Below are 288,358 nucleotides of genomic sequence, written 5' to 3' on the forward strand. Positions count from 1 at the left end.
ATTTTAAAACGCTGTGCATGACAGATAGCCCCCACATATGGTGCTATCTGTCATGCACAGCGTTTTAGTGTACCAGTTTCAACCTCCGTCATTTAATTGGAGGCATTCGTTTGACTAACACGTGGCACGCTAACTGGCTGTAATGTTAAAAATTGAGGACTGTGCTGTGATGAAGTTTTTTACCAAAGAAGGACTTTCTCCAAGTGCTATCAAACAGCGATTGGATGGTGTTTATGGGGAAGCTTCTCCTTCATATTCCACCGTGAAGGAATGGGCTAAACAGTTTCGCCTAGGAAGAGAGAGCATCAGAGTTGATCCTCATGATGGTCGACCTGTGGAAGTGATGACTGAGGAAAATATCTTGTTGAGGAAGAACTGCTTAATGACAGGTGGCTGAAGCTCAAAGATATCTCAGCAAGGTTGGGTCTTTCTATAACAACCGTCCTTCGCATCATTCACGAGAAGCTTCACATGACGAAGATCAGTGCAAGGTGGATGCCCGAACTTCTCTCTTCAATTCAGAAGGGAAGCATCGGTGATCTGTTCCCGCAAGTCTTTAGAGCTTTGCCAAGGGAATCAGAGAGAAGTGCTGGAATCCATTGTAACCAGGAACGAAACCATGGTTCTTTATTATGATCCACTTTTCAAAAGGGAATGCATGGAGTGTGGCAAACCATGGAAAGCACCGCCGAGAAAAGCCAAAGTCACTCAGTCCACCAAGAAGATCATGGCAACAATCTTTTGGGATTGCCGAGGAATTCTCTTGATTGACTTCAAGGAAAGGAATACCACCGTGAATGCAGAATATTATGCATCACTCCTGCACAAGCTGCTCGACGCCATAAAGGAGAAATTACGAGGAATGCTGTCATGGTGTTCTCCTGCTTCACGACAATGCTTCAGTCCATACGGTTATTGTTACGATGGCTGCAGTGGACTGTGGCTTCCAGGAGAACACCCACCCTACAGCCCAGTGACTACCACCTATTCTCGAAACTGAAGAAAGACATTAGCGGAAGAAAATTTGCAGACAAAAATGCAAACTATTTTTTCAAGGGCATAGAAATGTTAATTCAAAGATGTGAAAAGTCTGTTGAACTAAAGGGAGTTATGTCGTAAAGTTACACAGTTGTTTCCTTTCTATCACTTCTAAACGTTAGTCAGACTGGAAACTTACGGGACCATCCTGGTATATATACGGCACATGGTATAAAATATAAAATCGACCGTAGAATTCGTACGATCGATTTTATTTTCGTAGACAATAATACAATAGAGTTTAGACACTTACGATGACAGCAGTTATCTACCATAATCCTGTCATAATCCTATAAATAAATTTTATAAATTTTCCATCACCGTAAAGTAGGGTGACCAACTTTTGAACATGAAAATAAGGGAGATTGGGTCACGACAAATTTTAGCGAAATTTTTGGGACGTGAATCCTACATTAATTGATAGGATGGTTTATATTTAAAATATACAAATAGCAATTTAAATTATAGCACATCAAAATATTTAATATAATTTTAAACATTTATACTTACATACAATTAAAATATCCATATTTCTTGGATTAAACTTATTTATATTTATCAACAAATGATACAGCAGCTTTGATTTTCTTGTCTCCTTGTGCAAACTGCAAAAACTCTTTAAATCATAATCAAAATTGATCACTACCATTAGTTCTAATTTAATTAACTCTAAGCTACTCTGATCTGCCCATTTATTGTCATCATTGAGAACATTCTCTGTGTGGACGTTTGAGCCTGGAATACTTAACACAAAGCCTAAAATTTTACCAAGATTTGGAACATTGATTTTCTTGTTATTTGATTCAGTAAATGTATTCACCCATTTTTGTTCAGTACTTCCTGATTTCACCATATTCACAACAGTCACTGGACTACAACTCTTCATACAGATTGTCTTCATTTACAATATCAATATGAAATTGTTGAACAATGGCTTGCAAATGCCTGAAAATTCACTGTTCAAATTTAGGAGCACAAGACGATGGATGGGATTTGCATCAGATAAGTCAAAATTCTTGGAAATGTACTTGTATAATGAACAGTAAAAACTAACAAAATCGTCTTTAAATTTTTTTTTCGTATGGCTGGGGTCATACAGATTAAAATCTTTTCAGTGGCATTACCAAAAAAACTGTCCTTTATACTCTGTTGAATTTTACTACCTAAACATTGCATTATACTGTAGCATTCAACGCTACTAAGGTCTGCAATTTCAAGGGCAGCTTGAACAAGTATGGCACCAATGTTGGAAAAAAAATTATACTTCGACAACACACTTCTTTTCTGGACCCTCATCACTGAATTGTTTTTTTTTTTGAAGATTTATGGACAGTGGTTGACACTTAAAATAACTCTTAATAGGTACCCAGTTCCACCGAGTAGGAACACGACGAAGAATTTCAGACCATTCTGCTTCAAGAAAATCAAAGAATGATTTTAATTCTTCTCTTCTTTTTGCAGATACTTCAAAGTGTCCATAAATTTTTAAAACTATCATTTCAATATCAATATCCAATCCATCAGAGGCATGTTTGGTTGCATTATGCAAAATATGATTGCAGTAGTTTGCTTTAACCATGTTTTCATTGTCTTTTGTGAGCAGCTTCATTACAGAATTATGTTTCCCGTAATTCAGGTGTGCATTATCTGCACAACACGAAGTAACATTTTTTACATCTAAATTGTGCTCAAGGGGAGACTTTATCATACTATGAATGGAGTTAGCTATCTCATCAGCTTGCTCAATGAAGTCCAGGATCTTGTCCTTTATGCCACAACTCGACGAAACAGCTTTCTATTTTTATGGTTCGAAGCATCAGTTGCGATTGAAAAAAAAAGTTGCTGGTTTTTGAAGGATCTTTTAAAACATCGATAAAGTCCTGCACACTTTATCGATTTTATGAAAAATGTTCTTGGAGCCAGAACATTTTTCACAATTGCTTCTGCCTTTGTTCGACCACATGAAATCTTCTTGGCCAAATTCGAGTCATAAAAAATGTCCCTTGATAGCTTATTTGCGCAGCCCATGCTTCTATAACTGATGTTGTATTTTACAGTGTGGAAAACTAACGCTAGCTCATCTGCAGTGTTGTTTAAGTCTTTACTTGTGTTAACGAAAAAGAGGTTCAAATTCGAAGAAGTCTTCACTCTCTTTCCATTTATGCCCTTCAGTTGTATAATGTTGCTTACAGTCATTAAAATCCCCATGGCCGATACTGAAGTCACGTTTACATAATATACAATTAGCTTTATGAGCATTGTATGGCACGGGTTTTAGTCATGAGTACTGTTCTTCCCATTTCATAAAAATAAAATATTCACGAAAAACATCTTGTTGTGTGAGACGGAGATGTGTGTGTAGCAGAGTAGAATTGAGTGCTCTCCCACGATGAATCCTTGGAGGTTTTACGTAATAATAATAATGATAATTTTGTCGAGGAGTGTATTAACAGAAGGTGAAATGCACACGAGAAAATCCAGTTACCTTGGCTATGTAACATCAGTTATGTATCTTATGAGTTTCTAGAGCTATGCTGGAGCTTCAAATGAATAAATAAATGAAATCCTAATATATATGTTAGGATTCAGAATTTTGGGAGTAGGGCTAATCTCAGGTGGTATAATATAGTATAGTCACTTAAACCAAATGAGAGAAGAAAGGTTAACAAAACAGGTATTTGATGTCAGGATGGCAAGAAAAAGACCATGAGTCAGATCAAGATCTAGGCGGATTGATACAAACAAAAAGTCCTTAGAAGACCAAATATAAGTTCTGACAATGTTGCTATCCTAACAGATAAAATAATAATTTGGAAGAAAACTGTCAATAAAAAGTTAATAAGAATGTAAACTCTTTAATTATCATTGTATTCTGTATATATCCCTAAAGGATACACATTTTTATTATTCTAAAATTACTGTTACACACATAGATTTTTAAAGAAAGTTTAGGCTAATGTGTTAGAAATAGCTCAAAGTAACACGCTTTTCATAAAAGACCTCAAAGCATGTCATTAATTAATACATGGAAAAGAGAGACTTAATGGATCATCAAAAGATGAACCACGAATATAATCCGCTGTCAGAACGTTCTGTGAATAGGAAAGAAGCACTGAAAAAAATGAGAAGAAGAGAAAATATACTGAAGGCAGATCTTTTAACTTCTGTACTGAATTCCTGGTATTGCATTAACTCAAACAGATACATTATAGTTTCTGCAATGATGTTTAAATTTTACATTACAAGTCATCATCAAGAAAGAATCAAATCTCTTATTCCACCCATTTTATGTTACAGTTCAATCAGCGTCTTCTGTAAAAGTTTTATTCGTGAAAGTGAAGCGTCTCATCTATATGTATAGCAGCGATTTCCATAATATGGAATAAGATTAAACACTAAAAATAAAAGCAGGCTTCCGAATGTTTAGTTCACTTGCATTTGTAGTTTAGCCTCAAGATAATTTCCATGCTAGGTCTGCAGTAGAAATACGTTATCAACCTGACTCTTTTTCTGAGAAGAAAGTTTTTAGGACTTTCAACGATTCCAGAATTAGCCGTAGGGCAGTTAACCCCTTAACATACAAAGATGTCTGTGACACGTCTTTTGTTTATTGCACCAAAATTGATTTTGAATTTTGGTTTCACATATAAATACAACCGAATATAGACGCTAGACAATCTTGTGCCTATTTCCTTTCAGCCGAGAAAAGTTGCCAACGGCGTGTATCGGCTATTCGTTTGCACAAATTCATCATTAGTTTTCAAATAATGATGAATTTGATCCAGTAAATCACCCTCGCCCAAAAAATTGGCAAAAAAACGACTGCTTTCTGATTTTTAATTGGTACGTTAAGGGGTTAAATATTTTATTTAGAAAAAAAAATCGATCGCAGAAGTATTAAAAGAATACATTAAAATGAAACAAATCTTCGAACACCTTCTTGTTCCACAAAGGTTATAGGCTACATTCTCTTAGTTATAATTTTTAGAAATTTGCAAGTGCAGCTTTCACCATTGCTAAAGTTGAGTGAAATTAGCAGCGGTATGTTAGATACGTGGCAATATTCCTAATTCTTTTGAAGTCTTTATTAGTTTACTACGTACTTTGCTGATTTACATATACAGTAGCGAACAAATTAATCTGCGCACTCACATTTTAAAGAAATATTTTAATTTCGCAAGAAAATAAGTCCAGAAATTAAACTCCAACTTTGCCTAATTTACATGTGCTCTTTTGTTCCTAATAAGTTCATTAATTCGCTTAGGCATGGACTCTACCATCGTAGAACACATTTTTCTTATTTCTGCATCTCGAAAATATACTTTTATAATGAATTGTATTAAGTTATCCTTTGTATCATAATTTAATTTTCCAAGTCTCTTTTTCACTATGGTCCACATTTCTATTAAGTTAATGTCAAGAGAGTTACCTGACCATTGAAGGAATTGAATTTTGTGATTTTTGAGGAACTCTCACTTTTTTTTTTTGAGCGAGATCCTGTTGGAAGATGAGTTTTGTCTTTCTGTACTGTCGGACTACTTTTTTTCTCCAATATCTTTATGTATTCATCACTTTTCATCATACAGGCACAAATGATCCTGGACCGTCATGTGTAAAACAATCCCAGAACATCTTTTTAGTTGGGTGTTTGGGAGATTGTTGCAGGTGAGCGGGAGATGTTTTCTCAGCCGCTGATTTGCGAACATAGGGTACTCGATCTACTTGGACAAAGAAATTGCTCTCATTGGAGAATATGACCTTCTACTTCTCTGCTGTCCAATCATTGTACACTTTTGCTCACTGGAGCCTCTTTTTCTGCATAACCTTCGTCAAGTTTTTTTTTTTTTGGCTGTGGTCAGCCCTCCCTGCTTCCAACGATCGTCGACGGACTATCACAAACATTCACCTACTAGCTGCCAAGTCTCTATTTAAGTCTATAGCAGACAGTCTTGGATTCATTTTGCTTTCCTTAACTAGTAAACGATCTCGAGTAAGTGTAGTTTTCCTTTTTCGGCCATATTTTTCTTTACTCTCAGAAGAAATGTACCTGTCTCTAAACCTCTTTAAAATCGCAATAACCGTACCCGAACTAACGCATTGGCAATCTGTCTTTGAGTCACAGATGTGTACTTAGAAAGAGTACATATTTTTGAACGTTTTCTTGGAGATGTATCCATTTTATAGCTACACAAAATGAATGAAACACTACGAATATTAACTTCTTTACACTGTTAAAAACGCACACTATTAATAAACATCGTAGAGACAGTTAAACATGCAGCACTCAACCAAAATAGTGAACAAAAACCCAAACCGTAAATAATAAACGGAAACGAAAACTATTGTGAACTGAAAAAAAAAAAAAAAAACTTGACGCTAATTCGGCTTCAGTTTATATCGATCGGAAAAAATCTCACTCTCAAAAAAAAAAAAAAAAAAAAAAAAAAAAAAAAAAAAAAAAAAAAAGCACGCACATCTTCACTCCATGCCTTCAATTCATTTTTCGGTGAACTGTATTTTCGACGAATTGTTTTTTTTTTTTCGATCAATTGCGTCTCGATGAATTGCGTTTCCAATGAATTGCTAATCAGTGATTTGTTTTTTCGCGGATTTGCCTTTCGATTAACTGTTGTTCGATGAATTGTTTATTCGGCGAATTGACTTTTCGATGAATTGTATTCGATAAACTGTCTTTCGGTGAACTCTCCGGATACCGTTACAAACAATTAGGACTAAAAAGAGTGCCAGCTATTTCCGGGATTAGGGGAATGATTTTCTTATTGCGCTTGAAAAGGGAATACTTTTCATAATGAAGAAAATTCGGCAGTGTAATAAATTACGAAGCTTTAAACAGTCCCTTGGGTTAAAAAAAAGTGGAATAAAGCATATTTCGTTTTATGTTCTAAATAAAAATGTTTTGTTTTTCTCCTTTTAATGGAAAAATGGAACGCAACAGTTATACTAAATCATCAGTTACGTCAAGCAAAGATGCCACCACATTAAGATGTAACTGGAAGAACTCACAGAATTTATGAAAAAAAAAAAACTGCGCAACCATTTTATGCTGTAAATCCCGTATATGTATAAGAAAAAATCAATACAATTACTGGTGTTTGGCGATGTCGCACAAATTAAAGCGCCTCCGATACTAAAACAGCATTTTTGCAAGAAGCAAGACTTAATAACAGTACGAGAAAGCTATGAGTTTCAATCCAACTGTGCATAGATCATGCTTGATGGCTAGAACAGTTCTAGTTTACCTACACTGACTTCTTCTCTGGTTTATCTAACCTTTTATGATGATCCATCCACAAAAAGTTTTTACTTTTTGTAGGTGAAATCATGTTTTTTTTTTTTTTAAATTTAAATTGCAGCTTTTGAATGTACTTATATTTCATTTATTTGACCCCTCAAGTGCTGTCTAGAGCCTCAACGTGGTGAGGTGGGTAGCATGGGCGAAGCATGTCGGGAGTGTATTCTTTCAGAAAGGTTACCCAGTGCGTGGTCATACTACTACTATATCTGTGTAACATAGACATGCAAAGTCCCAACCCGCTTGGCCAGGAGTGAGATGAATAGAACCGCCGCCCCCCCTCCAAGCCCATTTGTAATCGCGCGGATCAAACAAAGCACGAAAGCCGTACATCTCATGGTCATAACGCCCATTGTAACTATTCAAACAAGACAAATCAGTCGCGTCAAAATGACCCAGGCTTAAACCTTCTTAGGCGGGTTTCATCGGAGAAGAATGATGATTGGATTATAAGGAAAACGAGCAAACAACACTGCAATAAAAGAATATTCATTGATATTACAATTACAGATCTTCAGAGCGAAACTCACTTGGAAGAGACTATTGAGAGAGAGAGAGAGAAACTAAATATGATGTGATCGTCGTACCCTCGGAAATGCGAAGAGGAGCATCCGATTAAACTACGGAAAAGAAATTTATTACACTCTGCCTGCGATAACAATACTATTGGGAGAGTAGCGTCAACTCACTGAGATGAAATGAGACGTAAAACAATTTTTATGCCAAACTACAAGAATCTATAAATTACAGTAAAGAATTTTATATAATTATCTTGGACAACTTAAGCACAAAAACAGGGGAAAACAATAATAACTTAAATTCAATCGGCAAGCTTGGATTGAGAGAGGAGAAGTGAGGTTAAGAGATTGCTGGAGTTTACCGAAGAGAACAGATTCATTATTAACTCTGTTTAATAAAAGAAACATCGTAAATTAATATGGAGAAATCCTAATAGCCAGACTTTTAATATAGATTTTATAACAAAAAGACATATTGTAACGCACGATAGTCTCTTCGTGAAAATATTGGTGACAAGCTTCACTTGATGAGGACCACCATTATCGTCTTGCAGGACAAATGTCTCTATCGCTCCCGCATAGGGATGAACATACGGATACAAGACTTCCTTTCTTTAAGTTACAGCATTCATGGTTCCGCTTGGAAGCACATAGGCCGGTGCATTCATCGAACGAGATGCCTCCCCAAACTAACACTATCTCCACTATAAGGTTCACGCATATCAGAGGGATGCTAGCATATCCCTAGTTCTCTGCAAATCAGAGCACATTTGGTACTGCTATGTAGAGCAGTACCAAAAAAAGAAGTCATTGCAGCAGTTAGCTCCTCAAAAATAGGAAAATCACTGGGAACTGATGGTGTTACAATGGAACTGATAAGCGAAGGAGGTGCCATCATCATAGACACGTTGCTAATTTTATTTCAGGATGTATGGAACACAGAGACTTGGCCTTCTGATTGGGGACTTCAATCCTTGTACCTATTCCTAAAAGGGAAACAGCAATAAATGTAACAACTACAGAACAATAAGCCTTATTAGTCATCCAAGCAAAATCCTGCTAAAATATTATTGTCAAGAATTGAAAAGAAAATAGAAAGCAGACTATCAGATGAACAAGCATATTTCCGAAAGTCCAATGTACAATCGACCATATTTTTACAATACCTGTTGTTACTTTTGACTCAGTATGGCACGAGGCATTATGAAAAATTTTAGAACATTATGGCATAGACAATAAAATCATTAGGATTATTAAATCTCATTATTCCTCAACTGATATGAGAATTGAAATTAAAAAAAAAAAAAAAAACATAGCCCTGAACAGTTTCCGAGGTTTAAGACAGGGACACATCTTGTCCCGTCTTCTTTTTAATTGTTTTCTAGAATATGTCATAGATGAAACTCTTCATGAATATGACACTGGAATAGTAGTTGGTGGACTAAGAATAAATAACTTACGTTTTGCAGACGATATCGATCTTCTGGTAGAAAGTGAAGAAGAATTACAAGAGACAACCAGCCGTGTTTTCGGAACATTAAAATAATATGGATTATACATAAACCTGCAAAAAACAAAACCAATGATAACCTCAAAATCAGATATTGAACTTTTAAAGATACAAATTAATACAAACAAATTGAGAATGTAAACAAGTTCACTTATCTAGGAAGCATGTTGAGTCAAGATGGTCGTGCAAAAACCGACATTAAATACCGAATTGCAAAGGCAACCGTAGTCTTACGGAAGTTAAAACCATTGTGGAGAGATAACAGAATAGCAATCGCAACCAAACTAAGACTGATTGACACCTTGGTGAACTCTATCCTCTTGTATGGTTGTGAGGACTGGACTTCATTGAGGGAAGATGAGAGAAGACTCCCGTCTTTTGAAATGAAAACTTACAGAAGACTTTTGAGAATTCCCTATATCACTCACAAAACCAATGAAAATGTCCGAAAACTGATTGATTCAATAGAGGGGAAAATGTTCTGACAGTCATCAGAAGAAGACAGATGAAATGGTTCAGACATGTGGAGAGGGATAATGACATTCCAAAGCAAGCACTGGAAGGAATCGTTCAGGGATCAAGGGTTAGGGACCGAACTCGATTAAAATGGACTGATAACATAAAAAAAGGACAAATTCTTCCCTTTCTCAACTGACATCAAGAACAAGAGACCGAGATGATTGGAGGAGGCTAACAAAGAATATCACCTACAACTCATGAGTGACACAATAGTCCATTTAGGACTATGGGTGAGAAGAATGTAGAGCAAACCAGGACTCGTCCTGTAAACAGTGCAGATCCCAATTGGTCTTTGGCCCAGTTGATATGGAGCCTGGTTCATGTCAAACATTCCCTGCTGTGACGCAGGGATAGGGACACACAGACTACTGGTTGCTTAGCCAGGGCCGGCTCTACCGATGGTGTTACGTGCATTTGCACAGGGCGACAAGCTTTTGGGAGCGGAAAAATCGGCCTAAAGTATACGAAAAATAAATCTTAAAAAAAAAAGTCATTTATTCCTTCTCTGTTGAAACCAGACTTCAGGAAGTCGTATATAATAAAACTTCACTGTACTGCATATTTTTTTTTAAAAAATCATAATCATAATAATGTAGTATTATGTTGCGTTTAATATCGCACTGTCGGTGTTGATATCAGACGACGTGACTATAGTAGAACACCTATTTTGCATTTATTTCCGATTCCATTGTTGGCTGTGAGTTGACCTTGACTGAGGGTAAATCTCATTTAACCAATGAGACCAAACAATCATAATGAGATAATTGGATAAGGGTAAACTGGTTAAAGAAATAAGAATCAAAACACATAAATACAGACTGTATTTACGTATTTTGATAATACAGTTGTGAAGTGATTGTTAATAATACTTTTTGATACAGTTATTAGGATTTGGCTTTGAAAATGATTTTAACATTCCAATATGTCTGATAAAATTCAGTATAAATTTTTTTAATTCATACTGAAGAGATCCTTTGATTAAAAAAAAAAAAACTATCAGGCGCAGAACATCGCAAACGAAAATTGGAAAAAGAACTCGATATTCAGAAACAAAAAGGGGCTTTGCATAAATATCTAAAAACAAAACTGAAACAGCTAATGTAGTGCAAGAGAAAATAAGTGAAAGGACCGAAAACAAAAATTCTTAGCTCATGACAAGTAGTACTTGCCAAGTACTTCTCATCCTAGTAATGTCGATATGAGTAGCAATTGATTTTAATTATCCATGCAGATGCACATTTTCAGAACAAAATTCCACCGTTAAAGGGTTAATTATCTCTCTCTTTCTGTAAAGAAATATAGTTTATGATAATTTTTCATTAACTTAAGAATTTTCATTAGCTAATGTTACTATTTAGAATTTATGATCAGACATGTTGAAGCCTAGCTTAACATCGTGGCTTTTAAGACGTCATTAAAAGAGTTTTTTTAGGGGAAAGGGGAGGCAAAATATGCAATTGCATGGGGCGGCAAAATTCCTAGGGCCGGCACTGTGCTTAGCATACAGATCACCTTCATGAAGCCTTCTGTGCACAGTGGAAGCAGATACTAATGTTCCTATAGGTATAGCTGATTCGTGGCTCACTCCTGCTTCAGTGAGCAGATAATCATTCATTTACAGTGGTTTTAGTCCATTGCATTAATTCACTCTATCTCCGGGATGCTGTGTGAAAAAACTGTTGAAAATGGTGAACCACGAAATGACTCATATGCAACCATTTTGCTTTTTTATGTTCAAGAAAAAAAGCAAAACAAAAAAGGACTTATACCTCTGTATGAGATAGATTACTCAGATGAAAAGTCCTGATAAAGATTCTTCACTTACTAGATGGAATTCAAACATGTCTTTCTAACCAAAGGACTTTGTCAAAAATAACTGAACAGAGGCTCTAAATAAATATTACGCTTATGTTCCTCCTACTCGAAGGTTTCACTTTCCCTCTTTAAGCACTCAAACAGTCACATAGATCAAATATATATGCTTCATTTACAGACAAAATATACTGTTAGTGATGGTTATTGGCAGTAGATGGTAGTTGTGTGTAGTAGTAGAATTAAGCAGTAGAGGGAGACAGTGAGATGTGTGTAGCAGTACAAAGTAGAGTGCTGTCTCATGACGAACCTTAGTACTCTTTGCAGATGACAGATATAATATTAATATCCATATTATTTGTATAATATCCAAAGGCTATTTTGACTTCAATGGACACTTCACATCCATGTAATTATAGACCTATATACACACCAAGGTCAGTACAGTGGTTAATCAGGACATGTACTGTAATAAAGTATCAGCTAAATGGAAGACGATGCATTCTGTAAAGGTTGATTGAAGTGTATGGACATATCATATCAAATGATATAGAAGTTTGTTCAGAAATAAAGTGTTTAAACCTGTGGTAATTGTCTTATCTCTCTCTCTCTCTCTCTCATTCACACTCATACACACAGATTGTTGCTGGTTATTACAGAGGAAATGTGAACTAAGGGAAACTAGATAGTGAGTTTTGAGCATGGGATATAGGATAGGAGTGTAGCTGATGGTGGTGGAATGTGAGATTGGGCTATACAGCATAGATGAGTTAAGTGTTTGGTTCCATAATAGGGAGGAATTATGGGATGGGAATGGGATTCATGAATACTTGCCTATTCTTTATTAAGACAGGTAGTAATCAGTCAAGTTTTGAGTTGTTTTAATTCTCATCAGGCTGGTTATCATGTATGCTCATTAATGAAAGAAGCATCAAGAAAAAATGCAAGAAATTCTTAGAATTAGTAAATGCAAATAAACCAAAAAATTATTGGCATCAGTGAGACCTGGTTCACGGAAGACAATATTATCTTTACAGGAATAGAATGCTATAGGTACAGTGTATTCATGAAACAGGAAGAATAAGAAGGGAGGGGAAGAGTACTGCCAATGGTTATAGATGAATTCCAGACAAGTAGAATAGAGATTAGGAATGACAATGATAGTTCAAAAGGTTGGAGGCAAAATGCATAGCTAGGTGTGCTGTTATAAACAAGAATTCACCGAAGAGTATTCAGAACTGTGCAAGCTGGTGAGAAACTGCATCCAGAGGTGGGTAGAAAACACTCATCAATTTTAGAGGATGGCATGGCTTTGTTAAAGGTAGATCCTGTTTTACCAATCTACTTGTGTTTTACAATAGAGTAACAGCAGAAATTGGATAAGGGGAATGTATATAGCAGGAGTAGCCAACTTTCATAGGTCCAAGAGCTACATAGAATATTTATCTAGGTTCAAATCTCATTTAGGATATGAACCTTTATCAGAGTGCTTCAACTGAAGATGAGTTAATTGAAGCACTCTGATAAAGGTTCATATCCTAAATGAGATTTGAACCTAGAAAAACATTTTCTATATGGCTCTTGGACCTATGAAAGTTGGCCAGGAGTGGCCAACTTTCATAGGTCCAAGAGCCATATAGAAAATGTATCCCTATCCAATTTCTGGAATGGTTTTAGAAAGGTTTTTCAGCCTGTAAATTATGCAAACCTGGCCAGAAGAATAAACAATTGAGAGCCATAATACACTATGCAGATAGGATTAACCACCTATTCGGTATTAATTAGGTCTGGAAGAAGCCAAGTTACTTTGCCATGACAAGCAAATGAGCTTAATACACAAGGAGAAAATAGGACACTGAAGATTGAGTATTATATTAATGGTAATTTGCTGCAAGTTTTTGAAAATATCCAGATATAATGGTGGACAATGAGTTAATGAGCATACATGATAACCAACCACCAGCCTGATGAGAATTAACAACTCAAAACCTGACTGATTACTACCCGTCTTAATAAAGAATAGGCAAGCATTCACATTGCCAAGGTGGTTAAGACATCACAACAGATAACTTCAATGTAGAAAATAACACTAACTTGCAGGAAGACTAACGTCCATTTTACAGGTCCTGATAAGACCACATCTGGGCTTCAGTATATAGATATGGCCACCTGAGTTTCCATGGAGAGTAGGAAACAATCCAACACATTAATTTCTGGCTTGTGGAACTTTGCATATGAAGAAAGACTGAAGGAATGCGTGGCCTCTCCTTTTACTCAAACTTTGAGTAATAGGAGAGGAGACGTGATAGAAACATACAAGCAAGTAAGGCATTCTTATAATATAGATAGAGGGGAAATTTGAACTCATGATAATCCCTGGAAGCTGAGTAAAGGTTTAGTCATGGATTTCAGGGTTTGTCTTGTCAACCAAACGAATAAAGCTTATATTTTGCTAATGAAGATTGTGGATCCCAATTCAACCATGAATGTTTTGTAAACAGCAGATAATTTTTATTACACTTGCAATACTACCACTATGCTTATCAGATGTATGAAGTAACACAAAAGACTGAATTTAGTTCTCCTGCATTCCTAGCTTATACAACCCTTAGCATATCTGATGTATTAACACTTTGCTACTAATTAGCTTCACACAGCAGTTTCTGGAATTACCATTTGGGGGGGGGGACAAAACATGTAGCATAGAATAGCAAAATAGGAATTCTGTGGTAGAGACAATAAATTAAAGAAGTATTCATGAAAAAAGCATAAAAAAACAATAATCATTATGAACTTTTTATTTAACAGATCATGATATATATGAAACTAAAATATTAGTTTCATCATTGTAATTCAATGATGGGATATGGCTGAAGCAACTAAGACCATGAGATGAGGTTGAAAAACTTGAGATTCTGGGAGGAAAACCTTTCCGTCTTCATAGAGACTAGTTGTCTGGGATGTAAAGAACCTTTATAAGAGCATTTCAGCTAAAAAGCCCTTATAAATACAGTAAAAATGATCAAGGTAATTTGTGGCAGGAAGTATATATGTACTAGGTAGTACAGTGACTAGCATTACTGTGTTTGTTTCAAAATGCAACTTTTGTTTGGTAAGAATTTTTAAACAGCAAGTCAAACTTTATTTATCTAGCAACCCAAGTGCTTGAAGCAGTTTTAGGCTTTCATTTATTACAGTATAATGCAATGGAATATTCAATAATACTAAAATGCATTATTTATGTTATTTGCTATGATGTAAAATGGCTGAATATACAAGAGATATATGTAGAAATGCAAAAGAGATATGTACATCAGAGTAGGCATGAAAGAATATATATAAGCATATATATTATTGAGAACAAGATCATTACATAAATTAGCTCTTTTTAATTTTTGATTTTGTAATGCAAACCACATCGAAATCTAATTTATTCTTGTTATAGAAAAATAAAATATATATATATATAAAAAAAGAAATACTGATTTTTCCATCTCTATTTCAAGAACCTAAGGACTTCTTTATCCAAAATACACACTTTTGCTATATCAAAAATAGCAGCAATGTCATATTCTACATTTAGCACATATATATGTAGCAATTTTAATAATACGATTATAAAAACTGAACAAAAAAACAAATGTTTCAAATCAAATTTCTTTTTACCATTAGAAAAATTTACAAAGAATTTATAAATAATTATAAAAGGTGCATCACTCATTACTGTTTGGAAATAAATATTTTTTTTTTGATCTAAAGAAGTTATAAAAATACAATACACAATTGTTTTTACAATGAACCACTTCACTGTTCCAATTATGATTATACCGATCCTATTATAATATTTAAGTTTCTTTCACATATTAAATCTTTTTTATTCAAATGTGATATGCAGTAATATGATACATTATCCTGAAATGGTTGGTCCATTTGGTATGTGTTCATGATCAGGTATAAGACTAGTGAGAAGTGATTCAAATACACCAAGTGATGTCTGGAGACCAAATGATGGATTTTGATTTAGCCATACATCGCAAAATTTCTTCCTAAGATCTAATAACCTATGAAGAAACATATATAAAACTATTAGAGTAAAGAAGCCTATATGACTGTTTTTATTTGGCATTCTTCAAAAACAGACATGACAATAAATCATTTAATTCTAAGCACTCTGTTCCTCAAAATGCACTCTCTCATTTAATTTTCTGTAGTGAAATAAAACTGGGATTGTTCTAAAAGGTTCTGTTTTTGGAATGTAAAAATCTGTTTCAGTTTACTAACTCTTAATGTCACTAGATTTACTGATGGCATTTTCTGAAATAACAAAACTAAAAAGCAATATTTGTTATCATCCCAAAATACAAAACATACACACCAGTTTCATTTAAATAGCTTCTCCATTATACTTAATTGATAGTATTTTTCCTTTACATTTTTTTAAAGATTTTTTTTGGAAATATTATCTATTACCTAATTAATCAGAAGAAAATTATAATTTACATTTAAGACAAGAAATTAAACAAAATTATATCTTCTTTGGAAATGCTAAACAAAATTTTATAATATGGATATGAATACCTGTGATGGATTCTGTTTTAAAAATAAAATGGGTTTAAAATTCTGGAAGAAAACAACAAGAGAAAGAAACTGTTTAATGAAAGACTTAATAAATTCTATGTTGGATTTACTAATAATGAAAGAAATTACTAGAACCCAGTAATTATATATTTTTAATGAAAGGAAAAAAGAATTTACAACAAAGATCCATTTTAATTCATTTTTCAAATGAACTACAGTTTGTGTAAATAGTTATTTATGCGATTCTCATGCTAGAACTGAAAATTTAGGTTATTGAGAAGATGAATTATCTTGCAATTTTTAAGCATGACAAAATTGTTTGGCTGAATTAAATTTATTACTTTAACAAAAATAAAGTGTTCTTATTTTTCTGTAATTAATGATACTTGGCAATCTGCATGCATTTCAGTTTGAAAAAAAAAATACACATATTCAAAAAATGTTATTAATGATACATTTTTATTTTCATATAATGTACAAAATATTTTGTTATTTTTATAATAGAGATGAATGTTATTATTATTATTCATATCTAAGGAGTTCTTAGACTCATCAAGAGAGGCCCTAGACATCATGTCAAGAACTATTCAACATTTGTGCAGAGTCTATCATACTTTGCTTTGAACTCATTCACAGTCATGGCACCTACAACAAATTTTAGAGAATTCCACTTATTCACTACTCTCCAGGCAAAAAACTTGTTCTACCACCCTTGCTAACTACACTCATACTCAGTTTCCATGGATGGCTTCTAGTTCTCCCACCACCACACCTGTTCTGAAACATTTCCTCTGAATTAATCTTGTAAAAATCCTTCAGTAATTTGTCTCAATGATATCACTGCTTTTCTGCCTATCAACCACAAATCCTGTTACCATCTTGGTCACTAGCCTCTGGATCCTCTATACCTCCTCATCACCAAGAAACCCTGACACCCAGATCTGCAAGTAGTAATCAAGATGGGGTAAACTCATGGCTCGATAAAGAGGAACAATACCTGCTTGTCTCTGCTCGTCAAAGTATTCTTCAGTAACCAAGTGATCTGATGAGCTGATTTAGCCACTTTTGCTGTATGCCCCCTAAACTTTAACTCCCTATCCATTAACACTGTAGGTCTCTGGCTTCGTCAATTTCCTGGAGTGCAGTTCCACCAATGTGGTATACAGCTGGTAATCTTTTCACTCCAAAATGCATAACCTTACACTTTGCCACATTAAACTGACATCCATTCTCCTTTGTCAAGAACAACCCAGTCTGCTAATCTATCCAAATCATCCTGCAAAATCTTGACATCATCTGTATTAACTATTGCTCTACCCAACTTTGCATCATCAGCAAACACTTGAACAGTACCCCCTTAGATCCTTTTCTATATCATTAATGAACAAATTTTCCTATATTTCCTTTCCTATATCATTAATTAAACAGTAACAGTCCAAGAACAAAACCCTGCGGCACACCACTAGTCAAAGGTCTTCTTTTGGACTCTACTCCTGAATAAACTATTCTCTAATATCTCTCCATCAACCACCCTGCTATCCAGCTCACCAACCCTATATCCATTCCCCATTGCTGTAGTTTACTGATTAGAATTCCAAGTGGTATCCTGTCAAAGACCTTTACAAAGTCCAGCAGTATCACTGTAAACCTATTTCCTTTATCCAACTCTGCTGTTATACAGTATGATATACAATATTTATATATGACTATGATAACAACTCAACTTTCAATATCCATCTAAAAAACATACCATTCCTCCTTTTTCTTTTTTAATATAGCAAAAGTAAAGCAAAATAAAGTTTCATTGATTATAATAAAAATTAATAATAAGGTGAAGTAACAGATCAACAGCCATTTGTTAACTATGCTATAACTTCTACCTCAATGAAGACAGCATAAGTGAACACTCTTTAGTTCCACCTTTGATCAGAGATTACACTTAGTACTATTATTATTGTTTAAGGACCCTTGTCCACTTATTTCAGCATGTAACTATTCTAATCATCCTACTTCTGCCTAAGGGAATCAGTCTAATATGACTCCTTCAATATTACATGAGTTCTGAATTATTTGTTATATTTACATGTTACAACTACCACATTTATGTTGTAGTTGTCGACTGCATCAGTTGTGTTATTTCCGACCTTGCCCTCTCTCTCTCTCTCTATATATATATATATCCAATCTTTTAGTTATAGTCAATTGTGTAGAGTAAGATAACAATATTTATATAATTTAATTCAATTTGTTTTTGTTGTTGTTCAATAGTTGATTAGAATGCTTCAGTTTCATAACCATGATGGTGCATTGACTTCAAAATCAGCACGTTGTTTATACAAAAAATGAAGCTCAAGTTCATAAAAAAATTTAAATGTTGACTTATAAATATATACAATAAATTCAATTCTGTATATTACGTAATTCCCCTTCTCTCTCTCTAATGAGATCTAACATTCATATTTTCTATACAGTTAGAATCAGTAAATTCTAATACTCTATATATGTAACTTCTTAATACATACAAAGAATAATTAAACGTCCATTCTAGAAAGTATGAACTCAATAAAAACATACATCTTTTACTTTCTGACACAGTTAAATTTAATTCTGAGAGATAACATCAAATACTATACAAAACAAGAACATCGCATTCAGCTTAAAATTCTGTGGTTTCTCTTGACTATACAGTAACTTTTTGTCCTCTTTATCTTCTATTTTATTTCTTTTTTTAGTTTTTACTCACACAGTCTTTCAGTCTGTCTTACCTCTGAAATTTCTGATTCACAATAAAAGAAGGCAAAGATCTCAGTTGACTAATATATTTGAATGTATAAGGGTGTGCTGAGAAATTGTGATAATCACCATGAAGGAATTGAGGTAGAAACCTGTAACTTACACATTATCCTACATATTGAATTTAAAATGAATGAGTCTACAAAGACTCATTTTAAACTGAATTTAAAAATGAGTCTTTGACTCCCTGGAGGTCTCAGATAATAATAATAATAATATTCCCACAAAATGCTATATACTTGTTTACAATGCTCCTCTATCATTTGCAATTCTCTGAGAAAAAACACTTTCCCTTGTTGCACAAACTAGTCATTTTTGTTCTGGGTGTTTATCAGAACGTTTCATCCCCCCCCCTCATATCTTCTTCCAGTAAGAAAGTTTCCTTAAACACATCTATTCTTCATCCTGCTGAAGTAGGTATGAAGATTAATCACTCTGGCACTAAGAATACATTTAACTGAAGAGTTTCAAATGTGTTTCTAATAAAAGAACTTTATTATGGATTCCATCTTGCTTCTTCTGTTATCTATTTTATCTTTGCTAATCTATGAAGGCTTGATACATTATACTGTCCTTCAATTATTAACTTCACAGTTCCTCATTGCAAAGTTGATAAAGATGTATATACAAACTTTTCGGAGATCACAGAACTTCACTCAGTTTTTTTCTCCTTTTTAGTTCTTCTTCCTTGCTTGCATATTAGCTTACTAGCATTTCTGTCACACAGTGACAGCTGTTCTAAAAACTCACCAATAATGTGTATGTCGGCTACCAAGATTGAAAATGAAACTCAAGTCAACATGCAACATTGTTTCTATGTAAATCTCTAAGGATTACAACATACAGTAAGCAAGTTTACTATTATTAAAGTCTACACTACTAAATGCAAGTCTACTGCTGAAATACATACAAAGTGTCCTTTGTATGACTACTGCACAGTCACATAACAGTTCAGATAATACTAAGTGTAATATTGCATTACTAAATGCGAGCAAATATACATATTTATTTACTTTACCAATGTAACAAAACAAGCCTCTTTTTTTTTTAATTTTCACTCGGTATATATATAATAGTTTAAAAAGGAACACAATAATTAAAACGATTATGTGAGATTTTTACACTACTGTTATCATGCAATCTAAGAAGTTCTAATTAAAAATAATGAAGCAACAATACGTCAGTGTTTATTTTTACCAAGACTCTTTAAATATAGTTAACTCTCACTATAGGAAAACCACAGTGAACTACTTCACTATAACAAACTAATGTAGGAGCCCTAGCCAAAACCCCACAGCATCAATGCTTATTCCAAAGTAAACTCACTACAAATCATCCACTGTAATAAATTATTCTGTTGATTGCTATAAGTTCATATTTGTTATACTGAGAGTTGATTATAACAGCTTCAAGATATGCACTACAGTATTTGCACTCATTTAAGTAATAATAAACTGCTTTGTTGTAAAGAAATGGATTATATGTTTTGTAGAAAACGATGTCTTAATTTTTAAAAGCTAGTGCCAATCCAATTATTTATGCAGAATGATAAAGTATCCTATTTCTTAAAAAAAAAAAAAGTTTGTACTTACTGGTACAAACTTGTACTAAGAAGTTGAAGTATCTGATGAAGTTTGCATCATTACTACAACTTTCCTTGGTATTGCATTACTATAAGAATACTACTCTAAAGGAGGACTCTAAGTGAAGGAGGACACTAAATGAAGTGGAATGGGCAGAAGAATTAGAAACTATAACACATCAACATAACTGGTGTTACCAAAACAAAAAAATGACAAAAACAAGTGAGTTTCTTCTAAATAACAAACACAAGATGTAATATTCAGGCAAAAAGATCACAGAAAGAATGAAAGGAGTAGCTACAGTATTCAACAATAAACATGAGAATAATTTTCTTCAATGGCAGGCAATATCAAGTAGAGTGATTTGGCCAACATTAAAATAGTAGAATGGATAATGAGATTTATTTATGCCAATGATTCCACAGAATGCTGTAACAAGGAAGAAGCACAGGAATTTTAGGTCATTACAGAAGGCAGCTGAAATGAAGAAAAATGAAAAGTCAGTCCTTGTTGGAGTTCTAAAGAGCAGAGTAGCAAACGAATACAAGATATATATAAATATTTTGGGAAAATTTGAAGAAAAGGACAAAGCTGATAATACCGATAAGTCATGGATTTCTTTCAGGACATGGCTTAGTCATCACTACCATAACATTCCAACATAAAGATGTGCACAAATTCACGTGGAGAGAACACACAAAATATAAGAAAAGTCTTATTGATTATGTTATTGTTGACAGAGATAATTTTCATGCTGATTCAGCATATAAGCATATAGAGGAAATTTCAAACATGTAATGATCACCGTTTAGTTTAAAAATGAATTTCATACTAAAAAGAATAGTGTATAAGAAAGTCAAGAAGATTTTAAAGATGAAATGTAGACTCAACACAAATATTATTCAACAAATAATGAAACAGTCTGAAAACAACAACCAACCTCTGGAGACTCAATGGCAGACTATGAAGAAAACACTGACTGATTCTGCCAGAGAGGCATATCAAAACTCTGTGGTGAGCTCAGGAAACTGAAAAAAAGGCAACCATAGAAAAGAAGAAGAAAAAAGCATATTGAAAGTTCATTCATAACAAGCAAGGCAGCATATGCATTGAGAGAATATAGAGAAAAATATAAGAAAGCAAAACAATGTGTTAAAGTAGATAAATAAAAATCATTAGAAGAGTTTGGAAAGAGCACAGAAAATAAACATTAGGAAGGTGGTAAAATGTTCTGGAGGCCAAAGGAAAAACTTAGAAAAAAAGGAAAGAGTACTGAAAAAGAACTCAAAGATGATGAAGGTGATCTGAAAACAGAAGTAAAGATAATCTAGATGTCTAAAGTAATTTGAGAGCATGGTTGGTGAGTGGATAGCATACCCATTCTCTAATCAATAGACTGTGGGTTTGAATCCTGTCATGGGCATGGATGTATGCGATTGTTTTTAGGTGGTAAATGAATTTCATGCCCTGTGTGAGATCAGCACCCCACTCACTGGAGGCCTAAAGTGGCTTGAAAAAGTTCCATGTGTGGTTACTAGAGCAAGGTTTTTGGACCAGGTAATTAAAAAAAAAAAAAAAAAAGAATAAAAAATACAAAAAATTATAAAAACAAATAAAAATAGGAAAAAAATCTGTAGCCCACCCATGATATTAATGTACTATAAGTTTACAACCTTTCATGGGTGGGAGTCACATAAAAAAAAAACCTTTAAAAAAAAAAAAAAAACACCACGACTTTGAAAGATTATCAATATCAAACATATCAATATAGAAAGGCATATGGAGCAGATGATATTAGACCAGAAATGCTAAAATATAAAGGTATAAAAGTTTTACAGTGGCATAATTCAGAAAGTTGAATCCAGATGACCAGAGAATATTTAGAATAACAGGAATTCCCTATTCAGTGTTCCAGGTAAAATTTTGCAAGAATACCTTTTTGATAAATAATTGAATATAAAAATAATTGAAAAAGAAACTGTGGAACAGAAACAGTGAGAACAACATGTTGGGTTCAGATCAAATAGAGGTTGTTCAGATCAGATTTTTACTTTAAGATAAACAGTTGAGAAATCATGTGAATATAACAAGGATGTGTATTAAGTTTAAAAGATATGTAAAAGCATGACAAGATGCCAAGACAAAAGCTGTTCAAAACACCACAGTTATAAGGTGTAAACACTGTATCGAGCAATACATTATATTTCAGTAGTAAATCATTGATAGGAATTGTAGGAGATACAAAAAGATGGTTTGATGTTAAATCAAGTATCAGACAAGGATGTACACTATTTCACTATTATTTATCTTCTTTATAGAGCACATTATGAAGGAAAGTTATAAGGCCTGATAACAAAATTGGAGGTGATAATCTCAACTCTTTAAGTAGGTAATGTTATACTATTAAATAAACTGAGTACAATTATGCAGAATTCCGTAACTAAACTGAATAACTACTGCAATAAGTTTCAAAAATCTGAATAAAAAGACAAAGACTATGAAGGTTACCAAAACAGATGTTTGATGCCAGGAAAAAGATCCAGAGGAAGACCAAAATCTAGCTGGACTGATGCAGTCATAAGTGCTTTAGGAAACCAAAATATAAGATCTGACAATATTAGAGTCTTGGTATATGGCAAACTAATCTGGAGGAAAACTGTTGACAGGAACTTAGTAATAATGTAAACAGTTTTCCTCCAGATTATTGTAGATGACTTCAACATGAGAACATAGACAGCAAAAAGAAAGGACACATGGGCAGGAGTTAGAAATGAAATTTATGCAATCATTGAGAGATAATTACCTAAAACAGCATATGATTCAGGGAAACCAAGGTTGAGAGCGCTTGATCTGGTAGTAGCATTAGAATATTTTTCCATAACTAGGATGGAAACATTGTCTCTGATTGGGGGGAATGATCATGCAGCTTGACCAAGGTGAGGTAGAATGTCTAAATATGTAAAATGTTCAGTTAATGAGGGTGAATATATGTAAAACTACTGAGGTAGTGATTGTAATAAACTTAAGATGTAACTTAGAGCAGTTTCTTATACCATGGAAGTGCTCTAAGTTACATCTTAAGTTTATTACAATCACTACCTCAGTAGTTTTACATATATTCACCCTCATTAACTGAAGATTTTACATATTTAGACATTCTACCTCACCTTGGTCAAGCTGCATGATCATTCCCCCAATCAGAGACAATGTTTCCATCCTAGTTATGGAAAAATATGCTAATGCTACTACCAGATCAAGCGCTCTCAACCTTGGTTTCCCTGAATCATATGCTGTTTTAGGTAATTATCTCTCAATGATTGCATAAATTTCATTTCTAACTCCCACCCATGTGTCCTTTCTTTTTGCTGTCTATGTTCTCATGTTGAAGTCATCTACAATAATTATTTGCCTTATGCTCATCGAGTATATCTGTTTATGCATGCCATTTTTATCTTCCTTTGCAATCCCAGGCAAGCAACAACTGAATGTATGTTTTATCAAGTTGTCCTCTTCTCACACCAGAGTGTCGAATGCACTGCTTTTCATGACTCTGAAAAATTCTAATAGTTCTGGATATTGTCAAAAGAAACTATTAACAGAATTTGCTGAAACACCAAAATCTTATAATTATTATCTGAAACCGCCAGAGAGTCAACAATTCATTGAAGGAGACTATACATCACGTATACAAGTTGTCATCTCTTAAACTCATTAATGGATGCAGTGACAACTTCAAGAGCAAACTATTCTACTCACTCACTGCTCTGTGAGAGAAAAATCTAGCTCTTACCAGTTTCTTAACCGTGAACAAACTTAACTTCCATGGATGCCCCATGTTCTCTTTCCACCTTCCATGTAATGAAAAATTTCATCAGACTATCCTATAGCACCCGTTCAGAAATTTATAGATCTCTATCATATCACTCCTCTTTCTCCTGTTAACTAGTCTGTAGTCCATATACTCTCAGTCTGTGCCTCATAATCTACATTCCATAATCTTGATATAATCTTTGTAACCTTTCTTTGCACCCTTCCCACAACTTCGTTATCCTTTTGGAACACAGGAGACCAAATCTGTGCATGGTGGTTCAGGTGTAGTGTCATCAAGACCTTGTAAAGAGGCAAAATGACTTCCTTACCCTTATATGTCAAGGTTTGTTTCACCATCGCAACTATCCTTTGATGTGCATTTGCAACGTTTGCTATGTGACCTTTGAACTTTAAATTCTTATCCACCATAATGCTGAGATTCATGGCCTCATCAGTTTCTTGTAACATATACCTGCAAATGTAATATGCTGTTGGAAATCTCATCACACCAAAGTGCATAACTTTAGACTTACTAACATTGAATTGATATCCATTATCATTTGCCCAAATTTTCAGCCTATTTTCAAATCATTCTTTAAGTACTAGATTATCAGTAGCATCTCTGATTGCCCTATCTATCTTTGCATCATCCACAAACAACTGAACATAACCTGTTAGATCCCATCCTAATGTCATTAAAGTATAGATTGAATAACAATGGTCCAAGGACTGATCTGTGAGGTATACCACTAGTCACCTTAAATCTGGCAGATTCACATCCACAATATACCACTTTTTTGATACCTGTCTGTCAACCGGTTCTAGGAAAATTCAGCGTAAACATTTTTGCCGTAGAAAAATTTGCCACAAACATTTTCGCCATAAGACATTTTACATTAATTTTCGTAAATAATCAATGAATGATAAAGGGTATTAAAAATCATTAAAAAGACAAATCTTTATTAAGGTGAATGTCAATGATACATAACATAATGAAATCATTTAAATATTTTGCAAATTAAAAGAGATGCTGCATAAATAATTAAATTTTTGCTGCAGATCGTCGATTCAACAAATCCATCAGTAACATCGTTCAATGGAAGAAATGCTAATGCTGAGAAGCATTTGATTTTCATATTGAATTCAGCATCTGTTTGATAGTGTAACTTCAAACCAATAGCAACAATTTTGCGATAAAGATTTTGCAATATGAAATAAACAACCTGTTATAATTGTTGATGTAAATATGTTAGAAAAAGCATTGATAGTTGCCTTCTTGAAGCCAACCATTAATGTTTCAGGATTTAATGATGAATGCAAGCCCTTTAAGGCACTGAATAATCTGCTGTAATTTAATTCTGATTTACCAGGAAGCAAAGCAAAAAGCCACCATGGAATCCTTAGGGGGGGTCTCATACCAATCCCAAGCCTGGATAAAGGAGGAGGATCAGTCAGATGAGTGTTGATGTCTGACCGTAAAGAAAAAACACGATTGTTAGCTGATGCCTAAATGATCAACAGCTACAAAATGCCAGCTCGGACATCATCCAGATCAACAAGGTCCGCGATACCAATCGAACGATTCCATATCATACTCATTACCTGGTGGTGATATCTGCTTCAATTCTTCAGTCAGTTAGCCAACACTATCTAAATCTAGTTTTTTTTTCATATAATTCACTACAGCATCTTTGGTGGCAATCACTACAGTATGATTGCCACCTTCTATTAATGGTTCTAATCATTTTGTACACCTCCCTATTTTATGCTCTCCATAGTACTGTTCTATATTATTGCAATGGGCTTCTAACCATTTCATCTTATCTGGCTGACTGCTTTTTTCACCTCATTACACTTTCTTCTATATTGCTCCTCTATTTGTTCTGATGTATCCCTTCTTATCTTCAACATTCTTTTCTCCTGACTAACTGCAGTGTTTCTTGTCTAATCCATTTCTTCTTGATCTTCTCTTCTTCTGGTACTGTTTCTTCAACTGCATCTTCTATCGCCTTCATTCGAATTTTTTTTCTTTGTCCACACTTAAGTTTCTCCTCTAACACTGTTCTGTACCTTCTTCCTATTTCTGCTTCATTTATTCTTGCTATCTTCGTTTCTGATGATCTCATTTTTTTTTCCTTTCCCCCTCTTTTACCTTGCGGTGTTGAGGGTTTATTAATCACCGGACCTCAAACCATTCACAGGATAGTGATCAGCCCTACGTCCCAGTGTATCCTATGTCTATAGTGGTGTTGAGTTCTTAAGGCCAGTTTGCCTGCTTTGCAGGATGAAAAACCCTACCGTCCATGCCCAAGACCGGCTAACTTGGCTTTGGCTGAGGAAGATCCTTTAGCTCCTCACGTCACCAATGGGAATCGAACCTAGGATACTCCTTCCCCAGGCATATGGTTGCAAAGCGCACAGCCACTAGGCTAACAGCGCAGACTGTTTCTGATGATGGGGTTTATATTTTCTTTTTAATTTCAACTTGATGTTTGCAATCACTAAACTATGATCAGAGTCTATATCCACTCATTGAAAAGTTCAACACTGCTGTACTGATGTTATCCATCTTCTTTTAATCATATCAATCATGTTCTTGGTTTTCCCATCATTTGATTGGCATGTCCATTTTCTACACTCCTTTTGCTGGAATCTTGTGTCATAGATCATCATCTCGTGGTCCACAGCAAATTCTAACATTTTTTCACTTCATTCATTTCTTTCTCCAAAACTATATTTTCCCATGATGCTTTCCCAACCATCATTTTCTATTCCAACTTTGGCATTCCAATCTCCTTCAAAAATTAGTACGTCTTGCTATTGTCTCTGTCAGATCTTAGTTAAATAAGTCAATATCCTCATCTGTGCTGCCAGATGTGGGTGCATATATCTGGACTATTGATATATTAAATGGTTTTGCTTGAAATCTTGCTGCTATGATTCATTCATTGACTGGTTTGTAGTCTAACAGTGCCTTTCTAGCTTTTTTGTTAAGAAGGAAACCAACTTCTGCTTCATGCTTGGTGTCATGCCATCACCTTTGCATTTATTTATCTTTCCTGCTGATGTCCATCACAACTCTGCCAGTCCTATTATATCACACTGATATCTCTTAATCTCCTCGCAAAGTAAGTCAAGTTTTCCTGACATCCAAAGTGTCCATACATTCCATGTTCCTACTGATAATAGTTCTGTTAGTTTCCGTTTCTGTTTACTTTCGGTATCCCACTTTTCAATCCAACCCCCGATTGCTCGATTGGTATCGCAGACCTTGTTGATCTGGCATGTTGTAGCTGTTGATTGTATAGGCATCAGATAACAATGGTGTTTTTTCTTTACGGTCAGAGCATCGATACTCATCTGACTGATCCTCCTCCTTTATCCAGGCTTGGGACTGGCATGAGATCCCCAAGGATTCCATGGTGGCTTTTTGCTTTGCTTCCTGGTAAATCAGAATTAAGTTACAGCAGATTAATGCTGAATTCAACACAAAAATTAAATGCTGCACAGCAAAAAGTTAATTATTTATGAAGCATCTCTTTTAATTTGCACAATTTTTAAATGATTTCATTATGTTATGTATCACTGACATTCACCTTAATAAAGATTTGCCTTTTTACTGATTTTATAATACCCTTAATCATCCATTGATTATTTACAAAAATTAATGCAAAATGTCTTACAGCGAAAATGTTTATGGCGAATTTTCCGGGCACACTGCCAACCACCCACTTATCCAACTTAAGAGTTTATATTCCAAATCCATATTCTCCAGTTTATGCAACAGCCTTTCATGTAGTAGCCTATCAACTGCCTTAGCAAAATCCAACAGTATCATAGGGTATCCATTCCTTTTATTCAACTCAGCAGTAACATTGTTATAAAATATGAGCAAAGTGCTAAAACATGATCTCCCTTTAGTAAACCTATGCTGTTCTGTAAAGAGTGTAACTTGTCTGTCAACCCATTTCTGTATATGAGCGCTTACCTCTCTAAAATCTTCACCACCTCACCAGAGATACTGATAGGTGGGTAGTTAGATACATCAGTTTTTGTGCTACTCTCGTACATTCTTTTCATTCCTGTAGTATCTTTCTTGAGCTGAGACTCAAGCTATACAAACATGTCAAATGCTTAGCCAATTTGGCTGAACATTTTTTTAGAATATGTCATAAAGAAATTACTTGTTGGAATTTAGCCTCTTTATAATAACTGCTCACTAACTTAATTCTCTTACATATAATTAAGAATGTATTGGTATTTGTCATGTAACTGATTATTATCATTCACTTTAATTAATTGTGTCATCCCCATAATGCACCCCTTCTTCCTTATTGCTTGCTTGATCTCTCTCATTCATCCATTGTACATCTACCTTATTTAACTTCCTCACTTTTGCAATGCATTAAATTGTTTGTTAAATAGACCTTGATCTTTGTCCAAGCAACATATTTCTTCTTTCCACTTAAATTCAATGTTAGGTGGAAAGACAATTAATACTTTTCATGCTTAGTTCCAAACTATCATCTCTTAAACTTTTCATAATTACTAGTAATTCCATCCTGTAATTCTGCACATTCTTTTCTCACAGGTCTTTATTTGTCACGAGGTGATCATCAGTTGCCATGATGATCACCTCGTGGCAACTGGAGGAGATTTACCATCATTCACAATTTCATCCTTATAGATTCTATATTTCCATAGAAAATGCATTCTATGGAATTTGGTAAGTTCCTTGATTCGTGACATATTTTTCATCCGTTCTGATTATTGATAGAAGTCCTCATGTCTGGCATCATCAACAGACATTATTTTAAAGTTAGAAAATCAATTTCTGGTTTTAGTTCTGCTGATTATTTCCTCTCTGAAAGCACATTTTAGCATTCAAAGGTTTCAGTGGCAGTTTTTTTCCAGCTTGAAGCAGAACTTGATGCACATATGCTATTCTTTGAAATTTGTCATTTTTTAATGGAACAGAAATTGCAAACGACACAACACACAGACTTTGCAAGAATTACTTAAGAACAGTGTAAGCAACAACTTTGAAGTAAATGGCAAACAAATGATCAAGTAGATTCTGTATTCATATCCAGCAGAGATTTGTACTGCATATCTGATGGTCAGTTCAGAAATGTTTTAATCATGCCTTGTGCATTAACAAATTTTGATTATATAAATTTAATTATAAAGCTAAAAAAAAGTTCCATAGGAACTGATGAATATAGCAAAATATGAATGCTACTGCAGTTGGTTACCTCCAAATGGAGGTGACCAGCTAAAGATCTTAAAGGTCATAGTTTATAAAACAAAAACAATCATAAAAACTGCAAATCTACAATAAATAGGTGTTATATTGTAGATAAACAACTACTTAGATAATGCTGTATAAATTGCTGATATACTTTACCTGTTAGCAAGGTCTGTCTTGATCGTAGGTGGAAGATTTGTGACTCCAACATTAATCACTGCTACTCCCATATCATTACTTGGGTTACTGCCAATTACTACTAGGTGTCTTCCTAACCTGAAATTTGTTGGTTTAGTATGACTTTATTGTTTAACTTATTTTAAAAAGGGAAGATACTTTACCAGTTTGATATTATATACTATGAGGCAAGGTGACTGATAGAATAAACAACATCATCATCACTATTAGTAATTTTTAAAATGTATTATGTATTTTTTTAAAAGTAGTTTTATTAACTGTTAAGAGGAGGAGAATTAACATAGGGTATTATTCCATTAGAGATCATCCAAATGCAATAAAAGGAATGGTGTAAGAAATAACTAGCTTCTTGACTAAGAGGCAAAAGAACAATTATCATCATTTTCTTATATATCAAGTGTGTGTGTATAGATGTTACTGGCAGTTCAATACAATTAATATTTTGTTACCAGTTTCTTCTTGCTAATTTTCTTCCAAAGATGTTGGTAGAACCTTAACCAAAATAACAGTATGTACGGGGATAACCAAGTTTTAGTAGCATAAAGAACTGAAATAATCCTAGCTATTGGTAAGTTATTCTTCGAAGAGTATTAAGTACTTCTATATAAAGCAGTTTTTATTTACTGAAAAAACTGATTAGTATAAACCTGTTAAGAAGCAAGATAATAGATCTGGAAAGAGTGAACATTTTCAAATACATTGTATTATCACCTTATTCCTGGGCATACAGCTGAAGGATGTGTACCTGTAGGGTATCCATAACTATAGAATAACATGTATGCCACAGTAAATAACTTTTTGATTATGTAAATATTTCATCTTACGTATCATAAGACATCATCAGTACAACTAACCAACAACAATAGGAGTTGAATTCAAAAAACAAAAAAACAGTAGTGTGCATGCTTAAATTAGAATCCCTCTATGTTTACAGTTGCATGTTTATGGATTAAAAACTACTGGGCTGAAAGTAAACTCACTTAAATTAAATTAAAATACAGCATATAAATTATTGAATACAACTGAGGATAACAATTTCCTACACTTTTGGAAAGGGAGACAGTCATTTCGATTAAGATTAGTTGTACAAAACACATAAACTGGGTTTAACTGATCAGAGGTTGTTTATTGTAAAGTAATAGCCACCTAGTTTCGCCGACTTGACTGTTGGCTTCGTCTGGGCATACAAGGTGACAAAACAGCTCAAAAAAGATCAAAAAACAAGCTAAGGATATCAGGTTAAAACATAAACGAATGTTAAATATTATCTAAATTCAAATAAAATGCTACATCAAATGCATGTTATCAGTCATTGTTATACATGACTGATATTATCAGTAATATATAACATTGTCAGCTTGTATGCCCAGACGAAGCCAACAGCCAAGTCGGTGAAACTATATACAAAACACATAGAAACCCAGTTTCTATGTGTTTTTTATATAATAAGTGGTCAAAAAGAATGTTACAATAAGATTAGGGTTATGGAGTAAGGCTTCAGCACTTTCTTTATATAACCATTCATGTTTATATGTGGAACTATGTAGTAACTTGCTGTTTTGCCAGATTCCATGTTGTGCAAGGCAAGATTTGTGAGGTTTGAAAGGCAGATGTGGTCTTGATGTTCAGAGATACTGTACGTTTATTTATAGATCTTCCTGTTTGTCCATAGTAAGACAAGTTACACAAACATGATATTTGGTGTATGCAAGGTAACATCATTGGTGAGAGTTTGTCTTTTGGAGGGGGTAGCAAGTTGTGAATTTGGAATTTGAAAATATCAAGATTTCTGTCTAACTTTCTCCATCCCCCTCACTGGCAATCAACCTCTTTGATAAAAAAACTTCACCGAATTTCATACAAGACATTAAACTAGCAGATACAGACATGTTAGTAAGCTTTGACATCGTTTCTCTCTCTCCTCCCACTAATATCCCTCACAAAGAAACAATAAATTTGTTAATCCAAAAATTTCCACCTGACATAGTGGAATTATTCCAATTTACAATCACATGAGGTTATTTCACATGGAAAGATAAAATATATAAAGAACAGGAAGGAACAGCAATGGACTCACCCTTATCATCCGACTTTTTTCTTGAACACATAGAAGACAGAATTTTCGCTCTTGACCAACAATGTGGCCACACTATGTCGATGATGTCTTTGCAGTTTGGAGTCACATGGAACCTGAACTCTACTCATTTCTACAAAAATCAACACCCTGCATCCTCGTATGACGTTCATACTAGAAAAGGAAACGTCAACAGTTATTTCCTTTCTTAAGATATACATCCAATGCAAACAAGATGGATCCAGTTCCACTTCTGTCTACTGAAAACCAACTTTTTCGGGTTGTTATATCCATAATACATCAGCTCACCATCATCTCAAAAATATGGCATCATATTTAGTATACAGAGCACACAAGATTTGCTCTTTTGAAGAATCTCTAAAATAAGAATTGGAAATTATCAAAGAAACAGTCTTACTAAATGGATACTACTTACAAAAAATAATTAACTATTTTTCAATACAAATCAACCTAGACAAGAAGTCCACAGGACTCGCATTCCATATATTAAAGGCATCTCCTGCATGTCTGGCAAAAATTATGAAAAAAATTTAAACTTGTTACTACTTACAAACCCATCAACCAAATTCCCAACTTGCTACCTTCTCCAAAAGACAAGCTCTCACCAATGATGCTACCTGGTGTATAGCAAGTACCATGTTCGTGTAACTTGTCTTACTATGGACAAACAGGAAGATCTATAAATAAATGTATCTCTGAAGACCACGTCTGCCTCACAAATCTGGCCTTGCACAACATGGAATTGAAAATGCTAACCACAGGTTCCAATGGCAAAATGCCAAGTTACTACACAGATCCATATATAAACATGAATGGTTATATAAAGAAAGTGCTAAAGCCGTACTTCATAAACCTAATCTTAATTAAAATGGCTGTCTCACTATTCCCAAAGCGTGGGAAATTGTTATCCTCAATTGTATTCAACAATTTATCTGCTATATTTTAATTTAAGTAATTTTAATTTCAGCCCAAACACACAACTTTATACATAGAGGGATTCTAATTTAAGCATGCACACTATTGTTTTTTTTTTAATTCAATTCCTAACGTTGTTTGTTAATTGTATGATGATGTGTTATGATACATAAGATGAAATAGTTATATAATAAAAAGTTATTTACTGTGGCATATTCTATAGTTATGGCGTATGCCACAGTAAATAATTTTTTATTACATAACTATTTCATCTTATGTATCATAAAAGATAGCATAGGTGGAATAAATAAGATTTATTATTATTATTATTATTATTATTAAGAGAGATCTCTAGAGAGTCAGGGACTCATATCGAGGGAGGCCACATACTACATGCACCAGCTATCATACTTATTCTTGAATTCATTCACACTGCTTGTATACACAACATCCAATTGCAATCCTAATCATGCACTACCTTATGAGAGAAAAATCTCGGCCTCACCCCTTTCTTAGTAGCATTCATTCTCGGTTTCCAAGGATGCGCTTTTGTCCTTTTCTCACCCTCCATAAAATGAAAAATTCCATCGACTAAAATTTTGTATGACCCTTTCAGAAGTTTGTAAGTCTCAATCATGTCCGAGTGAGATGTTATCAAGGCATTGTAAAGAGACGAAATGACATCCTTATCTTTGCATGTGAAAGTTCGTTTCAGCATTGCAATTATCTTTTGAGTTGTATTTGCAATCTTTGCTACATGACCTCTGAATTTCAACTTGCTATCCACTAACACTCCAAGATCCCAAGCCTGATCAGTTTTTTCTAGCATAATCCCACCAATATAGTACGTGACTGGATATCTAATCATGCCAGAGTGCATGATTTTGCATTTGCTGACATCCATTTTCCCATGCCTACAACTCCAACCTATTCAAATCATTCTGCAAGTACTGCATATCAGCAGCATTCTTGATTACCCTATCTATCTTTGTATCATCAGCAAATAGCTATATGCTGGCTGTCAACTCCTTCCCAATATTATTAATGTTCAGAGTGAATAGCAGTGGACCAAGGATTGATCCTTGTGGTTACCTTAAATCTTGTAGACTCACATCCCCCATATATACTACTTTTTGATATTTGTCAGTCAGCCATCCTCTTACCTACACTAATATTCTATAATCCAAACCCATAGCAAAATCCAAAAGTATCTTGGTGTATCCATTCCTCTTGTCTAGTTCAATGGTAACATTGTCATAGAATGTGTGCAAGTTGCTAAAACATGACCTTCCTTTAGTAAGACCATGCTGTTCATTGCAAAGTAGAGATTCACTGTCAACCCATTTCTGAATGCAAGCCCTAACCAATTTTTCCAAAATCTTCACCACCACTCCTGAGATACTAATTGGTCGATAGTTAGATAAGTCTGTCTTTACTCCACTCTTGTGCAATGGGATTACCATGCATTCTTTTCATTCATGTGGAATCTTCCCTGTTGTGAGACTGAAATTATATAGCCTGGTCAAAGGAATAGCCAGTTCAGCTGAACACTCTTTTAGCACCCATGCTGATATCCCATCAGTTCCTATTGCTGAATTCTTATTCAATTTGTGCAACAGCTCTAATACATCCTTTTCATACACCTGAGTTTGAGTTTCTTCATCCAGTAAAGAGGTAGCAGTGAACTCAGAGTGCCCATTTTGCTAAAAGCCATACACCATGTTGATGGCTTTTAGCAAAATGGGCACTCATTAGTTGAACAACCTCTTCTGCATCTGTCCCTCAAACCATCTGCATTCAGAAGAGTTATTCTTTTTTATTTATTCTTCCTTTTACTTTCAGCATATCGATAGAATTCTTGTAGGTTGCCTTGCAACATATACTTGCAGCATATCGACAGAATTCTTGTGGGTTGCCTTTAGCTTGCAGAGCCAGTTTCTTTTCATACTCAGACTGAACTTTCTGTACAACAGATGTGACTATTCTAGTCTGCTGCTTTTAATTTTCATAATGGACTTCATTCTTATGCACACGGTAGGTATTTCTTCCACATCATTTGTTTCTTATGGATCTCTTGCTTAATATGATTACACATCCATTTGACTCCTACCCTATTTATTCTTCAAATTATCGAGACACATTCTGATATTGCATCATTTAAGTATTTTTTAAATGCTTCCTCATGCACTGTCAATATTCTTTCAATCCAGCAACCAATATCATTCCACTGAACTCAGTATATGCCTCAGTTGGTCATAATTTCCTGCTTTATAGTTTAGCATGTAACCATTTTTGAATGAAACATTCAGAAAAGGTTACATATGCAAGAGACAAAAAAGATAGAAACAGGTGAGATATTACTAAATAATAAGTATAGGATGCTATTTTCAGGCAATAATGATCAAGGAAGGGAAGGAGTAGCAATAGCATTCAACACCAAACATGAAGATAAACTTCTTGATTTCAAGTAGAGTTATGTTGGCAAACTTCAAATTGGGACATGGACAATGAAACTTATTTGTGCCTATGGTCCCAGAGAAGGTTATTCAGAGGAAGAAGTGGGGGAATTTTTTGAGTCAACAGAACAAGCAGCTGACATAAAGAAAATGGAAAAAGTGGTCCTTGTTGGAGATCTGAACAGCAGAGTAGGAAATGAATCTCACCAGGCATATAGGAACATTTTGGGAAAATTTGGAGAAAAGGGCAAAGCTAATAATAATGGTAAGTATTTACTGCACTTCTGCTCCATGTTTCAACATACTGCATTATGTTACCATGTCTCAACATAAAGATGTGCACAAGTTCACATGGAAAGAAGAAGATAAGAAATAGGAAAAGCTTCATTAACTATGTCATTGTTGATAGTGATACCATAAGGCTGGTTCAGGATACAAGAGTGTACAGGGGAATTGAAATGGAAGTGATCATTACTTAGTACTAAGCCGGATAAAAATGGATATTACGTTGAAAAGAACAGTATGTAAGAAAGTTTTAAAAAGAATTAAAGTTTTGTAGCTTTTTACAGGCAAATTATACTCAACTCTGCAAACATTATTGAAAAAAATTTACAGTAGTTTGAAAACAAGAACCACACCTTTGAATCTCATTAGCAAACTCTGAACATGGCATTGAGTGATTCAGATAGGAATGTATGTAGTGAAGCTGTCTGCAAGTAGAGAAAAATCAGAACACCATGATGGACACAATAAGTTAAAGAAGCAGTCCTGGAAAAGAAGAATACCAAACGTTCCTGGCACATAAGTCAGCAGATTCCCTAAAAGAATACAGAGAAAAACTTAAGTGAGCTATGCTATGTGTGAAAGTAGCTAAACAAAAGTCATTGGAAGACATCAGTAAGAATATAGAAAATAAATATCACGAAGGTGGCAAAATGCTCTGGAGGCTATTGAATAAGCTTAGATATGGAGGAAAGATTAGATATGAATCAAAGATGATAAAGCTGACATGGAAACTGAAGATAAGGCTATCCTATATGTCTGCAGTAATTACTTGCAAAGACCATTAAATGAACCAAGCAGTGAGAGAACCATACTAGAAAATTTCCAAGAGGAATGTAAAGAAGAACACATATCAATACTCGAGGTAGAAAAAGTCTTCAAAAACTTGAAATGTGGAATGGCAGCTGGAGTAGATGATATTTGACCAGAAATGTTTAAGTATGGCAGTATAAAAGTTTTGCAGTGGCTACACTGCATAATTCAGAAGGCTTGGGACAGAAGGTTGAATTCACAATGATTGGAGTAGAGCTCTCATAGTACTCATGTGTAATAAAGGGAATAAAGCTGAATGTGAGAATTACAAAGGAATTTCTCTACTAAGTGTTCCAGGTAGGATTTATGCAAGCATACTTGTAAAGAGGTTGAGAAAGATTGTCGAAGAGAAACTTAGAGAAGAACAAGCTGGGTTCAGGCCAAATAGAAGTTGTCAAGATCAGATTTTCACTTTAAGACAAATGGTTGAGAAATCGTGGGAATATGACAAGAATCTGTACTCAAGTTTTGATAGTCTGGAAAAGGCATATGATAAGGTGCACAGAGAAAAGCTTTTTTAAAACACTTCAATTGTATGGGGTAAATGGAACATTATACAGAGCAATACATGGTCTATATGTATAAAATTGATTTTCTAACTTTAAAATAGTGATGTCTATTGATGATGCCAAACATGAGGACTTCCATCAATAATCAGAATGGATGAAAAATATGTCACGAATCAAGGAACTTACCAAATTCTATAAAATGCATTTTCTATGGAACACATATGTATAGAATCTATAAGGATGAAATTGTGAATGGTGCTAAATCTCCTACAGTTGCCACGAGGTGATCATCTTGATTGGGGGAGAACAAATAAAGATTTCTGTGAGAAAAGGATGTGCAGAATTACAGGATGGAATTATTAGTAATTATGAAAAGTTTAAGAGATGATAGCTTGGAACTAAGCATGAAAAATGACCCAGAGGAAGACCAAGATATAGGTGGATTGATACAGTAAAAAATGCCTTAGAAGACAGAAATATAAGATCTGATAATGTTGAGTTCTTGATAGAATAACAGATTGATTTGGAGGAAAATTGTAGATGGAAGTTAGTAATGATGTGAGTTTTTTATGTAGTACTATCAAATCCTGTACACCCCCTTGATATGTCAAGAATTTGATGATGATGATGATATCTTATCATATCAAGAGAAACACAAACAAATCTTAAAATCATAAACTCACCTGCAGGCATATAAGAGAAGCTCAAGAATAAAGTGGAGTTCATAAACAGAATCTTTTCCAATTGTGCTAAGAGGTTTACTGCTTTCAAGATCTACTTGACACTGTTTTATATGACGAACCAGCCTCTATGATTCAAAGAATAAAATGTTAAAAAAAAAAAAAGAAAATATGCATATAAATATATATTAATTTGAAGAATTGAACAAAAGTTTTGGGTTAGCATAGTTAAAAGTAGTTTGATAAAGAAAACAGATAAAAAGTCATATTTCTTAGGTAATGATAAATGAATGTTTACAATTTGGTGCCAAAAGTTTTGATGGTGAGGAATCGATAGGTGGCACCTGTGAATAAGTTACGTTAAACTTGTGCTCCCACATTTTATCGTAATTGCAAGTGTTTTTTGTGCAAAATAAGCAGCCAACGGAAAACTAACAGAGGGTACTAAGGAGCCAATTACTTCAGCATAGTCCATTAAATCAGCAATTTTGTACAATTAAAAAACAGCCACGTGAAAGCACTATGCCTACCGTATGAAGTAAAGATGGTGGCAACAAAGGCCAACAACGGAAGACTACCTCGAGTCCCATAAGCGTAGGGTCGCCAATCGCCAACAAACCGAATGATATTATGAAGTGCCGCAACTGTGAAACTGAAGTTAAAGAAAGGAAAAAAAGGTATCTTGTGCGATTTCTGTTTCAACGGGCTACATACTTCCTGCGTGCAAATAAATGAATCGGCGCACAAGCTTTTTACCAATCTTAACCAGTCCTACTTCTGTACAATGTGCAAAACTTGTAAAACAAGTTTTGTAAAACATGTAAAACATGTTTTGTTATGATCGATACTTTCTCCTTCCAAAATCGGAAAGTTGGAAACTAAGCTCGAAATACTCGAAGACCAGCGTCCGATTGCAAGTGCATCTGTGCCTGCTAATGAACTTCACGAACTAATCGCATCAACAGTACATGAGTCGCTTGAGGCAGAAAATAGAACTTGATGCCGTTAACCTGAACTTTCCGATGGAAAACGGAAAATCCTTAAAAGAAGACGCCAGCAATCTAGCAGGAGAATGCAATTTCGATCCCAGAAATATCGTCAAATGCCATTGTTTCAGACCCATAAACAAAAGAAAGGACAGAACGAACTTTCCCCATCTCGTGAAAGTGACCTGTGACACACCAACAAACACATCCAAATTTATAACAGCGATAAACAACAAGCTAAAGGACACTTGCCCCCAGTCGCGCATACGTGCTCGACCTAATTTAACCTTTGTCCAGAGAGAACAAAGATGCCAACTCCAAACACAACTAGAAAAAAAAACGCCAAAATGGAGACAACAACTGGATGATAGACTACAAACAAACCAAACTAGTGCAAAAACCAAGTGACGCTACTAGTAGCCACCAAGGACACCAGTATGCAGGCACTGCATAGGAAATGTGCAAGACCCTTGCAGTCAAATCCATGCCTCACAGAACCTTGCATATACACTTCACCAACATCTGTGACCTCAATTCCAACCTTAATAGCATCCACTACCATCTGCAGTCCACCAAACCTCACCTACTCTTTTTAACAGAAACTCGAGTCTCACCCCCTCCCCAGCACTACTCATCTCAACCTTCCTAACTATACACTATTTAACTCCTTTCAACCCAAGGGTGGCATCTGTGCATATATCCACTCTGACATACCCTACCAGAGAGCACCTAATCAAGAAATGCCCAACTTTGACCTGCTTTGGCTGAAGATATCTCTCCCCACACAGTCAAATCCATCTGCTGTCACTATTGCTCGCCTAATACTACCAATCACTATGAGCTCTTTCATTTCCTCTCCTTAAAAGTTGATTTTCTCCAGTCCCACTCTCCTAACAGCAAAATCATCCTCCTGGGTGATTTTAACATCCATGACACCAATTGGCTATCCTCTTCTAGTTATAGAGATCCTGCTGGCAGAGATGCTGAAACATTTGCCATCGCTAACGACCTTACACAAATTGTTCAAAAACTGACCAGAATACCCTAGATCTCCTCCTTACAAACAACTCCTCCAAATATGCAGTGAATGTAGTGAGCCCCTGGGTAATTCTGACCACAACCTAGTGCTCATCTCGTCCCCACCATGTAACAATGCTTACACAAGTCACTCCCACACAAGAGTAGTTTGGCATTATAACAGTGCCAAATGGGACAGTCTCCGAGACTACTATACTTCATTCCCATGGTTGGACAAATCACTGCCATCTAACTACTGCCCTATCTCACTCCCGTCAGTTCTATCTAAAGTGATGGAGAAAACCATCAACTCTCAACTCCTAATCTACTTTGAAGGTACCCGGCTATTAAGCGACCACCAGTATGGATTCCGTCGAAGCAGATCAACAGGGGATCTACTCTCATACATCACCTATTGCTGGACAAATGTCATGGAGAAATTCAGCAAATCCCAAGTAGTTGCACTTGATATCGCTAAAGCAGTGTTTCCCAATGTTTTTTGAATCATGCCCCACCTCAATGCCTCAAAGATTTTGATGCCCCCCCTCTAGCATAATAGTCAGCCAAGTTCTGAAAAAGTATAATACAAATATGTACTTTAAATAAAATAGGAACATAGTTAAAACTGTTTTTAATTTGACTTTCTTCAATGAATATAAATTTTATATTCATTGAAGACTTTACACTTTGTATATTATAAAACATAAATCGAACTGAACTTGGGAAAATAAAATCCAAGTTAATGCGATTCTTGAGCTTAATGTCTGATGTAAAGAGTTTTTATTTGAGGCTAATTTAGTCATTTTCAATCTCAATCCCCATGGTTTGTGATATCTAGATGATTTTCTTTTTTTTCAGTAGCAAGTCATTTACAGCACTAAAACCACATTCAACTAAATATGACGACAGGAAGGGCAACAGTATTTTCTTTGCAAAACTAGTTGAACTTCGGTATTTCATTTCTGTCTCGTCAGAAAGCCATGCCACTGTTCTTTTTATGTTGAATAAAGTTCTAATAGACTCATCATTTTGCTTTTCAGAGAGTTCTTGATACTGTATTCATGTTGACTAGTGATGTAAGCTTTTTTTCTTGGAAAGTCAGGGTTGCAATATCGATAATTTATCGCTGACAATGGTGAGTTTTTTGAGTATATTGGTGATGAATGCAACATAATTTTCTAATTGTCCCCTAAAGTATTCAAATTGTCTCCCTGTGGAGCGTACACCCCACGTTGGGAAACACTGCTCTAAAGCCTTTGACCGAGTCTGGCACAAAGGCTTACTAAGCAAATTCCCACCATTTGGACTGTCTCAGGACTTCTGCAGATGGATTGCCAGCTACCTGTCTGGACGCACACTATGTGTGGTGGTAGATGGCTCCCTATCCTCTCACCATCCAACTAATGCTGGGATCCCACAAGGTTCAGTTCTCTCGCTGACCTTCTTCCTTCTATATATCAATGACTTACTTCAGTTGACCTCTACCCCAATACACAGTTTTGCAGATGACAGCACATTACACTCCTCTCTTTCATTTGACAAACCCTACTCTACACAACTCACTTCAACCCACAGAACATCAACTACCATTGCCCTTAATTCTGACCTTCAAGCCATCCTCCAATGGGGCTCAGATAACCTTGTCAACTTCAACACTAGTAAATCCCAGTTCTGTCTTATTTCTCACAAAATAAAAAAAGAACCGTTTTCCCTCAGCATTGTTTTCGATAACACTCAAATTTCCAGACAAGATGAGATTTCTCTTCTTGGAATTACCCTGACATCAAGCCTCTCCTGGCATAAACACATCACAACCATTGCATCCTCAGCTTCCAAAAAACTAGGTTTTCTCTTTCGCTCAAGACGCTACTTCGCCTCTAAACAGCTGTTAACATTATACAAATCACAAATCCATCCAGCTATCGAATACTGCTCTCACATTTGGAGTGAGGCTCCTAAAAGCTCCCTCAAAATGCTTGACTCAATACAGAGGAGAGCAATTAGACTGATAAATGACCCATCTCTCACCAAATTGCTCCCCTCACTTTCACATAGACGCTTGGTCTCTGCAATTTGTATATTCTATAAATATTTCCATGGGAAATGTTCATCTGAAACAGCATCAATAATTCCCCCACTCTGTACTAAGCCCATTGGAACATGCACAGCTGCCGCCCAACATTCTCCTTTCACAGTACATCTTGAAACCCACAGAACAAGTTTCTTTTCCTCCTCCTTCATCCCTGCCACTGCAGTACTGTGGAACAGTCTTTCCCCTGACGTATTACAACATACAGGCTTTTAAATCAAATGTAAACAAGTTTCTCCTTTCCCAACCCACCACCCATATACGGTATACTAATGTACTATAGATCGACTAGCCAACCTCTGTATATGGGCCCAACATTAAAAAAAAAAAAAAAAAAAAGGTTTAAGAGATTTTCACTCTGGCCTCTTAAATTACTGAGCAATACCTGAATGACACTACAAATATGGAAAAATACTTTGAAATCATCTTTCATCAGACATAACTGACAATAAACAATAATGACATTGTGTTTTATGTATAGAATATTTTTAATGTCCACTTGTATATCAATTGGTTATACTAAGGATTGGGAAAATACGAATGAAACTGTAGCCCTCGGTTTAACACCCAGCATTTTTCAGCTTTATCCAAAGCTGAAAAATGCTGGGTGTTAAAAATTTTTGATAATACAAATTGAAAACTGGAGAATGAACACTTTGATTTAAATAATTTACTGAACCCAGGTTTGCTATAGTGATGTAATAGCAAAAAAAAAAAAAAAAGGATAAATTGTATAAAAAAAATAGGATTTTCTTATCATCATCAATTTCCTGATATGTACCCTCAAGGGAGTGCTCAGGCTAGGTGACAGCACTAGACTATTAAGTTTACATTATTATTAATCTCCTATCAACAATTTTCCTCCAAATTACTTGTGAGCACTCCAATATTGTTATCTAGCATTTCGTTCTTCTAAGGCATTTCTGACTGAATCAATCCACCTAGACCTTGGTTTTCCTCAAGATCCCGCCATCTTGACATTGACATTAATACTATCTGTTCAAGCCCCTGACCTTTCTCAGAACTTTCATATGTGTCTTCAGCCTTTGATCAAGTGTTTTAATTCTAACCTAGCTCTCAGATCCATAAACTGAAACACTGTCTTGAATGCAACTAGTTTAGTGTTTTGACTAATTTCTCTCCTATTTCATATAAATTTATTCAATTGGCTTCCTACTATATCAGCTTTTCTATTCTCAATTTTCCATCTTCACTAAAAATTGTTCCTAAATAGGTAAAATCTTTTACTTGTTTTATAGGTTCTCCACTCAGGATGCAGTTGTTGTTTTCAATGTTTTTACCTATTTTCATTGTCTTTGTCTTTTTATTGCTGATTTCCATACCAAATTTATCACAGCAGTTATTCAATTTAATCAAGGAATCCCGCAGACTTGTATTGAATTTATTTAGAAGTATAACATCATCTGGATAAAGTAAAGACTCAGATTAATATCTCCAATTTTGATATAAGTTTAATACAACTTTCCTTCATAATGTGATCTATATAGATGATGAATAACAGTGGAGCTAATGTACACCCTGGTCTCACACCTGCATTGCACATCAAATTATTTTCCCAGTCTTCCCATGTCTTTTGTTTAGCTAGTTTTACATAGCACTTTGCTTTCTTACATTTTTCTCTATACTATCTAAGATCACAGGCTGACTTACTTGCCAGGAATGTTCGATATGCTTTCTTCTTTTCCTTGAATAGTCCACCATTGTTATGATTTTTCTATCCTTGTAGACAACCTCACGACATGCTTCTCTGGCTGAATCAATGTTTTCTTCAATAATGTTTGTGTATTTGAGTGTACAGTTCACTTCTGAAAGCTACTCATAGTCAAGAAACTCTGCTCTCAAGACCAAACATTGAGCTTTTTCAAGTCACTACAGGACTCCAATAAGTACACTGGGCAATGAAATTCATCTCCCATCTAAAGACAATCACAAACATCCATGCTCATGGCAGGATTTGAATCCACAGTCTGTTGGTTGGAGAGTGGATATGTTAACCACTCTGTCAACCAGGCAGAAGTATGATTGCACTATGAAGATGATGTGTTTGCTATTTAGTCTCATGGCCTAGATTAGATACAACACATTAAATACCTTCCTAGCACATTTAATCAGCCAATATCATTCAAAAATACATTTCACTATATAAAAAGAAACAAATAAATTTATGTATTTATTAGACGCATGACTACCATATGGTTTGTTATCTTTTTCTGATCCGTCCATCCCAACAATATGATAACTTCAAAGCTTACATGCACACACACACACACACACACACACACACACACACACACAGAACTACAGATATTTGTTTTAATAACAGTCCATATCATAGAGCTCAGTTATCTTCATGATACTTTATTTAACCAATGGCTATAACTCCTGTAATTAGAGAAAATACTGCATGCTTCCCTATCCCTCTCACATCTTATAAATATCACAACTATTCCCATTCCCTATAGCTGCAGTATATCTGAAAAGATAGAATTCTTCATAAATATAATTTTCATGTCACTTTCTGTTTTCTGGAGGATCAGCCTCATCCCTTTGCACATCCTGGAGTGTATAAAGTTCTTTGTGCCTGAAACTTAGCCAAATTTGGACAGACTGGTAGATCTGTTAATACTCACTTTGAATATCATATGAACTCTATTTCAGATCATCTGTATTGTGTCAGGATTGGCAAATGCAGACCATGCTCTACATTAGAGCATGGTCTGTATGTACCAATCCTGACAGAATTCTATAGGTAGGAAGTGGCTACAGACCCAAAAAATGAACATAAGGGAAATGAAATTTTCATGCTGTGTTAATTCACCAGAAAATTGATGGAAGAAGTAAAATATGGTTGAATGAGGATAATATCCTGACAAGAATAGAAATCGAAGGGTATGTTTTCCACAAAAACAGGAATTACAAGAAGGGAGGAGAGGTATGGTGCTAGCCTCATACCTCATACAAATTATTGTTGATGACAGCAGGGAAATTCTATCTGTCAAAGGAAAAATAGTGGTAGTTTTGAAACAGTATGTGTGGAGGGTAGTGAGAAGGAAACGTACAGGCAAATTAGCCTGACAAATAAGAAAAGAGTGATCGTTACATTTACTGTCTGATCGTTACTGTCAGACCACCCATCCCAGACCCTAGTCTGGCAATCTGCCAAGAAGAGTCAATTCATGCTGAAGGTGAAAAAGAAATAAAGGATGTACGAATTGGTCACCAACACGTGAAATCACTTGGAAAATTAACTAAAGAAAAGTTAATTTTCCGACTTGTAATAATAAACAACTCACCCCACAAGACGGATTGATTACCCTAATATCAGAATGGATTCTCCTTCTTTTGACATGTGCAGAAGTGTTGAAGGGTCTCGCATCTGTGGGCGTTGAGTAACTTTAATTATAATTATAAATTGATAATTATAGATTGAATGAAGATACAAGCCCGTGTGATTAGCCTAGTGGCTGTGTGCTTCTTCTAGGATACTCCTTCCCCAGGCATATGGTTGCCTGGTGTTATGTCAGAAGACATAACAATTTTATCATTCAAAATAAGAAATTAATAATCTACCAGAAGCGAACGTTTATGTATAATTTTGTAATATAGTATTGTATAATCTTAATTTAGTATTGTGAAATGTCAGTGTACAAATTATATATCAGTTACTTAGTCGGAAATTTTGTATGTGAGCAACCAATCAATTTGTTAGAAAAGAGAAATCAAATACTATACCAAACGTGTACGGCCAACTTCAGTAAGTCTGTTGTGAAGAACTGTGCTTTCCCCCCTACATTGAATGGAAAGTTACGAGAGTTTAGTTTGGTTGCTGCGAGTGGCGCTATGTACTGGGAGAGACGCAAGGAGAGTAGGACGCATGCGCGTTCGACGACAGCGGGAAAGAGAGGTAGTTTAAAAGCGAATGCATCGCTTTATTGAGGGCCCTTTTCTCGGAGACGTTTTCCTGCTGCTGTCCACCTGTGAGATGGATCGTCCGACTGGTAGGAGAGAAGCTTCCATGTGGTTCCTCTAGTTAGTGGAAAGTATAATTGTAAGACAAAGGATACTACCAGTCGGAGATAAAGCCCAGCAGACTTAATGGAGAAAAACAAGAATGTGGATGTCCATTCGAAATCATGGAGGGAAAGCCTAGATATTGTTGTGATGAAATAAATCTGAAGTAGCCTAGAGATTTAGTGCAGCAAATCGGTAAGACAAACTTTATATTTTCTAATCTGTGAATTTAATTGTGAGGATCTGAAGTGTGTGAAAAAGGACAATCATAGAACTGTGGCCGAATATAATTATCTCAGTTGGTATTCTCAGTTTATCCTGGGGTTTTTCATCCCACAAAGCAGGCAAACTGGCCTTGAGAACTCAACATTATGGACATATGATACACCAGGTAGTAGGGCTGACCACCTTATCCTGTGAACGGTTTGAGGTCAGATGATTAACTAACCCTCGACACAGCAAGATAAAAGAGGGGAAAAGGAAGATGAAATGAGATGAGATGAAGATACAACATTAGAAGGTGAACAGAATGAATTTATGGAATTTTTGAGACAATTATCTTTGGCAATATGTAACAGAGGGCAAACGAGGTTCAAGGATATTAGATTTGATCACCTCATCAGAGAATGTTATTATAAATAAGGTATCAAATTTTTCTCCATTTGGTGAAAGAAACCATTAAGTAATCACTTGGGTAGTGGTCAGCCATATGAGGATTTCTGTGAGAAAGGAACATTATTAAACTTTAAGACTGGTGATTATGAAAAGCTCGGGAGGTGCTCACAGCTATATTATATCATGAGGAATTGGATGGAAAGGAGATCAATCAATGCTGCTTGGGTCCTACGTCAGGGCTATCTGCAGAGGTAAGTCTGAATGTATTCCAAAGGTTATCAGGTTAAATAAAGTAGGCGTGAAATGGATGAATAAAGAGGTGAGATATACAGTCTGAAAGAAGACATTATGGTGCAAGATAACTGGCAATAATCAGTTGCACGAGGAGTACAAAGAGGAAGCAAAAAGTGACCTACTTGGTAAGGGTAACAAAAGTGCAGTATGAGCTACAGTTAGCTCATTTTGATACATAGCTAAGAGAAGAAAGAATGATTATGGAAGGATGATACTAGTTGGTGAAAATGATGGAAAGATAACCAATGTAAAGGATACAGTTAAAATATTAAATGAGCAATTCATAAAGGTACAGTAAACCCTCGATTTAACAGACAAAATTTCTGGTCCATATATCACATTTGAAAATTAACACCCTGTTAATTTTAAAATGCTTTTAACCAAGATTTGCTGATAATTAAATTAACAGGTTATTTTTAACAAATTTTAGCGAATAGGCTATCATATGCTGGAAAAACACTGTAGTAATTTAGCCGACATAAATGAGTCACCACTCATAAATCATGTTCAGCGAATGATCAGGACGTGATCACACCAATCGCACTGTAATTGATTCTTTTGTCGTGTGCCTTGACTTTCTGCCGCAGTTTTATTATCACATTTTTGTAATTTTAGGGAGTTAATTATAAAAAAACAGCAGAATTCAAAAGTTTCAAAAAAAATTTGATAGTTTTTTCAAAGCAGGATTACCTAAACCAAGCGCCTCAACATCGAACATTAACTTCACATTAACTTATCTAAAAGTGTGTGTAAAACAATTTTTTTGTTTTAGATAAGTTTTACAGTGCTAATATTGATAAAATTGCAGTATAATGTTACAGATATTTTTATTTTAAAAAAATTCGCAATTTAACGGACACCCCCTTAGCCTCTATTAGTTAGTTAAATTGAGGTTTACTGTATTTCTTCATCCTTGTGAATGTGACATTATGCAGAACTTGAATTCATTGAAAAGGGAGGGGAAGCACTGATGGTGAGTGAGCAGGAGGTAAGTTAGGAATTGATTAAACTTGATATAAATAAGGCTTTTGGGCTTGATATATCACCATGTATTATGAGGGAATGTTCCAGGGAGATAACAACAGTGCTGATATACCTTTTTTAATATGAGTCTTACATTGGGTCAAGTTCCAAAGGAGTGGAAAGAGAACAAACTGCTCCCATTCATTAGGGAGGTAATAGAACTAAGACTTTGTCTGGAATTGTGCTAAAAAAAAAACGTTGATAGCAGCAGCAACATTCTCTCTGATGGCATAGGTTTGCTAAAGGAAGATTGTATTTGAACAATCTACTAATGTATAATAAAGTGACAAAATGCACTGGACAAAGGAAACTGTTGTGTCGAGAAAATGTGATGAATCATCTCCCTTTTCCGACCCAACATAGGGTTAGCTCAGAAGGAGTGGATAAGGACATACTTATGCCTCCAAACAGAAAATGTGCTCATTAATGACCCAAGAACATGTGTATATCCAGATTAGTAAATTCTAAGTAATGTTAAAGTATCCCATAAACTAAATAGAGAAGGTTTGTTAAACCTATTAAGGTAGAAAATCATGTATAAATTCTAAAAAGATGTGTACAAGTTAATAATAGTTTTAGGTCATGTCGAAGATAGTTCGTGGCCACGGTATCCAATCGGCAGCCGCCGTACGTATGACGACACCACCAAGTGAGGGTGCTGTTTTGGAGTATATAGGTTTCGGTGGGGATTTGAATCGCTCTTTTTTTTCTTCTCGTTTCGTCAGTACCTGGTTTCCTGTGCGGAAGGCTGTATAGCTGTGAAAAGCTTGCCGCCATGCGTAGCAAGAATCTCCCCTTGCTATGTGTGCTACGTGGATCAAAGCTGCAGCTATAGTGCGTCCAGATTCCTAAGAAGAGAGGGCCACTGATGAGTTAACATCAGTGTATAAATCAGTGTAAAAGTGTTTCGTTTCGTGTGGAACAAAAGAATGGTGAAGCCGCCATTAAAGAAAGCACAGTAAAGAGATCCGAATATCCAGATAAAGCAAGAACGGTAAGCAGAAATCTTTTCATATTAATATCGGAGTAACCGTGCAGTAAGGAGAACTGATCGTTAAGAACACAGCCCATTTCCGTGAAGTGTTACAAGAACTGTCTGCAGTTTGGACATTTTGTCTATATCTAAGGAAAAGGCATTTTAGGCTTGAGCCAAGTAGGAGATCGAGGCCACGAACTGTTTGTGTCTAAAGAATAATAATGTTATACTGTTAAAATCTAATTGAATGTTAACTAAAATTTTGGGGGAGGATTAAGTCTAAAATATAAGAAGGAGCATTGCCTCAAGAAATCTATGTCAGAGTTACTGAATTGACTTGTATATATATATATGTAATTAGCATGTGTGAAAGGAGGTTGGTTATTTAGTATATGTTGTCAGAGTCTGAGGATAGTTGTATATATATATATATATATATATATATATAAGTGAAGGAATTTGTGTCAGTATAGAGGGAACCCAGACTCTTTTAATTTAAGGATTAACTAACTTGTATCATTATGTTTTTTGCCAAAATAAAAGTATTTTTTTATGGGTAATCAAATGAGTTTGTCATGCTTTCTGTGGATTGAATTACTGCTCGGAAAATTACGAACTGTGCATAAAAGGGGAATTCCACTAATAGTATAAGAAACGGGACCACGACTGCATACTTCATGACCCCTGCATTTTCTTTCTAAGTAATCTTGGTTAGTGTATCAGAATTTAGTTGCCGGCTGGCGCAGTCATTAAATAACATAAATTTGTGCAAACGAATTAACTGATAATAAGTAAAGTACTAAAATTTAATGATAACAAAAGATAAAGTTTAAGATAGGACAAATAAGAAATAAGGTGCCAATAACGCCAAAGACAAAAGGACGAAGATATAACAAAACGCATATCCAGTGGTATATTTTGCAAAGACCTTTGATAGACGGCCACATGACAAGCTGATAATTTAACTGAAATGGATGAATTAGATATTAGATTAGTGTGCTGAATTGGAAATTCGCTGTCTGACAGGTATCAGGAAACTGTGTATGGGTAGCAATATCCCAGAAGACGAGAGTCACTAGTGGTGTGCTCCAAGGATCTGTTTTGGGATCCATGGCTGTGTTTATACGTTAATGATAGTGGGATATGTAGTTGTTTGCTGTGATGCAAAGTTGGGAAGAACTATGAGGATAAGAGTAGAGTAGATGAAGCTTGCAGGAAGACTTGAATAGACTGAGTGAATGGGCAAGTGAGAGGAGTTATCAGTTCACTATTGCAGAGTGCAGTGTATGCAACTTAGAAGAGATAAAGGATCTGGGAATGCTGGTGGACAAGAGCCTTATATTTTAGGGACACACTGCTAAAATTGTGAGGACAGCAGAAGATTATGACAATGATGTAGAAGACACTGGCATGCAGAAATAAGGATGTTATGGTTTCATTGTATAAAATCTTTGGTTTTCAAATTCTCTGAGTACACATCTTCACCTTCTCCTGGAAACTACTCTTCCATAAACTATTCTCTAATATCTATCCATTAGCCATCCTCTTATCTTTGTCACTAGTTTCATATCCAAAACTACTTGTTCCAATTTATGTTATATGTGTAAATTATGGCTTTCATAATTTATGCAAATTAAGAAAGTCAATATATATTAAATAAATAAATAATAATAAATAAATCAGCTAACAGCATTTGTTCCCCTTATAGGGAGTAGGTGAAGACTTTTAACTGTATCTAACTTTTTAGAACTGAGTGGGAAGTTCAATCTCCACTGGTAGCCAATCAGAGATAACTGGCCCAAGGCTATCACTAATTACAAGCAGCAACCAATAGAGACTAGTAAGCATGTGCTGCCATCTCTTGGTACCTAACCCCAACAGGATATGCTATTGTCTGACAGAGTGGGCTCTACAATATTTTTTATTTTTTTTTTGAGTTTACAGGATGAAAAACTCAAATTTCTTGGAGAGAAAACCTGCTTGCCTGTGCCAGAGATCAACTAATTCAGGAACTGATCGAAGAAAGGCTTAGAAAAAGTTCCTCTAGTCATCAACTAAACTTGAACTTAAGTCTATCTTTTGCAGATAGACTTAAGTTCAAGTTTAGTTATAATATTTTATAATACAAAGCCATGATAGTCTTTGAATTTCTGAAATCATCCAACATTGGCATTAAATATTTTAGCCTCAAGTACCCTATATTTTAAAGACTCATAAATATCTTTAAAAGGCTTTTTCTTGAATCAGTTGAGTAAGGGAACATTACTTTTTTTTATTTTGATAATCTGTCCACAAAGTTAGAATATTTTCAATTTTTCCCATAATCACTGGTAACAGAAAGATGAGCTGCTTTCATACCTACAGAAGCACTTTTACACAATTCTTTAATTTTTTTTTTTTTCACACTGTCTATGGTATGAACTAGTCACTAGTTTTATATCCTTCATTTTCTCCTACACTGTCATGTCTTATCACAACAGCAAACTTTTCTGCTAAAAATTTATTAGAACAACTCATATTGTAGAGTTCAATGAACTGAAAGAAGTCAACTACAAAAACAGGTAAATTAAAATCTGAAGATAAAAAGTATAGAAATAGCTCATACTAAAGCTGAAGTTAAACATATAAGAATGATTTGTAGTATCTTTGAATCTATGGTTTCATGTAACTCCTTTCAAATTACCTATTTGAAGGAGAGTTTCTTAAACCAAGCCTACCCCAACAATTAATAAACTGTCAACTTGACAGTCAAAATAAGAGCTGCCATCTTTCAAGATAAAATAAATATTCCCTTATAGTAAAATTTTAGAATTTCCATACATAAAAAAATATACATCATCTTCATCCTTTCAGGGATTTAAGAACAATGGCTCAGAAAAAGTTCCTCTAGTCGGCGATTAGATTCGAACACCTTTCGTCATGTAGTCAAGCGCTGTAGAGTGCAAACGCCACTACTGAGCTACACAGGCTATGTGAAAGCTTATAAATTTAGAAAATAATAATAATATTGTAATAACTGCCTTTGTCTTCTGTTCCTGTATTTGAAGCCATAAAATGCAACTCATTACAGTAAACTCATCGAGACTATAGTGAAACGATGCCACAATGAATTGATAGCTTCATATAGCAAGTATTTTTGTTATTGTTAATGATGACTGTAAGCCATAAATATTAAAATAGTTTTATTGTTCATACACAGATATTTTCACTTGAAGTGAAAATTGGCAAAATGATTTGTGTTAAGTATATGGAATAAGATAATTTTTATATTATAACAGTTTTCCATGAAAATACATCACTAAAATAGTTCAAAAATGTAAATATTCTACAATAAAATTATGCTACCAACATCTTACTAATGTTGAAGAACTGTAAAAATAAACAATCTTGATGCATGTGTTATATGTATATATACACCACCATTTGAGTATGTTAAATTAAGAACAATAAACAAGTATGAAAACTATGTACATAGTTTCCATATTTATACTGTGCTATGTACATAGTATATTCTAAAATTATTACAATATGTAATTCAAAAAATAATAAAAAGGTTTATGATTATTACTGGCATTCCTTTTGCAACATCAAAAACGATCTACTCCTAACTCAAATAATATTAAATTGGTCTGTAGTTCTGATTTTTAATTCCATATTATACGAGGATGCTGTTAAATCGATGCTTTTCGATGTTTTTTGCTTAATTAGTTGTTTACTTAAATCTATCCTTTCTTACCTAAAACCTTATACAATCAAATCCTACCGGCTGCTCTATTGTTATATATTTACCTTTCGTTATTTATTCTTTCTTCTCTTACTTTAATCTTATTCTTATATCTAGGATTGTTTCCTCTTCGGATACTGGAAAATTTATATTTTTGCTGTGCCAGCCAGTATCCTATAGTAGAAAAGATCCTTACTCAGGGAGACAATACTAGATTCTTAGCTTTCTTACACAATATCTTATTTAAACTGCCATATAGATTCAAATTATTGCAGTCGTGACCTAAATCTATATTTATATTCACTCTCTAAATCCTTCCCGCCAAAATAGGTTCAATTTTTATAAGTGGTAAGTTGGAATCGTAATCAATCATGACTCAGGTTCAGGTAAATATAACATGTTTATTGGAATATCTAAAACACAATACAAAATTCATACACTCAATTATGCTCAATACTAAATAAAACTCGAACTAAGAGATTAACACTTTCTAAATTAATTAAATCTTATAAAGCATGCTAAACACAGTAACTGCATATTGGGATAGATAGCAGATGATATGAAGTTAAGCTAAATACCTTTCAATAGTATTACTCGCAAGAGAAAACTAACAAACATTCTAATGTTACTGAGACTAAATTCTACTATTCTTATCGCATCAAGTTAATCCTATCACATACAGATTTACAAAAGATCTCTTCCAAACAATTCTTCTTACTCTCAAAGGAGGTTAACTTTCTAAATAGAGACTGTCCACAGAGTTCTTTAGAATACAGTTCTTAATTTCACATTCGTAAACAATCTTCTCTCTTCTAATGAACTTTCACACAAAATTAGAGTAATTGCACCTTACTGACCTTTTTCCGCATCATTCTGCACCACATGTATGTCTGGATACTTCTCATCTATTGGCTATCCATACGCCAACATAGGGGTTATGCTATCTTCATTCCTTTTACTGAAAACGGACTCAAATCTTTGCGTTTCAGGAATAACTCAATGGGACTTTTCAGTGACGGCTTGATTCTGCTAGGACTGGAATTTTTACCTTCAGCTTTGCATAGAATCCTACTTCATTTTAAGAACGCTTGCAGTCCGACATCTTATCACACACTTCACCCCCCCCCTTACGCGAAACTGCCCACTAACTTCTGAACCACCAAAAGAGGAAAACGTTACGACCCTAGAGAGAGTCCTTCGATATGGGCTCAAACCCTTATATTCTTCTATAGAGCGACCTCTTTTCTCAGTCCCCTTTTTGCACATGGCCCTTATCTTTTCACCCCTTTGGGTTCATCCTTCGCTTTTACGACGCTGTTATACTTGGATTCACAGAATACATGGCAACGTAATTTTCCGAGTAAGCTATAGCTGCTAGCATTACGCTGTACACGTGTAGCTTTATGCCTTCCAGGAATTATTACTTAGCAACTTTTTAGATGACTCACAGTAAATTTTACATAGCTTAAGTGAGGCTTAAATTTAAATCAGATTATCTCTCTTTTTAGACATCCTTTAAAATGAAATCTTAATATAATCACCACAGCTTAAATATAAGGTACTTAAAATAAAGAATACAAATTTTACATAAAGTGAAGAAGTTTCACTTTTAATTACAGCTGATGTGCAGGTATTTCTCTTTGTCAGCAAGTTTTATATGTTAGATTCCATGAATGATTTCTTTCCAAGATTCCTTAGGATCTAACAATGGTCTGAAAAGTTCTCGGCCTAACAATGTAAAAACAAATTTATAATTTCAAAATTATTTTTATTTTTCAACATAATCTCCCTTAAGGCTAATACATTTATTCCAGTGATTCTCCAGGGCCATTATCCCATCCCTGTAGTGGTTCTCGGTAAGATCTGCAAAATACCCCTCTACAGCTGCAATCATCTCTTGATTTGAAGAGAAATGGTGACCAGTGAGTAAGATTTTTAGTTTTGGGAAGAGACAGAAGTCAGAGGGAGCCAAATCTGGGGAATAGGGTGAATGTTCCAACAATTCATAGTGCAGGTCCCTTAATTTTCCCATTGCCAAAAGACTTCTGTGGGTAGGTAGTCCTGATGAAAGATGATGTTTTTCTTCAAACCAGGTCTTTTTTCACAAATTTTTTCATCTAGTCTGGTTAAAAGATCGGAATAATATTCCCTGGTTATTGTTTTAACATTTTCAAGATAATTAACAAACATAATGCCTACTGATGGAACCAAAACACCCTTTCCTGCTGATAGAAACAACTTTGTCTTCTTTGGTGCTGAACAACTGGCTTCTGTCCACTGTTTTGAGTGCTGTTTGGATTCTGGTGTGTAATGGTGAATCCAAGTCTCATCCATAGTAATAAATCGATGCACAAAATCAGTTTTATTCTTGTTAAAATGCTCCAAGCACTGTTCAGAGATTTTCATGCAAGTGTGTTTTTGATCTGTTGTGAGCAAGTGCAGCACCCATCTTGCGCAAAGCTTTTTCATATGCAATTCTTCATGCAAAATATATCCTACACGTTCTTTTGAAATGCCTATCGTCTGAGCAATTTCACATACTTTGACTTGCCGGTCATCCAATACCATATTGTGCACTTGATCAATGATTTCTGATATTGTTACACTTGTTTTTGGACGTCCTTCACGTGGATCATCTTCAAGGCTGGTATGGCCACATTTAAACTCGGCAGCCCATTTCTTAATTGTTGAATATGAAGGAGAAGAGTGCCCATAAACTTTTATGAACTTGAAATGAATTTCTTTTGGTGTTAAACCTTCTTTTACAAAGAATTTTATCCATTTCAAAGTATACAGACAACACTTTTGCTTCAGACAGCTGTATAAAACAAACTACTTGATAGAATGACTTGCAATTTCATATGGATGCTTATGACAGATATACCTACTTAGAAAAAAAAATCTCTTGCTGATAGTGTTACCATCTATGGCCGAGAACTTTTCAGGCCACCCTTGTAAAAGATTCTCTCATTCCTTAGCTCATTTTATAATTCACTTTCATTCGTGGTCTCTTTAATTTTTAATTTATTTTTGCAATGCTTTTTTTCTTCCTGTTAATTTAAAATTCTTGGGATCCATAAAAATTCATTTCACTCATGCAGTTCTAAAAACTACATTTATTTAAAGTAAGCTGAAACAAAACTTATTAAATGAACAAAAGAGATCAATAATTTCAAACAGACTACAAAAACAACTGGAAGATATTCATAAATTGTGATAGTTGTGGGGATGATGAATGATTGAAATGACATTCATTTGGTGATGATTAAACTGAATCAAAGTATTTTTCGGTTTGTACCTAATCAAAATGCCTCATGAAAGACTGTTTTAAAATGTGATTTTTAATTGGCTGTGTGGCTCAGACTGATTAGTGTAAATCATCTTAAAATTCATTTGAAACATCTTCAGCATACTGTTACAGAGTATTAAAATATACAGTAACTTACTGTATGTTTTTATTCAATTGTAGTTATGAAGTTTAACTAACATAAATGAATTTCTCAAATGCATTCTATAAATACTTCTAGAAATTATGTGAAATTTAAAGATCTTACCCTTAAAATATCCACATTTAATAATTCAAGATTTACATTATCTGGTTTAGTAATTAACTGATGAAGGATGGAACCCTGTTGATCGGGAAGATTATAAATATCACATTCTCCTTGACCACGGCTAACTCTCAACAGATAAGTCTCCATCCTACCAAGTTCTACAATAAGTTGCCCTGTAACTCCAGCTATATCCTTAAGCACAAAGTAATTCAACAGTTCTGGTAGCCTATTATGTAAGTATTCCTAAAAAAAAAATAAAACAAACACATTTTTAGGTTTTAAGGCAATCAAAATTCAATTAAGTAATGGATAATATTTTTAGAAAAAACTGAATTACTTTAATGTAGGAATTAAAAAAAAAGGTTTCGACAGGAAACATTTGCTATAACCAATTTCCTTTAAAACAGCACTGGTATCCAAGGCCTTCAGCCAGGATTTTGTTATGCTGTGTGAGTTTCCTATAGTCAGAGTCAACTGATTACAATAAACAACTACAACATTGGTGCACAATGATTACACAAGCTAAGAAGAAGAATAATGATGATGAATGCCATGATAGCTAGACTGTGTATATGAATGTATGGGATAAATTCGAAAACAGAAGAGAACTATAATAAGTCAAAAGGCTATTTTACTGGCGACATAAGTTAAGTTAAAGGGAGATGGTAAATCCCGTTTTATTTTATAGCCGGGTACGAAACTTGGATCGAAATCCATCGAATCCATAGAGTTTCATGCTGAAAAAACTATCGGCGAGCCCAAGTGTAAGTGATCACTTGGGTAGTACAACACCAGGGCAACTCCAAGCAAAGGTGGAGCAAGCTCCGTCACTAACCTTAATATTCTCTCATAATGTAAAACACAGTTCCTAAGAGATGTATAATATACTGTTTTTACATTATGAGAAGAGGTCACTACCCAGACTGGTTTCAACCTTTTTTTGAGGTCTCATCAGTGAATAGGTAGACCTGGAATATCAAGGTTTTAAGTGAACCGAACTTACATATACCTCTACTATAGAATTGCTGAACTGGTGTACTCCTATATTGTTATTACTACTATAATAAGCCAAAAGGTTATTTTACCGGCGACATAAGTTAAGTTTAAAGGGAGATGATAAATCCCGTTTTATTTTATATTTTTTTGGCATGAAACTCTGTGGATTCGATGGATTTCGATCCGAATTTCGTACCCGGCTATAAAATAAAACGGGATTTACCATCTCTCTTTAAACAGAAGAGAACTGTTTGCTGGATATGGTCTGCATTTGAGTGAAGCAGTAGTGTGAAGCTGGGTATATTGTTACTGAGAGAAGAAAAATGTGATGGGTTCAAGAAGGGACACAGCACTGAGTTCAGCGACAGATCGAAGATGTGCTGCTCTGAACCTCAATCACTGCTCCGACCTGTCCTACAGGTGTTCGAAGTCAGGACTCTGCACAGGCCAGGGCAGTCATTTAACACCCATCTCTTCATATCATTCCATAACAACTACAGCTTTGTGGTATGGAACACTGTAATCTTGATAGTAACATGGGTCTGTTCCATAAAAACTCTAATGTAGGCAGCACCTGATTATCCAGAATATCAAGGTACTGAGCTGCCTTCATGGAACCATGGACAACAACCAGTGGTTCCACTCGAAACCAGCTGAATGCACCCCACACCATTACTCCTCTGCCACCAAACTTTACTGTGGGTACAACACACTGTAGTAACAAGCGTTCACCAGGTTTGCCTCCACACCCTGCCATTGGACTGGAAACAGGTGAACGTTGATTCATCGCTCCAGAGTACCATTTTCCACTGGTTAATTGTCCAGTTCACACCAGGCCAGACAAGCCACTGCTATTCCGTGGAAATCTGGAAAATGAAGTTTTTTTCGTACAGTATTAATGCTCACCATGGTGTTATGGCACTCTAGACCACATCATGAATGGTCTGTGCTGATTGTAGTTGGTTTTTGCACGGTGCCTGTTTTTAATACCCTTCTGTCCCTGTCAGTCATTTTTGGCAGCTATCGTGGGTGTTTCCCTGCACTAGTGATGCCAGAATGGCTCTGTTTGTTGATCACATCACCAACCGTTTGGATGCTCCAGTTGAGAGGCAATGGCATGTATGGAAATACCATCAATGTGACAGCCTGCAATGACACTTCTCTTGAAGTCACTCAGTTCATGTCATGCCATACCACCTGAATTCAACTGCTACGATGTAATACTGTTTCCTTTTTTTTTTATGTTGTACCCATACACGAGAGGTTGGATGATCAACCTATAGCACATTAGTACCGTGTATGGGTAGTGGGTTGGGAGAGGAGGAACTTGTTTACAATTGACTTAAATGACTGTAAATTCTATCCCTTATGAAATACAGCAGCTAGGAGACTGCTGTTCCACTATCTGTACGAGGGTTGCTTGAAAAGTTTGATATAAAAATAAGCTAAACACATTTTTTTGGAACAAATCACCTTTATTTCTCAACATAGTCTCCATCAATGTCTACACATTTGGTCCAATAAGTTTCCAATTTTTTCATCCCATCTAAAAAGTAGGATTTGTCAAATTGTGCAAAATAGTCATTGACAGTCTTGATGACATCCTCATTTGAAGAAAATTTTTTCCCATCAAGCCACATTTTTAAGTTTGAGAACAAGAAGTCACACGGGGCCAAGTCCGGAGAATACGGTGGATGTCGAACCAATTAGAACCTCAATTCGTGCAATTTTGTCATTGCACGAATGGTGCATTGTCTTGATGAAAGAGCTCTTTTTTTGTGCACCAATCTTGGCCGTTTTTTTCTTCAGTTCTTTTAAAGGTCCAACAATGATGCATAATAGACTCCTGTTATTGTCTTACCCTTTTCCAAATAGTCTGTCATGATAATTCCTTGGGAATCTCAAAAAACAGTGGCCATCACCTTCCCAGCTGACAAAACAGTCTTCACTTTTTTTGGTGCTCTTTCACCAAGCATTGTCCACTGTTTTGACTGCTGCTTGGACACAGGTGTGTAGTGGTGGATCCAAGTTTCATTTACAGTCATGAATCAATGCAAAAAATCCTGAAAATTGCGATTAAACATCGCCAAACACTGCGTTGAAATGTCTTTTCGCATGTGTTTTTGATCGACAGTCAACAAAATCACGCACACAGCTTTTTCATGTGCAATTTTTCGTGCAGGATATTATACATCCGTGATTGTACATCACATTTTATGTTATTAACAATCCTGGAATATTCCATAACTTCAAATAACAGGGGTGTTTGGACAATTGTTGATATTGTGTGTGTATGTGTGTGTGTATACATACATATATATATATATATATACACATATATACACATGCAAAAAAAAAAAAGTTACTATTTTTAATTAATAAGGATAAGACTTTTCCAAATTTTTGGTATGGAAACACAGTCATTATGGTTCAAATTTGAAATGACATCTATTTAAAAGACAGATCCTTGGCGAGAATATTGTGGTCAGTGTCAACCCCATGCTGTGCTAGACCAGAACTTTTTTTTTAAATAGAGGATATAGCTGATGTTCCTACAGTCTCTTCTCAATGGAATGCCCTGTTCATCCAAAGCATGGGAGAAAATAGAAGGAAAGACTGGAAGGGAGAAGGAAAATGTTCATCCTTGATAACAGAAAAGCATGTATTTCTCTTGAACAACTATTCAAATGAAATACACACTGTTGAAAGTTTTTTTTCACTTGGTTATACTATAAATTAAAGATGCCAAGAAGTTATACTGTTGATTCAATCCTTTATCCAAGTGTAATAAACAAAGTTTACACATGTTAAGTACCGTCATGACTCGACTACTTGTATACAGATGGCAATGACTTCACACCAATTGCCTTAGTATCCCATCATGCAAAGCACACCCTCCCTTTCAGACATGCATAATGATGCTAAGCATTAAGACTTTATTATATTCAACCCCTGATATAGAAAAGAGAAAGACTGATAAAGAAAGCTGCAGTAATAAAGGAACCATGTGACAGAAGGTCTTACCTCACTGTGCGAATGATTTCATTGGTTTTAATAACCCAGCTGATAACATTATTAAAGAAATCAGCACAATTGGAAAAGAACTTGGAATAATGAACTGGATAATGAAGACAAGAGAAACTTGCTTGATTCCCATTCACAACAGTTAAGCAAGAATGATCTCCTTCAACTAGAAGAACAGCATGCACATGAAGAAGATAAGGAGTGCAAACAAGAAGAGAATGTTACACCTAAGAAGCTAACTGCAATAGAACTTGAGTTAGTTTTCAATCACATTGAGCATGATAAGGAAATTTTGTTTGATGCATGATTCTGATATGGAACGAAGCTTCGAAGTCCACCGAAATCTTGATAAAGCAGTCGCCAGCTATCGCAAATTGCATGACAAGATGAAAAAGTCGAGCACTATTCAAACATCTTTACTTAATTATTTTGTAAAAAAGTAGCTCAATTAAATGTTTGGATACTAAATAAAAATTTAAGCAATTGATTTTTATTAACTTTGACAATTTTTCCTCTAATATAGATTATACATAATTTTTTTTTCAAATTTATGCTAACTGATGGATGAATTATAATTATTCCTATTGTTTATTGTATTCACTTAGTGCGCATTAATTGATGGATTAATTAATTGCATTAAGCAAGGTTTTCCTGTACTCTAAACTCAGTGAGTGATCCCAAAGGATCACTACTAAACTCATCACTAATGTCCTAAATTGCTCCAGGACAGGAAACTCATTGACAGGCAAAAACCAGCCACTGAGCAGAACCTCTCTACTCCATGGAAGCAAGCCACCATCAATTGGAACCAAGCCCAGAAGAGACACCAAGGTTGAAGTAATGCAGAAGTCATATATTTCCCATATACAAGTAGTGAAGAGGTGCATCGCCTTATTATTAATTACTTTGGATCGAAGATAGATGGAAGTTTTTTCACTTGGTTATACTATAAATTAAAGATTCCAAAAAATTATATTATTGGTTTCACGTGGCTCTCACTGTTTCAAATCTGTCCATTATTCGCATTGTACTTTGTATTCGCTTACTGTTGGTGAATGATGATGACCTGTAATTTTCAGGTGAAATATATGGCCTTAGAATAAACATTATTAACTCCTTTCCTTGCATTATTATGTGAATTGAAGAAACCATACTCTGGCATGTTTGGAGTATCATTAGGTAAAATCTCACACTATGAGATGACGTTCATCTTTTAGTGTGAGAATATGCTACTACCACCACCACTACCACCACCCGGTTTAGTGGAAGCTCAATTGGCTTGAAAAAGTTCATGTGTGGTATCTAGAGCAGAATCTTCAGATTATCTAACCGATAGTGCATCACTAATACCCTAACATAGGTTTACAACCTTTTGTAGGCAGGATTGTAATTAAAAAAAAAATGATATTATAATTATGTTACTGTATTGGTTTTGTGCGCATAAGATGTTTTAATAGTGCTCGACTTTTTCATCTTGTCATGCAATTTGCAATAGCTGGCGACTACTTTATCAAGATTCTGGTGGACTTCGAAGCTTCATTCCATATTAGTAATACAAAAAAAGTAGATACTTAGAACCCTAAGTGAGGAACAAAATATGATTAACTCAGATTTCACCATCTGAACTCAACGCTTCCATAAACCTAGAAAATCTGCAGGCCTTGATGATGTCTGTAATGAACAGATTAAACATTTTAGAATCAGGACTAAAGAGTGGTTACTAAACCTATACAACACTTGCCTCAGAACCCTAAGGATACCAACTATCTGGAGGCATGCCAAAGTGGTGGCCTTTCTGAAACCATGGAAAACTCCAACAGAAGAAAAAATTACGGACCTATATCACTACTCAGCAACCTCTTTAAACTCTATGAACGATTAATTTTGAATAGGCTACAACCCCTAATTGAACCCCATCTTATTGCTGAGCAGGCTAGCTTTAGACCAGGCAAATCCTGCACATCACAAATTCTCAACCTCATATATAGAAAATTGTTATGAGCAAAAACTAACCACAGGAGCAGTCTTTTAGACCTATAGCTGCAGCATATGATACCATAAACCATCTCACACTCAGAAATAAAATATACAGAATAACTAGAGACTATTGCCTTTCCTCTGATCCAATCACTCTTAGAAAACATGCTTTTATGTCGACCTGGGGGATAGGAAGAGCCGCTGACACCTCCAAAAAAATGCCCCCCCCCCCAGGGAAGTGTGTTATTACCATTACTTTTCAACATCTACATCAATGATCTCTCCATCTTTCCAGGAACTAGAAATGTTATCTATGCTGATGACCTTGCTATAGCTACTCAATCAAAAAATTTCAAGTCCATTGAAACTACGCTATCACTTGCCTTAAATAGTCTAACCACATACTATACCAGCAATCAACTAAAACCAAACCCCTTGAAAACCCAGACTGGCCTTTTCCACCTTAACAATAAGGAAGCCATTGTAGGAAGCTACAAATTTCTTGGGAAGGCTCTAAAATAGAACATTCCTGGAACCCAATCCTCGGTGTGACGCTCGATCGCACCCTCTCATATAAAACCCACATAGAAAAAACAAAGGCAAAAGTGAATGCAAGAAACAATATACTAAGAAGGCTTACCTCCTCCAAATAGGGTGCAGACCATAGCCTTGGCCCTTTGCTATTCTTCTGCTGAATACGCCTGCCCAGTATGGTCCAGATCCTGCCATGATGAAAAACTTGATTCTGCATGGAATGAAAGCTGCCGCTTAATTACAGGATGCCTGAAACTAACACCACTAAAAGACCTGTATACTTTGGCTGGCATTGCACTCCCTCCAATTCGAAGATCTGCATTCTCAGCTTATGAAAGAAGCACAGACAAATGAATGATGAACGCCACCCACTATTTGGCCAGACTGCAGTGCCCCAAAGACTAAGACCCCGACATAGCTTCCTGGCAACTGTTGAACCACCTAAAAACCTCCCAGAGATGAGACTTCAACAATGGCTTGCACTATATCCTGAAAATAATACTGGTATTCCAACAGCCGAACATCTTCTTCGTGGTGCCCACTTGGACTGGAATACTTGGAAAAGCCTCAACAGACTTCGAGCGACAGGACTGCAAACAAAACCTCATCAAATGGGGCTACCTCACTGGCCCAGACAATTGCGAGTGTGGGACAACCCAGTCCATGGAACACCTTCTTTCTTGTCCCTTTCTTCCACCACCTTGCACAAAAGAGGACCTTATATCCTGCACAGAAAAAGCAGTTGATTGTGCAAGATACTGGAGGAACATCTGATCATATTGATTGTATATAAGTTATCTATAGTTTCCTTTTTTTTCATATTTAATTATTATTTCTCTGCATAATTCATCTACCAAATCTAAGCTAATCTCATTGTAATGTATCCTAATTTGTTTTAAATCATGTTGTACCACTTACTTACTACTGTACCATTTGTTTTTGGATACGAAATAAATAAATAAATTGCGTATTTACTATCTTCTAGATCAGTGTTTCTAAAGTGGTGTTCTGTGAAGTGCAATTTGGGTTCCATGACAATATTCATACTTAAAAACAGCCAAAAATTAATAGAAATGTTTTATTTTATTCTATTACTTTTTGGTATTAATTGTTTTTAGATATGTGGTATATCATTTTGTACAGTGTGAATCTGTGTGTAGTAGTGGATGAATCATCCTTAAGTTACACAACATTCATATTATTGCATGATATCGAATGATATACTCACCCTTACCACCCATACTCATGATCAGCATATTATTACTATTTATATGGACACTCCATGGAGTCAATTCATTAACACAATCCTTATCATACATCTCTTTAAACCTATTCACTGTTGGGGCACTCACAGTCACCTTTGGCAATCCATTCCACTCATTCACCACTCTCCAAGAAAAGAACCTAGTCCACACACCCTCACTAACCACACTCTCAAACAGTTTCCAAGTGTGACCCTTGTTTTTCCCCTACTCCCTATGTATTGAAAAATTTCTTCAATGTCAATCTTATAGTATCCCTTTAGTAACTTATAACTTTCTATCAGATTCCCCCCCCCTCTCCTCTACCTGTCAGCTAAACTCTGCAATCCACACACCCTCAATCTATCTTCATAGTGAACATCCCACAGACCTGTCACCAACTTGGTCACTCATCTCCAAATCCTCCCACCACCTCCTGTTTCCTCAAGAAACCTAGATGACCAAATCTGTGCACAGATTTGGTCACCAAATCATAGACTTATAAAGAGGGATAATAACCTCCCTATCTTTACTTTATCAATGCGCTCTTCAGCATCCAAGTAATCCTCTAAGTTATTCTGCAAACTTTTGCAATATGTCCCGAATTTCAAATCTCTATCTACCATCACTCTCAGATCCTTATGCTCATCAATTTCCTGTAAACTAGTACTATTAATATGATACGAAGTGGGTTACCTTTTCATCCTGAAGTGCATTACCTTACATTTTACAACACTGAATTGTCCTTTGCACATGATGTCAATTTATTTAAATTATCTTAAGATATCTACATCACCTTTATCAACTACTGCCCTCCCTAGTTTTGCCTCATCAGCAAACAACTGAATGTCCCCTTCCAAATCTGGTATATCATTAATATACAGATTAAAGAGTGGTCCTAGTAGAGAGCTCTGAGGCACTCCACTAGTCACTCTCATTCCCCTCGATTCCACTGCATCATACATAGTGAGAGGACGTTATCAGATTAATCCAGATGGAATTATAAAAAGAGTAGAAGGAAAGAGGGGAAAAACCAGAGACCATCCTTGGAAGTTATGTAAGGATGTGTGTGAGGAGTAAATTTTTAACATTAAACTGACATCCATTCTCTTTTGCCCAGTCTTCCAATCCATCCAAATTGTCCTGAAAAATTTTGACATCATCTGCATTAACTATTGCTCTACCCAACTTTGCTTCATCAGTAAATAGCTGAACAGTTCCTCTCAGATCCTTTCCTATATCATTAATGTACAAATTACATTAGTATAGTAGCAGTCCTAGAACAGAACCTTGTGGCAGGCCACTAGTCAAAGGCCTTCTTTTGGACTCTACTCCTGAATAAACTACTCTCTGATTTCTCTCCACCAACCATCCTCCTATCCATCTCACCAACCCTATATCCATCCCCATGTGCTGCAGCTTACTGATTAGAATTCAATGTGGTATCCTGTCAAAGGCCTTTGCAAAGTTCAGCAATATCACTGTAAACCCATTACCTTTATTCAACTCAACTGTCACTGTATTATAAACGTGAGTAAGTTACTGAGGCATGATCTACCCATCAAAAAACCATACTGCTCTCCATAAAGTATCCTATTTCCATCTATCCATTCCTGTATTTTGCTCTTGACCAAGTTCTCCAATACTTTGACCACTCCTGATATGCTTATTGGTTGGTAATTTCCTACATCAGTCTTGGAGCCTTCTTTATGTAATGGAACTATTTTCCTCTCTTTCAACCCCCTTGGGACTAACCCAGAGCTAAGACTTATATTAATCAATATGCTCAAGAGCACTGATAATTCTTTCACTGCTTCGCGTAAAACTCTAGTTGGTATACCATCCAATCCCACAGCTGTATTCACATTACGGTTCTATAACATGCTATGCACCTCCATTTCATTTACCTCAGTTCCCATATAAGTCTTTGGCTCTCTCTCTCTCTCATTCCTGCAATATCACCACCTGGATGATATGCTCTTGCAAAGTGTTCATTTAGTAATTCTACTATTTCGACTGATTCAGTTACCTCCCTACCATCCGCATTCATTAAAATCATTCTGCCATATACATTCTTTCTTTTACTTGCAGCAAATTGAAAGAACTGTTTGGGATTCTCTTTACCCTGCATTGCTAACTTCTTTTCATACTCTGCTTTTGCCTTTCTTACCACACTAGTAACTTTTCTGGCCTGTGCCTTGTATTGTTCATGTGCCTGCTGGTCACCTTTCTCCTTAAATTCCCTCAACAATTGTTTCTTTTTTTTTTTTTGCAGCCCCAGCTTAATGATGGTTTTCATCCATTTAGCTCCCACCTGATTTACTCTCCTGACTCTATGTATGCAGCCTGCAATTACCTCCCTTAAACACTCCTTTATCACTTCCCATTTCCCATGCACTATCAACATCCAGCCCTTGCAGTTTTACATGCCATGGCATCAATTCAAGCAGTCTCTTAAGCTTGTCATACTTACCAGTCCTGTAATTCCATATATACCGCATCTTAACTAAAAATTCCACACATTTAGTCACCTCCATGATCGCTCTCACCAATTGGTGGCAAGACAGTCATATTCGTTATAGAGAAATTCTCAGATGCAATTACTAGATTGAGCACTCTTGAACCCCTAGAATATTCCATCATATGCTGTCTCAAGTAATTATCCCTTAGTAACTGCATAAATTCCATTTCCTTCCTCCCATGTGTCCTCTCCTCCTCCTTTCAATCTATGTTCCCATAGTTGAAATCCCCCATAATAATTAGTGTCCTCCACTCATTGAGTCTATTTGCCAATGCGTATCACCATCATCTTTTCCATCTCCTGGTCTATAGCAACATCCAACTGTATATTTTGTTCTTCTGGCCTCTATCTCACAACAAATAACCTCAAATGTGCTATTTTCATTGTCCTGCATTTGAACTTTTATCTCTTTGGTTGCAGTTCATTGGCTAACATCAATAACGCTCCTCCCCATTCTTTTTTCTCTATCATGAACACGATATACCCTTCACATTCTATCCCACTAACTATATCATCTTCTATTAGCCATGTCTCACTAATAATCTTTGGCCAGAATGAATTAACCAATGCCAAAAATTCCTCCTGCTTGTTCTGAATGCTCCTGGCATTAGTGTACATAAAGTGTAAAAACCCCTTAGGCCCACTGCTATCCTGACATTTTATACTAACTATCCCATTCTGGTTTGTTAGCAATGGTACTAATTTTGGCATATTATACACATTCTTACACTCAACTGGCCCACTGATGTCTGCATATCCACTCAACAGTTCATCCCCCCCCCTAAAAGCTCTAGTTTCCCTGATTCTGCACATTCACTTTCACTTCATTCAACAACGCTTTTTTTTTTTCAGTCTCCAAACATCAAATCCATTCAGATGCAAACCATGCTTCTTGAATAAATCCTTTTGCCCATCAAACTAACTCCTCACCACTCCTGCATAACCTGTGCATCGAGTCATTCACTATTATGGCCCTTCTTTTCAGCTCTACTCTGTCAATACCGCTGCAACAGACTTGCTATCTTAATTTTCTCATTCTTTTCTTTTGCTACTTCCAGTAATTCTTTCATGTCCTCTCTCATGCCATACTTTCTCCTTTCAAATCATTTGTTCCAGCCAATATGATTGTTTCTTTCATCCTACCCTTTTGTGCTGTAATAGCCTCACTAACATCATTAATTTTTGCACATGGAAAGTATGATTTTGTCAAACTCTCATCAATCACACCGTTTATGATTGAATCACTGTACAAGAATTGCTCCTTGGTTGTTCTTTCTCTCTTAATGAAGCCCTCATTTCTCTTATCTTGCACTTCTTTCTTTCTTTTATCACCTGACCCACTCGCCAGACATTTCTGCATTCACTTTAGTTCCCACTTCGTCCTGTATATCACTCCACGTGAGCGAGCTATCTCCCTCATTACAGCCAACTCTTCATTCTTTACATCAGTCATACTATTCTTTTGTTCAACAATTTTACTCTCTCTCTCAATTGTTGTGCATTTAATCTCTCTCTCTCTTTCAATCTATTTGCTATTACATCACACACGTTTTCGTGTGTATTCTGAATTCCGTCCACTACTTCCAATCTTGCGACCTGAAACACACTTTATTTTCGCTCTCATAGCATTTTCAGCACACTTTCCCACCACTATTGCTTTCAAACAAATTCCATTTACCTTCGGTAATGTGTACATTTTGCAGACACTGCACTGCATGAAGTCCCTTTGTCTAAATTCTTTAAATAACGAAGCCTTGGATGCCATTGTTCTGCTTTGCATCGGTGCCATGTGCTACGCCACATAACTTACCATGCAAAAGACTAAATTATCAATATTTAAAACAAAGCTAATTAACTCCACAATACAGTCTAATTCTAACACAATTTAACTGAAAAGGCTATTTTTTTTTAAAACAAAACAACTTAGCTTTCGGAGTTCTCCAAACAGACATACCCCAATACGTCACCTGGCATACTACTACTACTAATAATAATAATAATACCCTTGCAAAGTGATTACTTAGTAACTGAACTATTTCTTCTGCTTCTGTCACTTTCCAACCATCAGCACTGAGTTATCTAAAGTTATCTTTCCATAATCATTCTTTCTCTTACTCAGTTTATCCTCCTGACTCTGGGAATGCACTCTGATACTGTCTCTTAACAATCAATGACCACTTCCCATGCACTAATGACATTCATTCCATGTAATTTCTTATGTCATTGCACTTCTCCAAGTTGCCTTCTAAGTATGTCACAATCACCAGCTTTTGTAGTTCTGCATAACCCTTTCTTGGCTGTCTCCCAAGACTGCCATGCAATCTCCCAGGACAGCATGATCACTTTCTGTGATCAGAAGTAGGGTTGCTACTGCAGTTATAGAATGATCTTCTGATGCTATTGCCAGATCCAACACTCTCAAATCCCTGGTCCCTTCCATCACTGTTTCAGAATAAATTATCCCTTATTACCTGTATAAATTTAATTTCCATTTTGCCACGTGCCCTTTCTGCCTTCCGATCTATAATATCATAGTTGAAGTCTCCCATGATACTTGCTCGGGCTGCATCCATTGTTCTAATCTGCTGATGCATGTCCTCCACATTTTCTTATGGATTTCCCAGGTCTATAGCAACAATCAACAACAATATATTTGTACTATTTAGCCTCTATCTCACACCAGACAGTCTCAAATGAAGCAATTCCATTACATCTGCAATCTTCCTTAATTTCTATTTTTGTTGGTTGAAGTTCTTCAGCAATCATTAATAATAGTCTTCCTTCTGCCCTAAATCTTCTATCTTCTCTGAAAATACAATATCCATTACATTCTATCCCTGTAACTACATCATTCTTTGACAACCAGGTCTCGCTGATGCCAATACTTTTTGTCCAAATTGAGCTGACCAATGCTAAAAACTCCTCTCCTTTATTTATGATGCTTATAGCAACATCACCTTGGGCCAACAGTTACCATTACATAATGTCACTACCTGCCCATTCAGATTCAAAACCTGGGAAACTGCACCAGCTTTTCATAATCATTCCTGCACTCATACTTATCTATCCCAGGGGTGGCTAGACACATGTTTGATTGCTTTCCACTAATATCTCTAGTTTCACTGGTTTTGCACTTCCAAATTCTCACTGAACAACACTTTCTCCAAACAAATTCACTCCACACAATTCCTCCTGCATAATCTTCTCACTGACTCATTGGCAATCATGGCCCTTCTTCTCACGTCTATCCTATCATATCGAGGCAGCAGACTCACAATCTTTACTTTCTTACTCTTCATTTTTGCTTTAAAAATTAAAGAAAGTAAAGATTCTAAAAACTCTTTCATATCTTCTTTCATATCTATTTTGTGCCTGTCAAAATAATTAATTCATTCATTTGCTTCTGCAAACTTAAAGCTTCACTAACATCCTTTATCTATGCACCTGGTAAAAATGCTTTCGTCACTTTCCCATTAAGTAGACTTCTTATCATCAAATCCGAATACAGTACTATCTATTTTCTGGCAGTTTCTCACATTTTATGCTTTCCCTATTCACTCTTTCTTCCAATCTCTGTTCTTCTGTATCAGAAGCCAATCGTTCCTCCAACTTGCTCAAGCTCATATTTCGTTCTGTGAAGGAGTCCACGTAAGCTTGTAATTTCTTTCTGCACTAGCATCTCATCATGAATGTTATTACTTTCAACCACTTCCTTCAAACTCTCATATTTCGTGCTACATTCTCCACAACACTTTGACAATCCTGCTTTATATCCATAATATCAGACACTTCAATTTTTTCTTTTCTTTAAAACACCTTCTTGCAACCAGAAATCCACAAGGGATTTTTATATGATTAATTTAAATTTTCTATACATTTTGGAAATTATGGAGACAACTACCGTCTTTGAGTAAAGCTAAAGTTTTTGAGTAAAAAACTTTAGTTTAATATAAACCAAAATCCCACTTGACATTTCGACCTTTATATCAAGGTCATCTTCTGGAGCATATACACATACAGAGAAACAAGCTGCTAAAGTTACTGACCAACCGTTACAACAATTATTGGCCTGACCTCTGTTGGAAAAAAAAAAAAAAACCTTACTACATCAATGCTAGAGTCCTATTATTCTCTATTGGTTGTAACATTACATTGGGCTGAGGAGCAAACAAGTCTATATATATATATATATTAACAACATGATTATATATATAAATTCCAACCAGTTAGTATGGAATGGTTTTCAATACTAGCTGAAGGTTGCCTAGAATCCTGAAGTATGCTAGATACTAAATATTAAGTAGGCTGAATATGTGCCATCCAGATTCTTGGAATTCTCAGCCATCATTATTGTTGATATTTGGGTGGTTTATCAGGATTTCGCAGGATTCTTTAAATTTTCTTTCATACCAGGTTTTTGTATGGTGTAAAGAGCGGGTACTTTTCCAGTCGATTTGGTGTAAGGTGTTGAGGGCATGATCTGAGAGGCCTGCTTCACCAAAATGGTTATATTTAATGTGTCTTGTGTTCTTTCTTACGTATAGGGATTGTATGTCCAGTTTTACCAATGTATGGTAAGTCAGGTGCAGTGGATGCAATAGACTCCAGGATGTGCTAATGGGAGGAGAGGATCCTTGGAGGAGTCGAATATGTTTTTAAGTTTTGTAGGTGGTTTAAAGTGGCATTGAGATTATAATGGTGTAGGATTCTGTTGATTTTTTCTGATAACCCTTTAATGTATGGGATGGCTATGGTTTTACTGTAATCTAGACTCTTTTTTGATGATGTTTTATGAAGTACTTTATTAATAGTATTTTTGTTATAGCCATTATTTATAAATGTGTCGCTGATGATTTTTAGTTCATGTTTAAGAGCCTACTGGCTAGAGCAAATTGTTATAGCTCTGTTTATAGGGGTGTTAATGACTCCATATTTTTGTGATGGGTGGTGGTATGAATTAGCATGTATGTATTGGCCAGTGTGTGGGAATTTTGCAGTAGACCGTGAAGGATAGACTGCCTGAAGGAAGACGTGTGACCAGTGTATCCAGGAATGGGAGCTCAGGTGGCTAAGGAATGTGTTTAATGTTTGTCGCCCATGTGGCCAGATAACGAACACATCGTCAACGTATCTAAGCCACACTGTAGGTTTTAGAGTGAAGGAATTCAGAGCACTTTGCTCAAAAGCCTCCATATGGAAGTTATCAATTGGGGGAGATAGTGGTGAGCCCATGGCCATACCTTCTTTTTGTAGGTAAAATTTATTTTGCCACACGAAGTAACCAGAACGTAGTACGTGGACAAAGAGGGCAGTAATGTTGGGCGTAATGACTGCACTACATGATTAAGTTAACATTATTATTAATCTCCTATCCACAATTTTCCTCCAAATTAGTCTATTACTTGTGAGCACTCCAATATTGATATCTAACATTTTGTTCTTCTAAGGCACTTCTGACTGAATCAATCCACCTGTCTACTTGGTCTTCCTTTGGGTCTCTTTTCTGTCACTTGGCATCAAACACCCGTTTTGGTAATCTTTCTTCAACCATTCTATTTAATTGACTATACCACCTTAGATTAGCTCTGCTGCTTATACATTCTTGAATGCTAATAGTGTCATATTCCTTTCTAATATCTTCATTTTAAATATGATTCTGCCACTGAAGCAATTGGTTTATTCCCTTTTTCTCAGAACCCTGTGGGTCTCTAGTCTTTGATCAAGTGCTTTATTTCTAACCCAATAACTTAAAACTAGTTTGAACACTGCCTTGTATATTTGCTGGATTTTGGTGTTTTGGCTAATTTCTCTCTTTTTCATTTAAATTTATTCAACTGTCTACCCTGTCAATTAATTAATTTTAAATTTAACTTAATTAAAATTCAAAGTTTTAAATTTTCCGTATAACAAAACTGAAGTTAGATTTGCCATACCGCATGAACCTATACCATCCTCATTTGATTGCTCAACAAATGCAGCTGCAATATCTTAAATCATTTTGCAGAATTTCAGATTTATGCCATCTTCTTGGTTGGACTGTAAAACTGATTGTCTCTTCAAATCAATGAACCAATGTGTTGCACTGCATTTAGTGTCATTAAGCCTTTTCACAAAGTCTTTAAATGTCTGTACTTGTAAAATGCTGTTGCAGCATTTTCCCCATTCCTATAGAAATACTTCACAACCAAGGCACATTCAGACAAAGTGAGATCCATCATGTAATTCAAATGACTTGCAGTGAGTCTCACTTCTTTCTTTATACTTCAATTCATCAACCTGCCCAAAATACTCATCTTTCACCTCTATCAGTGCATCCTCTGTTGGTGACCATTTCCATCCTATAAACATTGAACGCTATTCTTAACAGCTGTTCAATGACTTCCCTCCAACTTTTAATAAACTTCTTCCATTTCTTCTTTATCCACAAGGAAATCCCAGCTTTCACTCTGTTTACCATGCTCCAAATGTATATCAGGTTCATAGATAGCTCTATGAACCTGATATTATTTTTCTTTCGAGTATCTTTTTTAAATAAATGAGATCTTTGTAAATCCATGCTCACCTAGTACTAGATGATACAAAGATATTCTCTCACATACAGTACCGTTGACAGGGTGTGGCATAGAGGCAGCCTGCCTCACGGCGCGGATTATTAAGAGTGCTCGTTCAGTCATATTGTGGTAGGTGCCTTCGCTACGCTAATAATTCCTATTAGCATAGCAAGTGCGGAAAGAAGTTTTTCCAAGCTTAAACTGATTAAAAATTATTTGTGAACAGCAATGACCAAAGAAAGATTGGTTAGTCTAGCAATTATATCGATAGAAGCAGACATAGCTTATAATTTAAATTTAAAAGAGCTTATAAACAGTTTTATTGTGTGGTATCCACATAGAACAAACATTTAATTAATATTATTATGTAATCGTTTTTCGTTAATGTTTCTCTTATAATAAAAACAAAATAACAATTGGAGATTTTCTTATATTTTTGTCTTATAATCCATCAGGGGAGATATTTAATTGTTTACCTCAGGGTGTTTAATATTAACATTTCTTGCAATTTTACATACCCAATGAGTTGATGAATTCCAACCAAGTCCTGAGCTAATTACAAATCCAGGCCAGCTAAAACAAAATGACATATGATGTGGAGGTTGTCCAACCCAATCTGCTACCATTAATCCAAGAAGATGATAAAAGGTTGCTGCTTGAGCTGCTCTATAAATCATGCTTATGGCTGCTTCTGGGCATCCTCCAAAACTGGAATTTAGCATGATAAATTCATTAAAAAATTACAAATGTCCAAGTAATTTAAATAAATAAGAACATGAGATTTTCCAAATATTCTAGTCATTAGGTAAAAAACGAAAACTAATGAAAAACATACACAAAAATATATAAACTTATAAAAAACAGCCACAAGTTATAGTTATCTGCTGCTGAATGATTTGACTGAGGTCAATATCAGCAATTTATAAAATGGTGGGGGGGGGGGGGGCATTCACCAACCTAGTTCTTTCACCATTCCAAAATGTTTAGGCTTACTGAGCATATCATGGGATTTTTTTAATGTGAATTCCAATCACAAAAGGTCACAAACTGGCTGTACATTTAGTAGTGTGGGTGGATTAAGAGTTAAAATTCAAGTTACCGTACTCTAGAGACCAAACATGGAACTTCTACTAAGTACTTCAGACTTCCAATAAGCAGAGCAGTGGTCTTGCACTGAGTGATGAAAACTGTCTACCACCTAGAGCCATCCACAAACATCCATGTCCACAATGAGATTTGAACCCTCAGCCTATATGTTGGAATGAATAAATGATAACCACCAGGGCAGCTAAAATTTCATTTAGCCTAATATACTCTAGTATATGAAGCAATGAAATATTACATACAAGTACAACTTTGTAACAAAGTTGTACTTGTATGAAATATTTCATACAATCTAATATCTAATATGTAATATTAGATATTAGATTGTATGAAATGTATAGACTTGTATGTAATATTTCATACATCTAATATCTAATCATCTAATAATTGTATGTATAGACTTGTATGTAATATTTCATACATCTAATATCTAATCATCTAATAATTGTATGTATAGACTTGTAATGTAATATTTCATACATCTAATATCCAAATCTAGCATTGTCGAATGTCAATAGACATTCGACAATATTAGATTGTAAAGGAAATGTTATTTACTATTTTTGTGTACTCCAACGACAAGAGAGATATGAGAAACATCTTTCAAAATTTTTCTCTTTCAATTCTTCCTTCAACATATCACTGTTTCCATAACTCTTTCAATATCAATGCTTTATGCCAGTAATGTTTTTAAGTGATGTTTAGATATGGATTTCCATTCTATTTCAACATTCGGAATTCATCTGAAACAGAAGAATAAAAATTTTGACTTTACATCAACTGCATTCGCAATAGATACTGTTTACTTGAATAAATGAATCTAATGACTGTATCTTTTTACCAAGACATCATATTAAGACAATGGAAATCTTCATTTCTTGGTTTACTTAGAGACAGCTATATACAGAGAGGTATATCAGTGCAGTCTTATCAGTTTTTTCTTCTGCTAATAGCCTGACAGTCATTTCACAGATAAAACTGTACACTACTTCATCGTCATTTCCTGCCTCATCTAGAAGATGTCTGTAGGATTCCTGTTTCTCACATTCAAGATGCCTTAGAGGAGACAGCAAGACTTGTATGCTCTGAAAGTTTCCTAGTGTCCAATATGCAAATTAGTTTCTTTCTTACATTCTCCAAAAGATAAAATGGATCCACTGTCCCATACAGGAGTTTACCAGGTTCACCTTGCTCATGAAGCTTATCATGTTTTTTAGTCAAACAGGATCAATTAGGGGTAAGTCTTTTAGAAGAAACTGCATGTTGAGCAATAATCAAGAACTCTTAGTATTTCTCCCAACATACACTTTCTTCCAAACCAGAATTCTCCATAAAAGCCATTTCCTATTGGAAAAACTGTTAAGAAAGCTGTGGAGCTGTGTTACACAGTCAAAATATAAACAGAAACAATGATCTCAAATTTACCAATTTTGGGAAGTTATATATATATATGTATGTTTTGTTTTTTTTTCTGTATAATTTCCATTGAATTCTAATGATATTTCAGACCAAGCTTTATATCTCTAGCATCACATGTTCACATCAAGAGTTTTACTGTTGTTCATATTTAACTTGAATTATTCATTCTACTTTACTTATCATTATTATCAACAGACCTCCATTCTGTTCATATCAACAGAATGGAGGTCTATTCCTGCACTCACCATACTCTCAAGCAATGCATTTCAATCACCTACCACTCTCCATGCAAAAAATGTACTCCTCACTCCCCCCTTGCTCACACCCACCTTATACAGCTTCCAAGGATATGGCCTCTTGTTCTCCCCCATCTCCAGATATTCTATGAAAAATCTCATCCATGCTAAACTGGTAATTATCCCTTACCAACTTATACATCTCGATCATGTCTCTCCTTTTCCTTCTATCCACTAGGCTCTGTAAGCGCATTCGCTCAATCTGTCCTGATATTCTGCATTCTGGAGACCAGAAACCAACTTAGTTAATTGTATTTGAACCCTCTCCAACATCTCATCATCATTTCGAAAACCTGGCAATCCTATACTTTGCATCACATCTTTACTTCCCAAATTTTAAAACCCTACACTTTGTAATATTAAACTGACATCCCTACACCCAATCTATGTACAGTAATCCATATGTGGCCTGATCAAAGTCTTGCACAATGGAATCAAAACATCTTTATTTCTACATATCAGTATTCTCCACATCATTCCCATAATCCGCTGTGTTTTCCTCAGAATTTTAGCAAAATGTCCATGAAATTTCAAGTCTCTATCCACCACACCCCAAATCCTTCATCTCTGCCACCTCCTCCTAAATATCCCCACCAATCCTATACTTTGCATCCCATCTTTACTTCCCAAATTTTAAAACCTTGCACTTCATAACATTAAACTGACATCCCTACACACTCGCCCATTCAGACAGTCTATTTAGGCCCTCTTGCAAAGCTACAACATCTGCTCTACTTCTCATAACTCTTGCCAACTTTGCATCATCTGCAAACCACTGTTTTCTACAATTATTCCCTAGTAAACTAGCATTGCTATCCCACCAAGCATTAGGTTGATGAGAGAGGATGATGAGAGAGAATAATAATAACAGTATTATTACTACTTCTAACAATAATAATAATGCATCTAATATTAAGAATAATAATTAGTATTAATAGTAGTAACAGGTGCGCTTAATTAGGAATGTAAGGATTCCATGCGATAAAGTATCCATGTTGATATAAAGATTTTTTACATAATCTTTTCCAGATTGTGTAAAACACACATAAAATACATATACTGACTGAAAAGAATATATCTAAAAAAAAAGAAGAAAGAAAAAGTACCACACACATCTAATATATATATATATATAAAGAGGATATCATGCTAAGCTTCAAATGCATCACAAGTTAATCCAATAAAAACTGCAGTTCTTTTGATAAATACACTTCACTTCATATGTCTTATAATTCATCTTTCAATGAATAATTGATTATTATTATTATTATTACCTCAAGACCTCATTGAGTCAAAGACTCATCTGGGAGGTCCTTTTATCACACACACAGCTCATCATACCATGTCTTAAAAACACTTAAACTTCTTGCAGTCACCACACTCTCAGGCAAGGCATTGATGATTTGTAGTTTTGGCGAATTGCAATGTTTTGATGAATTGTTGGTTTTCAACGAATTGCCTTTTGATAAATTGTTTTTGATTAATTGCTATTCAATGAATTACTTTTTCAAGGAATTACCTTTCGATTAACTGTTGTTCAGTGAACTGTCTTTTGATTTATGGCTTATTTGATTAATTATTATTATTTTTTTGATAAATTGCCTTTTGGTAAATTGTCATTTGATAAATTATTTTCAGTGAATTTTCTGAATACAATTTTAGGCAGTATGTAACAGAGGGCACATGAAGATAGACTTTTAGATCTGATCATATCATCAGAGGATGTGAATATGAATAGGGGTCACATTACCCTCTGATTGGCGAGGGTGACATGAGGTGATCATCTGGGTGGTGGCCAGCCATATGAAGACTTTTGTGAGAAAATGTGGAACTAGAAGGCTGGTGATTATGGAAAAGCTTAGGAAAGAGCTTGGAGCTATAGTGTGGAATAAACAAATGAGGAAAGGAGATAAATGCAGCTTAGGCACTGATCAAGAGATATTTAATAGCATAAATATAAATGTGCGAATGTATTCTAAAGATCAAAAGGGGGGGAATAAGGTGGTGTCAAATAGATGACTACTAGATTAAGCATGAAATCCAGAACCAGGTACTTTGGAAATAGCACAAGTTAAATAATAGTAATAATCAGTAAAAGTGCAATATGAATAGAAATTAGCAAATCATACCAACAAAAATCCAAGACAGTTCTTTCGATATTTGGCAAGTAAATGAAAGAATGATTATGGTAAGATGATGCTGATGGATCAAAACAGTAGATTGGTAACTGTGGCAGAGAACATAGTTGAAGTATTAAGTGAGCAATTCATCAGGGTATTTTATCCTCATCAGTGTGACATCACGAGAAGCTTGAGTGCAGAGGGAATAAGGGAGGATGAACTACTAGTGAGCAAGCAAAAAGTATATGAGAAATTAGATAAATATGATATTAATAAGGCAACAGGACTTGATGGCATATTGTCACATGTCTTTAGAGTAAGTTCTAGGGAGTCAACGTACTGCACTTCCTAACAAGAGCTTTGCAATAGCACAAGTCCCAAAGGTGGAGAGAGAGGATAACTACACAAAGGTGGTGATATGGCTATAGGAAGAGGTTGATGAGAGCTAGGATACAGAATTGGGTTGATGAGAGCAGTATTCTCTGTGATGGCAAGCATAAGTCTGTTAAAGAGAATAATGGAGAGCCAAGCAGAGATGTGGCCTTACAGGAGGATCTGAATAGACTTGATGAATGGGTAAGAGAGTGGAACTTACAGTCATTGTTGTGAAGTGCAAGGCTCTGAAATTTGGTAGATAAGGACAAGATGCAAAATAAACACTTGGCAGGGAAATTCTGAAGGAAGTAGAAGAAATTAGAAATTTGGGAGTGGTGGTGAATAGAGACCTAAAGTTCAGGGATCACACTACACAAGTTGTGAAGTCATGACATCAGATTATGGCAATGAATAAGGATGTGCAGAAATTAAAGAGGTTATGATTTCATGGTATGAGGCTTTGATCAAGCCCATGGCTGGTAAGTGGAATGCATTGCCTGAGTGTGGCAAATGCAGATATACTGAATAAGTTTAAAGCATGGTTTGATGAGCTCTGTGTGCATGTGTGTGCATGCATGCGTGCATTCACGCATGCTTTTTGTGATGAGTCTTTTGACTCCATGGAGATCTGGTGTTAATAATAATATGCTATCTGGCCAGTTGGTCTGTTTTGTATGAGGATAAGAAAACCTGCATTTCTACAAGGAAACTGTACCTACTCTGTAAGAGACTGGTCAAGTAATCTTTAGCTGAAAAGGTTTTATGTTCCCTGTATCTCAGATCTGAACTGAGGTTCTTCCAAGCAAATAATCTTATTACTACCAATTAAGCTGCAGAGATGCTAGTCTTGATTACAGTACAAACACTGTTAATTTTGTAATGTAATATATATGAACATAATTACATATATAAACCAGCATTAAACTGACCTGTTAAAGGATGCAGTCCCTGCACAGACACATGCAGATAACCTGGAAGTTATGAGAGTTATAAATGCATAACATAACTACTAGAACTGACACTATATAATATCACAGAAGCAATGCATAAGAGAATGTCTATTTAACATTAAACATATAAATGAATGCATTCAAAATCAGAGTCCAGTAATTTTCTTTTACCATATACAGAGTATTAATACCATTTACCCTTCCTATGCATGTTTCATATATATGAGAAGACACACACATAGTTTTGTGATGTAGTAACTGCTGTATTATTTTTTTTTTTTTCTAAGTACATCATAAATATAACATTCACACATTACTTGTATCACCTAAGGATCAACTCAGTACTCTGACATATCTTTGTACTTGCAACTTGGCCTACTCTGGAAAGACATAAAATTGTTAACATTAGCCTTGAAGAATGTAAGAAATACATACATTACCATCAGTATGGCTAGCTGGACTAGCAAACCATCACCCAGTATTAAATGGAAACAGACAATGGTACTACATAGAAGCTTCTAGGCAGTGAAGCTCTCCCTAACCCCAACAATTATGGCATAATTCTGCTAAGACCACCCTTAGATCAATAGCAGCAAATATATCTAGTCTTAGAGGAAGCACAATCTAGCTTTGTATTTTTTACATTACAATTTATGAACTGTTTTTCCACTATCCAAGTGCTTTTATGCTCCTAAGATGCTGGTTTAAATTTATCAAAACATCAGCAAGTAAATAAATTATGAATTTTATTTTATTTTATTCTTGTATGGTGTTGTGAGTCAACACTCTTTAAAAGGTGTAATAAATAATATAACCATAAAATTAAAAATTCAAATCTGAATAAATTCACACTCCTCTAGATTCTCACTTTTGATCATTAACATTCATTTATGAATGAATATCATGAATTTGAGCTGATGATCAAAAGTAGAATCTAGAAGTTTAACAGAGACATGGTGTCAGATAAATTCATGACATTATTGTTAAAATTATGTAATTTCCTGGAAATTTTATCAATAAATCTCTTAGGCATGATATTAAAATAACCATTCAACCTTAAGTTGGCAATTTGTTATAGAACAGGGATTCAGAAAATATAATAGAAATACAATAGAAAACCTTTTAAAAAATTTAGATGGGAAGGTAAGCATGAGAGATTTTCACTTTCCTGATTTTGAGAGTTTTGAGTACTGAGTATTGAGAGATGGATATTTGGTGTATAGCAGAATATTTCTGAATCTGTCAGACAAGTTTTTTATTTTATAATCATCATCATGTAAAATAAGTCATATGGAAGAAATTTCTAGATGTAGTGCATATTGCAGAATCATTTTGATGGGATTAATTTCAGGTCAAGGAGCTGATCATCATGTTTTAATCTGGAATATGAATTATGAAAATAAAAGGGAAAAGGAACCTCCTTTCTCTGTGATGACTACAGCAATCCTGTAGTCATCACAGAGAAAGAAGCATATTTTCTGCAAGCATATGATTGTGATTAATGGGAATTTTGGACCATTCTTCCTGTAGGCAGAATGGTCCAGGACTGTTGTTGGACAGACATCACACAACAGTCCTGGACCTCAATAGATAACCTGAATTGCAATATTATTTATTAAAAACATTCAGTAGGGTTGAGATCAGGGCTCTGTGGAGGACAGCCAAGTGTGTGAATGTCCATGACAATGGTCAGTTCTGTAGAAACACCAGAAAGTAAGAAGCACTGCACTGCCCAGAATGTTCAGATATCTCTTGGAGTCCAGTGTTAGTGTAACTACAAATAGAGGTCTGAGGCCAAAACAGAAAAAATAGGATCATACCATCATACCGTCACCTCCAAATTTCAAAGTTGCAGTTACACACTCTGGTAAGAAACATTCACTGGGTATCCGTCACACCCATCCATCTGCCTGGTAGAGGGTGTAGCATGATTTGTCACTCAATAACACAGCTTTCCGAGCTTCCACATTCTACTGTACATGCTCTTTGCACCACTGAAGATGCCACTGCTTGTCGGTTCGGATAATGTGGGTCTTGCTCCTACTTGATCCTACCATGGAAACCCATGTTGTGAGCCTCAGTTCTGAATGTTTTTGTATGGATTCATGGTCCAGTCGATGCCCAGAACTCCGCATTCAATATGTTTGGCCAATGAACAGCAGTTTTTACATATTATCCTTCATAGCACTGTACAGTCAAGTTTAATGAGGTTGTTGTTGTGGGTCATCCACTGTGAATAACACTTGAAGTTGACTCCCTACGTTTCCATCTCAGTATGATATCGGTAAATTGAGGCTGGGAAGGTCCAATTTGTTAACAGATAGGCCTGCAACATGGCACTCTATCACAATGCCTCTTCAATCTCCATCAGTTCCCTACTTGCAGCCATTTCACCCAGACACAGTTGCACTGACTTGGGAGCATCACATTCCTCCAATTTATATCAGCTACAAACACATGACTCATTACATAGTACAAAGCACTTTGCCCATGGGAGTGTTTATTGACTTCTTTCCAAGCAGTGAATTCCTCTCTCTATGCATGATGCTAAAGTGTCTTGTTATTAGAAATAAACCAGCAAATCTGAAGGTCAGATGAAGAATTCAAAAATATTCCTACATTTTTTCAGTCTGATAATGAATAAAATATTTCAACATATTGAAAACAAAATGTAGGAATATTTGTAGCATTCTCTTTTAGTTAATATTCCCAACACTCCACACTCTATCGAAAATTATAAATATAAGTCAATTATTTGTTATAAAGTCACTTACCCTGAATATGCCAGTGCTCGGCAAGGTGCATCAAAGTTATGGTCAGCCTTAAAATAAAAAAAATTAAAAAAATAAAAATAAAATAAAAAGAAGCCCACTCAGCAGTAAAGATAACCTGAATTACAATATTATTTATTAAAAATATTTCTGATCTATCTCTCTGTATATATTAAAATTTAGCTTATATTCTATTTTTTCCTGAATTTCATTGATCACTTTCCTGTATCAATATCAATGTATTGCAATGATCAACAAATTAAAACTTTTTTTTTTTTTTTGGTTGGTTTGTTTTCATGGTTAACTGAAGAGTAATTTGGGTGATTGTAATGTATTTGGATGTGTTAAATTCAAATCTGCTATCCAAAAAATTCTGTAATATTATAAGGATGTTTTTTAAAATTTAAAATGTTACACTTTTTATAGATCTGGAGTGTTTTATCTAAAATTATCTATAAAATTTTAAATTACTCACACTTAACTGATCTTTTATACATGTTGTTACTCTTAAGGCAGGCTGCTGTAGTTTGAAAGTGAATGGAGGCATGGTGCTTGAACACATCTTCACCCATCTTATATCAGAGAATATAACATAAATTCAGTCAAAAGTTCTCACCTTTGCTTAGATTTGCACAGGTATTTGCATTTCTTATTTCTCATCATCAAATTCCTGACATGTACCCTTAAGGGGGTGAACAGGATATGACAGTACTATATGAAAAATGAACATCATTACTAACTTCCTATCTACAATTTTCCTCCAAATTAATCTGTTACCTGTCAAGACGCCAACATTATCAGATCTTATATTTCTATCTTCTAAGGCACTTTTCACTGTATCAATCCAATATATCTTGGTCTTCCTCTGGATATTTTTTCCTGTCAACCTGGCAGAGAACACTTGTTTTGCTAATCTTTCCTCTCCCATTTTACTTAAGTAACCATACCACCTGAGATTAGCTCTGCTAACACATTCCTGTATTTCTCATTTCTTTAATTTATTATTATGTTGCATTTAAAAGAGAAGCTTGTTTCTGTTATGTGAATAATTTGTTTGTAAGTGCTAGGCAGCAAACCATTATTCACACAGGACTACATACGCTCATTACTTTTTTTGAGTGTGAAATATGGGACCAACATAAAAAGTGAGCTTCTCATTGCTATAACACATCTTGTAAAGTTAATCTGAATTAATGAATTTAATGGCTTAATAGAATGGCTTAATATAAAAACGATACTAAATGCAGCAGCAAATGAAAGCTTAGGAAAGACCAAAAAATTCAATTAAAGAAAAAACTGAAGATCTGGAATGATACAATCAAAGAAATAATCAAAAAGAAGCCTATCACAAATGGTTATGCAGTAAAAGATCATCATCATCAAATTCCTGCCATGTACCCTCAAGGGGTGTACAGGATATGATAGTACCACATGAAAAAAATTACATCATTATTAATTTCCTATCTACAATTTTCCTCTAAGTCAGTCTGTTACTTGTCAAGACTCCAACATTATCAGATCTTATATTTCTATCGTCTAAAGCACTTTGTACCGTATCAATCCACCTATATCTTGGTCTTCCTCTGGGTCGTTTTGCTGCCAACCTGGCAGAGAACACTTGTTTTGCTAATCTTTCCTCGCCCATTCTGTTTAAGTGACCAAACCACCTGAGATTAGCTCTGCTAACGCATTCCTGGATGCTGACAATGTCAAGTTCTTTCCTAATATCCTCGTTTTTAATATGATACTGCCATTGATGCCATCTGTTCATGCCTATAAACTTTCTCAGGACTCTCATATTTGTGGTCTCTAGTCTTTGGTCAAGTGTTTTACTTCTGACTCAGCTCTCAGATCTATAAGTTAAAACTGGTTTGAACACTGTCTTGTATACAGCTAATTTAGTGTTCCGACTAATTTCTCTCTTATTCCATATGAATTTATTCAATTGACTTCCCACCATACCAGCTCTTTGCTGATTCTGTTGTCTATTTCCATATTTAATTTACTGTCTTCAGTAAAAATCGTGCCTAAATAGCTGAAATGTATTTACTTGTTCCACAGGTTCTCCATTACAACACAGTTGACATTTTCAATGATTCTGCCTATTTTCATTGTCTGTCTTTTTATTGCTGACCTTCATACCATATCTATTACAACAGCTATTCAATTTAGTCAGAGAATTTGCAGACTTGTAGCGGATTTATTTAGAAGTATAACATCATCCGCATAAAGCAAAGAGCTGACATTAACATCTCCAATTTTGATATCATGTTTAATACCACTTTCCTTCATAATGTGATCCATATAGATAATGAATAACAGAGGGGATAATGTACATCCTTGTCTCACACCAGATTTAACATTAAACCATCTTCCTGTACTTCCTTCAATTCTAACTGCGGACTTACAACTCAAATAAAGACTAAGTATTGCTTGATATAATGCCCCATTGACACCATATAACTGCAGCATATTGAATAGCTTCTCTCTTGGCACCTTGTCATATGCCTTTTCCAGATCGACAAAACTTAAATACAGATCTTTGTTATATTCCCATGATTTCTCGACTATTTGTCGTAAAGTGAAGATCTGATCCTGATAGCCTCTATTTGGCCTGAATCCAGCTTGTTCTTCACCAAGCTTTTCTTCCACAATTCTTCTCAACCATTTCTCAAGTATACTTGCATATATCTTGCCAGGAACACTCAGTAGGGAAATACCTCTGTAATTCTCACATTCAGTTTTATTTCCCTTTTTATACATGGGTACTATGAGAGCTCTACTCCAATCATCGGGAATTCGTCCCTCTGTCCAGGCTTTCTGAACTATGCAGTGCAGCCACTGTAAGACTCTTATACCACCATACTTCAGCATTTCTGGTCGAATATCATCTACTCCTGCTGCCTTTCCACATTTCAAGCCTTTGATGGCTTTTTCTACTTCAAGTATGGATATGTATTCCTGACTGCATGCCTGGTCAGCGTTTTTTTTACCACTGTGCTGTCATCACTGCTTGTTTCATTTAGCAGTTTTTCAAAGTAATTACTCCATACTTCAAGGATATCTTTTTCTCCCGTTTTCATGTCACCTTTATCATCTCTAATTCCTTTTACAGCACTCTTTCCTCCATTCTTAAGCTTCTTCAACAACCTCCAGAATATTTTGCCACCTTCTTGATATTTATTTTCTATATTCTTGCCAAAGTTCTCCCATGACTTTTGTTTAGCTAGTTTTACACAGTGTTTAGCATTCTTGCATTTGTCTCTATATTCTCTAAGAGCACAAGCTGACTTATTTGACAGGAACTTTTGGTATGCTTTCTTCTTTTCCTTCACTGCCTCTTTAACTTCCTGTGTCCACCAGGGAGTTCTGATTTTTTTATCCTTACAGACAACCTCACCACATGCCTCTCTGGCAGAATCAATCAATGTTTTCTTCAGAGTTTGCCAGTGAATCTCCAAGGTTTGATTCCTGTTCTCAAACTCTACCATTTTTTCTTCAATAATCTTTGTGTATTTTAGTCTACAGCTCACATCTGAGAGCTGCTCAACTTTTATTCGCTTTAAAACTTTCTTACATGTTATTCTTTTCAATATGAAATTCAATTTTATCCTGCTCAAGACTAAATAGTGATCACTTCCAATTTCAAATCCTCTGTACACTCTGGTGTCCTGCACCAGGGAGAAAACATCACTGTCAACAATAACATAGTCAATGAGACTTTTCTTATTCCTAGCCTCTTCTCTCCATGTGAATTTGTGCACATTTTTATGTTGGAACATGGTGTTAGTAATAACCATTATTATTAGCTTTGCTCTTTTCTCCAAATTTTCCCAAAATATTTTTGTATGTCTCACAATCATTTCCTGCTCTGCTATTTAGATCCCCAACAAGCACCAACTTTTCATTTTTCATTGTGTCAGTTACTTTTTCTAAAGCCTTAAAAAATTCCTCCACTTCTTCCTTAGTAGAACCTTCTGTGGGACCATAGGCACAAATAAGTCTCATTATCCAGTTCCCCATTCTCATATTTGCCCAGATTACTCTACTTGAGACTGACTGCCATTCAAGAAGATTAGCCTCGTATTTTGTGTTGAATACTACGGCTACTCCTTCTTTTCCTTGACTGTCATTGCCTGAATATAACATTTTGTATTTATTGCTCAGAAAGATCTCACCAGTTTTGGTCTTTTTTGTTTCAGTCACCCCTATTATGCCGATCTGGTACTTATCTAATTCCTGAGCTAGCTCCATTTCTTTGCCATTCAGGCTTCTTACGTTGATAGTACCAATCTTTAACTCTGGTGATGTTGAGTTGGGGTTTATTTTCAGATTTGTTCCAGTAGCTGACTTTTCGCTGTTCGCCCTGGTTCCCTGGGAAAACAACGGGGGCCTTGTTTAACCGGGCGACGCCCCAGCCGGTATGAAATTTTGTCATGTTGTACCATCATTCTATATTTTGGTTTAACCAATAAGAATACAATTTGGTCAGCTAAATCCCAAATTGCCAGCCCATCCTCGTCTGTTCAGTATGCAAGTAGATACCCAACAGGGTGCACCACGAGAAGGTGAGGATTGGACATTAGGTCAGAAGCCCTGGTCGGTTCTCTGCATTCCTTTAAAGGCTATGTGGAGGTCTCCTCTCAGTTATATAGCTTTGACCCTTAAGCACCCCCTAGCTAAAAGAGAAGTCAGAAAAAGACATAGAGAATCATGGAATAAATTTGTTTCTAATTTAGAACATGATTTATATAAAATAAGATCCAATGTATATAAGATTTTGAAACACCTAAATGCAGATACCAAAGAAAACATAAAATTAAACACTGAATTGAAATTAAAAGAATTTCTAAATTACTATACAGAACTGTGGACAGACAAATATTTTAAAAGAGACAACTGGCAAACAATTAATGAAAATGAAAAGGAAATAACTGAAGAAGAATTAGAAATCAGCCTGAAAGAAACAAGAAACGGAAAATCACCTGGATAAGATAAGTTAGGTTCAGAACTATATAAATATGCAGGAACAAGATTCAAAGAAAGACTCTTATTATTTTTAAATAAAATTTACTCAACTGGTATCTCCCCAATAGAATGGAAAAAAGCAACTGTGATTACTATCTTTAAGAAAGGTAATAAAGATGACCCTAAAAACTATAGAGGTATCAGTATACTAAATTCCTGTTACAAAATATTTAGCAGAATCTTAAATAACAAACTAATGAAATATTCCGAAAACTTTATTCTAGAGGTACAGAATGGATTTAGAAAAGGACGATCATGTATAGACCCAGCTTTTTGCCTAAAATTAATAATAGATAAAAGAAGAGAATATAATTTAGAAACCCATATTGCATTTATTGACTTTGAAAAAGCATTTGACAAAGTTAAAAGAAACATATTATTTAACATATTAAAAGAAAAACAAATACCAAATAATATCCTAAAAGCTATCACAAGTATATATGAAAATAATCAAATACAAATAAGATTAAATCACGAGCTATCATATACAAGAGAGATAAACCAAGGGGTCCGACAGGGATGTCTCCTCTCAGCAACTCTTTTTAATATCTATTTAAATGAAATAATAATAAAATGGAGTAAAAATTTACATCAAGGAATTAAGCTTTCACTTACAGTTAACTTAAACACCCTCCTCTTTGCAGACAACCAAATAATAATTACAAATTCTGAAGATAACTTACAGAAAGATATTTTAAATCTAAATGAGATATCCAAAGATTATGGTATGATAATATCAACGGAAAAATCCAAAACTATGGCCTTTAAAGGACAAGATCCAGCAAGAACTAAAATAGTAATAGATAACAAGATCTTAGAACAGGTGAATTCATTTAACTACCTAAGATGTATGATCACATATGAAAATGAAAAAGATATAAACGTAAAAATTGCAAAATATTTAAAAATAACAGGTGTAATTAACTCTATATTTAAACCAAACCGAGTTCAAAAACAAACCAGGCTAAAAGTATGCAATACATTAGCCTTACCGGTCTTAATATGGAAGCGAAATCTGGACAATAAAACAAAAAGACAAACAAAGATTAACAACAGCAGAAATGAAGTTTATGAGAAAAACTGCAAAGTATACCCTATTTGATCACAAAAGAAACGAAGATATTATGAAAGAATTAAACCAAGAACCAGTAATACAAAAAATTAAAAAATATACACATAAATGGATGGAACACGTTCAAAGAATGAAAACAGAAAGATTACCAAAACAAGCCTTAAAGTACAAGCCATTAGGAAAAAGAAAACCAGGACGTCCTCTTAAACGATGACTTCTAAGGCCGAAACAGGCCATGCTAGGCTTAAATCCTTGATACGTATGATGATGATGAATTTAATGTATGATTTGGGAAGATTGTGATGGCTTGAAAAAGAATGAGAAATTCATGTAACAAATTGTTACTTGTGTTGAATAATGTATATTAATTTTCAATGAAGACTGAATATTTGATATTATATCCAGACTCCACATGATGAACCTTTCTGCTTCAGGTGTAGATATAAAGTCATTATCATCACCATCAGATGAAAGCATTTTATATATTCCCAGCCTGGCTGGCTAAGTGGGTACAGTACCTGCAGTTCAACCAACAGGCTGTAGGCTTGAATCCCACTGTGGTCATGAATGTATGTGAAAGACTTTAGGTGGTAGATGAATTATTTTCATTGTTGAGTATGAGATCACAATCCCACTTGATGGTCATATTGAGCTTAAAATGACTTTAAAATTTTCCAATCTCCTGAACAGTTTCCGGATTATGTTGGAAGTGAATGGGAGATGGTCGAGAGGTGATTGAAGAAAGCAGTATCAGACTGTATACCAAGAGTCAGGAGGAGGATAAATCAGTTAAATTAAATTGGAGTTATTATGCTCCTTCCAATTTATGTTCCCCTAGTTGAAGTCCCCCCCCCCATAATAACTGTCCTTCCTCCATGCATTGAGCTTATTTGTCAATGCATACTATCCCCATCATCCTTTATGTACTGTAGTCTATAGAAGCATCCAACTATATATTTTGTTCTGCTGGCCACTATCTTACACCAGATAATCTCATATGTGCTAATTTCACTGGCTTAAAGCTAACATCTATTCTTTTTTTCCAAGCATCAAACACCTGTTTTAACAATCTTTCTTCTCCCATTCTGTTTATGTAACCATATCACCCAAAGATTGGCTCTGCTCACAGATTTCTAAATGAACACAAAATCAAATTCCTTCCTAATACAATAATTCCTTAATTATCCACCTGTACTGGGAACTCATTTTGCTGATCTGATAACTGAAGGATCATTTAGCAGAAGGTAGTTACATGGTGCTGTATCAGAAGCTGTTGATATACTAACTCATTCAAGAGTAAGATAACGAAAAGTTGTTGAAGATCAGATAACTGAGAAATTACCATATCTTTATTTTAACATGACTGAAATTGATGCCATCTGTTCACTCCTCTAATATTTCTCAGAGCTCTCATATTTGTGGCATGTAGTCTTTTTCTGTTATATAGATTTCGAAAAAGCTTTTGACTTTGTAAAATGGGATAAGATGGCGGAAGTAATGGAAAAGATTGGTATAGATTGGAAAGACAGAGGGCTAATTATTTCACTATATATGGGACAAGCTGCCATGGCGAGAGACATATATGGTACAACAGAACCAGGTATCACTGGACAAGGAGTAAGACAAGGCTGTTCTCTGTCACCAATTTTATTTAACATGTATTCTGAAGCAATGTTAAAAGAAGCACTGGAGAATTCAGAAGAAGGAATAAAGATTGGAGGTAGACAGATATTTGCAATACAATACAATATGCAGATGACAAGGCATTATTATCAAATACTGAAACAGGACTACAACATCTGTTCAACAGATTACTAGAATCCTGTATCAATTATGGAATGAAAATTAACTTAAGAAAAACAAAGGTATTGAAAATAGCAAGGAAAGAGGCAAATATGGATATCAGAATAAATGGGGAAAAATTGAATCAAGTAAAGACATTTAAATATCTAGGAAGTGTGATTAGCAGTGATGGAAGATGTAAAAGTGACATAAAAGCAAGAATAGCGATGGGAAGAGATGCCTTTAATAGAAAATTGAATTTATTCAGAAGTAAAATGGATAGAAACCTAAAGAAATTACTAATAAAATGTTATGTGTAGAGTGTTGTCCTCTATACAGCTGAAACTTGGACATTGAAGAAAAGAAGAAATTTAAGATTTTGAAAAGCTTTGAGATGTGGATTTGGAGAAGGATGGAAAAAATCAAATGGTACATCAATTTAATTCTGTAAATAAATGAATTAACTGACAGAAAAAATGCTACTGTACTGTAATATAAAACCTAAAAAATAATACAGTACACAAGTTTATTTTAGTAAAAAATTTAGTTTGTATGTACCTGTATTGTTGAAGATTCTAATTTAATAAAAATGCATAGTTCAGTACATAACTCAATTTGCGTAAAAAATATCACTTTCTTGTACACAACATACAAAAAAAAAAAGTCACTGATTTTCTTTTGCTTCTTGGAAGCTAAACTTTTTTCGAATGCTTCTTCTCAGATCTGCATTAGCAATAAAATTTTGTGAAATGGCGTATCATTCTGCTTAGCCCATTCTAGTCAACTGCTTCTTCGTGTTTTACTTTTTTTTTTCTTCAAATTCTTTATCATCATCATCGTCTGCTAATTCATTCTGTAGTGTCATATTTATAATTTAAGCATCTGATTTGATTTTGAATTCACTTTTGGTTCAGCCTGTAATCCATTCTGTAACATCTGTTTGTGAAATTTCAACATTTGGATTTATATTTTTAACCAAATTATGCCGGTTTTGAATTTCCACTTTTTGTGTATCACCGTAGTTATCTTCGTAAATTCTAGAAGGCCACAGTTTTTTCCATGACGCTTGACAGTGGTGATTCATGCCGACAATACAGTATGTACTGTACAGTATAAAAAAGCAAACATGAACACACAATAAATCAAAATAGGCTTACAGTGCAACCATACAATCGACAGTATGAAAAAAATATATACTGTACTGTAATAATAATAAAATAAATAATAACAGTTAAAATAATAATTATTAAATAAAAATAACAGCGCACAAAATAATACGTAATAAATGAAACTTTTTTTTCTTTCAAACCGCAGTTCGGATTACTGGAGGGTTCGGACTAAAGAGGTTCGGATTAGCGAGATACTACTGTATACATATGAACACCATGAATATACATATACATTCCAACCAGTTGGTATGGGATGGCTTCCAATACTAGCTGAAGGTTGCCTAGAGTCCTGAAGTATGCTGGATACTAAAACATTAAGTAGGTCAAATGTGTGCCATCCAGATTCTTGGAGTTTTCATGCCACCGTTATTGTTGATATTTGAGTAGTTTATCAGAATTTCGCAGGCTTCCTTAAATTTTCTTTCATACCAGGTTTTTGTATGGTGTAAAGAGTGGGTACTTTTCCAGTCGATTTGGTGTAAGGTGTTGAGGGCATGATCTGAGAGGCCTGCTTCACCAAAATGGTTATATTTAATGTGTCTTATATGTTCTTTCTTATGTATAGGGATTGTATGTCCAGTTTTACCAATGTATGGTAAGTCAGGTGCAGTGGATGCAATAGACTCCAGGATATGCTAATGGGAGGAGAGGATCCTTCGAGGAGTCGAATATGTTTTTAAGTTTTGTAGGTGGTTTAAAGGTGGCATTGAGATTATACTGGTGTAGGATTCTGTTGATTTTTTCTAATAACCCTTTAATGTATGGGATGGCTATAGTTTTACTGTAATCTAGATTCTTTTTTGATGATGTTTTATGAAGTACTTTATTAATAGTATTTTTGTTATAGCCATTATTTATAAATGTGTCGCTGATGATTTTTAGTTCCTATTTCAGAGCTTGCTGGTTAGAGCAAATTGTTATAGCTCTGTTTTTAAGGGTGTTAATGACTCCATATTTTTGTGATGGGTGGTGGTATGAATTAGCATATATGTATTGGCCAGTGTGTGTCAGTTTGCAGTAGACAGTGAAAGATAGACTGCCTGAAGGAAGGCGTGTGACCAGTGTGTCCAGGAACAGGAGCGAGTTCTGATTTTCAATTTTGATAGTAAATTGTATGCGTTCATGTTGTTTGTTCAGGTGGCTAAGGAACGTGTTTAGTGTTTGTCGCCCATGTGGCCAGATAAACACATCGTCAAAGTATCTAAGCCACACTATAGGTTTTAGAGTAAAGGAATCAAGAGCACTTTGCTCAAAAGTTTGCTCGAAATGTTGAATGTCGATTTTGGTTTATTATTAAACTAAAGTTTTACTCAAACACGGTAGTTGTCTCCATAATTTTCCAAGATGTATTCGGATCACTGTGTAAGCCTAAAAGAAAGGGTTCTCATCATCATCATCATCCATGGAAGTGATACAAGCATTGCAATCGTTATGGTAAGTTAAAGATATGTCTATTATTAAAAATAAAGGTAAGGTAAAGATATCACAAAAATATGGAGTCATTAACACCCTTAAAAACAGAGCGACACATTTATAAATAATGGCTATAACAAAAATACTATTAATAAAGTACTTCATAAAACATCATCAAAAAAGAATCTAGATTACAGTAAAACTACAGCCATCCCATACATTAAAGGGCTATTAGAAAAAATCAACAGAATCCTACACCAGTATAATCTCAATGCCACCTTTAAACCACCTACAAAACTTAAAAACATATTCGACTCCTCCAAGGATCCTCTCCTCCCATTAGCACATCCTGGAGTCTATTGCATCCACTGCACCTGACTTACCATACATTGGTAAAACTGGACATACAATCCCTATACATAAGAAAGAACATATAAGACACATTAAATATAACCATTTTGGTGAAGCAGGCCTCTCATATCATGCCCTCAACACCTTACACCAAATCGACTGGAAAAGTACCCGCTCTTTACACCATACAAAAACCTGGTATGAAAGAAAATTTAAGGAAGCCTGCGAAATTCTGATAAACCACCCAAATATCAACAATAAAGATGGTATGAAAATTCCAAGGATCTGGATGGCACACATTTGACCTACTTAATATTTTAGTATCCAGCATACTTCAGGACTCTAGGCAACCTTCAGCTAGTATTGGAAGCCATCCCATACCAACTGGTTGGAATGTATATGTATAATCATTTGTTTATACGTTTATGTTTATATGTATAATCATACATATATAGACTTGTTGTTGCTCCCAATGTAATTTTACAATCAATAGATAATATTAATAATAGGACTCTAGCATTGATGTAGTAAGTTTTTTTTGTTTGTTTTTTCCGCCAGAGGTCAGGCCAATAATTGTTGTAACAGTTGGTCAGTAACTTTAACAAACAATGTAGATTGTAGTGCAGCTTGTTTCTCTGTATATATGCTCCAGAAGATGGCCTTGATATAAAGATCGAAATGTCGAATGTGGATTTTGGTTTATATTAAACTAAAGTTTTACTCAAACACGGTAGTTGTCTCCATAATTTTCCAAAATGGTATCATCAGAGATGCCATCGAAGGAAAAATAGATGGAAAAAGACCCAGAGGAAGAGTAAGGAAAACAATGCTAGATAACATGCTGAATGGAGACAGGTACACAACCTTGAAAGAGAAGGGCTCAGAACAGAAGAGAGTGGAAGAAAAGTTTTTGCTACTAAGAGAAGAACCTGCTCAATTGTAGAATACTTAAGAAGTCTTTTTCAAGTACAGTATTCTATTTCCAAACCCAGCTCTCAGATGCATAAGTTAAAATTGGTTTGAACTTATTGTATATAGCTGCATCAGTGTTTTCACCAATTTCTCTTTTATTCCATATAATCCAATCAGCTGACTCTCTACCATACAAGTTTTGTTTACTCTGTTGTCTATTTCCATATTTAAAATTTCCAAATTTGGTGTGAAAAATTCTACCTAAACAGCTGAAATGTTTTACTTGTTCTGATTTTTCATACCTAATTTATAGTAATTATTTAATTTAGTTAAGGAATTCTGCAAACTTACTGGGTTTATTGAAAGGCAGACTGATGCATAGGTTATGCAGGATGAATGATGTGGAATTTGTGGATGTGTGGAATGAGAATTTATATTATACTTACAATGAAAAAACTTGTACAGGAAGGAGGTTTGCAGCTGAATGAATTTGATGTTCAGAGTCCAGAAAAATTTTGTTGAATGAAGTGAAAATGGATGTGCAAAACTAGGGAAATTAGAGCTTTTCGTGGGGGGAGGGGGGGGGCTGTTCAGTTGGTACACAGGCAAAGTAACATGTAAAGTGTAAGAATGTGCATAAAATGCCTAAGTTAGTACTGCAGAAAACAAACCAGAATGGAAGAGTTAGTATACAGCATCAGGACAGTGGTGAGCCTAATAGACCTTTGCACTTATGTATGCTAATGCCAAAACCATTCAGAACAAGGGGGAGGAGTTTTTGGCATTGGTTAGTTTATCCTGGCCAAAGGTTACTGGCATTAGTGAGACATGACTAAAAGAAGATGATATAGTTGGGGGAACGGAGGGGGGGGAAACAGAATGTGCAGGGTATCGTGTACTCAGGGAGGATAGAGAGAAAAGAATGAGGGATAGGAGTATTATTCATGACAGTCAATGAACTGCAACCAAAGAGAGTAAAAATTCAACTGCAGGCCAGTAAAATTAGCACATATGAGGCTATATGGTGTGAAATAGTGGCCAGCAGAACAAAATATATAGTTCAATGCTTCTTTAGACTAAGGCACTGTTTTTCAAACTTCAGATATCCACGTACCCCTTCTTAAATTTTCATTACTACCAAGTACCCCCTAATTAATTAATTAAAAAATAAATTAATTAAAAATGAATAAAATAATTAAAAATATAAATTAAAAATTAAATATCTATTTTATTTGAATTTATATGTTCATGTAAACAAAAAATATGATTTATTTTTAATAGAACAAAAATTTATTATTATTATTATTATTATTATTTGATTTGACCTCCAGGGAGTCCAAGGACTCATCGAGAGAGGGCATCTGCTCTACAACTCCGTCTCCACAATTCAATTACCAACTGACCGCAACTACACCAATGCCATCTACTGCCAACCACCACTGGTATTTCTACAGACAATCACAAACATTCATGCCCACGGCAGGATTCGAACCCGCGGCCTTTTGGCTGGAGAGTGGATACACTATCCACTTGGCCAACCAGGCTGGCATTTGGTAGGTTCCTCTTCATTTCTTGTCCATGAAAATCCACATTTCAAGTAATTCATATCATACTTATGAAGAGTTTTCATCATCTTCCTAGTTGGTTCTCTAGAGATGTCAGACGACACACTCTTATCAATTTCATTTGATCTAGATGCAATATTAACGTTTTCTTGTTGCTTACAGCTACTTGTATTTGCTATATTGCTCTCTTTTGGGGGTTTTATAAATCCAATCTTTAACCAACGATCCATACGTAAGAATTTGAAAGCTAAAAAAAAATACTGCATTTACTCGAATATGACTAACTTTTTTCCCGAAATTAAAGCTAAAAAATCGTGTTGCAAGATATGTGCAGGGATTTTCGGAAACTAAAGTTTTCAGAAAAAAACTGAAAATGGTGCGACTTACCAAGAAGCTCGCTATCACTACTTTTGGCATCGAAAACAGTTTCTTTGTGTGCATCGTCAAAGTCATCTACCTAAATAGCATCATCATCTTTCCCATTATTTCAAGCAAAAATTACCAGAAATTTACAAGACTTTAGATACATAGTGCAGCGAAGAACTGCACATGATTGGTGCAGTATTAACAAAAGATTGCACGAACCAAAGACAAATTAGCATTTCAACAGTTGGGTTGAAATGCTAATTCCCTTCAACTGAATTCCATAATATCCGAAACACATTCACTATATATTTCTTAGTTTTAACACGTTAATGACCGGGTGGTGTCAAGCAAAACCATATGTTCCACCGGCAACATATGGTTTTGCTTGGTCTACACAGCAGTTTCTGTTGGAGGGTGAGGGATGCGATTCATTAGTTAGTGCTGTTTTTATCCTGGTTGTCTCTAATTGCAGTGTTTGTTGAAAAATATAATGACTCCTTTAATTATGCATAGCCAAAAATTTCCACGTACCCCCCCTAACGACCTTTCGCATACCCCTGGGGGTATGCTTACCACACTTTGAGAAATACTGGACTAAAGGATGTAAAGGATGATGGGGATAGTATGCATCGACAAATAAGCTTAAATAAGTGGAGGGAGGACAATTATTATGGAGGGGACTTCAACTAGGGGAATATAGATTGGAAGGAGGAGAGGACACGTGGGAGGAAGGAAATGGAATTTATACAGTTACTAAAGAATAATTACCTGAGGCAGCATGTGATGGAATGTACTACGAGTTTGATATGTGGTCTTGACCTGGGAGGTGGCTAAATGTGTGGAATTTTCAGTTAAGAGACAGAGTATATGTGGAATTACAAGGCTGGTAAGTACAACAAGCTTAGGAGACTGCTTGGATCGGTGCCATGCCATGTGAAACTACAAGAGCAATTGAGGATAACTATCCTCAATTGTATCTGCCTTATCAAACCTCACAAATCTGGCCTTGCACAACATGGAATTGAAAATGCTAACTACAGGATCCAATGGAAAATGCCATACTACATAGATCTGCATATAGACATGAATGGTTATAAGAAAGTGCTGAAGCCTTACTTCATAGACCTAATCTTAATCATAATGACTGTCTCACTATTCCAAAAGTGTGGGAAATTGTTATCCTCAATTGTATTAAATAATTTATCTGCTATGTTTTAATTTAATTTCAGCCCAATAGTTTTTAATCCATGAACACATGACTGTATACATAGAGGATTCCAATTTAAGCGTGAGCACTACTGTTTTTTTGCATTCGATTCCTATTGTTTTCATTAATTGTACTGATGATGTCTGATGATACGTAAGATGAAATATTTACATAATAAAAAAGTTATTTACTGTGATATACGTGCTATTCTATAGTCATCATTAAGCTGGAGCTACAAAAAAAAAATAAAAATTGTGGAGGAAATTCAAGGAATTGCAGACACATGAGCAGTACCCAGCACAGGTCAGAAGGATAAAACCAGAGTATGAAAGGAAATCAGCAATAAAGGCCAAAAATAACCACAAAGAGTTCTTTCAGTATATTGCAAGTAAAAGGAAGAATGTTTATGGCAACATGATTTTAATGAATTCTAGAAAACAGAGGTAAATGAATTGGAGCTAAAAAGCATAATACAAAACCTTGATGTGAATACAGCTATGGAATTAGATGGTGTACACCAGCTCGAGTTTTACGAGAAGAAGCTAGGGAGTTGTCAGTACCTTTGACCACATTGTTTAATGTAAGTCTAGGCTCTGGGAGCAGAAAGTAACAAGTAGTACTAAGGGGGCGGACAGAGTGGAATATAGTTCTATTGCATAAAGGGGACTCCAAGGCTAATGTAGCATACTGACTAATCAGCATATCAGGAATAGCAGTCAAGTTATTCGAGGTTGGTCAAAAGCAAAATACAGGAATGGATAGATAGCAATGGAATACTATACGGGGACAACATGGTTTTGTGAAGGGTAGATCGTGACTCAGTAACTTGCTCATGTTTTATAATACATTGACAGCTCAGTTGGATGTAATGGATTTACAGTGATACTGCTGGATTTAGCAAAAGCCGTTGACAGGATACTGTATGGAAACCAGTAAATTGCAGCATATAGCAATACATCTTATCTAGTAGTGAATAAGATGGAGAGATATCAGAGAGTAGTTTATTCATGAGTAGAGTCCGTAGAAGACCTGTGATTAGTAGCATTCCACAAGGCTCTGTTGTTGGGTCACTACCATTTAATTTGTACACTAATGATATAGGAAAGTATTTAAGAGGAACTATTCAGTTGTTTAGCGATGATATAAAATTGGGTAGAGTAATAGCTTATACAGATGATGTTTGAATTTTGCAGGATAATTTGGATAGACTTGGCAGTCTGGGTAAAAGAGAATGGATGTCAGTTTAATGTCATAAAGTGTAAGGTTATGCATTTTGAGGCGAAAAGATTACCAGCTCTGTACCACACTGATTGAACTGCACTGCAGGAAATTCATGAAGCCAGGAATTTGGGGGTGTTAGTGGATAGGAGTGAAAGTTTAGAGGGCATATTACAAAAGTGGCTAAAGACGCTCATCAGATTACTAAAGTATACCCTGACGAGCAGAAATAAGCAGGTTATTATGCCTCTATGCAGAGTTTGGTAAGACCCATTTTGACTACTGCATGTAGATCTGGTCACCTGGGTTTCTAGGGAAATGAGCAGGATGTGGAGAGGATCCAGATGCAAGTAACCAAGATGGTAGCAGGTGTATGGAATGAACTATATGATGACAGGTTGAAGATGGAGAAAGATATCAGAGAGTAGTTTATTCAAGAGTTTACATATTTTTGTAATATGTTCACACCAAGATTAATATACATATATAAAAATTTTTGGGGTGCTTAAGGGTCAAAGCTGTATAACTGAGAGGAGACCTCCATATAGCCTTTAAAGGAATGCAGAGAACCGACCAGCCCTTCTGACCTAACGTCCAATCTTCACCTTCTCGTGGTGTACCCTGTTGGGTATCTACTTGGATACTGAACGAACGAGGCTGGGCTGGCAATTTGGGATTTAGCCGACCAAATTGTATTCTTATTGGTTAAACCAAAATAAAAAACGATGGTACGACATGACAAAATTTCACCGGCTGGGGCGTCGCCCGGTTAAACAAGGCCCCCGTTGTTTTCGCCAGGGAACCAGGGCAAACAGCGAAAAGTCAGCTACTGGAACAAATCTGACAATCCACCCCAACTCAACATCACCAGAGTTAAAGATCAGTACTATCAACATAAGAAGCCTGAATGGCAAAGAAATGGAGCTAGCTGAGGAATTAGATAAGAACCAGATTGACATAATAGGGATGACTGAAACAAAAAAGACAAAAACTGGTGAGATCTTCTGAGCAATAAATACATAATGTTATATTCAGGCAATGACAATCAAGGAAAAAAAGGAGTAGCCACTGTATTCAAAACAAAATAACACAGGAAAAAGGAAAAGTTGGACCTTGTCGGGGATCTAAATAGCAGAGTAGGAAATGATTGTCAGACATACAAAAATATTTTGGGAAAATTTGGAGAAAAGAGCAAAGCTAATAATAATGGCAAACATCACTTGGATTTCTGCTCAGGACATGGACTGGTTATTACTAACACCATGTTCCAACATAAAAATGTGCACAAATTCACATGGAGAGAAGAGGCTAGGAATAAGAAAAGTCTCATTGACTATGTTATTGTTGATAGTGATGTTTTTCTCCACACCAGAGTGTACAGAGGATTTGAATTTGGAAGTGATCACTGTTTAGTCTTGAGCAGGATAAAATTGAATTTCATATTGAAAAGAATAACATGTAAGAAAGTTTTAAAGCGAATAAAAGTTGAGCAGCTTTCAGATGAGAACTGTAGACTAAAATACACAAAGATTATTGAAGAAAAAATGAAAGAGTTTAAGAACAGGAACTAAACCTTGGAGATTCAGTGGCAAGCCTTGAAGAAAACCCTGATTGATTCAGCATGTGATGAGTATGTCTGCAAGGATAGAAAAATCAGAACTCCCTGGTGGACACAGGAAGTTAAAGAGGCAGTGTAGAAAAAGAAGAAAGCATATCAAAAGTTCTTGGCAAATAAGTCAGCTTTTGCTCTTAGAGAATACAGAGACAAATGTAAGAAAGCGAAACACTGTGTAAAACTAGCTAAACAAAAGTCATGGGAGGACTTTGGCAAGAATATAGAAAATAAATATCAAGAAGGTGGCAAAATATTCTGGAGGTTGTTGAAGTAGCTTAAGAATGGAGGAAAGAGTGCTGTAAAAAGAATTAGAGATGACAAAGGTGACATGAAAACGGGAGAAAAAGATATCCTTGAAGTATGGAATAATTACTTTGAAAATTTGCTAAATGAAACAAGCAGTGATGACAGCACAGTGATAAAAAACACTGACCAGGCATGCAGTCAGGAATACATATCTATACTTGAAGTAGAAAAAGCCATGAAAGGCTTGAAATGTGGAAAGGCAGCAGGAGTAGATGATATTCGACCAGAAATGCTGAATTATGGTGGTATAAAAGTCTTAAAAGTGGCTGCACTGCATAGTTCAGAAAGCCTGGACAGAGGGACGAATTCCCGATGATTGCAGTAGAGCTCTAATAGTACCCATATATAAAAAGGGAAATAAAACTGAATGTGAGAATTACAGAGGTATTTCCCTACTGAGTGTTCCAGGCAAGATCTATGCAAGTATACTTGAGAAACGGTTGAAAAGAATTGTGGAAGAAAAGCTTGGTGAAGAACAACCTGGATTCAGGACAAATAGAGGCTGTCAAGATCAGATCTTCACTTTACAACAAATAGTTGAGAAAGCATGCGAATAAAACAAAGATCTGTATTTAAGTTTTGTCGATCTGGAAAAGGCATATGACAAGGTTCCAAGAGAGAAGCTATTCAGTACGTTACAGTTATATGGTGTCAATGTGGTATTATATCAAGCAATACTTAGTCTGTATTTGAGTTGTAAGTCTGCAGTTAGAATTGATGGAAGTACAGGAAGATGGTTTAATGTTAAATCTGGTGTGAGACAAGGATGTACATTATCCCCTCTGTTATTCATTATCTATATGGATCACATTATGAAGGAAAGTGGTATTAAACATGATATCAGAATTGGAGATGTTAATGTCAGCTCTTTGCTTTATGCGGATGATGTTATACTTCTAAATAAATCCGCTACAAGTTTGCAAGATTCCCTGACTAAATTGAATAACTGTTGTAATAGATATGGTATGAAGGTCAGCATTAAAAAGACAAAGACAATGAAAATAGGTAGAATTGTTGAAAATGTCAACTGTGTTGTGAACGGGGAACCTGTGGAACAAGTAAAACATTTCAGCTACTTAGGCACAATTTTTACTGAAGATGGTAAATTAAATATGGAAATAGACAACAGAATCAGCAAAGCTGGTATTTGTAGGAAGTCAATTGAATAAATTCATATGGAATAAGAGAGAAATTAGTCAAAACACTTAATTAGCTGTATACAAGACAGTGTTCAAACCAGTTTTAACTTATGGATCTGAGAGCTGGGTCAGAAGTAAAACACTTGACCAAAGACTAGAGACCGCAGATATGAGAGTCCTGAGAAAGATTAGAGGCGTGAACAGATGGTATCAATAGTAATATCATATTAAAAACGAGGATATTAGGAAAGAACTTGACATTGTCAGCATCCAGGAATGCGTTAACAGAGCTAATCTCAGGTGGTATGGCACTTAAACAGAATGGGCGAGGAAAGATTAGCAAAACAAGTGTTCTCTGCCAGGTTGGCAGGAAAACGACCCAGAGGAAGACCAAGATATGGGTGGATTGATACGGTACAAAGTGCCTCAGACGATAGAAACATAAGGTCTTATAATGTTGGAGTCTTGACAAATAACAGACTGATTTGGAGGAAAATTGTAGATAGGAAGTTAGTAATGATGTAAATTTTTCACCCCTTGAGGGTACATGCCAGGAATTTGATGATGATGATATAAAAATTTTTAGAACAGGCTTGGAAGTGGAAGAACTAGGGGCCATCCTTGAAAACTGAGAAAGATTGTGGTTAGCAGGGGTGTCGGGACTAGATTTTTTGATCGGAGAGTGATGAATGAGTAGAATAGGTTCCCAGAGTCTGTTGTGGGTGCCCTGATTGTGAATGAGTCCAAATGGTGGAACTGTGTAAATGTTGGATAGTGCTTGGGATGATGTTTAGGACCTTCTTCAATGAGTCTAAGGAACTCCATGGAATAGAAAATAATAATAATAATAACAATAACAACATCACTTGCATAAAGAGTCGAGATTAATATCTCCAATTTTGATATCAGGCTTAATGTCACTTTCCTTCATAATGCAATCCATTGTGAAGATGAATAACAGTGGAGGTAGTGTAGAGCCTTTTCTTACAAAAGAAAAGATAGATTTTACATCTATCCTCTTGTAGATACTTTAATTTTTGTAATATGTTCACACCTTCTATGATTGGGAGTTACTGTAAGATTCCTACTGTTAGTTGGGTTTAGCAATCACTTCGAAAATTTCATAAAAAAGAAAAGTCATGATGCTTATAAAAGTTTTTATTGAAACAGTAGACAAGAAACAATAATTCTTTATTTCATTTTAGTGAGAGATCTGCGGTAGTTTGGCTTCATTTACCAAAGTACCTATATCAATTTCGATGCTTGTAGTTGCCAATCGCAGTAAATTTGTGAGAGAATTATCTGTCAATGAACATCTGTACTTTGATTTAATGAATTTCAAAGTTGAAAAAGTGCTTTCGAAAAGATATGTGCTCCAGAGCTTTGAGCACATCTTGAGGCCAAAGTTTGTCAATTTCGAGTACCTCTCTATTTGTAGTAATAATTTAAAAAAAAAACTTCTCTTTTTTCACTTCTGTTAGTATAAAAAAAAAGTGTAATAACGCTTCTTTGACACATCTAATATTTGAAAAATATGTGGGTATATAGTGATGTAAAAACACCAAATAAAATTACCAACATTGAGATTATCGATTAGTGATAGAATTAAAATATCTAATACACATTCGATTCAAATTGTTATTTTATTTTTTCGCTCATGAAAATCAAAACCTCCAGGCGAGATGCACAAAATCGCACCGCAGGCCGCATGCGAGCCATGTTTTGGACAGACCTGCTCTAGTTCATCCCACAGCTGTTCAGCAGAGTCGAGATCAGAGCTTATATGTGGTGATGTTCATGTCTACAAACTATGCAGTTACAGAAGCAGTGTTATGACATGGTGCATTGTTTTGCTGAAAGAGACAATGGTCAGTTCAATAGAAATGCCACAAAGTAGGAAGCACTGCATTGTCCAGAATTTAGATACCTCTTGGAGTTCAAGGTTCGTGACACCACAAACAGAGATGAAAGGCAAACCAGGAAAAAGAGGACCATACCATCACACTGCCATATCCGAATTTCATAGTTGGGGTTATGAACTCTGGTAAGAAACATTCACTGGGCATCCACCATACCCACACCCATCTGCCCAGTAGAGGGTGTAAAATGATTCGTCACTCCATAATACAGCTTTCCAAGCTTCTGCATCTCACTGTACATACCATACTCTTTGCACCACTGATGACAACATTGCAAGTTGGTTCGGATAATTTGGGGCTTGCATATTGCAGTCCTACCATGGAAACCCATGTTCATAAGCCTCTGCTTTGAATGTTTTTGTGCAGATTTGTGTTCTGGTTGATACTTGGAACTCTGCATTCACTGCAGATGAATGGCAGTTTTTACTTATTATACTTTGTAGCACCCTACAGTCATGTTCAATGAGTGTACTGGGTCATCTAATGTGGGTAGCACTTGCAGTTGACTTCCTGCACTTCCATCTTGGTATGGTATCACTGACTGTTAATCTGAGATGGCGAATAATTTGTCAACAATTTGCTAAACAGATAGGTCTGCAACACTGATCCTATCACAATACCTCTTTCAAACTCCGTCTCCATTCTCGCAACCATTTTGTCCAGACACAGTTGCATGACTTGGAAGCATTATATTCTTCCAATTCATACCGACTACAAAATTGTTACACGGGATGATGCATGGTGTATCCATTGACTCCTTTCCAAATAGTGTACAAATGAGTGGCACTGTCAGTGGTATGTGCAAATGAGTCACAGCATAAAAGCAGCCATTTTGGAGTGTTTTTCCATTTCATGTCTAGAGTGAGAACAAGACATCATAAACAGCATTCCAGAGAGACAGTGAAGAAAGGTCATGGGCTACAAACCACAGTAGGTGACTGATATCACTGATTATCTGCTCACCAAAAATGGGAGGGCGACCCTGAATCAGACTCTGACTTTGCATCACCTCCAGGAACACTGGTAACTGTTTCAACTATGCACAGAAGTCTTCACAAAAGCGGTCTGTATGCTAAGTGACTAGTAGATTGTGTGCCCCTATCCCCTATGCCAGTGGTTCTTAACCTTTTAGTAGTCGTAGCCCCCTAAGTATCCTAAAATGCTTTCACGGTCCCCTAGTTTGTAATAACATAATAATAATAATTAATTTTTTTAATAGTGGTTTTACTTTCTGATTATAATGACAAAAAAAAATCAGAAAACAGAAATCAACTTTACTTAAATATTATGTAAAAACTTTAATACATTTATATTTAGGAAATCAAACAATGTTTCTTGTTTGCTCATTTCATAAGTAGGTAAATTTTAAGAAATAACAAATCAGTGTTACAGCACTGAAAGTTTCGAAAAGTAATTGCACTCCAGTAGCACTTAATAACGTTTCGGTCTGTATGCTAGTATGCATTTGTGCTAGTATTGCCAACTTTATTACAGCAGTTATTCATTTAAAACTTCAGAAAATTACTTCTATCACACGTCCAGTAGGCTGTCACGACTTGCAGTGTTGCCAGCAGCGAAAAGTCGAATTGTGGTGCACCACAAAAGAAACTACTGCATTAAACTGCATAATTCAGATTACTAATACAAAATGATACACATTTGAAACAAAGTAAAATAAGGAGCAAAAAATAATTATTTTAAGAGATTTCATAATTTCATAATTATTTTAAGAGATTTAAAAACTAGAAACATTCTATAAATTTTCCGTGGCCCACTAGGAGGCCGCAGCCTACCAGTTAAGAATCACTGTCCTATGCCACAGGCGAGAACATCTGATTTGGGCCAGGCTCTACATCAACTGGCCCAAGACCAGTTGTAGCCAACATCTGTAAACAGTACTGTTTACAGACAAGTACTGAATTTGCTTTACAAAGTGATACCAGACATGCTCTGATCTGGAGGGACCCAGAGACATGTTATCATCCCTGGGTCCCTCAGGGAAGCATCAAATGTATGTGCATCTTATTAGAACCATGAATGCTGCAACTTATAGAGACAAGGTCCTGGACCCCTATGCTTGTCCATAAGCGATAGAGAAGACATTTATGTGTCTGTAAGTTGAATGTTTGTGAGAAATGACCACATTCCTTATTGAGGAACATTGGCAATCTCATTTTGACCTCTTTAAATTTAATTAATTAATGAATTAATGCAAAAATAATTATATATCAGCCATCTACTAACAGTTATTACGTCTTAATGAAGGAACCAAAAATGACATTGTGTTTGATTAATTAATCTAGTTAATTAGAATTTTTGAATTATTCATTTTTACCATCTTTGTATTAAGATAATTTATTTCAGAAACATATTTTCCAGTATATCTTATTAAAAAATTAAATTCAACTCACAAACATTCAACTTACAAACATTATTATTGTTATTGCTTTTATGCCTATGCTAACTAGAGCCAAATTACCAGATATCATGTACAAAGTTTTTTCACTTGGTTACAAAGTAAATTATACTTAATAAGAAATTATATTCTTGTTTAATTCTTTATCCAAGTGTAAGCAAAGAAAGTTTGTGCATTAACTATCTTCATGACTAACTATCTTCACATCAACTGCCTTTGTATTCCATAATATAAACCACACTTTCTTTTGGATGTGTGTATATTGCTATGCATCGTGAGAAGGGTTGCTACTCGGACCAGTTTCAGCATTTACTGAGGGTATCTTCCTGGAGGAATTCTCAGATTAGGGAAAGTGCCCATGAGTTCAATGCCCGTTCATGTCTGATGCTTGTTTCATCATTCTTTGCCATTTCTCTCTGTTCATTTCCAGATAATTCAAATCCTGTAAACTCTTTCTGCATCACTCCTTCATCAGCTGTACCAAACATCAAGGTTTGATCTTTCTTCTGTTTTTCATTGTGCAGATGTGTTCAAAAAAAAAAAAAAAAAAAAAAACTTTAGTTTCCTTCAAATTATTTTCTGCACTAAATTCTCATTGCAGTCTTACTTTATTTTACATATGTAAGTGGTAATAAATGTAAAGATGGTGATACACCATTTTACTACTTGTTTATGAAAAATATATAATTTCTGCATTGATTTAACCTCAGTATCTTCCTGGATGGTAGTTGCCACTGATGATATCTCAAAAGAAGTTGAAACCAGTCTAAATAATAATCTTTCCATAATGCATGGCAATATACATGTCCAAAAAGAAGTATGCTGGGCATTATGGGATACTGAGGCAACCGATGTGAAGTCAACAGCTTCTATATACAAATACAGTTGATTCTCATCACAGAGTATTTGTGGGGGCCATGAAAATAGTTTGTTATAATGAATTTTCTTTAGAATAGAATTGTGCATTGCAGAACTTCATTCAGGACAATTTATTAGTTTGTTATACTGAGCGAGTTTGTTATAATGTGATTTTGCTATAATGAGAGGCAAATACATATAAAGACTGTTTGTACCCTCTATATATTATATGCACAAACTTTGTTTATGCTTGAGCAAAAGGATTAAAACAAGAATATACTATTAAAATTTACTGTAATATTGAAAGTTTACCTAACCTGACATACAGTAATAAAAATATGTAATTCTTAATAAAACTATAATTGACAGAAAAATACTATAAAGTTAATCAAAATACATAACTATTAATTAATTAAAATCATACACAAATTTCAATTTTCTGCATACCTGATAACCATATTCTACAAATATTGTATTTAGAGGCCAATGATGAAAAAATGGAGTTGTGAGGTGCAAGCTTTGTGAAGAAGAGCAAAATAAAGTCACATGATGAGAAGGAAGTAGCAACTTCCAGATCTTTTGAATACCGATTTCTTTATTCTCTAACAAAATTTTACTCAAGTTAGGTCCTATATGAAGTAGCCTAAAAATTAAACAGAGCTCACTTATAATAAATTTAAAGAATCTTATATTAGAAATGAAAAAAGCTCAGAATGTCATTAATTATTAATGAAAGTATTACTTTATTACAAAGAATTGTTTTTTCTTTGATCATATAAAGCTCTGATCAAAAAGTTTAGAACTAACTTCTCTATTATCCATTTTTCACATTATTTTAAGTAATACTTTTCAACTGAAATGTAATAACTGCAGTATTTTATGAAAGCTCTGGAGTAACAAATAATTAGTGCATTAATGTTGAAGAGGAAAAGATAACTTAAAACATCAGTGGAAATAAAGGAATTATATTCATGAACAAGTTGGAGAAAAGAGTCAAATTAATTGAAACCAAATAATCACCATTACAATAATTTCAGCATTTCTGCCAATGCTTTTGATATTTTTTTGCATGCATGTTTATGTATATCTGAAAATATCCTGATAATTATGACTATAATTTAACCTGTATTATATGTTATTTCAGTTTTATATCTGTATCTTACAATATCATCACTGAATCTGTTGCAATTTTTTTAACGAATAAAATATGTATGGACAGTAGAGCTTTATATGATTTTAAAAAAAAGAGGGAATACAATCAGAAGCAATAGCTTAGTAGTTCATTAAACTTTTAGTATAGAGAATGCATTATATATTTAGTTTAATCCTTTATCCATGTGTAAGCAAACAAAGTTTGCACCTGAAGTATCTTCAGGACTGGGGCAACTCGTGGTATAGGTGGTATTTATTTCTCATCACTTGCCTTAGTATTGCCTCCATTACTTCTACCTGGTATCACCACCACTGGGTCTGGTTTCCACTGATGAGACCTCAATAAAGGTCGAAATTGGTCTGGGTAGTGGCCCTAAGGGAAGGGCCACTACCCAGACCACTACTACTACTTCTTCAAGGAGATGTGCTTTGCATTATGGGAGATACTAAGGCAAGTGATGAGAACTTATACCACCTTTACCACGAGTTGCCCCAGTCCTGAAGATACTTCAGGCGCAAACTTTGTTTGCTTACACTTGGATAAAGGATTAATCACCTTACCAGCCATTATGGATCAAATACGTATCTATCATATTTCAATGTAATATTAATGGTTTTACAATTTTAATATGCACTTCACATCCATGATAACCTTGACGTCTACAGATGTCTTGGCCGGTAGCATGGTTAAACTAAATATATAATTTATAGTCTAACCAAGTGAAAAAACTTCCAGCGTAGAGAATGCATATTTATTAACTAGAACTAGTTTTCTTAAAACAATAAATCTGACTAACTAGTTTCATAAGTCATCAGACTAACATCATCAAGGGCAATGGTCTTGTATTGAACTGACACCTATTTAGAAGTATCAGAAAAAGAAAAAAAAATTAAACTTTTCAGTTTACAGAAAACCAACCCCAACTGGGAGATTCCTATATGCTGCTTGACACTGCCATCTATTACAAAAGATAAACATCACAAAAATATTACATGAGAGAGACCCTGCATTGTATCTAGTACTACAGAAAAAAAAAAAAAGGAACGAAGAACTTCATTACCTTAAACACACAAACAAACTCCCTTAATAGGTAAGAATTGAGTTTCATTAACAAAAATTTGGACACGACTTGCACAGTTCTGAAACATGACTCTACATCAAGAACATGTAGAAATGCTATGTAATTAAGACATTATGGTGGCTTCTATCCAAATGGACAAGATGCCCTGGTCCACCAAAATCTCCACATCCACTAGTAAAGAAACCTGGAGTGTATAAAATTTAATGCTCTTAGCATTTGTTATTATTATTATTATTGTTCCGGGTAACTCCAAGGAGTCGACAGACTCATCGAGGGAGGCCCTAACATCATGTCAAGAACAACTATTCGACATTCACACAGTATCTACCATACCTTTCCTTCAACTCATTCACAGTCGTAGCACCCACAACAGACTCTGGAAGTTTATTCCACTCATTCACCACTCTCCAAGTAAAAAACCTAGCTCTAACACCCTTGTCAACCACGCTCTTGCCCAGCTTCCATGCATGGCCCCCAGTCCTCTTATGTAAGCAAGATGAAACAATCTGGAGAGATTGGTATATTAGAACATGTAGAATATGTTGAAAAGAAAAGAAAAGAAAAGGAAATACAAATCAGGATTAACTTTTCACTTGATAAACCCAGGGTATTATGGAAAAAAATATAACGGATGCCACATGCATATGTGGCATCAGGTATATGTACTAGATGAAGTTCATGAAATAATGTATATTCTTTCTAGTTATCAATTAAATTATAAGACCTTTACCTCAGATAATGTAAGTCGGTGACTTAGATCATCAGGAGAAAAGTAACAATAAAACTATTTATTGCTATTGGGTTTATTGTCATTTTAATAAAACTAGTTCTTGTTACTAAATAGGTAGTCTCCATACTGGAAGTCTAATGAACAGTTACTAAACCACAGAAATATCAGACTTCAATAGCTTAGATGTTGGAGAATTTTTTATGTGAGTTGTTACTCATACTTTGTCATACATATATATTGTCAGTTGAAATTCTTAGCATGGCACAAAGAAAATAATGATATGGCAGGTGTAGAAATAGCAAACACCACTATAACCAACTATGGGAAAGATCCAGCTCATAGGACAAATCAATTTTAAGTTCACTACTGCAAAATTGCAGTAGTGAACTTTAAATGCTTGCTTTTACTACAGTAAAAGCAAGCCCTTCATGATAGCAAACTGAATTTCCTCACTCAAATTTGTCTTATATAGCTGTTATGAATAATGCCATCAAAACTGCATAAAATTATTTGCATTTTGCACTAAAATTAGAAAATAAAAGTGATGACAAAACTAGATTTTTTTTTGTTGTTGTTGTTTTGTACAGTATTTTATATTTGATACTCATGGAAAAAAAATCAAAAGTGACCTTTGTTTTCTGTTTGCCTTGACAGAAGCAAAATCAAATTCATATTGTGAATTAACTGTAAAGGCATGAATGAAAACAAAATTTTATTAGATATAACAATGAAAACAAGGTGGTAAAAATTCATTACAGCAAACCTTGTACTATAGGAAAATATTTCTTATAGGTGTTAACTATAGTAAGCAGCTTCTGTATACTAAACTTGTGAACTTAGCCATAATTCCAACCAATCCCAGGTCCATGAGATTAATTATATATCAACAGTGGTAGAACTTCTTACTTTTCCAGAGCCCTATTCTTTTTTTTTTTTGTGGGAAATATAAAGAAAGTTGAATTCTTAGAGTTCATTGGTGTGATAACTATTTAAAGTCCCTGAGTTTCTCTGTTTTTGCACTGGTTTGAAAGCCAGTTAGATACAGTTGAGTCTGAGGTAACTTCTAACTGGAGGGAGGGGGCAGTGCATCGGGTTGAGAAAGAGAGAGTTACTAATTTCATGGATTAAAATTTCATGGATTAAGATGACTGAGCAGAATGGCTGAAGCAGTAATGGCTGACTACATGATGTTCATGTTCTGGGTATTTTAAACCATAATTTTTGTTAAGGTCGAGATGACTGGTTATGACTTCATAGGTCTCCAAAAATATATGGTTCATGTTATGTCTTCATATTTTCACTAAGCAATCTTATACATATTTTCCATGGTATGATCCAAAATGCATGATTTATGATGATTAATGAATTGGTTTTCTCTCTCTCTCTCTCTTCTGATTAAATAAAATGTTAATTTTGGTGGGGAGGGATAAGGAGAGAGTAAAAAATAGTATTATGACTGTATTTATCTAGCATTCTGCCTGTTTTAAATTGGTATTGGTATTATATCCTTTTGCATGGGGAAGCATTTAAAATATACTTAAATGATAAAATATCGGAATGTGTCTCTAGAGTTCGAAGAATAAATAGGTAAATAAAAGTGATTTACTTATATATATATATATATATATATATATATACAAAGATGTGAAGGAATACTGTGTGCATAAGGATGATGGCAGTTATAAAAATTATAAGGAACAGGCTAGAAGAGTTACAACTATTGCACAAAAAGCTAAGTATGAGTATTAAAAGAAACTGACTCTGCAATGTAAAAATGACCCAAAAGAGTTGTATCATTATGTTGCAAGAAAAGAAAGAATAACTCTCATTAGTGTGGATGGTATGTAGGTGACAGATGCAGAAAAGATTGTTCAACTAATGAGTGCCCATCTTGCTAAAAGTTATAAATCCGGTGATGCAACAGGTTAATAGCTTTTGACAAACTGGGCAAGAGAGATTGTTGGGATATCAGCATGGATGCTAAAAGAGTGTCAGCTGAAATGGCTGTTCTTTTCTAGGCTATATAAAGTGACTTTCATTTATGATGAAACCTGTGGAATATCCATTATTATAGAATCACAAGTGTACCACAAAATTGATAATAAATCAAAAAATTGATTTAGTATGAAGATATTTCATCTTGTGTATTGTAAGACATCATTATAAATGTTTATACACTTATAAATGTCTAAACGTTTATCTTTATACATGGATCTGTGTAATAGCTTGGCATTTTTCCATCGAATCCTGTGGCTAATGTTTTCAATTCTGTGTTGTGCTAGGCAAGATATGCAAGGTTTGATGAGCTGAATATGGTCTTGATGTTTAGAGATGCATTTGTTGAGAGATATTCCTGTTTGTCTGTAGTAAGACAAGTTACACGAACATGATACTTTGTATATGCCAGGTAGCATCAATGGTGAAAGTTTGTCCTTTGGAGAAGGCAACAGATTGTGAATTTGGGGCAGTGAGTTTATATTTTCTCATAATTTTTGCCACTTGTTCAGAGATGCTTTAATATATGGTATAGGAATCCCATGGACTTCCTGTCTAGGTTGCTGTATAGGACAGTTGTTAATTATTTGCTGTGTTATTCTTGGATTGTATCCATTTAGTAGGATTGTTTTCTAGATAGTTTCTAATTCTTCTTTAAGAGATCCTTTGGAGGAACAAATCTTGTGTGCACAAGACACTAGAATTTAATAATGCCATACTTTTTTTTCTCCATTCATTTCTATAAAAAATCAATACTACATTCTTGTAATCATCAAAGGAATCTTCTTTCCAGATGTACACATCCAACGGAAACAAGATGGATCCATTTTTTATATCCAATAAATTGGCCAACCATTCATCTCAAAAGTATAGCATCATTAAGAGAAGAATTAAGGTCTTTTTTTGCAAGAAAACAGACAAAACTGTGTTTTAGAAACATTGGAAAATGACTAGGTTATTTTTGCTCCATTGTAGGATCATGTGAAGATGAGTGTTTAGGACACGTATCAGAGATGATCCTTAAAGCTTGAGATATTTTAGCACTGTGTGGATTATCATAGGAGCAGGATGAGATGAAAGTGCTATCATCAGCAAAACTGTGAACAGGATTTGAGGTCAGTGAAATCAGGTTATATACATTAAGGAAGAGGATGGGTGGGTAAAGTAACAGAGCCCTGAAGAACACCTGTATTAACAGGAAAATCTAAAGAGAGAATGCCTTCCATCATTGAGTTACCAACTGCAAAGGAAGAAAGGCATATCACAAGATGGCAATTTGATGAAAAGCCCTTAATGCCAGACCCTATTAAATGTCTTAGAAATGTCAAGTGCAACAACAGTACAGGTTTCTACTCTTGAAACATGCCATTTTCCATGGTATGTTTTAAGAGGTGAGTGATGTAAGACAGAAATATTGGTTGGCAAAATCCATATTGTTGGTCACTGATCAGCTTACAATTCTCCAGAAGCTGATGAAGTTGACTTGATTCATTTGCTTTCATGTGAGTACAATATGGTATGCAGATGATAATGAACATGCATTATTTCAGAAGCACATCTCTTAAGTACAAATGGTAGGATTACATCATGACCAGAAGCCTTTTTTTTTTCTTGGTATTCAGGTTGTTCAAAATTCCTCAATGTCTTTCTGGCAGAAGGCTACAGGAAGCAAGTGATTTACCTTCATCATCTATGTAGGAGTTGGATGAGAAGAATGATGCCAGGAGGTCAGCCTTATCTTTAAGTGATGTTACAATGCTACCATTATTAATCTAAGGCTCTGTACTTTCATCTGCACTCTTTCTCCTGTACATCTATGATCTTCTCTCACTAATGCCTAGTCATTTACATAGCTATGCAGATGACAGTACACTCCAATCCTCTTTGTTATTAACAAAGAAGACAGGGGTGTCCTTTGTCTTTCACACTCAAATGAGCACTACAGAGTTTTGTAATAATAAACCATCTCACTTGAGAAGAGCTAGATCAGAGTTTATGACTTTGGCCCACAGAAGATGCTGAAGCTTGGGTGAAGATAATTCAGTAAATTTTAATTTTACCAAAAGACAATCTTGCATATTTTCTTGCGGAAAGACCATGCTACTCTCTCACTTACTTATAATAACATCACTCGCCAATCAAGATCAGTTTTTTGTCCTCTTCTTGGGTTGACATATCTAGTCTATCTTTGCCAGCCTGGTTGGCAAAGTGGTTAGCATATTCATTTTCCAATCAACAAGCTGCAGCTTCAAATTCCACTGTATGTAGGTGTGGAGAGGGATGTAATGTGATTGTCTTTAGGTGGTAGGTGAATTTTACATCACCTGGTGTGAGATCCCTGCTCCACTTACTGCAGGCTCAGGCACACTGTAAGTGGCTTGAAAATGTTTTATGTAATAAAAAATACCAAGGAGTCACATAAAAAACAAAACAAAAAAACTTAGTGTCCTCTTTCATTCAAAACACTACTTACCACCTGCACAACTACAACTTTATAAATGTACTCTATTCAACCTTGACTGGTCACATATTTTGAACAGTGCACCAAAAATCTCTCTGAGAAAGTTCAATGCTGTCCAGAAGATGTCAATTGCTTTCTAATAATAAAGCAGAAATAGATACAGTTTTGGCATTACATCTTTTTAATAAACATTTTCACAAGAACTCCTAAAATAAACTAGTACACCAATACTCCTTAAACTTCCTCTAAATATGCAAGGAGATGAGCAGCTGCTGATCAAGAAGACTTAGTGAACACCTCAATTGACTGGAAAAAGTTCCAAGTTTTAGTCTCTAGAGCAGAATTTCAGGATTATGTCAAAAACAAATATTAAAAAATACAAAAATAAATTTCAAAAATATTAAACAAATCCTTAGTGCGCCCATGGTACTACAGGTTCACAACCTTCATGGGTGGGTAGCACACACACACAAAACCCTGAGAGATGACTCTATATATAACATTACCTATTAAATAATCAAGTATTTGATGTGTTGAAAAAATTTTGCACACCCAAGGCTCTTAATTGAGTTACACAATGAAGCTGCAACACACTGTTTTATAAGCAAAAAAAAAAAAACTTATAGCGAACAGAGAGAGAGAGAGAGAGAGAAGAAAGGTTATATAATGTCATATTCAAATTATGGATTCTAATTAATAAATTCAAAACTGAAAATAATAATACAACTTACTCTGGAGAAGCAAACAGTGTCACAAACTGCTCTATTGCTGAATACAAATTTTTAATATCATCTGTTGCAGCATCCTTCTCTACATCCACTACCGGCACCAGAAGTACATGTCTTTTCTTACAATACTTTGCCAACTTCACCATTTCACTAAAGACACGAAACATTTCCTTAAAATTATAAAGTTGATTTATAATATAAATATCATCCTCGTTTATATTAACCCATGTGATTATATCTTTTTAAATATATTTAATAATATGTTTCATAATATCCTAATACTACTTAGTTAAAATTAGCTAACATACATCCAAAACAGTCATGGAGATTATTCCACTCAGCAATATTATTTATGTCAATTGAGAAAAGGACTACAGGAAAATGATAAATCTTTTTCTAACAAACTGTTAAAATAAGTAACCTATTATCTAATTTTCAATTAATCAACTAGCTTAATTAATGATTAGTTTCATGTTAATCATTGCACCTGCATTGCGTTACAGATGCAATCATTAAGGCATCTGTTTCCATTTTTTAACCAGTATTTTTATTTGTGTGTATGTGTGTGTGTGTGTGTGTGTGTGTGTGTGTGTGTAACAAAGATTAAAAAAAAAACTGGACAGTTAAACTGCACTAAATTATGCACTGTTAAAATATGTGAAATTTATATAAAATGTTTGCAATTAATTCATTTAAGCCTTTGATATTAAACATTATACTATTCATTTATACTAACATGTAGCATAATGGCATACAGTAATGTGTATACAATTATGCTATTAGGGCATCATTGAAAATGTTCTGTGAAATACATAGGTGAATGGTATGTGAAAAAGAAAAACATGAATGAAAAATAGTTTTTGAATTTTTTTTTTTAAATCCTGACAATGTAGTTTACATTCTTTGAAAGATACTGCTTATTATGAAAAAATATGCAGATGATGTTATACTCCTAAATAAAACCAGCAAGATTCTTTAACTAAACTGAATAACAGCTGAACAAATTTGGTATGAAGATCAGCAATAAGACAGACAAGAACACAGAAACCATCAATTGGATTCTCAATGGAGAACCTACAGAACAAGTAAAATACCTCAGCTACCTAGGTCCAACTTTTAGTGAGGATGTCAGATTAAATTGGTAATATGTAACAGAATAAACAAAGCCAATGTAATTGAAGCCAGGCAAAAAAATTTATATGAAAGAAGAGAAATTAGTAAAAATACTAAACTAACAGTTAGTAATACGAGTATGTTCAAACCAATTTTAACTTATAGATTTGAGAGTTGGGTTAGAACTAAAATCTATCAAAGATCAGAGACCCAGATATGAAAGCTGTGAGAAAAATTAGGGGATTGAAGATGGCAGATCATATTAGAAAGGAACTCAACATTGTTAGTATTCAAGAATGTGCAAGCAGATAACCATATCTAAGGTGATATGGCTATCTGAACAGGTGAAAGTAAAGGTTGGTAAACAAGCATTTGAGACAGGATGGCAGGAAAAAGACCAAGAAACTAGGTGGATTGATGCAGTTAGAAGTGTCCTAGAAGACTGAAATTGAAATATAAGACTGAACAATAGCAGATTGATTTGGAGGAAAACTGTTGATAGGAAGTTATAATACACCCTATGTCCAAAAAGAAACTGAACTTATTGAAAATAGAAAAACTAGTGGTGCAACCCGTTGTATCTTTTTGTTGTTGAAAGCGGCAACCTTCATTAGTGTTGTGTCAACTGTTTATGACATTTGTTTCATTAGAAGCTGAGTTTTAGTGCTAAGAGTGACAGCGTGTTTTGGCGAATGGTCGGAAAATGAGTTTCAAACAGAGAGCTGCGATTGACTTTTGTGTTAAACTTGATAAATATTTTACCGAAATGCATCAAATGCTTCAAAAAGCATACGATGATGAATGCTTATCTCGTACTCAAGTTTACAAGTGGTTTAAGCTATTTCAAAGTGGTCATGAGACGCTTGAGGACAACGAAAAGCCGAGCCATCAAAAAACTAGACTGAGCAAAGTTAACATCCAAAAAGTGCATGATTTCATCAAAGAAAACCCAAAATCGTCTGCCATGAGATTGATTGAAGATGAATTGGGGATTCCAAAATCAACTGTGCACAACATTTTGACCGAAAGTTTGGGCCTTCATAAATTGAATTCGCGATTTGTTCCCCAAGTTGACCGACAACCAAAAAATGTACTGAATTGAATACTGCAAAGACCTCATAAGGACTCAAACCTCCTTGAAACGATCGTTACTGGTGACAAAACGTGGTGCTTTGACTATGAGCCCAAAATAAAGCACCAGAGTGCTGAGTGGAGACCACCAGAAGATGAACATCCGAAAAAAAGTCACTTGGAGAAGTCAAGAGTAAAGACAATGCTGATTTGTTTCTACGATTCCAAGGGCATTATCCACAAAGAATTCATTCCAACTGTCCAAACAGTCAATGGTGAGTTTTATATCGAAGTTTTGAAGCGATTGATAGTGAGAATTCGTTGCGTACAGCATGAATTTCATGATGCAGCAGCTGGTCACTTTTGCACAATAATGCACCATCTCATTGTTCGAACATTGTGAGACAGTTTTTGAGCAAAAACCAAGTTTGTGTTGGATCACTCACCGTATTCATCTGATTTAGCACCCTGTGACTTCTTTCTCTTCTTCAACTTCATTTGCCGATGAAAGGAAAGTGATAGGACACCAATGAAAACGTTCAAGCGGCAATAACTATGACCCTCAATAGTATCCCAAAAACTGATATAAAAAACTCATTTAATGAATTAATTGACCGTGCCAAACGCTGTATCGAAGCTGAGGGAGAGTATATTGGTTGAAATAAATGATTTGAATAATTATAAGTGTTTTAGTTTCTATCAAAAGTTCAGTTTCTTTTTGAACAGAGAGTGTAACATAGTGCTATCATAGTATCTTAAACACAACACTCCTTCAGAATAAATATCAGGAAATGATAATAAAAAAAAATTGTTTTTAAAGTGTTTTTAATGAGTTTTGATATAAAAGACATATACAGTGGTGCCTTGGTTAATGACAGTAATCCGTTCCAGGATTACCGTCGTTATCCAAGGCACGATTCCCCATAAGATTTAATTGAAAATCGATTAATTTGTTCTGGCTCCTCCCCACAACCATAGTACATATTAAAAATGCAGATAAAACTCATTTAAAATGTCATAAAAATATGGTAAATATAATTTATTTATTATACAGTATATGTATTTACTACAAAAAAATTAACATTAATAAAATGAATTGTTCATAAAAACAGTTTTTAATTATCAATCTTCGCCAGAAGGACAATTGGGCTCACTTCGGAGTTTTTTGACAAATGGACCTGTAAAAAACAAGTCTAGGATTGTTTGCTTCTGCCTCTTTTTTAATTTTAAAATGTTTCTGAAAAACTGCATGGACTTTTCATTAAATAGATCTGCAGTTCTGATAACCTCATATTTGTTTGGATTCCATTTCATAGCAACATTTTGAACTTCCTCCCACTTTGCCAAAACATTTTTGATTTCAGCAGTCACAATTTGTTCTTTCTCTCCATCCTCATCTTCAGATGAAATTTCCATTTCCTTTTCTTCACATTGCTGCTTGAAAAGTTCTTTAAGCTTGTCAGTAGTCAGTTCTCGGTCATGCATCTGCAATAATTCTTCAACATCTTCTTCCTCTACTTCCAAGTTAAGATCATGAGCAGTTGCCACAATATCCTTTACCAATTTGTTCCTTCATCTGAAGTTTCTTCATTACCAAAGGAAGGGCACAGTTTCCTCCATGCTGCTTTGAGACATTTCATTGTTACTTCTTGCCAAGCCTTTACAATTAGCCTAATTGCTAAGACAATGTTGAATTCTTCCTTCCAAAATTTTCTTAGGGTTATGTTGGTAGCCTCATACATTTCAAAGCACCTGGTAAAAAGTGCCCTTGTGTAAGGTTTTCTAAAATTTGCAATTATCAGCCGATCCACAGGTTGAATCAGAGATGTAGTCTTAGGAGGAAGAAAAATCACTTTGATAAAATCTAATTCCTCTGGTAGCGCTTCTTGTATGCCCGTTGGATGGCCAGGTGTGTTATCCAAGGTTAAAATGGATTTTAGAGGCGGATTGTTTTGCTCAAGATAGGCTTTGACAGTTGGTCCAGACACTTCACGAATCCAGTCTCTAAATTCTATTCTTGTGACCCAGGCTTTGCTATTAGACTTCCACAAAACACCGATATTGGATTTAGAGACATTGAACTGTTTGAATGCTCGGGGATTCTCTGAGTGGTAGATTAACATTGGTCTTGCAGTCTCCACTTGCATTTGCTGCTAAAAGCAATGTTAACCTATCATTCATTGGTTTATGCCCAGGAAGTGTTTTTTCTTCTTTTGTGATAAATGTCCTGTTGGGCATTTTCTTAACCCAGTCTCATCACAATTGAAGACTTGTTGAGGTAGGTATTCTCCTTCTTCTATAATTCTTGTAAAGCTATTGACAAATTTATCTGCTGCTGCTTTGTCAGCAATAGCTGCCTCTCCGTGTCTGACCACACTGTGAATTCCTGTTCTTTTTTTAAAGTTGTCAAACCAACCTCTGCTACCTTTGAAATCATCATCATTTACCTCAGAACTTGATCCCGAAGTCTTCTTTTTCAAATCTTGATAAATCTGTTTAGCTTTCTGACAGATTGCATTTTGAGATGTAGTATCACCTGCCATTTCTCTTTCTTTGATTCAAATTAGTAATAGATTTTCCATTTGCTCAAAAAGAAGCCTTCCGACATTCAATCTTGAAGTTCCCTTAGCAACCTTAGCTACCATAAGTTCTTCTTTCTTAGCCCAAATGGTTGATATTGTAGAATGACTGGTTTCATATATTCGAGCTAGATGCATAACTTTCACACCTTCATTATGTTTTGCTATTATTTCTTTCTTCTGTTCAATAGAGAAAATTTTTCTGGTTTTTTTTTTCCCCCTCACTAGCTTTCTTTTTGGGACCCATTTTGTCACATGGTAAAAAAATTCACTCTATAAAAAAAAAAAGATACACAAAATACGGTATTATTACAAATTGCACAACACTAAGACGAGGGATGCAAAGACCATATCGTCACCTGAAAATAAAAGTAAAAGTTCAAAAAAAAACTTTTTGAAATAAAAGTTAACAGTTAAATTCAAAACCTGCAATTTTTGACTTAGTGCATTTTGCTTGTAAGATGACGATATTAGATACAGCACTTACCATAACATACACTGATTAGCAGCTTATAGATACAACGATTATTATAGAGATGAGATTTGATTTTGCCTTTTGATGGTAAACGAACAGTGACACGCACCCGGCGATTTATTGTCTATATGTACCAACACATAAAAAATAAATGCTTAAATACTCATTTTAAGCATTTCACTGAAACATTTTATTCTATCTCTTTAATAATGTAAAAAAGTAACTCTAAATGTAAACAATGCTTTATATAATTACAATTAAACCAAACTGAGGATATTAACTCTGAAAAACATCAGTTTATTAAAGTGTAACTAATATTTCATTGTAAGCCCCCTGCTGACTTCATCATAATGAAACAAAATATTAGCGTACCCTGCACTGACACACAATACATTGACTGCTGCTAGGAATGTGTATATACTGTTAGAGATAAAATGAAAAGCATGATTACAGAGATATATTTAAAATAATAATAATAATTATACTGTAAAACGTGATAAAGTTATTATGGTTAGCATGATGAGGAAAATATGAATAACAAGCATAAAACAGGTCTGGCCTAGAACACACAGATAAGTGCTACAATTTTTAAAGATAACATCTCATATCCAAGAGACATGCAATCATTTTTATTTAAATTTAATTGGTGGGATAAGGATTCACAGGACTCCTTAAAAAGATGATTGAATTTGTATTAGTTACAGTGGAGCATTTTCATGCTATCCCATTTTATTCTATATAACTGCAGGATAAAATATCACTAGCAAGCTCAAATAATACATATAACATAAATATTCCAATTTCCATAGGCCTACCAGTCTGTCCAAAGTAAATTCAGATTACAGGTGTGGTGGATTTGATAAATTCCAGGAAGCAAACATGGATGATATGTATCCTTTTGGAAGAGAAGAAACAAATATTAAAAACAGAGGAAAAAAGGGAGAATTCAAAAAGTTGAAATTCTTGAAAATTATTTGTACAGAAATACTATTAATACCCTTTTGATGTATGGAATGGGAATATAAATGGCAGGCTTGGATTGTGTAGTCCTAGAAATATAATTGTAAACGATGCAACTAAATTTCTTTACTTCAAAATTATTAATATTTACTTCAGAGAAAATATCTAGGAAAATATCTTACAAGAATTTAATGTTCTATCTCCCCCTTTTTCCAGCTCTCTCAAAATATAAGTATCATTATAGAAGTTTATTAGATTCCCTGCTCCTGCAATCTCAATCATTCTACACAGAATGGGAACTCTGCAGAAAGTTATGGAAAAGAACATATGGGCTATATCAGGTTCCTCCAGTCTGGTAAATCTGGTCTTGCTGACTACATTTTATCCACTAGTCACAGAATGAAATGAAACTGCTTCACTGTAACTTAATTAAATAACTGCAAATCTATTTCCTACATGTGGAAGGCTCCCATTAAGAGATTGAAACATATAATTGTTTCACTTAGATCATGTGCTCCAGACCTCACATGCTTCTTGACAGCTTGTCCCTTAACAACTTTAATACAGTTTCAAATACAACTATATGTTCCCTTCTCTGCAACATATTCTATGTAATTCATGCTTTCCTTTGTATTTCATGTACAACAGTGTACATGAATTCTCAGAACAGACAGCATGTCACACACTCAGTGCTGCTGAGAATGCATATGCACATTAAGTAGTATGGCATGCTATATCACAGACATGACTGTATGGCATGGAATCAGTTATAAATCTTTATATCTCTAATGCTACTTTAGAAGACCAGTAAGTTCCTACTAAGGGAAACACGATTATTATTAACACTAGACCTCCATGGAGTCAAAAGACTCATTGCAGGAGGTACACTCTGTTACACACAAAGCCCATCAAACAGTGCTGCTTTAAACTCATTTAACATATCTGCATTCATCACAATGTCAAGGGAATGCATTTCACTCCCTTGTTCTACCCACTCCCCCCATTCCATGAAAAATTTCTTCCACATTAACCTTTTACCAACTTAAATGTCTCCATCAAATTCCCTCTCTTTCTCCTATTCACATGCTATACACCTGCATTCCCTCAATCTATCCTCATATCCTGCGTATATTGAAAGGGTTCCAAAGAAGACCGACTAAGGTGATAACTATCTTCTCTGGAATCCTTCCAATATATCTTCATAACTATGAAAACCAGGGGACCCAATCTGTGTACAATAATCGATATGAAGCCTGATCAAGGCCTTATACAACGGAACCAGAACCTTTTTATTTCTGCACACATTAAGGCCCTCTGCATCATTGCCATAGTCTGATGTTATGATGTCACAACTTGTGCAATGTGACTTCTGAACTTCAAAATCCTTGTCCACCACCACTCCAAGGTATCTTTTGTCTCCTCAAACTTCCTCCAAAATTTCCCCACCAAGTGTATACTTTGCATCCCACTATTGCCTACCAAATTTCAGAACCTTACAATTTGCAACATTGAACTGACAGTCCCATACTGTTGACCACTTATACAATCTATTCAAATCCTCCTGTAAGGCCACAACATATGCTTGATTCCTCATCATTCTCCCCAGTTTTGCATCATCTGCAAACAGCAGTGTATTATATATATTTAAATAACAATGGTCCCAAGACAGACTGCAGTGGCACACCACTAGCGATTTTTCTCTTCCAGGATAGTGTATCCCCCTCCCCCATACACAACTGGCTGATACCTATCTGGGAGCCAACTACTTAACCAACTCACTAATCTATCATCTAATCCTATCTGCTTCAGTTTAGTGACCAACTTGTGGTGTGACAATTTATCAAAAGTCTTTGCAAAATCTAAGTATACCACTGTATATATGAATCTCCCTTGTCCAATACATTCATGACCTCATTATAGTACATAAGCAAGTTGACAAAAACAACCTCCCTTAACAAACCCATGCTGACAAGCACAAAGAATACCACTGTTATCAACTCACTTTTATATCCTATTTCTCACCAACCTCTCCAATACTTTAACTACAACTGGCCTATAATTTGTAGCCTTATCATCACCTTTGTGAAGTGGAACAATTTTACTTTCCTTCCACTCCGTTGGAACTTGTGCTGTTACAAGACACTTGATAAACAGGTAGGCCAAGACTGATGCTAACTCCCTGGAACATTCCTTTAAGATACATGATGATGTAAAATCTCTTGCAAATAATTAAACTTTGTTAATTTTTTGCATTTGATTTTCCAGGGTTTTCTAAATATTTTGAACTCTAAAAAATATAATGTACTTAAAAGAATGTTATAATTATGGTGTAAAAAACATATACGTTAACTTGTATGTAAAGCTATAAGTAGAGATTAAGCAAGATTAGCGATGATGAAATATCAACCATAGGTCGCAAGGTCTAGCGATGTTAACGGAAGGTGCAACAATGACGTCATTATGCTAAAGGCTAATCCTGAAAATCACATTATAGAGAACAAAGAGCTAGATACAATATAAAATGAGATTGTGGCTCTTGGCCCGGGATTCCATTTGCCTTTTCTTTCTCGTCGCGAGGCCTTTCTCCAGTCGGGGGCTTTTGCTTTTCTTCTCGTTGCTGAGGTTTTTCTCCCGTCACCAGCTTTGCTTCTCATCGCTGAGGCTTTTGCTCTCAGCGATTTTCTCTCATTGAGGGCTCTCAAGTTTGTGTCTCCAGGTAGTTGGTACCCAGCGTCATCTAGTCAGTAAGTTTTCTGATGAAGTTCCAGTGATGAATCAACATGCTACGAAAGCTCAGTTATCCGCAAACCTCGTGGTAACTTCAGCAAGTTCCATATCAAGTTTTTGATGGAGGAAATTTCTATAAAAGAACGCCAGTGTAGTCCAAGCAGCAAAGATCAACCAGGATAATCTTGATGAAGTTTGTTGTAATTTATTTGGACTCTATATCCAATGAAAATGTAAGTTAGCACTGTTTTATAATTGTTAAGAAAGCATAACTCTGAATTACATATGTGCTTACTAGAAATTGTTTATAAGCAGGCGATAACTAAGTCACAGTCTTTGTGGAAGTTTATGTTAATTTGTTTGTTTAGATAACGAATATGTACTTAGCTGTAAGAGAGGGAACAGTGTTATTAAGGAAATGTATGCAGCTTGGCTATAATTTGGTTATAGTCTTTGAGGGAAGATTTTTTTTAAATTATATATGTAGTGGATAAATATGTGCATGGTTATGACATAGGAGACAATTACATGTTTAAGTCTAATGAGTTAACTTAGCGTTGAGCGCACTATGAGTTTTGTTGTATTAACTGTATTCCCTGTATGTTAAATGGTTAAGTGAGATAACTTCTCGGTATTTTTGTGTATTGTACCTATTGTTCTAATTCAAAATAAATGTTTTGTTTTATAACTACCTGGCCTGTTCTTTAGCCAATGCACTATCTCCAAAAAAATAGTGAACCTGCATGCAAAATTCAATTTCTAGCAGTCACGACTTACATATGGGAAAATCTCTACATAGTTAATGATCCCTGTTTTCCTCACTTTAACTTTCAAGCTATATTAATTCAATTAGATGCCGCAGCCGTAAATAAAACAAATTTTTCTAATTGATTCGTGCAAAAGTTGGGGAACTGCACATATTAAACAGGCTGATAACCTTAGGTCTGTTTAAGAGTGGGGATGGGACAGAAATCAGTTGTGGTAGTATTAACAGATTGCACAAATAAAATAAATAAAATAAAATAATTAAGAATAAGCATAATATTTTTACAATATGTCATCAAGTCCTATTGCCTTATTGAAAGCGAGCTTACTTAAAACCTCATATACCTCTTGCTTGCTCACCATTAAATCTTCTCTCGTTTCATTATCTAAACTCGGGCTTCTGATTTCACATTGAGGATGAAACACTTGATAAAATGCTCACTGAATACCTTGACTATATCCTCTGCAGCAGTTACCCATCTTCCACTTTCATCCATTAACATCATCATCTGGCCATATTCGTTCTTCTTTCTACTTACCACATATCAAAAATACTCCAAAGGGTTTTTCTTGGTTGATTTGCTAATTTCTGTTTGCAAAAGTTTGTGCTTTTGCTATCCTTACCCATTGAGTCACTCTCTCTTATCCTGCTTTTTTATATTGTTCTTGCGACTAATTATTCCCATTATTCATCTTGTGCTGCTTCCAAAGTACTTTCTTCTTCCAGATTTCATGCTTAACCACCTCATTCATCCATTTGACACCTACCTTATTCAACCTTTTGACCTTTGGAATACATTCACACATTGATACTGTTAAGTATTTCTTTGTCAGTTCTCAAACAGCATTTATTTCCTTTCTGTTCAACTTCTCATTCCATGCAATAGCTCCAAGCTGTCTCCTAAGCTTGTCATAATCACCAGCATTGCAATTTCACATATATTTTTTCCTAACAGAAGTCTTCATATGGCTAGCCACAACCCAAGTGATCACTTCATGATCACTCTCACCAATTGGAGCAAAGTGTGAAACCTCACTCACAATTATATCCTCTGATGAAATGATCAGATCTAAAACTCTTTAACCCTGCATGCCCTCCTATACATACAGGCTAAGACAGTTGTCTCTCAAGAACTCAAGAAATTAATTTTCCTCATTCCCAAATGCCATCTCTTCATTGCAATCTATGCTGTCATAATTAAATCATCCATAATATTACCCTTCCTTTGTTCAGTAACCCAAGTTGCTTTTATGTTTTGTCATCACCTCCCTCACATTCTCTGGCCTATAGCAACATCCAACTAAATCTTTCTTTCTGTAAAACTCTACCTCAAAATGATTGCCACTATTTCCCTCTTACACGTCTACCTTATGTGGATAATTTCCCTGCTATCATCAGCAGCATTCCCTCACCTTTCTTGTCCTTTCTATCCTTGTGAAAAATACTTCCATTTCTAATCCTGTCAGGATATCATCTTGATTCAACCATGTTTCACTTATTCCAAGAATTTTTGGGCAAATAAATCAATCAGTGAAACAATTTCATCTCCCTTATTTCCGATAATCCTGGCATTTGTAAATATACACAGCAGTTCACGTTTAGGTCTATAACCAGTCCTATCTAAGCCACTTGGTTGTGATTTCCTCACCACACCTGCCCAATCACCTTTATCATTACTTACCTCATATATCTCCTCAGCCTCAACTAGCCCACTCGCATCTTGATCCATTCCATTTCTATGCTAATCATCTCCCATACACATTCACTGCTACTTTCAGCATCCACTCTTTACGATGTGTCCCCCACCTCCCATTTCCTCTTGCATTCCCGTTCTCTCTTCATCTCTCACATTCCACTCTCCTGATCTTTCACTTCACCTCTTACTTCTGATTTCTTGCTTGCATCACATACTGCACTTCCATCTAGTGACAGTTTCTCCAGATCACTCACTCTAAAGCCATTCAAATATAATCTGCCATTTTTGTAAAAATCCATTCTTCCTTTAAATACATGTCACACATCTGAAAACTGCACTCCTTTCTCCTCATACAGCTCTGCCAGCATACCATTTATGATTCATGCTTTCTGTCTTAACTCATCATTGCATACCATGGCAACACACTGACCTTTCCCACTATACTGTTATTTTTTAACCTCGTAAAATCCTATCCATCCTTACATTCTCCTTCTAACTAAATCATTTATTCCCACAACCACCACTAACTCTCTTGCTCATTTCCTCCTCATATCCAAAGCTTAATTATCCTGCTCATTCTCCCACCTAAATATCAGACCATATGAACTCTCTCATTATCTAATCAATCACCTAAACAATGGAATCTCCATACACTCTATTCTGGAGTCATTTATCACCTATTTTTCTCTTTTTTTCTTTTATTTGTTTCCACTAAATATCTAATATCACTCTGCATATTCCTCATTTCATTTTGAACATTTTATTCAAATCTTGCATTTCAGCAATTTCTCTATCTTTAGTTCCCATAATCTTGTTCCCTCTTTATCAGAAAACACATGCTGCTCTGCTGCATGTGTTTTCTGTTTCCTCATTCCTACTTCCTTTTGCGTTCATATCACTTACTTTTGTTTCTTCATTCTTGCATTCTTTCACTCCCTCAGTCCATTTTGCATTCACTGATAACCCGTAATCTAATAAAATATCGCACTTTCTACAAATCCATACTTTATCTCATTTCCTGTTCAGTTTCTCCACAAAGATATCATTCACATTTCACCATGCATACATGTTGCACTTGTGACATCCAGTTTTGAAAAGTCTACATCATTAATAGCATTTGAACTCATTCACTACAACAAACTACTAAAAAGTCCTGACCAAAAACTCCATCTTCTATGCTAAAGGAACTTTAACACAGAAAAGAATTTTCTTTTTTCATTATAATAAACTATTTCTTTGGTCGTCCCTGTAAGTTTATTAGTCAGCTAGCAAAAAATCCATAGAGAAGGATTAAGATTTGTGATAAAACAGTAATTCTCCAGACATGGCATGCACTGCACCTGTGAAATAAGCAAAGTGGTTGCTCCTCAACAAAATGTGAAATGTTGATTTACACACACTGTTACAAAACCAGTTGTGTGTTCTTTTACTGGTTTGTTGTTTTATAGGATGAAAAGCCCTGCCACTCCATTTGAGATTGGCTAATTCATCTTCAGTTGAAGAATCCTTAGAAAAAGTTCCTGACATCCTAGACAGGATTCAAATCCAGATTTTCTAATTGCAGGACAAATGTTGTGAAGTTTATACAACTACAAATTTAGTCTCCAAGCTAGTTCAATTATGCCAGCTAGACTAGTGTAACAGTCTATTATTAAAGATATTTCGATAGTCCACATGCTTTCTATCAACTATTTGCTTCAAATTAATCTACAGGGTGAGCCAAAATGATGTAAACAATTTCTAATTTTTTTTACAAAGAAACAATTAGCAATAGGAAAATGCAACATGAATACTTTGAAAAAGAGTTTTAGTGTAGAATTAGTTGCAAGAATTAGTTCCTGACAGTTATCACTAGAGTGCATGATATATTTCTCGTAGAAAGGCTTATACGTTGGTTGCACATGATTACTAAATAACTTAAGCAATTCACAATGTGTACTGGAATATAAATTAAAATAAACTTTAATATATACTTCCTATATTTCAGCAATGTCATGTTGCCATCTTCATGGGAACATAGGATTAAGAGACGTGCATGCAGGCACTAAAAACAGCAAATGAGGTCGAAGCGGGGAAACTACTGTTTTTCCTAAAGTCCTGATGGTGCCCCCTAGTGTGCTATATTAGGTATTCTTGGCCGCTGGGCTGAAGTTCTCAAGATGTACGTCTCCCAAATTTGGGGCAGTCTCATGCATCCAAATTTGTTGAGGTTTGGCATGTTTCTTAGGGCTAGAACAGTCTTTCAAATTTATACTTGCTGTCATGTATTACTGTGGCTTTCTTCCACCATATTCTGTGGCATGTATCCAGAGCATGGTCTGCAAGCCCAGAGTGGCTGTACTGGTGAAACCAGATGTAATCCTTGTGTTCCAAAATTCTGATATTCACTGTCCTGCCTGTTTGGCCAAAGTAGCATGATATATTGCACTGCTAATTTTGTGCACAGAAAGATGAGTAGACAGGAACACGCTTTGTCTCAAAGTTTCATTACACAAATGTCTGATTAGCAAGCATTTAGAAGGAAGAAGGATAAGAATTTTCCAACTGCAAATTCCATTTATAAATGGTATTACGAATTTCAAGAGATCAATTGCATCCATAAAGGGAAAAATCCTGGGTGACCACATGTACTGAAGAAACAGATGATCATGTTCACTAGAAGATGCAACCATCCTTGTCAAGGTGTTTGACAAAAGTACAATAAATCTAAATGCTCTGCTAATTGTTTACCCTAGTCGGACCTCTGGTGAAAAAAAAAAAATAATAATAAAATAATTATTATTTGTAATTATTAAAATACTTACATGACACTACACAAAAGTATGATAAATCTAAATGCTCTGTTAATTGTTTACCGTAGCCTGACCTCTGGTGAAAAAAGTAATAATAAATTATACACAAATAAAAATTAATTATTAACAAAAGAAAATAAATTTTATACATGTAAGTATAATAATATACCGATGATCAAAAAAAAAATTAAAATAAAAAAGGTTTATAGTGGAACTACATTAAACACATCTCTACAGTTCCTCTTATGTTAAGGTTTTCTTGTGTTGGGGTTCTGTTATCATGTTCTGGATGCTATACAGGTTGCTGGTGGGTCCTCTATTTATAATTATAAATTATTTTTGTAATTAAAAGTAAAGTAATTACTCCAACCTGTGTGTTTTTGTCTCCATAAATTCTTCACAATAAATGCTGACCACTGTGTAAACTTAAAAGAAAGATTTGACAATGTGTGTTTGAGCGACAAAGTCCCACCACATTACTTGTGTCAGGAAAATGAACAGGCATAACATCTGTATATAGAATTCACAATATCTACACACCGTCATTGAAAATTCAAGGGAAAGTAGAAACTAGCAGGTTGTTAATATTTGAATCCAACTAAGGATGTGGATGTTTTCTCTTTGGGGGATAGATGAATTTCATCACGCAGTGTGAGACCATCTCTCTGCTTATCGGAGGCCTGAAATGACTTGAACAAGTACTATGTTTTTGTAGACAGTTTTGCTCTCAAGAGCAGAGTTTCTGGATTATCTCACCCTTAGCCTTATTATATATTATATGATAATATATGATAAGTTTACAACCTTTTGTGTGATTGGAATATGCATAAAAAGTGTGACCTGAACAGTTTCCCTGTATACTATTATACTTGGCTTCCCCCAGGCATGATCTGGTGGAGTAGATAGCAGCAGGATCATTTGTTAGCTGATCACAAAGCTTGATACATTATCATCAGATCTGGTCCCATGTACTATCTGGTGACAGCCTACAGAACTACATTACTGTCGCACCTTGAATGGAAGAAGTACTGGATTTCAAGTTAATTACAGTGGATTAGGCATTTCCAATAAATGATGTCACCTGCACTGCATGCACAAAGGTGGTATGTATGTGTGTGTGTGTGTGTGTGTGTGTGGAGGGATTCCCACTGGATGATGAAAGTCATCTACCACATAGGTAGTGGCTGATTTCTAGGCTCTGCATAGAAATCATTCTTCATGGAATTATTATTATTAGTATTGTTGTATGGGCACGTCCATGGAGTCTAAAGACTCATCATGGAAGACCCAAATTATCCACACAATCTATCATATCTCTCCTTGAACCCACTAACAGAAAAGCATTCAACTGATTCTGGCAACCCATTCCACTCATTCACAACTCATCAAGCAAAAAATCTAGTCCTTATGCTCCTACTAACCACACCTTTATTCAACTTCCAGGGATGACCTCTTGTTCTGGCTCCTCTAACCAAGTGCTGAAACATTTCCCCTGCATCAATCCTATAAAACCCTTTAAACAACTTAAATGTTTCTATCATATCCCCCTCTTTTTAGCCTATCAACCAACTTCTGAAATCTGCACACACTCAATCTATCCTATTAGAGAACATTCCACAGACCACTCACATCTTGGTTGCTTGCCTGTGAATCTTCTCCACTGCTTCCACATCCCCAAAGAAACCCAGAAATCCCCAAGAAACCTAGACCTGAGCCCAATAATCCATATGTGGATATATCAAGACCTTATAAAGTGGAATAACAACTTCTTATCTCTATTTGTTAGTGTGTTCTTCGATACCCAAATAATCTTATGAGCTACTTTAGCAACCTTAGCAATATGTCCTCTAAACTTTAACCCTTTGTCTACCACCACCACCACCACTAAATCTTTAGCTTCATCTATTTCCTGAAGTACAGTTTCATTAATGTGGTACACAGCTTGTAATTTATTTATCCCAAAATGCATAACTTTATATTTCTCCATATTAAACTGACATCCATTATCTTTTGTGCATACTGACAGTCTATTTAAATCATCCTATAAGCACTCCACAATGCCTTCCTTGATTAACTATTACTTGACCTAATTTCACATCATCAGCAAACAATTGAATTTCTTTTCAGGTTATTTTCTACATCATTTATGCATAAAGTAAACAGTAGTAGTCCCAGCACTGAACCTTGCAGCACATCACTAGATTCTGCCTCTCCATATACCACTTTTTGATATCTGACCATCATCATAACAATCCTCATTTGTCATAATTTGCAAAATGGTTTTATGTGGTATTCTGTCAAATGCCTTTGCAAAATTCAGAAGAATCATTGTATAGCCATTTCCTGTATAATGGAGTAACTCAGCTGTTACTCCATTATAAAAAGACAGTAAATTACTAAGGCATGACCTACTTTTCACACAGCCATGTTGTCCCTCATACAGGATCACATTCTTATTCACCCATTCTTGAATTCTCTTTCTGACCAATTTTTCCAGTACTTTTACCACTGCGACTGAGATACTGATTGGTCTATAATTTGCTACCACAGTCTTAGAACTTCCCATATGCAGGGGAATTATTTCACCCTCTTTCCACTCCCTTGAAACCCTACCAGAGCTGAGACCCAAATTAAAGAGCCTGGTCAGAGATCAGGTAAATAGAAGTTCCCTCACACAGTCTCACAAAATCCAAGCCGATATCCCATCTAATCCCACAGCTGTATTTACATTGAGGATGTGGATTCCATTATCCATGGAGGATGCAAGCATTCTGCTTGAATATCAAGTATACTCTTACTTCATTCATGGTGTATTGTCATATGATAGCTGAATCCAAATGGAGCAACACTTGCAGAAAGAATCATGATTCCATTCCCATATTTAAATTACACAGTGATCACTATCTGTTACATAATAAATATCTGAAGATGTAGATGAACTTGCTGCATATTCTGTGTGCATCCATGTAGACAAAGCAGCATCTTCACATACAAAGAATTTGTAAATTTCAAATTTATTCTTAGTGTTAGAATTATTAGAATATGGTATCACTTGAAAGGACTTGAATACACCTAAAATTTCAAAATTTGCATGTCTTCGATTTCTTATCTTATAGTTATAACAGCACCAAAGAAAATTATGGCTCATCAGTACAACTTGAAAATCAAACTCTTTCCCTTCTAACAGTCATTTCGTTAACATGGGAGTCTACAGGAGACTGTAGCAGAAGCATCGGTGCATGAGTAGGCACCTCGTCTCTGCTCACAACCAGATGTAACGTCACCGCAAGGGAGATATCTTTATTCAGAATCAGTTACTATCTTGTTTATTCTTTATACATTATAATAATGAAAAACAATCCACAAACAGTTCACTTAAAAATATCTATTTACCTGTACTCATAAATAGGTTTCCACTTTTCTTTAGGAAAAAACTTCATGTATAAATGCAACTAAGGGGGAGAAACAAAGAAATATCACAAACACACACACATACATACACATATATATATATATATGTAGGCAAACATTTTGTAATATAGTACTGGATATCTGCATTTCTATACTGTAAAAGTCAAAGATTATAGTTTTACTCATTTATGCTCATTACTTATTCAGAATAATCATACTGGAAACAAAGCAGAATGGTACTACTATTTGTGTTAAAATAATGCACAGAAAGAAACTACATTGCACACACCAAATGATATGCGAAATTTCATATCAGTTGAAATGAAGTAAATAGAATCCTATATTTCAGATTTCAAGATTTAGATATCACTGAATTTTCCCACTCCACAACTCTCTAGGGAAGAATTTCTTTGAAAGCTGTTTGATGCATACATTAAGAGACAAAAGGTATTTGGCTCTTTCATTTTGTAAACATTAATCAGTGAAATGATTGTATGGGTGCATGCACTTTTGTGTGTAGTATGGAGGCAGTTAACATTTTGCAGGTTCCAGCTGGTTCCCATTTTATGGAATGAAACCCGAGTTTCTGGGAGGAAAAACTTTCCAACTCTGTACATGATCTATCCACTCACCTTTAACTGAAATGCCTATAAACTTTATCAGTGATCAAGTTACATATGCTCATTATAAACAACAAACTACATGATAACCACAGTAATTAACTTTAACGAAATGAAAGTACAGATACTTCATACCGAAAATAACAGTACATAATCAGTGCATGGAAACAAGCAAATTAAAGAAATGGGAATACAAGGTGCATACAACAATCAGTTTACCAATCAAAAACTGTTGCCACTTGCTAGAAATTAATATATTAATAAATAATGTTATTAAAATTATTTTTGATAGTTACATAAAATGAGAATCTCCCAAACTTCTGGGTGAGAGACAATCATTCCGATTCAGATTTGGCTGATATAAAAAGGCTTTGCAACTTTCTTTGAAAAGGTGTTCATATTTAAAACTGCTTCTATGGAGAAGATGAGCTTTATCGCACTGAATATTGTGTTTAGTGTCAATACTATGTTGTGCCAGACCAAACTTTTGAGGTTTCATGTATTCAATATAATACTGGTGTTCATTAATTCTTTTTTCCACAGAATGGCTTATCTGCCCAAAGTATGTCAGATTGCATTTACAAGGTATCTGGTAAACACCAGCTAATGACAGAAGTGACAATTTGTCTTTTGTTGATGGCATCAGATGAGTAATTTATTTCATCTCCGGTAATTTATCAACCAGTGTTTATCGAAAACCTACCTCTACTGGCAGATGCATTCATCAAAAGTCTGCTCATCACACCTCTCAAAAAATGGTGTTATCAAGTCTTTAATTAATAGAGCACATAATGTGTGCTCCTCTCCCTCAAGATTACAACAAGAACTTCTCATTATCAAAACTTTAATGGAATTTAATGGTTACAATCCTAATCAAATTCAGCAGATAATTGACTCCTATGTTCCAACACCTCAGGATTCTTCAACAGACCACAGGAGTTCTAATTCCTTATATTTCTGTTACATCTGAACCTATTGGTAGAATTTTGAAGAAATATCACCTTATTACCATATATTTTCCAATTAACAAAGTTTCTCATCTGTTGCCATCAACAAAAGACAAATTGACACCTCTATCATTAGCTGGTGTTTACCAGATACCTTGTGAATGTAATCTGACATACTTTGGGCAGACAGGTTCTGTGGAAAAAAGAATTAATGAACATCAGTATTATATTGAATACATGAAACCTCAAAAGTCTGGTCTGGCACAACATAGTATTTACACTAAACAAAGTATCCAGTGGAATGAAGCTCGTCTTCTCCACAGAAGCAATTTTAAATATAAAATTGCTTCTGTGCCTTTTCAAAGAAAGTTGCGAAGCCTTTTTACATCGGCCAAATCTGAATCAGAATGATTGTCTCTCTCTCTCCCAAAAGTTTGGGAGATTCTCATTTTATGTAACCATCAAAAATAGTTTTAATAATATTATTTATTAATATATTAATTTCTAGCATGTGGCAACAGTTTTCAATTGGTAAACTGATTGTTGTATTGTACCTTGTAATCCCGTTTCTTTGATTTGCTTGTTTCTACACACTGATGATGTATTGTTATTTTCAGTACGAAATATCTGTATTTTAATTTCATTAAAGTCAATTACTGTGGTTATTGTGTGTTTACAGTCATGCCACAGGTACCTTTAAGGATATGCTCACTATGCAAAATAACATTCAATGGGAATAAATATTATAATTTTTGCAATCTTGCACTAAGTATGATGCATGTATTGTAATGATACAAACATGTCTTACATACATGCATCATACTTAGTAAGCCTAACATATTCTCTTTCATATCTCATTTCATTCACATTGAAATGATTGATAACTGAAGACTATACATGGTTTAGTATCAATCCTCAACTTTTTATTTCACTGATCTACATTGCCTCTTTTAACTTTCTTAGGTAGCTATTGTAGGCTGCATAGCATTTCTGTTTCCTGCCACATTACTCTATCTTTTCCTTAGCAGCATGAAAAGATAGATCAGATCAGATACCTAGCTGTTTTTTTTTTTTTTAATATCTTTTATTTTCCCAGATGTGCCAGTTTAGAATACAACATAGACCACAAGAAACAGCAGATTCTGTAGACTTCTGATTTTTTATTTTATTTTACTGATGGATTATAATTTTCTGGGGGATTTTAGCAAAGATGTTACTCTTGTCCGAGGAACAATGGCACTTTGATGCCATGATTTTTTTTTAATAACTATGCTATTCTATCTGTGAAGTTTCTTATATACAGTAGAGTTTCAGCACTTTCAGCACAGCAATATGAGGGGTTTCAGAAAAGTAAGCTAACACATTTTTTTCTTAATAATGGTGAAAGGGAATGAGATAAACCATAGTGGACAATTAATAACACTCAAAAAGACCACGACTGCAGTGTGACGTGGCTGTCTCCGCACAGGTAATTCCAGTTTCAAGATGGCAGCTATCACGTGAGTGTGGTCCAAAACAGGTGTCCACGAAGTTATTCGTTTTTTGCAAGCAAAAGTGGCTTCACCAACATTTTGTGCATTAAGGGCCTCATTCTTGAAATCTGGCAGGTGAAGCTGCATGAAAATTCACAAGTGGTGAACATGAGTAAGTCCAATGTTTACAAAACTGTTCATGATGTCCTTGGCTTTCAAAAAGTGTGCTCCAGCTACGTACCCTGACAATTGTCAGAGGAGCACAAGGCAACACGTATGAGGAAGTGTCTGGAAAATCTGTTGTGATACAGCAACAGACGTGAGGATTTTTTTGCTCGCCTAGTCACATGAAATGAAACATGGGTTCATCACTTTAACCTGGAGAGCAAACAAGACTCCATGACCTGTAAAAATCCACAATTGTCAAAAAATTCAAAACTGTTCCCACTATCCGAAAAGTCATGGTCACAATGTTCTGGGATTGTCAAGGTGTTCTGTTGGTGGACTTCTTGCCAAAGGGAGGAACAATCGATGCAGAGCTTTACTGTAAACATTGGACAAACTGAAAGTCAATATTCGATGCAAACGACCAGGACTCCCGACAAGCACATTTTTTGGTGCATAACAATGTTACTCCACACGCACCACTCATAAGTTGGTTGCACTGTAATTGTTGTGAAACTCTGCCACATCCTCTCCCCCACACAGCCCAGACTAATGCCTTCAGACTTCCTTTTTTTTCAGTCCCCCCCCCCTCAAACCTTTCCAGAAGGCATTTCACTATGGATGAGGAAGTTCATCAGGTGGTGCGATGTTGGTTATTGGGTGTGGGCATGACTTCTTCTGTACTGGAATTGATAAACTGATCTATTGTTGGGACAAGTGCATCAATACATTTGGAGATTTTGTGTAGAAGTAGTGCACATTCATTTATTTCTTGGTGTATAATTTCAACTTATTATTAAACATGCTCGAGAAAAAAAAAATGTGTTACCTTACTTTTTGAAAACCTCTTGTAGCTATGCAATTCCTGTACACTGTCCACTGTTAGTACTAATCAACATATCCACAACATAACCTCTACAAGGCCTTTAAGGAATGTGAAGAACCAACTACTTATGACCTTATGCTTATATCTAATTCTCATTTCCACACGGTGATTCTTATTAATAGATCTGATGGAAATTGAATGAACAAGGATGGGCTGGATATTTTAGCCTAATCAAATTATATTTTGTATTGGCTTACACTACAGACAGAATTATAATGGTACAACTTCATCAAATGTTGTGCTGGATGAGGCACTGTCCAATTACACAAGATCCCCAAAGTTCCATCAGAGAACCAAGGCACACAATGAAAAGTAAGCTACTAGAACAATCCTGGTCTCAAACTAGTGAAAATGAAAATAGATATCATCAACAAATAAGAAAAAAATGAAAAAAAAAAAAGAAAAAAAAAGATAGAGCTAGCAGAGGAATGGCAAAAATATCAAGTCAACATAACTAACATTAAAGACAAAAAAGTGAGATATTCCTAAATAAACTATAAGATGTTGTTTAAGGAATTTAACAATGCAGACAACATAATAACTAAAAATTAACTTAAGCTAGCCAAAGTGCTTTCTTTTTTGATATTTTAAAAGCTAGCCCACTTTAAGTCCAGTATACAAGAACTTGCTCTCCTCAGCACTGACCTAATGGTGATGTCTCCATCACCATTTCCATCACAAATATTCCACTTAAATGCACTAATTCCTCCTGATATCTCAGTGCTGTTTCAGTTTACTTTGAACTTGGGCTATTTTATGTGACAAGGAAATTCTACACACAGATGGAGGGTATAGCCATTGGACTATCTTTCTGTCCCCCTCCCAAACAACAACTTTTTTATGGAGATTTTTGAGAAGAATACCTTAAACTTCACCCCCCCCCCCAAATCTCTACTGTCTGGCTATGCTTTGTAGATGTTGTATTTGGCCACATGGCACACATCCTGAACATTTTTCTTTCTTATTTGAACAGTCGACATCCAAGGCTCATTCAATTCACTACAGAAATAAAAATGCTCTTGCTAGATACTCTAATTACAATACAACCAGATACATCCTTGACCTTCGGAGTCTATAGAAACCCCCTCCGCGCCACACACACACAGGTAAATACATCCACCAACAGTCACATCACCCCATCTCAACAATAATGGCATTATAAAAACCTTGGTCCACAGGGCAAAATTGATTTGCTCTGATAATACTGTACTCACTACTGAACTCAATCACATATAAAACACTGTTTTAGCCAATGACTACACCCTCCAGATAAAAAGAATACAAATGCCCTGAACGCACATTTCCCTTTACCCCCACCCCTCTCCATCAATAGAATACAACAAATCTATCACCAATCTACATATCCAGGATCTTGGCTATTTCTGAAAGGTGGCCAAGATCCTAAAAAAATGTAATCTTGTGACCACTTAAAAACCACACAGAAAGTTAGCATCTCTTATCTGCTCTCCTGAAGACCAACTGAAACCTCTGGATTTACCCAAGGTCTATCAGGCACCTTGTTACTGCAATCTTGCCAATGAAGGCCAAACAGGCTGAACAGCCAACATCACGACATCAGTTTAAAAGATCATGCCCTGGATACTTGCCACAGGATCAGATGGAAAAGGTCACTTTACTGCACCAAAGCAAATTTAAATTTGAGAGGCTTTTCCTCAAATCTACTTCTGTCCTCATGAAATATCTTAACCTGAACAAAATATGGTTGCATCTCATATAGGAAACTCTCATCTTTAGACAATCAGCCTGTAGTCCTAAAATGATACCTATAGGTGGCACAATTTTAGAACTATAAGCCTCTTTGTATTTCTCCTGTTCTTTCTTTTTTAGTAAGTGAAGTAGGCACTTGTTGACACAGGCATATTATTCTTCTGAAGATGCAATTTAACTTTGGTGAAATACTGGAAATAATAATTAAAATTTTAGTCATTATATCATTTATGTTGATAATTTCCCTTAAACAATGTATAAGCCTAAGCATCATAATAAACTATAAGATGTTGAATACAGACACAGTGATCATGGAAAGATTAGCTGACATTCAACACTAAATACAAAGATAAATTTCTTAAATGGCAGTCAATTTCAAGATATGAACAGAGATATGAACTCAAAATAGGGCACTGCACAATGAGACTTATAAGCCCATTAGAGATTCCAGTAGGGAAGAAATAGAGGAACATTTTCAGTGATTAGAGAGGGGATAGCAGACCTAAACAAAAAAGAAAAAGTATGTTTTGTTGAGACCTACACAGCAGAGTAGAGTACGAAATGAATCCCAGATACACAGAAATGTTTCAGGAAAATCTGGAGAAAACAACAAAGCTAATAATAATGGTAAGAACCTGCTCTTTTGACTAGTTTAGGATACAAGAGTATAGACAAGATTTGAAATACACTATCTGCTCAAAAATATCCAGATGCCTGCTCATTCCAACTCTCTTCTAATATGAAAGGCATTAATATGGAGTTGATTCACCCTTTTCCATAATAGTCTTCAGTTTTCTAGAAAGGCTTTCCACTAGATTTTGGTATGATACTGTGGTATTTCTCTATTTCTCTCCATTCTTCCAGTAGAGGATTGGTGAGGACAATTATTGATGTTGGGTGATTCCACTTGGCTTACAACTGGCATTCTAATTCATCCCACAGGTGTTCAAAATGGGAATGAAATCAGAGCTCTGTGCAGACCACTCAAGTTCTTCAACAGCCATCTCATGAAACCATTCTGCACAGAACTTGCTTTGTAGACAGGATCATTACTGTGTTGATCCAGGAAAGGGCCTTCATAGAACTGCTGGGGAGCAAGGGGGTTGACAGCCCAAACCATGAAAAACAGCCCTACACCATCATATATCCTCCACCAAATTTCACAGATATGACACATTCGAGTGAGTAGCATTCTCTTGCATATTCAAAACCCAGAGTAGACTGCCATTATGGTGAAGCATGACTTATTACTCCAGAGAACGTATTTCTACTATTCCAGAGCCCAATGACAGTGAGCTTTACACCACTTCACCCGACACTTGATGTTGCCTTTGCTGATGTTAGGTTTGTGTGTGGCTACACAGCCACGAAATCATATGTTCTTCAGCTCCTGACAAGCAGCTGTGGTGCTGGCATTGCTTGCAGAGGTATTATGGAACTTGCTAGTGAGTGTTTCAACCAAGGACAGCAGATGTTTTAGTACCAGCCACAGAATCCCATGTTCTTCAGCTCCTGACAAGCAGCTGTGGTGCTTGAGAGGTATTATGGAACTTGCTAGTGAGTGTTTCAACCAAGAACAGCAGATATTTTAGTGCCATGAGCTTCAGCACCTGGAAGCCCAGTGACTTTACATGGCTTACCAGGTTGTGATTGCACTTTTGGTGCTCTTGGGTATATCCAGTTCACAATAACATCACTTACAGTTTACAGATAAAGGCAGTGACAGAAAAGAAATTTCCTAAACTGAGTTGTTGCAAGGGTGGTACCTTATTATAGTGCCTTGTCGAAATTCACTGGATCTTTACTGTTAATGTTTGTCTATGAAGATTGCAAGGAATGTGCTTCTTTTTATACCTGATTGTTTATAGTACTGTAATTGATAGACACAATTAAATGAGTTAGGCACTAAAGAAGATGCCAAATTAAACATGGAAATAGACAGTAGATATGGTAAGAAGTCAACTGAATAAATTTACATGGAATTCTGCAAGAAATTAGTTGAAACACTAAACTGACTATTGACAGCATTCAAAGCAATTTTAACTTATGGATCTAAGAGCTAGGTTAAAAATAAATCACTTGATCAAAGACTGGAGACCAGTCTTTGATATGAAAGCTCTGAGAAAGATTAGTGGAGTGAACAGATGGCATCAATGGCAGTATTGCATTAAAAATCAGAATATTAGGAAAGAACTTGATGTTGTTCATTCAGGAATGTCTTAGCAGAGCTAATCTCAGGTAGCATGGTCACTTAAACAGAATGAGAGACGAAAGGTTAGCAGAACAAGTGTTCTTTGCTAGGATAGTAGGAAAAAGACACAAACAGGAAGACCAAGATCTAGGTGGATTGATACAGTAAAAAGTGCCTTAAAAGAGAGAAATACAAGATCTGATAATATTGGAATCTTGACAGATAAGAGATTCATTTGGAGGAAAATTGTTGATAGGAAGTTAGTAATGATGTAACTTTTCGCATACTACTCATCATCATATCCTGTAAATCCTGAGGGTATATATCTGGGATTTGATGAATGAATGAATTTAATGTAAACCACTAACATTTCATGATGAGTATCTCATCACATTATCAGAGTGAAAACACAATGACAACTGAAGCTGGATGAAACAAGAACTGAACATAGGTTACAATATGATAGTATGAGGGTGCTAGCATCATCTTTAGTAGTGGCTACTGTACACATGTTGCTCAAATAAGTCACCATTTTTAGTAGATATTAGCAATACTGATATATATAATTGGTGGTATTTTGTTTATTTTTGACTGTGTTGTTTAGTCAACTATTATAATGTGATATGCTTTCAGAAACATTTTTCATTATGCCACCAATGTGTACGAGAAAAATGGTGATCAAGACATCAGTGTTGACTGATACCAAACGTGGGATTTAGTGCGATTAAGCTTGTGTTTAACGTATTCATTGTTGAGAGTGAATGGACTGTGATATGAGAGCGAGAATGGAGAAAATATTTGTTGGGAATATTTCATCAACAAGTATAAGAAATGGAAGTCATGTTGGAAGCGAAAGAATGAAGTGACTGATATTATGGATATAAAGCAGGATTGTCAGTGTTGTGGAGAATGTAGTGGAAGCAGTGAATGATAGCACAAAATACGAATGAAAATTTGAAGGAGGTGGTTGAAAGTAATAATGTGGATGATGAGATGCTAGCATGGAAAGAAATTGCTCGCTTACGCAGATTCTGTCACAGAACAAAGAATAAAAGAAAGAGTGAGTGGAAAAAGCATAAAAGTGAGAGAAAAGAGATAGCATTGTATGGGGATTCGATAATAAGAGGTATACTTAATGAGAAAATGATGAAAGCATGTTTCCCAGGTGCAAAGATAAAGGATGTTAGTAAAGCTTTAAGTTTGCAGAAGCAAACGAATTAATTGTTTTGGCAGGCACTCTTCATTTTTGTCAAGCAAAAATGAAGAGCAGGAAAGTAAGATTGTGAGTCTGTTGCCTCAGTATGATAGGATAAAATTTAGAAGAGGGTTCATGATTGCTGATGAATCAATGAGAAGATTGTGCAGGATGAATGGTGTGCACTTTATAGATGTGTAGAGTGAATTTGATGGACAAATGGACCTGATGTGCCTTATGTACTGCACTTAAATGGTTATGGAGTTAAGCGCTTAAAGAAAGTGTTGTTCAGTGAGAGTTTGGAAATGCAAAACCAGGAAAACTAGATATCGGGGGGGGGGGGGGCAATTGAGCATGTGTCTAGCTACCCTTGATGTAGATAAGTATGTGTGCAGGAATGATTATGAAGAGCTAGGTGTAGTTTCCCAGGTTTCAAATCTGAATGGGCAGATACATGGTAATAATGTGAGGGTAGATGTGGGCTCAAGGGGATGTTGAAATGCATGTACACGAATCCCAAAGTATCAGAAATAAAGAAGAGCAGTTTTTAGCATTGGTCAGCTTGACTTGGCCAAAAATTATTGGTTATTGGCATCAGCGAGACCTTTTGTCAGAGAATGATGTAGTTACAGGAGAAAAATGTAATAGACATTGTATTTTCAGAGAAGATAGAAGAAATAGGGTAGGAGGTGGAGTATCATTAATGATAGCTGAAGAACTTCTACCAACAAAAACAGAAGTTAAGGAAGATTGTAGATGTGTTGAAAATGATTCATTTGAGGCTGTCTGGTGTGAGATAATAGAGCAAATATATTGTCGGTTGCTGATATAGAGCTGGGCGGGTACAGAAAAAGATGTGGATGATATGCATAGGCAGATTAGCAACAGAAAGGTTTGAAAAACAGGTATCACAGATAATTATCCCTTAGTAACTATAAAATTCCATTTCCATTTTGGATGTGCCCTTTCCTCCTTCCAATCTACATCTCCATAGTTAAAGTCTCTCATGATAATTAATTGCTTGGCCTGCACTTGTGCTAATCTACTGATGCATGTCATCCACATCTTTTGCACCCCCAGGTCTATAGCAGCGACTAACAATATATTTTGTCCTACTGGCTTCTATCTCAAATCAGACAGCATCAAATGAATCAAAATTTTGTACCATATAGTTGATGAACATCCTAGAAACAATTCAAGGAAATATACTGACATCATCTTCCGCAGCCAAGGGGTGATTTTGAAAGTTCACTTTTCCAGAACTGTTTTTTCTAAAACACCAAGATAAGGAAGTAGACAATGAAGATGATAAATATGAATTTGAATGAGTGACTACACAAGATGCCAGGAAATTTACTGATTGGTTACAATGATACTTCATGCAGGAAGGCAATGAAGGCAGTCCATTATCTGCACCAGATGTCTGTGCTGATTTTGTGTGCTCATTCAATCAAAAGAAAACAGCAGGGTATACTGGATAAATTCTTCTGACAATAACTATTAGGAACTTAATGCTGAAAAGAAGTAAATACATATTTGTTATATAAATTAAATGTTTAAATATCAAATAAGTTCTAATGTGTTGTGTATTTTGTTTTAATAGGATTTAACAGAAACCTGTTGTCCTACATTGAAGGACAACAGGCCTCTGTTGATATTAAAGATGAGGAGAATTTAAATATATACATTTTTTGCTATTGTAATTGATTTGAATAAATGATTTGTTGTTCAAAGAAATGTTAGTTTGTCTTTTTATCATTATCATCATCAAATTCCTGACATGGTATTTGATGATATCAACATCAATTTCCTCCAAATCAATCTGTAACCTATCAAGACTCCAACATTATCAGATCTTATATTTCTATCTTCTAAGGCACTTTTTACTGTATCAATCCACCAATGTCATGGGTGCTTTTTCTGAAACCAGCTTGTTCTTCACCAAGCTTCTCTTCCATAATCCTTCTCAACCGTTTCTCAAGTATACTTGCATAAATCTTACCAGGAACACTCAGTAAAGAAATACCTCTGTAATTCTCACATTCAGTTTTATTTCCCTTTTTATATACAGGTAATATAAGAGCACTACTCCAATCATCTGGAATTCGTCCCTCTGTCCAGGCCTTCTGAACTATGTACAGTGCAGCCACTGTAAGACTTTTATACCACAATTAATTCTTAATTGTATATATTTTATTTAGTAATATTTTTATTTTATTTTTATTTCACTTTTTTTTTTTTCACCAGAGGTCAGGCTAGGGTAAATGATTAACAAAGCATTCAGATTCATCTTACTTTTGTATAGTGCCATGCCTACATGCCTACTATAGCTTGTGTCCTGTGTCCATGTATGTTTTCCTGAAGATGACCTCAATACAGAGGTTGAAACGTTGAATATCATTTTCTTAATTATAAGTAAAGTAATTATTCCAACACGTGTTTTTATTTCCATAAATTCTTCACTATGAATGTTGACCACTGTGCAACGATTAAAGAAAGAAAAGAATGAAAGTAGAGAGTGTTTTGATTCATCTGATCTGACAGCTTCTGTTGGAGCTGTTGTTGTTGATGATGATGTAATATTACTCAATTTAAAAAACAATTTAAAAATACTAATTCAATTTATATTCATTTAAATTTGTACATGATTTTTCACAGCTCAAAATTCGAGTCTGTTTTTTCAAATTCAACAAAAAGAATTCGTACTGGCTTGGCTCACCTGATTAGCCTTCAGACAGGATAATGTGTGAATGAGATCCATCAAGGCATGCTAAATGTAAAACAAATATATGGAAATATACTAGTTATTATATCTCCATAAAAGTTATAATAAAATTTAATTTTTCAGTAATTATAATGAACCCTCAAATCTGATGAAAAAATAATAAAAAACAAAGAGACATTTATAAACAGTTTATGCAGATGCAATAATTTTTGAGTGTCATAAGTGGTTGAAAGAGAATAAGTAACATAAATAGTCACTTGCTTTGTGCTTCACAACCATATGCCTGGGGAAGGAGTGTCCTAGGTTCAATTCTCATCGGTGACGAGAGGAGCTTAGGGATCTTCCTCAGCCATAGCCAAGTTAGTTGGTCTTGGGTGTGGACAGCAGGGTTTTTCTCCATCAGTTTAGCTGGGGTTTTTCATCCCGCAAACAGGCAAACCACTCCCTTGAACACACACGGATACAGTCAAGAATACCGAAGACAATCGCTCCAGCCATAGGTCTGAATTGTCAGCTATGCCGGTCCCGAGCACAGATAAAAAATGGGGGGGGGGGGGGCGATTGAGGTAGTGCTGAACCTCCCAGTAAAAAGGGCTCATGGCCGTTGAATCACCATACGAAATAAAAATAAAAAAAAACTTGAAGATTCATCGAACTGGTGATTTGAAGGAAAGACGTGGACTTTGATTTGGTCAGATATTTAAGTCTACAAAAGGGAAATTAAATTTAGACAGAAAAAACTGTAAGGAAAATTTTGACAAAGGACTCAGACATGAAGAAAGTTCATGTTAGTCTGTCTGTTCACAGTTATTGTCACACAGGCAATTTCTGCCAAAACATTAATCACAAAGCTAGAATGTCTACCCTACTCTCCAAGCTTAGTCCCATATAAGTTTCAGCTTTTCCCAAAACTAACTGCTCTGAAGACATCATAGAAATATGATGACAACATTAAATAGACTAAACATGTTTAGTCACATCAGTATATCATAAAATGGCATGTAAACACAAGAAAAGCATTCAGTAATACATTATTTACAAATATTTTGGCATGTGACTGTTACACAACGTAGAATGCTAACAATTGATTATTTAAAACAATATTCACCATGAGTACATATGATGTAACAACATCGAGATATGAACCAATTATATATTTAGTTTAATCCTTTATCCAAGTGTAAGCAAACACAGTTTGCGCATTAAGTATTTTCAGGACTGGGACAACTTGTGGCAAAGGTGGTATAACTTCTCATCACTTGCCTTAGTATCCCATAATGCAAAACACATCTCCTTGCGGACATGTATAATGATATGCATTAAGGGAAGGGTCACTACCCAGACCAGTTTCCCTGTTTAAGTGCAGGGTTACCTCTCCAAAAACTCGTGCGATCACTCATATCACCCAACAGTGAGCGACCTGAGTGATCATTTAACTCAACGTTGCCCCCCCCCCCCCCCAGTGGCAGGCTCACCCCACCACTGAGCAGAGCAATATCAGCACTGGTCCCACTAAGAGACAGGTAAAACCCTATCCCCAAGCAGAGCCGCTCATATCGCAGGGAAAGCACTGCCTCTTTCTGCGCAAAAGCATATCCGTGAGAGTCACACCTGGAAACAGCAATAGCTGAGCCTCAGTTAAAACTTCACTGGCTACAGCCTTGCCACAACCACTTCCGTACAAAAGCATATCAGTGGGAGCCAGACCCAGAGGTGGTGATACTAAGGTGGGAGAGTAATGGAGAAGTCACAATTCCATATACCAGTTGCCAAAAGGTATCACACCTTATTATTAAAATTCTCTGGATATGTTGATGGAAATTTTTTCACTTGGCTATGCTACCAATTATATATTTGGTTTAATCCTTTATCCAAATGTAAGCAAACACAGTTTGTGCCTAAAGTATTTTCAGGACTGGGCCAACTCATGGCAAAGGTGGTATAACTTCTCATCACTTGCCTTAGTAACCCATTATATCTTTATATATTAGGACTGGGGAAACTCGTGGCAAATGTGATATAATGGGTTACTAAGGCAAGTGATGAGAAGTTATTACCACCTTTGCCACGAGTTACTCCAGTCATGAAAATACTTCAGGCAGAAACTGTGTTTGTTTACACTTGGATAAAGGATTAAACTAAATATATAATTGGTAGTATAGCCAAGTGAAAAACCTTCCATCAACTTATCTCTAATCCAGAGAATTTTAATAATAAGGTGTGACACCTTTTGGCAACTGGTATATATGGAAATATGACTTCTTCATTGCTTCCACCTTAGTATTACCACCTCTAGATCTGGCTCCCACTGATGAGACCTAAATAAATAAAGGTCAAAACCTATCTGAGTAGTGACCCTTCCCTTAATGCATAGTATTATAGATGTCCACAAGGAGATGTGGACATCAATAATACTATGCATTATGGGATACTAAGGCAAGTGTGGGAAGATATACCACCTTTGCCACAAGTTATCCCAGTCCTGAAAATACTTCAGGTGAAAACTGTGCTTGCTTACACTTGGATAAAGGATTAAACTAAATATATAATTGGTAGCATAGCCAAGTGAAAAAACTTCCATCATCAAGATATGAATTTTTAAAATAAAATGCCAAAGATATACTGTACAATTATTCCAATTTAAGTCAGGTGGTATATTAAGGCTTCTGAACTTTCCTTAAATAAACACCTGCATCTAAAGCAACAATAATGAAGTAATCAAGTTCCTGACCAGAAGATTCTATGGCCGGTGTCCACTGTGTTAAGCTGCACTTTTTTAGGTTTATTATAAGTGATGTAAAATTGATGCTCCTGTATTCCCCCCCCCCCAACTTAAGAATAATCAGTTTGTCCAAAATAAAGATTACAATCATAGGGAACCTGATAAATGGAAAGGTAAGAAAGTATTGTTCTTGGAAGAAGGTAGCCAAGATGAGCTTATTGGTTGAAAAAAAATGCCAGTATTAAACTATATTTCTTTAAGATACTAGAAGTAGGTTCAGAAACACTAGAGATATAAGGAATCAGAACACTTTATATAGTTTCTTGAAGCTGGAATACAGGAACCACAGCTGCTGGAATTATTTGTCTTTTGGAGAAACCATTTTTTTTTTTTTAGCATAATGTTCCAGATGTTATGAATTTCCACCTGGAGAATCTGTGAGTTGGAACAAATAACATGTGCATGGTTTAAGAGATTCTTCATAATGCCTATCTTTTGCAAAGGATGATAAGTTGAATTATTTAGTATGTATCATGATGTACAACTATGAAGTAATCAAGTTCCTGACCAGAAGATACTATGGCTGGTGTCCAAATATGCTACTTTACTTTCTTTTTTTAACTTCCATGGTGAATTTTATGAGGATATAGATTATTTATCTTTTCCAGAAAATCAGGGATTGTATCTTTGGGATGAGGCCAGATTGTAAATATATCAGTAACATATTGTATCCAGAAGGATAGTGCGTGTTGTATTGAAGAGAATGTTTCCCAAAAATGTTCCAGGTAGAAATTAGCCAATGCGAGAGAGAGTAGACTGCCAATTGGAATTTCTTCTATTTGTTTGAAGAGTTTATTTTTGTAACTGAAGTAGCCATAGTGATTATGAAATCATGATGGCTGGTAAGTTTCAAGCAGAAATATTTGTAAATAAAGTATTTATAACATTTTTCTTGTGTTTGTGTGCAGGACTTGACAAATCCGCTTTGTCAAGTCTTGTATTTGTATTTATATATATTTTTACATATATTTATTTATATATTATATATATATATATATATATATATATATATGATGGTACAACATGACAAAATTTCATGCCTGCTGGGGCGTCGCCCAGTTAAACAAGGCCCCCGTTGTTTTCGCCAGGGAACCAGGGCGAACAGCGAAAAGTCAGCTACTGGAACAAATCTGAAAACAAACCCCAACTCAACATCACCAGAGTTAAAGATCGGTACTATCAACGTAAGAAGCCTGAATGGCAAAGAAATGGAGCTAGCTGAGGAATAAGATAAGTACCAGATCGACATAATAGGGGTGACTGAAACAAAAAAGACAAAAACTGGTGAGATCTTTCTGAGCAATAAATACAAAATGTTATATTCAGGCAATGACAATCAAGGAAAAGAAGGGGTAGCCATAGTATTCAACACAAAATAGGAGGCTAATCTTCTTGAATGGCAGTCAATCTCAAGTAGAGTAATATGGGCAAATATGAGAATGGGGAACTGGACAATGAGACTTATTTGTGCCTATGGTTCCACAGAAGGTTCCACTAAGGTAGAAGTGGAGGAATTTTTTGAGGCTTTAGAAAAAGCAACTGACCATATGAAAAATGAAAAGTTGGTCCTTGTTGGGGATCTAAATAGCAGAGTAGGAAATGATTGTGAGACATACAAAAATATTTTGGGAAAATTTGGAGAAAAGAGCAAAGCTAATAATAATGGCAAATATCTGTTGGATTTCTGCTCAGGACATGGACTGGTTATTACTAACACCATGTTCCAACATAAAAATGTGCACAAATTCACATGGAGAGAAGAGGCAAGGAATAAGAAAAGTCTCATTGACTATGTTATTGTTGATAGTGATGTTTTCTCCCTGGTGCAGGACACCAGAGTGTACAGAGGATTTGAAATTGGAAGTGATCAATATTTAGTCTTGAGCAGGATAAAATTGAATTTCATGTTGAAAAGAATAACATGTAAGAAAGTTTTAAAGCGAATAAAAGTTGAGCAGCTCTCAGATGTGAACTGTAGACTAAAATACACAAAGATTATTGAAGAAAAAATGAAAGAGTCTGAGAACAGGAATCAAACCTTGGAGATTCAGTGGCAAACTCTGAAGAAAACATTGATTGATTCTGCCAGAGAGGCATGTGGTGAGGTTGTCTGCAAGGATAAAAAAATCAGAACTCCCTGGTGGACACAGGAAGTTAAAAAGGCAGTGAAGGAAAAGAAGAAAGCATATCAAAAATTCCTGTCAAATAAGTCAGCTTGTGCTCTTAGAGAATATAGAGACAAATGCAAGAATGCTAAACACTGTGTAAAACTAGCTAAACAAAAGTCATGAGAGGACTTTGGCAAGAATATAGAAAATAAATATCAAGAAGGTGGAAAAAATATTCTACAGGTTGTTGAAGAAGCTTAGAAATGGAGGAAAGAGTGCTGTAAAAGGAGTTAGAGATGATAAAGGTGACATGAAAACTGGAGAAAAAGATATCCTTGAAGTATGGAGTAATTACTTTGAAAAACTGCTAAATGAAACAAGCAGTGATGACAGCAGAGTGGTAAAAAACACTGACCAGGCATGCAGTCAGGAATACATATCCATACTTGAAGTAGAAAAAGCCATCAAAGGCTTGAAATGTGGAAAGGCAGCTGGAGTAGATGATATTCGACCAGAAATGCTGAAGTATGGTGGTATAAGAGTCTTACAGTGGCTGCACTGCATAGTTCAGAAAGCCTGGACAGAGGGACGAATTCCCGATGATTGGAGTAGAGCTCTCATAGTACCCATATATATAAAAAGGGAAATAAAATTGCGTGCGAGAATTACAGAGGTATTTCCCTACTGAGTGTTCCTGGCAAGATCTATGCAAGTACAGGGTGTTTGGGATAAATTTGACAGTTTCGTAAGGAAAAAGAAAATCTTCTTTGTATCTATTAAATTTAATGAATTGACAAAAAAACATTACAGGCAGAGTTAATTACAATACTATCAACAAGATTTACTCAAAATAACCACCATTAGCATCGATCACAGCTTCAATTCTGCTTCGGAACCTCGAACAAGCTGATGCTACAGTCTCCCTGGGAAGGGCCGCAAAAACTGTTTTAATTTTATCCATTAACTGGGCTTTTGTATTACTGGAAGTGCGATTGGTGTCTTTTTCAACTGCGCCCCATACAAAATAATCCATGGGGTTAAGGTCTGGGGAGTTTGGAGGCCAAACATTTGGACTGGTGAAGTCGTAGAAATTTTCAGACAACCATTTTTGACTTTTCCCAGAGGTGTGGCAAGGGGCCGAATCCTGCTGCCATACATACGGCCTACCATTGCCTACCCTTGTTATCCAGGGCTTGACTACAGTTAGCAACTCCACGAACAAAGCCCGAATTCCAATGCCAGGGTTCTTCAACACCTGTTCCTGCAGATTTGCGAGGAATTCTGCTGTACGAACGCAATCAGATCGTCTGCTAGGGATCTTTCTTCTTGCTACATCCTCGTAGTCACCATTGCAAGTCTCTAGTTCATGCCTGATTGTTTTTACTGTATTCAGAGAGCATTGGGCAGCAGTCGTAATATCCTTATTTTGATGGCGGGCACGAATCATCATGATACAAGTTATTCTCTTCCATGATTCAGGTGGGTTCCAGCTATCCATCCTTTCTGACATCTTGTATGTGAATGAAGAAGGGTCCAAACTTTTAAATGAAGAGAAGTGTGTGTTAATACATGTAACTTACGGAAAAATATAATTAATTATAAATATGTGAAATTTATCCCGAACACCCTGTATACTTAAGAAACAGTTGAGAAGAACTGTGAAAGAAAAGCTTGGTGAAGAACAAGCTGGATTCAGGCCAAACAGAGGCTGTCTGAATCAGATCTTCACTTTACAACAAATAGTCGAGAAAGCATGAGAATATAACAAAGATCTGTATTTAAGTTTTGTCGATTTGGAAAAGGCATATGATAAGGTGCCAAGAGAGAAGCTATTCAATATGCTGCAGTTATATGGTGTCAATGGGGCATTATATCAAGCAATACTCAGTCTTTATTTGAGTTGTAAGTCCGCAGTTAGAATTGATGGAAGTACAGGAAGATGATTTAATGTTAAATCTGGTGTGAGACAAGGATATACATTATCCCCTCTGTTATTCATTATCTATATGGATCACATTATGAAGGAAAGTGGTATTAAACATGATATCAAAATTGGAGATGTTAATGTCAGCTCTTTGCTTTATGCGGATGATGTTATACTTCTAAATAAATCCGCTACAAACCTGCAAGATTCTATAACTAAACTGAATAGTCGTTCTAATAGATATGGTATGAAGGTCGGCAATAAAAAGACAAAGACAATGAAAATAGGCAGAATCATATAAAATGTCAACTGTGTTGTGAATGGAGAACCTGTGGAACAAGTAAAACATTTCAGCTACTTAGGCACGATTTTTACTGAAGGTGGTAAATTAAATATAGAAATAGACAACAGAATCAGCAAAGTTAGTATGAAGGGAAGTCAATTGAATAAATTCATATGGAATAAGAGAGAAATTAGTCAGAACACTAAATTAGCTGTATACAAGACAGTGTTCAAACCAGTTTTAACTTATGGAGCTGAGAGCTGGGTCAGAAGTAAAACACTTGACCAAAGACTAGAGACCACAGATATGAGAGTCCTGAGAAAGATTATAGGTGTGAAGAGATGGCATCAATGGCAATATCATATTAAAAATGAGGATATTAGGAAAGAACTTTACATTGTCTGCATCCAGGAATGCGTTAGCAGAGCTAATCTCAGGTGGTATGGTCACCTAAACAGAATGGGCGAGGAAAGATTAGCAAAACAAGTGTTCTCTGCCAGGTTGGCAGCAAAACGACCCAGAGGAAGACCAAGATATAGGTGGATTGATACGGTAAAAAGTGCCTTAGACGATAGAAATATAAGATCTGATAATGTTGGAGTCTGGACAAGTAACAGACTGATTTGGAGGAAAATTGTAGATAGGAAGTTAGTAATGATATAATTTTTTCATGTAGTACTATCATATCCTGTACACCCCTTGTGGGTACATGGCAGGAATTTGATGATGATATATATATATATATATATATATATATTTTTCATATATATTTATATATATATGACAAATACGTATTTGTTATATATATATATATATATCTGTCATATATATTTATATATATATGACAAATACGTATTTGTCATCTGACAAAATCTATCACCAGTGGTGATAGAATTTGTCAGATGATGATTAGATGGACAAAAGACTTTTTCTGTTTAATAAAAAATAACTTTCCAAAAAATCTTTTTAACTTTAAAAAACACAGATAAAACATCAATGTCAGTTTGTGGAACTCCTATTGACTTACTGGGATATATCATTAAAAAAAGAAAAGGTCTTGAGCAAGTATATATTTTGCATGATGAGTAGGATTCTGCACAGTAGGAGCTACAGTAGTATTTTCAGCAGCAACTGCAGTGTTGAGCAAAGTGTTTCAAAGCCTTTAAAGATAGCTGCTGTCACTTTCTAAGCCTACTCTGAAGGTAACAACAATCAGTAGCACATGACAGATATGGTTTTCAGTGGAACATTAGAGGAAATTTATTATTCCCCAATCTACTTGTATATAAAGGATAATAAATGTCCTATAAATGTCCAAAAACTGAAGTGATATGATATTTTTAATCTTATCACCTTTGAACATATCATATGTTCAAAGGTTATGAGATTAGAATTTCTCTATGAGACATATAAAACACTCCTAATTCAGTAGTAAACCTGGATTCTTTGGTTTGACTTATATTTTATTTTCTCCATTCTTTGTATGAACGAAACTCAAAAGAAGTTACAAATAAAGAACTTATCTCCTCATACCAAATCTGATAAACAAAACAAATAAAAAAAGAAGAAATAACATTAATAATATATTAATAATAATAATAATAGCAACAATTTTAAAATAAATTTCATTAAGAGTTAAAAATATTTAAATAAATCACATTTCACTGTTACAATTATTACTTCTACTTAGAATAACATACTTCACATAATAAACTTTCTAAAAACATGCACAATGACTAGTGATTTTGTATCTTCATGAGTATGTTAAATATATACAGCAATCCCTCGATTAATGCGCTTAATGCGTTCTTTAAAACAGGCACATTAATCGAAAATGCACTAATCGAATATAATAACCTATGGGAAAATGTATAATTCGTTCCTCAGATTTCTTTTTTGACCCTTAATTTATTTTTTAATCCAATATAATGTATCATATCTTAATAAATTAAGGTATGATACATTATATTGGATTTTTTATTGGACCATGATTTTGATAAACATATATACATAATCATCGGCAAGTTTCGCCTGCTAGAGTCTGTCTGGCTTCTTCAAGATGAGAAAGGTTATACTAACATTAAATGCAAAAACAAAAGAATGCAGTAACGACCTAAAAATCTTTTGTTTTAGCATTTAATGTTAGTATAACCTTTCTCGTCTTGAAGAAGCCAGACAGACCCTAGCTGGGGAAACTTGTCGACGATTATGTATATATGTTTATCAAAATCATGGTCCAATAAAAAAAAAAAAATCCAATATAATGTATCATATTTAGTAAAAAAAGGCCCAAATATTAAGAATTAAGGTATATCTCAGGGCCTAGTTAAAGGAAAACTATGAAGCTGAAAGATGATAAAACACATTCAGAATATAAATTTATTATTCTGCTTCTTAACAAAGAATTGAGCTAACGTAGTTTGGTGGGCATTCTGTTTCTTTTTTTCATACAACTGACGGCATGGTCTGATTACCACTTCTGCAAATTTTACTAGTTCTCTCTTCACCAGGGTCGGTCTCTAAGCATTGCTGCTTAAAAACTTTGATTGTATGAAACTATTTTCAAATTGTTTCTGTGAAACCTCTTTGGGCTTGTCAGTGATTAAATTTTCTTCATATTCTTCAGGATCTTCCTGCTGTGCATTTAAATTTAGCAGGTCGAAATCACTCAACTTCTCAGAATGAGATTTAATTAATTAGATTAATTTGAAAAGCTTCTAAAATCATTTGCACAATGTGGAAGAATGTGCTACCAAACGGCTCGCAGTAATTTTGCTAGCAGTAATTTTATTCGACTTTGTGACTTTATAACCAGGCTGAGATTTCTCTGATTTGGCTAGAAAAGTTTTGGAAGGCATTCACTTCCAATAAAAAAGGCCAGTTTCATTGACATTAAATATTTGTTGATCACAATAGTCCCCTTCTTACACAATTTTCTTCAAAATCTCTGGATTTCTCCTTATCTGCACTTGCAGCTTTGCCTGTGATTAGAACATTATGTAGGCCATTTCTTTTTTTGAAACGCTCAAATCAACCAGCACTAACGTGGAATTCTTCTTTTCCATCATTGATAGTCATTTCTTTCCAGGTTACAAAGAGACAATGCTTTTGATTTAATAAGGCCAGTGCTTAGCAGGATCCGTTTTTGGTTACAATCTTCGATCCATGTAAAAAGAAGTCTCTCTAATTCAATCATTATAATACTTTGATTTCGAGTGCATGCATGATGAACTTGAAACAGCCTCACCTTTCTCTTTGTATTCAGCAGTTGATTCACCTATTTTTGTGTCCTTGTCCTATCTTTACTCTGGACTCGCCGTGTTCATTTTTCTTTATTATTTCAAGTTTTTCTTCCAATCAGATTACTTTTTGAATCATTTTCACACTTCTATTTTTTGCTCACTAATTCTTTTACTCATCATTAAAGGTTAGGAAAATAATTTAAAATAAAAAAGCAAGGAAAACAATTGCACGAGATATGATCAGCAAAATGCTATGTAAAGCAGACGACATAAATTTTGGCAGTAAATTTGGAACATAGTGTACATGGAAATAGTGTGGTATGCCATTAAAAAATAACTTTGTAAAATGTTTCAAATTGGTAACTAAATTATTTCATCCTGGTGAGTGATTTTTTAAAATAGTTAGCCATAAAAAATGTATAGATCGAAAATTTTTAAAATCTGGAACATTTATTTTTAAGTGTATATAGGCACACTAATCAAATTTTAGAGGTGCACTAATTGAATTTGGGTATCGAAAAAAAAGGACGCTAATTGGGGGCGCATTAATCAAGGGATTGCTGTAATTTAAGCGCAATAGGTACAATTTTTAAAAATGTATTATCATTTACTGGGATCTAAATGAAAATCAATCAACATGTACCTATCATTTTTGGAGAGAGACAATTACTTTTATTACTATTATTATATTGGATGAACCTTTTTTTTGTCATTAGTATGTACATTATCCTCTTATAAATCACTAGACATTCCTTTCCCTCTGATTCTATGAAATTGGATGCAACTAAGCAATAAGCAAACTTTGTTGGCTATTATTATTTCTTTGGGCATCTCCATGGAGTCAAAGATTCATCGAGAGAAGATTGTACAACTACTCACACAATACTTATCACACTTCTTCTTGAACTCATTAACTGACAAAGTACACCTAACTGCATCTTGCAACCCATTCACTACCTTTTAAGCAAAAAATCTAGTCCTCATACCCTTCCTAACTACACTTTATACAATTTCCAGTGGTGACCATTTCTTCTCTTCCTTCCATGTATCAAAAAAGTCTCCTGTGTCGATTTTATAAAATCTCTTTTACTAACATGTTTTTATCATATCCCCTCTTTTCTGCCTATCAATTACTCACAGACAATTGATCTATCCTAATAGGGAGCATTTAATAGACCTCTTACAATCTTGGTCACTTGCCTCTGCCTCTTTTCCACCACTTCCTCATTCCCAAAGATATCCAGGCAATCAGATCTGCAGACATCCACATGGCCTTATTAAAGCTTATAAAGAGGAATAATAAATTCTTATCCCTACTCAGTATATTCTTCAAAATACAAGTAATGTGATGAGCTACTATAGCCACCTTTGCAATATGTCTATGATTTACAATTCCCTATAACCTGGGACTCATCAATTTCCTGCAGCTAGAAATGTACTGTAAACAACTTATGATCTCTTTACCCAAAGTGCACCTTATACTTAGTAATTACTGACAGCTGTTATTGTTTTTTCCCCCCTGCTGCCAGTCTAATTAAGTCATCCTGCAAAATCTCTATATCATCTTCACTGATTATCGCTATTCATAGCTTTCTGTAATCAGCAAACAACTGGAAATTTCTTCTTAAATAATTTCTTATTTAACAGAAATACAAATTAAACAGCATAGTTCAAAGCTATTTTGATATCAGTCCATCAGCCACCTTATGCAAATCATCATCTTCATATCTAACTTTATTCATTCTGATTTACATAAAAATTCCATGCAGTATGTTACTAAAGCAAAGTCCAGCAGTTGTTCTCCCTTAAGATATAAATTAGAAAAACAGCTTCATCAGAAGTCACTGTATGCCACATGATGAGTAAATGGAGTTAACAATGCTTTGGAGAGGAAATCATAGTTGGATGTCATGTGTGAAATATATAAGTATGTTTAAAATTACCTAGTCCACATTTCGAGGCTAATAAAAAAAATAAATAAAATAAAATAAAAGCTCAGAAATAGAGGTAAGAGTACAGTAAAAGGAATCAGAGATAATATGAGGGTGGTCTGAAAAGTTCTCGGCCTCGACCATAGATTGCAACACTATCGACAAGTTTTTTTTTTCTAAGTTCATACATCTGTCATAAGTATCCATGTGAAATTGCAAGTCATTCTATCAAGTAGTTTGTTTTATACAGCTGTCTGAAGCAAAAGTGTTGTCTGTATACCTTGAAATGGATAAAATTATTACTATTATTATTTTATCTTATCATGTGATTATAAAATTCTTTGTAAAAGAAGTTTAATGCCAAAAGAAATTCATTCAAAGTTCATAAAAGTTTATTGGTGCTCTTCTCCTTCAATTAAGAAATGGGCTGCAGAGTTTAAAAGTAGTACCAGCATTGAAGATGATCCATGTGAAGGACGTCCAAAAAAAAGTGTAACAATAATACCAGAAATCATTGATCAAGTGCATGATATGGTATTGGATGACCGGCAAGTCAAAGTGCATGAAATTGCTGAGACAGGCATTTCAAAAGAACGTGTAGGATATATTTTGCATGAAGAATTGCATATGAAAAAGCTTTGCGCAAGATGGATGCCGCCCTTGCTCACAGCAGATCAAAAATGCACTCGCATGAAAATCTCTGAACAGTGCTTGGAGTGTTTTAACAAAATTGATTTTGTGTGTCAACTTATTACTATGGATGAGACTTGGATTCACCATCACACACCAGAATCCAAATAGCAGTCAAAACAGTGGACAGCCTTAGTAACAAACTTGCTTGATCCACCTTTGCTACGAGTTTCCCAGTGTTGTATTACCTTACCCCAGTCCTGAAGATATTTTCAGGCGCAAACTTTGTTTGCTCATACTTGGATAAAGGATTAAACTAAATTTATTATTAGGGTTAAAAGGCTTTACCTACTCCCTATAAGCGAATGAAAGGCATTAGCTGATTGACTGTAATTTAATATGATTTTCAGATATATTTAATGTTTTTACCAAAAAATATATTTAAAACATACTTTTTTTTAAATATTGCACTGTATGGGATGGATATACATAGGCCAAGTACAAGCCTGGACTACTTTAAGAAAGGATACACTTAATACATTCTTTTTTAACATTTTAAACAATCTATAAAGAAACTTATTTTAACAGTAAGTTAGCACTCAATGGTAATCCCTCAAACAGTGTAAAAATACTTCTCCTGAACCACATGAGAAAAATGCAACAATGATCACCACTCCTATCATAACCTACTTAAGCAGTGTTCACAACATAACTGCATGTCAATACTATTCTGAATAACACTCAAAATAATTCAAACTATTGGGCAGAAAGTAATGATCTTTCTATATAAATCTCTTAGAAACAATATAATCCATTACAACTTTTGGAGTGATAGAATAATAGAAATGAGAATTAAAATAGACAGAGGCCATATGACAGTAATCGGAACTTATGCACCTGAAGAAGGAAAAGAAGAGGACTCAGAAAAACTTTTACACCCAACTGCAGAACATATTAAATAAGACCAACCCTAAGGATCACATTTTGGTAATAGGAGATCTCAACACAAGAATTGGCAATAAACCATATAAACCAAACATAGGACCTATCGGAGAACTTAACTGTAATAGAAATGGAAATAGATTAAGAGATTTTACTATAAGCAATAACCTTAAAATAATGAACACCTTCTTCAAACATAAAGACATCCAAAGATACACCCGGGAAGCAAGAGACACAAGAAGCATTATTGATTACATAATCAGCAATATCAAAATGTCAGAAATGATAATAGATACAAGAGAATACAGAGGATCTGAAATTGAATCAGATCATTACCTTTTATTCTGAAAAATAAAATGGGAACCAAGATGGAAAACAACAAAAAAAACAAGGAAAATAGAAATTTTGAATCCTTCAAAGTTAGACTTTTGGACCACAATAGTATTAAAGACTTGTACCAAAAAAGAATAAAGAACTGGATGATAAATATATAACAAAATCAGAACATAGAAGAAGTATGGTCAAACCTAAAAACCATAATGACAAAAGCTGCAAAATGAAGTTCAAGATAAAGAAAAAGTGGAAAAGAAAATGAGGCCATAGGGACTGGGATGATGAAATTAAATGCATTATTGAAGAAAAGAAAAAAAACCATATAAAAACTGGCTCAAACCTAAAAACAATAGAATCAAAAATCGAATACAGCAGAAAAAAAGCAATAGCAAAAGCAGCATGCAGGAGAATAAACAGAAACAGATGGAACAATTTTGTAACAAAATTAGAGAGAGAGAGAGAGACTGTATGCTCAAAAGACCTAATACATATAAAATCCTCAAAGATCTAAGCAATGAAACTAGAGAAAAAGCAGATATTAATACCATTAAAATAGAACCATGGCAAAATTACTACCAAGATTTATGGTATGATGAAAACATTCAAAACAGAAAACTACCCTTTGTAAACATCACTCTAGAGTGATGTTTTCTAAGGATAACTTGGAAAACATCACTCTAGAAGAATTAACAGAAGCATTAACCCAAAGCAAAACAGGAAAGGCTCCAGGAGAAGACAATATAAACTTTGAAACTTATAAAATATGCAGGACTTGAATTCTCACTCAGGTTACTTAACTTTTATAATATGATCTGGAAAGAAGGAAAATGCCCACAAGATTGGACCAAAGCAATAGTTATCCCCATTTACAAAAAAGGACACAAATCAGATTGTAAACAATTATCGTGGAATCAGCTTACTTAGTACCTGTTATAAAGTATATGCAAAATTCTTAGCATATAAACTTAAACGTATAGTAGACCTAAAATGAATAGAAGAACAAAATGGATTCAGAAAAGGCAGGTCTTGCATAGACTCTGCATTTACGTTAAAATTATTAATTGAAAAACACAGAGAAATGAACATAGAAACACACATAGCTCTTATAGATTACACCAAAGCATTTGATAAAATTATCAGAGAAAAACTATGGGAAATTCTAGAAGAATATGAAATACCAAATCAACTCTTTAGAGCCTTATATAATACATATCAAGATAATAAAATATCTCTGAAGTACAATAATTCAACATCAAGCTGGAAACCAATAAATAGAGGAGTATGTCAGGGTTGCCCTCTCTCACTGGTTTTATTTAATATATACATAGATAAAATCATAAATGAATGGAACATAACTAATGAAGGAGGATTCAAGATAAACCATAACAACAGATTAGCTACTCTCTTTTCACTGATGACCAAATAATCCTTGGAAACAATGAAGATGAACTACAAAAATCATTATGCAGTTGAAATAATCTGATAAAAACATATGGTATGGAAATATCAACAGACAAAACAAAAGTCATGGCCTTCAATGGTGCTAATCCAATAAGAAGCAAAATAGTAATAAACAACAAAATAATAGGGCAAGTAAATACATTCAAATATTTAGGTTGCACAATGTCATATCAAAATGAAGCTGATATAGAACCAAAGATATCAAACTTTTTAAAAGTAACAAGCATTATAAATAAATTTTTCAACCCAATTATGTACAAAAACACACACGAATAAGAATCTACAATACAGTAGCTAAACCAACCTTACTTTATGGCAGTGAGATATGGACAATAAAAAAAGCAGATGAAAGAAGAATTGAATCATCCAAAATGAAATTTCTGCACAGAACTGAAGGAGTCACAATAATGGACAAAATGAAAAGCAGCGAAATCAGAAAAAAACTTGGAATTACAACTTCTCTAAATGAAACAGTTATTTGCTATAGAGAAAAATGGAAAGAACACATACTGAGATTGAACAAAAGCCTAAACAAATTCTAAATTACCATCCAAAAGTTACTCAATGCAGAGGAAGACCCTTATAAAGATGGAATTGAGTCTGGAACAGGCCACTTGGCCTATAAGCCTGGAAAGGATGAAGAAGAACATTATGCTAAAGCAAGTAATGTTGTGGAATGACATATTATTTGCAAAACTGCATGCACATTGTGGCTAGTTTTCATGTTATGCAGGATGAAAAACCTGAGATTTCAAGAGGGAAAACCCTGCCACTACAAAAGTGACTGGTTAGATTTTATACAAAAGCTGCAAGGTTCTTCAAATCAATTTTAGTTAAAAAAGTACTTATAAATATTCCCTTCATACTACAGAAAAAATTGGGCAAAAGTCATCTCAATTAACTGGAAAGATTTATGCTGTGTGATTAGCATGTATGCAATCAAACCCAACAGGTGTGGGTTTAAATCCTGACATGGATGTTAGTTTATGTGAATGTCTTTAGGTGGACGATGAATTTCATTGGCTGGTGTACCACCACCACTATTTATTGGAGATGTGAAGTGATTTGAATCCAAGTATGGTTTCTACAGTTGAGATTCTGCAATTTGTATTATCTAATCCTTAGGTGGGAAGTCAATTGAATAAATTCATATGGAATAAGAGAGAAATTAGTCGGAACACTAAATTAGCTGTATACAAGACAGTGTTCAAACCAGTTTTAACTTATGGATCTGAGAGCTGGGTCAGAAGTAAAACACTTGACCAAAGACTAGAGACCACAGATATGAGAGTCCTGAGAAAGATTATAGGCATGAACAGATGGCATCAATGGCAATATCATATTAAAAACAAGGATATTAGGAAAGAACTTGATATTGTCAGCATCCAGGAATGCGTTAGCAGAGCTAATCTCAGGTGGTATGGTCACTTAAACAGAATGGGCGAAGCAAGATTAGCAAAACAAGTGTTCTCTTCCAGGTTGGCAGCAAAATGACCCAGAGGAAGACCAAGATATAGGTGGATTGATACGGTACAAAGTGCCTTAGACGATAGAAATATAAGATCTGATAATGTTGGAGTCTTGACAAGTAACAGACTGATTTGGAGGAAAATTGTAGATAGGAAATTAATAATGATGTAATTTTTTTCATGTAGTACTATCATATCCTGTACACCCCTTGAGGGTACATGGCAGGAATTTGATGATGATGATGATAATCCTTAGTCTACACAGAGTATATATGAGGGTGGTCTGAAAAGTTCTCGGCATAACAATGAAAAAACGAATTTATAATTTCAAAATTATTTTTATTTTTCAACATAATCTCCCTTAAGACTAATGCATTTATTCCAGTGATGTTCCAGTGCCATTATCCCGTCCCTAGTGGTTCTCAGTAAGACCTGAAAAATACCCCTCTACAGCTGTAATCACCTCTTGATTCGAAGAAAAATGCTGACAAGCAAGGAAGAGTTTTAGTTTTGGGAAGAGATAGAAATCAGAGGGAGCCAAATCTGGGGAATGTTAGGGTGAATGTTCCAACAATTCATAGTGTAGATCCATTAATTTTCCTATTGCCAAAACACTTCTGTGGGGAGATGCATTGTCCTGATGAAAGATGATGTTTTTCTTCTGCAAACCAGGTCTTTTCTCACGAATTTTTTCATCTAGTCTGGTTAAAAGATTGGAATAATATTCCCCAGTTATTGTTTTATCCTTTTCAAGACAAGTTTTATCCTTTGTCTTCTTTGGCACTGAACAACTGGCTTCTGTCCACTATTTTGACTGTTGTTTGGATTCCGGTGTGTAATGTGAATCCAAGTCTCATCCATGGTAATAAATCGACACACAAAATCAGTTTTGTTAAAACACTCCAAGCACTGTTCAGAGATTTTCATGCGAGTGCATTTTTGATCTGCTGTGAGCAAGCGTGGCACCCATCCTGCGCAAAGCGTTTTCATTTGCAATTCTTCATCACCGAATGAGTAGCTAAGTGCACACCCCATAAATAGTCTTTTCTTCTCTTCAATGTCAAAACGCTTCACAAACAACTTCTTTCAGTTCCTCATTGTATGCAAAATGTCATTCTAGGAGCACAACCTTCAAGATGGCCAGGTAGTAGTCAGAGGGTTCCAGATCTTGGCTATGAGAAGATCAGTCAAGCTAAATGTTGCATCTGCATTCCTTGTGTGAAAACTGGTGTGAAGTAGGGTGTTGGTGTCACGCAGGAGAAGGATCTCATTCATGTTTCTGGTAGGCTGAACTCTACAGATGTAATTTTTCAATTTCTGCAACATCTCCACATATCATTTAGAATTTATCATGGTGCCTCTCTCTCCAAAAAAAAAAAAAAAAAAAGTTCGCATAAGCAAGACTCAATTTAGTCCAAGTACACAGTTCAAAGCTGTCTTTTGCTGTGCTCACATGCCCAATCATAGTGTCACCCACTGTGGCATACCTAGAGACTATTTACTGTCCACTCAATGACATGTAAAGAGCTTTTTGTCATGTTTGAATCAAAGAAAGGAAGCATTACTTTCATACTGATCCTCATAGTAATATGAGGGACATTGTGTGGGATTGTTCACACACACACACACACATACACAATGAAAATAATGAAAAACTTACCAGTTGAGGTATCCTGACTTTTGGAGATATTTCAAGTAAAATGGCTCTCACAGGAAAGGATGGCCAATCATGAATCTGTGTGTCAAAAAAAAAAAATAAATTAAAAAAAAAAAAAAATATATATATATATATATATGTATATTTCAAACTTTAATCACTCAAAAAAGTTTAAAATGTAAAACCTTACATATTGGTGCTGTGTATGGACAAGACAGTAAAAAGAAAGGAGGAATATGTTCATTTCATTTTTTTTTTTTTTTTTTTTTGACTAGTTCAAGTTTGACTAACTGAGGGCAGAGAGTAGGGGAGACTGTTCCAAAGAACAGGAATAGATGAAAAGGAGGCTGAGGAAGTTAGTTCAGAAAGTTTCAAGTAGGACGGTAAAATCATATCAGTTGTAAATATAATGCTCATAATAATAATAGCAGCAGATTACTAAGTGCTGAAAATGATATACTGCATGCTATTAGCATCAAAATGAAATATGAACTGCTGCAGCATACCAAGTTCAATTCTAAATGTAAAAGCTGTTCCACTGAGAAGAATGATCTCCAACAGTGTTGCATATGCAAAGCTGCAGACATTTTCAGTTTTTACAGTGTACTTTCATTTTTTGAATGATATATATATATATATATATATATATATATATATATACACACACTAGGGGGGGGGCTCCACTCCCCTGACGCCTAAACACCCCCCTCCCTGAGTTCCGGACTGGTAGGCCGGTTCTCCTTCAATTCTGATGACTCGAAACAGGGGTTCCGCCCGCTTGGCATCCAGAGATATTACAGCTATGTAGGAGATGATCTTAAGATAACAGTCTCCTAAATTTTTGGCAAATTAATGCAACCATATTTGTTCAGGTTAGGTGAATTCTTCATAGCCATGGCTGACTCTAAAAATAATCTTTCTGAACTGTAACAACTTCTAAATAGCACATTGGTTTTCATCCATCTTTAGAAATGTGTGCTTTAATATCATGTTTAGACCAGCCATCTCTGTATTGTACCCTTCCCAAGTAGGTGAATCTTTCTACTTCTTCAAATTTTTCATCATTAATTGAAATTTTCATAGGCTTATTTCCTGAAGACACTGTTTTTGATTTGTGAATGCTGATCTTAGTGATTAATCCATAATTACTAAGTGCCTCAGAAACTCTATCTGTTAATTGTTGTAACTGATGTTCATTCTCTACTATTAGGTCAATGTCATCGACAAATCTGAGAATATTGATTTATCTGTCAGCAACTGTAATTCAAATACCACTATTTTCCAAGTTTATTATATATGTGCCACATTTAAGTTAAAAAGCATCAATAAACATATGCAGCCTTAATGCGAACTGCTTTTCGTTTTGAAAGGCATGCTATAATTGCCATTGATTTCTATTAACATTTCTGAGGAACAGTAAATACTTTTAATTAGGTGTACTATTTTATTATCTATTCCATACTGATTCTCCACAATGCCTCATGCCATACTGAATTGAAGGCCTTCTGTATATCTATAAAATTGTGACATAATATTTTAGTATGTCCAATAATTACAATAAGATATATTGTAATTATTATTATATTTATTATTACAATTATTATGTCCAATAAGATGTAAAATAGATTATTTATTGTAAATAAATGATCTATTTTACTCTTGTTTTTATGGAATCCTGCTTGGTTCTCTGAAAGTATACTTTCTATTTTCCTCTCAATCCTAGAGAGTAAGATTTTTAGGAATATTTTGCTTGGATGACTGATTAAACTGATAACTATTATTTACTAAAATAAAGAGCCAAAAGACTTCAGTTCGATGATGCAAAAATTATAAAAATCAAGTGGATATTAAATCCAGCACTATTTCAAAGCCAAATACAGAAACTATAAAAGTTTCGTATGAAATTTGACCAGATATAATAGAATATAACAGAATAATAGAAGATATAATACAAATGTCATTTGTATTATATCTTCAAGGTTTTTATTTGATCATTTTCAAACCTCGATTGACCAATTAGTATTAGTGAAGGTTTTTGTTAATCTATTTATTTGGAAAGCACTTCTAGAGTTCTTTCTTTGTAGTTCTTCTTCAATCTTTACACATTCATTAAGAATCTAGTTGGTTTTAGCTGTTTTTATTTTATTTCTTATTATTTTGTTTAGTTCTTTATATTTTTTACTGCTATAATTATCCTTGTTCATAGTGAATTTTGAGGTTCTCCTTTGATTCGTATAGTTGTAAATTGTCTTCTGTAATCCAGGGTTTGATTATCCTAAGAGGTTTTCCTATTATGGTGTCATCTGCTTCTAAAATTATTTTGGAAAACAGCTTGTAATCATTTTCAATACTTCTGAATTCTTCTGGGGAGATATTTTTATTTTATTTCTTATTATTTTGTTTAGTTCTTTATATTTTTTACTGCTATAATTATCCTTGTTCATAGTGAATTTTGAGGTTCTCCTTTGATTCGTATAGTTGTAAATTGTCTTCTGTAATCCAGGGTTTGATTATCCTAAGAGGTTTTCCTATTATGGTGTCATCTGCTTCTAAAATTATTTTGGAAAACAGCTTGTAATCATTTTCAATACCTCTGAATTCTTCTGGGGAGATATTCAATGAATTAATAATGTGGGATTTATACTGTTCTCTGATATGAGGTGATCCCAACTTCTCAATATTATAATTTTCTTTGTTTCTGGTTACCTTTATTTGTTTTTAATTTTAGATTCAAGGTAGTAATGATCATGCTGTGATCACTGCCAACATCAGCTCCTGGGAAAGATCTAGTCTTAGGAAGGTTAACTGATGTTTTATGTGTTATCTGAACAAGTATGTAATTAATTAAATTTGATATAATTAATTTACAATCAGTGTACCACATTGATGGAACTGTACTCAAGGAAACTGATGAAGCTAGGGATTTAGGGGTGTTGGTAAAACAGACAGTTGACGTTTAAAGGGCATTTTGTTAAGGTGGCTCATAAGATTACTTGGCTACTGAAGAACATGCTAACAAGTAGAGATAAGGAAGTTGTTATTCCTCTTTATGAGATCTTGATACGTCCACATCTGGATTATGTTCAGGTCTGATCTCTAGGAGATGGAGAAGTGGTGGAGAGGATTCAGAGGTAAGTGACCAAGATGGTGAGTGGCATGTGGAATGTTCCCTATGAGGACAGATTGAGGGTATGTGGATTGCAGAAATTGGTTGGTAGGCGAAAAAAAAGGGATACAATACAAACATTTACTCAAAGGATTTAATAGGACTGATGCAGGGGAAAATGTTTCAGCACTTCTGAATTAGTGCAGAACAAGAGATCATCCCTGGAAGTTGAGTGAAGGCATGGTTAGTAGGAATGTGAGGATTTTTCACTTGGAGAGTTGTGAATAAAAGGAATGGGTTGCCAGAGTCAGATGTGATTGCTTTGTCTGTTAATGGGTTCAAAGAGAATGATAAATGTAATGATACTTCAGAAAAAAAAAAAAAAAAAAAACTTTTTTAAAAAATTCAAAATTATGACCAGAACTCTAAATTTTAAAGGATTAAAACCTCTTTATACTGAAAACTTATTAAAGTCTCTTTGTATTGATTTCTACTTATTTTGTTTTCTGGTTCATTAATTTCTAAACACTTACATACAGAGATGGAATTCCTTCTTCTTCTTCATACAATTTTAACAATGCAATAGTGGTCGAGATGGCATAATGAAGGCCTGATAAGTCACTAGAAAAAAGTCTTAACTGAAGAATAAACAATAAATGTTAAATGGATTATCACATTAACAAATTAACTACTGGTGCTTACTCTTTATAAATGATAAATTCTAAAACATAAAATAAACCATTATATATATATATATATATAAGGGATTGGCATCCAAAAATTTCAATATGACAGAATTTGACAAAAGGACAGAATTTCGTGCCGGCTGGGGCGTCGCCCAGTTAAACATGGCCCCCATTGTTTTCACCAGGGAACCAGGACAAACAGCGAAAAGCCAGCTACTGGAAGAAATCCTAAAACTTATCCCAACTCAACATTACCAGAGTTCAAGATCAGTACTATCAACATAAGAAGCATGAATGGCAAAGAAACAGAGCTAGCTGAGGAATTGGATAAGTACCAGATCGACATAATAGGAGTGACTGAAACAAAAAAGACAAAAACTGGTGTGATCTTTCTGAGCAATAAATACACAATGTTATATTCAGGCAATGACAATCAAGGAAAAGAAGGAGTAGCCATAGTATTCAACACTAAATATGAAGCTAATCTTCTTGAATGGCAGGCAGTCTCAAGTAGAGTGATGTGGGAAAATATGAGAATGGGGGAACTGGACAATGAGACTTATTTGTGCCTATGGTCCTGAAGAAAGTTCTACTAAGGAAGAAGTGGAGGAATTTTTTGAGGCTTTAGAGAAAGCAACTGACACGAGGAAAAGTTGGTCCTTTTTGGGGATCTAAATAGCAGAGTAGGAAATGATTGTCAGATATACAAAAATATTTTGGGAAAATTTGGAGAAAAGAGCAAAGCTAATAATAATGGTAAATACCTGTTGAATTTCTGCTCAGGACGTGGACTGGTTATTACTAACACAATGTTCCAACATAAAAATGTGCACAAATTCGCATGGAGAGAAGAGGCAAGGAATAAGAAAAGTCTCACTGACTATGTTATTGTTGATAGTGATGTTTTCCTACTGGTGCAGGACACCAGAGTGTACAGAGGATTTGAAATTGGAAGTGATCACCATTCAGTCTTGAGCAGGATAAAATTGAATTTCATATTGAAAAGAAGAACATGTAAGAAATTTTAAAGAGAATAAAAGTTGAGCAGCTCTCAGATGTGAACTGTAGACTACCATGCACAAATATTATTTAAGAAAAAATGAAAGAGTTTGAGAGCAGGAACCAAACCTTGTAGATTCAGTGGCAAGCCCTAAAGAAAACACTGATTGATTCAGTCAGAGAGGTATGTGGTGGGGTTGTGTGCAAGAATAGAAAAATGAGAAATCCCTGGTGGACACAGGAAGTTAAAGAGGCAGTGAAGGAAAAGAAGAAAGCATATTAAAAAGTTTTCCTAGCAAATAAGTCTGCTTGTGCTCTTAGAGAATACAGAGACAAATATAAGAAAGCTAAATACTGTGTAAAACTGGCTAAACAAAAGTCATGGGAGGACTTTGGCAAGAACATAGAAAATAAATATCAAGAAGGTGGTAAGATATTCTGGAGGTTGTTGAAGAAGCTTAGGAATGGAGGAAAGAGTGCTGTAAAGGAATTAGAGATGATAAAAGTGACATGAAAGCGGGAGAAAAATATATCCTTGAAGTATGGAGTAATTACTTTGAAAAACTGCTAAATGAAACTTGCAGTGATGACAGCGCAGTAGTAAAAAACACTGAACAGGCATGCAGTCAGGAATACATCAAAAAAAGCCATCAAAAGCCTGAAATGTGGAAAGGCAGCAAGAGTAGATGATATTCGACCAGAAATGCTCAAGTATGGAGGTATAAAAGTCATACAGTGGATGCACTGCATACTTCAGAAGGCTTGGATAGGGGGACGAATTCCATATCATTGGAATTCGTTATCTGAGTGTTCCTGGTAAGATATATGCAAGTTTATCAACCTTCTCAACCGTTTCTCAAGTATACTTGAGAAACGGTTGAGAAGGATTGTGGAAGAGAAGTTTGTTGAAGAACAAGCTGGATTCAGGCAAAATTAAGGCTGTCAGGATCAGATTTTCACTATATGACAGATAGTTGAGAAAGCATGGGAATATAACAAAGATCTGTATTTAAGTTTTGTCGATCTGGAAAAGGCATATGACAAGGTGCCAAGAGAGAAGCTATTCAATACGCTACAGTTATATGATGTCAATGAGGCATTATAGCAAGCAATACTTAGTCTTTATTTAAGTTGTAATTGAAGGAAGTACAGGAAGATGGTTTAATGTTAAATCTGGTTTGAGACAAGGATGTACATTATCACCTCTGTTATTCATTATCTATATGGATACATTATGAAGGAAAGTGGTATGAAACATGATATCAGAATTGGAGATATTAATGTCAGCTCATTGCTTTATGTGGATGATGTTATACTTCTAAATAAATCCGCTACAAGTCTGCAAGATTCCCTGACTAAATTGAATAACTGTTGTAATAGATATGGTATGAAGGTTAGCATTAAAAAGACAAAGACAATGAAAATAGGCAGAAACATTGAAAATATCAACTGCATTGTGAATGGAGAACTTATAGAACAAGTAAAACATTTCAGCTACTTGGGTATGATTTTTAGTGAAGATGGTAAGTTAAATATGGAAATAGACAACAGAATCAACAAAGCTGGTATGGTTGGAAGTCAATTGAATAAATTCATATGGAATAAGAGAGAAATTAGTCAAAAACACTAAATTAGCTGTATACAAGACAGTGTTCAAACCAGTTTTAACTTATGGATCTGAGAGCTGGGTTAGAAGTAAAACACTTGACTAAAGACTAGAAACTACAGATATGAGAGTCCTGAGAAAGATTAAGGGCATGAACAGATAGCATCAATGGCAATGTCATATTAAAAACCAGGATATTAGGAAAGAACTTGATATTGTCAGCATCCAGGAATGCATTAGCAGAACTAATCTCAGGTGGTATGGTCACTTAAGTAGAATGGGAGAAGAAAGATTAGCAAAAGAAGTGTTCTCTGCCAGGTTGGCAGGAAAAAGACCCAGAGAAGGTGTATTGATACAGTAAGAAGTGCCTTAGAAGACAGAAACATAAGATATGATAATATTGGAGTCTTGACATTTAGCAGATTGATTTGGAGGAAAATTGTAGATAGGAAGTTAATAATGATGTAATTTTTTCATGTAGTACTATCATATCCTGTACACCCCTTGACGGTATATATCAGGAATTTGATAATGATGAAATTTCAGTATATGCACACATATACATATAAACAAAATGATATAGAAATATACAGGCAAGTCTGTGTTATCCAAATAGCTAGAAAAACTGCATGTTTGGATAGTGTACTTTTCCCACATAGTACGTTCCCCCCCCCCATCTCCCTCAGAATGATGCTTTCTGGTTTGTGCTAAAGTGGTGCTGCGGTGTGTAAGAAATATGAAATTTGCATTATATTCGTAATGCTCTTGGTCCCATCATAAAATTCATAAAAACAATTTATTAAATTACTAAAATAAAGAGCCAAAAGGCTTCAGTTCAGCAATGTAGAATTATATAAATCAAGTGGATATTAGATCCAACATTATTTTAAAGCTGAATGTAGGTGAACTATGAAAGTTTCATAAGACATCTTGTGAATGCCAGGGAGTGTATTCCAGTAAGCTCTCTGGTCAACTTACCTTATGAAACTTTCATAGTTTCTACATTCGGCTTTGATATAACTGGATCTAATATCCACTTGATTTATATAATTATTTATGAATTTATAATGCACATAGAAAAGTGATATTATTGCAAGAAAAAAGAAGAAATGCTTGAACTGTACTTTGTATGGAATATTATTATTGCACCAGCACCTCTATGGAGTCCTAAGACTCATCATGAGGGGTCAAAACTATTAACATAATATCTATCGTACCTCTCCTTGAAACCATTAACAGACATAACACTTACACCTAACTCAGGTAGCCCATTCCATTCAGTAACCAAGTAATCCCATGAGTTACCCTGGCTAATTTAACAATATGCCAGGGGTGGGCAAACTGTGGCTAGTAAGCTGCATGCGGCTCCCGAGACAATATTGGTTTTCATTGCCATTTAAACTTTTATATTAATAATCTATAGTAGTATAGTATGTACCAATATTAGAATATTTTATTTCGTAAATGCTTTAAAGATAAGTAAAAAGCATATAATTTTAAACTTTACATTTTTAGCTTTTAAATGGTACTAACCAAAAGGGTTGTTAAGGTGGATTTTATTATCGTATTTGGTTGGTTAAAAGTGTTTTGACATTTTATGGCCTGTGTTGCTCCTGACAAAATTAGTTCCAAAAGTGACTACTATGATTGCTGCATTACCCACCTGCTTTCATTGTCTGGACTCTGTTTCATCACTCTTCATGCAGTACACATAAGTTATGTGCTTGTGGTGGTAGTGGAACATAACTAGTGAATTTTAGTGTAGATAAATACTTTTCTGATTAATAAATAATTAAGATTGATTTTAGTAAAAGTCATAAAACCCTTGTTTAAAATGACTGAGCAACAGAAGAGTATAAAACGGAAATATGAACAAGAAAAGAGAATGTTTAACCAACAATGGGAGGATGATTTTGCTTTTACTGTTAAGGGTGAAAAGGCTCTTTGTCTTATCTGTCATACAACCATCAGCCACTTTAAAGTCAGTAATGTAAAGCGTCACATGCATGTAATCATAAAAAGTTTGTGTCTGAATTTCCTCCTGAATCAGAACTGCAAAAAACAAGATAAAACGTTTGAAATCTAATTTAGTCACTCAACAAAATAACCTATTTTCCCTCCGTAAGCAAAGTGATTTGGCTACTGAAGCTAGTTTTGTTATAGCTTGGAATATTGCTCATAGTAAACTACCTTACAGTCATGGAGAATTTGTTAAAAAGAATATTAGTGATGTGATTGCAATTCTCGCTCCAGAGAACTCAAAACTTAAACAGGCAATAGAACAAATTCCTATCACCTACCGCACTGCTGAGAGACGTATTTCTGAAATATTTTCTGCGGCTCTTGAACATTCAAAAATGTATTATATGTGGCTCTTATTACCGAAGAACTTGTCCACCCTTGCGATATGCCATCTAAACTTCACTATCTATTTATCTACTACTACTACACTCAAATCTATGGCTTCATCATTTTCCTGGAGTACAGTTCCCTCAAAGTACATAGCTTGTATTTGTATGTATTTGTATCTCAAAATGCTTAACTTGACACTTTTCCACATTAAATTGATATCCTTGATGTTTTGCCCATCCTATCAGCCTATTCAAATCATTCTGCAAGTTCTCTACATCAACTTGATTATCTATTATCCCATCTCACTTGGCATCAGTGGTGAGTTATAAGGGGCTCGCACGAGCCCTTTGTTAATTTTTTCTCAAATTTGCAATCCCCTTGTTCTTCTTGTTTGCTTTTTTATTTTTTCAAAAAAAAAAAAAAAAAAAAAAAAAAAACATAATTTTTTGAAATATATTAAGTGACAAACTCATAAGGTAACCTAGCAAAAATTAGTCTACTCGGCAGTGTATAGATTAATTAGAATTATTGTTTCAACTCCTCTATAACTAATGCACCCAAGTTTGAAAATAAAATAAGCGATGCGCTAACGTTACCCTTCTCCCATCTGGTAGCCAATCGTATGGTAAAACCGTTGATTATTACTTGAAGTATAAAAACAAAAGAGAAATAAAACGTACTCAATATTATTGTGTTTAGATAATATTTATTTATTATTTATAGATTGATTGTCATAAAAACTTCTATCGCAAACAAAACAAATTTATTTTGTCTATAAAAAATGCAGACTATTGCATATGTGCGATTATAAAAGATTTTATTCTTATTATATTTTGATAGTTAATGTTTGATAGTGAATGTTTTTCTTATGTAAGATAAATTCACACAGATGATTGTGTGCAAATATTTCATGTTTAAATCATGAAATATTTCTTTAAAAATGATAACCTTTACAGGTTGATTGTCCCCTCATACTTTTTGACTGGCATTTGTACACAAGTTGTACTAATAAAAGTTTTTGTGTGACATACGGTTTTTTTTTTTTTTTTTTTTTTTGCTCGACGATGCGAGCCCTTTAATATTTCCATAGCTCACCACTGCTTGGCATCATCTGCAAACAACTGAATATCTCCCTTCAAATTATTTCTAATATTCTTATTATGATTATTATTATTATGGGATATCCCATGGAGTCCCTATATTCATCAAGGGAGGCCTTAAAGATTATGTCAAGCACTGTCCAACATTCACACAGTAACTATCATACTTAGCTTTGAACTCATTCACAGTCATGGCACCCACAACAGGCTCTAGCAACCTATTTCACTCATTCACCACTCTCCAAAGGAAAAAATCTAGTCCTGACACACCTGCTAACAACAATCTTACTCAGTGAATAATGATGGTCCCTATTCCACAACCAAACCTGTTCTGAAAAATTTCCTCTGTATTAATCTTGCAAAATCCCTTCAGTAATTTGTATGACTCAATCATATCATCCTTTTCTGCTTGTCAACCTATTTCTGTAACCCACAAATCTTCAACCTTTCATCATATGGTTCATTCCATACACCTGCTAGCATCTTGGTTACTTGCTTCTGGATCCTCTTCACCACCAAGAAAGCCAGGTGACCAGATCTACACACAGTAGTCAAGATGAAGTCTTACCAAGTTATTATACCTCTATAAAGAGGTATAATAACTTGCTTGTCAGGGTATTCTTCAGTAACCAAGCAATCCAATGGGCTGCTTTTGCCACTTTTATAATATGTCATCAAAACTTTAACTCCCTATCCATTAACATCCCCAAATCCCTGGCTTCATGAATTTCCTGAAGTACAGTTCCACCAATGCAGTACACAGCTGGTAATCTTTTCATTCCAAAATGCATAACTTTACACTTTCTCACATTAACTGATATCCATTCTCCTTTGCCCAGGGTGTCAGTCTATCCAAATCATTTTGCAAAATTTTAACATCATCTTTATTAATTATTGCTCTACCCAATTTTGCATCATCAGCAAACAACTGAACAGTTCCTCTCAGATCCTTTCCTATCTCATTAATGTAGAAATTAAGTAGTAGCAACTCAAAAACAGAGCCCTGTGGCACACCACTAGTCACAAGCCTTCTACTGGACTCTACTTCTGAAAAAACTACTCTCTGATATCTCTCCATCAACCACCCCCTTATCCACTTCATGAACTTCATATCCATCCTCACACCCTGCAATTTATTAATTAGAATTCCATGTGGAATCCTGTCAAATATCTTTGCAAAGTCCAGCAGTATCATGTAAATAAATCTTTATTCAACTACTCAGCTGTCAATGTATTATAAAACATGAGCAAGTTACTGAGGCAACTGCCTCTATGTTAGTGTTGAGAGGGACTTGTTAGAATGAGATGTTTTTTGCTCACAGATATAGTGATTCTTCGTAATATGTCGCAAAAAAAAAAATCCACTGACATATACTTGTGCCAAGTGCCTTGATGTCATCAATGTTTTGGTGGAATCCATGATAGTTTCATTGTAGGAATGATTTCATTATTTTTGGTGGATTTATCTGACTTCCCAGTGTTGTGAGATTTTGTTTTTATCCACCTGGGCTTTTTCCTTTTTGAGGACTATGGACAGCCAGTGTCTATCTCATCCTCTTCAGGAAAAATATCCAAGAATGTCAACAAATTCAACTCTGTTTGGGACAATGGGTGTTTTTTGTAGTTTTATTTTCCTATGGAGATGGAACTGTATCCATCCCATCTATTAGTGGGTCTAGAAGCAAGTCTTTAATTCTTTGATGTGTATGTTCCATTACTTTTTAACTAGTGGATTTGATGTAGTGGCTTCATTTTTGGTGTAATTTCAGGAGTACAGCCATATTCATTTATTTTTTTTCTGATTTGCTGTATTGAGATTGTGAGTAAATCATACCATTCAGGGATGAGGTAATTGTGAGAAGGTGGAGTTACATGTGTTACTGTTACCTTTTCAGAGTAAAAGAATTTTTCCACTAGATGTTGTAGTATTACTTTCTCTCCACCTCCTGATATGATATTTTCTGCTCTGTCTTGATCTTTTGAATCTTTCCACTTATGGCATGTTCAGAAGTAGGCTGGATGAACACCCTTGCTTTCAATAATGTTGGGGAGTTTCAAGGTGTTGAATGTAAAGATAATATTCCTGATCAGTGCCAGGATACTATCTGAATATATGAGAAGTCTTATTCTCAACAGATTTTAGGATCCTTCCAACCTTTCTAAAACTTTCTGATCAAGAAGGGTGACATTTCCCAATAGGTCATTCACCTATTGAATTAGAAATACGAGAAATGATGGTACCGTTATAGATGTCTCTAATGGTTTTTGTTTCTTATATTTAATATCTGTTGATGGTGCAATGGTTTCTGAACTTGGTTGAGGCTTGTTGAGAGCTCTGATAAATATGAAAGGCTCACACTCACAAAAAAAAAAAAAGGGTGTGAGTGTTTTAGCATGAGCGCTCTCCTCCCCCCGCCATGGAGTCACACATGAAACCACTATCTGGCAAGCAATTTGTCTGGAAATGGAATGTTCCAGGCTACCCCCAGATACCAAACTAGCACTACAGCAAACCTTGGATCCTATCCCTGGAAAGGAGACTTACTGCAACACCATTAACTACTGTAGGGAGCCCACTAGCCAAAGCAGTGCAAGACTACAATGATCCTCCTTTCTGGTGTCTATGGATTGCACTGACAGCAAACATGTTAATAAGGTGCTGGATTCCAGAAAGTGGTCTGGAAAATGGGAGACTAAAAAAGACTCAAGAGAAGTAGAGCGAAGACTACAGGAAAGGAAAAAACAGACCAGTACAATCACTGAGAGGTATCACCCACTAAAAACAAACAAGTGCCTCACATGGATACGATAAAAATACAAGAATGAATATTATACATGAGCAGTGACCAGGTTATTAGGTATGTTTACCTAATAGTGAGTAGCATACACTTCAACAATAGCATAACTTCAACTCATGGAGGCATGGAATTCACACTATAGTCTTACATTGGACTGCAGTGGATCAGTGCTTCAACAGTTGAGCATCTGTGAGATGAGGCAGCAATTGAGTCACCAACTAATTGGACCAATGAAGTGTAGTAAAATTATCCTTATGCTCCTAGAACTATCCAAATGACATATTGTGACATACCTGCTGTGCTGTTATGTCACAAGATTACTAGATGAGCAGAGTCCTGCAGTCATTTGCTGACATACCCCCACTGGACAAAGTTTGAAACATTGCAGACCAGCAGACCACTATCTTATTGCAGCACAACTTCCAATTGTGGTTTATTTGTTAATCTGTGATTTTTGTCACTTTCACAGATATTTATTCTAAAGAAACCCCTTCTCAGCCATTTCAAAGAAAAATTCCATATTTATCTGGTTGATAAACTATGAACTTCAAATGTCCTTTCTCTGCATAATTTGTTTCAGACATCATCATATCAATTATCTTACTAGTCAAAAATAGTCTGAAGTATTCAAATTTTGTCAGAAGTAATTACCACCTATAGTCTGGCATCTTCACTGAAAGGCATAATAATTGGCTAAATATCAGTCTGTTCTATTATCTCTTACTTTTGTTGGCTGAATGGGATAGGCCTATTTTAGATGTTCTGTCAATACTAGATGAATCTTCCTCATCTTGATAACCTTTGTCGCTTGAATTTTCATCAAAAATGTTCATCACTTTTGAGTTCTCCATCATGCTGCAAAGAATCATTTAAAAACAGCTCAATATCATAATGATCCAAAGTGAGTTTTTTTCCCTGAAAGTACCATTTTTCACTGACACCAGCATTTATTACAAACATTAAAAGAAAAGTGATGTATAGAAATATTCTAAGATGGCAGCATCCAAGTCAATATGAAAAAATAAGACTTTCAGTAGTGCTTACTTGATTCTGATATCATCTAAAGATTGCAACTGTCAGTCTTATAATCCTCTGTTGGCTTCCCACATCAACAAGCTGACTTTAGTCACAGAACTGCTGCTGGTTCTCTGGTTTGTTGGCCCATTCTTAGTAAACTCAAAACACCATTGTGTATAACAGCACAGCAGTGCATCAATGCTTGTACCAAGCTCAAAATCCCTTAGGTCATGATGAACAAACACAAGACATTGATGAAACAGTGGATTCCATACATGATAAGGACAGAATTAATAAACTGGCTGCCTAGTGTATGTATGTATGTATATCAATATCGAAAGACAAACAGGGGGAAAAGGATCATGTAAAGAAACTGAAGTTTGTATAATCAACTGAAATATCTACTTGGGCATGAAGTTTCCCAAGCATTTGCCCATTATGATTTACACAATATCCAAAATCACTTAGGTGATTATCCAAACTCACACTAACTACAGTGTGTGTGTGTGTGAGAGAGAGAGAGAGAGAGAGAGAGAAATTCATGATTACTGGAAACAGCAATTATCCAAAATGTAGATATCCATGTTCATGACAAAAGAAAAAAAAAAAAAAAGAGTAAGGAAATTACAACAGACAATTATAAAAGGATGCATTTCATAATAGTGCTGTTTGTATAGTACTATTATGAAATGCACTCATTATCACAACAATTATAACAACTGACATGATTCCAAATTTTAATAGACTCTAAATACCATACTTCATTAAATGTCATCACAACCAAAGTACAATTATTATCATAATTTTGAGTAATTTTTACCAATAAATACATTACTGGAAGAGTTTAAACCTTAAATGGAAAATTACAGCAACACATATATGACCAAACATTAATTGTATTTGAAGGCTCTCATAATTGCTTACATACAATACAATTTGAAAGTGCCCATAAACAAATTTTGGTTGGTGTTTTTTTTCTCACTGTTTTTCTGAGAATTTTCATATGATAGTTCTCATTTGCAGCATTCATGTAAAATTCTAATTAGCTTATCAAAAGTTAAAGTGCAATTTATGATTTTGGCTTGGGTACCACAACAATTATTTTTTGCCTGATTCTGCCACTACAAATGACTAAATGAAACCAGAATTAAAATGATATGAAAAATTTTAAGAGAGATCCTAATTACAAATTACATTAAATTTCAAATAGCAAGTAGCCAGTGCAAAATTTCAACATTAGTTTGAAGCATTCTGTCAATAAAAGTGACCCAAACTGAACCCATACAGACATATTTGTGTGCATCCTACCCTGTTTTCCCTTTTTTGGTCTTTCCTAGACAAATTTCAACAAAATTTGTCCAGTAGCAAGTATCCAGGAATAACTGTGTACAAGAAACAAATATAATGAGAGTTTATTATATATTTTGAAATGCAAATGAAAAAGTATGTGTATTGAATTGAAACTCCTATGAATTTAAAAGCACAAAAGAACTCTAGAGAGAATAGTGGATCAAGCTGGTCTTTAGATGAGTACATGAAAGATGCTAACTTATGAAAAGGATGGAAGGAGGAGACTTGTACATTTAAAGTCTAAAAAAAAAAAAAAAAGCTTCGGCAATTTTCTTGATAGATCTTTGACCTCTGATATATAGTATAAAAAATGTCTTCTTGGAAAGATGTTTCTTTGAGTTAATAATCTACTGGAAGAAGACTTGCAATTGTGATGAAGAATTCTTCCAAAGAACAAAAATATCATCTGCAGAGTAAAGCCGTAAGTAAAGATGTGGAGGATATACACTTCAAAAATGTTTCACATAATAGTTGGCAAGGATGTGAAGGAGTAGTAGAGAACATACAACATATGGTTGTTTGTATGTATAATTTCTTTTTCTTTTTTTCTGGAAAATAATTGACATTAATGGTGAAATCCAACATTTTAATGATGTCTGAAAGAAAATTTTTCTTCAGTAATTTCAAAATATCACTTAATGGAATATTAAAAACAAATTATTCCAGACAGATAAAAATTTAAGAGCTACAAGGAAAGAGTCGACCTTGGATACTCAGTGGCAAACTAAAGAAAATGCTGGTTGATTCAGTCAAAAAATATGTAGTGAACTTGTCTACAGAACTTGTGCATAGAAAAATCAGTATTCCACAGCAGACATAGGAACTTAAAGAGTATTGATTTTTCTATAAGCAGGCACTGGAAAGAAGAAAATGTATTGAAAGTCTCTAACAGGAAGTTTACCAAAACAAAGAGTAAAAGTAGCTAAACAAAATTCATTAGAGACTAGTAAGAACATAGAAAATAAATCTTAGAAAGGTGGTAAAGTGTTATGGAGGCTATTGAAAATGCTTAGAAATGAAGAAAGGAGTGCTGTAAAAAGAATAAGAGATAATAAAGGTGACATGAAAATTGAACATAAAGATATTCTAGATATTATTATTAAGTGAGTGAGACCTCCAGGGAGTTGGGGACCCACTGAAGGAGGTCACATATCGCTCACACACCAGCTGTCATTCACACTACCTGAAATCACCACCTCCAAAGGAATCCATCCCAGATGCATCACTCTATGTGAGAAAAATCTACCTCTCATCCCCATTTTCACTGCATTCATTCTAAACTTCCATGGAGATATCCTATCCTCCCCTCCTCACTCTCCATAAAATGAAAAACTCCAACTACTAGTATCTCATATAACCCTTTCAGAAGTTTGTAAGTCTCGATCATATATTGCCCCTCTTTCTTCTGCATTTCCACAAATTCTTAATCTGTGTTCATAATCTGTATTCCACAATCCTGATAGCATCTTTAATACACACACTCCTTTGCACTCTCTCCACTGTATTAGCATCACCATGGAAACCAGGAGACAAGACCTGTGCACAATAGTTCAAGTGAAGTCGTATCACGGCATTGTAAAAGGTAAAATGACTTCCTTATCCTCAAACATCAAGGTTTGTTCCACCACTGCAATTTTCCTCTAGTTATATTTGCAATGTTTGCTATATGGTCCTTGAACTTATTACAGGAAATTGTTCCTGTCTACTAAAACTCCACAATCCCTAGCCAGATCAGTTTCTTCTAGCACAATCTCATATAATATGATATTATATGAGATTGTGCTAGAATCTCATTATACCAAAGTGCTAAATTTACATTTACTACCAAGGAATTAATAGCTATTATCATTTACTCACACTTCAGCCTACTCAAATCATTCTATGTAAATGCTGTATATCATTAGCATTCCTGATTGTTCTGTCATCAATAAATTATTCATCATCTCCTGTCAGGTTCTTCCCAATATCAATCATATTTGGATTGAATAACAATGGTCCAAAGACTGATCCCTGTGGTACACTACTGGTCATCCTGAATCTTGCACACTCGCATCCCTAATATACCACTTTTTGATATCTGTAGTCAGCCACTCTCTTATTCATGCTAATATTTTATAACTGAATCCTGTAATCTCCAAATTATGCAACAATCTTCCATGTTGTATTCTGTGAAAAGTCTTAGCAAAATCCAAAAGTATCAGGGAGTATCCATTCCCAGTGTCTGACTCACTGATAGCATTATTATAAAATGTGAGTAAGTTGCTTAAACAAGGTCTTCCCTAAGTAAACTTATGCGGTTCATTGCAAACAACAGAATTTTTGTCAGTCTATTTCTGTATGCAAGATCTTACTAACTTTTCCAAAATCTTCACCACAACTCCAGAGATACTGAAAGGTTAACAGTTAGGCATATTAGTCTTTGCACTACCTTTGTGCAAAGGTATTATCATATGTTCTTTCCGCTCCTGTGAATTCCCTGTTCTGAGACTCAAATTATATAGCCTGATCAAAGGAACAGAAAGATCAGATGAACACACTTTTAGAATCTGTGCTAATATCTCATTAGCCGCTACTGGTCAATTCTTATTCTGCTTATGCAACAGCTCCAGTACTTCCTCATATATCTGAGTTTTTCATCCAGTGAATCCAAAGTTACATATACCAGGTTGATAGCATTTAGCAAAATTGGCACTTATTAGTGTCCATTTTGGAAATTTTAGAACACATTTGATCTTGGAGTTAGCAGTATCTAGGGCTGCAACACCAAAATCAGATGGACAATTTTCTCCTCTATTTTATAGAAAGAATACATATTATTTTCCTATAAAAAAACAAATTTTACCTTTCTCTTTATGAATCAGCTGCTTCTGTAATTTCTTATTTGTATCCTATACTGATGCAAATAAGAAAGCTTAACTTTGACATTCAGGCTGTTATTTTCATATAAAAAAAATCATTGTACCACATAACAAATGACAATTCAAGATTTCATTAATTAGCATATGATCAGAGAAGTACAAGTATTTATGAAGTTCTTTCTTCTAATATATATATATATATATATATATATATAATTTTCATTATACATCATTCACTAGCATAATGATAAACACAATATTTATCATACTGTGAAATTAACATACAATGGAATTAATTATCAATGAAATATGGCCAATTCTCATTCAACTGCCATTAAAGTCCACTATAATGGTACATACAGATTTAACTTTGGCTAGTTTAGCGGACAGAGATGGTTTGTCTGATAGCCGTGATTGTGTGTGTGAATGTCAATTGCAAGCAGAATGTGTGTGTGTGGAGAGAGAGAGAGAGAAATAGAACTGCTGAGAAAGGAGATAGAAGGAATGAAGATCAAGTTGAGGAGGATGAATAAAGATCTTTGGAGGAGAGAGAGAGAGAGAGGTTGGCTAGTGTGAAAGGAATGAGAGTATGAGAATGGCATCACAGAGTAAGAAAAGCGAGACAATGGAAGAGAGGAAATTGAAAATGTTGAGAGAGTGTAGAGGCAAGGCAGATGAAAGACGAGAAAACAATGAGAGACAAGGGAGAGAAGAAGGTGAGAGAATGGGAGAGACAGGGGAAGAGAGGAAATTGCAGAAACACAAGAGCGTGGAAGTAACGAACAGAGAGGTGAGAGGGAGAGAGAGAGAGAGAGAGTGAAAACCATAAGAATCAGTGATGACAGTGAGAGAAGGATGAATGAATCTGTTTGGAGTCATGTATGGCGATTCGATGATTCAGGGTGTGCAGAGTAGAATGCCAGAGGAGTGTTTGCATTGTGGAATGACAGAGTGTGTTTGTGGCAATGGCAGTAAAGAAAGATGAAAGTATAGATATGATAGTAATGGTTGGGACGAATGACCTGAGAGGTAGCGTGAATCATATAGCATGAGATTTCAGGTTGATGTTAGACATAGTGTAGCAGAAATGTGTCTGAAGAAAGATAGTGAGTATGTTGTCCTGGTATGATAATGCAGAGTGGAGGAGAAGAGCAGGGATGATAATGATGATGATGAATGAGATGACAACAAGAATGTGCAGGAAAAGAGATCTGGAATATGTGAATGCATGGAGTACATTTGAGAACAGAAGAGAGCTGTATGCAAAAGATGGATTACATTTGAATGCAGAACATTAGGAACATTAGGGATAAATGGAATGAGTTTGTGGCATTGACTGACTCAGTCTCTCCAAAGGTTGTTGATATCAGTGAAACTTAGTTAACTAAGTTTCACTGATATCAACAACTTGAGGAAGATGTTCTAACAGTGATAGAAATTGAAGGATATAGCATATTTCAGCAGGATAGAGAAAGTAAATGTGGTGAAGTGTTACTCATGATAAGAGATGAACTGTGCACTCTCAGGGGGAAGAATCTCAGTGGAAATAACACTAATGGCTTTAAGAGTATATGATGTGAGATAGATGCTTATAAGACAAGATATTTAGTGGGATTTACTACTGAACAGGGAATATAGATGGTGATGAGCAGGAAATATTTAGGCAAATTAGTTTGGCAAGTGCAAAGCGAGTAATCATTATGGAGGACTTCAACTATAGTGATCTAAACTGGGCAGAGGAGGCAGCATGCAGTAATACGGGAACTGAATTTTTTGGATTTCTTGAGGGACAACTATCTTATCTTAGGCAGCATGATGTGACAGAGGGAACACAAGGATTAAGAGTTTGGAATTTGGTCATAGCATCAGAGAACCTGATTGTGATTGACATGACATCTCTCCCCTCCCCTCCCCTGTTGATGAGAGTGACTATGTAGTCCTGACTTGGAAGATGAGTGAACATGTGAAGGTATCAAAACAGAAAGAAGTTATGTGGAATTATAAGGCAGGCAACTATCATAGACTTAGAAACCAGCTTGACAGCAGTACAGTGGATGAAAGAATTTTGAAGGAAGAGAAGTCATAGTGCATGAGAGATACCTAAGAAAAAACGATTGACAACAATGACACATTGCATACCTCAAGTGAAAAAGATAAAGCAATTTGGATTCAAATGGATGACAAAAGGAATAAAAGGAACAAAAAATTGCAAAAGAAAAAGAGATTATGGAAGGCATATATATATATATATATATATATATATATACATACAGAGAGCGAGAGGTGGAGAACAGTTGCATGAGGAATATAAGGTTCAGGCTAGGAAACTAACTAGTATTTTAAGGAGAGAAAAACTAGAATATGAGAGGGTACTGGCACTGCAATCCATTTAAATGATAACAATAATGACTAATGATTGCAGCAGCAGTCAGTATTAATTTCTGAAACTAATTGCATTTGCACTGTACTTATATTCTTACAATAGCATTATATTGGGTTTCTTTTTTGTGAATGTGCTCTATAATGCACTGTTATGGAATATTTGAAAGACTAATATTAAAAGGACATTTTTGTAACAATTTCAATTTCCTCCTCCCAACAAAAAATAAAATAAATCAGAAATCTAACCTGATTGTTTTTCACAATAATTCGATAATTATCTTTCCTCTGAAAGAGTGACTGATTCACATGACACAAAATTTTGACTTTATCCAGTGACGTTGAGTACGGTAGAATACCTTCTACTTTTAATTCATATCCTAAAACTTTTAAACTCTCTTCATGGATATTCCATAATTCAGCAATTTCACAAGGCCAAACTTGAAAATAAATAAATTCCACTTAACAAAAACATTGCACCTGGAAATATTAAAATAATTAAATCTTTCTCAAATTAATTATTAACAGTACACATTACAAATTTATTATAGTCTAACCAAGTGGAAAAAAATTTCCAAGATCTTTCTCTAAATCCAGAGTAATTCAATAATAAGGTGAAACACCTTTTGGCAACTCATATAGGTATATATGACTTTTCCATTGCTTTCACCTTAGTATCGCCACCTCTGGGTCTGGCTCCCACTGACGAGACCTCAGTAAAGGTCGAAACTGGTCTGGGTAGTGGCCCTTCCCCTAATGCATAACAATATACATGTCCGCAAGGAGATGTGCTTTGCATTTTGGGAGATACTAAGACAAGTAGTGATAAGAGCTTGGTCTACCTTTACCATGAGTTGCCTCAGTCCTGAAGATACTTCAGGCGCAAACTTTGTTTGCTTATACTTGGATAAAGGATTAAACTAAATATATTATAATTTATTGGAATCTTTAATGTACAGTATAACCAAGTGGGGGAAAAAAAAAACTTTCAACATCTATCTCTAATCCAGAGTATTTTAGTAATAAGGTGCAACACTTTTTTGACTACTTGAATATGGAAATATGACTTCTGCAATGATGGGACGGTCTCCTTATTGACTTCTGCAATGATGAGACCTTCCTGAGACCCAATGATAGACCCACTGTGGATTCTATAGGCAGTCCCATGTATAAAATATCAAGATTTCTGTCACACATTCTCTAAATGGAATACTATGAGCATTATACTCCAATCATCAGGAATTTGACCTTCTCACCAAGCCTTCTGAATTATCCAGTGTAGCCACTGTAAAACTTTGTACCATATTTTAGTATTTCTGGTCAAATATCATCTACTCCAGCTGCCTTTCCACATTTCAGATTTATGATACCATTTTCTACTTCGAGTACAGATATATATATATATATATATATATATATATATTCTGGATGGCATTCCTGTTGAATGTTTTTTACCACCATGCTATCACCGCTTGTTTCATTTAGCAATCTTTCAAAGTAATTACTTCATGCATCAAGAATATCTGTATCCTCAGTTTTTTATATCCCTTTTATCACCTCTAATTCCTTTTACAGTAATTAGAGATGATAAAGGCAATGATAACTTCCAGAAGATTTTACACCTTCCTGATATTTGTTTTCTATGTGTTCTTTCCAAAGTCTTCCCATGACTGTTGTTTAGCTAATTTTACACAATGCTTTGCTTTCTTGCATTTTTATCTGTGTTCCCTAAGAACACAAGGAGACTTACTTGCCAGGAACTTTTGATATGCTTTCTTCTTTTCATTGACTGCCTCTTTAATTTCCTGAGTCCACCATGTGTTCTGATTTCTCTCTCTTTGCAGATTACCTCACCACATGCCTCTTTGTTTAAATGAATCAAAGTTTTCTTTAGGGTTTGCTACTGAATCTCCAAGGTTTGATTCTTGTTTTCAAACTCTTTCAGTGTTCTTGAATAATGTTTATGTACTTGAGTCTACAGTTCACATCTGATAGCTTTCTTACATACCCTTCTTTTCAATATGAAGTTCAATTTTATCTTGCTCAACACTAAATGGTGATCACTTCCTATTTCAAATCCTCTGCATACTCTTGCGTCCTAAACCAGTAGGGAAACATTGCTGCCAACAATAACATAGTCAATGAGACTTTTCTTATTCCTTGTATCATCTTCTCTCCGTGTGAATTTGTGCACATTTTTATGTTGAAAACATGGTGCTAGTAATAACTAGTCTGTATCCTGAGCAGAAATCTAGCAGGTGCTTACCATCATTATTGGCTTTGCTCTTTTCTCCAAATTTTCCCAAAACATTCTTAGCTGTCTGGTAATCATTTCCTACTTTGCTGCTTAGATCTCCAACAAGGGCCAACTTTTTCTTTTTCATTGTGTCAGCCGCCTTCTTTAATGCCTCGAAAAAAATAAAGTGTCAAGGCTGGGAGGAGACCTCCACATGGCCTTTGGAGGAATGTGGAGAACTGATACGGCTTCTGACCTGATGTCCAATCCTCACCTTCTCATGGTGCACCTTGTTGGATATCTGCCTAGATACTGAACAAATGAGGATTTGGGATTTAGCCAACCAAATTGTATTTTTATTGACTTCTTATTGAAATAACTGAAAATGATTATTTCTATCTTTAAGTAATTAATAATCAACTCATTATATGTCATAATTAGAAGAGTAGTATTAATAATCAGAGTTTTCAAACAATTACATTACACATCTGCAATATCTTTATCTTCAATCGTTATATCAACTTTGTCATCTTTGATTCTTTTGTGAGAACTCTCTCCTTTATTTCTAAGCTTTTTTCAATAGCTTCAATATAATTTAACCACCTTCTGATAGTTACAGGCTCCTCATTTTGCCTCTTTCCCTTCCCAATCAAGTTTCTGACATCTACATCTAATTCAGGTTCTAGCAATCCCACTCTCCATTCACATCTTGGTTCCCTATTCCTTAGACTACACTCTACATTCAGGTCATACACTGCAAAGATCATTATATGACTAGATATTTATTTTTAACTTCCCTTATGTTCTCAGGTTATTTTGTCTGTCATAAAAAAAACCTGAGTTATAAGGTTTGCCATCTCCATGCGAGCCTAGCTAATCCCCCTTCAGTTATGAGTCTTTTATTGTGAAGAAATGTTTTTTGCATTAGCAATAAGCACTGAAACTAAGTCTTTTACTGCCAAAGGGCACATACTACATCATCCATCTGATTGTATTTGGGAGGTGCTATAGCATTATGATTTTACCATGTAATGAAAAAAAATTGAAAGAAATCAGAAAAAAAATCAGCTAACGCCTTTTTATTCCCATATATAGGGAGTAGGCAAGGCTGTTTAGCCCTATCTAATCACCCATTATTATCATTGAAAGAAATACATATTATTATTATCATCATCATCACTGCACTCCAACATCTTGCATTTATTAATGTTAGAACTACAATCCATTTACACCAGTGTGATATACAATGATAAAGTGTCAAATGTCTTAGTGACACTTGCAATATACAATGATAAAGTGCAAGTGTCGCAAGTGTCTTTGAGACACTTGTAATATGCTCTCTAAACTTCAGTCTACTGTCACCACCATCACTCCCTTTCTATATATTGCACAGAACCATTTACACCAGTATGATATACAATGATAAAGTGCTCATTCAATAATTCCACTATCTCTTTTACAGTGATCACTCTGCTGCCATGACTATCCACCAGTGTTAATCTGCCATAATTATTTTTCCTCCTGTGTGCCATATAGTAGAAGAATTCCCTTGAATTAGCCTTGGCCTGACCAGCCAATCTCCACTCATACTGTACTTTTTCCTTCTTTACCGTGCTCATCACCTTCCTAGCCTGCAGTTTATACTTTTCATGGATCTGATCACCACCTTATACCTCCTCCATAGCTTGCTTGATTTCACTGTTTATCCATTTCACTCCTACTTTATTTACTCAGCTAACCCTTGGAATAAATTTATGCATTGCTTCTGTCAACATCTTTTCTGTACAGCTCATCTATCTAACATATTGTTAGTTGTACAGAGTTTCCTATAATCACCAACTTTATAATTCCACATGTATCCTTTTTTTGGCAGTAAACTTTTTTTGATTCACCACTTCTCACACAAGCATTTCATGACCACTCTCTCCAACTGGTAGCAGTGTTAATACCTTATTAACAATTACATCTTGTGAAGTTATCACAAAATCCAAAACACTAAAGCCTCTAATTGCTTTACTCACATGCTGTTTAAGAAATTTATTACTCAGAAATTCAACAAACTCATTCTCCTTGTTCTTGTACACAATCTCCTCCTTCCATTCTGTATTCCTATAATTAAAGTCTGCCATCACTTTCTTTTTACATGCCCAACAAATTTGCCTAACATTTCACAATCACTAGTATTCTCTACATTCCCTGGTGTTAAACTGTGAATGAAATTGTTTTTTTTTGTATGTTTTTATTCTACATTCACAGTTAACATAATCTAACATATACTAAGCAAGACTTGTTTAAATATTATTTGTTAGTCCCTTGCTTAAGATTTATTATTCATGTATTATCCTTGAATTTTATCAGCTATTATTTAATTATATAATTTTAATGTATATTATACTATTGAAAGGACTCTGTAGTAAATAGCATTTATCTTATTACTTTATTCCTTCAATAATATTATGAGGAATTCTATGTATGTAACTTTTATGTGCCTTTTATTAACTATGACATATATTTTATTATTATTATTTGTAAATGAAATGAAAGAGAAATTAATTAACTATAATATTTTTATTATTAATTTTCATTACTCAGTGTAAAAGTATAACCTTATGTAACGCTAATGATTATGTTTACATTCTGTTTTGATCGTTGTCATGGAGATAGAAATGAAATAGAACGCGCAAGCTTCGATAATTGGGAGAAGAGAAATTAATGAGTTGGATGGGGTGAACAAGTTTTAGGCGGAAAGAGGAAGGCATATAAGCGAGAGGTAAAAGAAAACAACAACACAGAAGGGCAGGGAATTCAAGGGAGTAGCATTCAGAAGTGTATGGAGACAAGGAGAAAACTTATAGACAGCTGAGAGTAAAGTCAGCGGTGGCAGTAATAGGAATTTAGTGCCGTAATAGGATAACTAAAAGACTGGAAGATTAATAGAAGATTCAGAATAAATCCACTAAGTTTTAGAATTACTACGTATTCCTATATCGCTTTAAAGAAGGATTGTACAAAGCTCAATTTGTTATACAGTAGTAAACATGGAATAATTATTCTGTCTTATAGTAAGCCCGTCAAGAATTGTGTAGCGCGATAAATAATAATTCAGTTATCTCCTTGAAGAATTATTTTGAATAGTGTTCCATCGAAGTAGCAAGTGAATATAGTTTGAAATGTGCTCACATCGAATCTGATGTGCAAGGATTAATCTCGGTAAGAACAGTCCTATTTTATTTTAATTCAGTGTGAAGGTTTAAGTGATAATTCCGTCTCGAATATCCTAACATTTACTGTGGCGTTTCACTGAATTTAGCCAAAGTTAGAAGTTGAAAATGATTCCCCTTGAAGCAGTAACTGCCGCGATTAATAATGTTATAAGTGCTTGCTAAGTGTTAAATATAGAGTGTAACTGAGTGATACCAGCAAGTTTATTTAGCAAGAAATTCTGTAGTATTGATCAGGGTGAACAATTTTTGTGATTGAGAGAACTGTGAATTTTGTATCTGAAGATTTGAAGTCTAATTTAGTATGAATGTCTTGAGCTGAAGAACTAAGTTAATTGTATCATCTTATTTTTGGAGTTTAATTTATGTATTTGTCATATAATCTTGTATTAAATGTTTTGTTTTGTTGATTTCAATATTGTGTGTGCTTGATTCTTTTTCATTGCACCATTTCATAAAAAGTTTGAACCTTGCAGGAGCCCTAAGTGAAAAATATTAAATTCGGCCTGTGTGAATAAGGAGACTGCTAAGTTAATTAAAGATTGATTCTACTATTTTACATAGACTAATCTAAATATAGGGTGGTGCAGTATAAATATAAATTTCCCTACATTTTGATTAGTAATCAATCAGCAATTAATTGATTTTATCAAGAACAACATTACAACAAGATGGCGAACCATAGAGCCAAGAAGGACGTTCCAACACTGGCTTATAACTGCATCCTATTAGATATACTAGCCTGCTAATTTCAATTTCATACCACACAGATTCAAAATCTGCACATGTACTATCGATTTCCACACACTTGTGGACACAATTCTTCTGCAATCATTAACAGTACTCCCCCCCCCCTCCTCTTTTCACCTTCCTATCCTTCCAGAAAATTGTATATCCTTTCATTTCTATGCCTGACATCATCCTCAGACAACCACATTTCACTTATACTGATTATCTTTGGGTATACTGACTCAACCAATGCAACAAATGTAGCTCTCTTATTAGAAATACTTCTTACATCTGAATACAAATATAACAATCCCTGTGTCTTTGAGGTCATTCTACCAGCACCAACATTCTCTACTCTAGCCATTATTCCACACCTCTCTTTCTCTCTCTTTGGTCATATCACTCCCATTTCCCAGATTATGATTGTTGTTCATATCTGTCTCATCCTCACCTTTATGCATTCCGTCACCCTGTCTGTGCAATCACATCTTCAACCTCATATCCATTTTCTACCTGTTGTACACCCTGTTTGGCTGTGCTATCCTGCTTAACAAGTAGACTCTGATCATTTACTACATTAACTTCTTGACTGTGTGCCTTCTCAGAAAACAATAGCCTTTCTAAATGCCCAACACCAAATACATCACCAAACCCATTCAAATACATCACCTTTATACCAATCCAACTTTCCTTCAAATTCACTCCACAGATTCACAAACTGAACCCCCTTTGCCTCATACAACCCATCTTGTTATTTATTATCTCTGCTCAATTCACTATCGCCATATCTGGACAACACACTAATGACTTTTCCAACAACACTATTATCCTCTACCTGCAACAATTTCTCAACATTCATTTTTTTCATCTATGCATACTTTGTGATAAGAGATAGATCTTCATGCAAGACAAATTTCTTTAGTGAAACAGATATCTTATTCTAAAGTTATCACATTTATAGCATCTCAACATTATAAAAATGCCATTTCCTCTTGATCTTCTATTACTTTTTATTTCTGTAAAACCTAAACAATTAAACAAAAAATTATATTCTTATTACAGTTCACTCTCACAATAGCAAATTTCCTTTAGAATGTGATAAGTGTTTGCTACGGGAACAGTCAACTGCATAATGATTTACAAATATTAGTGCAAAAAATATATAAATAAAATAAGAACAAGAATTAATTTTCTCACATTTGTAATCAGGTTCATATCTTGTTCCCTCAGAAATTTTGAATGCATATTTTGTTTCATATATGCAATTTCTTATATTCACATTTGTCATTTAATGTACAAATTTTTTCATCAAGATCCTTAGGAAGCTATTCACAAAAACTGCAAACATATTCATGCAATAAAAACAATCTTTTATGTAAAATAATACCAGACGCATTATTTTATCATGGACAACCACAGAAGTTGAAAATGATCATAGCACCTAATTCATATATTTTCCAACATACAGAAAGAAATATCCAAATAGTATGAATAAGCACAGTACAAGTCAGTTCTAGTTACAACTGGCAAACTTTGTGGCACAAACCTTATATGATTTTCCAGTGATCACTGAATCAACAAAGAAATGAGATAGATAAAGTTTAGCATGAAATAATTTCAGTTCTCTGAAATTATTTCAATAAAGAATAGAATGTATAATTCCTTTAAACAAATGCTGGTGTGTATTGGACTGATCACTTCTCAAACTTCTTTCCTGAACATGAGGTTTATGTTGCATCCTTCTGAAATTTTTCCTGCCAACATGGCAGAGAACACTTGTTTTGTAAATCTTTCTTCGCCCACTCTGTTTAAGTGAGCATACCACATGGGATTAGCTCTGCAAACGCATTCCTGGATGCTGACAATGTCAAGTTCTTTCCTAATATCATCGTATTTAATATGATATTGCCTTTGATGCCATCTGTTCACACCTATAATCTTTCTCAGGACTCTCATATCTGCAGTCTCTAGTCTTTGGTCAAGTGTTTTACTTCTGATCCAGCTCTCAGATCCATAAGTTAAAACAGGTTTGAAAACTGTCTCGTATACAGCTAATTCCAACTAATTTCTCTCTTATTCCATATGAATTTATTCAACTGACTTCCCATCATACCAGCTTTGCTTATTCTGTTGTCAATTTCTATATTTAATTTACCATCGTCATTAAAAATCATGCCTAAATAGCTGAAATGTTTTACTTGTTCCACAGGTTCCCCGTTCACAACACAGTTGACATTTTCAATGATTCTGCCTATTTTCATTGTCTTTGTCTTTTTATTGCTGACCTTCATACCATATCTACTACAACAGTTATTCAATTTAGTCAGGGAATCTTGCAGACTTGTAGCGGATTTATTTAGAAGTATAACATCATCTGCATAAAGCAAAGAGCTGACATTAACATCTCCAATTTTGATATCATGTTTAATACCACTTTCATTCATAATGTGATCGATATAGATAATGAATAACAGAGGAGATAATGTACATCCTAGTCTCACACCAGATTTAACATTAAACCATCTTACTGTACTTCCTTCAATTCTAACTGCTGACTTACAACTCAAATAAAGACTAAGTATTACTTGATATAATGCCCCATTGACACCATATAACTGTAGCGTATTGAATAGCTTCTCTCTTGGCACCTTGTCATATGCCTTTTCCAAATCGACAAAACTTAAATACAGATCTTTATTATATTCCCATGCTTTCTCGACTATTGGTCGTAAAGTGAAGATCTGATCCTGACAGCCTCTTTTTGGCCTGAATCCAGCTTGTTCTTCACCAAGCTTTTCTTACACAATTCTTCTCAACCGTTTCTCAAGTATACTTGCATAGATCTTGCCAGGAACCAGTAAGGAAATACCTCTGTAATTCTCCAATCTCTACTCCAATCATCGGGAATTCGTCCCTCTGTCCAGGCTTTCTGAACTATGCAGTGCAGCAACTGTAAGACTTTTATACCACCATACTTCAGCATTTCTGGTCGAATATCATCTACTCCTGCTGCCTTTCCACATTTCAAGCCTCTGATGGCTTTTTCTACTCCCAGTATGGATATATATTCCTGACTGCATGCCTGGTCAGTGTTTTTTTACCACTGTGCTGTCATCACTGCTTGTTTCATTTAGCAGTTTTTCAAAGTAATTACTCCATACTTCAAGGATATCTTTTTCTTCAGTTTTCATGTCACCTTTATCATCTCTAACTCCTTTTACAGCACTCTTTCCTCCATTCCTAAGCTTCTTCAACAACCTCCAGAATATTTTGCCACCTTCTTGATATTTATTTTCTATATTCTTGCCAAAGTCCTCCCATGACTTTTGTTTAGCTAGTTTTACACAGCATTTAGCATTCTTGCATTTGTCTCTGTATTCTCTAAGAGCACAAGCTGAATTATTTGCCATGAACCTTTGATATGCTTTCTTCTTTTTCTTCACTGCCTCTTTAACTTCCTGTGTCCACCAAGGAGTTGTGATTTTTTTTATCCTTGCAGACAACCTCACCACATGCCTCTCTGGCAGAATCAATCAATGTTTTCTTCATAGTTTGCCAGTGAATCTCCAAGGTTTGATTCCTGTTCTCAGACTCTTTCATTTTTTCTTCAATAATCTTTGTGTATTTTAGTCTACAGTTCACATCTGAGAGCTGCTCAACTTTTATTCACTTTAAAACTTTCTTACATGTTCTTCTTTTCAATATGAAATTCAATTTTATCCTGCTCAAGACTAAATAATGATTGCTTCCAATTTCAAATCCTCTGTACACTCTGGTGTCCTGCACCAGGGAGAAAAACATCACTATCAACAATATCATAGTCAATGAGACTTTTCTTATCCCTTGCCTCTTCTCTCCATGTGAATTTGTGCATATTTTTATGTTGGAATATTGTGCTAGTAATAACCAGTCCATGTCCTGAGCAGAAATCCAACAAATATTTGCCATTATTATTAGCTTTGCTCTTTTCTCCAAATTTTCCTAAAATATTTTTGTATGTCTCACAATCATTTCCTATTCTGCTATTTAGATCCCCAACAAGGACCAACTTTTCCTTTTTCATTGTGTCAGTTGCTTTTTCTAAAGCCTCAAAAAATTCCTCCACTACTACCTTAGTAGAACCTTCTGTGGGACCATAGGCACAAATAAGTCTCATTGTCCAGTTCCTCATTCTCATATTTGCCCACATTACTCTACTTGAGACTGACTGCCATTCCAGAAGATTAGCCTCGTATTTTGTGTTAAATACTATGGCTACTCCTTCTTTTCCTTGATTGTCATTGCCTGAATATAACATTTTGTATTTATTGCTCAGAAAGATCTTACCAGTTTTTTTTTTTTGTTTCAGTCACCCCTATTATGTCGATCTGGTACTTATCTATTTCCTCAGCTAGCTACTTTGTTTGCCATTCAGGCTTCTTATGTTGATAGTACTGATCTTTAACTCTGGTGATGTTGAGTTGGGGTGTGTTTTCAGATTTGTTCCAGTAGCTGACTTTCTGCTGTTCACCCTAGTTCCCTGGTGAAAACAACAGGGGCCTTGTTTAACCGGGTGACGCCCAAGCTGGCAAAATTTTATCATGTTGTACCATCATATTTTATTTTGGTTTAACCAATAAGAATACAATTTGGTCGGCTAAATCCCAAATTGCCAGCCCATCCTCGTTTGTTCAGTATCCAAGTATATACCCAACAGGGTGCACCACGAGAAGGTGAGGATTGGACATTAGGTCAGAAGCACCCTAGTCAGTTCTCCGCATTCCTTTAAAGGCTATGTGGAGGTCTCCTCTCAGTTATACAGATTCAAGGCTATTTTAAAATATCACAAAATTATATTCAGTATTTCAAATAAACTGGCAATTGAAAAATGAAACAAATTGTTATTTCTAGAGTGCTCATTTCAATAATAAAGATGCTGTTTCTTTACCATTGTAAAATAATCTTTCGTGGATGGAGGCAAAATAAATAAATAAATAAATAAATATATATATATATATATATATATATATATATATATATGATATGATGAAATTATCTGATACATGTCCTATACAGAACTGATTAAAAGTTTGTTTGTTTTGAAGTATTCTAACCCCTCCTGCTGCCATGACTGCTCATAGCAACCAAATTATAGATATCTACTTTCTTCTATTTTCGTATTTCACACTTTACACAGTATGTACACTTCACATTTGATATGATTAAAAATGTTCATATGATTATCTATAAAGCAAAGTCGTCAAAGTGCATCCTTCAGGCAATCTGTGGAGTATTTTGAGCAAAAATAAAAATAACTTAATCCACAATGTTAAAAACCCGTTTTTTTTTTTTTTTCGAAATATTTCGAATAATTATCTTGTATTTATCATCATCATGCATATCAAGGATTTAGACCTATCGTGGCCTATTCCGGCGTTAGAAGTCATCGTTGAATCTTTTAAGAGGACATCCTGGTTTTCTTTTTCCTAATGGCTTGTACTTTAAGGCTTGTTTGAGCAATCTTTCTATTTTCATTCTTTGAACGTGTTCAATCCATTTATGTTTATATTTTTGAATTTTTTCTATTACTGATTATTGGTTTAATTTTTTCATAATTTCTTCATTTCTTTTGTGATCAAATAGAGTATACGTATACTTTGCAGTTTTTCTCATAAACTTCATTTTTGCTGTTATTAATCTTTGTTTGTCTTTTTGTTTTACTGTCCAGATTTCACTTCCATACAATAAGACTGGTAGGGCTAATGTATTGTATACTTTAAGTCTGGTTTGTTTTTGAACTAAGTTTGGTTTAAATATAGGGTTAATTACACCTGCTATTTTTAAATATTTTGCAATTTTTAGGTTTATATCTTTTTCATTTTCAAATGTGATCATAATCCTAGGTAGTTAAATGAATTCACCTGTTCTAAGATCTTGTTATCTATTACTATTTTAGTTCTTACTGGATCTTGTCCTTTAAAGGCCATAGTTTTTGATTTTTCTGTTGATATTGTTATTATTCGTGACACCTCCAAGGAGTCCAAAGACTCATCGCGGGAGGACACCTACTGTACAACTCTCCGTCTCCACTACTACACAGAACCTCTACTATCAATCACCCACATCAACACCATCCATTGCCCACAACTACCACCACCACAGCTAGTATTTTTTTTGTCTGTAAATTGTGTGTGTACTGAAGGGCCGATTTGTCTGTATGTGGGATGAAAAACCTGAGTTTCCAGGAGAAAAAACCCTGCTACCTCTGTATGAGATCGGCTAACTCACCTTCAATTGAAAAAGTCCATATAAAGATTCCTCCTGTCACGATAAGAATCGAATTAGGCCTTTTCTAATCGAAGGGTGCAATGTACTGTCGTTCTTCCAATTGCGCTACGGAGAGGCTTATCATACCATAATCTCTGGCTATCTCATTTAGATCTAGAATAGCTTTCTGTAAGTTATCTTCAGAATTTGTAATTATTATTTGGCCGTCGGCAAAAAGGAGAGTGTTTAAGTTCACAGTAGGAGAAAGTTTAATACCTTGATGGAAATTTTTATTCCATTTAGGTAAATATTAAAAAGAGTTGCTGAGAGGGGACATCCCCATCAGACCCCTTGGTTTATCTCTCTCATATATGATAGCTATGATTTAATCTTATTTGTATTTGATTATCTTGTATTAGGTTTGAGAATAAATAAAATGTACTGTCGGCTAAGCGATTAGACAAAATTAGCACAAAAAATTAAAAATGACATTGGTTCTCAAAGATAATGTAATATTTAAGTGAAGAAAGTATGCAGGGATCTCTTATTTTATCCTGTCATTAAAAATTGTACAATAAAAGAAGAAAACAAAAATAAAAATAATTTCTACATTTTTAGTATCTCCAATATAAATAAAAGTCCAGTTACCCAGCATAGATCACGATCACAGCTATGATCACGAGATAATCTGGTTAAGTTTTCTCTTCAGTGTGAAGGATTATCACACCTTCTATTGGACACGATGGCCAAATTTTACTTATCCATGTTCTTTCAACAAATAGCATGCATCGTATCCAGATTTCGCTGGATGTATATAGACATCCTGGCCAGTTAATATATGTAATTTTCAAAGTACACAATTTTACATAAAAATATGTGGCTTGATTTTAACCTTTAAATTTTAAGTGCATTAAAAAAAAAGGGGCACTCAACTTAAAATTTGCATTGGAGCGTCAGGACCCCCTAGAGCCAGCACTGATTTCCTTAAACCTATTCGCTATTGGGGCGCTCACAACCAACTACCTCTGGCAACCCATTACACTCATTCACCACTCTGCAAGAAAAAAACCTAGTCTACACACCCTTACTAACCACACTCTTAGAGCGCTTCCAAGTGTGACCCCTTGTTTTCCCTTTGCTCCCCATTTATTGAAAAATTTCTTCTATGTCAATCTTATAGTATCCCTTTAGTAACCTATAAGTTTCTATCATACCCCCCTCCTCAACCTGTCAGTTAAACTCTGCGACCCATACACACACACACCTTCAATCTATCCTCATAGGAAACATTCCACAGACCTGTCACCAGCTTAGTCACTTGTCTCTGAATCCTATTCACAACTTCCCGATCCCCAAGAAACACAGGTGACCAAATCTGTGCACAGTAGTCAATGTGTGTCCAAATCGCAGCCTTATAAAGAGGAATAATAACCTCCCTATCTTTACTTGTCAATGTAATTTTCAGCATCCAAGTAATCCTCTGAGCTATTGTGCCAATTCTTACAATATATCCTCTGAATTTCAACTCTATCTGTCATCATTTCCTTCCCCCTCCCAGATCCCATGCCTCATCAATTTCCTGTAAACTAGTACCATCAATTATGATACAAAGTGTGTAACCTTTTCATCCTGAAGTGCATTACTTTACATTTTACAACACTGAATTAACAACCATTGTCCTTTGCCCATACTGCCAATTTATTTAAATCACCTTGTAAGATATCTACATCACCTTTATCAACTACTGCTCTCTCTCTCTAGTTTTGCATCATTGGTAAACAATTGAATGTCTCCATTCATATCTTCTGCCATATCATTAATATAAAAATTAATGAGTAATGAACACCTAGTACAGAGCTCTGGGGTGCTCCACTAATCACCTTCATTTGCCTTGATTCCACTCCACCATACACCATCCTCTGATGTCTATCAGCCACCTCATCCTATCCATGCCACCAGCCTCATATCCATTACCATTTGCTCCAACTTATGTAATAATTTTCCATGTGGTATTCTGTCAAATGCCTTTGCAAAGTTCAGCAGTGTCATAGTGTAGCCATTTTCTTTATCCAGTTCTGCAGTCACCCTATTATGAAATGTGAATAAATTACTGAGGCATGACTTCTCTTTTACAGATCCATGCTACCCCTTATAGAGTATCATATATTCCTATCCATCCATTTCTGAATTTTACTTTTAACCAACTTTTCCAGTACTTTAACCACCACTCTAGAGATATTAATTGGTTTGTAATTTGCTACTTCCATCTTGGAGCCACCTTTATGTAATGGAACTATCTTACTTTCTTTCCACTCACTTGGAACCTTGCCAGAGCTGAGACTTAGATTAAACAACTTCATCAGAGGCACTATCGGTCTACTTGCACATTCTTGTAACACATAAGCAAACATACTATCCAGGCCCACTGCTATATTCACATTGATATTTTTCAATACACTGAGTACTTGCAGTTCATCTACCTCAATGCTCACATCAGTCTCTGTCACCACCTGGATGATATATGAGGAGGGAGGGTCTGGAAAGTTCTGATAAACATCTAGAACAAAAACGATATTAAAGCAACTGATATAACCACAAGAAAGAACATACTATAGCATGATTATGAAGATAACTTATGTTCTTATATTTTTATATCCATGTATGTTCTTTCTTGTGGTTATATCAGTTGCTTTGATATCATTTTTGTTCTGGATGTTTATCAGAACTTTCTAGTCCCCCCCTCATACCTTTGCGAAGTAATCACATAGTAGCTGAAACTATTTCTTCTGCTTCTGTCACTGTCTTACCATCAGCACTGAGTAAAGTTATCTTTCCATAATCATTCTTTCTCTTACTTGCTATGTAGCAAAAAAAAAAAAAAAAAAAAAAAAAAAAAAACTTTTGGATTTATTTTGGCCTGCTTAGCTAATTTTCTCTCAAAATCTGATTTAACCTTCCTTGCCAACTAGTTACCCTTCTTGCTTGTGCTTTATACTGTTCATGGGCATGTTGATCACCTTGTTGTTTATATTCCTTCAACAATGCTTTCTTTTTTTGCAGCTCCTGCTTTATATTGCTAGTCATCCACTTAATCCCTACTTGGCTTATCCTCCTGACCTTGGGTATGCACTCTGATACTGCCTTCCCATGCACTAATGACATTCATTCCATGTAGTTTCTTATGCCATGGCACTGCTCCAAGTTTCCTACTAAGTTTGTCATAATCACCAGCTTTGTAGTTCTGCATAAACTCTTAGAATGATGGTGATGGATTCCTGTTGATACAACATGAAAGAGAGTTTTCTTCAAGACACGGTTTTCTTCAATGATTAACAAATCATGTCATTCCAGTCGATGACATGAGATGTGTTGAAAGAATGATAAATCCTGATTTTTCTTTTCTTCTGAACAATATATTGCCGAAATATTCTTTTTTTCTTATTTCAGAACTTCTGCAAGTCTCATCTATGTAAGACACACCACAAGGACAATAAATTCTGTAAACACCTCATTGTTTATAGAAAGAGTTACTGTCTTTTGAAGATCAAAGGAGGTTACTTATGATTTGGATTATTGGTTCAGAAACAGCTCTGATGTTATAACTTTTAAGTAGAATAGAGATTTTGAGAGAGAGATTTCTGAATGGAATGCATGAAGTCTCTATAATGAATGTCAGAATTTTTTTGTGGTGGAAGATTAGAAAATAATAATTTTGTACAGTATTCCTTGAATTAAGGACAAACTAGTTGAGTAGATATTGGAGTTCTTTTTCTCTATACTCTTTTAAAATGGAAACTGCTAATTTTTTTAAGGCATGATTCCTATTTCTTTATGATGGATAGTGAAGAGAAGTTCTGTTGTTAAACATGAAAAATTTTGATAAGGAAATGTCAAGTTCACATCCTGGAAAAATACAAATGTAAAAACTTCTCTTTTAAGTCATCTTGCTTTTCAAAACCATGTAAAGGCAATTAAATTATTGTGAGGTTTTTAGATAAACAACATGTTCAATCAAAAAAATTGAAACATATTTCAGAAGGCTTCTCTCAATCTCTTCTGGGAAAGGTTTCATTTACAAAATCAATGCTATTCACAAGTTGGATTTTCATTTTCATCCAACAACTTAATAAGTGCTCATCTATGGGAAAATACTGATATCCTAAACCATTCACAGAACCTCATTTTTAACCCTTGCAAAACCAACTAAAGAAAAAATTTCCTTACCAGATGAAAAGATAATGATTAATATCTCAAACTATTATCTTTTATCCAAGAATGAAAACAGCATTTAAAAAAAAAAAAAAGCTTCAATTTTGCTATCCTGCTCATTATACCCCAAAAACTGGCATATTTTGTGCAGAATAAAAAAGGCTCTTTGTCGTCTTCCACAGAATAATGCAAATAATATTAGGTTCACAATGTTGTTTCTTTCATCATCTTCCATGCCAAAAAGCAACATCACTAATTTAGGTAATATAATATTATATTATAATATATGTTAGGTGCTTTCATTATCTTCCATGCCAAAAAGCAGCATAACTAATTTAGAAAGGAGGAAAGCACCTCACAATTTAAGAGAAAACAGACATCATAATTCTGAAGGCAATCAAAGATGATGTGACATTTGTCATGAATACTACAAGCAACTCGTATATGAAACTATAAATTCTGCATTACTTCAACCTCTGGGTCTGGCTCCCACTGATGAGACCTCAATAAAGGTTGAAACCGGTCTGGATAGTGACTTTTTTTTTTTTTTTTTTTATCAAACATCTTGCAGGATTAGTGGACGGCTGCATCAGACACACTGATTCCTTCATGAAGAACTTGGTCCATTCTGTTCAGAAATGTTAAATATTTCCATTTTGTGATGTGACATATCCTTGCAAGCCTATATACCGTATATTCCGGCGTATAAGTCGACTTTTCAGCATTGAAAAGTCGACTTATACGCCGGGTCAAAATTGATTGCTTTCCAAGAAAAAACTAGCACGTATCATACTCTGTTAAATTTATTAGCAATATACAAAAAGAGTAAATAAGTAAAAATATTTCAACTCATATCAAATTTATTTACAGAAAAAATTATTTACATGTTACATAATTATTTATTTACAAAAGAAAATAGGTAGGTAACTACATAATTAAAATTTAATTTTCACTGTCTGAATGTATGAAAAGTTCATTGTACTCTGGTTCTGTAATTTCTTCCAGTATATCGTCATATAAATTGTATTCATTTTCTCCATCAGATTTAGCATTAATTTCGTCATCATTGTAAATAAAATCATCTTCCGAGCCATCTAATTTGTTAGATATAGCACATTTTTTAAAAGATTTTATTACTGTATCTGGTTTTCGAAGCACTAAATTTTTCCTTTCCATAAACCGGCTACACCAACTCACTGTAGCTTTGAAGTTTTCACTGTCCTTTTAATTTGCTTTGCTCCACTTCAAAGCAAATAAACAAATATTATTTCTCGTTATAATGAGCCCATTTTGGCAATTTTCTCGAACCCAATCCGCAACATTATTTTCCAGAATAGGCCACTTACAAATTCCTTTCCATAATGCACAGTTATTTTTTTGGCACTTTCATTATTAAAGTTTCATTTTTTCTCCAATCGCAAACTAGTTTTTCATTTACTCCGAACTGACGTGCAGCAACACAGCTAGTATTTTCTTTTGCAAATTTAATCACTTTGCACTTAAAACTCGCATCATATTTCATTCTTTTAAAAGGAGCCATTGCATTTTAGTTCACTATTGGTCAACTGGTCAATACAAAATAAAATTTCTTTTGTCAACTAGGTATTTTATATCTTTTGCTAAAACAAAGAATGGAAGGACTAAAAAGGAAGTTATGATTATAGTGGTTGATGCCTGTATAAACATTTTACTTAAAAACTGTGATAATTTTTATTTTTAAAGAAATTTTTCAAGTCGACTTATACGATGAGTATACTATAAAAACTCAAATAAACTCAAAAAATTCCAATATCGACTTATATGCCAGGTCGACTTGTATGCTGGAATAAACGGTATATAGGTTTGCAAGGATATATATATATATATATATATATTATTTTTCTCAATATATATATATATATTTTTTTTTTTCTCAATATAATTTGACAACTCATCACTCCACCTTCTTTTAGGACATCCTTGACATCATTTCCCTTCTTTTTCCCTCATTTCCCTTTTCCATCGCTCGTCTTCTCTTCTGGATAGATGTCCACTCCATTTCCATTTTAGGTGAGAATGATGTCAGTGATACGACTCTGGTTTCTTATCCAGGTGTTTTGCTTCTTATCTTTTAATGTGATGCTTAGCATCTGCCTCTCCATTTTTCTTTGAGTTATTGCTAGTTTATTTGTCAGTGCTTTTGTTAGAGACCAAGTTTCACAACCATATGTGATGACTGGAAGTAAACATTGGTTAAATGTCTTCCTTTTTAAACAGAGTGAAACATCATTGTTTTGAAAAATGCTTTTCAATTTTCTGAATGCAATCCAGGCAAGTTGAACTCTTCTATTTATTTCCTTTTGGAGTCCACAGTTTAGATCAATGAGATGACCTAAATATGTATATGAAGAGACTCTTTCCAAGAAATTGTTTTCTATTATTGTTTTTGGGTGTTACAAAATGATTAAACATGATTTTAGTTTTTGCTCTGTTTATTTTTAGACCAACTTTTCTGTGCTTTCACGATATCTATCTTTATATTAAGGTCTTCTGGAGTGTTTGCAAAAATTATGATCTCATCTGGATATCTTAGGTGTGTTAAGTTTCTGTTATTAATTTTTATACCAAGGTTTGTCTAGTTTATATTATTAAATATTTCTTGAAGGACTGCTGTAAAGATTTTGGGTGACAGAGAGTCTCCTTGTCTGTGTATACATACAGTCTCTCTATCTTTCTCTCTCTCTGATGAGGTCTTCCCTCCTCCCTTTATTGCAGATCTATTCATAGAAAACTTTGGAAAAAAAATTGCATTCTTTAGCCAACCTAAAACCTGCCATTTGGTGGAGATATGTCAATGATATTTTTATTATCTGGAGACATGATATTTAAGATTTAAATAACTTTCTAAATCTTTCATCCAAAAACTCATTTCACATTAGAATCGTGGAATGAAGACAAACTATGCTTTCTTGATGTCCTAATCTCAAAAACACCAGGAGACAGAATTTCATTAGCTATTTACTGAAAGCCTACTCACACCAGATGCTTTCTTCACGTCTCATCTCTTCACAGTCCATCACAAAAAAAGTAGACAAAATTCACGCAATAAAATAAAAAAAATAAGTAGCGTCCAGTTTAAAAGATGAAGAACACAAAAAAAGACCTTTACTTTCTGCTCAATTAGTTTGTCCTTCAACTATTCATTCAAGAAGCACTGTCAGACAGACAAATACTATTTTCATTTCTCCACTACAGAAAATCCTGATATTCATGATAGAGATTGTTTCCATTGCATACATTACAAATCTCTTTATCAAAAATTTACCCCACTTAAAAGTCATAATATCAAAACTGCTTCTAGACCCATTCAAATCATATCTAACCTCCTTTGATCTGCAAAAAAGAATAACTCTGTCTATAAACATTCCAATGTTTACAGAATTACTTCTCTTTGGACTACCTCACATAGGTAAAATTTCAGAAACGATCATATCAGTGATATGCCATATAGAAGAGAAGAAAAATCAGGATTTGCTTATCATTCTTCAAACAAATCTCCTCATCAATTGGGATAAAACCATGATGTCCTATGTTGAAGAAACTTCCTTTCACATTGTATGAAGGAATTTGCCACCATCATTCACTTATGTGGTTCTCTCAACCAAAAGCAATGACTTGTTTTAAGTGATGTATGAAGTCATTATTAGATCTCTCTCTCTCTCTCTCACAAATCTAATCACCCGCAAACAATCCCACCAGACAGGTATCATTTACACTTTGTACCATTTCTTCTAAACCTTTTAGCTGTTAAACTTATAAACTATCTTCACACCAATTTTCTAACTCTACACTTTTTTCTTTAAATTTTCTTGAAAATTACATCTTTTTAGCATTACAGTCATTAGATGGAATAAAACTTCAAATCTTTTCCAGTTGAGTGAAAAATGCATAAAAAAATTTATATTTTTTACTAAAAATCAATTTAAAAAATGCTATACAAAATGATACTTTCTTTTGACACTTTTATCTATGTGTTTCTTACCTTCATCACTAGAATGTACAATATATACAATAAATTTCTTCGGAGGCACAAAACAGCTTCCTTCTGTCTGTACTATTTTTTGAGGTTGTGGCCATAATAAATGAAGCTTAGCATCCGTTACTAAAGATGGGGGTGAAGTCATAAGTGGAACTAAAGGAGGTAGTTCTGTACCCTAATAAAATAAATTAAAACCTATTGTGTTACAATTCAAAAACAGTATATGTGTGACAAAGAAGACAAACAGATGAGATTCTACTAAATAATAAATAAAAGATAAATATTCAGGCAATACAGATCAGGGAAAGGAAGGAGTAGCTTTAGCATTCAACACTAAAGAAAAAGAAAACTTCTTCCCTGGCAGGGCATTTTCAAGTAGTTATATGGGCACATTTCAAAATGGGGAAAGTGGACAATGAACCTTATTTGCTCCTATGATTTTGCAGAGTTCTACTAAGAAAGAAGTGGAGATGTTTTTGAATAATTAGAGAAAGCATATGATATAAAGAAAAAGTTGGTCCTTGTTGGAGACTAGGAAATGAATACCAGACATACAGCAATGCTTTAAAAAAAATCTGGAGGAAAAGGAAAACTAATAATAACAATAAGTTTCTGCTACACTTCTGTTTGAGACAAGTACTAAATATCACTAACATGCTCCAACATAAAGATGTGCACAAATTCACATAGAATGGTTCAGGACACAAGAATGTCATTCATGGGATTAGAAATAGTAAGTGATTAATATTTCTAATCCGGTGAATTAGAGTCAGATTTGATCCAGATTTCATCCAGCTCAAAACTAAATAAACATTTAGTTTTGAGCCAGATGAAACCAAATATCATAATGGAAAGAAAAGTTTGTAAGAAAGTTTTAAAAAGAATCAAAATCGAGCAGTTTTCAATGGTGAACTGCAGACTCAAATAAACAAAATTATTCAATAATAAATGAAAGAGTTTGAAGATGCGAATCAAACCTTGGAGACTAAGTGGCAAGCAAGAAAACTGACTGATTCGGCCAAGAAAGCATGTGGTGAATATTGCTTTTTCTATCTAGACAAAGACAGAAAAATCAGTACTCAGGATGTTAAAGAGGCAGTCATGGAAAAGAAGATAGCTAATCGAAAGTTCTTATAAATTAAATCAGCAGAAACCTTTTAAAAATGCAAAGAAAAATGTATGAGCTATGTAAAAGCAGTTAACAAAAAGTCATGGAAAGACTGGTAAAAATATAGAAGATAAATATCATGAAGTTGGCAAAATGTTCTGGAAGCTGTTAAGAAAAATAAGGTTAGGAAAAGACATCAAAGATAATAAAGAAAATATCAAAACTCAAGATATTCTGGATTTCTGGAGGAAATATACTGAAAGCTTGTTAAATTAAATGAGTAGTGATAGCACACTGGTATTCACACACCTTAAATGTGGAAAAGCAACTGGAGTAGATTATATTCAAACAATGCTCATACATGGAGGTATAAAAGTTTTACACAGTGGATGCACTGCATAATTCATAAGACATGGTTTGCAGGTATAATTCCAGATGACTGGAGCAGAGCACTCATAATACCTATCTATAAAAAGATAATACAGAGGAATTTTGCTTAAATGTTTAACATAACATAAACATAAACATAACATAAACATAACATGAGAATAAGAGATAAATGCAAGGCGAATCAGAGTAGGAGAGAGAGAGAATTTAGGGAGTATGAGTGAGAGGTATGGGGGTGCTAGAAGAGGAGAGAATGGAAACAGTAGAAGAGAGGGAATGAGAGAGAGGTATGGGAATGCTAGCAGACGAGAGGATGGAAACAGTAGGAGAGACGGAATGAGAGAGAGATATGGAAGTGCTAGAAGAGGAGAGAATGGAAATGGTAGGAGAGATGGAATGAGAGAGAGGTATGGGAATGCTAGAAGACGAGAGGATGGAAACAGTAGTAGGAGAGACAGAATGAGAGAGGGATATGGAAGTGCTAGAAGAGGAGAGAATGGAAATGGTAGGAGAGATGGAATGAGAGAGAGGTATGGGAATGCTAGAAGACGAGAGGATGGAAACAGTAGTAGGAGAGACAGAATGAGAGAGGGATATGGAAGTGCTAGAAGTGGAGAAAATGGAAACAGTAGGAGAGAGAGATGTATGGGAGTGCTAGAAGAGGAGAGAATGGAAACAGTAGAAGAGAGAGGTATGGGAATGAAAGAAGAGGAGAGAATGGAAACAATAGGAGCGAGGGAATGGTAAGAGGTATAATGTATGGCGACTCAATGATCCGTGGTGTTCAAGATAGGATGCGTGAGGAGTGTTTGCCAGGAGGAACAATAGAAAGGGTGGCTATGGCAATTAAGAGAGGTGAAAGGGTGGATGAGATGATTGTGATGGTAGGAACGAATGACTTGAGTGGTAATGTAAGTCGGGCAGCGAGAGATATGAGATTTTTGCTTGAGACTGTACGGAAGAAGACAGAGAGAGGAAAAATAGTGTGCGTGTTGCCTAGGTATGATAATGATGAGCTGAGCAGAAGAGCGGTGATATTGAATGGCATAATAGCGAGAATGTGTGACAAGAGAGGACTGGTATATGTGGATGCTTGGAGTGCGTTTGAGGAAAGAGAGGAATTGTATGCGAGAGACCATTTACATTTGAATGAGGAAGGACGTAGGCATCTGGAGAGATTGCTGTTCTGAACGAGTCAGTGTGTCCCAGGGAGGATGATAGTAGGGGTAGCCTCTTGTGGGAATGGATACTTGGGAGAAGGGAGACAATGTCAGGTAACACTGAGCCCAGTGGAGTCTAGAAGGGATAATGCTGGGTATAGAAACAATGGCATTTATATGCTTTATACTAATGCCAGGAGTATCCGGAATAAGGGAGAGGAATTGGTGGCGCAGATAGCATCAGCCTGGACAAAAATTATTGCGATCACTGAGACGTGGTTGACAGAAGGGGATATAACAACAGGAATAGAAGTCGCTGGGTATAGCATTTTTCGTCAGGATAGGAGGGGAAAGCGTGGTGGTGGGGTACTGCTTATGATAAGTGATGATCTATGTCCTCTAAGAGTGGAGAATTTGGAAGGAAGTGAGACAAATGATTTTGAGAGCGTATGGTGTGAGGTAGAGGGTTACAGGCAAATTCATCGAAAAACAGTTAATCGAAAGACAATTCATTGAAAATGCAATTCGCCGAATAAACAATTCACCGAACAATAATTTAACGAATGGCAATTCGTCGAAAAGGCAATTCATCGAATGACCAATTCCTCGAACGACAATTCGTCGAAAATGCAATTCATCGAAAAAACAATTCACCGAAAATTTTTCGATGAATTCTTTCATAATTCACCGAAAATTTTTCGATGAATTCTTTCATAATTCATCGAAAAGTCATTTTTCTTGCAAACTATTGTTTAGAAAATGTTCAGTAACAATGCGGAACGTTACTCATGATACAGACAACATATGGAAGCGGTCATTGAAACGTAATAATTATTTTCTTGCATTTTAGAGCATTTAATGTAAGTATACATCCTGCTTCATTGTACAGTTAGCGATTTATCTGTAGGGAAGACAGGAGTACCACATGCACTTATCTCCCGAATAACCTCGAAAACATGTAATTGCAGTTAATAAGGGGAGGAATAGGCTAAGAAATTCGTTCTACCAAATTTTGTCACAATAAGTCTAGTCGATTGAAATTAAAAATTTCATTAAGTTCATCCAGCCAGAGCGAAATTGCTAATATCATTTAGGAACTTCTTTACGGAAATGTCATGATAAAAGTGATCCATTACGAACTAAAACTGAACTGTGCATTCCGCTTCTTGTACTGAAAACTTCTGCTAAGTCAGCGAGTTATTGTAATACATAATTTCGACATTTTTCTTTGTCGCCCCGAATATAGCTGAACTGAAAACTGGAAGGGTTCGAATTGGCACTCCTGTCGTTGAGGAATCCAAATAAAATTTTTTCATTAATAAATGTAATAAATAAATAAATTTACTGAACGTAAGTTAGTAGGCCTAATACTGAGATGACTAGGGTTTCCCTCCTGGAAATAGACAAATCGGACAAGAAAGACAGTAAGAATCCATATTGTTCTGTAATTATTCCTTAGTAAAGCAGCATTTCTATACCAACAATCATTATATTGAGGAGGATGAGGGAAAATAGTATTAATCATTAATATTACTACTACTAATAATAATAATAAATTGATTCTTTGATGTAAATATTTTTCACAATATAATAATAAAATATACAGGAATTCAGAGTAAAAATATTGGAAAACTTGAAAAAATTCATTCCTGAAGATTTTTCAATCATGTTTCACTTATTTACTCCTGTTTCTGTTATTCCTCAATGACAGGAGTGCCACATGCACTTATCTCCCGAATAACCTCGAAAGCAAGTAATTGCAGTTAATAAGGGAAGGAATAGGCTAAGAATACTAATGAGTATATGTGTGGGTATATTTCTGGGTTTTGAGGAGGTGATCGGTGCAGTTTGTTAAAAAAATAAAATAAAATGTTAAAATATTCTCTAGGAAAGGAAAATAATAAAATAAGGAATGATGAATAAAGAGTCTTAAAAAACAAACCTGTAAACCTTTTAGAAGCATACTCATCTAGTGTTATATTTAGATGAGCAGCGGTTGGAAGTCTTATTCGACTTTTGAAGGATGCCAATGGTCAGCAGATCACAGTTAGAAAAGACAGTGCTAAAGGAAATTGGAATTGGGTTGAGCTGTTTTGAATTAAGGAAGACGCAACTGGCCTTAAATCCCTGCGTGTTTTTCCAATTCAGTTCGCTTGTTTTTCGGCAAGAAAAAAACAAAGAAAAAATTTCAGAGAGAAAAAACCTTCCATCCTCATATGAGACAGGCTAACTCACCTTCAGGTTAAACGCCCTGATAAAGGCGCTTGACATCCTTGATAAACGTAGGATGCTGAAGTCCTTTTCAGCAATTTCATTAAATGAGCTGTAGAATTTTTCTCTTCTCGGTTTCTGCAGTTTTGGAGAAAATAAGTTTAGGATGGAGAACTGTTTTTTATACATTCACGCCAAGTTTTTTTGTAGTCTTCCATTTTCCAGAGATGAGATGTTTCTGAAAATTGATTTTTCTGTTTTGGAATTTTCGAGTTGGTTCGAAAAAATGGCTCAACAATGCGATCATGCATGATCGCATTGTTGAGCCATTTTTACCATGAGGAGACGATTACGAGAGTGGCATACCTAAATATGCTAGAGAAATTTGTGTTTCCCCAGATTGAGAATGTGTAGGGCCTCATTTTCCGACATGATGGAGCAGCTTCACATTATGGTGACTGCACGTATTCCACTACTTGTGGCCACCGCGCAGTCCCGATTTGATTCCTCTGGATTTCTTCTTTTGCGTATATTTATATTTGTGCATAAATAATTAAGTAAAAGAGTTATTTTCCCAAATGATTACTTTTTCCAATTTTTACATATGGCTATGTTAGTGTCCGAACAATTCATCGCGAGGAAAAATCAGAAAAATTCATCTCGCGAACTATTGATTGCAGAAAAAATTCGCTGAAAATGTTATTCGCTAGAAAATTGAAATGATATTGCATTGATACCGATATATGAAAAGTAAATGCAGTGAAGATAAATTTCGTAAAGGCGCAAACTTTTACTAACGCATAAACTGAACAAACTTATTTGGCATCGCAATACATAAATGTCTTTTTACTGTATTCAGTGTTAAACAAAGCCACCTGTTTTCTGGCCTGTGCATTATAGCATCTGTTGAAGTGAGAGTTTCTTTAATGGTACATGGACATTTTCATTGCAGTCTTCAGACAAAAACAGAAGTAGTAAAAACGAATCAATTCCTGAGTAAAAATGAATACTTCTGTGTGTTATAAGAAGTTGATTTACAACAAAATATTAGCATTTTGAGATATCTTCTATTATTGATAAGACATAAGAGTTGCTGACAGTAAAAAAAAAAAACCCTAATGTATTGAGATTAACAAATTGTTCAATGCTAGCAATGTTGAGTTCTTTCCTCATATCGTTGTTTTTAATATGATATTGCCATTGATGACCTCTATTCACGCTTCTAATCTTTCTCTCTAATATCTGCGGTCTCTAGACTTTGATAGTGTTTTTTTTTTTCTAAACCAGCTTTCAGATCCATAATTTTTTAAAACTGGTTCAAACACTGTCTTGTATACAGCTAGTTTTAGTGTTTTGAATAATTTCTCTAATTCCATGAAACTTTGTTCTTTTTCCTTCCTACCATACCAGTTTTGCTAATTCTGTTGTCTATTTCCATATTTAAAATTTTAAATTTGCCAACTTTACTAAAAATTGTGCCTAAATAGCTGAAACATTATGCTTCTTCTGCAAGTTCTCCATTCAGGATGCAGTTCACATTTCGTCTTTTTATTGTTGATTTTCATACCAAATTTAATACAGCATTTATTCAGTTTATTTAGGGAAGCAGACTTATACTGGATTTATATAAGAGTATATATATATATATATATATATATATATTTCTTGTAGGATGCACATTACGATAATATCCAGTGCGTAACCACCGTAGATATGTTGAAAATATAATATGAAGGATATCATATACAGAATGATTCAAAATGTATGCTTATTTTGAAGAATTTCTAATGCTTATGCCTCTCTCCCCTCCTTATTCTCTCCTGCAATTCAATTACATAACCACTCTAAATTTCTACAGGTTTGAAAAAGTTTCCAGATAGTATTCAAAATCTATTACTTCATTTTACCATTTTGACAAAAGAAATAAGAGAATAATATTGTTGTACCGTGAAGATTCTAATTCTGTAATCTTTCTTTGCCATCTAAAATCAGCTGTTCTACTGTCTGCTGAAATTATTTGAAATTTTAGAAACACTATGCTATATTTTCAACGTGTGTAAAACTGCTTATATGCATACCACACAAAAGAAAGTTCAGATTTTTGTTTCTTTTTCTTAAAATAATCTAAATATTTTTACTTCTATTTCTGATGCTGGTTGCTATTTCTGAAGTAACCTATGTCTTAGAAATACTACGTCTTAGAAATATTTGATAGTAATCCTCTTAGCTGGAGGAAAAGGGTAAAGGCTTAAATTACTCTGGGTGCTATTGAGAAAGAAAAGAGAGGACACTTAGCTAGAAGGGACACTAAAGTGCCTCAAGCTGTAGTGTGAATTAGATCAAGAATGTCGTGTTTTGTTTTCAATTGTTGATTAGTAGACACCCTAACATAGAAATAAATATAGACATTTCTTTCACTGGCTGATACAGTATTTATGCTAAAATAAGTTCTTAATTTGTAATGATAAGTTTCATTTTTATTATAGAAAAATTATAAATTATTGCTTTCAATTATCTTGAAAAAGAAGATTTGAATTGTTTTTGAAAGAAAAGGCACATATGCATAATCTTATTTTTTGGTGGGGCCGGGGGGTTATAGACTTATTCAATCTGCAGATATTTCAGAGAATTTATTTTATAAATCGTTCGCAAGACAACTGTTACAAACGTAAATCACTTGGGGAAACATGTCCATTCATTTTAGTGTAAATAGTAGCAAATGTTTAGCTACTTCAACAATGCCATGTATTTAGCTAAACTGAAAGAAAAAAATTATTTATACAAGAGTAATAACATCTGCTGATGTTCTAACATCAGCAGACATAAATCTGCTGATGCTAGAACTCTTACATAAATAATTTTTTTCTGACATATCTCTATTAGTTATAATGTAATCAATCTACAGATTTTTGCCCTCTTGTATTCTACCATCTTATGGGCAGTGATTTCTTCTTTGTACTACAAGAAAAAAAATCAGATAACACAAGAAAAATATGTAATATTTTCTTTTTCATTGGGTGAATTTACAATATCCTTTCTTTGTGTTTTGGAAGGAAAGTGTAAATGATTATTTTCTTACTATTTTTACCATTATAACATCTGATACAATTAGTATATCTGAACTAGCAGAAAATATATACATATCAATTTAAATCATAACCGTTAATTTTATTTTGTAATGACCAATTATACAGGAAAACCAAGAAGATTACAATATAAAGAAAATAAAGAAAAAAAATTAGTGATATGATTAAAGAATTTCATTTTATTCTTTATAAAACAGAGTTGCTCAAGCAGGTCCTTCAGGAAATCTGTGAAGTATTCTTCGAAACATGATTTTGAACAAAAATATAACATAATCTTGAACCTCCGCAGCCTGTTTTTTTCAAAAATAATTCAAATATTTCAAATAATTATCGTGAATTAATTTTTTTCGAGAACAAAGAAAATGTTTTGTGGAGTAAGCGATTAGAAAAAATTAGCAAAAAAATAAAAATAAATAAAAATTAAATTAGTGTTCCAAGGTAAGGCGATATTTAAATGAAGAAACTATGCAAGAACCTTTATTTTGTCCAGGCATTAAAATTGCTTTGTACAATAAAAAGAGAAAATAAAAATACTTTTTATATTTTTAGTTTATCCAATATAACTAGGATTCAGTTATTACCCAGCATAGAACAAGGAACTGCATTCCTTGTTATAGACAACTGAGATGCAGCTATGAGCGTGAGATAATCCGATTAACTGGTCTCTTCAGCGGGAGGGTTTATCACACCTTCTAATGGACATGCTGGCCGAATTGCACTTCTTATAACTTCAACAGATAGCATTCATCGTATCCAGATTTATCTGGACGTCTATAGACGTCCTGCCCGGTTGAGGGGTTTAAACGAGGAGGAACTGGTACAATTAATAGATGACGTCGAACCAAATGGCAGGGAAAGTTCTGCCAAAGATTATGATTGTAATGGGTCCGTTAAAGAATTCAGTTTAAAGAAATTAGCAATAGGATTAGACTTGGCAAGAAAGTTATTTTATGGATAATGATCTCTCAATGGAAGTTTCCAGAAAATTTACGAGACAATTGGATATTTGTTTAGTTCCATATTATGAACTTAATAAAAAATTGTAGCATAGTGGTAAGCAAGGTCTTATTACTGACTTCTTGAATTCATAACTAAACCAACCGAAGTATGTAAATAAAGAACATCTATGAAGTATACATCATCATCAAATTCCTGCCATGTACCCTCAAGGGGTGTACAGGATATGACAGTACTACATGAAAAAATTACATCATTACTAACTTCCTATCTACAATTTTCCTCCAAATCAGTCTGTTACTTGTCAAGACTCCAACATTATCAGATCTTATATTTCTATCATCTAAGGTACTTTGTACCGTATCAATCCACCTATAATGAAGTATACATTCAATTTATAATTTTTTACTATGTATTTGTTGCATAGTTTATGTTTTCTTAACTTACATGAATTACCTGAATATGTCATTCTTTATATAATCTTAAAAAAAAGAAAAAAACGATTTGGGAACCTAAACCTACTTTTTCTATGTGATTTGAGTCTCGTATAACGCAATTTATATAACGCGGTATTTTTGTGGAACCTAACATCCGCGTTATACGAGAGTTACCTGTACTTCAATTTGTATCTTACCTTCCAAGTCAGCAGACTTCATTCCTGCCCAATGTGGAAGTGTTTAAACTATTTTAGAATATGCAAAAAAAAAAAAAAAAAAAAATTGACCTCTACTGTAAACCGAAATTGTTCTATTTTTTTTTTTTCATTTTTATGTAATTTACATAACTGTTTACTATTAATTTACAAGTATACATACACATATCATTTGTAGAGAATTAGCCAAGAACTAAAATTAGACAAGATTTTTGCATGTGCATCTTAAATATTTTTTATGTTATTTAAATATTTTAGTTATCATCTTTATGCTAAGACCAATATTGTAGATAAAAAATTCCTATTACCAACAAATTTATCATTTTTGTCAACAAATTTATTTACCAAGTATTGAAACTAATTGATTTTCAGTAATAATAATAATCGTATGATGATACACGGCCGTGAGCCCCCTTTATGGGGAGGTACGGTACCATCTCATTTCCCCCAAAATTTTTTCCGGGCTCCGGAACAGTTGACGAATCAGACCTATGGCTGGGTCAGTATTCCTGACTGTAATCCGTGTATGTTCACTGGACCGGTTTGCCTGCTTGCGGGATAAAAAACTCCACATAAACTGGTGTAAAAAACCCTGCTGTTCACGCCCAAGACTGGCTGACTTGGCTATGGCAGATCCTTAAACTCCTAACGTCATTGACGGGAATCGAACCTAGGACACTCCTTCCCCAGGAGTAGGGTTGCGAAGTGCATAGCCACTAGGCTAATCGCGTGGACTGACTTTCAGTGATATCATATTACACTGTAAATGGATCATATAGTTTATATGTATGTTATCTGATTTTGCTGAACTTTTTTTTTTGCAAATAACTTTTCCATTTTCATTCAGTTTACGTGACTTATTTACACTTAGGCTGGTAGTGATGCATTTTCTCTTGCTTTTATAATATGTATAATGTAATAAACTTGCCCTACTTTTATATTTCCGTTATATTCCATATGTAATTGCAATTACCAGCAACTTTCGTATACTGATAATAAATTAATCATATGAGAATTAGTAAGGAAATACAATTATTCAGTGACATATATTATATATATATATATATATATATCATCATCAAATTCCTGCCATTTACCTACAAGGGGTGTACAGGATATGATAGTACTACATGAAAAAATTATATCATTACTAACTTCCTATCTGCAATTTTCCTCCAAATCAGTCTGTTACTTGACACGACTCCAACATTATCAGATCTCATATTTCTATCGTCTAAGGCACTTCGTACCGTATCAATCCACCTATATCTTGGTCTTCGTCTGGGTCATTTTGCTGGGTCTCTAATCTTTCCTCGCTAATCATTCTGTTTAGTGACCATACCACCTGAGATTAGCTCTGCTAACGCATTCCTGGATGCTGACAATATCAAGTTCTTTCCTAATATCCTCGTTTTTTAATATGATATTGCCATTGATGCCATCTGTTCACGCCTATAATCTTTCTCAGGACTCTCATATCTGCGGTCTCTAGTCTTTGGTCAAGTGTTTTACTTCTGACCCAGCTCTCAGATCCATAAGTTAAAACTGGTTTGAACACTGTCTTGTATACAGCTAATTTAATGTTGCGACTAATTTCTCTCTTATTCCATATAAATTTATTCGATTGACTTCCCACCATAACAGCTTTGCTGATTCTGTTGTCTATTTCTATATTTAATTCACCATCTTCAGTAAAAATCGTGCCTAAGTAGCTGAAATGTTTTACTTGTTCCACAGGTTCTCCATTCACAACACAGTTGACATTTTCAATGATTCTGCCTATTTTCATTGTCTTTGTCTTTTTATTGTTGACCTTCATACCATACCTATTACAACAACTATTCAATTTAGTCAGAGAATCTTGCAGACTTGTAGCGGATTTATTTAGAAAACATCATCTGTATAAAGCAAAGAGCTGACATTAACATCTCCAATTTTGATATCATGTTTAATACCACTTTCCTTCATAATGTGATCGATATAAATAATGAATAACAGAGGGGATAATGTACATCCTTGTCTCACACCAGATTTAACATTAAACCATCTTCCTGTACTTCCTTCAATTCTAACTGCTGACTTACAACTCAAATAAAGACCAAGTATTGCTTGATATAATGCCCCATTGACACTATATCTGTAGCGTATTGAATAGCTTCTCTCTTGGCACCTTGTCATATGCCTTTTCCAAATCGACAAAACTTAAATACAGATCTCTGTTATATTCCCATGCTTTCTTGATTATTTGTCATAAAGTGAAGATCTGATTCTGCAGCCTCTATTTGGCCTGAATCCAGCTTGTTCTTCAACAAGCTTTTCTTCCACAATTCTTCTCAACTGTTTCTCAAGTATACTTGCATAGATCTTGCCAGGAACACTCAGTAGGGAAATACCTCTGTAATTCTCACATGCAGTTTTATTTCCCTTTTTATATATGGGTACTATGAGAGCTCTACTCCAATCATCGGGAATTCGTCCCTCTGTCCAGGCCTTCTGAACTATGCAGTGCAGCCACTGTAAGACTCCTATACCACCATACTTTAGCATTTCTGGTCGAATATCATCTACTCCTGATGCCTTTCCACATTTCAAGCCTTTGATGGCTTTTTCTACTTCAAGTATGGATATGTATTCCTGACTGCATGCCTGGTCAGTGTTTTTACCACTATGCTGTCATCACTGCTTGTTTCATTTAGAAGTTTTTCAAAGGGAAATTGTGAAAGAATATTTGTTATCAGCAATGGTAAGTTGTATACCACGAGTGAAGAAGGACGCAATTTGGAGTAAAGTGATTGACAAACAATATCAAACAGGAATTGCATGCGAAAAAGAGGCTATGGAAGAGATATAAGGAGACAGGTGAAGAGATGCATGAGGAATATAAGACACCGGCCAGAAGAGTGACTAGTGTGGTAAGGAAAGAGAAACTGGAATATGAGAGGAGATTGGCCCTAAGATCCAAAGAAAATCCTAGGGAATTTTTTAGCTATGTGGCCAGTAGGAGGAGAAATGACTGTGGAAGAATGATATTGTGGGATAAAAATGGGAATAGAGTGACTGATGCAGAGGACATAGTGGAATTGTTCAATGAACACTTTATTGGAGTATTTCATCCTAGAGGAGTCAGTTTTAATGCTAGAGGGATAGGACTGGTTCGAGGTCTGGAGGTACAGGAGGAGAGTGTGTTTCAGATACTGAGTACTCTGGATGTCAGTAAAGCTGTGGGACTGGATGGTATTTCACCACGAGTTTTGAGAGAATGTGCTAGGGAATTGACAGTGCCTTTAACGTGGCTTTTCAATGAAAGTCTGGCTTTGGCAAAGGTGCCCAGGGAATGGAAGGAAGGTAAGATAGTGCCATTGCATAAGGGTGGTAACAGACTGGAAGTGTCTAATTATAGGCCAGTCTGTGTGTCATCAGTAGTTGTTAAGATCTTGGAGAAAGTAGTGAGGGACCGTATACAGCATTGGGCAGATGAGGGTAATGTTATCTGTGAGAATCAACATGGATTTGTGAAAGGACGCTCTTGTTTTAGCAATATGCTAGCCTTTTATAATAAAGTTACAAGAACATTAGATGAGGGAAAGGCATATACTGCAATTTTCTTAGACTTGGCGAAGGCATTTGACAGGGTGCTACATGATAAGCTGATATTTAAGTTGCAACACATGGGTCTGGATGTCAGATTGGTCAACTGGATTCAGGATTGGCTCTCTGATAGGTATCAGAGAGTTGTGTATGGTGGAGCAGTTTCCAGGAGGCAGAGGGTTACAAGTGGGGTCCCACAGGGCTCAGTACTAGGACCTATATTGTTTAACCTTTATATCAATGACATAGCCAGTGGATTGCAGGGGGATATTCAGTTGTTTGCGGATGATGCGAAGCTGGGAAGGATTATTAGTAATAGTGCAGATGTGGTAGCTCTGCAAGATGATTTAAATAAGCTAGATAGATGGGCAAATGAATGGGGGTGTCAGTTTAATGCAGCAAAATGTAAGGTCTTGAGGTTTGGGAAACATCGATGGGATGCTGCATACTCTATGGGAGGAGTTATACTGGAGGAAGTAGGGGAGACAAGAGATCTGGGATTGATGATTGATAGAAACCTGAAGTTTAGGGGACATATTGCAAAGGTGGTGAAGGTAACACAGAGGATTGCTGCTATTATGAGGACACTGACCTGCAGAGATAAGAGGGTTATCATTCCGTTGTATAAGTCTCTGATCAGACCACACTTGGACTATTGTTCTCAGATTTGGTCCCCAGGATTTGAAGGGGATAAATTAACTGTGGAAAGGATACAATGACGGATGACAAAGATGGTTTCAGGACTGTACAAGGATAGTTATGAGGATCGGCTTAGAGAATGTGGACTGCAGAGTTTGGTGGATAGAAGAAGAAGGAGAGGTGATATGACTGAGACTTTTAAACTGTTGAGAGGTGGTTACAGGGTTGACACCAGGGAGTTCTTTAGCTTGGTTGAACAGCGGGAAGGAGTGATGACAAGAGGCTATCCCTGGAAGTTACGAAAGGAAACTGTGAGCAAGAGGATAAGGAGTGGTTTCTTTGTGTGGAGGGTGGTTGAGCCGTGGAATGCATTGCCTAATGGAGTGGTGGGAGCGAGAACGGTCAGTGAGTTTAAAGAGTGGTATGACAGACTTTGTGTTTCTCAGGGGGGGGACCTCCCCTCGATGAGTCTTGACAGACTTTATGTCTTAGGAAGGACCTCCCTCAATGAGTATTTTGACTCCTTGGAGGCCTGAATAATAATAATAATAATAATAATATAATATAATATCCTTTTAACAGTATTCATCATATAAATACTGAAATGCTAGTACTGATTTCAGATCTAAGTGTTCAACTCGACACAAAGAAACTTTATTCAATATTCCAGATGGTCAGAAATTACTCCAAATATATCTAAATTATTAACTTAATTAAATATTTATAGTAATTATAAACAAAATCATTAATAAACATATATACCATCATTGTGCTGTAAATTAACTATGTTCTCCCCAGGACCTTTTGAATTAATGTTGTGAATTGATGTGGCTAAATAATGAGCAAGAATGGAAAAATAATTTAAGAAATTTTTTAATTAATAGTGATGAGAAATTGAACTAGAGAGTCTCGATACTCGTGAGACCAACTCAATTTCTTGCATTGCAAGCCAATCTTGAGAGCTTTGGATATCCACTTTGATGCACACCAATCCGTATGCAGAAGACGACAAAAATTGGGATCTTGAATACAACAGTATCGGTTGCAAAGATCTTTTATGAAAGAGACATAATTTTGATGTTTGAAAGAAATAAATTGTGAAAATTGAGCGAATTCAAATCGAAGGCAAAAATCGATGTTAAAATTCTACATTTATTTTTCTTAATAATGGTTTTTGTCCCGAAGATCATGAGTCAAATATTTAATATTTTATTTTGTAACAGAAAATAGGCCTGCGCATCAAATATAGTTGTGATCTCGGGGAATTCTCGAAACTCTCGAGGACTATGACGTTGGTCTCGAGTGATACCAATTCCCATTCCTAGTAATTAATACTTATAAGTAAAATTGCGACATAAGCGCATTATGTGTCTCGGGTATTATTGTCAGTGCACAATTCAGTGATTTGTTCTGATTAATTTAATAACAATGATATTTTGTATTTATTAAATTACCCCATAATGAGTAAAAAGTCAGAAAACCACATAAGCATAGTGTGAAGACACCAAACCAACAACAGAATCGTCGATTTCTGTAGAGTCTCTTTCAAATGTAAAATGTGTGTCTAAACACCACTTATCGGGTATTAACAGTGAGTGGTTTAAAAAATTCCATTGGTTAGTGGCGAAAGATAATGGAATGATGTGGAACACATCATTCCATTATCTTTCATGTATGAAAGAATGGAATTATATTCCGTGTATCTAATATGGAAAGAGACGACTAACAAACAACAAAGCGACTTGGGTAACTATGTCATGCACAAGACTTCGAAAAGAAAGCTTGGTTGACCATGAACAAAGCAAGTTACACACTGATTCTTGTTCAGATATAATTGAAAAATATACTAGAAGAAACTGGAATAGGGCAAATTGAAAAATCAATTTCAATTTTGAATAACTCGCAGAGAGATGCTTTTCTGGGAGATTTAAAATCTATGTATTGGTTAGCAAAAAATGAGTTACCACATACTACATTATCTGAAAAATTGCTCGAGCTTTGCAAGGCTATGGGCTGTTCCTACTTAGAACATCTTAACGGTGGTAAAAATGCACATTATACCTCAGAAAGAATAATGCAAGAGTTTATTGATATTTTAGCATCAGAAATTAGATCTAAAATACTGAAAAATATACATTCTGCAGATTATTTCAGTGTTTAATGTGATGAAACTACAGACATCTCAGTTTTAAAACAGCTGATTGTGTACATTAAATATGTTTGTCAACTAAGAAAAGAGGTCAGGGTTAGTTTTGTATCAACTTGCAATATCATTGATGGCAAAGCTGAGACTATAACTAACAAAGTAATTGAAACCCTTGATAGTCTAGGCTTAAAAACTTGTAATCTGGTGGGCCTAGGATCTAATAGAGCAGCTGTCATGATCGGAAAGCAAAAAGGAGTTGCAAAACTGCTCAAAGATAAAACAGATTGACTCATGGTCAACTGTCATTGTGTAAACCACCGACTTGCTCTTATTAGTGCCCAAGCAGCTGCTGAAGTGCCTTATTTATTCATGTTTAATGATATCTTAAGGCAATTGTTTTTCGTTTTCCAAAATTACTCAGTCAGGATGGCTGGTTTAACCCAAATCCAAAATATACTGAACAGTCCTCAGATTAAATTTAAAATGGCTAGTGACACTAGATGGCTGTCTCTTGATTCTGCAATATAGTCTCTAAGAGAATGCATGGTGAGTGTTATAGCTATATTGGAAAGAGAGGCCACCAAACGAAATGATATCACAGCTGAAGGTTTAATATATCAGAAAATACAATTTCGTAGCTTCACTAATGATGCTTTCAGATGTATTACCACATTTATCTAACTTGTTGACTTAACTTAAATAGAAATGTTGACTTAACTTAAATAGAAATGTTGACTTAACTGAAATAGAACCAGTCTTAGAAGCCAGAAAACTATCCATCATGGAATTGAAAGACACTCCTGGCAGTCATTTTTGAAATCTTCATCAGCATCTTTCAGGTGACTGGTCAGACCTTCACATTGATTACTCAGATTCTAATGTTATTACGTTTAAGACTACAATATACGATAAATACATATGCACAGTTATTAAACACCTGGAAGCAAGATTTCCATTTATGCCAATCATTTCCTGCTTTAGCAGGAAATGATTGGCATATCTGGAAATCTGCAGAAAGCCATGATCAATGCGAGGCTTCTGAGATTCTTTTTGATTTATTATTCTAGAAATGGAAGTCCTGCAGTTTGAAACTATCAAAGTACTAAACTAGAATGGGCAGTTGCATCAAAAATGATTAATGGACAGTTGTACAAAAATCGAGATCCAAGACAAATACTGCTGAAATTAGCAACAACACCTGAACTCAAAGAGTCTTTTCCAAATTTAGCAAAACTAGCCACTGTTGGACTGGCCATACCTGTGAGCACAGCTGAATGTGAAAGGGGTTTCTCTGCATTAAAAAGGATAAAAACCTGTATGAGGAATAGCATTAGTCAGAACACTAAATAATCTGATGCTGATTTCACTGGAGGGACCAGATCCAACAGATTTTAATTAAATAAGAGCTGCTGACAACTGGGCTTCTAAGAAGAAGAAGAAGAGAAGAATTAATATATAGAATTTTTTAAGCTGTGAACATTACAAGGTTTTTCATTACTTAATGAGAAAATAAGAAAAATCCTAGTCTTGTTTGTTATAATTACTATATAAAATATTATCCTTGTTTGAAGTAATTTCTAATAAAATTACTATTTTAATTTGTTATGAAAAAGGGTCTTTCTTAACTAATTCAAAATTTTTGTATGCCCAGTTAATGCTTCATTCCACCCGGCTGGTAAAAATTTCTGGGGAGAACACTGATTAACAATAATCAATTCATCACTCTTTCCACATTTTTAATCACTTCTCTTTCTAGAGTTCTCTCCCTGTGAGCATGGGCACATACTCACAATGGCACATGCACATATTAACAATGATATCAGCAAGCATAACATAAAAAATCAACATGTGATAGACTCAACCCCTATCCTTGTGAGTGTTGTTGTCAATAGGTGCCTTGGTATAGAGTTAAATAACTTTAACTGCAAGATTCCCTGACTAAAATTGAATAACTGTTGTCAAGACAAAGACAATGAAAATAGGCAGAAACATTGAAAATATCAACGTTATCATGAATGGGGAACCTATAAAACAAGTAAAACAAGAACCTATAAGCACAATATGGAAATAGACAGCAGAATCAACAAACTGGCATGGTAGGGAGTCAACTGAATAAATTTATATGGAATAAGAGAGCAATTAGTCGAAACACTAAATTAGCTATATACAAGACAGTGTTCGAACCAATTTTAACTTATGAATCTGAGAGTTGGGTTAGAAGTAAAAACCCTTGACCAAAGACTAGAGACTGCGGATAGTCCTGAGAAAGATTAGGGGCATGAACAGATGGCATCAATGGCAATATCATATTAAAAACGAGGATATTAGGAAAGAACTTGACATTGTCAACATCTAGGAATGCATTAGCAGAGCTAATCTCAGGTGGTATGGTCACTTACACAAAATGGGAGCAAAACAAGTGTTCTCTGCCAGGTTGGCAGGAAAAAAGACCCAGAGGAAGACCAAGATATAGGTGGATTGATACAGTAAAAAGTGCCTTAGAAGATAGAAATATAAGATCTAATAATGTTGGAGTTCTTGACAGGTAACAGATTGGTTTGGAGGAAATTTGTAGATAAGAAGTTAGTAATGATGTAAATTTTTCATGTAGTATTATCATATCCTGTACATCCCTTGAGGGTACATGTCAGAAATTTGATGATGATGATGATAATATTGTACCCAGTAATTATTGTACAATAGGTTTACAAAAACCATTTGTGGGTAGCAGTCACATAAATATCATCATCATCATCATCAAATTCCTGCCATGTACCCTCAAGGGATGTACAGGATATGACAGTACTACATGAAAAAATTACATCATTACTAACTTCCTATCTACAATTTTCTTCCAAATCAGTCTGTTACTTGTCAAGACTCCAACATTATCAGATCTTATATTTCTATCGTCTAAGGCACTTTGTACCGTATCAATCCACCTATATCTTGGTCTTCCTCTGGGTCGTTTTCCTGCCAACCTGGCAGAGAACACTTGTTTTGCTAATCTTTCCTCTCCCATTCTATTTAAGTGACCATACCATCTGAGATTAGCTCTGCTAACGCATTCCTGGATGCTGACAATGTCAAGTTCTTTCCTAATATCCTCATTTTTAATATGATATTGCCATTGATGCCATCTGTTCACGCCTCTAATCTTTCTCAGGACTCTCATATCTGCGGTCTCTAGTCTTTGGTCAAGTGTTTTACTTCTGACCCAGCTCTCAGATCCATAAGTTAAAATTGGTTTGAACACAGTCTTGTATACAGCTAATTTAGTGTTCCGACTAATTTCTTTCTTATTCCATATGAATTTATTCAATTGACTTCCCACGATACCAGCTTTGCTGATTCTGTTGTCTATTTCTATATTTAGTTTACCATCTTCAGTAAAAATTGTGCCTAAGTAGCTGAAATGTTTTACTTGTTCCACAGGTTCTCCATTCACAACACAGTTGACATTTTCAATGATTTTGCCTATTTTCATTGTCTTTGTCTTTTTATTGCTGACCTTCATACCATATCTATTACAACAGCTATTCAATTTAGTCAGAGAATCTTGCAGACTTGTAGCGGATTTATTTAGAAGTATAACATCATCCGCATAAAGCAAAGAGCTGACATTAACATCTCCAATTTTGATATCAGGTTTAATACCACATTCCTTCATAATGTGATCCATATAGATAATGAATAACAGAGGGGATAATGTACATCCTTGTCTCACACCAGATTTAACATTAAACCATCTTCCTGTACTTCCTTCAATTCTAACTGCTGACTCACAACTCAAATAAAGACTAAGTATTGCTTGATATAATGCCCCATTGACACCATTTAACTGCAGCGTATTGAATAGCTTCTCTCTTGGCACCTTGTCATATGCCTTTTCCAAATCGACAAAACTTAAATACAGATCTTTGTTATATTCCCATGCTTTCTCGACTATTTGTCGTAAAGTGAAGACCTGATCCTGACAGCCTCTATTTGGCCTGAATCCAGCTTGTTCTTCACCAAGCTTTTCTTCCACAATTCTTCTCAACCGTTTCTCAAGTATACTTGCTTAGATCTTGCCAGGAACACTCAGTAGGGAAATACCTCTGTAATTCTCACATTCAGTTTTATTTCCCTTTTTATATATGGGTACTATGAGAGCTCTACTCCAATCATCGGGAATTCGTCCCTCTGTCCAGGCTTTCTGAACTATGCAGTGCAGCCACTGTAAGACTCTTATACCACCATACTTCAGCATTTTTGGTCGAATATCATCTACTCCTGCTGCCTTTCCACATTTCAAGCCTTTGATGGCTTTTTCTACTTCAAGTATGGATATGTATTCCTGACTGCATGCCTGGTCAGTGTTTTTTATCACTGTGCTGTCATCACTGCTTGTTTCATTTAGCAGTTTTTCAAAGTAATTACTCCATACTTAAAGGATATCTTTTTCTCCTGTTTTCATTTCACCTTTATCATCTCTAATTCCTTTTACAGCACTCTTTCCTCCATTCCTAAGCTTCTTCAACAACCTCCAGAATATTTTGCCACCTTCTTGATATTTATTTTCTATATTCTTGCCAAAGTCCTCCCATGACTTTTGTTTAGCTAGTTTTACAGTGTTTAGCATTCTTGCATTTGTCTCTATATTCTCTAAGAGCACAAGCTGACTTATTTGACAGGAACTTTTGGTATGCTTTCTTCTTTTCCTTCACTGCCTCTTTAACTTCCTGTGTCCACCAGGGAGTTCTGATTTTTTTATCCTTGCACACAACCTCACCACATGCCTCTCTGGCAGAATCAATCAATGTTTCCTTCAGAGTTTGCCACTGAATCTCCAAGGTTTGATTTCTGTTCTCAAACTCTTTCATTTTCTTTTCAATAATATTTCTGTATTTTAGTCTACAGTTCACATCTGAGAGCTGCTCAACTTTTATTCGCTTTAAAACTTTCTTACATGTTATTCTTTTCACTATGAAATTCAATTTTATCCTGCTCAAGACTAAATAGTGATCACTTCCAATTTCAAATCCTCTGTACACTCTGGTGTCCTGCACCAGGGAGAAAACATCACTATCAACAATAACATAGTCAATGAGACTTTTCTTATTCCTAGCCTCTTCTCTCCATGTGAATTTGTGCACATTTTTATGTTGGAACATGGTGTTAGCAATAACCAGTCCATGTCCTGAGCAGAAATCCAACAGATATTTGCCATTATTATTAGCTTTGCTCTTTTCTCCAAATTTTCCCAAAATATTTTTGTATGTCTCACAATCATTTCCTACTCTGCTATTTAGATCCCCAACAAGGACCAACTTTTCCTTTTTCATTGTGTCAGTTGCTTTTTCTAAAGCATCAAAAAATTCCTCCACTTCTACCTTAGTAGAACCTTCTGTGGGACCATAGGCACAAATAAGTCTCATTGTGCAGTTCCCCATTCTCATATTTGCCCACATTACTCTACTTGAGACTGACTGCCATTCAAGAAGATTAGCCTCCTATTTTGTGTTGAATACTATGGCTACCCCTTCTTTTCCTTGATTGTCATTGCCTGAATATAACATTTTGTATTTATTGCTCAGAAAGATCTCACCAGTTTTTGTCTTTTTTGTTTCAGTCACCCCTATTATGTCGATCTGGTACTTATCTTATTCCTCAGCTAGCTCCATTTCTTTGCCATTCAGGCTTCTTACGTTGATAGTACCGATCTTTAACTCTGGTGATGTTGAGTTGGGGTTTGTTTTCAGATTTGTTCCAGTAGCTGACTTTTCGCTGTTCGCCCTGGTTCCCTGGCGAAAACAACGGGGGCCTTGTTTAACTGGGCGACGCCCCAGCCGGCATGAAATTTTGTCATGTTGTACCATCATTTTTTATTTTGGTTTAACCAATAAGAATACAATTTGGTCGGCTAAATCCCAAATTGCCAGCCCATCCTCGTTCGTTCAGTATCAAAGTAGATACCCAACAGGGTGCACCACGAGAAGGTGAGGATTGGACATTAGGTCAGAAGCCCTGGTCGGTTCTCCGCATTCCTTTAAAGGCTATGTGGAGGTCTCCTCTCAGTTATACAGCTTTGACCCTTAAGCACCCCATAAATATATGAGTGTTAATTTTTTAAATTATAGCAGAGCACTAAGTTAAGGCACATGCCCCAACCTCCCAGTTTATTTGTGACAAAATGAGAAAAATCTAGGAATAAATAACTTTCAAATATATAAAAAAAATGGATAACAATATTAATAATAATATTTAATTTATTATCTGCACTTAAGAGACTTAATTTAATATAATAATTACATGGTGATTAATATTTTACTTTTCAAGAACTTCAGTAGTTCAATGTAACGAACCATAAATCCTTACCCTAGATCCATTAGCATCACCTGGTCTCAGTGGAGAATCTGATGATATTGATAAATGACTGACAGATGAAGTAATGCCATCTTGAACACTGGATAATGTTTCCAAAGAAGCACTTTGGGATATACGGTCCATTATTTACAATGAGAATATTTAGCTGGTAACTGAGTTTTCTAAAAAAAACATTGTCTGGAAAAAAGAAAAAAAAAAGACAATAGCTGGGTTTCTTAATGTTTCAAAACATTTTTAACACAATTATTAAAAAAAAAAAACTATAATTTACTACATTTGCATAGTTTAAAATATATTAATTACAGACAATTTGTGGATCATATTCAAACATTATGTTTTAATAGTTAATTTTTAATAATTTTTAAGATTAAGTTGATTATTAACAACAACTTTAATGGCAGATAGCATCAAAGATTTTAGGATTTATTTTAACTGTTGTTGCATTACATGTTTGCCACCTTTTATTATAAAAAAAAAAGAGAGAGAGAGAGAATAATGGGAGAACTTATGTGGAGGAATTGAAAAGGCCCATAATAATTCCATCATCATCATCATCAAATTCCTGCCATGTACCCTCAAGGGGTGTACAGGATATGATAGTACTAAATGAAAAAAATTACATCATTATTAATTTCTTATCTACAATTTTCTTCCAAATCAGTCTGTTACTTGTCAAGACTCCAACATTATCAGATCTTATATTTCTATCGTCTAAAGCATTTTGTACCGTATCAATCCACCTATATCTTGGTCTTCCTCTGTGTCGTTTTGCTGCCAACCTGGCAGAGAACACTTGTTTTGCTAATCTTTCCTCACCCATTCTGTTTAAGTGACCGTACCACCTAAGATTAGCTCTGCTAACGCATTCCTGGATGCTGACAATGTCAAGTTCTTTCCTAATATCCTCGTTTTTAATATGATATTGCCATTGATGCCATCTGTTCATGCCTATAATCTTTCTCAGGACTCACATATCTGTGGTCTCTAGTCTTTGATCAAGTGTTTTACTTCTGACCCAGCTTTCAGATCCATAAGTTAAAACTGGTTTGAACACTGTCTTGTATACAGCTAATTTAATGTTGCGACTAATTTCTCTCTTATTCCATATAAATTTATTCGATTGACTTCCCACCATACCAGCTTTGCTGATTCTGTTGTCTATTTCTATATTTAATTTACCATCTTCAGTAAAAATTGTGCCTAAATAGCTGAAATGTTTTACTTGTTCTACAGGTTCTCCATTCACAACACAGTTGACATTTTCAATGATTCTTCCTATTTTCATTGTCTTTGTCTTTTTATTGCTGACTTTCATACCATATCTATTACAACAGCTATTCAATTTAGTCAGAGAATCTTGCAGACTTGTAGCAGATTTATTTAGAAGTATAACATCATCCGCATAAAGCAAAGAGCTGATATTAACATCTCCAATTTTGATATCATGTTTAATACCACTTTCCTTCATAATGTGATCCATATAGATAATGAATAACAGAGGGGATAATGTACATCCTTGTCTCACACCAGATTTAACATTAAACCATCTTCCTGTACTTCCTTCAATTCTAACTGCTGACTTACAACTCAAATAAAGACTAAGTATTGCTTGATATAATGTCCCATTGACACCATATAACTGAAGCGTATTGAATAGTTTCTCTCTTGGCACCTTGTCATATGCTTTTTCCAGATCGACAAAACTTAAATACAGATCTTTGTTATATTCCCATGCTTTCTCGACTATTTGTCGTAAAGTGAAGATCTGATCCTGACAGCCTCTATTTGGCCTGAATCCAGCTTGTTCTTCAACAAGCTTTTCTTCCACAATTCTTCTCAACTGTTTCTCAAGTATACTTGCATAGATCTTGCCAGGAACACTCAGTAGGGAAATACCTCTGTAATTCTCACATGCAGTTTTATTTCCCTTTTTATATATGGGTACTATGAGAGCTCTACTCCAATCATCAGGAATTCGTCCCTCTGTCCAGGCCTTCTGGACTATGCAGTGCAGCCACTGTAAGACTCCTATACCACCATACTTCAGCATTTCTGATCGAATATCATCTACTCCTGCTGCCTTTCCACATTTCAAGCCTTTGATGGCTTTTTCTACTTCAAGTATGGATATGTATTCCTGACTGCATGCCTGGTCAGTGTTTTTTACCACTGTGCTGTCATCACTGCTTGTTTCATTTAACAGTTTTTCAAAGTAATTACTCCATACTTCAAGGATATCTTTTTCTCCCGTTTTCATGTCACTTTATCATCTCTAATTCCTTTTACAGCACTCTTTCCTCCATTCTTAAGCTTCTTCAACAACCTCCAGAATATTTTGCCGCCTTCTTGATATTTATTTTCTATATTCTTGCCAAAGTCCTCCCATGACTTTTGTTTAGCTTGTTTTACACAGTGTTTAGCATTCTTGCATTTGTCTCTATATTCTCTAAGAGCAGCACAAGCTGACTTATTTGCCAGGAACTTTTGGTATGCTTTCTTCTTTTCCTTCACTGCCTCTTTAACTTCCTGTGTCCACCAGGGAGTTCTGATTTTTTTATCCTTACAGATAACCTCACCACATGCCTCTCTGGCAGAATCAATCAATGTTTTCTTCAGAGTTTGCCACTGAATCTCCAAGGTTTGATTCCTGTTCTCAAACTCTTTCATTTTTTCTTCAATAATCTTTGTGTATTTTAGCCTACAGTTCACATCTGAGAGTTGCTCAACTTTTATTCGCTTTAAAACTTTCTTACATGTTATTCTTTTCAATATGAAATTCAATTTTATCCTGCTCAAGACTAAATAGTGATCACTTCCAATTTCAAATCCTCTGTACACTCTGGTGTCCTGCACCATGGAGAAAACATCACTATCAACAATAACATAGTCAATGAGACTTTTCTTATTCCTTGCCTCTTCTCTCCATGTGAATTTCTGCACATTTTTATGTTGGAACATGGTGTTAGTAATAACCAGTCCATGTCCTGAGCAGAAATCCAACAGATATTTGCCATTATTATTAGCTTTGCTCTTTTCTCCACATTTTCCCAAAATATTTTTGTATGTCTCACAATCATTTCCTACTCTGCTATTTAGATCCCCAACAAGGACCAACTTTTCCTTTTTCATTGTGTCAGTTGCTTTTTCTAAAGCCTCAAAAAATTCTTCCACTTCTACTTTAGTAGAACCTTCTGTGGGACCATAGGCACAAATAAGTCTCATTGTCCAGTTCCCCATTCTCATATTTGCCCACATTACTCTACTTGAGACTGACTGCCATTCAAGAAGATTAGCCTCATATTTTGTGTTGAATACTATGGCTACTCCTTCTTTTCCTTGATATCTATAACTGGGTTAAATTCAGGTCATTCTATTTATGCGATATATGATGTGAGGAACATATCATTCCATATTGATATAATGTATTATACAACCATCCTGATAATACATATCAGTGGAATCCATGATACAATCAGGTTGATTGTGTAATGGAGTCCGTTAACTCATTGTAGATCAATGTTATCCTAGCTCGTGGCTAAGTCTTACCTTAAAAGAATTCAGGCTTTTCAATTGATGTCATTAATGATAGATGATTGGTGAAAAACATTTCTATTTCACTAAGGAAAGAGCTAAATATTTTTACTAATGGTCATTTTTATGCAGTCACATATTTCACTTCAAGAAGGAATTCCTTTGACTAATGTTCCCTCTAATTTTTGCCAGCCCACATATGGATGAAAAATATTTTGTGTCCAAGTTTCCAGTCTCAGACTCAATATGTACAGTGGTCTGTGCTCACAATGGAAAAAGTTACAAGCCAAACTCTTAATTTGACACATCCATCTAAATTCGGTGACAGCATTACAAGATCTTGTACACTGCATGCTAAATATATCTATAAGGACAACCTAAATGTGTACTCCTTCAGCTACTTAAATACTGCATATACAAGCATTTTATAAACTTTCACATTTGTCCAGTGACTCAAATTTAAATGAATTTGTAGTTCTTTTCCACTTTAATTTCGATAGTCACATTTTGAGTGTTTAATGCACTAAAATAGCTAATGTAATATTTCTTGTATTTTAAGTTGCCCTTTTTTCATCTATAACCTGTAAAATTGCAACCACTAAATTAATTTGCTTGAATTTGCATACCTACAAGAATTAGTCATCATTTGCATGAGTGCCTATAATGTTTACACAGTAGATGCTCTAAACAAATATGCCTCTACAACTAGCTGATGTCAACATCAGTTAGCCCACAGTCAAGCTACAAGTAACTAATTAGAATGCATCAAATAGGAATTGGTTAGGGTAATATAGGAGTAGAGCCATTGGGAGAAATTACTAAATAAAATAAACAAAAAGTATGATTTATCATATAATTCGTTTTTATAATACATTCAAAAATATAACTGCAAGTTAAAAATTCTGAAAGTAAAAATTTTGTACATAATTACGAGGTGTGCATGTGTGCACTTCTACTAACTGGTGTGTACATGTACAGTTTAGAGCAGTATCTCCCAACATATTTTGAATCATGCCCCACCTCAACACCTCAAAGATTTTAATGTTCCCCCCCCTCCTCGCCGACAACGGTGAGTGTTTTGAGTATATCAGTGATAAGGTGACAAATGCAACATCATTTTTTAATTGCTCCCCAAAATATTCAAATTGCCCCTCCTGTGGGGCACACGCCCCACGTTGAGAAACACTGGTTTAGAGAAAACATTGCACTTGATGGTATATTATGTTTCTTTCACATAGGTTGGATGCATTTTTATGTTTTCAATATACCTTATACAGCACGAATGTTTTTGTTATATTTTAGTTGTAAACTGTCTTAATAATATAGAATATCTCAAATACATTCTCAAATCGTGAAATCAATTTATTAACCATGTTAAGTGAGGAATTCTGTATTTTTTTAAGTATGCCTTGTACTCACCCTTACATGGACTTTAGTTACCGTGCTATTCTGCCACAGCTCATGATTCATATCAAATGTTAATCTTTCTAGCATGTATGCATGTGCTATTGTTCCATCTTCCAAATTATACAAAAAATGCACATAGATAAAAATTCTATGAATAACATAAAAAATATCAGAAACAAAATTTATCTTCTTTTTATGAATAAACTTCCAAAAATGGGAATATTACTAGATATTTATTTTATTAGAGATTTCTTTCAGAAGCTGCATGACTGAATCAGACAGCTTCAGTTTTAAGCAGCTGGACAATTTATTACTTTTCCATACCTTTGTAATTTAGTAATCACTGTCCATCCTATTGAAATTCAATGTTTAACTGAATGAATCTCAATAGTTAAAACTACTTTTTCTATTACTATCTCCTCTGTCTTTCTATCTAATTTCATTGTTTTTGTTGGATTGTTCATCCCATGACATCTCATTTTTTTACAGGTTTCTTCTAATTTTGCCATGTGATAAAGGTAGATTAGATTTAGCATCTCTAATTATGACAATGTATTATGCATACTTTATATGAGTGATATATCTTCTACTTATCTTCTCTATTGTGTCCCAAACATGTTCTATGGGGTTCAGATCAGGGGAGCATGAGGGCCACTTGATTCGATTAACATCCTCGGTCTCTAGAAGTATCTCCACTGCTCGTGTACAATGTGGTGTGGCATTGTCATTCATAAAAATTAATTTTTCACCTGCAGCACCATGGAACAATTGAACATAATGTTTAAGAACTTCATTGCAATATCATTCACCAATCATAGTTCCTTTTTTTCCAGCACTTGTAGCTCAGCACATCCATTAAGCATAATGCCTCCCTACACAATGAACCCAGCACTGCTGTATCTATCCCTTTAAAGAATATTTTTGTGATGGTAAGCAGTACCACTTTCACGCCAGATGAAGTGTTGTCCGGAATCGGAGGAAAGGCTAAAATGACTCATCTGTAAAGAGTACATCGGCCCACTGGTTTATTGTCCAATTTTTATGGATACAACACCACTGAAAACATGCTCTACAATGAGCTGTGGATAAGGAAATGCAGACTACAGGCCTTCAGGAGTATAGGCCTGTTTGTCATGGACGTCTTGCCACGGTTGTCAAGATATCTGCATATCAGTGCTTAAATGGAGATGACTTACAAGCTGGCCTGCTATGGTGCGTTGATTATGTTTTGCTGCTATAATCAAAAATCTATCTATATGCTCCATGGGAGAGTGAAAGTGAGAGAGCCCCCTTAGTAAACGTTCTGGAATACATTCCATTGGTCTGAAATGCTGCCTAGAGCCTGGATTTAACACTATGTGAGATTCCAAACTCTCTAGCAATATCAGTAATTCTGTAGTCTTTTTGAAGCTTTCAAAAAGACGACAGAATTCTCCCCTGCATGAAATTTTCTAGATGATGTCTTTGAGACATTACAAGCCATCCAAGTTTGCAAGTTTATTCCTTCACGAAAAGAGCTCCCATCAAACACATTTCTCTTAGCACAGCCTTTTGCCCTGTTCAGTGCTACCACGTGACCCCCCTCTGCAAGTGATTCAAAAATCTGAATGTTTACCCACTTTCTAATCTAAATCATCAGTTATGCAAACTGCCACAAGCCAATTCATCTGAATTTGCAGTTGTAATCTTCAGAAATAATGTTCATCCTTAAGCTTTTGACACTAGTGTATAAGGAGAGTTAATGCAAGGATAGCATATGTCTAAACTAAAGTGGAGGTCCCTTGGTGATGCTAATTATTAAAGCTGAGTCGGAAGTCTTAATTCGCAGAATCCTTATTTTCATAAGTATTATTTATAAAGAAATTACTGGAATTTTTAAATGTTCATTACTCCTTTTATATTAGGTAATGTTTTAGAATATTTTCAGAAATATGCTAAAGAATAATTTAACAGAAAAATTTACTCAAATACTGAAATTATAAGAATGGCTAAATTAACCAAAAATAAATAAATTCCTTAAAAATTTACCTGTAGTACAAGTTGAAACAGCATAAAGTTGAAAACAGGAGAATGTAACATGCAAGTTCATTACCTAAAAATCAGCAAACTGATTGCCTAAAAATAAGAAACATTAGATATTTATTATCTTAGCATACTTCTAAACCAGTACAGGTGATAATCATTAATTAACATCATATAATCAAAGCAGGGTTAAATATGTTATTTTCCCCTTTTTAAAAGGCTCTGATATGACTATGTATAAATTACTGCTCCCAGACTTCGTTGCCTGAATTTCACGGGAAAGGTTTCGTGAGTGGTTAAATGGGACTATGCATTTACTGTCAGTGAATGAGTTTATGTCTATAGTATCTATCTCCTTCATGGCATGGTCTGTTTTTTTTGTTTGTTCTTTTTTGTTGTTTTGTTAAGCAAAACCTGAATACAATCCACTATTTCTACTAAATTATAAAGTTGCTAATATTACTAGTACTAAATTATAATTATTACTACTAAATTATAAAGTTGCTAATATAGTTGTGTATAATCCATATTAGCAACTTCATAATGAAAGTTAAAAAAAATGCAACAGTAATCAGGAGGAGAGAAAAATAATAATTAAAAAAGAGTGTGAATACTGTAAACATTTAGTAAAACCTTACATTGCGAAAATAAAATCTTATACCTATATGGCCAATATAAGTATAAGTGGGTTTGGATGTTTGTGATTGTCTGTGAAAGTGGTAGCAGTGCATTGTAGATTGTGGGTGGTGGAGATGCCCTCCCTCAGTGAGTCTTTGGACTCTCTGGAGGTGTCAAGTAATAATAATAATAAGAAGAAATGAAGTATTCCCGGGGGGAAAAAAAAACAAGATAAAATATACAACTGAATTCACTGAAAACTGCGTGCAAGTATTTATAACACTGCAAATTACCTTTCTAGCAAGAAGAAAACAGCATTCACCATTTAATTATCACATCAAAATAACCATCATCATATATATTAAGCAAATTGTATAATATTATTTTGTGAATCGCAATTTATCAGCAGCTTAAAGTAATTTCGAGAAACATTGGGAGAATAAAACATATTCAATGTCGACAAGATAACTTTGGATCATCAAATCAACGTGCATCCAATCTAAGCTACATGCCTAGCAGAACGAACCATCATCCACGTACACATTCCCATACTCTAACAAGAAGATACGATGAAACGGATACGGATGACAGGATGACACACCGGTGGAACAGCATGTCACAAAAATTATGTGTACATACACAGTGCTGTATACAGCAACTGGAAGGGCTCTCCTTGATTGCAACAAAGTTCATGATAGGAGAAACAATATTATTTTACAAAATGCAGCAAAAAAGTAAATAATTCATTCTGTTTTATATTAATATTTATTTAGGTATTTCTCTTGCGAAAACATTCTCTGAATATAGTCTGTTGTTTTTCGTATTAATGTTTATAAAACAATTGCTTTTGCCTAACTAATCCTTAAAAAAAATTTTTTTTAAATGTTATGTTATATTCTCTTCCTATCGCTTCCCTTTTTTTCGATTTTACTTAAGTATTTGCTAATTCTTTCACATAGCCACTGTATATTTGTATAATTTAATCATATGCGTAATAATGTGATGTTTCATGGGGTTTTTTTTATTTTATTTCAAGATGCAATGAATATAGTGAGGATAAAAATAGCTGGGGTTAATTTTTTTGTTGTTGTTTTTAAAGCATGAAACGTCACATTATTACATAGATTATTAAATTATACAAATATACAGTGGCTATGTGAAAGAATTAGCAAATACTTAGGTAAACGTCGGCCATTCAGAACACACGCAATTTACAGACAAAAAATACTAGTTGTGGTGGGCGGTAGATGATTAGTAGTAGAGGTTCGGTGTAGTGGTTGAGACAGTTGTATAGTAGGTGTCCTCCCGCGATGAGTCTTCGGACTCCTTGGAGGTGTCACGAATAATAATAATAATAATAATAATAATAATAAATAGGAAAAAAGGGTAGATAGGAAGATAAGATTACATAAAAACGACACTAAATACAGCAGCAAATAAAAATCTAGGGAAGACCAACAAAAAAAAAATTGAAAAGAAATATTTAAAAATATCACCTGGAGAAGATAATTAAGCTCAAAATTAAATAAATTACAAGAATCTGAGAGAGAGAGAGAGAGAGAGAGAGAGAGAGAGAGAGAGAGAGAGAGAGACGCATTATTTATGAATATACTTGATTCAATAGAAATCAAACCAAAAGAATGAATAAGCGCAATGAATAAGCACTTCCTTTTTATATAAAAACGATAAAGTAATAAAGTGGACTACTCTAAAAATTATAGAGGTATGAGCATTTCGAATTCCTATACAAAATACACAAAAATATTCAATAAAACAACATACAAAATATTCAGAAGGCTTTATTCTAGAATCACAGAATAATTTTAGGAGAGGTTGTTCCTCTGTCTGAAATATCTTCACGACTAGGCTACTTTTATATGGAGGATACTGACTTCACATTGATTGCCTCAGTATCCCATAATGCAAAGCATACACCCTTTGGGACGTGCATAATACACATTATGGAATGACACTACCCAGATCAGTTTCAACCTTTATTGAGGTACTATACTATTAAGATGTATGGCAGAGGGATCTCTCTCTCTCTCTCTCTCTCTCTCTCTCTCTCTCTCTCTCTCTCTCTCTCTCTCTCTCTCTCTCTTTCCAAAAACTCTCAGTGATCAACAAGATTACACTAAATCTCACTGAGTGATCCAAAAGAACCATTCCCAAACTCATCAAAATCGCATTGGTGGCTCTACTTAGTGACAAGAGAAAGCCTATCAGCAAGCAAACCGCTCTACTCCTCAGAATCAAGCCGAAAGACGAATATTGTTAAAATGTCATCAGTGGGAGCCATATCCAGAAGAGGTACCAAGGTTTACACAATGCAGAACTTATATATTTCCGATATACAAGTAGTGAAAAGGTGTAAACCTTATTATTAAGATAATCTTGATTAGAAAAATTTTAATCAATAATCGCATTTATAACCGTTACTTCACTGTAAATTAAATACTTTGTACGTGAAGCATCTGCAGTGCTACATGTATATAGAAGCTAATAACGTGAAATTAAATGACTTTTAATTATAAGGTGTTACACATTTCTACTACTTGTACATGGGAAATATATGATTTCTGTATTACTTAAAACTTCATATCTCTTCTGAGTCTGGCTCCCACTGATGAGATCTCAATATGGACGAAATCGGTCTGGGTAGTGTAGTGACCCTTCCCATGATTCACACATTATAAGTTCCCGAAAGGATCTCTGTGTTTTGCATTATGGGATACCAAGGCAATTAATGTGAAGGCATTAGCCTCTACAGTGCACAAGTAGGCTAGTCCTGAAGATGATTCATATAACTTGGTTTGCTTACAGTTGGATAAAGGATTAACAAGAATATAGTTTATTGCCATCTATAATTTAAGAGAGGATTGAACTGTGAACAGTTATCTTAGGAGAGAAATAAACTAAAGAATTAGACTCATCTTCACTTCCTTTTAATATATATTTAAATAAAATCATAATAAAATGGAATGGATTGCGCCACTAAGGTACTGAACTATCCCCTAATGTGAATTTGAGTACTGTATATTCATTTTTACAGTTTATTAGGTGATAATAATAAATATGAAGACACTTTAGAAAGCTTTAATTAAGATAATGAAAGATTTTGGTGCGATAATCAAAACAGTAGCTTTTAAAGTTAACATCTAATTTGAATTAAAACGGTGTAGATAAATAAAAAAATTAGAAGGTAATTCTTTTGCTTATTTAGCATGCATAATTTCATATGAAAAGAAAACTACAAAAATGCATAAAAATAATAGGTGTAGACTGCCTTAAACTTGTAAAGTAAATTACAGTGACAGATTACATGTACAGACTTTGTTCTGAATTACAGCACATATGCAGTTTGGAATAGATTCCACAAGGTGTTGGATTGTATCTACATCTACAACATACCAGGAATTCACCAGATATTCCTTTAACTGGCTCATATTTGACTGAAGAGGACGTCGCACCCTGATTTGTTTCTCTAACGTCTCTCATACATTCTCAATGGGGTTCAGATCTTGGCTCTGTGACGGCCAGGGAAGATGATAGAAGTCACTGTCATGCTCACTGAACCACTGCTGAACAATTCTTGCGCTATGGACAGGAGCAGTGTTGTCAATGAAACAACCGTCATCTGCTAGATAAAAAGTCAACATTGCAGGATGGACGTGATCGTCAACAATGTTCAGATATTCCTTGGAGGACACACGACGTTCCAGCATATCATGGGATCTGTTTCGTACCAACAGAACATTCCCTACACCATGTTTACAAGGCAAGCTGGGTTCATTGCTTCATGAGGCTCCCGCCAAACCCATCGTTAGAAAACGAGCTGTACCGTGACTCATCGGACCACATGAGTTTTTTTCCGTCATCCGGTGTCCGGTCACAGTGTTCCTGACACCATTGTAGACGAACGTTCTAGTTCTTCGCAGAAATCAGTGATTTCCGTATAGGCATGCAACTGCCAATATGATCCTCTTCAATTCCAATATGATCCTCTGCACATAGTTTGGTGAGATATGGGTTGGGAACAGCCTTCATTAAATACTTCCATCAGTTTTTCAGCTTCCTCTCTGGTCGTTCATTGCTCATTATGGTGAATGGTTTCCATTAATCAGATTTTTCAGTTAATGCTGGTGTACCTTAGGGCTTGGTCTGCAACCTACATCTGCCTCCTATTTACCAATGCGCATCTCTCTCTCTGACATCCAGTTCTAATCACGTCGTTGGGTGGGCCACAATATTCTTTACACTATTTTTTTTTATTTTCAAAAACTTGTAGTGATCAGGTAATTCACACTTCAAGAAATTCTTTAACCAATATCTTAAAATGCTGATATTCTTGCCAAGTAGGCTGAGGATAAACCGATGAATGTTAATGCCACCAAAACGCACGCACTGCCGTATTATTTCCCGGGAGCAAGACCATCTCTCTCTCTCTCTCTCTCTCTCTTTCACTAACTTTTGACAATATTTTTCTAGCTAACCAGGATCAGTTTCCTCTTTTTGGGTTAGCCTTTACATCTAACTAATTCTGGCCTAAGCGTTAGATCCACAGCCGATTCAATCTCCAAAAATCTTAGTATAATTTTTTTCGTTCCACATATTACTTCGCTCTTGTTGAAGTCCTGACAGCTCAAATTGACCCGACCTTCTATCACTGCTCTGATATTTGGGATGTTGCACCTAAGACCTGCAGAATTCTGTATTCAGAAGAAACTAATTGATTAAATTGATGACCCTTATCTCTCAAGGGCCACCTCCAGTTGCATTTTCATAAATGCTTTGTTACTTTACTATGACTTCTAGATATTGTCTACTGAATTTGCGATCGCTCTACGTTCCGTTAATCATGTACGAACGCGAGCAGCTAATTGTCAGTAGCGATATACAGTTCGGCTCCAACTCAACAATTTGGAACAGTCTTCAAGTTAACACGTTCCTTCTTTCCTTCCTTCATTCTAACCACTTGTTCACATACGACACTATCGCGTGTCATATGACTTGGAATATCTAGTGTGTTGGACTGATAATAATAATAATAATTATTATTATTATTACGTAACACCTCCAGGAAGTCCAAAGACCCATCGAGGCAGGACACCAATTCTACATCTCTTTGTCTCCATCACTCAACCACCAACTGCAACTAACCACAACTTCACCAACGCCATCTATCGCCCGTCACCACTACTAGTATTCATTTAACTACCTAGGATGTATCATCACATATGAAAATGAAAAAGATATAAACGCAAAAATTGCAAAATATTTAAAAATAACAGGTGTAATTAACTCTATATTTAAACCAAACCTAGTTCAAAAACAAACCAGACTAAAAGTATACAATACATTAGTCCTACCAGTTTTATCGAATGGAACTGAAATCTGGACAATAAAACAACAAGACAAACAAAGATTAATTACAGCAGAAATGAAGTTTATGAGAAAAACTGCAAAGTGTACTCTATTTCACGGTTTCTCAAACTTTTTCTATGATGGAACACTTCACAAATCCTGATATTTTCCTGGAACACCTTAGTTATTTTGTAATGTATTAATTAATAATTAATTGGTGATTTAGCTGATTTTTATTATTAAATAATATTTTATAATTAATCATTAATTAATTAAATATTAATTGAAGTTTAATTTAATTGATGTTTTTAATTAATTTAATATTTAATTAAAGCGTCAATAAACCATCATTAAATTAATTTGTGCTGATTTTCATTGACACATCCTATTCTGATCAGCAAATATATTTATAATATTATTATAACCTCTTACGAGTGAATGCAGACTTTTCTCCTGTGTGCTGGTACTTTTCTCCTCCTTTTGTACATCCTTGAGATCGCTTTGTAGGCTGGAGGTGGATGAATCATTATCTGTTCCGTCACAAACACCTTCAATAAGAGATTTCTTAATACCAAAAATAAACAAAGTGCCTTATCTCTTATTCATATTAGAATCTAAATCTGTATTCCTATTACTTTTAAATAAATCACGGCACTGAACAAGCACTTACACACTGCAATACGAACTTGCGAAGAAACTATTGAGTATTACTAGATCTGACAACCAAATACAAACTACCTTGATCTTCAATTTCAGTGGAAAAATTTTCTTTATACTTCCTTGCTGATTGGTCACTGACATTTGCAACACAGATGTTATTTCGTTCAGTTTTGAGAACAGGCCGCCCATTGTTGTAATCGGCTTGCAGGTAATTTTTATGATCGGTCATAAACGGCGGTATTCTCTTTCCCAATTGTTGAAAGATTTCGATGTGTGAAAATTAACGATAATTCATGAATATTTTGATTTTTAAAAATGTACCGCTTAGTCACTGACATTTGCTACACGGATGTCATATTCCTTCAGTTTTGAGAACAGAGGATATGCCACCATTGTTATAATCTGCTTGCAGGCAATTTTTATGACCTGTCATAAATAGCGGTATTCCCTTTCTCAAATGTTGAAAGGTTTCGATGTGTGAAAATTAAAGATACACAGACGTTATTAGGCGTTTTGGGTCTGCACTTTTCGACATATTCACGAATATTATTCTCCTCAGAATATTTCTACTATAAAATATTTATTCATGAAAAATGCTTAGAAAACTAAAATGACAAATTCCAGACCTCGTGGAACACCTATTCACCTTCTTCGGAACACAGTTTGAGAAACCCTGCTCAATTTGATCACATAAGAAACGAAGAAATTATAAAAGAATTAAACCAAGAAGCAGTAATAGAAAACATTAAAAAATATAAACATAAATGGATTCGATGGAACATGTTTAAAGAATGAAAATAGAAAGATTACCAAAACAAGCCTTAAAGTACAAGCCATTAGGAAAAATAAAACCAGGACGTCCTCTTAAACGATTCAACGATGATTTCTAAGGCCGGAACAGCTATGCTAGACCTAAATCCATGATATGTATGATGATGATGATATAATAATAATAATCGTTTTTTTTTAAATTCAATGATTTTTATTATTAAAATTATGATTATATATTATGCATTTACAAACATGTTCTAATTTTTTTTAACAATGAATTTCATATAAATTTTCTTTTTTTTTTGTATAATGTATTAATAATAGTTACTGTAGATGGCAATTTATAGTTGCAGTTGAATAAGATTACATTTTTAACAGTATTTATAGTATAACGATAAGTTATATATATATTACAATATTTGATTTTAGTGTATATATTTAGGCGCTGTAACTACAACTTCAATGTAATAAATGGATTTTTTTTTCGGTTCATCTCAGTTGAGATGTAAAGTCTCAGCTTGCATTCTCGAAGCTTTATAGTAAGCTTATCTGAAAATAACACTGGTTAGATATCTTTTATTAATTTGATTGCTGTGTTGGAAGTAAGTTGATGTTTGGGAAATCAAATGAATGATCTGAAAGGTCTGATCAAAGTGGAATTGCCGATATATTCTGGTGCTATTGTTTCTGTATTGATGGTTCGCATTGATTTTTATTGTGGTCTTATTTTTGAACTAATCAGGAGACTTTCTTTTTATCTTAATATGGCAGCCTTTCTATGTCTTCTGAGCTTTTGATTTGTATTGGCTTTGAAGTTTTTGATTTCCTCAAGAATATCTTGGCATATCTGATCCACAAAATTTGGTAAATGTTTTCTGTTTTTGCTTTTCTTGCTTGGTACAACAGATTCTGGTTGAATGGTGTTAAATATTCCGATAGGAAGATTGGTGTATTGTCTTGCGATGCGTTCAACCCCTTAGCAACTGTTTTTTTTTGTCTGTGTGCTGGCTTTTATAAGATTGTCTCTTGTGGACTTATTATAATACTATGACTGGTGCGAGTCATGGCAAGCCCTGTTTTTTTGCTCTTCCTGGGAATCCGATTTACTGTCTGAATGTCATTATGCTGTAGAGGGATATTGATTACATAGCCTAATTTTAAAACTACGTCTCTGAGATTTTCTGTAGGAGCAATTTCAGGAAGACAGTTTATGACAAGATCTTCTTTATATTGTTGCTGATTTAAATGTTCTTATTGCAGTTTTAGGGAATTAAGTTCTTGACGGAGTTCGGATATCTCTTTCATCAAACTGTGTTACCAATCATTTAGTGCGTTAATGCTGATTTTAATATCTTTTACTGTTTGCAAGACTTCTTTCACTGCTAAATTATTATGTTCGACCAAATCCTCATATTAGCTAAATTTTTTTGTTATTTGTTCGTTCTGTTTATCAAAGAGTTCTTGCACAAGATCTACTAAGCTGGCTTTTATAGTCTCTAGACCCTTTCTAGTATATTTAAGGAGTTCAAATTATAGAACTCACCTGTATTTTTTTTTGTCTGTTCAGTTCGTCGTTGTGATTTTGCCTCCGGTATAATCGGCTGCACCGTTGGTGGCTGCCTTAAGTGCATTTCTTTGTTCTCTCTGCAGAGTAAGCACTTCTATTCTTCGCGTGTTACATTGGATTCACGTTGCCAGGTTGTTTCTGAAAGGCCATCACAAGTAAAGTGTAGATTCCTGTGGCATTTCCTGCAGGTTATATTATTTCCGTCGTACGATAAATCCTTCAGGCATTTGATGCACTTCATGACTTACCTTTCTTCCCTTGAGCATTCAACAATCATATAATAAAATTATATGATTGTTGAAGAACACACTACCAAGCAGGGATAGAGAGTTCTTCAACAATCATATAATTGGATTATACTTTTATGGATACCTTTGCAATATATCCTCTAATTTTCAACTTCCTGTCACATTCAACCAAGTCTCTGGCTCATTAAATTCTTGCACCTCAGTCCCATCAACATAGTACACAGTTTATCAGCTCTTCCCAAATTGTAACTCCTTACACTTGCCCCATGAAACTGCCACCACTAATTTTTGCCCATACTGCTAGTCTATTTAAATCTTCATGCAGGATCTCTGCATCATCTTCATTCACCGTTGCTCTTCCCAGTTTAGCATCAACAGCACAAAACTAATATTTTCCTATTTCATAGATCTACAAATTAAACAACAGAGGCCCAAGCCCTGTAGTACACCACTAGTCACCTGCCTTCCCCTAGAATCAGCTCTTTCATGAACCACTCTTTGATATCTGTCTACGACCCGCTTTTTTATACCTGTAACAGAAATCACCAGTTTTATATCCATCCTCTTTTTTGTATCCTATTTATGAAGCAGAGTTCCATGTGTAATCCTGTCAAATGTCTTGACAACGTCTAGCTATATCATTGCTTAGCAATATCCCTTTTCAAAATCCATTGTCACTTTATTATAAAAAGTATGCAAATTACAAAGTCATGACTTACCCTTGACTAAATCATGTTTTTCCTTATAAAATATCATATTCCTATCCACCCAGCCCCGAATTCTGTCTTTCAACAATTTCTTTAATAACTGAACCACCACTCCTGAGATAGTGAGTGGCCTGTAATTTGATACTTCTTGTAGTGGAGTCGCCTACTTTATACAATGGGACTATTTTGCCTTCTTTCCACTCCCAGTACTGAGTCTTAAATTAAACAGCTTGCTGAGAAGAGCTGATAATTACATTTGAACATTCTCGAAATAGACAAAGGCTAATATGCCATCTAATCCCATGAGTGGGTGTGGGATTTGATGACATATCAGCAATATGAGATTCTGCAATGTTTTATGCACCCTTTGCTTCCATATTTTAAGCATCCATTTCTGCCACCCGTATTCTCCCATTGGTCAAGTCATGTCTGACATTGCAACGTCAACACCTAGATGGTACACAACTGCAAATACTCAAACAGTAATTCAACTATTTGGTTTGATTCCATTACCTCCTTACAATTAGCATTTTAAAGTCATTCTTCCATAACTATTTTTATAACCATTCAGGATTTCTTCTAGCCTCATATTCTTCTTCTTTTCTTCTTGTCGGCCTGGTTGGCCGAGTGGTTAGCGTACCCGCTCTCCAGCCAAAAGGCTGCAGGTTTGAAACCCGCCCTGGGCATGGATGTTTGTGGTTGTCTGTGAAAGTACTAGGGATGTGGTGGCCGGCGGTAGATGGCGTTGGTGTAGATGATGAAGGTAGTTGTGGTTGGTGGAGTGGTGGAAACAGAGAGTTGTAAAGTAGGTGCCTTCCCTCGATGAGTCTTTGGAATCCCTGGAGGTGTTACATAATAATAATAATTATAATAATCTAAGCTGTCTCAATTAGATTTGGCCTTCTTGCCTGTATCTTGTACTCCTCTTGGGCATGCTGCTTACCTTTTCTATATATTACTTCCATAACTTTTCATTTCTAAAATTTTTGCTTAATGGTGCTCCGCAACCATCTAACTTTTACCTGATTTGTCTTTTCTCCAGATCTACACTCTGATACTGCTTTTTAAAACATCCCTTGATCACTTCCAATGCACCACTATATCCCTTCCCTCCAAATTCTTATGCTATGGCCCTGCTGAAAGGTGATTTTTTAGCCTGTCATACTCATCTGCTTTGTAATTCCACATGTATTCCCTCTTAACAGAAAATGATGCATGTCTGACAATCTCTTAGTTCAAGACTACATGATCACTTTCTTCAAATGAAGGCAGCATAGCTAGATTCTGTTTAGTTCTCCGATGCTATGACAGATCCTGCAGTCTCAAACATCGTGTCCCCTACATTATATGCTGCCTTAGGTAATTATCTCTCCGATGCTATATAAATTCCATTTTCTTTCCTGACTGTGACTGTTCCTCCTTGCAATCTATTTCCCCATAATTGATGACCCCCACCACCCATAATAATTACTCGAACTGTATTCATCATGCTAATTTGCGAGTGCCTGTCACCTACGTTCTCCCTTTTACCCCTTGATTATAGCAGCAACGAATTACGTATTTCGTCCTGTTGGCCTCTTTCTCATATTAGATAGCTTCAAATAAATTGCCCTCTGACTACCTCTCCTCCTGATGCACTTCTGCTTTTTTTTTGGGTGCCAATTCATCTGCTATCACTAGTAAAATCCTTCTCTCTAATCCTATTTCTTGTGTACTCTGAAAATTTTATATCGTTTGCATTTTCTTCCTAGCCTGTAACCTTTGGCCACGTTGAGGTTATCTCAATGTGGTTTGTGGTTTTCTGTCAATGCCCAAAACATTTTCTAGTTGCCTTGACTTTGCACTTCCGAACTCTGACTGAACAACAATTTCTTAAGATTTCTGACACAAATTCATTCAAATGGAAACCATCTTCCGTATATATAAATGCTGCCTTCAATCAGACTGTCTCCAAATTCGTCACAATTCCCACACACAATCTGTGCACTGATTCATTTGCTCTCAAAGCTATCCATCTTCGCCCTTCTGTATGATACTCTGGCAACAGATGTACAACTTTTACTTTCTTACTTCTATTTATTGCATGTTCTAACAACTCTTTCATATATTCTTGTCTACTACAGTTGTCACCAAGTTAATCATTTGTCCCAGCCAACATAAAGCTCTCTTTCCTATTCACTCTCTGAAAACTTACAGTATCACTAATATCCATAATCTTGACACCAGGAAAACACAATTTGGTCACAATCTCTTCAAGCATTCCTCTTATCCTTGAATCATCATCATACAAAATTCGATCTTTGTTCTCAGCTTTCCTCTTTCACACTTTGCTTTCTCTCCTCCATTTTTTTTCGGTAGGCTTTTCTTAAACCACTTAAAGTCACATTTTGTTCTGCATATAACTACAAACAAGTGCGCTGCCCTTTTTATTATCACTTATAGTTCACTTCATTTTTCACCGTTTAATTATTACATTCAGTCATACCTCGCCCTTCGCAATTTCACTCATTTCGTCTTTCAACTCATCGCTATCATTCTTTTTACTCTGCTCAAACTTCAGGCATTCGCTCTTGAAACATTATCCTCTGCCAACTCATAAATGAGCAAAATTTAATTTTTCCATTTATAAAGCAAAATTTATCATGAATGAATATACAAGGATCGAATTTATAATTCATTATAATTCAGAATTAATGAATGAAGTATAGTTCAAGCTCTTCATATCTTCTTTATTAACTATTACCCTATCCATTTTTGCATCATCAGCAAAAAACTAAATAATTCCTTTAAATCTTTCCTTCCATATACTACTTTTTTAGTATATGTCCATCAGCCAACCTCGAATCCATTTCACTAGATTCATATTCGTACCATAGTTCTATGTGGTTTTCTGTCAAACGGATTTGCAAAGCCCAGCAGTATCATCGTGTAGCCATTCCTTTTATCCAGCTCAGATGTCATTCTATTATAAAAAGTTAGTAGACTACTAAGGCATGATCGAATCTTTACAAATCTATGCCGTCCCTCGTAAAGCATCAATCCACTCATTCCTGTATTCTTTATTTGAACAAATTTCCCAGTATATTTTTATCACAATTCCTGAATGATTAGTGTATAATTTGCTACTGCTATCTTATAGCCTCTTTTATGCTAAGGAATTACTTTGCCCTTTTTTGCACTTCCTTAGAATTTCAACAAAGCTCAGACTTAAATTATACAGCCTAGTCATAGACATTAGCAAAAAGCGAACTAATTATTATTATTATTCCTGACACTTCCAAGGAGTCCGAAGACTCATCGAGGGAGGACACCTACAACTCTCTCAACTGATACAACTGTCTCAACCACTACACCGAACCTCTACTACGAATCATCTCCATCAACGCCATCTACTGCCCACCTCCACCACCACTAGTATTCTATGTCTGTAAATTGCGTGTGTTCTGAAGGGCCTATTTGTCTGTATGCGGGATGAAAAACCCTGCTACCACCGTATGAGATCGGCTTCGAATGAAAATAGTCCAGATAAAGATTCCTCCCGTCGCGACGAGAATCGAACTTAGGCCTGTTCCAATCGAAGGGCGCAATGTACCGTCGTTCTTCCAATTGTGCTAGAACTAACATTCCACCCAATTCCGTGTAGTATTTGTTTTGAGATTCTGCAATATTCTAAGTATCTGCAATTCATCGTCTTCTCTTCTCAATCAGTCCCGCCACAGCAGAAACGGAATTTGGATGATATATCCTTGCAAAGTTTAAGTTAAGGTTTTCCTTCCATAGTTACTCATCCAATTCTTTTCACATAACGAAAGAATCGTTTGGTATTTCCTTTAGCCTTTCAGACAATTTTTTCTTATACTTTGATTTTGCCTTCCTTATAATGCTACTTAACTTTTGCCTGACCCGAGTTCGTGAGCAACAAGAAAATTCCATGTTTTGTAAACCTCCCAAGTGAAGACTGTATGATCTCTCTTTCTAATCTGAGGTTGCCAACCTCCATATACCAGTTGCCATAAGGTGAAAATATGACTTCTGCATGGCTTCAACCATGGTATCACCTCTGGGTCTGGCTCCCACCTCAATAAAAGTCGAAACCGCTCTGGGTCAGTGACTCTTCTCATAATGCATAGTATTATTGAAGTCTGTAAGGAAATATGCTTTGCATTATGCGCTACTGAGGCAAGTGATGAGAAGTCAGTCCACCTTTGCCACGAGTTGCTCCAGTCCTGAAGATACTTCAGGCGCAAACTTTGTTTGCTTACAGGTAAAGGATTAAACTAAATATATAATTCATAGTCTAACCAACTATTCCCAAGATCTTCCCCATCCCTAAAAGTAATAATAATTTATTATTTTTAATTTAAGGTGGCGCTGTATTCAATATGTCAGCCTTCAGTGGTGTAGCACATGATAGAACACGGAAGGAATCAGATGATGATGATGTCGATCCATTTGAACAAATGTTGAACAAGACTGGTTGTGCAAAATTGCATTATGAAGTTCAGGTAAATCAGTAACAGGGATAGTTTGTTTATTTTAAATTTTGATGAGCTAGCCTAGTTTTGCTTCTTCAATTCCAAAGACAAGTTTGTGTTGATATATGAAATTTTGTTAGTGGGAAATATGCTTTAAAGACAGTTCTGCTGCAGTTATTTTTTAAAGGTCATTGTTATGCGCTTTCAGTTCGTTAGCGTTTTTATCACCCTCTCAGTCAATGTCCCTTGTCCAACTACCATGCACGAAAAAAAAAAAACTTTTTTTTTTTTTTTTTTTTTTTTTTTTTTTTGCACTATATCATACAATGGAATTAAAAGCTATTTTCTCTCCCAGCTGTTCTATGAGTATGTCCTGGGTTACCTTCACCACCATTGTGATATGTTGCCTAAACTTCAAATTTATTCCCCCCCCCAAAAAAAAATCTCTTGCATCCTCCACTTTCTTTAGCATAGTTCCACCAATACAGTATGCAGCCTCCCATTGGTGGATTCCAAATTTCAAGACCTTACCTGTAGTTGCATTAAACTGACTCCCATTTATTTGTTCACATGTCCATTTTATTCAGATCCTTCTCAAGGACCACAACATTGGCATTGCTACTAATAACTCAAGTTTTTCATCATTTGTGAACAATTGAACATCTCCCTGCAATTTAGTGATAAAATCATTGACAAAAGTTAAACAGCAAAGGTCCAATGATACTGCTTCCTCCAGTAGATTGTTCTCTGACACCTGTCAAATAGCTCTGCAAAATCCACAGTCCAAAAAAAGAAATGTCTGTGCCTTTCCCTAGAGGTCTCAACAGCTAATGCTGGGCCTGGGGAAAAGAATTTACTAGGCCTCTGAAGTGGGGGGGAGTCCAAGGCTCATAAAAATTGCAAGCAAAGGGAATCTTATCCCTTCTTTCCCCCTTCTCACCTTCCCTCATCTACTACTCTTGTTACTTTATTATAAAAGTTGGGCAGAATACTATACTGATCTCTCAGGATAATATCATCTCTCACTTTGCTAACAAGAATAAAAAAAAATTAATAAAAGTCAGCTAACGCCTTTTTATTCCTGTATATGGGAGTAGGCGAGGCCATTTAGCCCTATCTAACTTTTGGAGACTGAGTGGGCAGTTCAATCTCCACTGGTACCCAATCAGAGACAGATGGCCCAAATTTATCACTAATTAAGCGGTACGCAGTGAAGAGAGACGGCTCAAATGTGCCGCCATCTCGTGTTCTCTAACCCTAACACAATATATTTAATGTCTGAAATAATGTGGGTTCTACGGTCGATTTTCTTGAGTTTACAGGATGAAAAACCTGCTTGCCCGTGCCAGAGATCGACTAACTCAGGAACCGGTCGTAAAAAGGCTTAGAAAAATTTCCTCTAGTCGCCGACTAGACTCGAAATGAAGTCTTCCTTCATGCAGCCAAGCGCGGTGGTGTGCAAACGCCACATCCACTGAGCTACACAGGCTCAAGTAGACAAAAAAAATTAGTATTATACCAAAAATCTTAACTGCATAAGAAATACAAAATGGTGTATAGTTTGATGCTGAATTCTATCACCACCTTTATGCAGTGGCACTCCTATCCTCTTTCCACTCCCTGGTCATTTTCTCAGTAGCTAGACTTTCAATGAACAGCCTCAATGGAGCAGCCAGTTCCCTAGTACATTCTCTTAAAATTTGGCAAAAATTTCTCAAAACATGTAGTAAAATACATTCTTTTCTTGCATTTTTAAATCTCCAATCCTCCTTATCCCTTTAGGAATAAAACCTGCTTTTCCAGGATGAAATATCCCAATAAAGTGATCATTTAACAACTCCACTATTATTATTATTACTTGACACCTCCAAGGAGTCTAAAGACCCATCGAGGGAGGGCTTCTCCACAACTCTGTCTCAATCCACCAACTACAACAAACTGTAACTATATCAATGCCATCCCATCCACCACCACCACTAGTATTTTTACAGACAGTCACAAACATCCATGCCCACGGCAGGATTTGAATCTGCAACCTTTTGGCTGGAGAATGAATATGCTAACTACTGTATGCCCACAGATGCGAGACCCTTTGACATTTCTGCGCATGTCAGAAGGAGGGGAATCCATTCCGATAATAGGGTAATCAATCTGTCTTGTGGGATGAGTTGTTTATTATTACACATCAGAAAATTAACTTTTCTTTTATGAACATTGTAGTTTTTAAAGTGGTAACTATTTTGTTTGTATAACAGTTGGACAATTTTACGTATAAAGCATGTGATTTCACTTGTAGGTGACCAATAGATACATCCTTTATTTCTTTCTTCCCCTCAGCATGAATTGGCTATTCTTGGCAATCTGCCAGCCCGGGTTTATATGAACTGTGGGTGTACAATTCTAGCTTAATCAGGCTGGCTATGTCGTTGACATTAGTCACTCGACCCCCATTTCCATCCAACAGATTTTTCCACTGTGATTTCTCCTCCCATTGGCCATATAGCAAAAGGATTTTCTTTGGATTTTAGTGCTCATATGCATTTGTGAAGGTACAACTACAAACATTCATGCCCAAGGCAGAATTCAAACCCAGAGCCTTTTGACTGGAGAGCAGATATGCTAACCACTCAGCCATACTAGCAAGTTTTTCGCATATTCCATTTTTGTTTTCCTTACTAGAAATATAAGTTACTTTACTAGCTTGTCTTATATTCCTCATGCAACTGCTCTCCACAAGTTTTTATACTTCTTTCATAAGGTTTTTTTTTCTATAGTACCTGAATGATATAATCACGTAATCACAAGAAAGATATTTATTTAACCAAATATTTCGGTCTGGAAATAGCAGACCATCGTCGGTGGTATTACAAGAACAGTATTACAAGAAGCTATTTCCAGACCGAAATATTTGGTTAAATAAATATCTTTCTTGTGATTACGTGATTATATCATTCAGTCTTATGTCGCAAGTATCCTTAAAACAACAAATTCTATAGTACCTGTTTGATTTCATCAGTCGTGCTGTATGTCAAATCATGTTATAATTTTTTTTTTTTTTTGTTTAGTTGGCAATATGCTGTTGCTACTGATAAATGTTTTAACTAACTCCCATGCACTGCTGATATCTCTCCTTTATTGTCACCTGCCTTATAATTCTACATAAATTTCTTTCTCTATGTAACCAAAGTAACCATATCCAATACTATATGGTTACTTTGCTATCTGGGACCAAGGATGACATCTCAGTTTCATTCAAATTAATTGATGGTAGGACTAAACAAAATTTTTGATCCCTGTGTTTTCTCTACTACATGTTGTCTAAGACATTTTTCCTTTAAGTCCAGAAATTTTGTTCCCTTAATACTGCATGTTGTTTCCTCTGCCTGAGATATTAAGAAATATTTTGAATCTTGAATAAATATAAGCAACTCTTTCATTCACCATGCTGGTTATGTTAAATTTCAGAATTGTCATAGAACCTGTAAAGATTAATGCCCAACAGAACTACTGAAGAACAACTACTCAAGATGATGTAAATTAAAGAGACCAAGAAATTATATATGTGGTTTAATCCTTTATCCAAGTGTGAGCAAAGTTTGCACCTGAAGTATTTTCAGGACTGGAGCAACTTGTAAAAGAAACTTATGACTTCACATCACTTGCCTTAGTATCCTTTATAATGCAAAACATATCCTTATGGACATGTATAATGCTATGCATTATGGGAAGGGTCACTACCCAGACTGGTTTCAACCTTTATTCAGGTCTCAACAGTGGGAGCCAGACCCAGAGGTGATACTAAGGTTGAAGTAATGCAGAAGTCATATTGTCATATATAAGTAGCTAAAAGGTGTCATATCTTATTATGCATAGCATTATACATGTCCATAATATGTGCTTTGCATTATGGGATACTAAGGCAAGTGATGTGAAGTCATTAGCTTCTATAAATGAGTTGCCCCAGTCTTGAAAATACTATAGGTACAAACTTTGTTTGCTTACACTTGGATAAAGAATTAAACCAAGTATATAATTTCTTTTTTTCCTTTCTTTTAGGCTTGCACGGTGATCCGAATGCATTTTTGGAAATTATGGAGACAACTACCGTGTTTGAATAAAAACTTTAGTTTACTATTACTAAAATTTTACAATTCGACGTTTCGACCTTTATGTTAAGGTCATCTTCTGGAGCGTACAAATATACACAGGAAACAAGCTATACTACAATCATACTGGTTCGTTAAAGACACTGACTAACCGCTACCACAATTGTTGGCCTGACCTCTGGTGGGGAAAAAAAAAAAAAAAAATTATACATCAACGCTAAAGTCCTATTATTTGTGTTGTCTACTATATACATATATTAACATTATATTAACATCATTCCAGCCAGTTGGAGTGGAATGGTTTCTAATAATAGCAGATTGGCTAGAGTCCTGACTTGTGTTGAATCTTTCAAATTAGGTTAGCTGAATGTGTGCCATCCAGATCCTTGGAATTTTCATACCATCTTTATTGTTGATATTTGGGTGGTTTATCAGGATTTCGCAGGATTCTTTAAATTTTCTTTCGTACCATGTTTTTGTACGATGTAAGGAGCAGGTGCTTTTCCAGTTGATTTGGTGTAAGGTGTTGAGTGCGTGGTCTGAGAGGCCTGCTTCACCATAATGGTTATATTTAATGTGTCTAATGTGTTCTTTTTTGCGTATAGGGATTGTCCGTCCTGTTTCACCAATGTACGGTAAGTTACAGGTGCAGCAGATGCAATAGACTCCAGGATGTGCTAATGGGAGGAGAGGGTCCTTAGAGGAGCTGAATATGGTTTTAAGTTTAGTGGGTGGTTTAAAGGTGGCATTAAGGTTATAATGTTGTAGGATTCTGTTGATTTTTTCTGATAACCCTTTAATGTATGGGATGGCTATGGTTTTACTGTAGTCTAGATTCGTTTTTGTTGTGGTTTTATAGAGTATTTTATTGACCGTATTTTTGTTATAGCCATTGTTTATGAATGTGTCACTAATGATTTTTAGTTCTTGTTTCAGGGCCTGCTGGTTAGAGCAAATAGTTGTGGCTCTGTTTTTAAGGGTGTTTATGACTCCATATTTTTGTGCTGGGTGGTGATATGAATTCGCATGTATGTATTGGCCCGTGTGTCGGTTTTCGGTAGACCGTGAAGGATAGATTGCCTGAAGGAAGACGTGTAACTAGTGTGTCTAGGAACGGGAGCGAATTTTGGTTTTCGATTTCGATGGTAAATTGTATGCGTTCGTGTTGTTTGTTTAGGTGGCTGAGGAATGTGTTTAGCGTTTGTCGAATATATAATTTCTTGGTATCTTTAATTTATAGTATAATCAAGTGGAAAAACTTCCAACAACTACTCGAGATGACGGTTGAATAACAAATGTGGGATGACAAATGATGCTACACTGAAGGGTATGGCAAACCTTTAGAATAATTGCAGATAGCTAACACTACCACTTATCAACATTCAGCAAGTATTACACAAAGCCATATCTCTGACATTATTTCACACAAAATGGGTGTATAGTGTGCTAAATGTGGCATTTTGCTTTTTGCGTGAGTAGAAAACAGGATTCTGGTTATGAGAGATTGTTTTCAATATGTGAAGTGATGATTTTGCAGTTTAAAGATCAGGTTAATTTATCAAAAGTTAGTACCTCTTGGCATGTTTTTCTTTCTTTATTTTTTTTTTATTATAATTATTTATATGGTACTCAATGGAGTTAAAAGATGTTGTGGGAGAACCACACTATCCATTAGCAAAATACCTATCATACATCTCGGATTGATAAGAAAATAACTATTTATTAACTTAAATGCTAATATTTTGATGGTATTATATCCAGTATCTTCAGAGCACACAAACAAAGTTTGTTACAGTAGCGAGACAACTGCAATCCGGTGTAACAGTGGGACTGGTATGAGTAATTGTAGCGTGCATAGCCAAGACTAAAATCCTAATTAGGTGCCATCTAAGTTAAAAAAAAAATATATTAATTTGGTCTTAGGATGACTGTCTCCCAAATCTTTGGTAGATTTATACAGCCATACTTGTTGAGGTGTGGAGTATGTTTCAAGGCTTCTGTTGATTCCAGGAACAACCTCTCTGACTTGTAAAAGCTTTTGTGCAGTACTTTTTTTTTTCAATTGATCCTGTGTGCAGGGGTATCCAAAGCATGGTGCTAGATATTGAATGGAGAACTTCTTGACAAGTTATTCATTCAGGATCTAACATGTAAGCTTTACAAAATAACAAAGAAATTTGCATAATACCTACTTACCAGCGGAAAGTGAGCAACACCTAAGTTGTTGTATGTGAAAGTGTATATCAGTATGTGTAATGTATTGGAATTATTTATTGTCAAACAGAAAGCTGAAATCAAGAATTATGTCAGATTAGCAATTCATGTAAAGGAATAATGGCTTAATTTATGTATTATTAAGCTATGAAAAAATTGTAAGTCGCCAGGTAAGAAATGACTAATAGGATCAAGTCATGTCTAAGCCGCAAGTGCCTGTCAGAACGCCGAAGGCTGCAGCTTACGGGGAAGGCTGGCTTAAGCACCTTTCCTCGAAAACAACACCTAATAGCAAGGGATCAACCCAAGGGCGATGTAAGTTATGGATTGTGCGAAAAACAACACAGAAAAAGAGGTCGCTGAGAAAGAATATTTAAGGCAATACGCGCCAAGCTCTAGGCTTTTTTTCTGTTTCTTACAGAATTTTGGAGATTGAGGACTCTCGACGACAGATCAGAGATAGGACAAGCCGAGAGTGCTATGTTGATGGACAGCTGGCCATATTCGTGACTTGCGTTGAGAGATATTCTGCGGAGACCAGTACGAGAATCAACAGCTCATGCAGAATGGTGCCAAACGTTGAATGACCCACCTGAGCGAGCGGAGAAGGCTCGTAGTTCCAGCCATTGCCTGATTTGTGTCCAGTAGGCAGAGAATGGAACAACTCAGCCACGAGACCTGACCCAGAATCAGCCAAGACGAAGGATGGCCCGAGCAACACGTGGCAGCTAATAGACCTTCAGAGGGACTGGGTAAAGTAAAGATTCTTTTGTTTTATATCTTGAGATTGTTTGGAGGTAGAATTTGTGTCTTGATAAAGCAAGACTGAGGACATTTTAGAGAACTTTGACAGGATAGAATAATTAATACAGCCAATTCTAGTAGACAAAGAATTGTATAGGATAAATCTCTAACTTGTATATGATTGAAATAGTGAAAACCCTTTGTTAATTGAGTAAATTTAACAAAGAGAGAAATGAGTTTTGAAATATCTATTTAAAGTAAAATGTGAATGAAGGAACTCGACTTGAGTGTGACATTGTTTAATTATCCATTGTATTACATGATTTTGCATGTCAATTTATGTAAGAAGGTTAGATTAGCATTGAGCAGTTTGTATAGCTTAGCATAAGACATTCACTTAGCTAGCAATTCAGAAGTTTTGATAACTTAATATAAGATTTAATGTACCTGTCTTTTAGCATTAATAAACATGTTTTGTTACTTGAACTGAGTCTTGCCTGAATTCGAGGTGTCAAACTACCACTTGTGAAAATAGAATCAAATAGCGGGAAAGATTTTTGAAAATTATATAATTGCGATTAGATCTTAGGTCACGACTGCAAGGTACCGAGATCTACATGCTCGTGTGAATTCTAGATTAACATATATGCCTAAAACCTAGGAATATTTCCCTGAGTCTGAATTATATATTCTTGTTATAGGAAGCTGGCTGGCATAGTTAAAATATAAATTTGCCAGTTTCTGAAGAGGAAATATCCCTAGGAGCCAAACCAGGTTATATATTAAGGAGAAAGATATAAAATTAAGGTAGAAGGATATAGAGAGAACTGGATCATACTAAATACTTACTCTAATAAAGAAACATAAATACAGAGACGTAACAATGGCCCAGAAGTTGACAGGATTTGATTAAGGCCCAAAAAATTTAACTGAATAGATACTTAATCATCATAAGTGGTTTTGAACTCGAATCAGGTAATCAGACAAGTGTTAGAATTGAAAGATTTTGGAAAAGGGTTAAATTTGATAAATTGTAAGCTGATAGCAGCTATGGCTCACCCGACCAGTTCTGAAATGGACGATTCAGAATTCTTCCGAATGATAAATCCCCAGCAAGTAATTCCACAGTTCTCAGGGGAAGAGACCGATGACATTGTAACGTTTCTCGACTTTGTAGAAGAACTAAGAAGGATGAGCAGATGGTCTGACTTCCAGCTTCTTGTGCTGTTATGCAGCAAGTTGGTAGGGAAGGCCAAGACTTACTTCTAGTCATCAACAATCCTAAAAGAAACTCGTGACTGTGGGAAATTTAAAGAGATATTAATCTCACAATTTTCCAGAGTGAAAAACGTAGGGCCAAATCTTTGGAAGCTGCAAAAGATGATACAAGGGGATAGAGAGAAGGTATCTGAATTTTACAATAGACTACTCACTCTCTCAAATACCTTTGACGTCCCCAGTGAAGACAAACACCACTTAGACTGGGCAGTCTTCCAACACTTCCGAATAGGCCTGAGACATGAGTTGAGAGAGGCAGCCTTTGGAAAAGGCATATCCAATTTAGCTGAATGCTACAAGGCTGTAACAGAAAGAGAACAGTTGCTAGGAGACATTTTTTCCACAACTGCTTCCATACATGTCGGGGTAATTAAGGAAGAAAAGGATAATGGTAGAGACATGAGTACTACAAAAGGAGATAAGGAAAAGAGTGAGCAACAGAAAGCACAAAAAAGGAGTGAAGAGAGCAGAGCTAAGTCAATTTGAATTCCTGTTGTGATTTGAAAAATCACAACAGGAATTCCCGATCAAAGCGAAATCCGTTCCATGATTAAGCAGGAGGTTGAGAGAATGCAACAACCAGTAATGGAACGTCACGATGTGGTCCTTAACCGACTACAGTCAGGCTCCATGAACAACACAGAAAGCTCCCACTCCCAGGATGAAAGGATCACCATCCTGATTAAAAGGGAATTTGAAAAGATGCAAGAACCACTGCTTACAAGAATGGACTCTATAATGGAAAGACTGTCGGAACTATCTACCCAATGCAAAAGCAACCTTCCTATGTCCTCGGACGGAGAGAATGCTAGGGGTGAACTTCGTGAACCCCCAAAATGTTACGAATGCAGTAAATTGGGGCACACTGCCTGAAATTGTTTCAGCAGACAAGGCAAGACGAATGGAAACTTTGCTGAAGCTGAATCTCATGTTTGTAATAAGCAAGAGAGAGGGGGGGGAGAAAGAAAGAAGGGGTCAAAAACAACCTTGAAATGACAGCTGAAGGAAGGGTATGCAGAAGAAAACTTAGAGCACTAATTGATGCCGGCTCACAGGCCTCGATCATATCAGGATGTTGCTTCAGGAACTTAGAACCTTATATGGAATGGGGGATAAAAATTCTAAGGAAGCCCATCAAACTATCCTCCTTAGTCACCCGAGCTACGAGGTCTGTGAGATTAAAGATCAATTTACCAGCATTTGGCATGTGTGTCTGGCACAACTTTCTAATCTTGCCAAAATGTTCCTCTCCACACTTACGATTAATCCTAGGAAATGACTTCCTGTCTAAGTACAGTTTTTCCTGTAATTATGCTAGTAAGGAAGCTTGTTTCAAAGGGAGAAGAAAGACCATAGAGGTTGAAAAGGGACCGATAGCACAGAAAAAAGGGGATAAGAACTTGCATGAAAAACACCTGAGAGGGAGAAAGCACAGAACAACCAAGGGAAACAGTGTACATACAGAGTTTTCAATTGTAGGACAGAGCAATGCTGCTTCAACATTGGTTCTAGAAAACCCTGACAAATTAGACCATGCAGAAGAAAAGGGACACCCAGATGAAGATATTGCAGACAGAGATGTAAATGTAACAAGTGAGATTATACTGCTTATTAATTATGCTCACATCAAGCAGAATGGAGGGGTCAAATCCTAGAGAACTGAGGAAAGCGAAGAAAATGAAAGGGGAGACATCTGTTAAGAAAAAGTTTTCTTAATAAAAAATTTTTTCCATTAAAGAGGGGACCTTTGTTAGATATTGAATGGAGAACTTCTTGACAAGTTATTCATTCAGGATCTAACATGTAAGAAACACCTAAGTTGTTGTATGTGAAAGTGTATATCGGTATGTGTAATGTATTGGAATTATTTATTGTCAAACGGAAAGCTGAAATCAAGAATTATGTCAGATTAGCAATTCATATAAAGGAATAATGGCTTAATTTATGTATTATTAAGCTATGAAAAAATCGTAAGTCACCAGGTAAGAAATGACTAATAGGATCAAGTCGCGTCTAAGCTGCAAGTGCCTGTCAGAACGCCGAAGGCTGCAGCTTACGGGGAAGGCTGGCTTAAGCACCTTTCCTCGAAAACAACACCTAATAGCAAGGAGGGAAAGCAAGGGATCAACCTTAGGGCGATGCAAGTTATGGATTGTGCGAAAAAGCAATACAGAAAAAGAGGGTGCTGAGAAAGAATATTTAAGCAATATGCGCCAAGCTCTAGGCTTTTTTCTGTTTCTTCTGGGATTTTGGAGATTGAGGACTCTCGACGACAGATCGGAGATAGGACAAGCCGAGGGTGCTATGTCGATGGACAGCTGGCCGTATTCGTGACTTGCGCTGAGAGATATTCCACGGAGACCTGTACGAGAATCAACAGCTCATGCAGAATGGTGCCAAACGCTGAATGACCCACCCGAGCTAGCAGAGAAGGCTCGTAGTTCCAGCCATTGCCTGATTTGTGTCCGGTAGCAGAGAACAGAACAACTCAGCCACGAGACCTGACCCAGAATCAGCCGAGACAAAGGATGACCCAAACAACACGTGGCAGCTAATAGACCTTCGGAGTGACTTGATAAAGTAAAGATCCTTTTGTTTTATATCTTGAGATTGCTTGAAGGTAGAATTTATGTCTTGATAAATCAAGACTGAGGACATTTTAGAGAACTTTGACAGGATAGAATAATTAATACAGCCAATTCTAGTAGACAAAGAATTGTATAGGATAAACTCTAACTTGTATATGATTGAAATAGTGAAAACCCTTTGTTAATTGAGTAAATTTAACAAAGAGAGAAATGAGTTTTGAAATATCTATTTAAAGTAAAATGTGAATGAAGGAACTCGACTTGAGTGTGACATTGTTTAATTATCCATTGTATTACATGATTTTGCATGTCAATTTATGTAAGAAGGTTAGATTAGCATTGAGCAGTTTGTATAGCTTAGCATAAGACATTCACTTAGCTAGCAATTCAGAAGTTTTGATAACTTAATATAAGATTTAATGTACCTGTCTTTTAGCATTAATAAACATGTTTTGTTACTTGAACTGAGTCTTGCCTGAATTCGAGGTGTCAAACTACCACTTGTGAAAATAGAATCAAATAGCGGGAAAGATTTTTGAAAATTATATAATTGCGATTAGATCTTAGGTCACGACTGCAAGGTACCGAGATCTACATGCTCGTGTGAATTCTATATTAACATATATGCCTAAAACCTAGGAATATTTCCCTGAGTCTGAATTATATATTCTTGTTATAGGAAGCTGGTTGGCATAGTTAAAATATAAATTTGCCAGTTTCTGAAGAGGAAATATCCCTAGGAGCCAAACCAGGTTATATATTAAGGAGAAAGATATAAAATTAAGGTAGAAAGATATAGAGAGAACTGGATCAAAATTGGATCATACTAAATACGTACTCTAATAATGAAATGAAAATAAAGAGACGTAACAATTGTCTGCCAGACCCGACTTGACATAGTGAAAGTGCCGGATATATTTTTTTGTGTTCACTGAGGCGGATGTCCACAGTTCATCCTGTCTGTCAATAGTAAGCTCGATGACATGAACAGGGCATTTCATAGACTCAACTCCTGGATGTGATAAAGGAGAGAATCTGACCTTAGGTGAACGGATGAGAGTTGCCAATTTTACATAAGGTTTAAATACAGTGCATAGTTGGTGTTTATAAAGCATCCTAGATATCTTTTCAGATATGCCTTTAATGTATGGGATGGTAGTTTTGTTGTAGTCTTCTGTGGTAGATAGTGGGAGGGATTTTTTGGGAGCATTTAGTATTTTTTCTAATGGGGTTTATGGCTATAACCCCATAAGATAAATCCCATACATTAAAGCCACATCTGAAAAGATATCTGTTCCTGGAATCAACAGAAGCCTTGAAACATACTCCAAACCTAAAAAAGTATGGCTGTATAAATCTACCAAATAAATCTTCCAAAGATTTGGGAGACAGTCATCCTAAGACCAAATTAATATATATATATATATTTTTTTTTAACTTAGATGGTACCTAATTAGGACTTTAGTCTTTGTGTTGCATGCTGCAATTACTCATACTAGTCCCACTGTTACACTGGATTGCAGTTGTCTCGCTACTGTAACAAACTTTGTTTGTGTGCTCTGAATATGCTGGATATAATACCAGCAAAATATTAGCATTTAAGTTAATAAATAATTATTTTCTTATCAATCTGTGTTTGCATCTATACCATTAAAATCCAATCAACATGTGCGATGAACACATAAGCCTTTCCACACGGTATCATACATCTCCTTAAACTTATTCACTGTGTTGGGTGCATACAACCACCTCTGGCAATCCATTCCACTTATTCACAACTCTCGCTCTGTCCAAGAAAACAATCTAGTCTACACACGTTACTAATTTAGACATTTAGACAATTCTTAGACAACTTTCAAGTGTCTAAACAGTAACTAACCACACTTCTCTTCTTGGGTGCAGGTAATTTACTGAGTAGAACAAAGCTAACTGTGCTATTGAAAGCCAGACACCTTTAATTCCCATGCAAGTTTCAGTCAGTGTGAATGCAACAACTTATGTGCTGCACAAGAACCACTCACTTTTAGCCATTAAAAATGTGTTGATGCCTTATCACAGACTCTGTGTAGGGAATCACATTATTCTCTTTTCAATGGCAATACTCACCTTATTTGATATATGTAAAGTTAATGAGTATTTGTTGCAAATATCTGATATAAATAATAAATAAAGGGCGAAATTTCATTTCCGGCCTTACAACTATGCCCTCTCTATAAATCTTACTATAATTCCTCTATAATCTACTCTTTCCCCCTTCAGTATACCCTATTCCTTCTATTGGTTTAAATTCAGAAGAAGGCTAGTTTAGAAGCCTTAAGGTAGCAGCCCTACCACTGAACTATTCCATCGTCAGGTTAGTCCCCTGACATGGAGAACATAATTCTACTAGTAAGCTGACAGAAAAAGATAATCAGATGAAATCTATAAGAAACAACCTGGAATGGAAAAGGTAAAACAAAAATGGAAATAACAAAATATAATACACATAGAAAACTGGAATGTAAGAGGAATAGCATATAATGAAATAGAATTAGAGCAATTATTAAATGAAAGAAATTTTAAAATAGCAGTCATTACTGAAACAAAAAATAAATTAAAATGAACCATGAGAACTGATTTAATGATATACAGTGGAGTTGACAGAGACCAAAGAGCACAAGCAGGAGTCATGATTTGGATTCATACCTCCCTTTCAAAACAGTTAAAACATTATAAATTATGGAATGAAAGAATAATAGAAGCTAGAATAAAAATAGATAGAGGCTATTTAACAATAATTGGTTTATATGCCCCAAAAGAGGGAAGAGAACAACAAGATAATATTGATTTTTATAATCAGCTACAAAACATATATAACATAAATAAAAATGATTACATAATTTTAGCAGGAGACTTAAATGCAAGAATTGGAAACAGGAAAATTAATAATAATCTAGGAATATATGGAGAACATACTCTAAACAGGAATGGTAAAAAATTGATTGCCTTTGTAGTTTATAATAACCTAAAAATAATGAATTTCTTCTATAAACATAAAGACATACATAAATATACTTGGGCAGCAAGAGGATGAAAATCAATATTAGATTATTTTATAGTAAATGAAAAGACATCAAAATTTTCACTAGATGTTAGAATTCACAGAGGATATGAAATAAGCAGTGATCACTTTCTTGTAAAAATAAAATTAACATTACCACCTAAATGGCTACAAGTAACAAGAACAGAAAGAAAAATTGAAACATTTGTTTATAAAACTAGACTATCGAATGGCACAAATGTACAATGGCTATATGAACAAAGAATTAACCAATATCTAGACAAAATAAAACAAAATGAAGAAATAGAAATAGAATGGCTTAATATAAAAACGATACTAAATGCAGCAGCAAATAAAAGCTTAGGAAAGACCAAAAAATTCAGTAAAAGGAAAAAACTGAAGATCTGGGATGATACAATGAAAGAAATAATCAAAAAGAAAACAGAAGCCTATCACAAATGGTTAAGCAGTAAAAGATTAGAAGATAAAACAGAATATAAAAGAATAAGAGCCATAGCTAAAAGAGAAGTCAGAAAAAGACATAGAGAATCATGGAACAAATTTGTTTCTAATTTAGAACATGATTTATATAAAAAAGACCAATGTATATAAAATTTTGAAACACTTAAATGCAGATACCAAAGAAAACATAAAATTAAACACTGAATTGAAATTAGAAGAATTTCTAAATTACTACACAGAATTGTGGCCAAACAAATATTTTAAAAAAGACAATTGGCAAACAATTAACGAAAATGAAAAGGAAATAACTAAAGAAGAATTAGAAATCAGCCTGAAAGAAACAAGAAACGGAAAATTACCTGGAGAAGATAAACTAGGTTCAGAACTATATAAATATGCAGGAACTAGATTCAAAGAAAGACTCTTATTATTTTTAAATAAAATTTACTCAACTGGTATCCCCCCAATAGAATGGAAAAAGCAATTGTGATTCCTATCTTTAAAAAAGGTAATAGAGATGAGACCCTAAATACTATATAGGTATCAGTATACTAAATTCCTGTTACAAAATATATAGCAGAATCTTAAATAGCAAACTAATGAAATATTCCGAAAACTTTATTTTAGAAGTACAGAATAGATTTAGAAAAGGACAATCATCTATAGACCCGGCTTTTGCCTAAAATTAATAGTAGAGAAAAGAAGAGAATACAGTTTAGAAACACATATTGCATTTATTGACTTTGAAAAAGCATTTGACAAAGTTAAAAGAAACATGTTAAATAATATATTAAAAGAAAGACAAATACCAAATAATATCCTAAAATCTATCACAAGTATATATGAAAATAATCAAATACAAATAAGATTAAATCACGAGCTATCATATACGAGAGAGATATAAACCAAGGGGTCCGACAGGGATGTCCCTTCTCAGCAACTCTTTTTAATATCTACTTAAATGAAATAATAATAAAATGGAATAAAAATTTACATCAAGGAATTAAACTTTCTTCTACGGTAAACTTAAACACTCTCCTCTTTGCCGACAACCAAATAATTACAAATTCTGAAGATAAACTACAGAAAGCTATTTTAGATCTAAATGAGATATCCAAAGATTATGGTATGATAATATCAACAGAAAAATCAAAAACTATGGCCTTTAAAGGACAAGATCCACAAGAACAAAAATAGTAATAGATAACAAGATCTTAGAACAGGTGAATTCATTTAATTACCTAGGATGTATGATCACATATGAAAATGAAAAAGATATAAACGTAAAAATTGCAAAATATTTAAAAATAACAGGTGTAATTAACTCTATATTTAAAACCTAGTTCAAAAACAAACCAGACTAAAAGTATACAATACATTAGCCCTACCAGTCTTAATGTATGGAAGCAAAATCTGGACAATAAAAGAAAAAGACCAACAAAGATTAACAACAGCAGAAATGAAGTTTATGAGAAAAACTGCAAAGTATACCCTATTTGATCACAAAAGAAACGAAGAAATTATGAAAGAATTAAACCAAGAACCAGTAATAGAAAAAATTAAAAAATATAAACATAAATGGATGGAACTCGTTCAAAGAATGAAAACAGAAAGATTACCAAAACAAGCAAAAAGAAAACCAGGACGTCCTCTTAAACGATGGCTTCTAAGGCCGGAACAGGTCATGCTAGGCCTAAATCCTTGATATGCATGATGATGATGAAATAATAAATAAATTTATCTCAATATTGTTCAAAAATTATTTCTTCAGAAATTTTCTGGATGTACACCACGCACACCTAAAATATACACCCCTGTATAATACTTCGGTAGTTTATGCAGAAAGATATCCTAAAGGTACAAAATAATTGTGTTTGTGCACTCACAATACATAGCTATTTCTTAATTAATGGAAAGTGTTCAGCAAATGAAAAAGCCCAGTAGGTTATTAAATTATCTCATAACCCATTTTGCTGAAGGTGTGTGTGTGGGGGGTTACTTTCAGAGCACTGATATTTAATATTTTTTCTGATATCCTAAAAGTGGAGTTCTTTTTTTTATATAATAGCTTTGGCCATAAGATTGGAGAGCATTATTATTATTTATGTCCCTCCATGGAGTTATAAGACTTATTGTGGGAGGTCAAGCTCATAGGCCACAATGCACATCATATCTTGTCTTGAAAACATTCAACGTTATGGCATTTACTATCCGATGCAGTAATGCATTCCACTCATTCACCACTCATCATGCAAAAAATTCATTTTCACTTTCTTACTCATATGACTCATAGTTTTCAGTGATTTCCTCTTGTTCTCCAATCGCCTATTATCATATTAGCTATCCTTCCTTTATTTGTTATAAGCTTCTTCCCATCAACTGGCAATCATATTATCTTCTTTGTTTGATATGTACCAAGCTCTATAGAGTATATTCCCTTATTCTGTTCTTATACTCAATTTCATGATCCTGAGGCAATAAGGCCCCAGGTGCAGATGAAATCCCAGCAGAGTTAATTAAGGCCACAGGGGATGAAGGGATAAGAGTGTTTCATGGATTGATTACAAGGAGACAGTTTTCATACCACTACACAAGAAAGGTGATATGAAGGCGTGCAAGAATTATAGAACTATTAGTTTAATATCTCATGCAAGAAAAGTTTTATTGAAGATCATGCTAAATAGGATTGAGGGCAAAGTTGAGGCAGAGATGCCTGAGGAACAAGCAGATTTTAGGAAAGATAAGGACACCAGAGATCAGATCCTTTGCCTTAGACAGATCATAGAAAAATATAAAGAATTCAGACTCCCTCTGGTAATGTGTTTCTTAGATTAAAGCTGTGGACTGTGTTGAGCATGTGAAACTGTGGGAAGTGAAAAGAGTGGGTTTTCCTCAACACACAATCAGATTGTATAAGGAGCAAGAAGCCACGGTAAGAACAGGTGTTGGATTGACTGACTGGCTTCAAGTTGGAAAAGGAGTTAGGCAAGGATGTTTACTTTCTCCTCACTTGTTTAGTATATATGTGGAGGACATCATGCATAAAGCATTGGATGAGCTCATGACAGGAATTATGATAGGAGGTAGATTGATCAGTAATCTGAGGTATGCTGATGATACAGTACTCCTTTGTAATGACATGGAAGAACTAGGACTAATTCTTGACAAAGTTAACAAGATCAGTAATAACAGAGGACTTCAACTCAATCCTAACAAGACAAAGATGATGGTTCTCAAAGGAAATACAAACAGAGAAACTCTTGAGAAACAAGTGTACCTTAATGGAGAAAGAATTGAGGAAGTCAGCAAGTTTGAGTACCTGGGATCCATTATTAAAGTGAAGAATTGCTGTTCGGAAGATGTCAGAAAAAGGTTAGGAATGGTTAAAACAACAGTCAGAGACCTGTATAAAATCTAGAAGGATGGATCTATCTTCATGGGTACAAAGTTGGGGATTTTGGATGCAGTTGTTTTTCCAACAGCGACTTATGGATGTGAGATTTGGAACCAAAAGAATTCAGATAAGAAACAGATATCTGCTTTTGAGATGTGGTGTTACAGAAGGCTGTTGAGGATATCATATACTGAAAGGCATACAAATGAATGGGTGTTAGATAAGATCAGTAGAACTTTAAGGCTCCTTAAGGATATTGACAGAAGAAAGTTCAAATATTTTGGACACATAGAAAGGATGGAAGGGGGACTTCTCAGAACAGTAATAGAAGGTAAAGTTCCTGGGAAAAAAAAAGGCAGGGGTAGACCATCGATGAATGGATGGTGTGTGTGTGTGTGGAGTGACTGATCTTCAGAGAGTTGAGGCCACCAGAAAAGCAAACAACAGGACTACATGGCAAGACCTGGTGTGGCATGTCACTGAGCATCGGAGTGACCATACGACATCTGTAGCTGCCCAGTGAACATAGAGAGAGAGAGAGAGAGGAAATCTTAGTCTACTTGCCTCTACATGTGAACATAATTGGTTTGAAAGCACGAGTTCTTGTCTGATCAGTGAAGTTAAGCAAACCTGAGTCCAGTTAGTACTTGGGAGGGTGCACCTGGGAACTGTGGATGTTACTAGCATTAATTATTTTGTAGAGTGCCTGTAGCTCAGTGGAAGTGCTGTTTACTCCTCAGCGCTAAACCCTCCAAAGAAAAAGCGTCAGGAGTTCGATTCTAGTGTCACTGAGTAGAGGTACTTTTTCTAAGCCTTTTTTTGACCGGTTCCTGAGTTAGTCGATCTCTGGCACGGGCAAGTGGGTTTTTTCTCCCGTAAACTCAAGAACATCGACTGTAGAACCCACTATTTTCTAGAGGTTGTCGTGTGCAGTAGATGGTTGTGATAACGGTTCTGTGTGTAGTTGGTGAATTAAATGGTGGACACGGAGAGTTGTCAGCTCTCTCTCTCGATGAGTTCTTAGAGTCATCAAGTAATAATAATTAAGCGGCCAGATCGGTTTGAAAGCACCAGTCCTCGTCTGATCACTTAAGTTAAGCAAACCTGAGCCCACTTAGTATTTATGAGGGTGACCACCTGGGAACCCTGGGTGCTGCTGGCATTAATTATTTTTAAATGCCTCTGTAGTTCAATTGGAAGAACAAAGGTACATTGCGCCCTTCAATTGGAAAAGGCCTAAGTTCAATTCGCGTCATGACAGGAGGAATCTTTATATGAGCTTCTTTCAATTGAAGGTGAGTTAGTCAATCTCATATGGAGGTAGCAGGTTTTTTTTCTCCTGGACTCTAGGGTTTTTCATCCCACATACAGATAAATCGGCCTTCAGGACACACACAATTTACAGACAAAAAAATACTAGTGGTGGTGGGCAGTAGGTGGCGGTGGTGTAGATGATAGTGATGGATGGAATTGTTGTTGAGTAGGTGCCATTCCTTGACGAGTCTTTGGGCTCCTTGAAGGTGTCACGAAATAATTATTTCCTTATCAGATGGATTCCCAGATGACTAGATTTACACACTCAGAATCCTGATGTAGCCACATCTGGATTTCATCATGGCCTGGAACTATCACATCCTTTCTTATTAGCCAGACCAATTCATTTATACACTTCCTTCTTACTACATTCCACATTACCAGGTCTATAGCAATACCCAACTAGATATTTCATTATGTTCACCTCCACCTTGAAACATACTGCTCAAAATTACTTCTGCTATTTGCTTCATCTTTGATAAGGATAACCCTTTTGCTACCATCACTGTCACTCCTCTTTTTCTGCCCTATCTTTATGAAAAATACATCCATCCATCTCTATTAAATACTATAATTTCATTTCCTTTATTTTGAATACTTCTGGCATTTGTAAACATACATACTGGCTTATTTCCAATTATAGAACAAGTCTCACAAACCCCACTACTCAGATATGACTCCTCCATACCTCCTCTTCTCTATCATGACTGATCTTATGCATCTCCTCAGACCTGTTTGTTTTCCCCACATGCCTGGCCATCTCAATTCTTTCTTGTATATACAGTAGCCCCCCCCTGCTTTTTGCTGTTCCACTCTTTTGCCCCTTTCAAATATAATCATGATTTTTATACTTGCCATGTGGTTTACTCTTTTGCCATGTTTCACCAACCTTCCATGTGCTTCTTTTCTCAATCTACTCGCAAGAATCAAAATATTTAAAGGTAAGCTTTTGTTCATTTTACTGTACTTTTGTATATCCTAGCATGTTATTTAGCTTTTGTACTCATTCCCAGATTTCCATTTTCTGGCAGCCAAAATGCATTTGCAAGCTAAAGAAAGGTTAGGTTCTACTTTTTGCTGGTGCTCTTGTCCCTAACCTGGCAAATAAGTGGGGGGGGGGATGCACCTGTACACATCATCCATTCTTCTCACATGTCTCCCTGTCCACCCTTGCATTTCCTTGTTTATCTTGTGTTCCTTCACTCTCATTCTCTTCACTCATGCTCCTCACGTCTTCATTCACAAGCTCTCATTACCCAATTTTCTATTGTTGCTGTATGTGGTCCAGGAGTCTTAGTATCTTTGGACACCTGGTTAGAGACATTAGCTTCATGCTACCAGTGTGACATTTCCGAGGCTTCTACTGATGGGGAGGGCACACAGGAAGGCAAAGGCTGTCTCAATCCCCCCCCCCCCAAAAAAAAGAATCTATGACCCATCTCCTTGCTTTGCTCCACCGTTAAGCTCTTTGAAAGAATTTCACTGCTCATTGAAAGAGCACTCCTAATTGAACAAGCTGGCTTCAGGCCAGGAAGAAGTTGCTGTGACCAGGTCCTGGCCCTGATAACAGAGATTGAAGCAGGCTTCCAGAAGAAACTTAAATCTGAAGTCAACCTGGATCAGGGCTCTCCTCCTAAAGCTAGGCAATATTATAAAGTGCAAAAAAACTTTCCAGCTTTTTGAATCCATTCACTTCAACAGAAAGATCCAGGTCCATACTGATGGAAAAAAGACCAGGTCCAGATTCCTCCCCAACAGTCTCTTACAGGGCTCTGTGTCAGCCCCTTTACTCTTTGACATCTACATATCCGACATGCCAGCTCAAGCAAATATATGTATGCCGATGACCTAGCAATCTTACACCAATTTACCTCCTTTACCAACCTGGTCTTTTTTCCATCTGAAACCACTGCTGGAAGAGTACTTCAAGCAGTGATACCTGAAGCCATAATCCAACAAAAACTGTGTCCACAGCATTCTGCCTAAACAATGCAGAGGCAAATCGACACCTTATTCTCTCTTTCTGTAGCAAGATGGTAGAACATGAGCCTCACCCGAAATACCTTGGAGTGAGCCAAACCTATAAAAGGCACATGACCAACCTGTCCAACAAAATTAAAAAATGAGAAATAGTATTTCAAGGCTTGCTGGAATAACCTGGGGTTGTGGGGAAGAAGTCCTAAGGTCATCTGCTCTAGCCCTTGCATTCTCTGCAGCAGAATACTGTGTCTGGGAAAGAAGTGCGTACACTAACATCATAGATACCCAGCTAAACTCTATCATGTGCACAGTTAGTGGGACACTGAGAGGCACCCTTCTCTCCTGTCCTATCCAATATTGCTCCACCAAATATATGGAGAAGATTAAAGAATTTAATAAAGTAATGAGCAACCTGCCCCTGCACCAGACTCTAAAAAATCCACATAGTCTTTGCCTAAAATGAAGAAACTTTTTCTGGTCCATTGATCAACTCTCTTCAGCTGCCTTACCATCAACTTCTGACATGTGGAGAGAACACTGGTCCAACAATCTCCCATTTGTTGGGAGATTGTTGGACCAGTGTTCCAGTGGACCAGGCTGCAGAGCATAGGATGCTTCCTATGCTCTGCAGCCTGGTTTTGCTCTTCTTAGAAAGATTTGATCATCTGTCAACAGGATCAGAACTAACCAGGGCAGATATGGCTACCTACTACACAAATAGAAACTGTCAGACTACCCTTATTGTGACTGTTCCTCCATAGCCCAGATGATCACTCATATTGCAAATGACTACCCAAGGCACCAATTTCATGGTAACCTTCAAGACATCCACGAGGTGATGGATTGGCTTTCTGGACTAGACATTGACCTCTAGCTGTATTGTATTCTTTTTGCCATAAAAATTAATAAAAACTACTTTTCTACTCTTCTATGTTACTTCTACCACCTTACTTCCTCAGGTCTTCCATTCACCTCAGTCATTACTCTCTTGAAGTAACAGTTTCTCCAGCTGACCCATACTGAATCATTTTAAATGCAACATTTCTCTTTTATACAACACTTATGCAGTTTCATCCATTCCCAAAATGAATTCCTTTTTCCTCACACAACTCTACTAGCATCCCATTCATAATCTTTGCTCGTCATCTCAGCTCATCGCTATCACACCTGGGAAATACAATACACTTGACTACCTTTTCTATCACAGTGTTATCTTTTACTCTCCTTGGCAATCTCCTGATAACAATCTCTTTGTTACCATCCAGATCATTTGTGCCTACTACCACTAACTTATGCTCACTTCTTCCTCATATCGAGTGTTTCAATCACTTTGCTCGATATATGTTCCCACATTAACTACACTTCTAATAATCGAATCCCCATAAATGGACACACTCGAATAATTGGACACTTCTTCCACATTGTCATATTTTATTCTAGCCTTATCGCTCTTCTATATATATCTGATATTCTCTTCATTTCATTCTACAATTGCTTCATTTTCGTCAACTGTGCATTCATATCCTGAATTACTTTCTTGCTGCTTTTTGTTATCTCTACTCTGTTGGTCACACTCATCTTAAAATCCATTGGCCTAACTTTTGCATACACTACCTCAAAACATTCATTACTTAAAATCAGTGGAGAGCTATGGAAATTTTAACAAAGGGTTCGCATCGTCGAGCAAAAAAAAAAAAAAAGCCGTATTTCACACAAAAACTTTTATTAATACAGCTTGTGTGTAAATTCCTATGAAAAAGTATGAGCGGACAATCAACCTCTAAAGGCTATCATTTTTAAACAAATATTTCATGATCTAAACATGAAATATTTGAACACAATCAACTGTCTTAAATTTATCTTACATAAGAAACACTTTTTTTTTTTTTTTTTAAGTATCAAAATATAATAAGAATGAAATCTTTTATAGTCTTTTATAAAACATTTGATTGGCTACTGGTTTTACCATAGGATTGGCTACCAGAAGGGAGAAGGGGTAAAGATAGTGCATGCACTTATTTTATTTTCAAACTTGGGTGCATTCGTTATAGAGGAGTTGAAACAATAATTCCAAATAATCTATGCACTGCCGAATAGACTAATTTGTGTTAGCTTATTGTATGAGTTTGTCAGTTAATATCTTTCAAAAAAAAATTTTTTTTTGAAAAAATAAAAAAAAGTAAACAAGAACAAGAGACTCGCAAATTTGAGAAAAAATTAACAAAGGACTCGCGCGAGCCCCTTATAGCTCACCACTGATGTTTATTTTTACATGGCAGATGTACTTGTTGAACAGCTCATTGCATCATCACCACCAAATGCTTCTTACATTAATTGTTGTTTTCAGCTACCATCTTACTGATTTTCTACACATGTAATTTTGTGTTTTGTGCATATTACAGGAATGTGATATGCAATTAAGAGTCTCAGATAATTATAATAATAATACTGTTAGATGTCATCTTGTCTGCACAAGAAGTAACTTGTCAAGGTATATAACTGTGCCAAAGTAGTTTGATTTCATACAGGAAATACTTTTTCTTAATACCTCTTGCAGTCTTACTTCCTTTGATGTGATTACCATTCACAGGAGAATCTTGTATTCTGTTTATTTGTAGATGACAGTTATAGTTAAATAGTGTAGTGGCAGTGGCTTTTCATAGTGTATCTGGAAAAAAAAACACACATTGAGATAGTGTTTTAAATTAAAATTGAACTTTTATTTATGCTAGGAATGCATGGCAGAACAGAAAGACTGGAGAAAATGTCAGACAGAAGTACATAAGTTTCGTAGATGTATAGAAGAATATGAAAAGAGGAAGATTACAGATTAGTTAAAATAAGTTTTTTTGTATATATTAAGACTTCAGTCAATATTAATTTCACTTTCAGAGTAAACATTATTTATGAGAAAGAGATTATGTACACAAGCGTGATATATGTACATATGTCTCATTCAGTTTACAAAGTAAACCTTGTTAATTTGAAGTTTTATTAAAATGGCTATGAGCATTAAACATTATAAATGTCTATTTTAATAAGCCTCAGTGAAATGTTATGCTGTTAACTGAAAGTCATTAAAAAAAAGTTCACTCTCTTTATATTTTGTTTCATTTAGATTAATACTAACTACTCAGAATTATCCTAGTCTTGCTGTCCCCAATATTTCCATATATAGTTTCATAGAAACCAGTACATCGACATATCTCATTCGTGTTGTGTATAGGTCTGTAGCCAGTGTTTAATAAATCATATGTATAACCATTATTAGTAGTAGTACGGGCAACTCCAAGGAATCCTTAGACTCATCAGGGGAGACTCTAACATCATGTCAAGAACAACTATTCTACATTCACGCAGTGTCTATCATACTTCACCTTGAACTCATTTACAGTCATGGCGCCCACAACAGACTCTGGCAGCTTATTCCACTCATTCACCACTCTCCAAGTAAAAAACCTAGCTCTAACACCCTTGCTAACCACACTCTTGCCCAGCTTCCATGGATGGCCCCTAGTCCTCCCACCACCAGTCCTATTCTCGAAAATATCTTCTGAATTAATCTTATAGAAACCCTTCAGTAATTTGAATGTCTCAGTCATATAACTCCTTTTCTGCCTATCAACCAACTTCTGCAACCCACAGATCTTCAACCTGTTCTCATAAGGTTCATTCCATAGACCTGCTATCATCTTAGTCACTCGTCATTTTATCAAGGCTCAATACAGAGGAACAATAACCTGTTTGTCTCTGCTCATCAAAGTATTTTTCAGCAACCAAGTGATTTGATGAGCTGATTTAGCGACTTTTGCAATGTGCCCCTAAACTTCAACTCCCTATCCACCAACACTCCCAAATCCCTGGCCTTGTCAATCTCCTGGAGTACAGTTCCATCAATGTGGTATACTGCCGTTAATCTTTTCACCCCAAAATGCATAACCTTACGTTTTGCCACATTAAATTGACATCCATTCTCCTTAGCCCAGCCCTCCAAACTATCCTGCAAAATTTTGACATCCTGTGCATTCACTATTGCTCCATCCAACATTGCATCATCAGCAAACAAATGAACAGTTCCTCTCAGATCCTTTCCTATATCGTTAATGAACAAATTAAACAGTAGTGGTCCAAGAACAGAACCCTGCGCCACACCACTAGTCACAGGCAGTCTTTTGGACTCAACTCCTGAATAAACCACCCTCTTATCCATCTCATCAACCCTATATCCATCCCCATAATGCTGCAGTTTACTGATTACAATTCCATGTTGTGGTATCCTGTCAAAGGACTTAGCAAGGTCCAGTAGGATCACCGTAAACCCATTACCTTTATCCAGTTCAGCCAAGTGGATAAAATCCTCAGTGTAAAAGGAATATCATTCAGTGAGGGTCAGAATCTTTCACACAGCCTTATTTTAAAAATTTCAATGAAGCCTGTGGGCCACTAAACTATACTGCGGTATTTAGAATTGTAAGATGCTTTCCAGATTCACAACGAATGCTGTGCATTTTATACTTTAAATAAAATCCTATAAAAACAAAAAAGCTCAGCTTTAAGAGCATAAGTAAGAGTCGAGTTCGCGATAAGTAAATACAATCAATGCTTGAAAAAAGATAATTTAATGAAGAAAACATTAATTTTTTACAATGTCAATGGGAAACTTGGCAATGCTTTTCCTTGACCAGCTTGTTGCTTGTCAATATGATGTAAATTCGGACGACCGTTTTTTTTTAAAATTCCTTCAATGTCATTGGCAAGTTCTTCGACACATCGTGCTACAGTTATCCCCCCCTCAGACAAACTCAGTTTTTTAAACACTTCCTTATTATTTGGGCACAGAATTTCCCCAGCAGCGATGAGACACTCTTTCACAAACTCTCCATCCAAGGCTTTTGATTTTTTAGCAATTTTTTCAGCTATTACATAACTTTTGACGCATGCTTCGCTTTCTTCCCTCTGCCTTTTAAACGGACCCTGCTGGCATTTTAAATCAATTTGGAGACTGTTCACTTTTTCTACATGAAGCTGCCCTTGAAGGTGTTCGAAATTGGATGCATGATTTGTCTCATAGTGTCGATTTATATTGTATTCTTTTGATACCGACACTGACTCATGACAAATTAAACACACTGGCTTATCGTTGATTGGTACAAAAAAGTACAAATTGGTTCACTTTTCATTAAAAACCTGACAAGAATCACTTGATTTACGCTTTTTATTTGTAGATGCCACGGTGATGGAAGGTGAACCCAAAAAATGATCCAAAATGGCCGTGTAACAGTTATTATCCACCGAATATATCTCGCACTAATGAAAAAAGTCTGGCAATATAAAACCACAATAGCTGACACGATAAACCTGCGTGCGCTTATACACGAATATCACACTGTTCACGACTGACTGACTGTGGATGAGATCCTCTAGTATTTATATGAAAGTAACGAAGTATCGAGTAACTAGACAGCGCACTCGAACGAACTACTGCTTCAGCCATCTACCTGCAACGTTAGTACTAGTACTTAAGTATCACTTGGCACTGGTAGATGGCTGAAGAAGCATGTCTATTTAATATTTATTTTTATAGGATTTTATGTAAAATATCAAATGCATAGTGTTCCTTGTGAATCTGGAAAGCATCTTACAATTCTAAATATTGCAGTATAGCTTAAGTGGCCCATGGGCTTCATTGAAATTATTTTTTATTTAATTGTGCTTTAATGTTAAGTAGTTATTTTTTTAAAATGGCCGTCGGGCCATGGCAAAGAACTCCGCAGGCCATGCATTGAAAATTTTTAAAGTGCTGTGATATACTGTTTGTGTTAAACTTTTGAAAAGATTATCAGTAAATGAGATAAAATAGTGTGTATTACTGAAACTGCAGTTTCACAAATTAAGTACATATCTATATCTGGTACAGGATAAAACAGGGATGCTTAAAATCTAAAAATTTTATTCTTGAAAATGGTAAAACAAGATGCTAGCAGTGGCTTTGGTTTGATGTCATATAAAAAAATGGAATAGCTTTTACTACAAGAAGCATTTCATATATTATGACAAGCTTTGGAAGATAAAATGCATTCCACAGACCTTAGTAACAGTAGTTTGAATCAAATGAAGTTTTTTATCACTTTTTTTATACTAACTGCACTATTAACTGCATTATCCAATATTTGATTTTTTTAAATCACAAAATCTGATTTGTGACAAGTGAGAGTATACTTACGTGCTGTTACATATTAAACAAATTCTTATCTGCTGTAGGCAAATTACTCTCCTCATCAAATAAGAATTTGATGAGGAGAGTAATTCGTTTTTCAACATTTCCATTGTACATATCTCTTAGCAATTGAGCTAAGACTTAAACATTTATTACTGACATACAGTTTTCAGTGGCACTACAAGTTCTGCTACATATAGCTAATATATTTAGAGATTTAATGAATTTTAGCAAATTTAAGAAACACTACCACAAGCACTGTATTTCAATAAGATGCTGTACTAATAACCAGAATTTCTGCTGCTTTTGTTCATCCTGGGTGTTTTTTAAACAATTATATAGCCTCAGCTCATTCTACAAAGGGACACATTAAAGATATTTACACTTATGAATATTTGTACATAAATACTTCCTAGAAGTATTATGGTTACATTATGCCTCTCAGTTTTCCCAAGATGATGTGATTTATCCATTATTACCATCAAAATAAAATCAAAGCCAGATGGGGCGATTTAAAAACAAAATAAACGTATATAAAATGCAGAAAACCAACACCTGTTACAAGACAATATTGTGTAGTGAGTTAATTTTCTGAGATGTATATAATTATTAAGCCAATGTCACAAATGAACTCAGTCTTTCCATTTCATAATAACTCAATAATTCTACTCTGTACTTGTGCAACTCAAAATTCTGCATATTACCAAATCATTATTTTCAAGTTATGTATGCATTATAATTTAATATATATATATATAAATATATATATATATATATATACACACACACACACACACACACATTTTCAAAGTAATGCCATTTGTTAACAAATTTCTATTTGTTATGCTCAGATTTGATAGTTACAAAAATTTAGCTGTCACAGTTGAGCAGAACTCATTTTTGTTGCAGACTAAAAAATAAATAATAATAATAATGCTCTTAAAAATAATTTCCAATATATTAACCCTTTAACTGCTGAGAACGTATTATTACCAGCTCAGAAATAACGCCTGCTTTGCTGAGCCTGTATATGTATGGTTGGCGCTCCTCCCATATTCAGACAATTTTTTAGTATGGAAAGAATCGTCGTAAGATATTCAAACTTTGTGGGTAGGTTGCTCCATCTGTTGCCAACCAATTGAAGTTTATTTGACTTGGGTTTCTGTCCTTGTATGACATCTAAAGAGAAAAATTTGAACTGGTGCAACTAATCATATGCAGCGCAATGCATAAACCACATGACTGCGAGGATTTCAGGGATGTTACAATATGGCGTCTACCAGTAAATATCCTCGTTATCTTACTGATGATCAAATTGATGAATTGTTCTTATGAATGGTCACTTCTGTTGAGTGTATGAGAAAAACTATGAAGTGGTACAAAAAACTATTTTTCCACCTTCTGGATATGACCATAAATTCCCACTGTCTCTATAATGTACAATTTGGAAAAAACACAAACTTAGCAGACTATCAACTCATGCTTATCAGGGAAATAATTCAAAAGTACCATATCCCCAGAACAACAGGGAGGTTGAAAGGACGTCCATCACCTGGAGATCAACCACTGCGTTCCCCTTCTCTTGTACCTTCTACTGAGAAGAAGAATGCAGCTCGAGTTTGTTATGTTCTGTTCCAATACCACTCTTGAGCAGAAGAAGCGTCGTGAGAGCCGGTATATGTGCACCAAATGTGACGTTGGACTCTGTGTACAGCCCTGTTTTGAAAAATATCATTCCATGCTAAATTTTTTGGATTTTCATACCCTGGCACTTGGTACACTTAGTAATAACTGTGTTGTAAATAATAGTGCTCTTTATATATTTTGATTAATTCTACATAAATTAATGTGTGTAATTTGCATAATCAAGTGGACACCCCTTGATTATGCAAATTTTTTAAAACACTATTATTGCCATTTTTGTGAGTGAACAAGTGTATATCAAGAATGAATGATGCTGTCTGGACTTCTTACTTCAGTAAGAATTTTAATTGATTTTATTTATAAATTTTTTGCAAAATTAATTCAGCACATGGGATGTCAGTAGAATATAAAATCAGCAGTTAAAGGGTTAACAAACTATGTTATTATCATTTCCTACTTTACAACAATATCTATAAATAATAACTCTCATAATTAATATTTATGAAAATAAATGTTTAGCACACAAAATGATGAAGGTGAACAATAGTTATGAGTGCATATACCCATACTATCCACAGCAGGAAAAATCAAATATATTACAGATTAATACTTTGTACGGTATACTATTTATTTTTATGTAAGCATAATGAATATTTTGTAAACAATATAAAATGTTATTGTCTTAAAAAATAAGCTTCATCAATAGCTGCATAAATATGCCATAACAAGAACATTTTAGCAAATCTTCGACAAGAAGTAATGACTTTAAATTTAGGCACTTTTAAATATAGTCATTGCTTTTCTCTTTTTTGTCCAACAAAATAGCCTCAGTTTCTGTTATGCTCTGCTCAGTTAAAATCCGCCATCAAATAAATGATTAAAGATAGCATAATATAATATTTCTATATTAAAGTGGTTAAATATATATAAAAAAAAAAAATATGAGCTTGTGGACTGCTTAGAGGTGGCATACAAGCAAACAGGTCAAGGCACTTGTTTAAATAATATGCAGTACATCATTTTATAATCAAATAACTGCAGATTTTTGTTTGGAGTTATAATTTAAAGTAAAAATAAATAAATACTTATTTTTATCCTTTACCAAAGTGTGAGCACATGAGATAACATCATGATAGGGTACTTGTATATGGAGGCAAATGGCTTCACATTAGATTGCTCTATTATCCCATAATGCAGGGCACACTTCTTTTTTGGACATGTACATTGCCATGCTTTATGGGAAAGGTTGAAACCCAGGCCCCTTTCAACCTCTATTGAGGTCTCATCAGTGGGAGCTAGACATACAGAGATAATGAGAAGAAGGGTAATTTGATGAGAAGTCATCTCCATATACCAGTAGGCTATCATGATGTTACTTCATGTGCTTACCTTGGATAAAGGATAAAAATAATAATATAATTATTAGATATGTGAAGAGCCAAAAGCTTCAATTCGGCAACATATAACCTGTTTAAGTTAAGGGATATTACATCCCATATAGTTTCTTAGTGATCGGAGCTTGCTCCACTTCTACCACGAGTTGCCCCAGCTTGCACTACCCTTTGGGATCAGTGCTGCAGTATCCAGGTATTTGCTTACGCTTGGAATCGCCGAACTTTATATAGTTTCTACTATATTCGGCATGAAACTCTTTGATTTGAGTTTCTTATTCGGCTAAGAAACTATATGGGATGTAATATCCCTTAACTTAAACAGATAATAATATAATTTCTTGTTAAAACTTGATATAATTGTAAACTAGAAATTTAAAAGAAATTGGAAAAGAAATTTACTTTTTTACAAAGTCACAGAAAACAGTTTCAAGAGAAGTACCAAACTACTCGCATTAATTCTCTAGCTTATGAAGATGATATTTATTTAAAACCTCATCAACAATCACATAACACTTTACTATAATGTTATTTTTAAAGCCTGGAATAAACCCAGGGCTGTCACTCAAAAAAAAAAAAAACAATCCTCTCCCCCCATTAAACAAATTTTCAACTGAATAGAATTTTCAATTTATGAAAATTCTATTCAGGTGAAGTTATAAGCATTGTGAGAGGATTTGCTAGTTATTCTGGTTTACACTTTAAGATAACAGAAAAAATAAGTGATCAACAATGTAATTTATTTTAAAGAAGATGCATATGAGCAAATAGAGGAACTAATAACATTGGTTAAAGATGATTTAATTATGATGAGTGACATTAATGCTGCAGTGCTTGGAGAGGACAATGAACATGAAGAAACTGGATGGACTAGGCAGGACGAATGCAAGAGGAGAAAGATTGTTATATTTCTGTAAATATGGCTTTATAGTTGGTAACATGCTTTCTGAAGTACCAAAGCGATGGAAATCACCAAGAGATGTTGAACAATGCCAGATTAAGTACATACTAGTCAAGAAGAGAGAGAAATCAGCTAAATTGAATTGAATCACTAAAATAAGAGTGATCACTCACTCACTTGTTATTGCAAAATGTGAAATAAAACACAAGAAAATGCATTGAATAAGAAAGAAAATGGAATATTGAATACTGAAGACCTCAGATATAAAAAATGAATTTAAAAAAGAAATAGACTGCATGCTTGAGACGAACAGCAGGAAAGGCTGGATGGTCAAGGAAATAACTAAAAGATTAATAGAAAATGTGTTAGGATTTACAAAATCATTTCCAAACCATGGAAGCTGAGATACTTAATTTAATAGAAGAACAAAATAAATCAAGTAAAAAGAAGATTATAGAAGGTAAGGAACAATATTGAAGATTATGGAAGATTGCAAAAAAAGCAAAGTCTGATAGAAAAAATATGTAAAGAAGTTAACCATAAATTAAAAATTGGACAGCTGACAAGGCATATCAAATAACATTGTTATTTGATATGCCTTGTCAGCTGTCCTATAATATCTATACACATCAGCAATCTCAAAACAAAAGTAAAGTAGTGGGACAAAAAAGGAAAATTACTTATTGGAAAATAACAAGGAGAGAGAGAAGAATATCTTGAAGACTTGTATAATGGAGAAAACATGAATAGTGAAATTAGCAAACTAGAATATGAAGTTGGGGAAAAATGTCTTGGACTAAAGATACTGGATGGAGAAATTAAAAGACTGATTAATGAATTACATAACTGCAAAACTAGGTAAGATGAAATACCAGCTGAAATTTTAAAAAAATTTGGAAGATGCAACATAAGAAGCCTTATTTAAAGTGCTTAGGTTAATCTACTGGAATGGAAGAAGGCTTCTCAAAAATAATAGACGTAAAGTTCCTGGGGAAAAAAAGGAAGTAGTAGACCCTCAATGAGATGGATGGTGTCTAGAGTGGTCTTCAGAAAGTTGAAGCCTCCAGAATAGCATACAACAGGACCACGTGGCAAGGCCTGGCCATCACTGAGGAGTGGAGTGGCCATATGGCATCTGATGATGTCCATTGAATCAATGGATGGATGATTAATAGTTTCTGTTCCTATTAATAGGAACAGAAAGTACATAATTTCTATGAAAGTTTGATGGTAACAGAACCCAAGAAAGGGAGACTGCAAAAAGTTTTAAATTCTTGATTTTTATTTAAATGAAGATCAGTTTGGATTCCAGAAGGTAAGGAAACTAGATATGCAATACTAACTTTAAGAACAATAATAGACCAAAGAATTGAAATAAAACTAATATGTTACCTTTACAGATTTAGAAAAAGCATTCCATATTGTTCAGTGGAATAAGCTTTTTCAAATGAAGGAAATTGGAATCAACTAGAGAGAGAGGGAGAAAGCTAATTAAGAAACTATGCCAACCAAAAATTAAAGATTATAAATACAGGAAAGTAGCAGCAGAAGTAAAGAAAGATGTAAGACAAGGTTGTGCATTATCACCTTTACTTTTCAACTATAGGTTGAGTGCAAATATGTGTAATATGCTTTGCTGATGATATAGCTGTATTAGCTAAGAATGAACAGGATTTAAAAATATATATATTATCTAAGATGGGTGATGTTTTATCTGATTATGGATTTAAGAATAAATGCAGCAAAAACTAACATAATGGTGGCATGTTCCATAGAACAAAATAAGATAGATAAAACAGTGATTAGAAGTAAGAACATTAAGCAATTAAAATCGTATATCTTGGAGGAACTATTCAAGAAGATGGAAGATATTAGTTGGAAATACAAGGATGAATTACTATGACAAAAGAGGTGTTAAAGAAAAAGAGATCATTATTAAAAGTAAGATAAGAAGATATACAGAAAAGATTTATAAAAGAATTTGTTTGCAGTATCACCTTATATGGTTGTGAGACTTGAACTATTGCAACAGAAAACTGGAAAATTAAAGTATTTGAAATGCGTTTTGATGAGGTTGGTAAAAAAGAAAAATGAACAAAGAAGTCTTGCATGAAATAAAAGAGAACTGAGTATTGAAGACAATCATGGGAAGTTCTTTAGATTAACCAGAAGAAGTTATAAGCTACTAACGAGGGACTGTCCATTAGAATGATGATCTTGAGCAATACATAATCTATATTTGAGATGTAAGTCAGCAGTTTAGAAAGGAAGAGGGTACAAGATAGTTTGATGTAATATCAGGTGTTAGCTAAGGGTCCACTTTATCTCCACTGTTATTCATCATCTGTATGGATGCCATGAAGAAAAGTGGCATTTGTTATATCAGAATTGGAGATGTTAACCTAAGCTCTTTACTTTATGTAGATGATGTTATACTCTAAATCCAGTACAAGTCTGCAAGATTACCTAAGTAAACTGAATTTATTTCTGTAATAAGTTTGGTATTAAAATCAGCAATAAAAAGATAGTGTGAAAATAGGCAGAAACATTGAAAACATCGGCTGTATCCTGAGGGCAGAATTTATAGTACAAGTAAAAACATTTCAGTGATTTCAGCACAATTTTTAGTGAAAATAAATTAAATCTGGAAATAGACAATTAGCAAATCTGGTATGGTAGGGAGTCAACTGGATAAATTTATATGGAATAAGAGAAAAATTAAGCAAAACAAATTAGCTGTATACAAGAATTGTTCAAACCAATTTTGACTTGATCAAGGGCTGGGTTAGAAATAAAATAGTTCATCACAGATTTGAGATCATAGATCCTGAGTTCTGAAAAAAATTAAGATGAGTGACAGATCAATGGCAGCATCATATTAAAAACGAAGATATTAGAAACTTGACATTGTTTACATTTAGGAATCTATGAGCAGAGCTAATCTAAGGTAAGTGTTGTCACGTTAACAGAACTGGAAAGAAAAAGGTGGATTTGTGCAGTAAAAAAGTACCGACCTGACAATGTTGGAGTCCAGCCAGCTAACTGGTTAATTTGGAGGAAAGTTGTCAGTAGGAAGTCAGTGATAAATGCGAACTTTTTGTCTCTCCCCAGTTTTGCATCATCAGCAAACAACTGAATATTTCCTCTTAAATCTTTCCCTATATCAATATGCAAATTAAATAGTGGCCCTAGTACAGCACCCTGAGGTACCCTACTAGTCACCCTCATTTTCCTAGATTCCACTTCATGTACTACTTTGGTGTCTGCCTGTCATCCCCCCCCCCCTTCATCCATGCTACTAGCTTTTCATATTTATTCAATATTTGTTCTGCTGAACTCTGTTTTATTTGAAGCCTTTTAGAGCACAATCAACTGTGATCAATATGCATTTACTGCTTAGCTCCAAACCAACTTCTAGTCCTTTTTCATTCCACCTGCCTCTGTTCCGTGGAATAACTTTTATTTCAAAAGACCAACATCTCCAGCTGTTCAAGAAACATATCAGCTCTTACCTTAATTTCTTAACCTCTTGCTCACCTAAGTGATGCTCCATAGATTTTTGCAACCTATGTGTGTGGTTGATATCAACACCTCCTCACAACCCATTCCCAAGTCCATTCCATTTATTGTTATTGTAGAATTAGTCATACTGGAAATTACAAATTCTTGAACTCAAATGAATAATCTCTTCATGCTGATTTGACTGAAAATTTAACTGTTCAGTACACTGCTTCAAGTTATAAGAGAAAGAAATTTTGCTAATTCTGCCTCTTACTGTTTTGGAATAGTTTTATTCAAACAGAAGCTCTTTCAAAAAATAATAATAAATTAATAAATAGCAGACATGTACACAATGATTTCTTAATTATTCAGTTTTGTGGGGGAATTAGTTTAATTACATGAGAGTATACAGTACTGTTCCAGGAATCAATCACTTACAAACATTTTAAGTTAACTCAAAGTGATTATATTTGGAGAGTTGATGTATAAGAGATCATGTATATATAATGTGTCAATATTAAATTGCAATAAAGCTGATAGTTCTCAGTGAATCCTTTGAAAAATATGTCAATCAAATTGAAATATAAATTAATTAGCAATTTATGTGACATTGATTGCTTAGTTTTTTTTTTTTTGAAAAATTTCTTTGTTCTTTTCCCCCAAACTGCCTCAAATTTAGTACAGTATACTTAAATCAGTTTTTTAATTTATAAAGAATTATCCATAATTCATTCAGAAAGAATTATCCATAATTTATAATAGCTCATTGCAGTGCAAATTTTCAAATTATACTTAAAAATATTATGTACTGTCTTTTCACAACTCTATATTATTTTCGACCTTCTAATGAATGCAAGAAATTAACAAACTGGGTTGTATATTGGCCGAAGGATTTTAATAATTGATACTAAGTAAAAAACACCAACAATCAATTATTAAAATCCTTCTGCCAATATACAACCCAGTTTATGTTAATTTCTTGCATTGTAAGTACTGTCTTTTTAAAGTAGATTTTGAAACAGAAAACAAAATTGCCTGCTCTTTATCCACTGGGGAAAAAATCATCCATGACATAAGTCATAGATGATTTTTTCATGATTAAGTCAAAATTCACTTAAAATGGAGGAATTGGCAATTGTTAAGTAATCTACTTGGAAGTCATCATGCCAACTCCAAACATAGGCTTCCTTTGGTAAAATGGCATGGCATGCAAAATTTGGTGGTGGAACGGTTCTGATATAAGCCAAAAACTACATTAGTGACTACCCCAGAATGACCAATTCTGAGTATAATAGTCTACACTCTTTTCTTGGCTAAATAAGGTAGCCATGCATAAAATTTTGCATTGTAACACTGAGATCGAGTACTATAGTTTTCTAGATAGGTACAAGATCTCTTGAAGTTCGTGGTTGGCTGAGTAGACAGCAGCTTTGCTCTCTGGTAGGTTCAAATCCCGTTTCAAGGGTCTACCACCCATGCATGGTGAATAGAATGATTTTTTTTAAAATCATTCTATTCACCATAAAAGTGATGTAATACCACTGCCCTGCTTATAAGGATTACCAGATATCTAAACCTTGTTATTCATATAAATAAAAGTCCCAAACCACATAATCCAAATAACTATGATGAGGAAAGAAAGGGTCCAAATTTTAGGCTATATTGCCTTCGTCTTTCCTAGTCAAATAAATGGCTACTGCATGCAAAATTTGGTGGCCAGAGAACCAACAGTGCAATTTATATATAGCAGAAGCACATGCTCATACAATATGTAAATTACTTCATTGGCCATTTTATATTCTTCAACAGGTGCATAATAGCATTTTTGCAACATATATGCACAAAATATATGATGTATTTTTAAAATCAGCATAGAAGAATTGAAATGTGTCAGTTAATACTATAGCATAAAAAAATGTTTTCTCTCAGCACAATTTATAGAGTGAGTCAGAAGGGGGAAGACAAACATATTTAAGTGCACAAACTTTGTTTTATTTTATAGTATTTACAGATGTAGAAATTGGTGTTGTGTTCTGTTACATTGCTGCAATATATATATGTCATTTAATAATAAGATTATAGTCTTTCCAAGGAATACTCTCAAAATTATACACTTGTTAACAAAACAATGAAAAAAATAATAAAATAATAATGATTCTGCTTAGATTTATGTTCTAGTTGATTGTTTATGAAATCATTTGCACTGAAGACAAATACACAATCTCTAGTTTATAAAGTTTTTAGATACATTTGAAACAACATGCAAGCACAAATGCATCTTTGTCTGTGTTATATGATAACACTATTTAGTTAATATTCAAAATGCCAAAAATCGGTACTAACTAAACTTTCTTGAGCAATTTCAGAATTTTTTCAATATCTGAATTATCCCAAATGAAATTATATGTTCCAGTATCGTACCATATTTAAGACAGGTCAGTGTACATGTGCAAACAAAATTGCTCTGATAATATGAAGGTTATTTGTCCAGCATTACAATTTTGGTAACAAGAACTTGGGAACATATTAGAGATGGAAACAGGATGAGAATGAAGCATTAAATACACTTTTTTTAAAGATGGTCTGTTTTAGCTATTTCTTGTTCCAATAATATTTTTTCCATATTTAATGATGTTATAATAAACTTTATAACTTCATTATAGTGTGCATCATATTTGTAAATAGGTCTGTTATGATGATTTAATTAGAAGCACAGGGTGTTCACATTGGACCTCCCTAGTTTCAGCATGTTACTACTACTTGGATGTATGGATCAGTGTCAAAATCACCAAGTTTTTGTAAAAAAATTCTGGATGAAATTTGTAGTCTGGAATGTTTGAAAAACTCAAACAATATAAATAAAATAAAAATTTCTGCATTTTGATTTTTTACCATTCTTTGAAACTAGGGAGGTCCACTGTGGACACCCTGTATGATTGGTTACATCTACTTTTGCTACTGGGGGTACTTAAACGGTCAAAGCTTTATAACTGGGAGGAGGCCTCCATGTAGCATTTAAAGGAATGTGGAGAGCTGACTGGGGATTCTGACCTATTAGCTTAATCCTTTATCCAAGTGTAAGCAAACAAAGTTCGCGCCTGAAAATATGTTCAGGACTGAGGTCAGGTGGTACATCCCTTGGCAACTTGTAGCAAAGGTGGACAAAGTTCTCACCACTCCTTGTCTCAGTATCTCCCATAATGCAAAGCACATCTCCTTGCAGACATGTATACTGCTATGGATTAAGGGAGGGGCCACTACCCAGACCACCGGTTTCGACCTTTATTGAGGTCTCGTCAGATCCAGAGTGGTGATACTAAGGCAGAAGCAATGGAGAGGTCATATTTACCTATACCGGTGTACCACCTTATTATTAAATTTCTCTGGATTTAGAGAAAGATCTTGGAAGTTTATTTTGCACTTGGTTAGACTATAATAAATTTAGTTTAATCCTTTATCCAAGTGTAAGCAAACAAAGTTTGCACCTGAAAATATCTTCTGGACTGAGGTAAGTTGGTACTGGTTTATCAACTGACATGAATGTATGAACTGATTGATAATGAAACCTCTGCTCTTTCTAAGCATGTATTGTATTTTTCCCTTCAGCCTTATGGCTGGTGGGGGAAGCAATATGCTAATATACCAAGGAGATGATTATGAAGCAAGGTGGTTTCCCATTGCCTTCCTTGCCATAAGTATATTCATGACTGTAGTCGTGTGTTCACGGGACTGGTTTGAGGGATAAAAAAACACTCCACATGAGACTGGTTAACTCTCCTTTAGTCAAGAGAGACCAGATAAAGGTTCCTCGTGTTATGGACAGGAATCGAATCCAGGTCTTTCTGACCAAAGGGCTTTGTTTATACCCACTGAGCTATGGAGGCTCCTAAGTACACAGGAAATCATTAAATTATACCTGATAAGAAATTATATTCTTGTTTAATCCTTTATCCAAGTATAAGCAAAGTTTGTATGTAGAGGCTATCAATTGCCTTAGTATCCCATAATGTAAAGCACACATCCTTTCTGGATGTGTATTTTCTACAAACCAGAAATCATCATCAGATGAAGGCATTTAGAATTTATAAACAGAAGCAATTACATGACCTTGTGAAGAATTGAAATTTATTTAAAGAATAATATGAGCTATTTGGATCTCATTTTCAAAAATGGAACTTCTGAGTTCTAGGCACAAAAAATTGTTTAGATTTTAGACAGAAAAACATAGTTTCCATTTTGAGACAGAGAATGGAATTATCTTTTTTTTTATGTGGATATCTGCTTATGGTAGGATTCAAAATGTGCATGCACCTGTTGGTTGGGGAGTGAGAACACTATACACTCAGCATATATAACATATAACTGGCTAAAAGGGATATCTCAGTAACTTATGCAGTTGGTGGGGTTAGCCTTCTCAAGGGGAACTGAGAAACTATCTCAAAGAAATCTGCCAATAAGGCAAATTTCTTTATGGTACTGAATTTTTCTCGTGCATTGCCATATTGGTAGGCAATACAGAACATTAATTTAGAAATGCTGGAACCTTCCCCTGAAAGCCCATAGACTTTAAGTAATTTCTGCATTATGTCATTTTATATTCTGGACTGTAATCCAATAATATGTGCTATAATGCACCATGATTATAAATTTTCGGTGTTATGTTAAGTTATAATAAACTTAGTTTAAAAGGTTTTTTTTAAATATATACAGAATTCCCTCAATTACCCAACACAGTGGGAGACCAATTTGCCAGTTAGATAACCGAAGGTGCAATATCAGACGTTACTTGACATACCCATTCAAAGGTCTTCAAATGAACAAACCTGTTAATTAAAGGTTTGTTCATTTCAAGGTTAGATATTTGAGAGATCACCATATATTACTACAGAACCTGTAATAATCTGATGGAACTAACAGAATTCATATTCACTTGAGAATTAACCTGTTGAGTTGATGTCCTTGTATATTAAGACTATTCTGAAGGTTCATGGTTCAACACACAATTAGTGCATTATTTGTAATATATTTGCCACTCAGTTTTATAATATTAACTTAGCAAATTTTTAAGCATCACTTGTATAAAATATTTTCATGCTAAATAAGGTCATAATCAGTTGTTTTTTCCTAACTGCTCTAATAATTTGTGTAGCTTAATGTAGCATGGTGCATCTGTGTCAACACATACAGCAAACACTGTTATTTCATGCACTATAACAAACTGCTGAAAAGTTCCAGCCAAAGCCCATTGCATAAATACCATGCTAGATGAAATCCACCATAGCAAACCATCTACTATATTAGATTTTCTTTGGTTCCTATGCACTTTCTGGTGAGAAAACTATATTTACCATTAGAACCATCCAAACCAGATATATTATTCCTAATGGAACCTCAGCTGGCGACTTACCTATTACTAATCTCTGATATCCCATGTCAGTCACAAGATAATCAGATTTGAATCACCACAGTTTAATCTGCTCAAAATTTCCTCTACATGCTTTGCTGCATTTATTTGCTATCCCTCTTTAAATTCTGAAATTCACTCTTTGATTACCTGTTTCTAAAGCCTTTGTTTCCTGTAGTCTAACTACAGATATGCCCAAAGGAAGATGACATTCAGACCAGCTTCCATCTCCTGTTCTACAGATCAAGCTGGCTGGTAGGAATGCCAAGGTTTTACTGTTAGCTATGACCTAACACACACACACAATTCATTAGAATACCAGATAATCCTCATGATCTTGCCAACACTCTTGACCTTTTCTGAACCAACTTTCCTTCCAAGTATGCTATGGAATCCAGTTCTCCTGTTAACTCAAACAACAACCTAGTTTCCAAGGAACACCCTTCACTCAGTTATTCTCACTTTCATGTCCTTTATCATTGCAATAGTGTTACATGGGATGACCTCTGCGACTTCTTTTCAGTCTGATTACTGTTTCCATTCTACTGATCTAAATACAGTTACACCCCAAGTTACGTAACACGAGACTTACGTAAATTCGCAGTTCCATAATAAATCTACTAGCGTGTATGAACACGTTTGCGGCTTTGCACAGGTGCATCGTTGACAGCCTTATTGCAGTACAGTAGTAGATGCCTCACGAGGTTAGCTCAGTCACTTGTTATCAATGCTAGTTTCGTTGTTTTTTTTTATCCTTAAAATGGAATGCGCTGGTAATAAATCTAAAAAACAAAGGTCTGCAATTACTTTAGAAGAAAAGTTGAAAATAATTCGTATGTATGAAGGTGGGAAAATTCTTTCAACGATAGCTCGGGAAATAAATCAACCTATTTCGACAGTGAATACAATAGTGAAGGATAAAGTTCGCATTGTTGAAAGCACGAACAGTGTGGTAGCATTGAAGGGCACAATT

At 35.0% G+C, this 288,358-nt stretch overlaps 2 protein-coding genes and 1 pseudogene across 4 annotated transcripts; 2 read left to right on the forward strand and 1 right to left on the reverse strand.

The window, feature by feature from the left end:
- Positions 1-14,827: 14,827 nt before the first annotated feature.
- On the reverse strand, positions 14,828-234,019 carry LOC150097647 (uncharacterized). 3 transcript variants are annotated; one of them, XM_090407257.1, is made up of 18 exons: positions 233,709-234,019; positions 232,804-232,890; positions 225,829-226,014; positions 203,538-203,709; positions 183,125-183,315; positions 166,264-166,368; positions 162,628-162,702; positions 143,857-143,907; positions 131,916-131,974; positions 114,347-114,493; positions 106,643-106,838; positions 81,863-81,909; positions 79,068-79,109; positions 73,343-73,532; positions 55,981-56,223; positions 37,674-37,798; positions 29,882-29,998; positions 14,828-15,771 (listed from the first exon to the last, which is right to left on the reverse strand). In XM_090407257.1, the coding sequence occupies exons 3-18, from the start codon at positions 225,958-225,960 to the stop codon at positions 15,618-15,620; spliced, it is 2,046 nt and encodes a 681-aa protein (XP_090263383.1). In that variant the 5' UTR covers positions 225,961-226,014; positions 232,804-232,890; positions 233,709-234,019; the 3' UTR covers positions 14,828-15,617. The 3 variants fall into 3 exon arrangements, with proteins under 3 accessions (XP_090263383.1, XP_090263384.1, XP_090263385.1); XM_090407258.1 differs by lacking the exon at positions 166,264-166,368; XM_090407259.1 differs by lacking the exons at positions 14,828-15,771; positions 29,882-29,998 and adding an exon at positions 32,245-32,372.
- Positions 234,020-247,114: 13,095 nt separating this feature from the next.
- On the forward strand, positions 247,115-271,426 carry LOC150097648 (uncharacterized). Its single transcript, XM_090406965.1, has 2 exons — positions 247,115-247,237; positions 271,060-271,426. The coding sequence occupies exons 1-2, from the start codon at positions 247,115-247,117 to the stop codon at positions 271,159-271,161; spliced, it is 225 nt and encodes a 74-aa protein (XP_090263091.1). The 3' UTR covers positions 271,162-271,426.
- Positions 266,077-266,195, forward strand: LOC150097649 (5S ribosomal RNA; annotated as a pseudogene).
- Positions 271,427-288,358: the final 16,932 nt, after the last annotated feature.

Source organism: Typopeltis vanoorti, chromosome 17 (assembly GCF_054136105.1).
Source record: "Typopeltis vanoorti isolate ZY-2024b chromosome 17, IOZ_Tvanoo_1.0, whole genome shotgun sequence".
Classification (NCBI taxonomy): domain Eukaryota; kingdom Metazoa; phylum Arthropoda; class Arachnida; order Uropygi; family Thelyphonidae; genus Typopeltis; species Typopeltis vanoorti.

Coding starts and splice junctions, on each gene's coding strand:
- LOC150097648 (XM_090406965.1), top strand. CDS start 247,115: ATGTCAGCCTTCAGTGGTGTAGCACATGATAGAACACGGAAGGAATCA. Junction 247,238..271,059: donor AATTGCATTATGAAGTTCAG/GTAAATCAGTAA, acceptor TATTTATGCTAG/GAATGCATGGCAGAACAGAA.
- LOC150097647 (XM_090407257.1), bottom strand. CDS start 225,960: ATGGACCGTATATCCCAAAGTGCTTCTTTGGAAACATTATCCAGTGTT. Junction 203,710..225,828: donor GTGATGCTAATGGATCTAGG/GTAAGGATTTAT, acceptor TTATTTTATTAG/GGTACAGAACTACCTCCTTT. Junction 143,908..162,627: donor AAGTCAGGATACCTCAACTG/GTAAGTTTTTCA, acceptor TTTTACATTTAG/CATGCCTTGATGGATCTCAT.